This window comes from Aythya ferina, assembly GCF_964211825.1.
Source record: "Aythya ferina genome assembly, chromosome: 1".
NCBI classification, from domain to species: domain Eukaryota; kingdom Metazoa; phylum Chordata; class Aves; order Anseriformes; family Anatidae; genus Aythya; species Aythya ferina.
Window position 1 is genome coordinate 75,796,397 of NC_140296.1, and position 288,358 is coordinate 76,084,754.

Below are 288,358 nucleotides of genomic sequence, written 5' to 3' on the forward strand. Positions count from 1 at the left end.
GATCTGAAAAAAATATATTCAGGAATAATCATATGGTTCAATAGGAGCCTCTGCTCTTTTTAAAATTGTCCACTGTAACATACCTGCAGTGAGAAACAAACCAGAGCACCTGTTGGGTCTACTTCTACAGTGCCTGCATTTTCTACCATTTAAAAGGATAGACTGGTGAAAATACAAAACCTGGGAGAAGGCAAAGGAGTCCACAAAAGGGTTAACTGGTTATAGAAGAACAGTACTTCTAAAAGCTGTTTCTTAAAAGTTCCCTTGGTTCTCTTTTGAGTCTCTTTAATGAAATAATAAATGTATTTTAACAGATGTGCAACAGCACAAAATGTAGAAATATTGGCTAAAATGCCACATCTTATTCACAAGAAGTCCCTTGGTGAAGAAATCTGTGGATTATAGGAGGAGAAAGGTGAAGAGTCAACAGAGATTATAAATCCTTATGCTATAGGATGACCCGGCATGGGCAATGAGTGGAATCTCTATATCTTTAAGTCAAAAAGCTCCAATGTACATTTTCTACTAGTGGCTGAGGAAGGAAGAATTAGCCTTATTGGACATACATTTTATTTGCTCTTTTTATTTTTCTCTGAAGCTCATTTGGTGCTGTATTTCTAACTATAGATAATTGCTGTGAGGGTATTTCTAGCTGTTGACAAGGTCTACATAGCTAGTCAAATTCTTCCTTAGATACACTCAAATTTCTTACATTCAAGGACATATACTAGGAGATTAAGCACCTGTATCCTGGCTCAGGGTTACCAACAAATGGTGTGTTGAAAATCTGCTGGATAAAGTAATTCCAAAATAAGTCTTTATTTTCTTTAAGGGATGCAGAAGTAGGTTCTTCCACAGGGATGCAGGAAAGAAAGGTGTGCAATTCACTGCTGGGCTGAGAGCTGAGCTGAAAGAGATCTGATTTTGTGGATTGTGGAGCCTATTTTACACAGATGGGATCAACAATATCTGATGTGCTTGTTCAAAGGTGCAGATTAGGGGGTGAAGTGGGAGGGCATTAAAAAAGAATGTAACTTCCTATTAATACTTCCCAGCACTTTATAGGACTGATTTCAGATTCTGGAACTTGGGATTAGTAATATACCATACAACCTAAATGCTGCTAGGATGATCATTATTTCTGCATTTCTGCTTTCTGTGAAATCTAAACTAATTGCTTTCATCATGTCCCCTTATGACCTGTATATCACATCTAATGCATGTGTGATGTGGATTCCCACCTTATATTCCCACCTTATTAAAACCACAAATATTTGTGGTTTTAATTGTTCAATCACAAACAAGCAAACAAAAACATTGTGCAGTTCCTTTTCTGACTTTCTGTGGGCAGTTGCTATTCTACTCGTGTCAGACATGCAAATCAGATCCTACTGGCCTACGCTCCACAGGGCAACCACCTAAGTACAGTCAGGTAATGCACCTCCATATTCTTTCCAGAGTCTTTTATAGATGTTAATATAAAAGGATGTCAACTTCTGACTGCTGGGAGACATAGTATCTCAAATTTGCACGTGGATGAAAGTCCTATATACTTTTGACACTTTCCTTAGCTCTTTGCAAGCCCTTTATTTTTCCTGTATGCTTCCCCTTATGCTTCTGTTTGCAGAAAGAAACATACCAAAACTTAAACTGTTTACACCTGCACTGAATTTTCTGTCAGCTGCCAGTGTTGTCAGAGCTGTTTTGGAAACAATGCTGTATCTGAAATGCTTTACCAGCATAAGGCGTGGCGACAGCTGAGGGGAAAATGCCAGAGCTCACTGATACAGTGAACATTAGGAAGAAAGCAAGAAGTAAAACAATTCATTATTATTCCTCACAATATAAGAAAGTTAGTTCTACAAATTAAATGTCAGGTTTAGAACGGAATATAATTCAGTTACTAAATTCACTGTCACCGGATACTGTACAGCCTACATAGTAAATAGGTTCAAAAAGTAAAATCCAGAGAAAAGTTTCATCAGTGGCCATCAGTATAAAAAGTTTCATCAGTGGCCATCAGTATAGACCCAGCAGCATGTCACTGCTACTCCAGAACTTATTAAACTTCTGGTAGCCAGAAGCTGGGTTGTATGGTTCATTGAGCAGAATCAGCAGTTCAGGCTACTGAGCCAACGGAGCTTCAGTTTGAACCAGGCAGACACATTTCAACTTCTTACCTTTAATGCTGTAAGACAGACAAACAGAGCAATTTAATAGAGTCATTGGGCTTCGCACTGATCTCTGGTTAAACTAGCCCATTTTTGCCCTGAAAAATGCTTAATGCCTATAACAAATCAGGAATGTGCAGTACAGAAGTGTAGTTTGTGGATGGCGTTGATTATATCTGTGTAGTACTCTCAGGTGATTCACAGTTCTAGACTTCTGGATTTCTTGCTTACTGGCAAGCTGTGAACACATTGCACTTTTTGCTGCAATCAGAAGGCTACAAATTTGTCTGTAGGCATCTATATTTTTAGGGCAATTTAGATTTCCTTTGTTTTTTGAAAAAAAAAAAAACTCATCTTCCACATTTATTGTGGAAAATACTTCTTCTCCATCTGATTTAACATGATGAATCTTCTTTATCTGCCTGATTTCTTGCAATGTTTTATGCCAGGTTCTGTAACACATTTGTAAGGAAGCCTATGTTGTTCAGAGTAGGACATAAAAATTTTCTGTAGTGTGACTTCTGTTGTCAATCCACAGCTACAGTAAGAACAATTTAATATTTTCTAATCTTCTATATATCAAGGGTTCCTTTCTTTGTCCACAGTATAGCAACACACACATGCACACACACACAATGTATTTCAAGTACCTCACTGAATAAGCCATTACCCTGTATAAGAGTTTTGTAATGCCAATGCACTGTGACTCATGTAATTCAGATCTGAAGCTAATATGCTGTTTGAAATTGTACCCATTGCTGAGATGATTCCAAAACAGAGAGGCTGAGTAGTGATTATTAGATAGGACAAGACAAGAGCTGAATTACTGAAACGTGCAATAAAGAGATCTCAGCCTTTGCAATTTGCCTGTCAAAAATGAAGCTTTTAATCAATTTAATCAGTGTAACAATATATTAGCTCAGCAGCCTGCCATCTCAGCATGTAATTTTAACTATTGATAACATTCTACAAACACTATAAAGCCTCAAAGTGCTCTTTAAAAAAGTCTCTAAAACATAAACAAGGTTTTTAATAGCCTGTGTCAGCAGGACTAGAACAAATCACAGGAATGTAATGAATAAGATTATTTATTTATTTATTTTTTCCCCAAAAGGATTCTGCAGCACTTGCTAGATAATCTGACTGCATGCCTCATGCTTTTGTGAAAGCAAACTATAACCTTGATTTGTCTTTTTCTCCCCCAAATCTCTCTAGCTTTCATGCATTGTAGAACTACTTATACTAATCTTCATTAGTTCTCTCAGGGTGCTGAAATCATGCATTCCTAATTCCAACAAACACACTAAAACACAAAGGAATGTTACAAAACAGTATTAAGGGCAGTGAAGAATCTCAGTCTCAAACTGCAGTGTTAGAATAAATTTTCATAGGAAAATATTACTGTGTACTATCAATAAGTTTAAAGAAGGTGAAATCATCATTCCTATTATTTCATTGCTTTAATATTTCAGTGCAGGAATTGCTGCAATTAACTTTTCCTTATGTTTTCAGTTTTCCAGTGACTCATTGTGAAAATTACCTCCCAATGCACACAAGCTACCACATATTTGAAAGTGAAGAAAGCCAGAGCATCAGGCACATCTACAAGAGGGCTAGACATGAAAAATTGCATATATAAATGCATTTTCTGTGTGACAATGAACACTTGCAATAGCATTTTAATGCAGTATGGTCTGCAAAATGAATTTCACATCATAAATACAGTTTTCTATGTACAGGCATTATGCAAACTATTTTCTGAGCTTCCACCCTCCAATGCACCTGGCCTGCCCTACAATTATGGGAAAGGATGGATGTGGCTTTGACCTCCTCCGCTGCCTTCCCTTTTTCAAGAGTTAAGCTAGGGAGTGGTGACTGAATCTCACACAGGGATGGAAGAGTGTTTTGAGAATTGCCTTTCCACTGACCTGAAGACTCTGAAGAGCCTAATGCAAACTAGCCCCTGAAGAAAACTGTTTATAGCTTTTTTTTCTGTAGAAGAAAATGAATTCTTGGTTCTCAAAGGAGGAGACAACTTATGTAAAAGGCCAACAGCTGCACCATCACATTTGAGTCTTAAAAATCTATTCAACTGGAGAAACAGATGTGAATTTGGAATAAATTTCAGGACATGCCTCCCTCAGTGCACTGATAACAGGGGCACAGAACATTAAATCCCAGGGCTGTCATTTATGCCAAGGCAAAGCTTACATATAAACTACAAAATTAAAGAAGATAAACATTTCTGCTTTGTGAACCAGACTAACAAAGGCTTTCTCCCCAAATCAGTACTTTTCAACTTTAACAGAAATGCACTCAGAAGAAAAATAAGTTCTTAGAGGTAAAGAACATAGGATCAAATATCAAAATCAAGGAACAGTCCACTGTAGAATATTACACTGCATATGTATATGTAACAACTGCTTTATCTTTGAAGGTCGGTGGAGTCCTGGTATAGTCCTACTATAGTTTCATATTTGCTGCGCAAATCACTAAGATGCCCGGAGAATTCTCTGATCTCATGATCATTTTATAAAATAAGATTTTCTGGGGTCAGGGAATCCCATAGGTTGCTGCTCTTTTGCAAGCAACTATTAAACCATTGTTTGAATTTCATTTTGTTAGTTCTTTCTCATGTAGCTCTTATCATATGAGTATGTATAAGAACCTCTGTCAAAATTGGTGAAAGCAACTGCAGTGAATTCATTTTCATGGTATCTATGACCCTTTTTTATTTATATTTTTTAATTTACTGTGACTAGTGATGTGAATATAGGTATGTATATATGTGTATAAAATTGTGTGTGCACGCATGTGTGCATGTGCTTGTGTGTATTTGGCTGACATTATTTGTGAGAACTCAAATGGAATAATTGTATCAATAATGCAATACCTGCATCAAGTGTTGCAACTCCATTAGCATCAGGCATCTTGCTGTGTTTGATTTTTCTCTTCATTCTAAATGTTTTAGCTATCAGTGGAGGAGTAATAATTAACAGAGAGGAAATTTTTATTTTTTTCTTTTAAGAAAATTGTTCATTGTTTCTCTATACTCATGGTAAAAAGATTCAGTCTATCATGATCAAATTTATATATTTACATTTACTTCATAAATTTTAACAAGGTTAAATGCACTGAATTAATCATTCTTTTCCAGGAGTTTGCACAGTCTACTCCTGCCTTAGAGCTCTGCAGCAAATAGCCACTGTTACACTACTGAATTGACATAATCAAGCCCCACAAGATATTTCCTGTTTACATGTTGCATTAATTTGATTGACCATAAATGATATGTTAGTCCAGTCAAAATAAATCCCATAGCATCAAAAATACATATGGTAGGGAATTATAATGTTCTAGGCACTGTATCTTTTGTAAAATAATTCTTCTATATCTATCACCAGTTAATTATTTTAGACAGCTAATCAATTCAATTATTATCCAAATATTTCAAATCCTTGGCTTGGTAATCATCTACTGTAATGAAGCATGCAGTTACACAGCATATTCTCTCTGATAGAAATGTTAGCTAGGTCCTGTTCCTCCTCTCCCTATTCTAGTGTTCATTTTCAAGCTAATGTTTTATTTTTTGCCATCCTTGATACAATTACTTATGAGATCACATTGCAAACTAGGTCATTTAGATTATTTTGATTTCAAAAACAAACACCAAAAAAAACATTTCCGTACTCCAGTTTACAGTGCAGAACTTGTGAGAACACAAAAGATTGCAATGGAGGGCAAAAATCTGCATTTTGGAGTGGGAACTCCAAACTATCTTTGTCAGCAAAAAACAATAAACTATCTTTGTCAGCAAATAAATCTTGGTATATAGCTCTGCCTTACTATTTCAAAATACTCTGTTCACAAAATAAAAACTCATGAGGAAAGATTCAACCCAGAAACTATGTTTATATGCAAAATATACATATATATGAAGAAGTAATACTCATAAAAAATAAATTATTAAGCATTTAAATTAATAGGAATTCTGTGTTTATGGTGAATGATAAAACAAGTAAAAAAGAAGGAAGCAAGCATGGATAGTTACTGGCTCATAACTTTTTCCCCAGAGTTTACAATTTTAGTTTTTCAAGTCAAAACACCCATACAGTCACCTTTAAAGAAACCCAACCATTGAGAACATGAACAGTTAATAGAACAGGTCAGAATCACTGTTGCTTCTGCAATTCTAATTTGGTCTTCTTGGTATAAACTTTTACAGTTCCCCAACTCAGTTTACAGGATGGACCATATGCCACAGTAGTTCATTGAATCTTTCCTGGTATTATTGACTTGTTTGAGAAAACAAGCTGCTGAAAGGGTTTTGATTGTATGCTTTTCCATAATATCAGAGTTCTTGACAAACTTTACTGATTTTTTTTCATTTGAATCTGACTTTTGGAACACGATAATATCTGTAGTTCTTAAAAAGAAGAAGAAGAAGAACAACAACAACAATTAAAATCAGAAGCACTGCAACTTTGAGATACTTAGAATCTTTTATTTCGAAGTGATGCAGTATAAAACTTTATCACCATAGGATAGAGTTTTATTTCATCAACATATTTCATTAATATATATAGGGTGAAGTCAATCCAGCTGACCCTGCTCTGATCAGGAAGTTAGTTTAGATGCTCTCAAAAGGTGTCTTCCTGTGATCCAGTGATTTTGATAAGAAAACAACCTATTGACTTCAAGAGAAAACTAGTAGATATCTCAGAATAAGTAGATTTTGTCCAAATCTTTGGCAAGGAACACTGGGGTGTTTTTATGCCTCTGTGTTTCATTTTGAAAGCTGCTGCCATCTGATGCAGCCCTGGTGCAAAACTTTTGTTTTGTTTTGTTTTGTTTTGTTTTCAGCATCTCCTGTTGAAAAATTTCATCTCAATGTTGATCTGATCTGATTTTAAGCACATCAGAGATAGAAATTTATTTTTCAGTTATGATTCTAACTTCCTTTACATCTACTATATCTGGTAACTGGTAACGTTTAGTATCCTATACAGACAAAAAGGAAAAGGAAGAGCCCATATGGTTTGGTTCTTCTGATCTGTTTTAGACATCATTTTGTATACCTCTTTACTGGCTGTGTAGAGATTTCAAATACTCAAATGTAGTGCTATGACTATTAATCTTGTAAATTTGATTTGATATGAGCAAATAGAAGGAAGCCACCAAACCTATTTTCACCTTGCACTTCACTGAATTCTGCATTCTGGTCTCCTAAGTTAAAAATGCACCTTTTTCAACCAATTGTTAGATCATTAACATATAAATCTTTAAAGAATTATATGTCTTTATATAGAGAGAAGTTAGAAGATTTATGTATATATTATATATCCTTAAATCACAATGTTTTGAAATGCTTAGAAGTGCAAATACAGCAAATAATTCTAAAAGTAATGGAACTAATAAAGCTTAGTATCATATGTCGGAGGGTCTCCTCTTTCCACACCGCTTTACCCATTCTATAAAATGTGTAGGACTTTAACATCTCTGAGACTCATGTTTCTGTCTAATAAGTTGGTTACTGATGAGGAAGCTCAGGCACACAAATACAAGTGAGATAGACACATAGATATACCATGGGTAGTAGTAAGCATATGCAACCTAATTTACAAGATTTTTTAAACATTTTTGGTTAGTTGGTTGGTTGGTTTGTTCTGAATTTAACACATTAATTATCCTTGCAGTTAGCAGAGCTTGTAAAAGATATATACTAGAATCTAAACAAGTAATTGGTAGGTCAGGAGTTGCAGCAATCTGAGATATACAGCTTGTCCCAGCAATGCATTCAATATCAATGTATGGTATCACATCTGCTATGAATTCCAGTTAGAACATCAGCTCAAAACACTGTTTTGGCTTTGTAACTGTCAAATTACTTCAGAGTCAAGGTTCTGAGTTACTTTTTTTTCCACTCCACTGGTTTTGTGGGCTTTGAATCAGTCACCTCCACAACATCCACTGTGAAACCACTACACTGCGAATGATCTTTCCATGCTTACACTGTTGAAGGCTGTCTCTCTCTTATACAGTTTGTGAAACATCTTGGCTGAAGTAGTGTGAAATGATTCATTTTTTGGCCTTGCAAAGTCATGAATATTTGCAGATTTTTCTCAGTTCTGCTGAATAATTCAAATTAAGCAACTGACTACTAAATGTCAATGTCTGTGATTAAGAGATTCGGTAGGCATTAAGCTATGTTGATTGCCACCTTTTTAAAAAAAGTATTTTGCCACCTAAGACACTTTTTTTTTTTTTTATATACATTTCACCTGGTCTTTCTCCATAATAGAAAAAAAAAAAAAAAAATTACTCATAAGAAATTTAAGAAACTTCAAGTTACACCACACTGTAGCAAATAAATAAATAAATAAATAAATAAATAAATAAATAAATCTCTATTAGGCTCATTTGTTAGCTTGCTTTTAAAGAAAGGCCCAAGATCTAATAGAGTTGCAGAAATGATTATTAATCAAAATAATTCTTTAGTTGGTTAAGCATATCAACCTTTACATACTCTAAACATCTTCCTAGTTTTTTTCTTGAGGGTATTCATGGAGAAACTAGTAGAAAACATATTATAAACTAAATGGAAGTCTTGTAATGAATGTACAAATGCTAAAATTACTGTACGTTAATTCTCTAGAAATGACAGCTACAGACAAATATGATGTGACTTACATGTCAGGGACATCATCATATAGACAAAGACAAATCTTCAAATTAAGCCTCCCAACAGTAATATTTTAAAAGCCTGAGACCATCGTTTTTTCCTGGGTACTTATTAATCCCCTTAAAATGAGGTTGGTGGCTTTGGCTGCAAACACCCCTATGCACAACAAGAGATCAGATTTTTCGTGCTGTACATAACAAAGGAAAAAAAAATCAGAAGAAATAAATGTTCCTTTTGTATTAAAACCTGGTATTTAGCACATCTTCTTTAGCGCTGCTATTAAATGCTGTCTCTCTAGATTATTATTTATGACAAGATCCATTTATGCTACCCACCATTCTGTTGCAGTGTTTGAACAGAGGGATTTCTCCTTCTCACAGAAATGTTGAGACAAATGTTTTCTGAGACCCTGCAAAGTAGTATACCAGGCTTTATGTGTATCTCTGATTTAATCAGAATGGCCTCACATTCAGTCTCAGACTATAAGTCTTCAGTTCATTTAATTTATAGCTGTATTCTCAGCTCAAGACTGTTCTCATGTCAAATCTTTCCTTCGCATAATCTGTCAAAGCAGATTCTTGCTTAATAGCTTTGATGAACATGCCAACGTTTTAATGTAATAACAAAAATGGTTTTCCATTATGGGAAAAGAAAAACCTAAAAGAACAAAAATGACATGTCTAAACTTCACCATATATTTTTGCTGCCAAAGTTGAAAATAATGCAGACTAAGCAGCACCTCAGCTAGGATGCTGCTTCAAATTTAGCACCACAAAGAAAATGCCATTCCCTTTTAGGGACAGATACACTTAACTTTGTGTACATTCATAGTATATATGAAGCATGTGCATACTTTCTCTCATTTTTAATGAATTCCTGCTTCTACTGATCTAATCACTAACTTTTTCATTGACTGATTTAGGAAAAAGGGAAGCCAATTTTCGGCTGAAAAGTAGTAAAATGGTCCACAAATGTGGAATATTGGAAAAACAAACAAACAAACAAACAAACAAAAAAACTTAAAATACTGTATTGTTGCAACCTCATCTAAATCAATGACTGCAGTAAAAATCAAAGTGATTACAATATTCTAAATAATTAAACAGATAAGATTAAAAAACTGTTGAAAAACAATTAGAATTTATTATTATTTCTTAACATGTCAAGCCACTGGGCCTGGGCCATGAAGGCTCTCCTTGACCTGCCTGTCCCTGCCCTGCCCCCAGTGCTCCTGCACAGGCCCAGGCCCCCATATCTGCCCAGGAACTGCCAGCCCCTGCCCCAATGACCTGCAGCACGTTCTGTCTCCAGCTCCCCACAGCCCTGCCCTGCCCAGAAACGGCCCCTGCCCAGCTGGGCCCACCCACAGGCCTACAACATCCAGGCCTGGCTTTGCCTGTACCCAGAGAGGTGCCTGGTGCTGAGGCTGCCAAGGGGCCACTGGTTGCCTGCTCCTGGTAGGGTGCTGGGATGGCATGGGCTGCCAGGGCCATCTTTGAGCCCCCTTTGGTAGACTCCACAGCCATGAGAAATAGAATAAAGATGCAAAAAAAGCTTTGTCATACTTCATAATTTAGTTTTCTACTAAATCCCTTTACTGTAAATCATTATATCTCAGTGTCTTTTGTCTTTTTTTTTTTTTTTTTTTTTTTTTTTTTTTTTTTTCTCTTGCTTTTATGTGATTTAGCAACAAAATGTAGGAAGGTGGGGATTTTTTGCAATCAGTACTCCCAGAATGTTTTTTGTCTTTACCATCAATTGTGGTTTAACCTGACAGGAATCTAATACCGCATAGCCACTCTCTCACTGCTCCCCAGCAGGATGGGGGAGAGAATCAGAAAGGTAGAAGTGCAAGAACTTCTAGGTTGAGATAAAGACAGTTTATTAAGTAAAGCAAAAGCTGTGTGCACAAGGAAAACAAAACAAGGAATTTATTCACTACTTTCAAATAGCAGGCATATGTTCAGCTATTGCCAGAAAAGCAGGGCTTCATCGCACATAACAGGCACTTGAGGAAAAAGATAATATAACCACAAACACCCCCTCTTCCTCCTTCTTTGCCCCCTGCTTTCATTCCTGAGCATGATGCTATATGGTATGGGATATCCTTTGGTCCTCCCAGCCTCCTTACTTGTGGGACAGCATGAGAGGCAGAAAAGTCCTTGGCTCTGTGTAAGCACTGCTCCACAGCAACTAAAACACTAGTGTGTTATCACCATTATTTTCATCACAAATCAGCATTCAATGAGCTTCTATGAAGAAAATTAACTATCTCAGCCAAAACCAGGACAGACAAACACAATAAAAATGAATATGATGATGTGCGATGTGATGAGTGCAACCAAAATGATACATTAAATTGTGCTAATATGAATTTGTAGTAGACCAAGGGAAAGAGCATGGAGATATAGAATCCTGTGTGAAATTTGAAGTTTCAGTAGCGAGAAAAATGTCCTCTTCAAGTGGCTGATGCCCAGACTGCAACATAGCAAATGAAATTAGTTAGCTTAAATACAGATGTAAGTACATTCAAAGATCACAGAATCACAGAATCACAGAATTTCTAGGTTGGAAGAGACCTCAAGATCATTGAGTCCAACCTCTGACCTAACGCTAACAGTACCCACTAAACCATATCCCTAAGCTCAATAATAGTAGTCTTCATATAATGCATTATTTTAGACTTAATCTTAGTGTTTATTAAATGCTATATTTAAGAAATGATAAACCCATTCAAAAATATATAAACTCATTCAAAATCCTCACTACGCTTTCTCCTTTTGGATATTTATTTCCCTCCCAGCAGTACTGCAACCTAACCATGTACTATGTTAAGTCATATACAAATCTTGTCATATTCATCTCTAATCAATATTGAAAATTATTTCCACATAATCACTTATTGCTATCATAAAAAATAGCCATGTATGTTAACCTTATTTGTACAAGTACTCCAAAGTTTTTGAGAGAACTCTGAACAAGGTCTACTGTAGGTATAAGAGGAACTGACTTGACTGTCCACCTCTGAACTTCCTCTGAAACTTAAAATGGGCTCAGCTATTACCTGAGACATCTCTATGGGGAATTAACATGGGGAGAGCAAGAGAGAAAAAGAGAATAAAGAGCATAAAGAGCAAATAGGTAAGCTTTTTATTTATTTATTTATTTTTATTTTTAGCACACCAACAACTAAATAACTAGATAACAATAGACACAATCTTCGACTTCCACATTTTCTGTCATCTTTCCTTCTCTCTTTTCTGACTTTGGTCCTGCAACTATTTCCTCCTTTTACCTAGACAGGTCAACCTCTTCCTGAAGACAATCAACACAGTTATAGTGCAAAGCATAGGCACTATGATTTGTGTATTTGTAACTGGTGCAGATGGAAAAGAGCTAAATAGTTACACATGCTTTGTGAATTGGAGTAAGCTCTGCAATGAGTTATAAAATTGAAGGGGCAGACAGGCCCTTAAACATACCTGGCCAGAGTGTTTCAGCATAGTTTGCAGAACTTGCACACTAAAGGAAAATAGCAATTTTCTTTTCTTTTTTTTTTTTTTTTTTTCACCATGAAGAATACAAATTCATGTTTCTGATGGGAATATCCAGATAAATATAACATAGGAGTTAATCTGGCTCATAATATTCGAGACAAAGTGTAGTCAATACATCATTTATACCTCAATAACTGAGGTACACATTTGTTTTCTTTTCTCAATTAATGTAACCTTATTCAGCAAAGGAATATATTTAAGACGCTGCAATCCTCTTCTGTTTATTCTGTATGAATTAAAAGTAACTTGATGAAGCAGAATTAGTTATGCTGATGCAAAATAGGTGTGAGAATAATCAGAGAACTAGAAACATAAGAGGGACAATTTTAACTTCTGACCCTTTCTGTCTACTGAGTACTGAAGGCTTAACCTAGTTAACACAAGCTTTCTTAAATGTGTGCAGACAGGTATAGAGAAAAAGAAAACACAGTGACAGCACTGAGCAGGAACAGCTAGAATACTCAGGATAACATGTTAAGAGAAAACAGGATATTTTTAGTTTTCACTCTTCTTCACAACTCTTCAGCTACACAATGACATGTATCTCTAGTTGCAATGCACAGTCCTGATCATTGTCCTCCAGCTGATTCACAATATGTGGAAAGAAGTGTTATAGATACAAATATATATGGACAGCATGTGTATATAAACAGACATTGTTTGTGCATGTGTTTGCATGTGTCTACAACTGCATATATAGTGTACTGCATGTGTAGTGTATAGTATTGGAAGTAGATATAGCTATGTTATTAGATAATAGCTTTGGGAATTGCTAGTTGCTAAGCAAGCCAGTTCAATTTTCCCACTGTCTGTAGGTGTCTGAAATAGATGGGTTCACTAAATTATTCTTGTTGAAGTGTTCCATTTCAAAGGAAAAAATAAATAAATAAATAAATGTTGATTTGGCCAAAGAGACAAACGCATGTAAAAGAGTGAGCATTGCTTACTGGAAAGGACACACTAATGCAGGTTCAGATTTCCTTTGTCAGGTGCTGTGAGACATGATTTAACACCTCACACTTTTTGAGGTGTATATGAACACCTAAAACAACAAGGTTGCACAGCAGCTGATAATGGAATTTCAGGCTGTACACTAGGGATGCTAATATTCACAGTAAAAGTTTACCTCCCAACTCTTACTTTAAACTTTCTGTTAATCTTTCGAATTTATGGCAAAAGGTTAAGTGATTTGCCTGAAATTTCCAAAGTTTCCTACAGCTCAGTACTTTGAAAATAAGTTTAGTGGACAAATTAACATTCTTGACACAATAATTAAACAAGAAGGTTGGACAGAGAAAGTGGCAGGTGTTCAAGGGAATCTTTTAACCATAGTAAACATAAAATACAATGACTAAAGGACTCTAACAAATTCCTTTATGTATTTTTGTGGCATGTTGATTGCGGTTCAGTTTTATCTGTAATATTCTGAGATGATTCGATGAATAATTTAAATGAAGGGAATAAAATAGGGATTACTGAACTTTTGGACTCATACATGCTAAAGAAGTTTATTTGTTGCACTAATAATTAGTTTACACTAAAGCAAAGCATTAGTTTATACTAAAGCAAATTATGCATAATCCTTAGGTGACATTTTATATGAGAAAAACATCCATCTTTTCTCTAGTGTCTCTCTCTTTCAGATGTGACTAAAATTATTATTTAAAAAAAAAAAAAAAAAAAAATGAAGGGAATGATTAGGGATATAATTGGCTGTATGGTGGATTTTTTAAATTACTATCTCTAACAGCCCAATATTATGTTTTTGTGTGTGTAAGTTCTATTAGCTTGAGGCATAGGTTTTGCATGTTAACCCACTTTATATTTGTTAATATATATGTACACACCAATAGATGGATTTTTTTTCCCAGGTTCCTTGATGGCCACCTGTTTGGGATTCCACTTGAGGAAGCTAAACAGCTGAGGATCAAAGGTGCTTTTAAGAAAATAAAACATACAGGTCAAATGGGCACAAAGAATGTTAAAGACAAGAGCACAGGTGAAGAACTGCTTCTTTTCAGCCATATGCCTCGTATATATTTATACCCCAAAGCCTTCTAAACACTGCAGAGAGTGGATATTGCAAGTTATATTTATGTATGTGGATATAGCTTTATCTACCTATATATTATGTGCAATGTACACAGTTATTAAGTTTATTACAAGTTAAAGCCATTACTGATTGGCTATTACTGATTATGAGTTAAAAATATTACTGATTGGCACAATACATTTTCTAGACTTCAAAACAGCCATCAAATCTAGAAGCTGAACTAATTATTTAAGCTTACTCACTATAGTGCAGCAATTGGTATTGTTTATAAATTGATTACAAAATTAAAATGCACATTTCCATCATTCTGGAAGAAATCTCATTTCAACAAAATACAAGCCCTGAAGCCCTCAGACTTCACAGCTGTTAGACTAATTGTGGGGGAGAAAGGCAATGGAGAGTCTCTGAAACAGACAGATCTGAAATTTGCTGGATGATCAAACAGTACAGAGTCTTCCTTGGTGAGATGCAAAGACAAGATAGTACCTGCAACAATAACATCAGAAATTAAAAATTAATATTATGGATGACAAGATCACACAGAGAAAGACATACAAATGTGCATGCAGAAAATTGGATTAAACAGGGTCGAAATGGGGAAAAAAAAATGTATCAGGTTAGTTCAGCTATTTAGATCTTTTCATATAAGTTCCTGCTTATTCCCAGATCATTTCTAAAGTTGTCCATATGTTATTTACAAAACTAGAACATGGAACTGAATGTCATTCCATTGAAAAGTTCAAATAAACAGCCCTTGAGTTATACTCTTTGGAATGATTTTCACAAATATACAGTTTTTAAACTTTGAAAAGACAGTGTAACAGAATTAAACTTCTGCATAGAATAGACTACAGAACCATGCTGGTGGTTTCTTCATTACATCAACAGCTTCAAATTTAGCTATAATATTTTCACTAAAAAGTCAAAAATAGTCAAAACTTTTGGCAGCATCACTGCGGTAGTTGCTGAAAGTTTTCTGAACCATTATAAAATGCACAAGCTTATTATGAAAATGGAGGAGGCATGTGTTAAAATTCTGAAAAACTGAAAAAGTTGAAAATTACAACTGAACTGAAGACACATATTATTATAAAAAAAAAAAAGAGACAGAGAAAGAGAGTTTAAACATGGATTATTTCTGGACAGTTTGGGAGTTCAGGTGCCCTTCCAAACTAATGATATTACAAACTCTGCATGAAATTGACCTAAATTAAAAAAACAAATACATATATAAAAATATATAAATATATTTAAAAATAGATCTTGAATAATATGCATCTTGATTGCGTGCAATAGCAGAGTAATTTGGAGCATCTGTGCTTGAAAGCATACTGGACTGATGTTATATTTCAATAAATGGAAAGCGTCATGAAGTACAAAAGGCAGATGCTAGTATTGAAAAATAAATATTGAACTATTTATGACAATTCCTTTATCTCTATGCTGAGCTCTGACTTTCAGTCTCAAAGAATAAACTTCCTAGGTCCTGTGTGTATATTTTCACTTGAAAAAAAGAAAAAAGAAAAAAAGAAAAAAGAAAAAAAGAAGGAAAAAAGAAAAAGAAAAAGAAAGAGAAAAAAAAATGAAAAAAAAAAAGGAAAAGAAAAAAGGAAAAGAAAAAAAAAAAAATCAGTATAAAGAATGACAAGCTACAGTTACATCAATTCTGTTTTTCTGTTTTACCCAAGACGAAATTCAAGCCCCGATTAATTGCAGAGCTATGTTACAGGCAAATTTGCTGCCACTGTGTAAACAGTCTTGACATGTTGGGAAGCCAGGAAACATTCTCAGATCTTTTTCTCTACAAAATCTTGTTTGGGTGTCTTACATGCAAGAACTGAGCACAAAATTTCTTCTGCGTAACTTAAGCTGTTTAAGAGGTAATTCTGCAGCATAACCATTTTCAACTACTCAGATGGGTGTTTAATACTGGTCATTGGAATCATATACTAATTGGGCCTAAAAAGCAAAATATCAAAAGAAGAAACCTTAATATCCATCTCAAATAGACAGAACTGAGGTAAATTCTGTTCTGAGAGAACTCCACCTCAAGTCTGTCTTCCCATAAAACTGCTAATCAAAGCAGTAGGTGGTATTGGTCTCATGGCTATAAACATATTGCAAAACATAATTTCCGCCAGTTCATTTTAGTAAAAACAGCTGTTGAACAGCTACGGATTGTAATGATTTTAAACCACTTGTTAGTTTGGTTGAGATTTGAACTACTGACCAGTCCCCTAAGAAATGAAAGTCGCAATACGTCTTAAGCACTCATTTCTCATTATGCCTCTTCTGACTTTAAAACTTTAAAAAGTTGAAATTGGTATATCTCATACTAAACAAAAACATATTACATTTATTTGGCTGATTTTTGAAAAAGAACAGTTCATGTCTGATTGGTTGGCCACCTATCAGCTACTAATGTTTGGCAATGCTCAAAAAGCTACCATAAATGTTTTGATAAGTGCTAAGAAATTCTTCCAAGTTCCTTATCATCTCATCCATACATCTGGTTATGAATACATAATTATATGGGAAAAATTGTATATACTTTATACTTCTACATGGTAACAGGGTCTGGTAGGGCATACATGTAGAGCTGTACAAACACTAAAAGCACAGCCCAAATGTAGCAACTGTGTGAAACCTGGGAAAAATACACATCGAAATACAGGGGCACATCAGAAGCACTGAGAAGGGGACAGAGAGAGAGCAGTGGTGATGAAAGTGCACAATTTCATTCCACAGGTCTTGTGTTTGTTCTGTGAAGATCTAGCTTCCAAGTCACAGAAAATGAATGTGTTTTACCTAATGGTACTAGTGACACAGAAGCTGCATCATGTTCTGGATGTGTTTCACATACCCTCAGAAAGAAGAACGGTGTTTAACCATATCTGTTGACTATACTACTAGAAGACTGTTCTCTCAATATGAGGAGTGCCAATAGCCAGATCTGCACTATTACAGAAGAAAACAAATAGAATTATAGATCATTTAGGCTGGAAAAGACCTTAAAGATTATCAAGCCCAACCATCAACATGATTTAGTGAGTCTCATTACTAAACCAGGTCCCCTTAGTACCATGTCCACATGTCTCTTAAATACATCTTAAATACCAGGGCTGGGTACTCCACCACTTCCCTGGACAGCCCATTCCAATGCCTGACCACACTCTCCATGAAGAAATTAATGTCTGATATAAACATTTCCTGGCACATCTCAAGGCCATTTCCTCACATCCTATCACTTGTCACGTGAGGAAAGAGACTGACACCCTCCTCACTGCAACCTCCTTTCAGGTGGTTGAGAGCAATTAAGTGTCCCCTCACCCTCCTCTTCTCCAGACTAAACGACCTCAGTTCCCTCAGCCACTCCTCATAAGTCTTGTTTTCTAGTCTCTTCACCAGTTTTGTCACTATTCTCTACATCCACTCAAGCAACTCAGTATCCTTGTAGTGAGGAGCCTGAAACTGAACACAGTACTCAAAGTGTGGTCTCACCAGTGCTGGATACAAGGGGACAATCACTTCCTTAGTCTTGATGGCCACGCTACTTCTGATGCAGGCCAGGATGCCATTGGCCTTCTTGGACACCTGGGCATGCTGCTGACTCATGTTCACATGGCTGTTGACCTCCTAGGCTATTTTCTGCTCAGCAACTTTCTGACTACACTTCCCCAAGCCTGTTGGCATTGCATGGGGTTGCTATGACCCAAGTGCAGGACCCAACATTTAGCCTTGTTGGATATCATGTGATTGGACTCAGCCCATTGATCCAGCCTTTCCAGATCCCTCTGCAAAGCCTTCTTACCATCAAGAAGATTGACAGTACCACTGAACTTATTATTGTCTGCAAACTTACTGAGAGTACACTCAGATCACTGATAAAAATGTTAAACAAAATTGGCCCCAAGAGTAAGCCCTGGGGAATGCCACTGGTGACCTGCCACCAACTAGATTGAACTCCTTTCACTATGACTCTTTGAGCCTGGCCATCCAGTCAATTCTTTACCCATTGAACTGTATACCTGTCCAATCTATAAGCAGTTTCTCCATGAGAGTACTGTGGGAGAGAGTATCAGATGCTTTATTAAAATCCAGGTAAACATCACAATACACCTATCAGTAGATGTAACATATCATATTGGTTACACACTACAAACTTACCTTTCTTAAAGAATTATAGGCCATGTCTACATTATTCAATTAAATGGATACAAGGAGCAGCTAGTTAAATTAGGCTGTGCTAGTTCCAAGCGCTGGAACTTGATCTATACATTTAATCTGTTGGAATCTGTGGTATGTCCCTTGTATATATTTGGTTTTCATTCCCAAAACATTTCTGGGAAGACACAGTTGACAAGGACCATGAGCCATTCACAATAAAGTTTGTATGCAGCTACTTACTTCTGCAGGACAAGATTGTTTAATGTTATGAATGCAGTCTGTTCCACATATGCAGCCCTCAGTACCTGAGAACAGTTCTTGATACATTTAAAGTCCAAAACAGAAACAGTTTGCAATAGGCACATCTTGGAACAGAGAGAATCTTCTTAGAGAAAATGAAAACTTTATTCCAATAAAAATGGTTAAACATTGGCACGTTTAAATGTGTCACATGGTTAAACATTGGCACATGTTTAAATGTGTCACATGGTTAAACATTGGCACAGGTTGCTGAGAGAGGCTGTGGGGTCAGTTCCTTGGACATGTTCAAGATTGACACAACCTTGAGCAATCTGATCATCTTTGAGAGTGGAATAGGATTAAATGACCTCCACAGGTCCCTTCCAACATAAATTATTCAGAAATTTTGTGATTTATGTTCTGCTTCAAAATCCAAACCAGGCTGTGCACTCAGATAAAGATAATTTAATCCAACAGAAATTATAATTTCTTAAATTTGCACCACAGATCCACCCATGGATCCTTTATAAAGTGCATAAAAATTATTAATGATCATATCAATTCATGCTTAGGGAGACCTTATTCAAATGGATCACTGGCAAAATAAACTACAAGATGAAGTGTGTCAATGAATATATGAAGTTCTGAATACATAATTCTGCAAATGACTACATTTGCATGCTGATGGCAATAACATACTGGAACAAGTATAATACTACTGGAACTTCTGATGGCTAAATGCAAAAAAAAAAAAATAATAATAATAATATCAATAATAATTAACATTACAGAATATTGACCTCAGTGATTTCCTTTCTAATATGAAGACATTTGAAAACAGGAAGATTTCACATGTAGGAGATTCAAAAACTGAATAGTTAAACAAATATTTCCTTCTCAACTTGAGCTAATAGAAGGAGTACCAGATCAGCTAAAGCAGAGACTCGATCTGACTGCTCAGCTCTGTGCTCACTGGCTCTTTAATCCAGCTCCCTCTGACCTCTCTTCTCAGAATGCCTTTGGCCTGCTGCTTTCACTCCAGAATTGCCTTTCTGACACACCGTAGTGGTCACACCACTCCCTCTTTCCCCTCCTCAACAGAACATGGGGAGAAAATATGATGAAAAACTTGAATATAACAACATATATAAAACTTTAAGATAACAACAGGGACATCCCTCACCAATTACTGCCTTACTACTGGCAAAACAGACACAGCATAAGGGAGATTATTGTAATTTATTGCCTACTAGTAACATTCTAGAGCAATGGAGCAGTGAGAAACTAAAAGCAAACTAGAAACACCTTCCCCCCATCCACCCTGTTGTAGGTCCTCTCTCAGAGCAGTGCCGAGGAATGAGAAATGGGGATTGCAGTCAGTCCCTTTATCTCTGCTGTTCCTTCACAGTCACTCTCTGCCGCTGCTCCACGTGGGGTCCCTTCCAAGGGATGTCATCCTTCTTGAACTGAACTTGTATGGGCTTCCCACAAGCAGCAGCTCTTCAAGAACTGCTCCAACATGGGTCAATACAACAGGGTCCATCCGCCACTCTGGCAGGGGTCCCCCATGGGCGGCAGCTCCTCCCTGACCCTCTGCTCCTATGTGGGCTCCTCTCCACAGGCTGCGCCATAGGGATCTGCTCCGCCATGGGAGCCATGGGCTGCAGGGGGACAGCCTGCTCCACCAGGGGCCACTCCACAGGCCGCAGGAGAACTGCTACTACGTGCCTGGAACACCTCCTGCCCTCCTTCTGCAATGACATTGAGGGCTGCAGGGCTGTTTCACTGCTCTAACACAGCATGTTTTTTCCCTTCCTTAAATCTGGTCTCCCAGAGGCCCAACTAGTGTTGCTCCCTGGCTCTGGTCTGGCCAGCAGGGGTTCCCTTTTGGAGTCATGTCTGGTCTAACATGGGGCTGCAGTCACCCTTACAGCCTCCCCACTACCAAAACCTTGCCGCATAAGCCCGATACATATACTCTTTCTTTATTAATTTCCATACCCTTCTCCTCTAACCTTATTTAAACATTTAGCTAGTCACTTCCTACCTTTCCTACCTAAACATACTGAAATTACATCCCCAACACAGTGTCGTCTACCACAATACTAAACTTTCAGTGTGTTTCCCATTTTTTGTCGATGTTTGTTTGTTTGTTTTTATCATCCTTTTCTTGTTTCTTTGGACTGCAATATGGTTAGGAAAAACATTCTAACACCTAATGAAATGGGGGGTTGCCATTCCTGGCTAACCATGAGATTCCAGGAATTATTATTGATCCTTAATAAAAACTTAGCAAATGTATTATTTTCAAGATTGGGAAATAACATCTTCCTTTGGAAAGTTGTATATTTGCAATATATTCCTATAATTGGTTTGACAAGGGTAGTACAATAAAACTCAACCCTTTGGGAGATGTATTGAAAATGGTGTTTTGTCAGGAGGAAAGTACTAGTTAGAGAAGATGATTTGTGGACAAATGAAAAACCACAGCAGAAAGGAAAAAGACTGAACCACCAAAGGAAACTCTTAAACAAATATAGTATTTTCTTATATATAAGAATGTATGTAAGAAAGATTTATCTGCTAAATTATTTATGAAGTGGATTTCATATAGAGGTCCAAATTCTAGCCTGTATATTAAACCGGATCATTTTCTTCCCCACCCTTTGATTATATGGTTTTAGAAAAGTATTATGCTGCCAAAGAGGATTAAACTGGATTTGAGATCCATGACGGTTCTATCATATCAAGCATACAGGAACAGACTTCCATTTTTGTGCAGAACTAGGCAAATTGACAGCCTTCAAATTATCGTCCCTGTTGTGGTACCCTGGGTCTACTGCCTACAGTCTACTTAGCCAGGGCTGATTTTTATGTATCTGTCATTCTGTTTTTGTTTTTGTTTGTTTGTTTGTTTGTTTTTCTTAGTCTAATCCATTTTCAGCATTACACAGAAAGAGTATGAACATTTCCTCCCATGGAGGCTTGGAACTAGATGATCTTAAAGGTCCCTTCCAATCTGAGCCATTCTATGATTCTATGATTCTATGATTCTATGATTATAATAAATTGTATGTGAAATATAGCTTAGTCCATCTAGCAATGTTAATCTTGGCCCCAAACCAGCAAAGCTCTTATTATTTCTTAATATTATTATTACATTCAACAGAATAACTGAAAAGCAAACATATATCTAAGCTGGACTCAACTCAAGGCTTCCAAAATTATCTGTGCTATAACAATGAAAACAATAAGCAACACTAGAAATCAGGAAAGGCATAAGAAACATTTCTGGTTCAAAACAAAATAAAATATTCAGTTAAAAAAAAATGCTAATTAATCTACATTAATTAATCTACATCTTGGACACAGATTATTAAACTAGAGGTAGTTGCACACTGAGGATAGTGATCTTTGTTTGAAATGCTTCTCCATCTGGAGAGTCATCTGGCACACATTGGATCAGGGAAGGCTAAATATCTCTCTGGTTACCTCTGTACTGTATTTTAAAAGAGCCTGAGACTGATCCAGCACTGGACCATAGATAGCATCCTTACTGCCTAATTGTTAACAGCACTTCCTGACTCTCTCTTTTGGAATAGACCTGCTAGCTCTCTCCAAGACAAACTTCTTACACAGGCAGTTAGCCCTAAACACTGTGGACCAGGGCCAGTTGGAAGCACTCAGTCTTTCAGCAAAAAATCAATCCCTGGATTTATTTAGAAATACAAATGGAACTTCATATTCCATCTTTGGGAAATGGCTCAGAAAATTAAGCTCCCTTTGTGAGGTGCCTTGCTAAGGATCGTGTCTCTATCCTTCCCCTACTTTTTCTCCTTTTCTCCTCTTTTTTTCTGTTGCAGAGGTTTTGAAAACTTTTTAACTTTTTAACACATGGATTTCTCAACCTTGCTGTCTTTCTACAGCTACAAGAGGTTATTATTCCCCTGCCTCAGTTCGACAGAGCTCCTGAAAATCTTCCAAAGGACTTCAAAAAAAGAACCACTTTTTGGTTTTAAGTAGTCCTTTCTTTATTGCAGGGGATTACATAACTAAAACCTAAAATCAGAAGTCCTAATATCAGGACTTATTAGAAGTAATATCAGGTTCATAAGTGTGTTTTATTCTTTCTGTTTTATTCTTCACTGTCTCTTCAAAGGCCCAGACTGTATTATGAGAAAAGAAATATGTTTCACTTTGTTGAATGTTCTGTGTATTGTATTCTGTAGTTCCACATTAGTCTTATCAAATGGATAATGATAATGTTCATAGTCGTGTAGTGGTTTGAAGCATGTAAAACAGCTAAACAATGAGAAGAAACAATTTCAAAATGTGAAGATCATCTTCGTCTTAATGGCCTAATGAGAAACAATGTAATTTCCTTCAAGATGTTCCCAATAAGCATGTATAATCATATGACCTCTACCTGTTAACACTTCTCAGGCACCTTCAATTTTTTCTTGTACCTGAAACTTAAAGCTGCACTCTACATTCATTTGTACTGAAAACTGTCTTTTTCTGAAGTTTGTGACTAGATTCTGCTGTACAGTTTTGGGTGCAAATTATTTTTGCCTGTGTACAGATGGAAAGCTTCTTCTTGGTCTGATTATAATTGGAAATATATTTTGAAGAGCAGTGAATATACCAAGGAATAGCTGATTCAATTCTAAGAAAAAAACAAATTATTGTTTTGGAGAAAGAAGAAAAGAAAACAATTGGTTTTGTTGCATGTACTAAATATCACTTTGCTAAACAAGGACTTGAACACATGGTGTCTTAAATAAACTGGAAATATGTCAGTAAATGAAGAAGCCAGATATAACTTCATTTAACTGATTAGTTGTAGGCAGGATAACATGTTTATGATATTTCAGGGTAAAAGAAAGCTAAGATATTTATTTATTTATTTATTTATTTATTTATTTATTTACATTCAAAATGAGATAGTGATAAGAGTGGCTCTTAAAAGCCATGAGAAATCATTCTTGAGCAATTGCTGGAAAGTGATATGTGTTATTATGGTAGATTAAATAAAACAGATTTCTCTTGTACAAGGAGAGTGGTGGTTTTATGCCTACATAGATTCATAGAATCATAGAATCATTGAAACACAAATTTGGAAAGGGCCTACAAGATCATCTAGTCCTCCTATCATTGGTCCTCCTATCACCAATACTACCCACTAAGCTACTAAATCACATCTCATAGCACCTAGTACAGGAGCTTCTTGAACACCGCGAGGGATAGTGACTCCACCACCTCCTCAGCTAGGCCATTCCTGTGCCTGAACACTCTGAGATAAAAAGCTTTTGCTGACATCTAATCTAAATCTCCCTTGGTGCAACTTGTGGCCATTTCCTCTAGTGCTGTCATTAATTATATGAGAGAAAAGGCCAACCCCCTCCTCATCACAACCTCCCTTCAGGAAGTTGTAGAGTACAATGAGGTCTCCCCTGAGCCTTCTTTTCTCCAGACTGAACAATCCCAGCTCCCTCAGCCACTCCCCGTAAGACTTGTGCTCCAGACCCCTCACCAGTTTTGTTGCCCTTCTCTGGACATGCTCCAGGGTGTCTTGTAGTGAGGTGCCCAAAACTGAACACAGTACTCAAGGTGTGGCCTCACCAGAGTAGAGTACAGGGAGACGATCACCTCTCTGCTCCTGCTGCCTACACTATTTCTAATATAAGCCAGGATGCCATTGGCCTTCTTGGCCACCTGAGGACACTCTTTGCTCATGTTCAGCTGAGCATTGATCATCACTCCCAGGTCCCCTTCCTCTTCACAGTCTTCTAGCCACTCTACCCCAAACCTATAGCACTGCGTGGGGTTATTGTGGCCAAAGTGCAGGAACCGGCACTTGGCCTTGTTGAACCTCATCCCATTCACCTCATCCCAGCAGTCCAGCCTACCAGATCCCTCTGAAGAGCCACTCTACCCTCAGGCAGATCGGCACTCTCTCCCAACTTGGTGTCATCAGCAAACTTATTGGGGTACACTCAATCCCCTCACTGAGGTCATCAATAAAGATAGTAAACAAGATAGGCCCCAGTACTGACCCCTGAGGTACACCACTTGTAACGGCACGCAGGCCAGACTTAACTCCATTAACCACTTCCCAGTGGGCACGGCCCTCCAGACAGTTCTTTATGCAAAGAGTATACCAGTCCAGGCCACGGGCAGCTGGTTTCCTCAGGAGAATACTGTGGGAGACCATGTCAAAGGCTTTGCTGAAGTCTAAGTAGACTACATCAACAGCCCTTCCCTCATCTACCAGCCTGGTCACACGATCATAGGAGATGAGGTTGGACAAGCATGACCTGCCTTTCATGAACCTGTGCTGGCTGGGCCTGATCTCTTGGGTGCCACACATGAGCCATGTGATCTCACCCAAGATGACTTGCTCCATAATTTTCCCTGGAACCGAGGTCAGGTTGACAGGCCTGTAGTTCCCCTGGTCCTCGTTACGGCCCTTCCTGTAGATCAGAGTCACATCAGCAAGGCATGTGGGCAATGGCATGAATTTTCCATAATTTATCTATTTGTATAAGATAACTTATACATTGATAGAACTATGCCAGCAATTAAAGATATAATATTGCCTTTAAATACATGCATTAACAGTTGTCATAAACATCTTTATGTAATTCAACAAATAATAATGGTCTTGGTACCCAAAAATATGCAGTAAAGGAATTGGGAGACAAATATTCTCACTGCTGTGTATTTTACATGCTAGGAAAGTAGCAAAAATAGCATGGTGTATACAGGAACATCCTTGAGAAATTGTTCATAAAGTATCCAACTGTGAGTTAATATGCCAGAACATAAAATGTGAAGCATCAGTCATGTCACTGGATTAATATCTTTTTTGCCTAACTGGATTGACATGCAGGAGTACTGATTTTAGTTTCTGAAAACCATTTGGCATTAGATTAAACCTAGAAGGCTGCTAAGGATCCTAGAATATGATATCCAATGTAACAAACAGTAACCTTAACAAAAATATTTTATTTTTCCAAGTCAAAAAGACATAAACATGGTTTATCTACCCAAAGGTCTCAAACTGCAAAAGCAGGGCAATTTGCTTCAATCATACAGAAACTGCGATTCCTTCTGGGAAAAAAAAAAAAAAAAAAAAAAAAAAAAAAAAAAAAAAGATAATCAGATAAATTTAAGGTCAGAGAAAGCAAGAAAGCTGAACTTTCCAAAGAAAATAAGAGTTCCCAAGAAATGTAAAGAGATACTGCTGAATCAAGCTGCTTAAATAAAGTGCACAAGAAAATAATCAGATGCACTACCTCAAAGTAATAGATTTCAAGATGTCTAGTACTCAGTCAAGATCAAAAAAGAGAACATATACAAATATTAATAGCCTTGGAACTCTACCAAAACAGCAAATGTAAGAGATAAGCAAGTTCAAAATGTTTTTTAGGAGACTGTTTCTACTCTCTCTGTCAGTCAAGGCAGAATAATGATTCAGTTTCAGCTCTATAAGACAAATGTCCCTGTAGTGATACACAACAACCTTTATTAAAATAAGCTGAACAAGTTTCTCTATCTCCTTTACATATTAACATGATTCCTGATTGTGGGGAAAGATCAAGTTCCCTTACCCATCTCCCTGTAATTGTCTTTGTCATTGATGATCAAGTGGTCAGGCCACCACAAAATGAGAATAAACATAGTATGAGGACAGAACTGAAAACTAAGTGGAGGAAAAAAAAAAAAAAGTTTTGCCTTGTGAAGAAAAAGCTGATAACCCAAGAAAGCTGATAACCTAAGAAAACAAGTTATGATTTCCAAAGTTCATTTTAACTAAGTAGATATACAATTTAAGTACTTTTGGCAATGCATCTAAATATTAAAGCATTTTCTATTTATATGGATTTTCAGAGTTACTGAAAGAGTCATATTTTACTCACGTGAACAGGAACACCAAAATGGCTATACATCCCATGCAGACTTGAACTTCCTTTGGCCCTAAGCATGCAAGCAAAACATTTCCCCCATTTTTATAAATTTTTTATTTTTTTTTTTGCTTTTGTTAGTATTTTGCACATTTGCCCTATAACCTAAAACTTGCTAAAGACCCATCATACCTTTTTTGAGTTATGAAACAAACATGAGAAATATTTCCTTCTTAAGATTCTGTTATACCTCATTCATCTTATCATTGTTTTCACTCTGTAAAGATACGTTAAGCTTTTTCCAAGCCCCCAAGGCAGCGCAACAGTATTACAATAATATTTGCTGAAAGCTCTCTGAAAGACCTCCTACACTGCAATTCCTAGTTGCCTGGCACACCCATGTGTCAGTTCTTTTAAATCATGTCTCAGCAGGTTTTATACACATGCTCATTCATAATGTATGAGCTTGTTGGGTTTGGGGCCTCACTTTCTTTTATTACAGATTGTGGTATTGTTGAAATTAATCATAGGTTACTTTCCCTAATGGCTGCTGCTGGGAAGTTGAGTATGCTGGAAATCCTGTTGTGATTTGGGATAAAATATTCATGTCAATACCAGCTGCTTTATGTTATAATACTATATACAGTTTAGTAGTAAATCAGTTAGTTGATAATATTATAAGGTTATCCTGGAAAACTACCATATTATTTGTGTTGTTGTGATAGTTGATATGGATGATTTTATTTATCTTTCAAATTCAAACCTTATTTCAATATAACAACTACTTTTTTTTTTTTTTTTTTTTTTTTTTTTTTTTTTTTTCCCAACAAGGAACTCTATGGCTAACATGAAGTTATTCATTCATATTATTAATTTCTTGAAGTGCCAATACCCATCCTTATCACCATTATAAATCCCTATTCCAGTGAATTAAACACAGGCTGTTCTTTCCCACATTCAGATCAAGTACATTTACTTACACTTGATGATAGATTATTCAAGTATTGTGGGAACTCAAACGACAATTTCTATTGTACTGAACCTGAATTCTGTCCTTCAGATCCAGAATCCCAACAACTGAGAGGTTCAAGCAGAAGTTACTTGCTGCTATTTGTGTTCATTTATTTTTGTCCAGATGACTTCACAGAACCACAGAATAGTTGAGGTTGGAAGAGTGTTCTGGAACTCATCCTATTCAATTCCCTGTTCAAACAGGGCGACCTAGAGCAGGTTGCCCAAGACTATGCCTGAACAGCTTTTTAATATAGAATCATAGAGTCATTTAGATTGGAAAAGACAAGACCTCTAAGGTCATTAAATCCAAACATTAATCTAGCACTGCTAATTCTACCACTAGACCATATCCCTAAGCACACATCTACATGTCTTTTGAATATCTCCAGGGATGGTGACTCAACTATTTCCTTGGAAACCTGTTCCAAAGCCTCACAACAATTTCAGTGAATAAATTTTCTGAATCACAAAATCACAGAATGGCTGAGGTTGGAAGGTACCTCTGAACATTATCTAGTCCAACTCCCCCCTGTGAAGCACCTAGAGCACACTGTGCAGGATAGCATCCAGGTGGGTTTTGAGTATCTCCACAGTCTCTCTGGGCAACCTGTTCCAGTTCTCTGTCAGCCTCATAGTAAAGAAATGCCCTCTCATATTCATCCTGAACCTCTTGTACTTCAGTTTGTGCCTTTTGCCTCTTGTCCTGTCTCTAGGCACAACTGAAAAGAGACCAGATCCATCCTTTCAACACCATTTCCTCAGATATTTATATGCATTGGTGAGGTCTCACCTCAGTTTTCTCTTTCCCAGGCTAAACAAGGCCAGTTCTTTCAGCCTGTCCTCATACGACAGGTGCTCCAGTCCTCTAATCATCTTTGTAGCCCTCCTCTGAGCTCGCTCCAGTAGTTCTATGTCCCTCTTGTACTGGGGAGCCCAGAACTGGACACAATACTCCAGGTGTGGCCTTACCAGGGCTGAGCAGAAGGGGAGGATCCCTTGACCTGCTGGAAACACTCTTCCAAATGCAGCCCAGGATACTCTTGGCCTTCTTGGCCACAAGGGCACATTGCTGACTTGTGGTCAGCCTGCTGTTCAACAGGACTCAGAGGTCCCTCTCTGCAGAGTTGCACTCCAGCAGGTCACCCCTCTGCCTGTACTGGTGCTTGGGGTTATTCCTCCCTAGGTCCAGGACCCTGCACTTGTCTTAGCTGAACTTCATGAGGACCAACCCTCCAGCCTGTCGAGGTCTCTCCGAATGGCAGCACAGCCCTCTAGGAAATCCAGCTTTTTGTTGTCAGGAAACTTAATATCCAACCTAAACCTCTCCTATTTCAACTTAAGGCGATTTCCTCTTTTCCTGTCACTTGTTGCTTGGGAGAAGAGACTGCCCCCCACCCCAATCTAACCTCATTAGAAGGTAACTGTAAAGAGCATTAAGGTTTCTCCTGAGCCTCCTTTTCTCTAGGCTAAATAACCCAGGTCCCTCAGCCACTCTTCATAAGATTTGTTCTCTACACCTTTCAACAGCTTCATTGTCCTTCTTTGGATAAGCTCCAGCACCTTGATGTCTTTCCTGTAGCGAGGGGCCCAAAACTGAACACAGTTCTGCAGGTGCAGCCTCACTACAGCCAAGTACAAGGGGACAATAACTTCCCTAGTCCTGCTGGCCACACTATTTCTCATTCAAGCCAGGATTCTGTTGGCCTTCTTGGCCACCTGAGCACTCTGCTGGTTCATATTCAGACAGCTATCAGCCAAAACCTCCAGGTCCCTTTCTGACAGACAGCCTTCCAGCCACTCTTCCCCTAGCCTGTAGCATGGGGCTGATGTACCTCAAGTGCAGGACCCAGCAGTTAGCCTTGTTGAACTTCATACAGTTGCTCTCATCCCATCAGTCCAGCCTATCCAGATCCCTTTGCAGAGCCTTCCAACCTTCAAGGAGATCCACATTCCTGCCCAACTTGGTGTCATCTGCAAACTTACAAAGGATACACTTGATACCCTCATCAAGATCACTGATGAAGATATTAAAGAGAACTTGTCCCAGTATTGAGCCCTGGGGGGACACCACTTGTGACTGACCTCCAACTAGATTTAACTCCATTCACCACAACTCTTTAGGCTTGGCCACCCACCCAGTTTTTTACCCAGCAAAGCATATACCTGTCCAAGTCATGAGCAGCCATTTCTCCAGAATACTGTGAGAAATTATGTCAAAAGCTTTACTAAAAACAACATCCACAGCATTTTTTTCATCCACTAAGCATGTCAAATTGTCATTTGGCTGCTCTCTATGTGTTGCATGATGGTACTCAAGATCTGCTGCATAACCTTCCATGGCACCAAAGGCAGACAGACCTCTGGTTCTTTGTGTCCTCCTTCCAGCCTTTCTTGTACATTTGCTAGCCAACAGTCAACTGGAACCTCTTCTGATAGCCAGGACTGCTGATAAATGATGGAAAGTGACTTGGTGAGCACTACTGCCAGTTCCCTCAGTAACCCTGGATGGCCCCATAGACTAGTGTACATCTAAATCGTGTAACAGGTCCCTAATCATGGATTATGAGTATTCTGCTCCCCATCTCTATCTACCAGCTCAGGGAGCTGGGTACCCAGAGAAAAATGGTCTTACTACTAAAGTCTAGGGTATAGAAGACATTAAGACATTATGGACCAGACTTATCCTCATGTCTTGTCACTATGCTTCCTACCACACCCAATAAAGGATGGAGATTCTCCTTAGTCTACCTTTTCTTATTTATGTATAAAAACATTTTTGTTGTCTTTAACAGCAGTAGTCATATTGAGCTCAAGTTGGGCTTTTGGCCCTTCTAATTTTCTACCTTCACAGCCTCATATCTTTGTAGTCCTACTGAGTGGCTTGTTCTTTCTTCTAAGGTAATAAACTCTCTTATTCTTCCTAAGCTTGAAGCCAAGCTTCAGCCAGGACAGTCTTATTCACCATCAACTCATCTTTCAGCACATGGGGACAGTCTGCTTCTGTGCCTTCCCTGTCTGTCAGAAAGCTTTCTCCTTGTTTTTCTAACCTGGGCCCTAGGGAGGCAGCAGTCTTCTCTATAAAGTTGTTCCAGTCTGCATATCGAGCCTTCTGAAGGGAGTCTCCTATGACAATGACCCATCTGTTTTTCATGGTGGGAGCCGTTTTGATGCAGGATGTAGGCCAACTTAATCTTGGTGACACCTCCAAACCAGATAAACTATGCTCCTCAATATTGTTCAGTTCCACTTACAGAGCCTCAAACCTATTGCACAAGGACACCTGGGAAGTCACTGAGGAGACATGCCTGCCACAGTGGACAGGATGTTATCACCATTGCCTGTTATCCATTAGGCCACTGTGTGCAACTCGGCCTCTGTGAGAACAGATTTAAGAAAGGGAAAGTACTGCTGTACAACAGCAGCTGGGAAAAAAAAGAAGTGAGAAACAGCTGTGGGTTAGTGCAGAAGGAGGACAGGAGGTGCTCCAGGCACCAAAACAGAAGTTCCCCTGCAGCCCACTGAGAGGCCCCTGGTGAAGCAGGCTGTCCCCCTGCAGCCCATGGGTCCCACATGGAGCAGATGCTCCATGCTGCAACCCATGGAGGAGCCCCCGGTGGAGCAGCTGAATGTGGCCTGGAGGAGGCTGTGGCCCATGGAGAGCCCCACAGGAGCAGGTCCCGGCCTGGAACTGCAGCCCGTGAAGAGGAGCCCACAAAGAAGCAGGGGACCTGGGGGAACCTTCCACCTGTGTGGGACCATTGTTGGTGCTAGTTTGCTCTTGACAGATGGATCCCATGGTATGGATCCATGCTGGAGCAGTTCTTTAAGATCTGCTGCCTGTGGGCAGCCCCGCAGGATCAGTTTGGGAAGAACGGCATCCCATGGGAGGGACTCCACGTGGAGCAGGGGCAGAAGTGACTGTGAAGGAGCAGTGGAGATGAAGCTTTAGAGACTGACCACAGCCCCCACTCCCTATTTCCCTATGTTGCTTGAGGGGAGGAGGTAGAAGACTGTAGATACCTATGCACATCCAGTTCACTCAAGTACTCCCTGACTTGATCCTTTTCCACCAAGAGCACATCTTTGCTCCAGCCTTTCCTCTGGTGCCTCAGATATGGGATTTCTGAAGCCTGATCTTGCTAGTAAAGACTGAGGCAAAGAAGGCATTCAGTACCTCAGCTTCTTCCATGCCATTCCTTGGTTGGTGCTAAAAGTTATCCAATATTTAAAGAATTTTGAAAGAGGTGCCTGGAAAAATAAACTAAAATGGTGGCATCTTTAGGATACTGTTCTCACCAACAGCCTCTTCAAACTACCAGTGATTTTAATAGAAAAAAGAGCATGAACCAAGTGAATTAGGGAATGATTTGTTTCCTGGGAGACAGTATACTGAAGATGTTCAGCTGATGCATATAATAACTGATTAATATTCAAGAACTGGTCAGGGCCAAGCTAAGGAGAGGAGAGAAAGAGTTAGTATAGGCACAAAGAAATGCACAATGAGCATTTAAATGAGCAATGAGCAATAAAGCCAGGGATATGATTAATCGATCAGCCAGCACGTTTATCCTGAATAAGGCAATGGGATATCTCCAGTTAGATAAACTGGAGGAAGTCCAAAAAAGTCCCCTGGAAAACCTAATCTGCATTCATACTCATGATCACAGAATCACACAGAATCACAGAATTTTCTAGGTTGGAAGAGACCTCAAGATCATCGAGTCCAACCTCTGACCTAACGCTAACAGTCCCCACTAAACCATTTCCCTAAGCTCTACATCTAAACGTCTTTTGAAGACTTCCAGAGATGGTGACTCCACCACTTCCCTGGGCAGCCTGTTCCAGTGCCTCACAACCCTTTCAGTGAAGAAGTTCTTCCTAACATCTAACCTAAAACTCCCCTGGCTCAACTTAAGCCCATTCCCCCTCGTCCTGTCACCAGGCACGTGGGAGAACAGGCCAACCCCCACCTCACTACGGCCTCCCTTGAGGTACCTATAGAGAGCAATAAGGTCGCCCCTGAGCCTCCTCTTCTCCAGGCTGAACAAGCCCAGCTCCCTCAGCCGCTCCTCGTAGGACTTGTTCTCCAGGCCCCTCACCAGCTTCGTCGCCCTTCTCTGAACCCGCTCAAGCATCTCCATGTCCTTCTTGTAGCGAGGGGCCCAAAACTGAACACATATCCTTTGATTGAGGAAAGTGGAAGGGCTATTTTGGGAGAAGATATGTGTCAGACAAAAGAGAGAAGTGAGCAGCTGTCCATTATTTTTGTTTGTTTGTTTGTTTGTTTGTTTGTTTTTGTTTTTGTCATTGAAGTGTTACTTTCTGGATGAATGTTGCTTCCTCCTGAGGAGGATGACCTAGTGTGATCTTTCCTTTGAAGACTGACAGAAACCGTTTCTGCAAACATTTTTAAAGCCTGACTTCCAGAAGTTTCTTTGTTATGTATGTGACAACATGGAAGTGGTGGCAAAAAGATACCAGCCTTTTGGGACTAAATTGATTTTGACCCATTTTTCTTCCTTCTACTGCTATAGTACAAAAACCAGATATGATAAGACCCTAGGTCTGATGTCATTTCTGCATGTTTGCTTTGTTCATTTTTGTTTTGCCTTTAAGAATCAGATGATTGCCTATGGCAGCCTTCTGCTTGAGAAAGTGAGCAGCTGACTTCAGATATGGAAACAGCTCTTAATCAGGTTGTGCCACACAGTTGATAACTTATTCCCTCAGGTACCTGTGGCAATTTTTTTTCTAACATCTCTTCACAGTTTACTTCTGAACTACAACCTTTTTTTCCCAGCATATACCAACTCTGTCAGCTGCTATCAGATTTGATCTTATCGTGCAAAGGTATTTCCAGTCTTTCCTTAAAGCCAATCAGAAAGCAAATGTGTATTGTCATTATGCTGTCAGTGTGAACTGCTTCCCAGCTGTCTTCTGCTCATGATTCCTCCCACCCTTTGGTGTCTGAAAAGTACTTTCTGGGACTAGTTATAGAGGGAGATGTCTTCATCTAATATATTTGGTCTTTTGGTTCAGTGTGAATTTCTGCAACTCCGTGTAGGCTGGAAATCTGTTGTCTGTATTTGCATGATGGAGATAGCCAACTTACATTGTGCAGCTTTGTGAGAAGCAGCATGTCTAAGCATGACTTTGATTTGATAGACTTTGCATGTGCAGCTATCCAACTCAGAGATGACCCAGTAAACCAGACTTTCTTGTGAAATTTTTGAAAGAACAGGGGATACTACAGAATGAGACACCAGATGAGGGAAATTTTTTTTGATATTAACACAAGTTCAAAGGCTGCCCAGTTACCCAGAGAAACTTAAAAAGGAACTATTTATTGAACGGTACTGTCAGAATTAAACTGAAGCTTGCTGGCTGACTCTTCTGGGCATCTTTCATACGATTTTAAAAGGAGAACTTAATGAAAATGGGGCTCTGCACACATCAGTACTAATCCACAGGATGGGATACTATATACACCTTCCTGTTACAACATTGTGAAAGAAGACTTTTTATAGTTCATAAGGAACTTAGAAGCAGCTGTGCCCTGAGAAAGGAAAAAGAAACTGTAAAATACTAATCACACTCTCATTTTCAAAATAATACTGAAGGACCTGATTCACCATATCATGTGACAGAAGCCACCTGTGCTGTGTTTTCTAACAGAGGTTATAGCTCGAATTTATCTGCTCATTGAAGATAGAAGTTTTAGTTTAGTTTAGTTTGTTTTGTTTTTTAAATGCATATTCTTATTTCCTTTGCATTTATTTAGCAAGAAGAAAACAAACAAACAAACAAAAAACTTTAATCCTAAATTTTATCCAGAGATATCCAATTTTATCCAGAGACATCTCCCATCATGTTTAGAAGTACAGATTACTCAAAGACACTTGCAGATGGTGTTATTTAAACAATACATTAAAACATTAGGATTATTTTTCTTGCATTGTACAACTGTACTTTCTTTTAAAATAGGAAGAAACAACAAGGTATCAATATAATGTACTAAAAGCCCAAAATTATATCTCTATACATAAGGAAATTATAAAAGTAAATATTTTCTTGATTCTTGAAATGCTTTGTAGCTTGATTCAAATTAAAACAGATGAGACCAAAAAAAAAAAAAAAAAATCCTTAAAATGTTCAGATGCATTCTGCAAGTGGTGACAGATTTATACTGTGGCTTCTGAGCAAAACAGGCAACATGGGCCACATGAAAAGATGTTCCCTAAAACATACTGTATATGATCCACAGTAAGCCATAAAATAAATATATGCATAATAATAACAATATTAAGCAGAGCCTGGCAAACTAACTTAAGAATCTATGCTTGTAAATATGTCCCACATGTCTAATTTTGAAATTGAGAACTTATTTTTACTGCTTTACCTTTTAATGGAACAAGTTAATAACCCATTGTAAGCAAGACAAATGTGCTTTAAGTGTGCACTAGCTGTCTCAGTTTAGTGACAGCACATTAAGATTTGTCTCTGTCTTGTCCTGTTTGTCCATTCTTACTGTTCTCAGACTGTAGTGATTCTCCACTCCCTTCAGCTTCCATATGAGGTTTATATGTAACAGAGCATGTTCCCTTATGTGGGAACAGGTGGCTGTAACTGCTTTGATAAATCAGAACTTCAACAGAAAATAGTGGTTTGTTAAAAGTGAAAATTTGAATTAGATCTATAAGCCGTCATGTATTAAAACTTAACATGAATGAGAATGATGGTGCAAAGTGTGTGTTTGAATCTTTTCAGGTAGAAAAGATAATAGAAAGGTTTCTTTTTTGTTGTTTGTTTTGTTTTGTTTTTTCCTTGAAAACTGCTGTTTGTGAAAAACAACATTGGTCAGTTTTTAAAAGTAGTCTCAGTCTGGGGAAGGTTCATTGCTATAAATTCAGAGAAAAAGCTATGGAAATAGGGTTAAAAAACAACTGTTCTTAGGGTTTGATACCAGCTTAGTTCTGGTGTCACATCGCTCATTATGCTGTCAGTTCTGTAGTGGATCACCCTCATACTTTAATTGGAGAAAATATTTTTTCAGGATTTTATCCTCTTTCAGAGGTTTTGTAGGTAATACAGAGCAGTGTAGGGATCCCTGGTGCCTCTCCTGAATTTATGCTTCATAATTTAAAAAAAAAAAAAAGGTTATAATGTAAGATTTTTTGTTAGTAAAAATGACTATAAATCATTTATAGTACATATATATATATAAATGTATATATATAAATATATATAATATGTATATATAAATCATTTATAAATCAAATATAAATCATTTATAATCATGTAACATTTAACAGTACACTGTATGATACATGTAAAAAATATTTTTAGCAAAAACTGTATAAAACCATTCAGAGTTGTTTCTCCAACAGTACTTGGAGTTTGGCACAAAGTCATGGTTTATATGACCAGAGTGCACCTGAAGCAAATATTAGGTCTTCTGAAAAACACCACTCAAATGTTCTATAGTTTTTGTTGTTCTTGCAAAACATTCGAGGCTGCAACATTGGTCCTATAGATACCCAGTTGAAAATAATTATCACATCACTAGTACTATAGATAGATTTCTGGACATGACTGGTAGGTCTCCATTACTCAGGAGAAAAAGAAAGGAAAACAGAAAACAGATGAAAATGCGGTATCTGTGGAATAAACAGAACTGCTTCCGTTCTTAGGATTTGAAGTTCAGAAACATTTCAAAATATGAAATTGGATGTTTTATATTTCTTAAACTATGAAAACTATGGATGTCAGGGGAAAACATATAAATACTTGATATGTACAGATTTTTCAGAAATCAAAAAAATAGTTGGATTCCCCCTAGTTATATTTCTTACATTTTACTGTACATAGTTTATCCAACTGTGTTTAGTGTATAGGACATATGTAATGCAGTGGGCATAATAAACTTCTTGTCACATCCATAACTCATACTGTTATTTCACACAAAATTTTCATGAACACTCTGAACAACATATTAATACTAGATTGATTGTTCACAGTTTCTGCATTGTACTTGTGAGAAATTAACAGCTCTTTCTGATGAACAAGTGGTAATGAAAGTCTTGGTTCTGTTGTATCATTTATCTTCCTTTTTGATGAGCTTTCAGCAATTATTAGCGTTATAGTCTCAGCAGTGATTACTGAAAGTTAAAGGGCTCTTTCAGCAGTACCACAGCCACACGTCAATAGAAGTTGAGAAATGCAAAGCCAGTTCCATCCCTTTCGATATGTGTATGATTTTTATCTGAGTAATATAACATGGCCAAAAACTTGATGTTTACAGGGGGTTGTTTCTAGAAAAAAAAAAGAAAAAAAGGAAAAAAAAAAAAAAAAAAAAAGTAGTTTTATCCTGCAAGCCTACAGTAATCTTTTTAAAATAGAAGATTTTCTAATAAGGGTGGTCTATTTTACAGGGTTTTCTGCATGTGGAAAAAACTATCTTTGCTCTTTCCAATTGTGAAGTTAAAAAGCCAACACACAGGTGGCCAGGAAAGACTGGACTAACCTTTTGTAATTATGAACTAGCTGGGTCATTGGGAATGCCTGCTGGCGTACATTATATTATGCAGGGGAACTGTTTGATGGGGAATGCAGCACTGCCCAAAGTCAATTTTTAAATACATATGAATTTGCATTAATCCTTATTTGTATTACAAAACATACATTTTGTACCAGAAATGTGTACTATTGGATGATGAATGAATCATTAGAGAATCTCTGGTCTAACACTGATCATCTGGAGTCCCTGCAGACTCTCAACAGAAACTAAAGAGTAGCATTTTAGATTTCTTCCAACAGCTACCATGTGTTTTCAATGAGAGCAACAGTCTGCAGGTGCAGTTATCTTTTGCAGTACATAAATTTTAAGGAAACTGAATTCTTTTGCTCCCCTAACAAAGACCTCTGAGACTTGCCATGCAGTTTAGACCCTGCCATTGAGGTGTAACCTCTGACCTTCAATGCAACACACAGCAGAAGAAAGCAAACTCCTTAGTCTGTGCAGAACACCTGCTTCAAACATCTGCAAGCAGCAGAGCAGGAATTTAATGAACTGGCCTGCTCACAACCCTGTGATTACAATAGCTCTGCAAAGATTCGTAAGGAGGCCAGGGCTAAAAGTGTTCAGGATAAAATTTTGACCTTTTACAGACTTAGCATGATCAAACTTCATTGCTGATGTAGTTTGTTAAGAAAACCAGCCCATTTTCCTGTTATATGTTCATGCTTTATGTGCTGATTGGTTTTATTCTGGACTTGCACCCATTTGGAATGCCCAGTGGAAGAAAATCCCACTGTCAAAGCTTTGAGAGAAAACTGTTAATTTGGATGATTCAAGGAAGACTGACACATCATTGTTGAGGTTCTTCAATATGAATATAGGTGATTAAAATAAATAAAACTGGACACCATTGCACTAAGCTAGAAAAGATCATTGAGACATTAGCAGTACATAGCACCAGCCAGCAAGGAGTAGAGTTTAGACTCATCTCAGTTGCTGTTTTCATGTTACTTAGAATACCTCTGTTTTCCAATTTCTCCATTTGTAATGGTAATAACTGCTTATACAGTGCTTTGAAATCTGTGAAAAGACCATTTTTACTTTAGAGTTTGCACAATTCAGGCCTCTTACAGAGTGCAATACATAAGTCCCTGCAGAATCTAGACTAGAGTCCTACACAGCTGTCTTGTCTGTCAAGCTTGGATGGGACTCCACTGTGAGTAATGCAATGTTTCCACCATTGTACCTTTTTTTTTTTTTTTTTTTTCTTTCCCTACAGGGAAAACAAAAACAGTATGTAATTCAACCCATTTTGACAGTTTCCGAAGCAGACGCCATCGGGAAAGTGTTGAGCTGTGGAGCACACAGTGTACCTTTGACACCCTAGTGGGTCACTTCTTGCTACCCACCAGGGTCTATACATGTGCATACAATGAAACAAATGGAACTTTTAGTTCTACACCATTATCTGCTCAAAGAAGCTGACAATGGTCTGTAGCAATCTAGTTAGATATGAGCTCTTTTTACTAGTGTACTAAATAAGACTAATAAGTATAGCAATCATGCCCTGTTCTGAGCTGTACATCTCCTACTAAAGATGATATTTCTGACTTACTGAAGTTACACTGAAATCAAGGAAAAATACTGGTAACCATAAAAAGACTACCATAGGTAGGTAACCATAAAAGACTACCCTGGATCAGGTCAAACATGTCCTCGCTATAAACACAGTATAATTCTTCTTCCACTGCAAAACTTGTAAAACAATTTTCTGCTGTGCCTTTGCCAAACATAAATCTTGCTTAGTTATCTAGAGCCTCCTAATTGAGTCATTAGCTCTTCCCACTTATCTGATTATTGCTAAGCTTATCTTTCCTGTTTGGCCACAACTTTTCCTGTGCTCCTTTCTATTACAAAAAGTTCACAACATAGTCCCTGCCTTTCACTGTAGTAACTCTGATAATCCTCTAAGGTCCCTGGGATTTTAAATGAGGAGAGTGTGCCCTTTGTTAACTTGACTGTTGGGAAGTTGGGTTCCCAGCAGTATTTATGTACTGTAAATTGCAATGTTGCAGAACATAATTTCAGTGCCTGGCCTTATTTGCTCAGATAAGTTATTTTCCCAAATTTCTTGAAAATTGGGATTTATCCAATCATGCTCTATAGCATGATTGCTATAAACCTATAATTCTGGTCCCTTGACTATCTCTGACCAGGAGATATGCTAAGCACACTGAAAATCCTTGTCTGTTTAGCTCTTAGATCTCCATCTAATTAATCTAAGACACAGTAGGAGAACACAGGTAGGAGACTGAAGAGACAGGTACATCTTAACATGTTACACTGTCATGGTATGACAAGAGACCATCAGATCTGAGAAGTGTCTGCAGGTACTCAAGGTATCCCAATTCATTTAATTTGAAAATGGGATGCTTGTTTTGAGTATTGAAAAAAGCTTTAATGTCATGGAAGGAGGAAAATCTGTTAAAGAAAATTTTCTTTATTAATATATAACCACCTACAAAAGTTGCTTTCCAGCTAATATTTTAATGTACCAAACAGGCATGGTTTCTTTAAATGTCCCTGAAGTTTTCTTCCTATTGTTCCACTGCAATAATGATTCTAACCTAATTAGGATACTACTTTAGTCTGATGGAAAAGCTACGATCATTTAGGAACAGATATGTCTGAGAAAAGGCAGATTTAGAGGTTCCCAGCTAATTCCTTTCCAGGAAGGCTCTCTGCTAATGCCTCTTTTTCCCACCTCTCAGACAGATGCAATGTAAATTTTATATGATGAATATCCCTAGGGAAAAAAAAAAAAAAAAAAAAAAAAAAAAAAAAAAGAGAGAGAAAGACCATTCTTTCTCAAATAAAAGTCAAGCCTTAGATGTATCTAGGAGTCAATAATGAAGGCTGTCCACAGGAAGAGTTTTCACCACAAAATACATAACTAAACACCAGTATCTCAAAAGTGTACAACCAACTTTATCTATATCCATGTCTGACCTGTGTGTGTATACATGTATACATGTATATATATATACACATATATTAGTGAAAGAACCATCCATATTCTAGAATCAGAATTAGTGGTGTACCCAAGGAGTCACTACTGGCTCCTATGCTGTTCAACATACTCACTAATGAACTGGATGATGGGACAGAATGCACACTCAGCAAGTTTGCAGATAATACAGTGGCTATTGTCTTCCTGGACTTCAGTAATGCCTTTGACACCATCTCCCATAAGATCCTCATAGACAATCTGTTGAAATATGGGCTGAATGAGCAGACAGTGAGGTGAATAAAAATTAAAAAAAAAATGGCTAAACAAGCAGCCCCAGAAGGTAGTGAACAGTGGCACAAAATCTAACTGGAGGACATTAATGAGCAAAGTACTCTAGATGTCGGTACTGGGTCCAGTCCTATTTAACATCTTCATTAACAATCTGGATGATGGCGTAGACTGAAACCTCAGGAAATTTGCAGATCACATGAAACTTGGAGGAGCAGCTAACAGGCTGCAAAGCCATTCAAAGGGACCTCGACAGGCTGGAGATGGGCTGTCAATAATCTTATTAAGTTCAGCTAGAAGTGCAAAGTTGTTTACGTGGGGAGGAACAACCACAGTCACCAGTACATAGAAGAGGGCACCCAACTGGAAAGCAACTTTGCAGACAAGGACCTACAAGTTCTAGTAGATTAGTTCTAGTAGATACTAAATTGAACATGAGTCAGCAACACGTCACTAAGAAGGCAAAGAGTATTCTTGGCTGCAATAGGCAAAGTATCACCGCTGATACTTTCACAGATACTGGTGGAAGGGTGATCTTTCCCCTCAAGATGATCAAAGGACTGGAGCACCATTCCTACCTATGAGGAGTGGCTGAGGATGGTGGTACTGTTCAGCCTGGAGGAGTCTCAGGGTGGATCTTGTCAATGTCTATAAATATATATTTATAGACAAAGGAGGCTGCAAGGAAGATGGAGCCAGACTCTTTTCAGTGGTGCCCAGTGACAGGACAAGAGGCAATGGGCACAAGCTGGAACACAAGAGGTTCTGTCTAAGCATTAAGAAGCAATTGTTAATAGTGTGGTTGATGAAGATCTGGAATAGGTTGCCCAGAGAGGTTCCCTCAGGAACTTCAGAAGTTCCTGAGCAGCCTGCTCTAGGTGTCCCTGCTTGAGTATGGTTGGGCCAGATGAACTCCAGAGGTCCTTTCCAACGTCCATCATTCTGTGATGGCGAACTTTTATTTCATCTTTAGAAAATGTACAGGGAAAAAGAAGACATTTACTGATGATAAAGGCTGTTTTTCAGGATGATAAAGGCTGTTTTTCATGAATAATTACCAACATGACAAAAAAAAAAAAAAAATCCTTTCATAGGCTTTATTTCAACAATTTTACCTTTCTGATCTTGCAAGTTGTTCAGTTCTTTCCAAAGTATACCACATAAAGCAAATAGTCACTGCAGACTCCAATGAAAGCATTTTACTGTAAAAAACATTCAGAAATGAAGCACTATATTTCGAAAAGTGTATGAAGTAATTAGCACATTGAGCTGTTCTGAAAACTGCTGGTGCTCTTTGGAGATTAAGTCAGTCTTTGGCATTACTGATCATAATTATTTGAGTGTTGTATTCTTAAATTTTACTGAAAGGCTATTGGGTTAGTAGTTTGGGAAAAAGGTTTACTTTATGAAGCAAATTTATAATAACAGCCCAAGTCAGTGGCAAAGGCAACTAAAGGAATACACCTCTGGTAAAGCAAATTGCTAGATATGCTTTATGCTGAGTTTTTTACCTTAAAATATGCCTTTGAACAACACATAGTTCATTTGTGATCTTGGAGAACAGACTCTTTTCTTTTGCGGAAAAAAAAAAAAAAAAAAAAAAGCTCAAAACATGGCTCTGAGAAATTTGGCAATTTCCACTTGAAAGGGAATTTTTCAAAGGTTTCATTCTGGGAGATGTGCCTTAGTCCTTTTTCTGATTCTCTCATGCTTTGTTTTCTCTTTGGAGTTTGAATGCACTGTTAACTTTCTCCTATCCTCATACAAAATTTAATTTTGAATTTGGTCGCTTTTAAAATTAGATGTGTATGTAATATCTGGAAATCAGCATGCCTCTCAGAACACAAGGTGTATGTTCTCTTCACATTGGTTTTATCAGGTTAATAGCCATTAATATTTGTGAAGCAGTTTGTGAGGAAAATATAAGTGAATCAGCAACATTTTCTTCTGGTTTTTTTTTTGTTTGTTTGTTTCTTGTTGCTTTTTTTTCCTGCTGGCATGTCATGCAGATCTCTAAGCACAAATACATAGTGAAAAGAAAAATAGGTACTGAAATGAAATTAAACTTGCATAAAGTAATTTCTGAACTAATTCACAGGATTTACATTGCTGTTTATGCATTCCAGACCTAGGGAATAGTAGGAAATCCCCACCTTAGGGATAATAGGAAATATTGGTGTCATCAAAAACTAGGGAGAAAGCATTGCAAAAAGAATGTTTATTATTACCTCATTTGAGCTGAACATATGAAAGCAAAAATAGTTTTCAGAGTATCCATATTTTCTCCTATAAAAAAGCATACACACCTCCCTATAAGCACAGATGGTGACATGACTTAGATTTCCAAAAATCCATCTCTATTTGGACATAGTTAAAAGTTGCTCAACTTTTGCCATGAACTTCAGTTCTATTGACTCATATTGGATAGAACTTCAGCTAGCACAACATTATCAAATGAACTTCATGAGCCAAGACGCTTATAAACTCAATTTAAGACAAGGTGATTTACTTGTTGGAAAATCCACAAATGTAAGCCTTCAAAGGCTGAGGTCCATTCACTACATTTTTGCAATAAAACCTCTGCTTCTCTTTTCATGAAGTGTAGGATACTTTGGAAGGCACTTTTAGCAATAGTTTACTTTCAAAATATTTCCTGTTATTTAAATGTTATTTAAATGTTACTATCAGCTATATTACTGAGAAGAAATGGGATGGGAGGAAGATAGGGTAGTCTGAGAAGGCAGAAGTATATATCTTTTTTCTTTCAAGAGCATTTAGTGAGAAGTAAAAACATTAGGAATTATATTGTTTATGGCTTTAAAAAAAAAAAAAAAAAAAACTTGTCTGGTAAAACACAAAGTAATCCATGCTACTCAGAGAAATCCTTCTTCAGTTTACTCTTTGTATTCCAATAGAGACCACTATAATAATCAGAAGTAATGATAGATCTCAGTCTCATCTGTTCAGATATTGCAGCAAGTGCAATGAAAACCAGTTTCCTTTGGGACAAGAGGCATTTATCCTGAAGTTAACTTTAAAAGAAATCATTTTTCAGGATACACAATGAAAGATGAAAACAAGGGCTATGTTTTTTCTTTTATTTGATATGTTGTGCTAGGGCAACATGGGAACCTTGCTAATTTGGTAATATTTATAAACCACGTTATGAGTTCTTATTTCTTTTATTAGCTGGTAGAAATCAAAGTAATTTTTGAGTAATCAGATGTCTTCTGTGAACTACTTTATACCAGCAGCTTCTAATTATACCAAGAAAATTACATTCCTCTAAGAACTTTACCTTTTGCTAGGATGAAAGTGTCTGAGATTTGTCATTTTACCAAAAGAATGTTGTATACTCTGTAACAATAAAGCAGCAATTTTATGAGTGAACACTAGCTAACATCATATTTTAAAATGCAAATATAAGTCAAGCAGCACTCCAGACAGTGTTAAGATGCAAATAAAAATTATTCTATTCATGACTTTATATTAACTTTTCATTAATATGGTAATGTCCTATTAGGAATAAATATAGCACTAAGAATCAAAGTAAAGATTAAATAAAAGTAAACGACTCTGTCACAGTCTCAGTCTTTTACAGATACTTTCCAGGTGACTAGTATGCCTAACTATTAAACAAAGCAAATATGGACCATTTGGAACTACTTGGAAAGCCTTTCATCATTTGCTTAAAAGAAATGTGTCCTGAATAGTTTAACACATCATACTCTGGAAGCCATTTAACTAATTTATGAAAACAAGACCACTGTTGAAAGTGTGACCTGCATCTACCAGGCATATTGATGCTGCTTTATGTTTTGTTCATTCTGGAAACAATCAGCCACACACGTGCCAGGAATAATAGCTACTACATGTTCAGAAAGTACTCAAACACTGAGACATATGTATCTCGTTGACTAAGTAGGGAGTATAAATCTACCCAAAAAAAAAGCATCATATTTTGATATTCATAAGATATTACTTCCACCAGTGATAATTTCAGACCACTTTCATATCTAATGCATCATAGTTCAAAAATATTAAGGAGATAAAGCATATGAATGAGAAGAAGAGAGAGCTGTGGTGAAAAGAGAAGTGAAAGCTGCAGGGAAAAGATAAATGAAAGATAAATGAAGAGTTTTCTGTGACAAATTCTCAGCAGCTGGAGATATCAAGCAGGCTTTGCTAACAAAATATGATCTCATTTCTAAAAATTCAGTATAATATGAAGTTATTATACAATAAAATTCCCACAGGCCAATAATAACTCTTAGAAATGAAAATCAGGGTGTCTCAGAAGCACAGTCTACTTTCCTGGGACCACTCATGGGATTAAATGTTGTGTAATTTCACAAAACTTGACAGAAATATTTCCATAACAATTCTTTTAATAAACAAATATTACTAGCAGGAATGTGTTTCCCTAAAATTCTCTGGTAAGTCATTTTAGAAAACCGGCTACCCATTTTACCTTCTTCTAAAGCTTTTCTTCCCCAGTTAATAGAGTGAAGTGGTAGACATTGCTGTATAAACATTTAAAAGAATACTGAAGACTGTAACAGTTGTATATAACTTGAAAGAATTTGTTAATACCTTGTCAATGGTTCATACATATCTGTGGACTATCCAGTGTCCTTTGGTCTTGAATCTATTCAGCCTAACAAGACTTGGCTCTTGTTGGAACTGGAAGACATTTTGCCTTCACAAGTGATAGAAAGCCACAACATATTAACATTACCAACAACAGTCCGTTGTTCTTTTCTAGTTCACAAAGTATGTATGAGGATATATTCTCCAGTGACAGGATTAACAACAGAGTCTTCCTTTATGACTGGTGAGAGAAGGATGTTCTTTTAGTTCTTTAATTTAGTTTTATGTACATTCAGAATAACTACACAGAGGCTAATAGGTTGAAACAGATTATTAATCAGCATGTCTAAACCAGATTTAGTAGGTGAACTAACGAGTAGAATGTAGTTTTATAGTGAGCTTTATGCAATAGACAGAAAACACAATTGACCTACTATGGGCAGAGTACAGAAGTTATTGTCTAGGGACTCATGGGTTGCCTTAACATAAAATCAATGAAAGTTCAGATTTGATCTCACAGGATGAAAGGATTAGTGCATCTGAGAAATGTCAAAGAAAACAAGATTACAGTGCATGTGATGCATAAAGAACTGTGGGTTATGTATGAATGGGGTCTTTGCCAGGTCAATTTGCTGAATCTGTTCCTTTGCTTTAAAATCAGAGTAATGTACTCAAATTTATCTTCACTGCTGAAAATGTGTTATTAACTATGCTTGCATTATGGTTTACACATTTCATATTGAGAGCTGCACATTTAAATTGGAATTAATAAATAATTAGATATAGGTAAACTAATGAGAAGTCCCTTGTGGCTGTGATGAGACACACAGCCCCACATTGTTTGGGAATCCTAGTCAGCCCTGCCAGCTTTACTGGCTGTACACATCATTTTAGGACCCTGAGGGCACTGCTAATCCTCAGGGTTCCCCAAACCTGCCCAGGTCCAATGCACCACGTCAGGCCCAGGTCTTCCATCTCCTGCCCCAATGAGGACACAGCAGGGCCGGGCTCTAGTTCTCCACAGCCCTGCCCTGCCCAACCTTGCTTCGCTCCTAGCTGGGCCCACCAACAGGTCCATGGCCCAGCCTGGCTTCATCTGAGTGTTGTCCTCAGGAAAGTGTCTGGGTCTGCCCAGGTGCCCCTGGTTGCAAGTTCCTGGTTGAGGTGGTGGGACAGGATGCTCAGGGCATCTGAGCCCCCCATTGGAAGCCCCTGATACTACCATCCACAGGGAGTCACCAGCCCCCACAGATGATGTGCAGTGTTGGGTTTCAGAATTTGGGTTTCAGTGAAAGGGTAATTAGGGAAATGTCCACCTACAGCTGCCTGCCCCAAAATAATTGCCCTCTCTTTTTGGAAATGGATTTTGACAGCAGAAAAAACTGAACTGAGTTGAACTGCAGCTAATCGGAGGACCGTGAGATAAATTAAAACTGTTTAGAAACCTTATAACTATAAAACTAGACAATGTATGAAGGTGTCCCACCTTAGGAAAGTGGAGTTTGAGGACTGAGCCCCCCAAAAAGATATGGAAAGAGTTCCTAAAAGTTCTGAAACAGGATTCCTTTAATTACGGTTTGTATTTCCTGTGCGACTGCTCTGGCACCCTCTTGGAAGGACCATCATACATGGTGCTGTGACCCTTTGTGGCTCTAAGTCATGCTGCTGATGGACCAATATGGAATTTGTTCTGCCTGCTAGAACTACTACATCATCACTACCATGTGAAGTTTTTTGGTGGTGTTTTCTTTTTTTTTATATATATTTTTTTTCTTTTTGTTTTGTTTTTAATTAATCTCTCTACAATAATAAGAGGACTACACTGTTGCCCACTACAGTAGATTTACTATATAATGAAACTGTGGGATGTGACATTCCCTGAGATATCAGGTGAGGGGTACTAGGGAGATTAAGGATGCCTAAGACAATAGTGCTGGAGAGCTGTACAAGACAGGGGTCCTAAACAGTGCAGTTTAATAGAAAACTTGTTTGATCTTTTCCACACTGCCTTTGGAGAGTAGTGCCAAGAGGAAGTTTTCCAAACTTAGGTCTTTGTCCTGGGCCTAGGTAGTTGGAGCAGTCCTATATAGGGCAGCAGACAAACTAACAACGGAGCAAAGTGGCTGGTAAGGCATCCAGCACTTAACACTCACTGCCTGGACCTTGTTCACACAGCCACATGGAGGTGGCATACATGCTTTAATTGCACAAAGCAACTCTCCCGGGTGCGGGGTGACCATATCCTGTCTAAGAATTTATGAAGCTTTTCCCATGTATGCTTTACCTACCACAAAATCACTGAATGTACGAGGTTGTAAGAGACCTCTGGAGCTCATCTAGTCCAACTCCTCTGCCCAGGGAGGGTCACCTAGAGCAGGTTGCCCAAGACCATGTCCAGACATTTTTTGAATATCCTCTCCAAGAAGAGGTACTTCACAACCTCTCTGTGCAACTTTTGCCGGTGCTTCGTAACCTGCATAGTAAAGTGTTTCCAATGTTCAGAAGGAACCTCTTGTATTCCAGTTTGTGCCCATTGCCTCTTGTCTGGTCACTGGGCACCCCTGAAAAGAGCATGGTTCAGTCTTCTTTGCACCCTGCCTTTGGGTAGTTGGACACATTTGTGCCTACTGCAGCTTTGGGCTCTGGAAGTGACACGTAGAGGCAGTGATCTCTTCCGTGGTTATGAATTACGGGCACAGAATAAGGTTTATGCCAAAATGACTGAGTTCAGGCTCCAGAGGTAACTTTAACTCTGATATTTCCTAATTTTCAGGTATACAACTTCTCAACTCAAATTTTAATATGTTTTGGAGGTGTAACGGAATACTATTTCCCTCCAGTTATAACATAGCATAAGATTAAATCAGCTGTTGTGCTCTCCTGAGTTAGGAGTATCAGTCACTAAGAACTGTGTTTGACTGTTTACATCTTTACCTTAAAGAAGACTTATTTTAACATATATTACAATTTGAAAGCCTTATATGTCTGTCAAATTCTTTTCTCAAAATCATTTGTGATAAAATAAGCAACAATATTTTTTTCTAGTCTCACCTAGAAAATTAGATTTGGAATCGTGATTAGGATACAAACTGAAAAAAACTTCATTTTGCATCTTCATGTTGCAATTCATATAACACCTATTTTACTTGAGAAGAAAAATAAAAGAATATTTTTATTATTTAGCTCCTATTGTGCATAAATACACACATTCTTATGATGTACATATATACATATACACACACATATGTATAGGTGCATATACATATATATATATACACACACACTTTTTCTAGGTACAGAGAAGTTTTATCAGAAACAAAAGTTATCGGGGAGAATCTCTGACCGGGGTCAAGCTGTTAGGCAAAACTGACAGCTTGCTAAGGTCAAGACCTCTTTCAATTAACCCCCCACCACGTGAATGGCATTAGGTAATTACTGTTTTAGATGTGTCAGTGCAGATGAATTGTGTGTGTATTAGCATTTAGACATGAAAGAATTTATCAATGAAATTTCCACTATACTGCTACAGTCTATTACCTGTAAGATAGTAAATACTAATACTTAAACATACTTTTAACTACATAAATTTCAGGGTTTAAGGAATAAATTCCAACAATAGGCAGAATACTGTCATTAGTCAGATAAAATTCCCTTCAAGGCTTCAGAATGAAGGGTAAGCACCCCTATTTAATTAAATGAGTGGCTATCGGCCCTTATTCAAACAGTAACCAAGTCAATGAATGACAAAAATGCTAACCCATAAGAAAAATATGGATAGTCTTTGAAATCATTGACATCTAATAAACTTTAAAGAAATGCATATTACTGATGTATGAATTATAAATTTATCCAATCTGATACCATAACCATTTTTTATGGCTAGTCTGTTTATTCTTCCATTATTCATCAGAGAGTATACATATGTTCATAATTTCAACATTCATATATATTTCTGAGCACATAGGCATGAAGAGTTTTTCACTGAATTAGGGCTCAGAAGATCTGTTTTACACCTTTACTAGCACCTATTAGTTAAGAAAATTTAATTTCTCTCCTATGTAAAAAAAAATGAAAAAAAAAAAAAAAAAAAAGACTGCTTTATATTTATTGATTTATTTATTACTATTAATGAATTCTACTGGGAAGTTCAACATGAGAACTGTAAAAGTTGGACTGCTTTGAAAGATTTGCTTCTTCACAGTTATCGTGTTGCACTGGTGTTGGTGACAAATGGCTTTAGACTGTTAAAGTGGCTGATAATACTATAGACCACTTTTGGATTTTAAGCATTCTGTAGCTGGGTACACACAGAAGTGCATCTGCCATGCATTCAGGATATGACTTTTAATTCTGATGTAAATTGATCAGAAAGTTGCACCTCTGCCAGCAACTACAGGTTAGGCCACAAGAATATTTGTGTTATCCTGTCTTTAATATTGTTACAAAATTCATATAAACGTGTGCAGACCACTACAAGCCAATCACTTGTACAATGGCTTTCTCCCTCTGTCAAGATTTTATAGCCTTTGAAAAGTAGTCTCTAGTATCTAAAGCTGTCTCTGCCTCTGCTCAGGATGATCGAGGCAATCTGGAGATCATCTTTCCTAGTGAGTGTGTTCTTTTTTCAGGATCTGTCCATTGGAAGCAAGACCAGCTGTGGTGTGAGACACCCATTATGAATATACACCCTTCTTTCACAGGGGAAGATACTTGAAGAAGAGCCCTGGTTATAAGCAAACGTACTCTACTGATGTTTGTGTGCTTCAATAAGAGTTAAGGCCCAGAAAAAAAAATGAAGAGTAAGAAGAGAAAGTTCAGAGCAGGTGAGTACATGGCTCCTCTCGTGCAAGACAAAAGTACATGTAGATGTGTGTAAGTACCTGAAGGAAATCTGAAATCCAAAGCTCTGTAAATATCTGAAACAGGTGTGTCTTATGAACCTCTAAATAGTGTGGAGCACTGGACACAGTAGGTGTTAGGAAGATAAGTTACTGCTTCTTTTAAAAACAAAATATAATTTTTCTTTTGTTTAGTAAAGTAAATGATGTTTCATCTGTGACATCAGCATCCTTTAACAACTGTGTCCTCTGTAATGAGTACAGAGATATTTGTAAGACAGAGATTGTATTTTATCTAAAGAAGGCTTTAGATTTTGGATCTTTGTAATACAACAAATTATACAGAAAGCCTCACTATTTCAGAATGCAACAAAAACTTATACTTGGCTTATCTCTCATTCAGTTCTCCATCTGTATGCAAACATCTAGCTCACAAACAAATCTAAAGCAGAACCATGAAAAAGCCTCAGAAAACACTTCCATATCCAACCCATTCTGATTTTTCATTTTCTTTCTTCTGTACCTCAGCAAGCCACTGTCAAGTCATACTGTGCCTAAAAAGACACTTTTTCCAACATTTCTTCACCTGAAAATACCAATTAATGTAAGCTAAAAGCTTTATTTAAAAGCTTTGAATTTGTACATAGGATGAAAGTGTTTATCAGAACCACTACACAATTGCCAATAAGAGGAGGAGCAAAACAAAGGACTATCTCACAAAGCAGACTTGCAGCTGGATCTTTACCATTACAAGGAGATACTCAAAAATAAATTTTTACATTTTATGGGCTGGATGTCTGCTTTTCAAAGGCCAGGTTTATTCCTATGCAGACTGAAGTATGGAGGTTCTCTGAATGATGCTTATTTTATCATTTTTATGCAAAGGGTTCAATAAAGTAAACAGAGAAACAGAGAGGCATTGTGTTCCCCATGGGATCTTCAGTTTGGGCTTCACTTCACTAGCTAGACTGAAGTCAAAAGTTGTCTCCTTCCCAAAATATGGGGAGGAAGAGGAAGGGGCTTAGAACAGTCCTTGCTAGTGTTTTATTGAAAAGACTACTGCAGCAGGATTATTGGCTTATTTTGACCTTTTGACTTTGGTTAACTACATCTTTAATAAATAACATTTGTTCCATATACATTTCCCCATGTATGAGGGTCATTTTTTAACCTTTTGGTATTTGTTCAGCAAAGATCCATAGGGAGAAGAGTTCTAGAAAAGGCTGGTGGCATTACGAAGTCTGTATTTCTTTTTCTCTTTCTCTTTCTCTTTCTCTTTCTCTTTCTCTTTCTTTTTCTTTTTCTTTTTCTTTTTCTTTTTTTCTTTTTCTTTTTCTTTTTCTTTTTCTTTTTCTTTTTCTTTTTCTTTTTCTTTTTCTTTTTCTTTTTCTTTTTCTTTTTCTTTTTCTCTTTCTTTTTCTCTTTCTCTTTCTCTTTCTCTTTCTCTTTCTCTTTCTCTTTCTCTTTCTCTTTCTCTTTCTCTTTCTCTTTCTCTTTCTCTTTCTCTTTCTCTTTCTCTTCCTTTTCCTTTTCCTTTTCCTTTTCCTTTTCCTTTTCCTTTTCCTTTTCCTTTTCCTTTTCCTTTTCCTTTTCCTTTTCCTTTTCCTTTTCCTTTTCCTTTTCCTTTTCCTTTTTCTCTATTCTGGAATTGTGTCACAAAGAAATATTACTCCCTGTCCAGATCTGTACACAAATACCAAGTTTATCAACTTATTCAGTCACAATTATTTTTGGCCCTAGTTCAAAGACAGAGAATTATACTGTACTGTTTCAGTTGTGCATGTCCTCAATATATATATATATATATAATAATCCTCTTATAATATCACAATATAATATTCCATGCATCTTGATATAAATTTTAGCATTTATGTATGTAGCCTTTTTCAGTGTCAAAGCTATAATTTTACAAAACCCAGAATATGAGCTGTACTGGTCAAAACACCTCCATTTTAGTCCTATTGATTCACTGAGCCCTGACTTGGTGAATTATAAATGGCAATAAGTTTTCTAGATACTAAGTTAATTACAAAGAATATTCAGGACCTAGTCTTAATGATGCTTTGTTCTAAAAGTAGTACCAACACAAGTCTCAGTTGTACTTATGTATTTCAAAGATGTCAGAAACCACATATTTTCTAATTTCGTTTCAGTTTTGATAGCATAAGAGACACCAAGGTCTGCAAACAGTGACATAGTATTTAGAGCTTTCTCATCTCTAGCAAATGATATGCATGGCACAGATAACATTTACTGTTTTACCAATGTGCAGTAAAAATTCATCACATATTTTAGTGTGAAACACAGACATAGTCTCAGTTGGTCCTGAGATTTCATGTCAATTTATCTACTTCTGTATGAGAGGTTAGTTATTCCCAGATTGTACTTGTGAGATAAAGTGCTATTTAAAAGGAGGAAATAGGTGAAGTTTGCAAGTTTTCCATGACAAAAAGTATGTGTATGTGTGCGTGTGGAGGGGGGGTTTCAGATATAAAGCGAGATAAAAGATACTTTTAAAAGATACCATTTCACAGTAACTACTGATGGACCAGCATTCTTCAAATCAAAGATTTGTCTGCCTGGTTTGTAGGAGACATTATACAAAAGGTATAATACCTTTTCTCTATACAAAGCTGCTTGTAGTATCTTGAATTCATTAAACCACTTGTCATCTCCTTAATCTTGGTTACCTTTCCAAACAGAAAATAAATCACAGTTTTCCACTAATTAATTATAATGTAATGAGATTTAATAATGTTAATTAGTTGTTCAATATTGTGATCAATATGTTTCTTCCAGAAGTATTCCAAAGAACTGTATGTCCAGTCTTTAAAAAAGAAAAAAAAAAAAAAAGGGGGGGGAAATGTAGGCATTTGGGAAGCCATACTGATCAAAACGATTCTGATGATTCATTTAAAGTTAACTTTATTATTCTATGGTAGACTAAAAAACTTTAACACCTACCTTGCAGATTTAATGCTGTTTAGCTTTCATACCAAAACATCAGGAATCAAGGGTTGCAACCTCAGCAATTACAAAGAAGAGTGCAGCAATTTCTCTGTGATGATCAGTGCTAATATATTAGTACACTGCTGTCTGAATACAGAAATCATGACTCACAGTGAAGTTCTGCAGGATCTCTTTATTAGCAATGTTTCTCTTTGGTAGAATTATATAGAAATAGAAGTTTACAGGAAATTCTTTGAGGTTATATCCATATCACACATTCTGGTGCTAGGTATTTCATATAGATCACATAATTCTCTGTTCTTATTAACTGATCTGTTAATGTTTTGGTGCATATTCCCATAGCATTAGTTCATTACCTTAAAGTTGGATGCTTCCTTTTCCTAGCATAAAATACAACAGACACATTCCTCAGAAGAACATTGAAACATCAGAAAAATCCTTGTTTCTTTTGTTTACAGACTAAGAGAACCTGTAGTTATAAGATGCTTGGTGGCCTTTTCAAAAGCTTTCCTTAATATTTTATTTCTGAAATAACCATGTCTGGTAATGTGATTCATGTAGTGCAGGAAGTGCTTTGTGAACACCAAAAGCTTCCACTTCAAATACTTCAAATACTTCAAAACTTAAATCTCAATAAAAATGCCTTAAAAACCCCTCGTCTGTTAATTGAATCTTCAAGATCTTCAAAGTTGGCCAACCACCGTTAGTCTGGTAAAATTTTCATTAGTCTGGTAAAATTTTCATTGATATGTCAGAAACTTTTTTTCCCTACATATTTAAAATCTAAAATAATAAGGATAAGGCTTTATCTTTAGAATCAAATCTTTTTATCACTTTTCCTTTTTTCTATTTCTTTTTTTTCTTCTTTTTATTTCTTTTGTCTTTTTTTCTTCTTTTTCCTTTCTCCTGAGCATGCTTTCTCTTCTGCTCCTTCAGTGCCATTCACAGGGTTAAATTCTGAATGCTACCTGGTCCTATTTTACCAGGTTGTGCAGCAGAACTAGAAATCCACCTCTGGACTGAGTATATAAAACATGACAGTTAGCCAGTCCTACTAGTAGAGGACTCTTTATAAATTACTTGGGAAGTATTCAAGGAGAAAGTGTACCTCACTCAAAAGTATTCCAAAAATATTCCGTTGTATCATGAAAGCCCTGGATTACACCACAGGTTGATACAATTTAGAGGTTGCTTCAAGGTTTCAAGGTACAATGACTGATGAGTGCTTTCCTTTTTTGTTTTTGTTTTTCTTTTGTTCCTTTCTTGAGCTGTGTATATGTACATATAGCAACAAATCACTACAGAAACTGTGTATTTAACTGCTCTGGAAATTATCCAGATCACCAATCATTATGGCTCTGAAGTACTATCATATTTTTAACACCCAGAAATAGTTATTGCATATTTCTTCTGAAGCTATAGCAGCAACTTTCATAAATGTTTTATTATACAATTAATATATTAATCCATTATGGAATGAATGTCACTGCTCATCCTTAGGTAGTATCCTGTAGAAGAGGTTATAAAATACAAGAACATCTAGACATGCTTAACTAATTACAGTATAGGAACATACTGAAATATTACTACACTCAACTTAAAGTTTGTCATACTAGAACAATCTTTTACTATTAAAATACTATTTTGTGAGCAGTGGCTGTGATACTACTCAAAGATACTATGTGTATCATTTTTTACAACCATTTTAATATCAGTTAAATAACAGAAGGTTTGACTTCCAGTTTCATTGGTTTGACCTAATCAAGGAATATACACTTTTACCATTTGACACATATACCCTTAGCTTAGCTCTTGATGAATATACACTTAACAATACAATTTCAACTTGAAGGTGGCATTTCTCACTTCTACAGTTAATTTCACTACTGACAGAAAGCTTCCTACTAGCTGTGAGGAATGCAGCATTTATATGCATTTATTTTTTAGCAAATTCAGAAGACCATCTTTTGTCCACTAAAATCATGAAATATGCATGCTTAGAAAGTTTTTGGTGGGAGGGTGGCAGAGGGCAGTGGAGAGGAGGGTAGTCTCATGTTCCTGGAAGCTTACTTGAGATAGAAGTAGTTCAAAGCATTTACATCAAAGCCTGTGGAGGTTTTAAAGACTGTGGAGGTGAGCTTGGCAGACACAAAGTATTGCATTCAAAGCCGGAAGCAAATGTATATATCTCCAGGCTTGTTCTGTTCATGTTTTCATTAATTGCAAAGAATGTATTGCTTTAGGCCTTCTTCATACTACAGATAACAAAATCACCTCAACAGAAGTAAAAATCATTTAAATCACCCACAGAATTATCTTAGATACAGACAGTGAAGAATTTTGTGGTCCTATTTTGCTATGAAAAAACAAACAAACAAACAAACAAAAACCTTCAGATTTCTCTTTGCCTTTTACAAGAAGAACTATACCATCACCTACATATAACTCTCTTAGACATTCAGCAATACTAATGGTAGCAATTCTCCAAATTGTTCTGAAATGAATGAAAAAGTTGTGGGAAAAGGGAGAGAAAAAATGAGTGGGGGATCAAGTGATAAAATAAAATATATTTTATCAGTTCCATGCCTCAGGACTATGGTGAATTTGTGGATAACTATAAAACTTTTATTCTTGAACCTGACGTACTTGCAGTGACCCATGTTGCCCCCATTAACAGTAGCAGACTGTCAGTTTCTCTGTTGGCTCCTTGACTATGTGTGAGAAAGGACAACAGAAAGAAAGGCATTTTTGCTTATAGAGTTTGGAGGTAATTAAATAAGACAGAAAAACAGTGAAAAATAAAGTGTATGTAAGCAGTTAGTAGAACCTTCAGAATGAAAAATAGTCTTCATTCCTTTCAGGAGGAAAGGAACATCATGTTTTTAAGATAGCTTTATGCTACAAACATATGCTTCTTATTCAACATTCCCATTCTTATTCACCAGCTAGAAAATATCCTAACCATGCAAAACTGCTTTTCTCTTATGGAGGTGATAGTTGAAGACCCATAGCTAAGGAGAAAGGAAATACTTGCCAAGATCATCTTGAGCAGAACCACCTTTGTGTTTGGTGTCCCAGATGGTTTTGGTTTCAGGGCTGGGGAGTCATTCAGGCTAAAACTGATGTTTCAGAAGAAACTGTTAAAATACCCTAGCAGAGCTGGGGAAGCTCCTTATTCAACATGTCAATATAGTTGATGTGTAATACTTGTGCGGGTAGCAGGCACTCCAGCTGGTACGGAATCAGTATGCAGTCGCCCTGTAATGCCTGGAAAACTTACATGGCAATTAATACCAATGTTAATGCTGTAATTGGCAAGTGAAGTCTGAAGTATCTGTAGCACATTCATCGTTGCAGAAATTTTGCTCACTGGGTTTTCACAAAGATTGGTGTATGTGTGTAAAGTGGAACGAATTAATCAATTTAACCATCTAAATTAATTATACTCCTGCAAAGTGTAGACACTCAGCTAGATACTTTTACCTCAACTGGATTGGAAAGATCAGAGGGGAGCCAAATTCTTTGGTCTTTCCATAAGCATTACATTATCACTGGGGTTCCTCAAATTCCAAGGCCCTGTTTGACCATACTAAAGATTGCTCTGTTTCACACATACAAGTAAAGAAGTCTTGAAGGATGAAAGCTCTGCATGTGCCTGGGGCAGAAAGGAAAATTTTCTCTTTTGTGATGAGTAAAAACCCAGGCCACATAGCACCGAGGTCTCAGTATTACCATCTACCACAGAAAGTTACAACAGGATAGAAGCAAAAACTCAGCAGGATAATGTAAACACATGCTTGGGAATTGAGGGTTGCATTTAAGGAATGAAGTTAATGTTTTGAGTAAATTATTTCTTTTATTTTTTTTTATTTTTTTTTTTTTCTGGAAATTCTTGGGAGGTCTGACTGTAGTCTGGGAGACTTTTGGTTTCTCAGGATTGCGAAGGTTCTCAGTGTTCCCTCACAAACACAAAAGCCAGTGGTATGCACTATATGCTAAGAAGGGAAACTCTCTGTAGGAACTGCTCAATGTTTTCTCTACCTCCCAGTGAAGCCAGTGTTGAAATGACGTTGAGTTCCTGACACCTGCCTTATTAGTAGGTGACTGGATGGAAAAAATATAGATCCTGTCTGCCCCAAAGACTGCAGTAGCAACACAGGGATTGTGACTGTCCAAGTTGTGCATTTTCTTCATCCATGCATCTATGAATAGTAATGGAGTAATTTGATTACTTTTAAAAGGAGGGTTGGTTTTCTGTTCAGTAGGAGAGTTTTTCTACAGTAGAAATTCAATTACCTACCTTTCTGATTTGTGTTTCTGGTTCATGTTTCTTTTTTTTTTTTTTTTTCCCTTCTGCCTTTCTTACTACTACCTAGCTCTTTACTCCATTCTTTTTCCATATCCTATTTACCCATTGCTATTTGAATGCCCCACTTCAGTCCTGCTTTTAGTTCTGTTCTGCTCCCATCTTTCACCATCCTTTGTTTGATACAAATAAGATGTGATTGTAGTTACACACCTTCTGTTCTCATTTCATGATAGCATCAAAATACTACTTTCCCAGCAATGTGAGAATTGCAACAATAAGAGCTTTTTGTTGGACTTTTTTTTTTTTTTTACTTCACATCTTTTTGAATATTTGACATTGAGTGAAAAGCAGGCTTTTTCTTTCACATTACTGCTGTTTTGAAGAAGCAAGGTTTCAATTTCTTTGAAGATAGGAGACCAAAAAAAAAAATCTATTATTTGGACACATCTTTGTTATTTTGCTATAAAATAACACTATTGACTCATGTCTCCTGCCTCATCTACCTCTAGGCCAGGGCAATAAAGATGCTTAATTTGTCTATCACTGAACTTCGACATTTATTTTAAAATTGTATATAATATGCATTATGTGTGGGAGAAAACTTGAATAAAGAGTGTACATCATACCTATCTCCCTTCATTTCAGATAATCTAAAATGCCTATTCCCTCTCATTTTACCTTTACCTCTCTTTTCAGTAAGTTCTTTCAGTCACTGTCACTAGTTAATTCCTAACCATCAGAAGTTAATAGTTTTTTCCTTTTAATTTTTTCTTTTTTCTTAGCATTACCTTGACTTATACCTTGAACACACACCTTCACCATCCCCTTCAAAGTGTTTGCATAGTTAACAGTGCCACCCCTCTATTGCCTTTTTGCAGCCCCTTTTTGCAACTGTTATCATGTGTTTGTTGTTACCATCTGCTTGCTGCATACTGACATCTCTTAAAAATTTGTGTTCATGTGGCTTGTAGACAGAGAGAGTTTTTTGTTGGTTTGTTCATAAGTTAATTTGCTCTCAAAGAAAAATGAAAAAAATACCTGAAGTGATTGATTCCTCTCAGTCTCCATTTTGCGGGGTGAGAAATGTAAATTAGTCTTGTGTGTGTAGAAATGTAGAATCAAGTACTCTGTTGACGCTAAACAACTTTTTAGTGTATATTTATTAACTGACACAGAGACATATGCTTAGGAGAAACAGCCATAATAGGCTTTCACAGTTTCTTACTTTTCTTTGAATTAGGCTTTCATATTATCAGCTGCAGAAACTGGGTTGGAAGTTCATCTTTTGTAACTTTGTAATACATGTATAGTGCTAAGATTACACAGAATGATCTTTCTAGTTGAATATCCCCCCAAATCAATTAACTAAGTGAAGTAATAAATAAATAAGTAAATAAATAAATAAATAAATAAAGAGGCAAAATAAAGCATTATAATCACAGCAGATTTTAGTTGTGATTATGTACATAGAATTCTGAATTAACACTGCCTAGAATCTCAATCTGATTTCATACAATTGTCTTTGAATTTATGCCGGTAAAATCCAGGATAGAAATTCATTAATTCTCTTTGGAAGGAGACTATTATTATAATATCTAGGCAATAATTAATTTGTTACTAATTTCATAAATATAAATTAATTATACTATGTATTTGGTACAAGTATCCTTTGTCTTAGAATATTTTCAATATTGAGAGTATTTTCCCTGGTATTATTGGCATCCTGTAGTGGTAGATGTACACAACTGCTATACAAAAAATCTGAGCTTGATACCATACCTATTTCATAATATGTCTATTATAAATAAATTAAAATCTTCAAGTTCAATATTTTTGTTTGTTTTTGTCTTTTTTTTTTGTTTTTCCTCAAATTTTCCTCTAGTGGAAAGTTTAACTTATTCTTTTTTAAAAATGAAAATTCATATGTTATCTCTTTGGGTCTCACCCAGGGTACAGTCAGTTTATACCAAAAACTAACAATGTGGAAATAATCCAGACTTCTGTAAAAATATACATAAGAAAGTAATGCTTTTGCAGCATGTATATATTAACTATAAGGAAAAATGGGGAAATTCTGAGTTATTTTTTTCTAAGTGTCTGTCAGCAACTTTCACGCCTTTTTTTTTTTTTTTTTTTTTTTGGCCTAGTAAGTTGTCTGTATGCTCTAATGAAACCGAGCTACTCTGGGACACTGAAAGAAGTGAAATGAAAGAACATGAGGTAGACAAAGGTTCTTGTTTAATGAACCTTTATTAACCTCCTACATATTTATTCTCATTATGTTGATTTCAATCTTAGAAAGGACTTAAAAATATATTCAGAGAAACTGCCTGCTGTGGAAAAGTTTGGTTTGTGAAGAATGTAGTGGTATGCCAGTTCCTTCAGCATGGAAAGAGAAAAACATAAGAAAATTTAAGAATGCTTACCAATTAAGGCAAAGTAATTCAGCAAGCCAGAGCCATCTGTAGAATAACCCTGCTAAGACTACAATGGTATAATTGCTGAGTAACTGTGCAATCCTAGTAAAGATTTGTCAGTACCTACATGAAGACAACCTTACAATAAAATTAATTGGTATCTGAAGACCTTCAGCAAGGAGACTAACACCTGGGAGGGAAAGACAGGAAGACATCTTCAGCAAGACTAACACCTGGGAGAGAAAATCATAAATCTCCCTGTTTATGGTTTGATGAGATAATATAAAAAAAGTAGAGTCTAAATAAAACATTATATAGTCACTGTAGAGCAGGGAGATAAGTCTTGCAAAAATACAGGTTAATTGATAGCACCTTAAAGTCAAAATCTATCTATATACTAGCTGAGAACCTAGACTTTTATATTTGAAGTTGAAATCAAGGAGCCTTAAATCATAGCAGCACTGAATTACTTCCCTCAGGACAGTTTCTCAGAATAAGGACATAGCTAGATGGAGAGAATTTATTGATTGCATCTTTGATGCTACTGACCAAAGTGAGACTATACTGTGCTTTCTCAGGTTGCAAGCTCTACTGTAAGCATTTTTACTGTGGTGCTACTGCATAGTGGAATGAAAGAAGAACTTATTAAAATGCTCTTGACCTGGAGGGATAACTGTCATGAAAGACATTGTCCCCCTTAAATGTCATTATATTTCTCTTCCCTTTCTTATTTCTAACAGAGTACAAACTCTTTCCTGACCAGATATTGATGGGAGGATATGCCTTTTTCTACTTTTAGTAGTCAGTCTAGCTATACTTTTAGGTGTCCAGTCCAGGAGTATTGGCATTGCTCTTTGTTTGTACAGAAGCACCTCAGGTTGTGGAAATCTCTGAAATAAAATGCAGTGCTATATTAATAGCATTATTATAAGTGAAAATGAATATTGAGTGTCATTAAAAGAATGAGGTAATCTACACAGATTCTGAGGTGCTTTCCGTAGTAGCTGTGAGATTTCTTATTCTCTATCCCAAATGTTGGCCCTACAACAAAAAGGAGCAGCAAAAGTGACAAAGTTGAAAATATTTATGACATGATGTGAACATTAATTCATGATTCAGATCAAAATTTTATAGTGTAGCCTTGTCTATTAAAAATCTGAATAAGCAATGCCCCCACATTTTTACTTTCTTATGTCAAACACGATTATAACACCTAAAAGTCCAATATAATCAAATATGTCATGTTCTCTCTGCATTTATTTTCTAGATGTTGCCCGTTCAGAGGAAACAGGCTAGGATTGTATACTTATTGCATAGACTTGCAACTTTGTCAGCACTTCGTTCTTCTCCTCCTGAAGGCAAACACCTAGACAGTAGCATTTGTAGGAGGACACTAGTTGCACTGTATCCATAATAAAATAATGGTGATGGGAAATTGGAAGGGGATGCAGCAGGCAGTAGAAAAGATAAGAATTGAATAATTTACCTTGTATTATTATTAGCTTGTACCCTGTGGCACTTTTTTTTTTTTTTTTATGTTCAACAAATAAATTCTATAGTACTAACTGAGTGTTGTTTTTTTTTTGGGGGGGGGGAGGGAATTCTCTGCCTTTATTTTCTACCAGAGAAATACCTAGTATTTATCTATGCATTATAAGACGTTAATTATAGAAAAAGTTTCTATCCAGAAGAATCTATTACTTAATAATTAAAAAATTATAAAAAATTACTTAGATAACAAAGAAACTACTGTTATTGTAATGTTATTACTGTTACTTCACTGGTATAAAAATCAGGAAAGAACAGATTCCAGTGTTTTACCAAATGCTGTACAGCAAGCTGTTTCTCTTAGATTTCAGAACAGATTTTTCTGTCTCCTGGTCCTGAGAAGAGATTAGCATTCCCTTCTGACAGGGAATTTCTATTTCAATCTCTGCAATAAGAATGCACTGGACTATGTCTGTACTCAAGCTCCTTTGATTACATCCACTTATGTGTGTATACCCTAAAAGATAATGCAATGCACGCCACATCATTCCTTTCCACACACACTAAACAGCATTAAAGCAAATGTCATATGTAGAGCTGACAGAAATGGATTGTACAAAAGTGATGGAGCATGGAGAATTATTTAGTAATGGAAGAAATTTCAAATCAATACTGACCTTTTCCCAAGTGGTAATATTTTTAGATGATGAAATATTGCAGATATAGATAGTGCAATATACCTTTCAAAATCTTTGACTTTCTATGTGTTTTTTGTCTATTTAGCCAATATTTATTCTTCCCTACTGCATTTGTCTGTTTAAAGATATAAAAAGGAAAGCAGTCTAACCTTTTTTTTTTTTCAAAGCTTTGCTTAACTTTTTAGCAAATTCAAAACATTTTTAATCTTGCGCATTGAGTGGTGTCTACCCAGACATCAATAAGGCCTCTGATGCTGCCTCCCATAAGTTCTTCATAGATAAATTGTAGGTGCATGGATGAGTATAAAGTGAGGTGGACTGCAAAATGGCTGAATGGCTTGGATCAGAAAGCGGTAATTAATGGAACAAAATATGTTTGTAGGCCAGTAACTGGCGGTGTACCTCAGGGGTCAATACTGGATCTAACCCTGTTCAACATCTTTATTAATAATCTAAATGATGGGGTAGTTTCCTGATGACTTAAAACAAGGAGGCATGGCTGATAGGCAAGAGGGTTGTGCTGCCATCCAGGAGAATCTGGCTAGACTGGAAAGAAATGGGCTGGCAGGAACCTCATGAAGTTCAAGAAAGGGAAATATAAAGTAGTGGAGTAGTGGGTCCAGTTCTGCGCTTCCCAGTACAAGAGAGACATGGAGCTACTGGAGTGAGTCCAAGAAAGGTACACTAAGATGATGAAAGGATTGGAACACCTCTGCTATAAGGAAAGGCTAAGAGAGCTGGGGCTGTTCAGCCTGGAGAAGAGGAGGTTCAGGGGCTCATCAATGTCTATAAATACCAGAAGGGAAGGTGCAGACAGGACAGAGAAAAGGTCCTGGTCAGTTGGGCCTGTGACAGGTCAAGAGGCAATTGGTACTAACTGGAACATGAGATGTTCCTTCTGAACATCAGAAAACACTTTGGTGCTTTATAGGTAACCAAGTGCTGGCACAGAGAGGTTGCGAAGTCTCCCTCCTTGGAGGTATTCAGAAACTGGACATGATCTTGTGCAATGTGCTCTAGGTGACCTTGCCAGAGCAGAGGGATTGTACTAGATGAGCTCCAGAAGTCTCTTCCAACCTCAACTATTCTAATTGCCCTTGTCTTGTATCATATATACTGAACTTAGGCCTAGTAAGTTGAAATCAAATGATAACTTCACAGTAGTAGTTTCTTAAAGAAATTGCCTTATCTCACAAAGTACTGCATTAGATAAATAATTCTATGATTATTGCAGATGTCATGAAATATCTAAATCTGTACTGCAAATTACTTCTCTAAGAAGAATCCATTATTTTTAAGGCTATGAAAACATAGAAAGATGTGAAATTTGACTTTCCTTCTGCAGAAATTGTCGTAATGTGTTTTTTTTTGTTGTTGTTTGTTTGTTTGTTTGTTTTTACATAATTTTTTTTTTCCCTTTAATACTTTAAAGACATTTAACAAAACAGTTACTAGGACGTGTTTTTGTTGTTGTTGTTGTCCTTGTTGTTGTTTTCCAAATAAAAGTAAAATGAGATCACAGCTCTTTGTGAACTTTAAACAGTTAAAAGGAAAATTCAACAAAGTAACTTCTTAACTTTCAAAGGGTGTACCACATAAGCAAAAACCTCCAAATTTGATAAACCTCTGAAAAACTCAGTCTAGGAACAATTATTCTTTTCAGACATTATGCATGAAACTACTGGGTATTGTAGCTAAAAGCCACCTGCATCCCAGTTCCTTCACACTAATTCTCAATTACTTCTTCATCTGGAAGGACAGAAATATCTTTGGAGTCTCAGTCTGCTGACACTATAATCAGTAGCAATATGTACACTTTTGGCTCAGATTTTCTCACTGTTCACTTGGATTGTGCTGCACCTACCCAAATAGAACATGCTTTCATGAAGACAGGGCTTTCTCCATCAGGAATGAGTACAGACCTAGTCCTCACATATTCAAAGCAGACTGAGCCCTTTGCCTGAAGACAAAATGAATTGTTCTTAGGCCAGATGTGTATTTCAGTGGCTCTTAAGTGTTTGAAACCATATAAACTCTCTTCAGGCAAGGTTTTCTGTTACTTTATTTTCCTCACTATTACAGTACAGTTTCCAAATATTAAAATTTGAGTTCATTAGTTATTCATCATCCTGCTTCTCACTGCAAGCCATTTCTAAATAGCTGAAAGTAAATAACACTTATTTACTCTTTCTTTTCTGTAGAATACCATACTCCAGATGTGCATGTACTTCATTCATATCATTGATCAGAGTTTCTGAACTCTGATCACCCTCCTTGCTCTTTATTTTTTCCACAGCCTTTCTTAAAAAGTAAGGTTCATTCTCAGAATAGTACTCCCACAGAAACATTGCTAGTGCCAAGTAGAAAGAAAAATGATTTTAATGTTGCATGTATGCTGAATGTCACATTCTTGTCTAAATAATTTAGTATAGTTTGCCTTCTTTTCTTTTGCAGCAATACAGTATCATTGGTTCATGGACAACCCATGAATTCAATTCTATTAGATGACTGCTTAGCTAACTGTCCCCCAATCTGTACTGTCCAGCAGATTGTTCTTGCTCTAGCAACATACTTTTTATTTATTCTTATTATCGTTATCCTTTTATAGTAAACGATGCCATTAATTTGAGATTATTTCAAATTCTAATAATTAAAATTTATTTTCCCTATCAAATCTGCAAATTTGAGAAGAATACTAATTCTTACCAGATGTCTTTCATCATCCAAAATGTCAATGATAACAGTACATAATCCTGGTCAGAGCAAGGTGAAGTACATTAGTACATTCATTTTTCTATATAAACATGCACCATTAGTAATTACTCTTTAAATATGTTTGTTTTTTTTTTTTCAACAAATTCTGCATATTCTCTTTAATATTTTCATCCGAATAATATTTTTTTAAAATTTAATCCTAAGAGTAGGACTCAAAGGCAAAAGCCCTGCTAAATTCAAGATATGCAAAAATGTTCTTCCTTTCTATCTTAAAGGTTTATTAGTATGTTATATGAAAAAAATTACACTACTTTTACACAGTTTTGTCTTTGCTAATTTATGGTGGCCATTGCTTTGTTCTCTGTGTTATCTTCTAAGTTCTTACAGGTTGGACCTTGACTTTTTTTTCCATCCTTTGCTAGGTTTCCTTCCTTTATAATTTTGCTAAACTGATTTTGTTCCCACATCCATCGTTACTGACCTGCACACAGACACTATGCTTCCTGTTGTATATTAGCAATGAACATCTTTCAAGTTAGTCAAGTTGCAAGCACATTTGGTATTGTTTCTTCTGTATCTTCTTTGGTATTATATCTTCTGTATAGTCATGTAAGTCTGTGTTTATCAAAGTTCTCTTTATGGAGAAAAAAAAAAAAAAAAAAAGGACAGACCTTTTTAATACAGTTACCTGAGTTAACTGGACCTCAGCACCATGTAAGTGCTTCAGCTGACTAACAAGTAGCCAGCACAGATACAGATGCCCTCTCTGTAAAAGTCTATCCTTAGTCCCTTAGTCAGGTGAGTTCTTGCCTAATTATTCTGCATTCTTTCTTTGGACTGTGTTTGAGAAGCAACTAGTGACTACCACCAAGTAATAATTAATTAAATAAGTAATTATTTACCACCAAGTCCTGTGATTGGATTATTCTTATGTTCATCTCCATCCCCCTGACCATGATAGTGTTCATATTCATTTTCCTTTAATTCTGAGCAGTATGAAGAGGGATGTGAAAACTTACAGAAAATGTATGCTTTTTCATAATTTGGATCTCGAGTAGATACACTCTTCATATTTAATAATAATTTCTTTTTCATTACTCTCCAACTTGACTTCTCTGAGCAAGCTATGTTCTTCAATATTTATGTTGTGACATGCAAATCATCCAACAAGTTTTTAATTAAGCAAATGTCAGTTGAAGCAAAATGTTAGCCATGTAATATAACCTTCAGTTCCTCCTACTTACTTCCTACATAATACAAGATCTTTTGGTGAACCAACACACCATTCTCCTTTTTGTCCCTCCTCTGACCTTATGGTAAATACCTCTGTTCTTGCTAATATTTAGACTTATGTTAAGGCCAGAATAGTTCATACTGATCTAGTGTGTTATTGTGAAACTGTCTCAGTAAATCAGTAAATTGATGAGAAAGAGAAATGCAGTTACTCTCTGTGCCATGGGGTTTATAGAACATTATCCCATGGTCAAGGCAGCTGACTTTCTGCTGGCAGCACCATCTGCTCACTCACATATTTATCTCCATGTCACATCTGTCCCTGAGCCTTGACCTTTGATCAGCAGAACTGACAAAAAAAGCCACCTGATCTCCTGACCCCTTCACCCCCTGATCACAAAGCCTTACAGTAGCTTTTAATCTGTGTAAACTCATTCCCAGTAGTATTATTAACTCCCACATGGAACATGAGCAAGGAGTAGTATTCAGTGAAGAGCCTTGGCAACATTTCACTAACACCCAGCATTTGGGTTCTTTGGAGGCAGCATACCTCCCAGAATGTCAAAACTTGTCAGCAGATAGGTCTCACTGTCACTCTCATCACCACTGTCATTGAAAAATCATAATCTTCTCACAAAAGTGGTGTTACTTTTGTTTTTCATGCAACTCAGTCCTTTAAATTTTTAACTTCATGGAATTTGAAATTCCTCTTTTTCAACCCCTCTCTGCTACATTACTGTCACTGGTGTAAAATAATAATTTTTCTATTTACAGAGAAAAACTCAAAAGCATAAGTCCTAACTGACAAGAAACCAGAGTACAAATTAAAACAAAACAAAACAAACCCACATATTTCTTCTTTTTAGAGAGGCCTATGATTTTTAAAGTATGTACAAGTTTGGTAATTCAAGGGATCATTTTGCCAACCACAATTAAAAAAACAGTACAATAAAAGAATACAAACTTCCTTAGGGGTAATACACTCTTGTCTTAGCTAAACCTCTGACTGCATTCTTGCAATACTTCCTGAAATATATTTTCATAAACAGTGTATTTTTACAGTGTAAGGAATATGCACAAAGAGCAGCGAACTATCCCATAGACAAAGTCATACTTTTGAAACATTTTAAGGAACACCTAATCAAGGCACTCTTTTTGTGACAATGATTAGCTGCTGTGAGCTGCCTTTCCCTTTCTTTGTATTTATATCTAGAATGTTGGTAGAGGAGAATAAAATGTTAGGGAAAATGTCTAAAATGAAACCAAAACTATAAACATCTTATGTTGCCAATAGTGACCCATTCTGTAATAATAATAGTAATGATAATTATAATAATAATTGCTCATCTTAATAAAATTTTGTTATTGTTGCTGTTGTCAATTTTAGATCATTGGTGGGAAAAATAGCCTCATTTTGAAGAAGATTGACAATCAACCGTATCTTAGCTCTATGAAAGATTTCCCATAGATCACTTCTTGAATCATTTAGGAGACGAGAACAAGATACTAAATATTGGAAAAAGAAAAGCTGTGAAGGACAAAGTATCTCATAATATACACAATTATTGTGAAGATGATATTGTGAGATGATATTGTTAGATCATCTCTATAAAAAGTAATGGTGATGTTATTCTTTAAAGCAATCTAGCAAAAGAAAGTTTAAAACCTAAAATGCATATTATGCCCACACAGAAGTCTTTTGTGTAGTCAGTGATCATGAAAAGGTAAAAACATTATAAATTTTACAGAGAACAAGAAGTACAAATTTGAGACCAAATAATACACTGAAGAGTGTTTAGTAATTGGAATTTAAAAAAAAAAAAAATGTAGCTAGTAGTTGAATTTCCTGTTAAATGAGTGATGCAAAAGCATAACTGTCCAACTCAGGGAAAATTCAGGAATATTCAGGAATGCTGCAACTAATGGCAATGGCTTCCCAATATTGCACAGGCCTTTTTTTTTTTTTTTTTTTTTTTAATTCCCTTGACACGTTAGAAACATATTTTGTGAATTAATGCTCTAGGATTTACAGAAATATTATCTCCAGAAGTCTCTGACTGATTTAGTCGTTTCTTCATTGTTTCTATTTTTTTTTTAATTATTTCTAAGGATGGTTAAGTGATATGTGAGGGAGAAATAAGGACTTTTGTACCATATTCATTAATATTTTTACTCTTTACAGAATCGCAGAATCACAGAATTACCTCATTAAAATATTTCTTGTCTCCTTCTAGTTATTTTTGATGTTTTTCTTCCAACCGTGACCTTATTTTTTTATTTTTTTTTTTTCTCCAAGTTCATGGATCTGATTATTTAAGGGAAAGCTAAATATTATCTTACCATGGGAAATTTTACTAGGAGAATGATAGCAGCCTGCCAGAGGCCAGAAGATTTCTTTGTTGTCTTTATGTTGCACTGTCTCCAAGCCAATGGCATAGCTATTGAATTTACTGGCAGACCCAGTACCTGACTGTACCTGGACCCACAGTGCAGCCAAGATGCAGAGCACACAGATACGCAGGGAGACCAGTGTTCACATCTGGCCTCCTTTTATTTCTGGCACCAAACCTCTCGTGGTCTATACTTACCAATCTTCATTTTCTCCTGCCCAAGTCTTTAAGAAATTTTTATTTAAGAAAGTCTTTAAGAAAGTTTTTAAGAAAGTTTTTTTAAGAAGGTCTTTAAGAAAGTTTTATTTTCTTATCTGTTGCTGTGGGTTCATTTAAAGTGTGACCATTTTTCTTGGTTCTGAGTCATCATGAAGTAACCATTTAGGGAGGAAGAAACACATTTTAGTTAATCTATAAGTATTTCAATACTTCCACATTTAAGATGATAGTAACATATGCTTCACCATGTCTGGAAATGGCTTTTTTTCAGTTGAAGTGCAGCAAGTCATGTATTTAGGCTTGTCTTTAGAATACAAGGGCAACCTACTGATTTCAGAAATTTAAGCTTCAGAATATTTCAGTCACTGTTGCTAAAGCCTTAAAGCCTTATTATAAGGTTACTAAAAGACAGCGAACCACCTTTTTGTTATTATTATTTTATTATTATTATTAGTTTTGTCTGAAGCTAACTGGTTCAGCAGGCAAAACTGGAAAATGATGATTGTGCAGAAATATTTTGTCCACATCAGTTTCCATATAGTTATAACAGGAATTACCATAAAGTCTTCAGGTCTTGTCATTGCCTGTCTTCTTTTGTACAAAAATTGCCTCCTATTTTCAGTTTTTGACATCTACAGCAGGACTTTTAGTGAGATGACAAAGCTTTTGCTTAAAACTTTATGTCTTGCCAGAAGGAATGAGGATATAAGGCTCCAGATTTCCACTGTGATGTGCAATAAGCCTCCATGTGGGTTCAAGTCCTGCCTTTAGAAAGAATGCTCTCACCTTTTGACCAACATTCTGTGCAGCTCCTGTTTTTGGTAGCTCGGAACCTCATTACAGCAGATGCCCTCATAATGCATACCAAGTGTATCCCGCTTATTTGCAGTCACTGCTGAAAAATCACACAGTGAATACTGCTTGAGGTACTCACCTCTAGCCAGTTGAAAAGTTACAGCCTCTGCATGCAGTGACAGTATTTGCCCTTTCCAGCTTGTGGGGCCTTCATTTATTCAGTTCTTTTGATCTGACAGTCCCTCTCCTTTCAGCAACTGTACCTGACAGTGATGAAACTCACAGAACTATCCCTAGATGATATGTTGGTGACCATCAAAGATGAAGTAGACTACAAACCTGCAGGGAAAGGACCATGTAAGGACCACCTACAGGGGAAGACTTAATTACTTAATACACATGTCAGTGTGTATTTCCCCAAGTGTATGGTAACCCAATGGAAAAAAAAGAAGGAGAAGGGACAGTAGTGCATATGTTCACCATAGTGGTTAAAGAGTGAAGATTAGTGGAACACAGGGGTGTCCTCTCATCCAAGCCCAAACCGCATGTCTCAAAGCTTTGTTTAGACACTTCTTCACTGAGAGCAGCCCTGGTGAGAAGGACCTAGGGATGCTGGTTTATGAGAAACTCACCATGAGCTCGCAATGTGCACTTGCAACCCACAAAGCCAAGTGTATCCTAGGCTACATCAAAAGAAGCATGGCCAGCAGGTCAAGGGAGGTGATTCTCCCCCTTTGCTCTGCTCTTGTGAGACCCCAGAGGGAGTACCGCATTCAGCTCTGGGGCTCCCAGCAGTAGGAAGACATGGACCTGTTAGAGTGAGTCGAGGAGGGCCATGAGGATGATCAGAGGGCTGGAGCATCTCTCCTATGAAGACAGGCTGAGGGGGCTGGGGTTGTTCAGCCTGGAGAAGGCAGGGCTCCAAGGAAACATTATAGCAACCTTCCAATACCTAAAGGGGGCCTACAGGAAAGCTGGGGAGGGACTCTTTGTCAGGGAGCATAGCGATAAGACAAGGTGTAATGACTTTAAAGTAATAGAGGGGAGATTTAGATTAGATATAAAGAAGAAATTCTTTACTCTGAGGTGAGGCACTGGGACAGGTTTCCCAGAGAAGCTGTGAATGTCCCACCACTGGAAGTGTTCAAAGCCAGGTTGGATGGGGCTTTGAACAACCTGATTTAGTGGAAGGTGTCCCTGCCCACAGCAGGGGGGTTGGAACTGGATGGTTTTGGGGTCCCTTCCAACCCAATCCACTCCATGATTCTATGATTCCATGGATCCTCTTCATCTTGAAGGAGCTGAGCTCCCTCTGAAATAAGAACCAGAAGTAGACACTAAACCCTGTCAGAGCAGGCGGTGTTGGTCCCAGATAGTACCCCAGCTACAGTGATGCTTCTCATTGAGGTCCCAGTTTCTATTCTGCATCAGTAGATGTCTGGGCTAATAAAGCAAAGCAAAGTATTTCTACAAGTCTTCCACAAGCCAAAGTTCAATGGAAGTCTATGTGGATTGCAGCAGGAGGCCCTTTCAGCCAGATTTCTTTGCAGCTAGTCCACCCTCACCTGTTCCCATCAGAAAGGTAGAATACTGGAGGTGTGAGGTGTTCCTCTCTCACCTTGCTGTGGACATAGGAGCTCAGGACCTTTTGCTTCAACAGCAGGGGTATCATCCCCTGACTAGCATGGCTCACCCTGACTCATTTGTTCCTTATTTTGTCCAGGCTGCGCTTGTGAAGCCATTTACACACCCTCTCTTCCAGCTCAGGGACTCAAGGACCCCAGGTCCACCCAGATCAATGAGCACTTAAGTGCTGAATCCTTTCTTTCCTGCTCACCATACACTTATATGGTGGGATGAGAAGCCTTTTCCATTAGAAGCATTTCCATTGAAGGCACGTTTTTATTTTCTCCAGGCTGCTGTGCCCTCTATCTCTGCCAACCCCCAGCACAGGGGTTTGAGTATTTGCAGCACCAGCACAGCTGGTCAGGTAACAGCTATCCTTTGCCACAGCATCTGGCCTGTTCAGCTCAGCTCAGCTCAGCTCAGCTCTCCCAGAGCCCTTGGTGGTTTCCCCAAAAGCTCGTACCCTGCTCGGGGTGAAACATTATCTGACCAGGAAAGATTCAAGGCAACAACCCACAGCATTCAAAAGAATCAACACAAATGGGCCACAGCTATTGTCAATAACTATTTGTTTAATGTTAGCAAGGTAAATTACCACTCGAAATCCCAACTCATTCAATTTTACAAACTACACAACTTGTACAAAGTCTTGTGAGGTAAGTAATGTCTTACAACATAAAGATACATTGAGAAGCTGGTTTCATTTTCTGCAGTCTTTCAATTTCCTAGGGGCAGTGTAAGAAGAGTTTCCTCCCAAATCTACTGAGAATAAAAAAAACCTATATTCCCTCAAAGGAATATTTTGCAATTTTTTGGTAATTTGACGCATAATCAAAATTGTTTATGCCATGTGTTTTTCCACATGCAATTTCCTTGAAAGTTAAGATGTCACTATTTGCCTTATTGTTGTTTCAAAAGTAATTAGTAAGAGAGGATGTACAATCTCTATCTTTGATGATATATTATTCATGGTGTCCCAATAAATATACATATGTTTTTTTTAAAAATTAGGAAGACTTTTTCAGTCAAAGGTTGAATTTCAGGAAGTGAGAGAACCCCGAACTGAAGTGTTCACCCAATTGAATCATATTGTTCTATGCAAGTGTGTTGGTAAGTGATTCTGAGCATGATATTAGGTAAATAATACTTTTTCAATTACATTTACATAAATAAAATGATTTCTTTCTTGTTGTTAGTTCCACTTATGTTATGAAGCTACTTACAAAATTTACAAAATCACCTGAAAAGAACATGTGGGATCACCTTATGATTTTGTTAAGGTATCAAGTACCCTCTGTTAGTGACAGCAAAGAAAACATAATTTAAATTGTGTATAATTTTGATATTATCCAATTACAGAAGTTAATGCTGTTCCTTCTACATCTCTCTCCAAACCTCTGGTATTCATCCACATCTCCTATTCTGTCAGTGAATGGGAATCTGTTTGTGCTCAGAGTAAGTAATATATTTAGCTAACCTGAAAACAATTTATTGTCTTAGCAGCATTTATTAATCTACAAATATGAGTGATACCTATCAGTTTAATATACTCCTGTGTGCTTGCTACAATTTCCTGTAGTTAGCATGCCTGTTATTTAAATACACTAAGGTTTCCTGAAATACAGTTTGTCCAAAACTATACTATGTAGATAGTAATTTCAACAAGATACAACCACAGATAATTTACATATCTAAAAGTAATGTTATTTTGTTCACAAGGGACACTTTATTGAAATCAGCTCTAAATACATAAACACATTATTTCAGTGACTTTGTTTATTGTAAAGATACCACAAATCTCAATCTTCACAGCAATGACCGGTGACAAGAAATAAGCTATGAATACATCTTGTATGTCCATGATAAATAAATGAGGCAAGTTCTCAAACTGAACATACATATAAAAAAAAGCAATGAATAGTGATCCATTATAAAATAAAACAGAACAATATAGAAGATGTCGAGACAAAAATACGAATTTAATACAATCTTCAAATAAATGAGAAAAAAAAAAAAAAAAGCAGGAATCATTCACTGATGCATCATAATAGCTTTAAGTTACTGTATACGTCTGGTAACTCATCCACTAACGAAGCTATTTAATCAGATTCTTTGTGATAAGAGGTATTAGAAAAAATGTCTGCAATCCACTCAAAGCAAGAAGAATGTGTGACTCTTCATGGTCTTCATTATGATTCAATGAATATCACACAAAAGGCACAGCTGTCCCAAAGGGCTCTCTCAGAATCCAATAGCAAGTTTTGGCTTAGTTTTTTTTTTTGTTGTTTTGTTTTGTTTTTTGGTTATTTTTGTTTCAAATTTTGCTTTTTGTTTCTTGTACATAGTCTTATGAGACTAATTGATGTTGGCTTGAAGATATGTTTACCAAAAACCTGAAATATAAATAAACTTTACAGCACAGCTCAAAAAATAAATTTAAAAGGTTAATTTGTATGTTTGCAGACAACTACTAACACTGGAAATTGGATGAATACATAAGACGTGTGTGTGTCCTTCACTTTTTTGTGTGTGTTTGTGGTGGGGTGAAGTCTATTCATTCCCCTACCTTCCACTTAGAAATGGCAGGGTGGAAATTACAGCTTATCACTCTACAACTAATAACAACTACGCAGCCTGAACCACTTAAATCAGGTAACATTTTCTAAATAAAATTATAAAAGTATGAGTAATGTGCTGGCTAATCAGTTCTAACTACAAATAGAGAGTTAGCCATTTTTGAACCAATTACAAATATACTACTGGACAGCTTGTGAAAAAGACAAGCAAGAACTATTATTTGGTGTATAAATATATTTGCACACAAACATAAAGAGATTTGTGTTCAGCACATTTTCCTAACTCTCCTGAAAAATGGCAGTCCGATCATTCCAAAGTTTATATCCTTTTAAGAAGAGACCTCCTGAATGAAGCTTATTATTAAATAACATGAATAAATTACCATCAAAGGTGAGGAACTGGGTACAGCAAGCGTTCATTAATTCTTTGGTTTCTGACCCACAAAACAATCTCAGTAAATGCTTATAGTAAGGTGTATATTAAATATTAATCTATACTGCTACCAGCACTTTCAGTAGAAGCAGGAACGCTATTATGCACAATCTAAAGGGGGACATCACAGACATTTCTGTTGAACCACATCCCCTTCAGGCCTGCAGGAGTCTTTCGCATATATTTAAAAACCATGTGTTCGATGATCTCCCTTGTTTGCTTTTATCCTTACAGGTGCTGCATTGTCACTGGCAGGCTCAGCCAGAGTTTTGGCTCAAGGCCTTTCTCAAGGAGGCTGGCATACCAATAACAAGTGTTGTATTGACGACAATACAACACCTGTCAGAGGAAAACAGAAGTATGGAGGATTTTATTTTTATATATATATATATAAAATATATATTTTTTTCTTATATATATATATATATATTTATATATTTATATATATATTATATATATAAAAAAAAAAGAACCAAGTTGCACTGAAGCACAAAGTACAAAACCCAAAATCAAAATGATCAATACTGATCAATATATACCAAATATGCTTTATTTCATATGATTGACATAATCCAGTCATCATCTTTTCTAATTCAGTGTTGAATAGAACATTTATTTGAAGTTATGAAAGGGGAAAAAGAAAAAGAATGACAGTGCATAGAACACTTCATCTATTTATTATGACAACTTACCTACCCACAGTGATATATAAGTCCTATAAGGGTTTACCATACCACACTGGTGAAATACAACTTGGAGAGGAATTTAATTATAAGGGTTTATGCTAAACATTGTCCATTTATGTAAAATGAAAAACAAACAATAAAAATCCTAAACAATTATTCTACTGAGAAAGTAATTAGGAAAATTTGGAGTTTATGCTCAAGTTAACAAAAACTAAATGTTTATTAAGTAATTTGAGAGTACGTGAAAGGCACACCTGCTAAGAGATTTACCAAAAACATTGCATTTGAAAATGATAGCACATCTATGACAATTTGAAACAAATGTTGTTGTAAGACAGATATTTATATTTATTAAAAATATATCATTTAAATCATGGGATACTGCACTTTTAAATATAAAATATTCCAGATCTGGTGTACACAAAGATTTCACCATGATTTTCAATCACAAAAATCTTGACTTGCAGGATCAGGCTACTGACATAGATCTAGAAACATTTTAATTATTTGAAATTAGTATTACAAAGGGTTACTAAAACTCCATTGAGTACTATCTCATGGAAACAAGGGAAAAGAAGACAAAATCTTGAGTCTGATTTTTTACTTTAAGAGTTGCTTTTCAACATAAAATACTTAAATGACACCTAAATTTATCTTCAGATGATTTTGATCACTTTCTAAAGAAAATAAAATGCAGTAGCAAACAGCAAGGATAAAATGTTATGATTACATGTACAATGAAATGTAGAGTGCCAATGGTACTCTGATTTTTATTCAATAACACTATCTCCCACTTTAAAAAAAAAAAATAAAAAAAAAATGTTTAAATCCTGTATGGAGAAGATAATGTAGCAAGACTTCAGTGTAGGACAGTTTATTACCTAAACAGTATATACAAGTTCTAAACATGAAAATAATGAGTAAAAGAAATCAGGCTCTATTTATATTTACATTTTTTTTTTTACAAATTGTTTATACAAATTGTTTTCATTCTCTAAATAAATGGACAGACACATAAGACCAATTATTTTTTTTTTTTTTTTGTATTACATACATAAATAAATACTGACTTTAAATGACTGTTATATGAACATAATTTCTACAGCCAATTTGGGTAACAGATAAACAGTTCTGTTACAACTCTACTACAATATAATTAGGTAAAAAGAAAACATTTTACATAGAGAGCTCTGTTAATAACTTTGTAAATTGTACCTTACTAATATACTCAGTAGAGGTAATACAGTCGTTACATTTCATGCCCACAACTGAACAATGAGTTTTGGCATGCAAAAGTATATATAATCATCAACATCTGCAGGTATTCATTTACATTTTTTAAATAGAGGGTTTTCTTAATTATTTTAAACTACATGCAACAGCCTATTAGCATCATATTCCTGGTTACAATGCACAAGTTTGCATAATATTATTTTTAGTAATTGATGTTCACAGGTACTGATCAAAAGGGTAGGAATATACCTGGCACATAGTATAAGAAAATTAATTAATAAATAAGTCAATATCACAACTACATTTACATATACACAAGACAAAAATAAAAATTTTTATGGTGTTGTACATAGAATTTAGAACTGTCTGGGTCCAATACTTTGTTCCATAAGGCCCTAATTTAAGAGAGTATTCAATTCTGACATCCATAATTTATTTAAGATATCACTAAAGCTCACTCTCTACTGTACACTCAAAAGTATACATCCATCCAACTGACTTCTGTGCGAATAGACGTTCTCTTTTCTGCATACCCTCCTGAATAAGAGCCGGCTTATCTGAAACTCACCCTGACTCCAGTAGGGAGTATGGAGATGAAATTATTGTTGAATGAATTTACTTAATATTTAGGTTTCTATATGCTTCTGCTAATATTAATGGTAAATTTCCCACTCGTATTAACAATGAGTATTTCTTTGATTTTATGTGTGATCATGCCAAACATCAATATCATTATTAGTATTGCCATACCTCAATTCTTTCTGAAGCCACTAAGTTGAGGATGTGCAGCATTTCAGAAGTAAGACCTCTTATTTACTGTCCATGTGCTGTATTCTTAATGAATGTTCAAGATGTTACATACGGCACAATTTTTTTCTTATTTGAATTTCCCCTACTCTATACACTACTTAAAAACCATGTTACAACAAGAACACACCATTGTATGTGATTCCATGAAAAATCATTGGTGAACAAAAAAAAAATCAATTTCACAAAGCAGCTAGCAAAAATGGCATAGTCTCATAATTCTTTCAGAAATAAAGATAAACATAATGCATCCAGAAGTGAACTGACAAATCCATCAGAACCGTACACAGAAAATAATACATTAGTGTAAAGGTGCAGAGTATTTAAAAGCATCCCGATATCTATATTAATTCTGTATTATGCAACATCATTAGAGAAAATAAATCATTAAGTAGTGAATCACGCAGTGAATTACAAGTCTATTGATGAATTAAATGTATAATGTGATTTAGGCCCGTAAATTAGGACAACACCCTGTACAATTCAGTAAACAAGGCTTTATGAGTTAGGCACCAGAAACTGCAAATTGGTACTGCTAGATTCAAAGAATAATTGGGAAAGCATTTGTAGTTTCAAATTTAACATCCATGCATGATCTTGGTAGATTTATTATTTTTTATTTTTGATTTGGAGGATCACTTGAAAGGTGAGTTGATAAACTCATTTGTAGAAGGATAAAAATGACTTTACATCTTTGTAAAACAGACTCTGTATAATGCACTTGCTCAATACAATTCTACTTTATCAAATACATATTTATTTTTTTGGGATGGGCAAAATCTAATTTAGAAGGAAAGCATACTCCATGTTCTTTAACATTAACTGCTACTTTTAAAAATTGAATGTTTCAAATAAATTGACATAAGCAAGCAAAAGAACAAGGCTTCCACTCAACAATTAAGACTAAGGATATGGTCACTCAGGGCTGCTAACTTCCAGTTTGATCTCCAAACTAGGTCTGGCCTCATTGTAATAACGACTGACATCCATGTTCTATGCTTTACCAATGTCACTATGAATGCTACATAATTTCATTAACATTAATCAAGTCACTACAGAATTGCTCCAGCATAACTGGAATAGACTCTAACGTAAAGGTTTGAACAGAAGTTTTTAAGGCAGCCTGAGTACTTGCCCTGATCCCACAGAAAACTACTCTCAGAAAACAAGATACCTTCTATCCTTACTTTATATAGCCTAAACATCAAAGCAGTGCTGCACTGTGCTGCAGTTCAAACCATATTTTTTTTTTCTTTGTAAAGTCTTGTATGCATTACACATTCTTACAGATTCCCAAAATCTCTGAAACTCTGGCCATCTTCCAAAATTGAAATAAATATTATATTACAGATTTTATGAAGAAGAGTTTATCTGTTATTTGTTAATGTATTTTGGAAAAGATAAGGTGACAGACCAGCAGAAGAAGGAATTAAAATTACCATTGCTTTTAATATTTTTTAAACAACTGTTAAAGGCTCAAATCTCATGGCAATTGAAATTTTCTGTAAAAGTCCTTTGTCACTGAGTGCACATCAAAAAAGACAACAGGCAAAGTAGAAAGAGAATGGGGAAAAAAAAAAAAAAGTACTTTAATAGCAAAGGTAGAAATATAAGGTAGAAATATAAAAGGTAGATATATAGAAAAACTGGAATGACCAAGTGATCAGAAATTAATTCAGTTTCCTTCACCCTCAGTGTTGTCAACCCACATTCACCAAAACTATAAGCTTCAGTAGAGACAAATTATATGTGATTATTTTGTGAATGTCCTACAATGATAAATACAAATGTGATCCTCAGTTTCAGGCATGCAGTTCTTTTATCCATATTTTATCCAATTTGTAATCAAGAGAAGGAAAATACTAATGCCACTAATGTCTGAACATTAGATTTTGATTGTATTTGTATAGAAGATTGTTGGCAGATACTTTACTCCTTCTTGATAATAAATCCAAGTAGTTTCTGTTTACTATCAAGGATGTCTCTTTGTGTAGCGAATTACTCAGTTTATATTGTACAATAAAGGCAGCATGTATTCCCTTATGGTTAAAAAGGGCACCCTTCTGTCTGAATTTGAAAAATGCATTCAAATAAACTATAAGCCAATGCTTTCCAAATGCTTGAGTATTGTCATGCAACTCTTCTGTAAGCAGAATAGCATGGAGCTAACATACCCATCCCTCTGTTCAAAAGATCCATGGGGAAAAGAGACATACATCAAAAGAAAGAGAAGCCAAAAAAGTAGCTCTACAGCTACTTGAATAATAAATGTACCCCAGAATTTCCATTTTTAAGATGTGAATGTTAACTAATAAGACTTTTAGCTAGAAAATCAACATTTCTTCTTAAGATAATAACCCCTCCCCCCCCAAAAAAAAAGTGTGATAGTGGGATTTTAAAGGTCATTCTTATAAATTAATACAATTATCAATTAATTGTATTAATCACAATTAATTGTCAACAATTGTACTAACTGTCATCTGTTTCTTTATAATGAATAGTACATCTACCCTGTATATATCTTAACTATTACCTATAATAATAGAAGATCTCCATACTGAAACATTACTTTGGAAGAGGTGGCTGACTATGCAAATGTATCATATCTCTCCTCTGCAGTGATACTGCAGTTATTAAATATTGACTATTTAAAGGTTTCTGTTTCTGCTACTTGTTTTACTTATGTCCTTATTTCAGACAAGTGGAGACCTTTAACAGCAAAATACTCTAGGACTTGAACTGGTAAGAGGGCTTTAAGTAAAATAGATCAATTAAACATGTTAATGACAACATGGCCTCCAGTGTTCAAAGGTATGTATGTATCACAGGACAACCTTTTATATATTAACATTGAAGTCACTAAGAGAAAAAGCTGTATACACCACACTGTTTCAATCTAATTCAAACATAGAAATACAAAAACATTATAATAAACACACTTTGATTTTCTCTCAGGTGTTGAGTTCGATGCAATCTTCAATTTGTTGAATAGTAGTGGTACTGAAATTTTACTTGCTGTATGCTTCATCCTTGTCTTGGTGCAAATACAATTCTTGATTACTAAACTACATAGAGTTGATACAGATCGTACAGCATGGTAACTTCCACTGGAAAACTGTATTCATTGCTCCTACAGATGTGCCTTTTCCTAGCCTCCATTTGGGAGCTCAGTTTTTCCTCTCACTTATTTATATAATCATCTGAAACAGTTTAATATTTCTCTGGGGGTGGCTTATAGTGGTGTGGATGATGTTGCTTCAGATGAGGTCCTAAACAAAAGGATAAGAAAGTACGCACATATCAAACCCTAAATCATACAATCATTTACCAGATTCTCCTGTAAAGGCCTCTTGAGGCCTCCAGCTTGCAAGCCTTCAGCTTTTAAGTGAACTGCCTGTTCTGACAACTAGGTGCATATTCAGTCCAGACAACTTTAGTGGAATAATTCACTGTAATTTTCGCTGGGCTTCACAACACTGAGTTGTGTCTTTCCACAAGTTGTTGAATTTGAAAAGTTCAAGCATTTTCAAATGCTTGTAACGGCCATTAAGAGGTTTGCACAGCTTTAGAAATATGGTCATACTATAGCCATATTCAACTGAATGCATCTCAGAAAAGTCTAATCTTGAAAGCTAAGCAGTCCCAGTCCTAGATGGTACTTGGAGGAGAGACCACCCAAGGTGGCCTCTCTTACAGGTAAAAGCCTGTGGTAGAATGTGGTGGCAAATGTAAGACCACACAAAACTGAATGAGAGAAAGACTATATTTGATTCCACTACTGCTGATAAACACTCACAGAGAGACAGAGAGAGAGAGAAAAATAATAATAATACCATGCACATTATGTTTATGGAATTCTACCAGAGCCAATAAAGATTCTAAGGGTCAAGCAACCTGCTTGCATGTGTAAGACTGAAGTGTTGTGTTTGTGTTTTTTTTAACACATAACAACATGCCAAAATGAGGTACTACTTACTGTGGGGTGAAAATGGAGGAAGAGCGGGTGTTCGGAATGATTTTATTGTAGCTGGTCCCTCCCCACCAGTTGTCAGCACTTGAACTTCCAGTCGGTACAGCATTGATGGCCTCAGATTGGGCACAGTGAGTACATAATGATCCTAACAATAAATAAATTACATTAGTTCTCATGGCATCTAAAAATAAAACCTGGTTGCTCTACTCCCACAAATCAGTGGTTTAAACAGGTTCTGTCACTTTTAGCACCCACGAATTGCTTTCTTAGAAATCTGTAAGAAGTATTTAACATATGTAATTGGTTGAGGAGGTTTGTCTTGAACTTTTGCTTGCCATTGACTTTGAGCATACATTGTTCCCCTAATGTTACAGTTTCACGTGTAAGAGGTACAAGTTTTTCCTTAGCATTCTTGAAAGTTGATATGTTCATCACTGAAAAAAGTGTTTAGTTTCTTATTTTTTTATTTTATTTTTTTAAATAGTTTAATTAAATACACTTGTTTTTATTTTACATCTAGCTGTAAATTCTACTAATTGATAAATTAACTCATGGCAATTTTCAGGTCTGGAGTACATGCTGCAGATAGTGAAATCTGGGTGGCTACAGTGATTTCAGCAGGTTTTTCCAAAGTTACACCATGAAAATCATCCCTTCTGTTCTTAATCACATTTCTGGCAGGATGGATTGTGAAATATCAGTATTGTCCTCACTTTTTATTGTTCTGTACCTCGTGTGGTCACTTAAAACTGTGCAAAATAATTTCAAAGTTTATAAATGCTCCCAAATAGGAATACATCTGACTGAAGACTGAAGGGCATTCAGGAATTGGAAGTCACAATTCACCTTATTCCAAGCTAAAAAAGTACCTCAGAAACACACAGCATACCAGTCCCAGGGATAAGACTGTGGGGCAGAGACACTGGACAGCGCACACACAGCGTGGTCCTCTGATTAGCCAGAATTTTCATAGCAAACTCTTCTGGCAGGCACTGTCCCAAGCACACAGCAGGGAGCTGAAAGTGCCTGTGAGAATAACTGATAATTTACTGTTCTTGCCAGACCAGAAAGTAAAGGGGAAATGAGAGAGAGAGAAAAGGCAGGAGTAAAAGTGTAGCTTTACTGACAAATTATTGCATATACTGAGATGGGGCTGCTCTTAAAACATCTTACAAAAGCTGTTCCACCACATGTAACATACATAATGGGTTGGAAAGAGAGAGAAATGCATACATCACGCTTAGACATTCACTCTCTTTCATATGCTCCTGGGACATGTGCACTTCAGCCTAGTTGTGTAAATACTGAATTTTTAACAAGCAGAGATTACCAACAAAAATGAGTGAATGATCATCACCATGAAATACAATACATTATGGTGGTTTCAGAGTGCAGGTGATACTATTTCAACTCAAACCAGAGTTTTGTGCAAGTTAACCAGGTGCTATGAATAGATACATACATACGGTAATAGATAGTTAAAGAAATCTTCAGGTTTCACAGTAGTGAAACCATAGGAGGAAAAATAAAATAATAATAATAATAATAATAATAATAATAATAATAATAATAGTAATAGTAATAATAATAGTAATAATAATAAAAGCATAACACAATGACACAAGGTAAAGAAATATTTTTAATTAGACATAACTGAACTAGAAACTTAAAAAGTGAAATAGAAATTCTATATAAACCATACACCTGGTTCTAAAACAAAAGATGAAAACTGAAGTGAAAAGTAACATCTCATGGTCTATAACTGCTTATTGTGCTAAAGTGGCTGTTTGCATTCAAATGTCTGCGATTGAGTATCCACTTTGAAATAATCCTGCAACGTGGCTTACTGAAGAGACCAAGGCTCTATCTGCAATGTGCTTCCGCTTGGGACTGTAGATTGAGCTTTGAATGAACTAGTCTGGATCCCACTGAGTCTGTACTACTGTGGAACAAAACAGCTCTGCACACTGCACAGTAGCTTGCCTCATAGTTCTGGAGCATCCATGGTCAACTTTGTTGCTCTGTCTGAGAAAAACATGCTTTCAAACACAGGGGGCATAGCCTTAGGGCAGTCTGCTAGGAATTAAGAGAAAATTGTGGGAACCTTGTCTTGGACTTGTGGAAAATGCATTGAATGCAAGATGTGTCCAAGAAAACATTTTATGCATTCTTTTATGAAACAAATGTTGTGAAAAGATTTTCAGCCTGTTCTGCTTGAGACAGTTGCTTTGATCCATGTCCCTGAAGTGCATGGAAAGACTCCCAACATTGTTAGTAGACTTTGGATCAAGGCCAGCTACTTAAGTCCTTTTGTTGACTCTGGTGGATCTGGCAACTGAGTCTGAATGAACTCTGGTGAATCTGGCAACACAGTCTGAAAGAAATGCTCTTCACTTGCTTCTGCTAGAGGAACTGAAATAGCAAAGGCCATCTTAAAGCAAATAGGGGGAAGAATTCAAATTAACTGTTGTAATACTTTCAGTAAACAGTGAAATCCAGTATTCCTCAACTTACTTTTCTATTAGACAATAACGCGTATTCACAGAGGGGAAAGTGATTTTTACTTCTCTTAGAGCAAAGAGTGACTCAGAGGGAAAAAAAATCTGTTAAATCCATCAAATTTATGGACATGGACACCGAATAATTAGTAAAACTATAGTAACCACCAAGCTGAACAGCCTGATCATCAAAAGAAAATAAAAACCATCTATTGCCACACACAGATGATCTTTTCCTCCCTTTAGGCATTTCTCAGATAATGGCTGCTAATTTGACAATTGTGCACATTAAGATGTTAGATGTGCCATCGAGAAGAGTAGCTGTGCTTTGTATTTCCAACAAGGAGGAAAAATTAAAGCACCTCCTGCTCCAACTTGCCCACAGAGTGAGAGAATGCTATGTGTGACATATGCATTACCACTAAAAATTAAAAGTATGCCACGTATGCATGCAGTTATGAATGCAATAGAAAAGGAAATTAACAAACAACTTACTGCTGGCAGTATCTGTGACTGCGAAATGATGCTGTTGGGCAAGCTGTTCTGTCGACTTTCTGTGGTTACTTCTGCCCATGTGACTTGAAACCCTGTCATGGGCTGTTGAAGGACTGCCTTAGATATCTTCCAGGAAAAATGACCGGTGATGTTACCTTCCTGAACAATGAAAGACGCAGACAGATTCTCGGGTTTGGCCAACACTTTGGGTAGAACTGGCACTATAAATTTGGAAAGCAGAAAGATAAGCTAAACTTTGAAAGATAATATTCAATAATGTTAATTTAATTTTGCAACTCAAGGTCAGACAGAGCTCTCTTTCTAATGTTATCCAGTATCCTGCCAGCTTTCTGCCATTACATTTCAGTTCTAACCAAAGCCTTTAATTGATATATTCCATTGGTGTTTTGGGCCAAATTCAAACTTCAAATCAAGTTATGTCAGCTACAGATGACAGAAAGGAAAGCCAATGCCACACAAAATTATAAACGCCTCATTCATCATTCACCATCCTGTGGGTCCTTTGTATTTCAGAATATCTGAGCTGTTTTTCAGTTTTGGGACCACAAGAAAACCCTTAGATCTCCATGATGCAGGAAAAAAGTAAAATTTATGCTCTAAAACTGTAGTACAATTTAATAGGGGCACTCCTATTAGGAGGTGAAATGTATGCAGTTGCCCAGGAAGAAAACTGTAGTGCTGGAAACTTTGGCTTCACAAAGCTAAGGCTGACCTGACCTAGCGCTGGCTATAGACCCACTTGAAGTGCATGGCTGGATTATCTGAGATTAGAGATCTTTTTTAACATCTCCATGATTCTGTGATTTACCATGATCTCTTAGCTATACCTTGAATTGTAGCCACACTCTACCAGGTATGAGCACCTTTATTTGTTATTTAAGAAAAGCATTAACCCAAACTAAACCAAACTGAAAAAGCAGCTTGCATCAGTACTAAAACATTCAAAAGATGGATCATGCCATCATAATTATGTTTGCATCTGTCATTCATTGTTATAGTTAATGTAACTGAGAAACTTCCTCCTTGCACTAAAAACTATGTGATAACAAATGCCATCATGTGTTCGTAACCAGTTTGCTAAAATTCTTACCTAATTGACAAACAGGAATGTGGAAACTTAAATCTATACTGCTATTTAGTTGATTTTTCACATAAGCACTAATCTTTTTTTTTTTTTTTTTTTTTTTTTTTTTTTTTTTCTTCTGAATCTTTTATATACTATTTTAGAATTTCCTTTAAAGACTTTTCCTGGTGACTGTAAGTACATTTGAAACTATTTGGCAAGTTCTCCAAATCACATCTTACCTCCTTCAGCTGGACAATTAATGTGCTTGTGGTTTCTTTCTTTAAATGCAGAGCAAGGTGGGGTGACAAAGAAAATACTCTCAGCCTTAAAACGACCTTTAGATTTTGCAGGCAAAACAGTTACTTTATATTTGCATGCAAACGACAGGTCCTTCAGAATCATGTAGTTCTCCTGTAACAGGAAAACAGGAAAAACAAAAAGAGAGCATGATGCAAATAGATCCCTGGGGGGGGCGGGGGGGGAGGGATGGCAGAAGATGAAAAGCTTTCTCCAATAAAATATTTTCCTGATATGCTTAACACATGCCAACATAGTTTTTACTCAGTCAACAAAGCAAACATTGCATATGTTGCAAACATTGCATATGTTATGCTTATTTTAAGTAGTAAAATACATTAGCATGGCATTTCAACATGCCTTTCCTTTCTATGCAGTTCCTTCCCCATGCTCTATCAAAGCAACTAGCATCTAACATTAAGAACAGTCTCTGACATGATGGCAGTGAGGGTAGCAATGTGAGGATGTAAATACTAATTGAATTAAATAAATGTAAGAAAGATGAGTTAAGTTGCTGTAAATGACAGGCTTCATCTATATTTAACTTTTTAAAAGTGCATTCAAAGTCAGTGTGGCATTATAGATGCACTTTTTTTTTTCCCCTTTAGTACATTAACTACTTCTATCTTATTATCAAGAAGATAAACTCCACAGCTGTTTTAAAGACAGTGACTGAAAAAACTTTACAGAAAGTGTAAGTGTCCTTCTAACTTAAAATGTTGTCTAAAGTATATTTGAATATCACAGCCTGAAAGCTTTAGCACAAATCATATTATGAGGAAAAAAAAAAAAAAAGTGTTTTTTGTTTGTTCGCTTTATTTATATATATACATATTTTTTTTTTCTGGGAGAATGTCCAATAATACCTTTCTGGCTAAGGTCCCAAGTCTTTCACTGCCTTTTAGATCTTTCTTTCACTTCAGGATCACTAGTCTCCAAGTTTTTTCTACACAACTCCCTGTTTTTTTGGAAGTGAATCCCAAGCCAAGTTAGTCAAAACTTCTCTTTGAAGGTCATTTCCAATAGGATACAGAGATTGGGCTCAGAAAGGACTTGATTCTCCATCTTCCACCTGCTGTGAGAGTATTATAACAGGTTTGATTCCTACTTAAACTTTAACTGTATTGTTTTGTTTTGTTTTTTTTAAGAAAAACAAAACAGACAAACAAAACTGTTCCTTTATTTTACAAATGACTGTAAATTGACTTTTGTTTTAAGATGATAGTATATTTAGGCAAGATTTCAGGCTATTTCCTGTAGCCAATGTTTCCCATTCACTCATTAAAACAGATACCTGTTTGTAATGTGGAGTTTGGGCTGGATTTTAGGAGGCTTCATATGCATCTCAAAGTACACTCTGAGAATAGCAAATGGTCTAATTGCAATGTCCATAAAACCATGGACCAGAAACTAAATGCTCAACACTCAAAGCCTAAGGCCTTTATACATCTTGAACAATTAAATTGACTATCAAACCCTTTGTAGCATCAGTCTTCTTCTGAGAGTTTGTAATAAAAATGAGCCCTGAAAAGAAACATACAGTTTCACAAAGTAGATTGAACATACTGCTGTAAAATGACTGATATAAATAAATAAATGAACCAACCCCACAACGTGTTGGCCAGATGTACAATGAGTCTATCTTGACCTCAAGTGGAACTAAAATTATTAAATATAAACTTTCTCCTATCTTCATGGGCATACCTTGAAATATTGACACTGATTGATCGTAACATTATATTTTAATCATTTTTTAATTCACTGCTAATATTTGCTTTGCTAACCTCATGAAGTAATAAATCTTACAAGCTAACAGCTTTTTGTGTGAGAAATTATTTCTTATGATTTACTCTACTTTTACATGCCATTAACTCCATTGAATTGATCTGGTAGTACAGTTCATAGTAAGAAGTAAAGGTGAATTATGTTTTATTCCATTCAACACAACCCACTAAATCAATTGTGATGCACTCATCACAGTACTGTATTTTTCAAATAATGTCTTGCAGATACAGTATGATGTCTAGATGATACCAGATTACCAACAATATAAGTATGAAGAACTGAAACTGTAACATATATTTGATCTGACGTCCTTAGATGTATCTTTTCTCCTTATCTGATATCTGTGCAACTTTCAGATTTAATTTCTAGTATTTTTCAACTATTGTTCTGTTTTTCTAATTCTATTATTCTCCTCAGGGTTGTGAAACATACCCGCATGTCTAAAAGGAAACCTGTCTTATTAATTACTATTATTACTTGTCAGTATTTACACTTTGATAGAGTCTTACAGTTCTAATCATAAATCAAGCCCTGTGTTCTATATGCTGTAGAAATATATAGGTACTTAGCTATAAATTTGTCTGCTCTTGTTTTCCGAATAACACCAACAAAGTATTATGATTTTAGCTTAGCTTGGATTTAAGACAACAACAACAAAACAAACAAACAGACAGAAAACAATACTCCAGGTGCATCATTTCTATCTTTTGCATAAGAAGAAAGTAACAAAGAAGCATTCTTACTTATTCTTACTGATTCTTCACTCAGAGGGTGGTGAAGCACTGGAACAGCTTGCCCAGAGAAGACCAGTTTGGTCTTTCAAGATGAGGCCCTGTGCAACCTGATGTATTGGAAAGTATGCCCATGGTGGGGGGGTTAGAACTGGATGGTCTTTAAGGTCCCTTCCAACCCGAGCCATTCTATGATTACTTATATGTGAAATATAGTATGAAACATACTGTGTTATGTTACAGAACCATCCTTTCACTTGCTGTTTAGAAGCTATTCAGAGTCAAGCACAAGTCTTAATGGAGACTTACATAAGTCAGCTCAGTTACTTTCCCAAGTCCCTTGGTGTCATTGTGTGCACAGGACTCCAGTAACCAGTGGACTTGGAATTGATTCATGTTGATATCTAAATGGTTCAAAAAAAGAGGAGAAGACATAATTACACTTTCACCATTGAAAGTTCTCAATTTCATATATATATATATATATACACACACATATGTATATATATGAATATATATAGGAATTTTAAATATTCTAGAGTTGGTAATTCCTCACTTGTTCATAAGCACACATTAATAAAATGGAGAAAGTATTATACAGTTATGTAATTTAAGCCATATCAGCTAACATGTTGACTTTAAAATAGAGAATTAACATTTTCAGAAATGTAAGCATCTGTGTATGTGAGTATTAAAAATAATCTCAATGCTCCCCCTTCTGAATATCTTGTAAATGAACGGAATGACTTTGACTGTCATGACTGCCCATGACTGTTTATATTGTCAGAGCATTGCAACACTGCTGTCTGGCACTACTTGAGAAATCTGTGCCTGGAGGTATGTGGAAATACCTGCAAAATCCTGAGATTTGTCTTTTCAGAATGTATCACAAGACCTGTTTTGTATCTGCCGAAATAAAATTCTGTCTCTGACTCTTAGGAGTAATACCAAAGTCTTGAGTGACAAAACTTACAGCACTATGTTTTCAAACAGAAGCTTTCAAGCAACTTCCAGCTCTTCACTTTTTGAGAGCCCTACAAATAACTATAACCATAATAATTTATAGCTGTTTTTCTCAATACTGATTGCATAAGGAAGAAAACCAAAGAGCAATAAAGACTTAGACAAAAGAAGAAAAACTCAAAGTACAAATATATTCTTTTTTATTATTATTTTTTTTTTCTGGATTTAGTTCCCCTCTCAGTACAGAGGATGCAAAATTACGTGTCTGATATTATTAATTAACTTGGTTTGACATAGCCACTAATGCCAAGAGCCTGATTGTGGGTTCCAAGAGGGAAAACAAATATCTTTGCTGCCCTTAGGGCTGGTCTGGCATTAGACTGCTATGAGCAAGTTAGATGCAGAAGGGAAGGATTATAAATTAAAGAGAAAATAATTAGTGTCTGAAACTAGCTAAAATCGTATTCTAGTAAAAAAGACTGATGAGAAACCTCCTTGAAATAGATTTTTGTAGCACTTGTCTTCATAACATGTATGCTAATTTTTTGTATGTTTTCTTCAGAACTCCAAATGCTCTCAAAAAGAAGTGTATAAAGAAATAAATTGTTGCCTTGTGATTATTCCCTCTCACTTAGAAACAAATAAATACCTGGATGTGCTTTCACTTGCCTCTTGGTTGCTGGGCTTTTCCCATTTGATATGCCTCTTGGATGAAGACACAATCACAGTGCACTTGGAAGTAGGTTTCATCTGATTTTATCTGTTCCAGTTCACTCAATTATTGCCTATCACCTGCTTGTACCCCTCTCCTGGGATCTGAAAGTGTTGTGTGCTATATTAATCTGACTATATTAACACTGTGCAGCTTGTGCCAAATGACCATAGTGATTGCAATGATGAAATCTCTTATTGATTGCATATTATCTGATAATCAGAACTTATCATTTAAACTATCTGCATGTAAGGTAGACTGGTCTTTGTAAAGCTACAAAATACCAAGAATCAAGAGTTTACATCAACTCAGCACACAGATATATCAGTCCAGAGGTTCACTATGCCTTTTTCCAGAAACGTAATTAAATCAATTGTCATCCAAAATATTTGGTATTTTCAGCTTTTGGCACTGCAGAAAGCTTTTTGGTTCTATTGTAGCTCCACATCTATTTATTTTGTGAGCTTTTCAGCAGCTTCTTCTCTCTCACAGTTCTTGCCTTCCTTCCTAATTCACCTCTTGTGCATTAGCAAACCCTTAGTCACTCATTCATAAACAGCTGTGGTTCCAAATAACTTATCTGTTTGAGCTAGAAAACGAGGAAGAGGTTCAAAAAACTTTTTATGTCAATCTTGCTTCTCCTATTAACTTGATACTGTAAATATAGAATTAATGTTTTTAATAATGTTTTTAATAACCACAATTTCATATTTTTATATTTAAACAAAATGAACAAAGGAATCCTGGTATTCTCATAGCAACCTATATTGAAAAACAAACAAACAAACAAACAAACAAGATTTTCTTTATTTTGAGTCAATACATAACTCAAGTTATTTCAGGAAGGGTTTTGCATGCATATTCTTCATGAAGCTTGAGTAATATGGGTTGCAAAACTGAAACATAACAGAAAAATAGGTCCTATTTGGGACAGAAACTTTTCCAAAACTCAGGAAAAGTTGGACATTTTTTAATTAAATACAACTAGAGGCATGAAGAACTCAAAGTGTATATATATGAATGAAGTATGCACATTAAATGACGAGATTGCTTTAGAAATTTTTTTTCTTAAATTTTTTTTTTTATTAGAATGATGCAAGATGTATGGAATGATCTAAAAAGCCACCTAAGAGACTTCAATCAGAAAAAAAAAAATAAAAGAAAAAAAAAAGGAAAAAAAAAAAGAAAAAAAAAAAAAGAAAGATGAAAACACACATTTTTTTCCCGGAATTGCTTATAAAGTTTATGGCTCTCGAGTTTAGTATTTATGTAACTCATTCTCTGTTTACAGCACATGCAAAAGAAAAGCTTATCCTAGCCTTCTTTTCTCCTTCCATTGAGATCACCAATGTAACATTTTTAAGATTTTTCTTTTCAGCTGTCCATTAGAACTCAGCAACAGGTACGGGACAAACAGTTCAAGCTGCATCCTAGTTGAATGTCAGTCACTATCTCCAAAGCTAATGGTTGTGCATTAAGTCCAGATGAAGTCAATACACTGTAATTCACAGCTGTAACTTCTTCCAAAAAGTCATTTGAGTAGTTAATATTTACAGAATATCCAGTATCTACTGGGACTGATTTCTGGCAGTTTTATCACAAAGCTCTGCTAACCCTTCTAGAATGGGAACATATCACTGCAAAGAAATGGCAAAATCCTTCATTTCAGTTCTTAGATATTTCACATTTTTCTCTTATATATCACATTATAAAACCTTTTTTTTTTTTTTTTTTTTTTTTTTTTTTTTTTAATATAAAATCCATCTTCCTCTTAATAGTTAGGAGTTTTCTTGATTCTTCCAATTGGAAGTCTTTAGAAAGTTTGGTAACTCCCTTGTTCTTCTGATTAGAAAGCATGCCATTTAACACTAAAAAGACTCATCCACCAAGCACAAATTGCGAGCAATCATCTTTCCCAGAACTGAAAATATTTGCATAGAAACACGTGACTTGAAGGACTTTTAAGCATCTCTAAGCTTGCGAAGTTAGTCAATAGAATAGTCACTTAAGTAAGAACTCCTTAAAGAACTTTTTTACTGCAAGCAGATTACTCAAACAATTACTTCTGTTCTTTTGTTTGTACTTTTGTTCAATTATTTCTTTACAAAAAAAAAGAAAAAAAAGAAAAAAAAAAAAAAAAAGAAAGGCAAACCATAAAAATATTTTACATAAGTCACTTCAAGAAATCACCTAAAGTTACTGACATGGACATGATCTTTAGCTGCCCAAGCCAAAGAATTCTTGATGTTTCAGACAGCTGCACAGAACTAATCCTTTCAAAGAAATTAATAGCTAATGTTAATTATTTTTGCTATGATTTTTAAGGTGAATTTTCTGAAGTATAAAATGAGTTCCTAAACTAATAAAAACATTCCTATACGGGCATCACATGAGCATGTTCTTAAAATTCCACAAGTGCTTAGCTCTTTTCCTTCTAACTTTGTTGAACAGACATCTCATATCTCTAACTAGAAATGTAGTGATCTGGGCTTGCTTTAAAGCATGTTGAAAAGATGTCTGTTTTGATTCCCTCCCTCTTATGTTCCAACTAAAAATAGCCTTTATTTTCAAATGAATACACAAAGCTTTCACTATTTATGAAGATGTCCTTTGCCAAACTTACCTTCTTTCTCCCCCTCTGTAACCTAAACTCTTCTGTTCCATTCTAATAAAATAAATATATTTCAGATATATGTTTGAGGAAAGTGCACATTTATTATGTATCTTTTAAAAAAAAAATGTTAAAGCATCTCAAAATGTTATTAATGTCAATGAATTACAAGTCAATTAATAACAAGTACCTCAGTTTGACACTTTGAAAAGTTCTGGTTTCTATGCACAATTTAAACACTGTGTATCGAAAAGTTTGCTAAAAGTACTGCAACATATTCTGCATGACAGTTAATAGGAATGCCCTTGGCCTACATTTTACATCTGCTAGATCTCATAATCTCCAGACAGCACCTGAAGCTTTGAGATTCACTTAGAAAAATCACCCATCACAATGCCAGGTAATCCTGCAACTTTTCACAGCTGGATTTTCTGGTTTAAATGATTCTACATTTTCTGGAAAATACATTTCTGAAAAATAAACCAAATAAAATAAGTAATGTCTATTGCTCTTCTTTGCCAACACTTTCCACATATTTATCTTGCTATACATTTCCAGTAATGCCAGCGGTGTGAATAATTTCATCTAATGCGGTTTCTTTTTTCTGCCACGTTACTACAGACAGCTCCTTTCTTTGCCTCAAATACTTTTTTTCCACGTTGTATTTACTGCTCCTGAAGGGTGCCAACTTGACAGAAGGTTGCCAACTTGACAATCAAGAGGAGCTGAAGTCTGCTTTGTAGATAGAGAATCAGCATAAGCATGGGCAGAAGCAGCACTGAAGTTTGTTCATGCAGCCCAGCAACATCAATATCACAGCAACCTACTACCACTCTAGGAGACTAGGTACAAACATTTAAGAGGCATGTATTTCTTTGTATTCCTTTAATCTACAGCAAGTAAATTGCATCAGATTGTTTTGGGTACTGGGGTTAGCTGGGTCGCTGGTTGGCTGGAAGTCTTTAGGCAAAGCACTTCTTACCTCCCTACCTCTGCTCCATGCCTGTCAAGTGGTGATAATGGTAACAGTCTCTGCTGTAGAAGTGTTTCAGCCCTATAGTTCTATATTATTCTGTTTGATAGATGGCTGTTGAATGACGTGTGCCTGCAATTTGGTATAAAAATGCAAATTAATGCCAGCTGTGACAGTATTACTGTGTGGGCAACCAAATCACAGAAACTTACTAGAAAGAAAAATCAAATGGGAGTTGATGGAAAACAACATTTCAAAGCAGACTTGTTCAACAACAGCAGCTCAAATGAAGGCTTAATCGGAAGAAAAATGTTTGGCATTGGTAAACACACTAACATTGTCTTGGTTTCAGCTGGGATAATTCTATACCTCGTAAGTAGTATGGCACTGTGTTTTGGACTTGGGATGAGAACAATGCTGATAACACACCAATCTTTTAGATGTTGCAGAGCAGCATTTATACAGAGCCAAGGACTTTTCAGTTTCTTGTGCTGCCATGCCAGAAAGAAGGGTGTGGGTGCACAAGGAGCTAGGGGGACACAGCCAGGACAGCTGATCTAGGCTGGCCAAAGGGATGTCCCACACCAAATGACATCATGTAGAACAATAAAACTGGGGGGGTTGTCTGAGGTGGGTGCCACTGGTCAGGGACGAGCTGGGCTTTGGTCAGCGGATGATGATAAATTTCATTGTGCCTCACTTTGTATATTCTTTTATCATCATTATTATTATTATTTTCCCTTCTTTTTCTGCCTTATTAAACTGTCTTTATCTCAACCCGTGAGTTTTTTGCCCTTTTCTTCCAATTCTCTCCCTCATGCCACTGTGGCATGTAGTTAGTGAATGAATGGTTGTGAAATGCTTAGCTGCCTGTTGGGCCAAACCACAACATCTATTGCTGGAAAGCAACCGGATTTGAAATAATTATTAAGCAGTACCTGATAGGTTTCCCCATTAGAATTAAATATGGTGGAAGCAAGGAAGGAAGGAAGGAAGGAAGGAAAGAAGGGAGGGAGGGAGGGAGGATTTAAAGGTAGATTTAAAAGCTTTACCTGGCAGCACAAAAATATTAATTCAATAAAAATAGCATACATTCAAAAGTATTCCTGTAAATAAATGTTGTTTTGTTGTGTATTTCTTGTCATTACTTCAGGAAACTGACCCAATTCCCCACCCCCACCCCCAATTATAATTAACCTATTAACTGCATGTGCAAAATGGCTGTTATCAAAGTTTGGAAGATAATTTGCCATATGAAAACCTGCTACCTTCATTCCAACCTAACCTTCCTTCAAACAGAATGCCATAAATAGACTGTAGTTTCTGTGAAGCTATTCAGTAAGAAAATTACTGAAGGAATTGGTTTTGCATGTAGCTAAGCCCATGGATAAGCCCATCAGCTAAAGCTGATGCTTCATACACTACAACTGCAATGATTACTTGTGACTGGCCACATGTTTTTTGTTTCTTTTCTCTTACTGCGGGGTTGATCTTACCAGCTTCTGAGCACTCTGGCCCTGATTCAACAAAGCACTTAAGCATAGTAACAGTTGTGTTGACTTCAATAGTTAAGAGTAGCTAATGGATAAGGCCAGAAAGTTTAGTATCCAACAAGATCAAGACATTAATGACCATACAAACTATGGTCAAAATATGGTCTTGAACATGTCTTTAATTGTTTTAGATTAATAGCAAGTAGGATATATAGCAAGTAGTTTCCTTTCTGGATTGCATGCCTTGCAGCATTACTGCTCTAAAAATTGACTATAGCAAAGTTTAATCAGACTGGGTAAAGATTTTATATTTAATATTATAGCCCAGGGTAGAGTCAGCTCGGGGCACATGAAGCATGTCTCAATATTGACCAGCTTGATTGTTTCTAGGGCAAAGTTATAGCAGGAGCTTTGCATAAATACTTTGTCAAATAATATACCACCCAGGACAAAAATATTTATTTTGTATTAAATAGTGTAGCTCTGCTATGGTAAACAGCGAAATAGTGAAATTTATGTCTTACATAAAGAAAAATATTTTATCATCTCTGAAATGCCTGAAGCTGTGTACAGGTCAAAGACTTCTTGAAGAAATAGGAATAGGTTGTTCCTGCCCTATAGTTTCTCAGTATGCAACCCTTGATGCACCTTTGCAGGTGTGGATATAATACAGTACAACACTGCTTCTAAGCCACCATTCTCACACAAGCATGAATGGCAGCATAATTTTCCCATATTTCCACACCAAGAACTATTATGCCAATATTTGAGATAGAATATTATGAATTGTCTTCTGCTCTCTCAGCCCTTCATTCATCTGTTTATCAGGCCACCATTCTCCATGGAAACACAAAATTATAAAATTCACCAGCTTTCATAAACAGTTTTTCTGATAAAAACCAATTGGTGGAAAGGTCCTGAAAAAATATGTAGGAAAGGCATAAATTTGGAAAAAAAATCAACTGAATAAATGAAGCACTGTTATTTACTACTAGATGCTTCACTTTTGAAGACATGATTAGTATAAAGTGATCCACTTGGTAATTATTACTCTCGACAGTGTCATGCTGTAATAACAGTATGACTGAAAAATGGTTTGAGAGAGAGTACTTCAGTGTACGGCAGAGAAGCAAAATATGATCTCAGCAATATTTGATCATAACAGTTATTTCTTCAATATTGGTTTACAAGCTGTTCTATTCCTCTATGAGTCATGGAGTTTCTCATCAACATTTGAAATTTGAGGCTAATGACAGGACAAGAAATAATGATGGAATAGTAAGTTTATATTTTATATATTTTTTTTATATTTTATATTTTACCTATGCTACTTAAGTGAGCTGCCAGTCTTAGGATAGGTAGGTCAACACAATGTATCACAGAATCACAGAATCATCTAGGTTGGAAGAGACCAAGCTAATGTGTTTTCCCCTGTAAAAAGCTATGATGTTGATGTGCTCTGTCTCTGGAATTTTAGCCAAGTTTTCTTAGAAGACTGAAACGAAAACTACTCTGGCACTTTAGCTGCCTGTGTATTGATTCACCCAGTGGTAGAAAAAAAATCAAAAATGCCAAATGTTTGGTTATGAAATGCATGGTGTTCATGACACCTGAGAACAATAACTTTTTAATGATCACCTATTCAAGCAGTATGATTAAAATAAACACCAACCCCCTCAGCTGATATTTAAACTACATTCAATAAACAGTTCTTAACAAGGCAAATGATATTGTTTCCAACTTTTACATGGAACATGAGCAGCATTGTTTAAATTGCAAATATTCCGTTTCTCACATTATTCAATTTAAAACAAACATTCTTTCTACAGAATACACTCTTTGCATAACACAACAATAATCCTTTCCAAAAATTATATTAAAAATTACTATATAATTTAGGGGTGGGTCTGAGCCACAGTGTTTGTTTCCGTATCTAGGTTTACGATTTAAAGGTTCAAGGTTTAAGGATGTTTGTATTAAAGGATTTAAGTCTGGAATCACCTCTAAACCAGATTATCTCTACTGCCACTCCCTTTCCCACACACAACACCCTATATAAAGTTAGTTCAACAGTATTTTTTTCTGGTTTTCTATTACAGGGAAATTTGCCTTGTGTAAACTCCAAGTCTCGTAATAGCTGCTTGAATCCTGAATAGAAGCACCATACAAACCTTCACATATATTTAAGCATACAAAAATAGAATTTATTGAAAAAAAAATATAAATAAGTCCAAGGCTAATTATGAGCATTCTGTCACTAAGGTTAGCCTTCTGTGTAACATTGTCAAATCTTGACCTTAATGTAAGTGGGGAGGCTATAGTGAGGGTAGGGAATCTGGGAATTCTTCCCATTTCCAGAGTCCAGGTATACAGCCAGCTTAACTACTCAGTGGGAGAAGATGCAGAGATGCACCTGCTACTCCCTTCTCTCTCATACCTCATGGACGGAAAAAAATTGACAGTACATGTACATGTACAATGCATGCAAAATGCTCCAACAAGTTCTTAAACTGGCCATTCATGGTGTGCATCATGGCATGCCACACCAGGAACTCAGGTATGCTGAGAGCACTTACAGATGGTTATTACACCACAGTTGATGAAAGGTATCCTGATAACCTGCAGTACCTCAGGATCTTTTAATTCACAGTAGGAATGGTAGGATTGCTTCACGTATGATTGTGTAAGGATGTAAGTCAAAGCTTTAACTGGAAATGACTGTGTAAGGATGTAAGGCAAAGCTTTTACTGGAAATGACCTAGTAATACAGTTTGGGAATACTGCTTTTGAAAATATATTTTTCAGTTATTAAGGTTAAGAATAAAAACAGGACTTTCAACCTCCTAAATCAAAATGAATATATTTTCACAATTACTTATAAGCGTTCTGGAGTGAGGGCTTGTGAACAGCACACACTATGTACATTTTAAAATGACACAATGTGTGAATTAACCAGACAACGTGTTAGAACTAGTTTAGTGAATATTTTTGGTGTAAGTAGTCCAGTACAGCCATAGTCTGTCTTCAGCAGGTATCAGTGGCGATCTGCTAAGCAAAATAAGCCTTCTGTGCTGCTTTTGCTCTGGTACCACAGTAGGTAGTTCTGATTTGGCTTCTCTTATTTGATTTCCTGGCAGGCTTTGAAAAATTTCCAATTACATTCCTGTGACTAATCATTGGAGAAACTTGCCTCTAAATCTCTCATATCGAGACCTTTAACCACCTACCCTGAAAGGTATGGAGGTTTGGAAGCAAGTAAAAGGCAGTCATTTGAGGTTTCTGTTGTGTCTGTGGAAACATGAAGAAAGGCAGTAAACTGTGATATTAAAAAACCTCCCCAACATTGTCTCATTTCCAGTGGAGATGCCCCTGAGACTGCTGCTATTGTAAATGTGATCTTAAAGTTGCATACTATTTGAGAAGTTGCACATTTATCTGCTTCACTAATTGTATTATTTGTTGATTTTTTGTGACTCCTACCAGCAACATTTTAAGTACTGTTGGCTCTTCACATTTAGACATAAACCAAATGCAAACCATATAGTTTAAGCCCTGTAGTCAGTTCATAAAGTATAATGTAAATGTAAGTGGAGATGGTCAGATGCTCCTGCTTTCACTCTCTTCTAGGAGGCAAAAAGAAAGAGATTTTAAAAATCAGCAGTGAGATAACAAAAAGTTTATTCCTGGAATTAGATTAGGCCTATGTGAGGCAAAGTTAAGAAGGAGTACGAAACACAGAAGAATACTTCTGACAGGCTATTCTTTTAACTCTGGAACAACTTCCCACTACAGTTATAGCTGATAGCATTACAGAATCACAGAATCATCTAGGTTAGAAGAGACCTCCAAGATCGTAAATTCTGACCTAACACTAACAAGTCCTCCCCTAAACCATATCACTAAGCTCTAATCTAAACGTCTTTTAAAGACCTCCAGGGATGGTGACTCAACCACTTCCCTGGGTAGCCCATTCCAATGCCTAACAACCCTTTCATAAAGAAGTTCTTCCTAATACCCAATGTAAACCTCCCCTGGCACAACTTCAGCCCATTCCTCCTCGTCCTGTCACCAGGCACGTGGGAGAATAGACCAACCCCCACCTCACTACAGCCTCATTTAAGGTACCTGTAGAGTGCGATAAGGTCGCCCCTGAGCCTCCTCATCTCCAGGCAACAACCCCAGCTCCTTCAGCCACTCCTTGTAAGACTTGTTCTCCAGACCCCTCACCAGCTTTGTTGCCCTTCTCTGGGCTCACTCGAGCACCTCCATGTCCTTCTTGTAGTGAGGAGCCCAAAACTGAACACAGTACTCGAGGTGCGGCCTCACCAGAGCACAGGGGGACAATCACTTCCCTAGATCTGCTGGCCACACTGCCTCTTATGCAAGGATGCTGTTGGCCTTCTTGGCCACCTGAGCACACTGTTGGCTCATATTCAGTCGACTATCAACCAATACTCCTTTCTAACCACTCATCTCCCAGCCTGTAGTGTTGCTTGTTGTGCCCCAATTGCAGGATCTGGCACTTGGACTTGTTGAACCTCATATGGTCCAGCTTCACCAGAAGGAATGCTGGGGAAGCCCATAGGATACAGGTATCTGAATCAGCTTTAGCACATGTGGAAAAGTAAAATTATGCGATGTCTCCTGGTGAATTTCTGAAGTTGATCTAGTCAAAGATTGCTGTGCTTGGGGCCAACTTTACCAATTAAATCCCTAAATACCATTGAACATTATGTATACTCCCACAATCAACCTCTGCTGAGCCAATATATTTGCATGGAAACACAAGATAAATACATTGCTGTGTATGTCACTATAATTAACAGTAAGATCTTCTTTTTGAAAGAACCATCTGCACTACAGCGATACCTTCAAGTACAAATATTTTACTGCTTAAGTATCTATGATTAGGAGATGGCCAGCTGTTCAAACACTGATCTTGCAAAGCAACGGTTAGTACCAAACTAAGTAATTCCTTAGTGTCAAGAAACTACTATTGAATTATTTAAAATAACAACTAGAAACTCCAACTGTCATTGAAGGGTTTCATTAATTTCAATGGTATTAGTTGCGTGAGAAAGGACCACAGGATAATGTTGGGAAAGCTTTCAATTATTTTAAAACCTGCCATATGAAATACCTTATTGCAAGCAGAGAGCACATACAGTCACTTCATTTATCTCCCTGAACTAAGTGAAAGTTAATTTTGTTTTCCTAAGATCTGGTTTTAAAAGCATTTGTGGCAGCTTTCTATTTGCTTTGCCTTGCCTTGCATTTTATTCTTCTCTGTAATTTAATTCATTATTCTCGTTTGGTTGATTTATCAGACAATGGAGGATTCTTTGCCTCTCCCTGTTTTAAGTGTTCTTTTTTTTTTTTTTTCTGCTTTAGCATTTACCAGAACAAAGAAAGAAGCCTGAAGCCAAGTCTTAATGCATTTTAAATATTTGTCTTTTTAAGCAAAACAAGGGGCATATATATTGATTTTAAATATCTAGAAGTACTTTAAAAGTTTTATTTAAACAGGGGGACATAAATGCACATAGACTTCATTAAAAGACAAGTGAAGGGATCTAAAGCTTTACTTGAACAAAGACAGTTACCTTATACTCAAATAACAAACACTGATAAAATGGTAGGAAAGACAGTGTGCTGGGTTAGAAAATATTATTGTAATATGTTGAAAAGAATCATACTAAATTACATTCTAATATTTCCATGTATGGGAGTTACTGCAGCAAGTGATGAGAATTGCAGAAGTAACTTCATAAATCACACAGAATCACAGAATTTCTAGGTTGGAAGAGACCTCAAGACCATCGAGTCCAACCTCTGACCTAACGCTAGCAGTCCCCACTAAACCATATAAAGAACTGCTGTGGAACAAAGTAAATATAAAATTATCTTTATTTTTGCACTTTCAGCCTTGATTAATGCAGAAGATACTGAGGATCTTAATAATTAAGTAGCTAATTCTTTTAAGTAGGTGTTTCAGAGTGCATCGGTTCTTGGTAACAGATGGTACTTTGTGAATCCAGCACCAAGGAGTTAAACATGAGCTGTTTAAGTTGGTTCCACTACTTGACATAAATAGCACATAATTTCTAATTTCACACAGTCAAGATGGCCAAAAAATCTGGCCACAAGCAAGTTCCTCTTTTCATTTACAAAAGCAGAATTCATGCTGCTTAAGGAATGTACCGTGTTTCTCTAATCCCAGGCCTAAATCAGAGGCAACAAGTGAAAGACATTTTCTTCTTTCAGAAAGAAGCCATTGTATTAATTTAATTACAATACACTTTTGTGATGACTGTCTGGCAAAATTATGTGCATTTGCTAAGCACCTTGTACTGCTTGAAGTGTGCAGTTACTCTTACTAGCATACCTCCTGATGAAAAGATATTATTACTATCATACTGAAGCATTCAAGCTGATTATTTCCAAGTTGTGTTTTTTGTTTGTTTGTTTGCTTGCTTGCTTGTTTTTAATGTAAAGTATAGAACCTACATTCCATTCATGCCTCATGCTTACTGAAGCTAATGGGACTTAAGAAATGACACTTGAAGAACTGGCCTAGATAGGTCTTTCCAGCTACCAAACTGTGGCACATTATGATATATAAATATGGAAATAGGATCTTCCACTTAGACTTCAACTCAACCACTGTATTCAGTTCTGAGTACTGATAAGCAATCACTTTACTGCATAATAAAGCTACTTTGGTAATAGTTTGCAACATCCCCTCTATTTCATGATATCAGCCAGATTAATTCTATTCAGAGGGACATAAAAACAAGAGCCTTGATGTCATCATTGTGTTCTCTCACTGGCTTACTAGAGGCACATCTGCAAATGACACCAAGGAATACATCTTCTTTGTAGTAATGGCAGAACTACCTTTGAATGTCTAGAGACACCACCATGCCTTCTTGAGATCTGAAGTAGCACTGCAATAAACTGTTAGGTGGCTTCTGCAGCCTGGTATTCATAAAGGACAAATTCCCTGTCATTCAGAAAACCATAACAACATCTGTTATAGGGCCTCACAAATAGGGCTGAACAACTTGATTTAACTTCAAAGTTAGTTCTACTTTGAGCAGATGGTTGGACCAGATGACCTCCAGAGGTCCCTTCCAACCCAAATTATTCCATGATTATATTCTGTCCTTTTTTAGACAAAGCAAAATGCTTCAAATTCAAAACAATTTCAAAGCTAGCAAATGGAACAATGAAAATAAAGAAATAATACAAAACAACCTTAGTATTGTATTTTCTAAGTGGTATGAGACAGCAAGGTATGAGACAAATACCTTCTGATTTTTTTCTGTAATTTGTGATGCACTCTGATATTAACAAGCAGTACAAAACTCTTCTGTAGAGCCATCTTGGTTTTGGACAGAATTCCATAAAAATACATATTCTTAAGTCTAACAACAATAAGCAGTTATTACTATAGAAAATTAGTTGACATTGCTCTTACAAAGTGAAACCCTTCTGTTTTAGTAATCGTTAAGTTTTTGTTGCAGTTAAAAGACACTTTATATCAATCTATCAAACTGGTTTAAATATCTTCATCTTAAAGAACTCCAAAATCTAAACAACATATTTATAACTTCACCACTGCAACCATCTCTGGTTAGTACCACGAAGTCTATTGCATAAAGTACTAAAAACCTTGAAAAACAAATTAGACGAAGCAGGTGGCTATAAACAGTTGAAATCTTACTGAACTTACAAATGTCAAAAACATTCAAGCTTCAGTCTTGTATTTCTTGAATTATTTCTTATGAGAACTCAACATTATCAATCTACACATTTCACATGGTTTCATGATATTTTATTAATTGCTGTTTATTTAAAAGTCATACATCCTAATTCAGGACTACACAATGGCTGCATTTTTGGAAGAAAAAAAAAAAAAAGGGACACAAAACGATCATCAAGTCCAACTCCTCACTCCACACGGGAGCACCTAAAAATTAAAGCATGTTTCTAAGAGCATTGTCCAAATGCCTCTTGAACTCTGTCAGGCTTTGTGCCATGGCCACTATCCTGGGGATCCTGTTCTAGTGCCCAATCTCTTTTGTAGCAAACTACAAAATAATGAGAACAGTAAAGCAATCAGTAGGGACTCCTGCTTTCACCAGTCATGTAGAAGACAGAGGTCAGTTCCTTGTCAGGAAGGATTTGAACTTTTATTGCCTATCTGCAATGAAAATAACCTAGACATGAGGCTGTAGAGTAGGCTGAGGTAAATTATCTGTATTCCCTATTATAGTTGCTGCATTCTTATACCTCCTACAAATCCTTAAAGATGACTTGAAACAGTACAGTTCATAAAAGAGAAAAAAATGTGGTACAGTTCCAAACTCAGTTGGCTCCAGTAACTGCTGTCTTTCATAATGACAAGACACAGCTAATATGTTCCTCCTGCTGTGTTCGCAAGCACAGTGAAAAAAATCTTGCTCCTGCAGTACATTGTCATTAGTAAATTTGCAATAGGTACCTCATCCATGCACTACCTAATCTCCAAACTCCTATAAGAGCTCATAGAAGCTGCTAGTTTCTCAGGAGGAGGTAACTGGCTATATTTCAGTTCCACATGAGACAAAGGCTCCTGATGAGTTACTGCATATGCTGTCACTCAGAACAAATATATTTTTGTTAAAAAAAAAAAAAAAAGCAACAAACTTCCATATTCTGTCCCTCTTCCATACCTTTGCTATCACAGCTCATTACATAAGAAAAATGAAGATATCTTCTACTGTATGGCTGAGGCATAAACCTAAACACTCAAAACCACGTGACAGCTTACTTCCACCACATGACAAAAATGGATGTCTCGATGTCCCCCTGATATAATTGAAGGTACACAGATTCATACAAAAATCTATACAGTCAGCAGCTATGACTAGCCCATCTCTTGAATGCAAGTAAAAGTGACAGCAAGCAAATCCATGTCATTTCTAAAAGATGCGTGTTGTATCTGTCTTTGATGATCACCAGTAGTGGAGATTCTGCTGGTTTCAAAACCATTTATTTTAAAACAATAAAATATTTCTTAACTGGTCATGAAAACTACTATACATGTAAGGTGAGTTTCACTAGAGGTGGTGGCACTTTGGTCATATGATGTACCACCTTCCTTCTGGAAACAGGCTAGAGGGAGAAGAGCCACAAATGGATGAGTTACTTCACAAGGATGAATATCTTTCAACTGTGAGTTGACCCTCCCATCTGTGGGACTGTGGGAGACATAATATCCCCATCTTTGAATCTTGTCTTGTCTTTTTTTTTTTTTTAGTTCAAACGGCTCAGAATTGAACCTAAGTTCCCAGAGAGAAGTAGAGAAGTGAGGCATTTCCAGGCCTTCTACAAACAAGTTGTCTGGTCTGAACTGGTCATTTAAGGCACCCTCTGTACTGAGAAAGGAACACAGGCAATTCTAGAGCATGATTTAGCAGTTGTGTGGGATGAGTTACCTCAGAAGTCATGTTTTTCTGACTACAGAAGCAGCTCAACAACTAGTTGACAACTCACTTACAAAAGGTTAAATTTTAAGGTGACCAATCCAAAGCTCAAAATATATAAACTCACTTTTGATAACCAAAATAATATTATTATGTAAACTTACCATTAATTATTAAAAATGCCTCAATTTTTATTTAAGCTTAAAATTATCTTACCTTTCCATAAAGTTACACTAAAATAAAGTTTTAATGGGGAAAGCTAAACAAAACAAAACAAAACAAAACAAAACAAACAAAAAAACCTTAAAATGTGTATGTAGTTGGTCTGAGCCGAAGCTTGCAGATTTAATGGAGGAATAAATATATGATTTGCCAGAATGCGAGAGAAGTAGACATTTAAACAGGTAGGCAGTTTTTAAGAAGCAAATGATACCTCTCATAATCCACACCACCCAGTGTGACATACTCTTACTGTAATATGGAGTAACTGAATGGCCTTTCTCCAATCAGTGTGATGCTGCATAACCTATGGAGGATGGGTGTTGGATTTGACTTTGAATGACTGTATATTATACCAATGTTCTACAACTCTGAGACACTTTATGAGACTTCTTCCTTAGAAAAATAGTGAAACAAAAATTGGACAAACCTGTTCTCTTCCAATAAACTTTAACCTGAAGTTGATTGTCCTGATAGAAAGGAGCTCCAATTTTAAGAAAACGAGTTGTTTTCCTTCTTTGAAATGTTGGGTAAGGATCTACCAGTCCTTTCTGGGGTTTCCCAGCAGATGTCTGCTCATCTGCAGTACATAAAAAAATTAAGAAATTATTTATTTTAATACAGTGACATCTAATGACCATATTAACAACGTTCAAATTCAGAGAAAAAAAAATCTTATTTCAATATCTTACCTAAACAAAATTATTATAACTTTGAAGAGCAAAGTTCATAATGGTTGAAAAATATATAATTTGTTTGAAATTCTGTAAAGATATTTTAGAGAGAAAAAAAGGTAAAGATATTTTAATATGAAAATGCTCTCTAACTTTTTAAAGGAATCATAAGTAAAGGAAGCGAATTTATAGCCCCAGGAACAAAAAATGTTAACACTGTGACTTTTTAAACAAGCATGGTATCTAGCTGTACTTCTGTATAATCATTCATGGTCTTTATATTTGCACAGTATTTGAATATACACAAAACCTGAGGATGGGATTGAGTGTAACCCACAGAGGCTACATGTGGTTATTACATCAAAGTAAATACAGTCCTTTGGTATGCTATATGAGAACACTATGGTCAGATTAAAGATCTTTCTTGCCCACTTTCCTATCTCCAACAGTGAACAGTGAATGCTTAGGAAAACATTGTAAGAGCAGAATGAACTTTGAGCTATTCCCTCTGTGTATGTGCCTAGCTTCCAACAAGCAATGGTAACACGAAGTCCTTCATCAAGTATTTCATCTAGCAACAGTTTGTGAACATATAGCAGGATTGTCAGTATTTAGAATAATTGAGTATTCCTAGATATTTTCAATTTAAGAGTTGGTAGTGCTGATTCAAACTACATTTAATTATACACTTTCAGATGTATCAATTCTGACTGAGGACAGTATTTGCATCAGATTAACAAAAAACAAAACAAAACAAAAAACTGTATTTAATTCTATACTACAGTTCAATAAAAAGCAGAGATTCTGATGATTAGGAAGTTGTGAATTATTAACTACATACTTGAGAGAAAAAGGGAAAGACTCAAGTTTCAACAATAATTGTGAATAATATGTAAACTTGAATATTTTGCCCAATATATAGCTTCAGCTAAAACCCTAATTGTTTTCTGGAAAAAATACATTTTTTCAATCCTTTTTTTTGATCTGATATATTTTTACATTTTCTTTGCTTCTTTTAAATCAGTGCAAACCTACCAAATGTATGCAAGTTCTTTCTCAAGGTAACCATAGCGTTTATGTTATCTGAAAGAAAATCACAAAGTGATAGAGTAAAATACAAACTTGAATCTATTAGGTATATATCAATTTAAAGAATTTTAATTTTATTAAATTTATACTTTGCTGTTCTCTCTCTACTGCACTTCAATATATATGTGTGTGCATAAATATATATATATACACATGCACTGCATATACTGATCAAGAGAGAAAATTTTGCAGCATTTCCCAGAAGTGAAGCATATATGTGAGACAACATACATGTATATGTGTGGGGATAACACCAGAGGGCCAGGGGCAAAGCTCACAGAGGTCTGTAGGATTAAATTACTTCAGTGGGTTATGGACTGATTCTATTCTGATGACATGGACACCTAAAAAAAGACCTTAATTCCTCAGAGAGTTGAGTAACTGACAGTGGAACTTCAGCAAAATTGGAACGGTGCTTCTGGAGCTACTTCCCAAAAGCCACAGAAGTCCCCAAGTAATGAGGAAGTATGAATGTCCTGTCCTAGATAATATTTCAGGCAATTTATTTTACAGATTTCTCCATCTGTTTCTGAGTATTCTTGCAAATACCTCAAGCAGAAGTAGCTCTAATTAATTTTAGTGAGACTCAGAAGATGAATTCAGATATATTTGCATTACCTCTAGAGGTAGATTTTATTTGTTTTTAGATATAAACCGTAATGTAGCCATTCTTAGAAAAGGTCCAAAAAGGTCCACACACACTTCTCAGCAGAGTGCTCAATCACACTAAAAAGTGTGATATAACTGGTTTTGACCGAAAGAATGTTGAACTCAGCTTTAATAGGAAGGATGTTCAGATTTATCTATCAACTTATAGACATATATTTGTCTATAAACATATAAACTTTACACTTTAGCCTGCAGAAGCAAAGGCTCCAGGGAGATCTTATAGTAACTTTCCAATACCTAAAGGGGGCCTGCAAGAAAGCTGGAGAGGGACTTTTTATCAGGGAGGGTAGTGATAGGACAAGGTGTAATGGCTTTAAGGTAGAAGAGGGTAGATTTAGATTAGATATAAGGAAGAAATTCTTTACTCTGAGAGTGGTGAGACCCAGGTTGCCCAGAGAAGCTGTGGGTGTTCCTTTCCTGGAAGTGCTTAAAGCCAGGTTGGATGGGGCTTTGAGCAACCTAATTTAGTGGGAGATGTCCCTGCCCATGGCAGGATGGTTGGAAATACATGACCTTTAAGGTCTCTGCCAATCCAAGCCATCCTGTGATTCCATGATTTTATGATTGATTTTTGAAGTACCTTCCTGTAAAACAAATTTGGTTTGGTATAATTCTCACAGGCACTGATTTGGCCCAAATAGGTAGTGAAAATGAGCTTAGCAGGGGGGAAAAAGGAGATCTTTAGGTCTGTTTTATCTTCTTGGTACGTTAAAATGTGAAACTGCTGTAGTAGGAGGAGGTCTGTTATAGTTAAAAACTACTTTAAAATATTTCATACATATCCAAACAGAATATGTTTGCAGAAGGGTCCAGCAAAAATACAGATTGATTAGTTAGGGTGAGAGTACTTAGGGTAACAGCAACATTACGAAAATGGTGCCAAATAAAGTTTAAATTTTGATTGTACTTTAAAATAAAAATGTAAATGGATAGAAAATGAAACAATCAGGAAAGGATGTTTAAAATGATATCTCTAACACCTTTTAATCAGAATTTTGCTGCATTGTATATTGTATATACATTGGCAGTTGGGACTCAGTATTGTATTGCGATTATGAAAACATTTAACTAAGACTCAGTTTACTGTTAGATTCAGATATGATTTTAAATTATATTTTATAGTAAAATGAGAGAAAGAGTTTCAACAGCTTGCTCAATGTCTTTTTTGGCTATGTATGCATAATAATGGCACCCGGGATTCTTTCCCAGTTACTAGAACAAAGCCCAGCACAGCACAGCGCTGCCTCAGTGTGTGAGGTTTTAAAGAAGATCTTAAAAATAAATATCCTGTTGAAATTAAAAATAAAATATCCTGTTGAAATTAAAAATAAATATCCTGTTGAAATTAAAATCTCAAGATTTTAATTAAAAAAAAAATAATTTAATTAAAATTAAAATCTTGAGATTTTAATTTCAATTTTGGTCCTATGTGTTTAATAATTTCTTGAGAATTCATTTCTTATCAGGCATGAACAATTTAGATTCCCTAATAGAAGAGTCAGTGTTTTATATCAATTCATAGCAGATATGTATTGGAGTGGTCCAAGAATCTGATTTCATGGGCTAGTCAAAACAATCAGGATTTTGAAAAGGATTGCAAGCTACAACTGCCTAGTTAAGATAAAGACACAGAAATGGATTTATTCCAGCGACTAAGGAATATAGTTAGTATTTATAACTATAATGTATTTTAAAAATATTAACATCACAGTGATGCACATGCTTCCATTTTCATTGTAGTTGTTTACTTCAGGTGAGCAGGAGCTAAGACAAAGTATTAGGTGAAAACTATGATCAGTTTTTAGATAAGAAATTTAACATCAAAAGGTTACTCAACTTGATCAAGACAAGATCACTTTGCTATCAAACAGCCAGCTTTAAGAGAATTATTTCCTTTCACTTGAGAAACCATTACACAAATCATTCAAAATCCAAATAAAGAAGAGAGAAAGTACTCAGGTGTCTGAATACTCACTATTATTCCTGGTGTCCTGCGTTGTGCTAAAATGGAGAGAAACCTTAGCACTTTTAAGGCGTATCTGACCCCAGCGTGTTACTGCCTGTAGTTCTACATTGTAGTTGCTGTTGGGTTGGAGTCCCTCCAGGACCACATAATTCTGGGGCTATAACAGGGGAGAATAAATATACAGAGCAGTTATAGTATTACTGAAACACAAGCTCTTATTAAAAGCAGGCCTGTTATCTTGGGCTCGCTACTCTTTTGAAATTAGAAAAGAAAACTCATACATGTATATAAATTTCAGCAGAACAAAATTTTCTTTCTTTAAAATAACATTTTACTGAACTCTATTTTTGTGTGTCATTATAAAAGAACTAATAAAGGACTAACTTACTTTCCTGGTGTTTACAAAATTTTGTCAATTCCTTGGCAAATGCAGACACGTACTCTTTAAGTCAAAATTAAAGGTGTTTATACATATATGTAAGTATATATATGTATAACTTTTTTTTTCTTGTGTCTAAATTATTTTAGCCAAAGACATTTAAGCTCTTTTCTCCATGATTTCTACATTAGAAAATCATTGACAACTTGGTCTAGAGAGAGCTAGTCCGAAGACAGATAGAATGCAAGATTCAGTACATTTGTCAATATTTTCTATAAAACATTTTCTACAAAAATAAAAAGATAAAGAAACAGGCATCTAAAAAAACCTCCTTATTAACAAGGATTCTTTTCATCTACAGAGTGATAAATGGAAAAGAAAAAAATGAAGTTTCTATTGTCATGGAAGTGTACATGAGTAGGATTAATCAATCCTACATGAGCAGGTTTATCATTCTCTGGTTAATAACCTATAAATTAAGTCCCATAATATTGTAAAGAACTTCACAGTATTCACAAGGCTTCACAGTATTCTTGCATTCTTAAATACATTTTTAGTATTTATAAAAATCCTCTTCTAGCCCATGTCACAGACAGAATACATTACTCCATGTTTTCATTAGAATTCTTTGTGCCTCTAAAGTTTCACAGTCAATCCAGAGTGAAGAGGACAACTATGCACTGCCACAGTTCAGGAATTGTCAAAAGCATTTTGTTTCAATTATGTTTACTTGTTTTGTGTTATTTATTATTGACTACAACTCTTGATTAATGGCATTGATTTCTAAATACTGAAGCAAAAAATATTTGAATGTCTACCTAGAATCACCTAGAAATCTTTATAAAATGGTTTTGACTAGGCTACATTTGAACTAGACCATACCTGAATATAAAAATTGAGAAAAAAATCTTCAACGTTCTTCAAAAAAAGAGATTTTTCCACCGTGTTTCACATTATTTACAGTTTCAGTTTTTAGACTGAAGAGTTTCTGTAATGTTCAAAGGACCATTGGCCAGCAATAGCTTCAGAAGTATCCTGTGGGGGTAGTCTGAATCTCATTAGTGTACAGTTTCATGTGATGCTGCAGAAGAAGTACACTGGGCCAGGAGTAGTATGAAAGGTATTCTAAGAGCCTGTCTTTTCTCTTAGATATGTCTTAGATCTTCTGGATTTCCTTCTGTACAAGGCCAGAACTTTGTCATAATTACTTAATATTGTTTATTGGATGTTTTAACATTTTGAAGGTCTTATTTAACATTTTTTAACATTTAATAATATTTAATTATTAATTAACAAATTTAACAATTTGAAGGTCTCTAGCCAATGGCAGCTTTCCTGAGAAACACAAAATGTTCTACCTAGCAGAATCCAAATCTACTCCTTGCTAAAGTGATTTCTTAAAAGTACCACAGAGGTCTAAGAAAAATAAAAATAAAAATAAAAATATTAAAACTCCATATTATTTCCTATTATGGTTAAATTTCCTTTTCCCTCCTTCCCAATGTAAAGCTCGTGATGATGGCTACAGTCTCCAGACCCTGATCCCTGTCCATTCCCATGAAAAGAGGTGGGTTCACCATGCTCACGTCAGTGGATCTGGCTATATCCAGTCCGCTGTAAATGAACTCAGAATAATGTCTTAATTGCTCTCATTTTTCTCAGGATTTGGTGCCTGAGGGACAGAGAGGGAACTATAACCCTACAGCTGTCATTCATAACAGTGTAAACAGGCAACAATAGCCAAAACACAGGGTGAACACAGACATGGAAACAAATGCTCACAATGCATTAATAAAAGTTAGTTCAGATAATTAAGTCCAGTCTGTTATTTGTGATACATTTGTATTCCTATTACCTACTTTAAGATACTATACAACATGCTTAAGGATATGACAGAAGATAGTTTTCTAGTAAAGCAATATTTGATGTGCATCAAAAAAAATCACAGGAATTTACTGCTATGGAAATATGTCAGATCTCTGGTACAACAGAGTACTTAAACGTCATTTTGATTTGTTTTGTTTGGACCTATAATAATTATTTAATATTTACTCTATATGATAGTGTCCCAAGTTTTATTTGCATATTGAAATAATGCAACAGATGATGCTACACTTTTGAAATAAAACAACACTGTATCTTTCAGAAGAACAGTAAAATAAGCCTCACTATAGAGAACAAACAGCACTTTACTTTCTGTTTCTCTCTCCCACAAAATCTTGTAATACTTCGTCTGTATTTTAAGGTAGAAGTCTACTTCTCACCTTGAGTTCAGTGAAGCATAGAGACTGAGAAATCAAAATTGTCTATGGGATTGGTGATCTTAAAAATTAAGGCAATTTTCTCTTCTGTTGAAATCATTACAATTTATCATATTTTGATTCTTCTAATCTATTTATTTTATGCCAGAAATGTTTGAACATTCCAAAATTAACACACACCCATATTTCCGTCTCATTTGCTGTTTTCCTTCTTACCCCATCAGTAATCTTCCTTCTCTTTTTTTTAGCTGGGATCACATATTTGCTATACGTCCAGCTCCAGAAGACTTTGTAGTGGTGCACTGGGATATCGGGTTCTTCTGGAAGATCCCAAGTAATCATTACATTTATACTTCCATCATTGTTTGCACTGATATTGGCAATTCTGATATTAGATGGAGCTGGTGGAGCAGACGGATCTGCAATAAAAAAAAATAATCAAAAAATCATCTTCAGTAAGGTAAAGATCATATTCATCTTATGTATCTACTAGCTATACACAAGCTGTGTTAAACATTCTTGTTACACTTATGAAAATTCAGTCAAAAAATTCCCATAAGTGAGATGGCTTTTTGTAAGTTAAAGAAATCCAAACCTTACTAAAACTACAATTATGTGCTTGCTTACCAGCTTTGGGACTACACATCTAGGTTTGTTGTTATATTGTTGCTATGCTCACAAATATCACAAACCATAATGTTCTAAACTATAAGGTTTACTTCTGGTATTCACTACTTTAAACACAATGACTGTAAAAAGCTCCTAGTCTATGAGTAGCCTTGTGTAGTTATCCTGGAATCACATGGTGCAAATGCTGATTTTATTTTTATTTTTTTTGTGTGTGTGTTCTCAAAGAATTCTCAAATGAGAATATTTCTACAAGTTGAGTCTTTCTTAAAAGTTCTTGTACTGATATCCACTAGCATGGGACATAAATATGACTTTAAAATAAATGTAATTAAGATGTAATGAAATATTATGCTGACATAGAAGGCCATAGTTATATTTTTATAATGACAAAAAGCAATTAGCTATCCCTGTTATTTATTTCCCTATTCTGAACTAATTTCTGGTCAATATTACCTGAGATATTCCTTCAATTCTCTTTGTCAACCCTAGAGTCAAGAAGGATACCTGACAGTCAAAGGTTCCACGACTAAACCTCTTACAATACTGAACTTTAGATCCTCCTTAGGGTTCTAATATGTGATATTCTGTCTCTGAGTCAAGTGAATAAACAGAAACTTTGCAGATGAGCCTCTGAAAGTCAAACTTGCTTCTTGTCTCTTACTTTTTAATCATGATTCTCAATCTAAGTAATCTTAGAATCATTATAAGAGAACACTATTAAGAGTGAATATGGCAATATATTTATTTCACCAGCAATTTAGTGAAAAAATATAAGACTTTGAAAACTTTATTTTTCTCAATGCCTGTGGTAGACAAACATCAGTGGCAAAATATAATAAAAATGCAAAAATAAATAAAGAGATGGGTAAATAAATAAGTTAAAGTAAACACTGTGGCTCAAAAAAAAAAAAAAAAAAGGTATATCAGGCAGAAAAAAAAAAAAGGAAATTTGTAACAATTAAGGCATGAGATGAAGTTGAAGCCAAGAAAAAACAATGTGATTGAGAAAACCATTTTCACATAAATTTTCAGCCAAATAAGCCACCACTTACTGCCAGAAATAAAACTGAAGGTGTGCAGAGGAGACACCAGGCATTCATTTATGGCACAGTTCACCTGAATCTTTTTTATAATGGTTAATGATCTGTTAAATGAGCTTTCCAGACATACTAAATTCATCTGATAATCCCTACGATAAATGGTCTCATTGAAAAATTCCATCATTTAGGTCATACAAACTGACACATTTAGAATTAATAAAGACAGCATTTCCTTTTTAAAGATCAGCAGATGTGAAATAATGACTTATTCCTGTTATTTAACAGGAGTCTTGGTTAAACAACAATGGATGCTCCTGTTTCCTCATACATGCCATTTTAGTTAAAATAGTAATGGATGTCTGTGTTGCCTCACACGTGCAATTCAACCTGTCTTTTGGACATAAACATTACAAAGCATTGAGTTTAAACCTTCTGGAAATTCATCTTTATTTTCCTAATAATGAGAATTCCTTATTTCTTCTCTTTCTTTATTTTTTTAATGAAATTGCAAGCCAGATTCCTTCATTTTTTGTCTTTGCAGAAACACTTTTCATACATTTATTGCCTTACCTCTGAAGGCAATCTCTATCTTAAACATATACCATCTCTATCTTAAACATATACAAAGCTGAGTATTTTGGAGGGGATAAATGTAAGAGATTAACTTCTATAATTTGTTTTAGGTTTGTATTGTTGTCTAATATAATTCCTCATCTACTTCTATAGCTTACTAAAATAAGTAGATGCAAAATTAAATTTACATGCAATAAACAGAATCATTAATCAGAAAACCAAAATCAAAAATTAAGCATTCATCTTTGCTGAATTAAAATGTTAGGTGGTGTTTTTTTTTTTTTTATGTATTATGATAATGTATTATGAGAATAAAACATTTATAACCTGAAGTGCAACATTTATAACCTGAAGTGCAACATTTATAACCTGAAGTGCAGTAATATGATCATATTACTGCAGGTGAATTATTCAGGTTATCTCCCAGAAGTACTATGCATCATGTATTATGTATACATAACATATGGGATACAATTTAAGTGTTTCAGAGATTACATCTTCATGAATGGTCAGATATAAGCCTAAACAATTATAACTATACAACATCTTTGTCTTCATTTGCAACTGCAAAAGATTCTGAGAGCCCTAAAAATTCTAAAAGCTAAATGAAATAGCTCTTCTGGACAAAGTGTATTACACGATTCAGAATATTTTCAAGTTCTGTTCATCAGCTTTTCAGAGATCTAAAGAAAATGACTGATTTTTTTGTTTGTTTGTTTCCTTCCAAAATTCTTTGTCAAGTGTTTCTGTCCCCACAAGAATGCAAGATAATGTGCAATTATCCTTATATAAAGTAGGTGACTGATCAGAACTGAGCTTTTAAGTGTCTCAGCATCACAGGATTTTTCTTTTAAGTAACTTCAAACATCCCTGTTTTTCTCAGTAACATAAGCAGAAACAAAAATAGTAAGGAGAAGAACTGTGCACATATTGAAAGCAATAGACAGTTTCTTTTGAATTCTACAGTACCAGGATTTCACCCTGTACTTACTATAATTCCAGTTTATTGAAAACATCACATTATCAGTAGCATTTCTGCATGCTCTGTTCACTAGAAACAGTCTAGTCTGCAGACAAAATGCAGATTTGTATTAAAAACAAAAACAACAAAAAATATATGAGTACTGGTTTGCCTTTGCTGAGGGAGAGTTGTACTTTAATATGTTTAATATGTTGTATTAAAAATCATCAGGTAACTATTGGTTAAGTAAAGAAAAAACATCCTCCTCTTAAGTTGAATATACATGTGAAATAATATTAAAATAGTAGAAACAATTTCCTGAGTGCCCACTTTTTTCAAGATGTCTTTTGTGAGCCTAGCAAATGTCATTGAAAAGGGCCTTTGACGAGGAGGAAGAGATTGTAGGAAGGAAGAGGCTGTAGATGTGGAAGACAGAAAGGAAGGATTTCTGCAGCTGACAGACATGAAAAGGCGAGATATTACAAATTGTCACATTCCCAAGAAGGGCTTTTTTAAAACTCATAGACTAAGATGTAGAAAATAATAATCTAGAAGCAAGTAAATTGACCAAACGACAAAAACAACAACAAAACACTTTGTAATGGAATGGAATAATTCTGTTGGAAGGAACCTACAAAAGCACTTCAGCTCTAACCAAAAATTAAAGTATATTAACATTATTCAAATGCCTCTTGAACACTGGCAGTCATTATACTTGGCATTAAATCATCTGAAAGAAAGAAGGAAAAGAAAAACACAAAGAGTAACAAATAACTGTCTAATTGTGGGGACCCAACATTAAAATATTTCTTGGATTTTGAGTACCTGAAATATGAAGCCACTAAGTGAGTGGCTAAAGCCACTACCAGCTGAAGATCCTTTCCACATTAAGTATTTCCATACCACTATACAATTTATTCTTATATTTCTGTCTCTCTGAACCACTCATCACTATTATAACCGACGGAACTTTTTTTTTTTCTTTTAAGCCAAAAAAACAGGAATATTCATCTTTTCTTTCATTAGAAAGGACTGAGTTTCACCAGTGAGAAGGAATAGCAACTAGGCTAGATATTGTGATCTCTGTTATTAATGGAAGGAAAAAACAACAACAACAACAAACCCAAGCCCCAGACTCAAAAAGGAACAGATAAAAAATCAAAAACACCCCAAGCCTCCCCCAAAGTCCTCCCCCAAAAGAAAAAATAAATAAAATAAAATGTTAAGTAGCCTTAACAACATACTCCTTCATAATGCATGCCTACCAGTTACCAGATAATTGTATTTTTTTCTGTTTTTTTAAGCCTTCACAATTGTATTATTGAATGGAAAAGTCAAGCTTCTACAAGGTGTTTTGTTATGCTTCTGTATGTCTATGCAAACACTAAAAAGCCATACACAACTTGTGTGCTGAAATATTTTAAAGTCTAATAACTGAATATCTAATACTGAACTATAAAGCTTATATACATAAAATGTTTGTTAACCTGACTGTGAAGCTAAACTGGAATTCTTCTGACAATAAAGCTTAACAGCCACTCTGCTGTTAGTGTTCATATATCTGTGATCCCTTTGACTGACTGCCCAAATGTATAATTCAGATACATGAACATTAAACTACTGGAATGGAAACTACTGCCAGTTTTTCAAATTTAAAGTTCTGAAATTTTATATACATGAATTTATCTGAGTATTAAATCAAATTCTTTGGTTTGCAGAAAGAGTGATGATAGTTGCAGCTTTTCCTTTGTTGTTTATGCTACAGCTCAAATAAAAAAGAAAAGACATTATATATACTAGAATTTGGCACAGAGAGTTGTCCTCTAATCTGAAAAATTCTGGTCTCAGCAGCTTGAGAAGTAAATCACTTCTCACTGCTAGAAACGATAGCTTCATTAGGTCAAGGCTGAGACTGCTGTTCCAGCAAATGGAGTAAGTACTGAATTTGTCTGCATTGTGTCTGGCTTGAGTATACCCAAAGGACTTAAATTCTTGTCTTGCTGGCTACTCAGCCATCACAAGGAAAACTCTGTTTCAGGCCCCTGGAGGGAGGATTCCTCATGTATAATAATAATAATAATAATAATAATAATAATAATAATAATAATAATAATAATAATAATAATAATAATAAGCATCACATCATCACCATTTCAAAATGCACATCTTTCTCTATACATTTATTAAACTTAGTGATAGACAGTTTATCTCTTACAAAATTCTTTCGATCAATAGGATGTGGAAGTGCTTTGCAACCTTAAACACAACAGCATGGGTAAGCTATGCTTACAAGAATCACATCATTCGTTGCTGCAAATGCCTTCACTTTGACTTTAAATAGAGCAACTGTAATGAAAATAAATAAATAAATAAATGATTTGAAATATATGTTGGAGAGGAAATAACGACATTGGAACCTGGAATTCCCAATCTGAATTGTAAAAGTGACAGCAAGTTTGGCTCCATTTAAAATCCTTTCTTACATAGATTTGTCTTTTTTTCCTGACTTAAAATGGATCACACATTGCTAACTTTTAAACATTACGCCTACCAACTACAGAAATCTGCTGAAGCTGCTCTACAGACAAGTTTCCAACTTTTAAGCAGTTCCAAGGCATAAGCAGGAAGACTGGCTTTGCCCAATGGAAATGGCACACATAAAGCAGCTGTGCAACAGTATAAAAAAATCATTGGTCCCAAAGGAGCAACAGAAAGAATTTTATTGGCAGGAGTGGGTGTCTGTTCTGGTTTTACTAACACTCAGTAATGCATGCATGAAATCTCATCCAGCACAGTACTTATGTGCTGTGAAAACAATGTTGTCTACTTCCTTTTGCTAGACAATTTATCCTGTGCATGCTAGCAGCTGCCTTTATGTTGAAGATAACTTTAGTAGAGGTAGAAGGATCATATGGTTTGGGTTCATTGTGTTGATCATACAGTCCCTTTTTGCCTGTGAAAATGGCACAGTACCTAACTACAGCCCAGAAAGATAATAAATTATACAGAAATGTTTAATGCCGATCCCTCTAGTTAACTGCAGTCCCTGTTACTGAAAGTTCATTCTCACCATGAAATATAAAAAGCTAAAAAAAGTAGCCTAAAAATTGTAAGTTGTATTACTAGAGCCAAGTAACTTCTGGCAATTTGAGTTAGGCCATCCACTGCCCACTTAATGGAAGAAAAGCATAGACAGTTTTTGTTTGTTTGTTTGTTTTTCCAAAAAGACTTATTTAATGATTGTAGGATCAGTACTCTCCTCCCCCTATAGCAAATGAAACAGCTTGGAGAGGACCAGTCAAAGTATGAAAATAAGGATATTTGTACCTTTGGGAATCAAAATATTCTGCCCGTCATTCTGTTAGCTTTTTGCTGTTATTGCAAATTTTTGCCACTTAGTGGAAGATGAAAAGCAAACACGATTAAAAAAAAAAAAAAAAAAAGTGATGTAGAAGTCACAGTCAAAAAAGATCAGAAAGTTTAGATCAATTTTAGTTGACAGTATCAATCAGAAAATCCATGTACAGAGTTCTACTTTTAGGAAAGGACCCACTCTCCAAGGAGCAGTATTCACTCCACCTTCTAGTCACACTGCTCCAAAGAGATATGCATAATTTAATCTGTGTCTCTTGTAAATTTGGTATCAAATTTTAGAAAAATGAAGCATCACTTTGTTCCATGTGAGGGCCATGCCAGACAGGCATGTATAAATGCTTTATTTCCTTTAATAATAGGAAATAAATGGCATAAAAAATTCTCTCTGCTTATGCTCTGAACATTTTATAAATTATATATATCAGTGGTGTCACTTTGATTATTTATTATTTACATATTTATTATTTACATATTTACATTCAAGAAATGAACACATGACGCAGTGTAAAACAGCTAAAAACCTTCACCTCAACTATTTACTGTAGAAGAATATCTACAGCTACAGCAGTTAAAAGAAAAAAAAATCAAAACACAAGTAGATTAAGAATGGTGTAGAGCTGTTGTAGTTGAAATGCTTGATGAAATGCTCTTTTATCTTCCTGTTTTTGTCTTTTTCATGACTGGGAAATTAAAGTAATTTGGATAATAAGGATCTTTTTAGTGGTAGAAAAGTCAGTGGAAATTACATACTTCAGGAGATGTAAAGTTATTTTGAATAAAATAAAACTTTACTTTCCTGTATCTACTTAGAAACAATATTTTTGCACTTGCAAAAGACACAGAATAGCATAAACAGCATAGCAGTAACCAGACAAGAAGTCTCTCCAAGTAATTGCAGCATCAATGTTTTTGAACATTCTTTTTAACAGTTTAGTAACTACCTCTACTAAATATTTAGTAACAGAAATATTATATCACATTTGTCCTCCTTTAAAAAAGTACAATTTGCTATTCATTGTAACCTAGGAGCAACTGGTAAAAGTTCAGCATCTCATGTGAGAAAATGTCTTATGAATTGCTATCACATTTCCTCATCAAAGGATTTCTTTCTGAGGAAAACTTCTGGTAAGTCTGACAAAGATAATAATCTTCTCTTGCTCTTGGCACGACGTGATGAATTGAAACGGTACATGAACTGATGTGAGTTTCTGTCCACACTTTACACAAACGTACCACAGAGAGCCAGCAACCTTCCAAAGGTGATGTGCCAAAGTCCTCCTTCCTTTTTCCAATTTAGAGGTTAAATGTGCCTGTAGGAGCACAGCAGGAGACAGTAGATGCTGGCATGCAAAAAAACAGGCACATCTGATCAGCAGTTTCTTGCCTCTCTGCCAGGAAGGGGCTGCCACTTCCCACTGAGTTCCAAAGTAGTAATTAAAAGTCTATATGACACTATAACTTACTGCTAAGTGCCTGCTCAGGGACATCGATGCTAAGAGATACTGATTGAAGCAACCCAGTGTTATTCCTGACAGTCACCACCCAGCAGCATCTGCATTTGAGTCGCTTAATGCTTCCACATTTCATTTGGCGAATATGGTACCTTTGTAACAGCCACTGACAATATCAAAGCCCCTAAAATAGTCAAATTAACTGATGAAATAGGATGACTCTGGCTACCAAGCTGATAGTTAAATCAAATTCTTGCTGTTTGCTTGGCAATTCACAGTTCAGGGCTGGAGTTTAGATTTGAAAATTGTTATTGTGAGTTACAGTAGCTTTTTGAACAGTGCTGGTTACAATACTTTATGCCCTTATCAAGATCCCCTTTGCTTTGGTTTATTAGGTTAGAGCATGGAGAAATACTACAGTCTTCTGCTGTCCTTGTCACAAAGTCCTAAAAGTGCTTAGAGTGCTCTCTGCCCAGCAGACAGCCATAAACAGTACTACAGGTGAGCAAGTGCTTCAGGGGTAGCTGCAGAGACCACAGAAAAAAGAGGACTCTGGTATCTAACATGTAATCATTTTAAAACCACAAACTCCTGAAAAACAAATCACTGCCACTTGGGAGATTATTCTGAAGAAGTATCTTTGTGCTTATCATGCTCTCACACTTCTCCAGAAACCCACTTTTGCTAGAGTCTAGGCTAAAGAGACATTTAGTCTCTTTTTTTTTTTTTTTACTGGGCTAAAGAGACATTTAGTATGCCTTAGCATGGATGTTCTTATATTCTTTACTAATGTAGGTGTTTTGAACAACATGCTCCTGTGGTGAGCAAGTGCAGCAGGGGACAAATCTAGGGGGAAATTTAATACACATCCTGCTTCAAAATGTCACGCTCAAGCCAAAACCTCAGTATTATCATGATATGTAACTACAGGCACAGTGGTTCCAAGCAGAATAGTTAGAAAATCTTTAGAAACTCAGAAAAACAACTCTGGCAATGATCTGAGTTTAAAAGAAAATTGGTGCCAGATTCAGCAATGCAGGGCTGTATCTGCTGAACTGCAGCTCATGAAAAGAAAAAAAAAAAAAAGCAGAGAATGCCTCCGCTGCTGCTGAATCTTTGCAGTAAGCTCAACATAGCTTGAAGGAACTGTATTTTTGATGTCATTGAAATGGCATGCTACTTAAGTGTAACAAATTCTTTAAATAATACTTTTATATTCATAAAGGTTTGTGGTCACAAAAGTAATGGTATGACTATGCCAACCAATGTTCCTACCACAAATGGGGTTATAGTACCAAAATTATTTATCCTAATGTAGACTTATTCAAAAAATAAATAAACCATCCATATCACTGAAAGCACTTGCATGCCTATATAACTGTATCTACAATAATATTTTTTCTAGGATTGATTATGGCCAAACAACAAGCTAAAAGCTAACATGGAAACCCACAAATGGTGACTGCCTATATTGTAAGTTAATTTTATCTTCAGAAAGAGGAAATGCATTCCTCAAAGTATTTGTTATAAGAGTGTAAAGATTCTGTCACTACCAAAACAAAGACAAGTCTGTCTATTGGAAACTTTACTGCAATTAGTAATACAGTGAAGAGTGCTACATCTCATTGTTTAGCATCAGTAAACTAGTATGGTCTGGCTATTTCCACATTATTAACTGTCTTTAAGAGAGAGTAACCATATCCAGATTGTCTCCTGGGGATGGTTTCTGGCCTGTGCTACTGTGTCTGAAAGTCATCTGGGTAAACTCTTCCTTTGTGTCAGTGAAAAGTGCATCAGAAAAAAATTTATGGGACAGGAGATCTGTTTCCAGCTCCCATCCCCCCAGTGCCATTTACTGGTACATTTTCAAAATTATCCCACATCCCTTGCAGAACCAACAACAGTAACAAAAAATCCTACAACACTTAGTGGACTGTCTATTATGACTTCCTAATGAACAGATACACACTACTAAACACTATTATACTCTTTTTATCCCTAAGCCCTTATGATTAGTGCTAGCAAGGGGAAAGTTATACTAAAATAGCGTGTAGTTCCATTAAAACAATGATGCTGCAATTAAGATATAGGCAACAAACTATTCCTGTACGCTGCTAAGCATATGGCAGGAATGTACTTATAACTATAAATGAAATTAAGACAAACATCTTGGAATAACATGTTGAAACCCCATTTCCTTCATGTTTCAAGGTCAGAGTCACGTTGGCTGATACCAACAGTGTGTAAAATGTTTTAAAATGGATTTATTCATTGAGACTCCTTACTGATAAAACAATAATGATGTCTTTAACATTTAATTCCTGTGTTGACTTCAAACAAATCTCACACCATTTCTAAAGCTGATGGTTGGTAACATGGCCAAAAAACCCACCTGTTAAAAACCTTCTGCCACAAAAACAGGCAGATCAGGTTGCACTCCACATGTCAGCGAGTGGAAGGTGAGCACTAGTTCTAGGGAACCAAAACTCACCTTTTGAGGAGCGGAAGTGCTTGCTGGGTGCCGTGAAGCCCCTCGTCCCATGCACATTGACAGCCGCCACACGGAACTGGTACCACCTGCTCGCTCTGATGTCTGACAGCTGGACCCTCTCATCCGTAGTCTGGTGGGGAAAATGTCACAATTACACTTTCCGTTCAGATGTGGCTAGTTGCTCTCTGCCACGTGACACCCATTAGGCAGACTGGGAGGTAGGACCCACCTCTTTAATACATGGAAGTGTCAACAGTTGTGAACAAAATCACATAACCAGCACATTACAGTGAGTGCATTGCAGGTCTCTTCTAGAAAAGTGACCTTTAGAAAACTGGTCAAGTGTTAAATTCACAAAATTACTTTTCAGTTATCACAACTTTCACCATAATATATAGGGCTTAGCTGATCAGGTGTTGACATTTCAGGGAATTCATTAACCCAAATCAAAGGACTCATTTCTCCAGATCCTGAAACGGGAGAGTAAGTCCAAAATGGCTTCACAAAATCCAGAGCTGTGAGAAGCCACCTTTTCTGGTTCATAGGAGACACAAAACCCTCAGGTAATGAATGCAAGTCCTCTTGAGATCCTTGGCATTTATGTCAAAATGACACTCTAAGCCTTAACTCTTCTCTGCAGACTTTTCTCGGGTTATAGGAGATGACCTTTCCATCAACAACACCCACTGAGATTGCTGGTGTCATGAATTTAATTTCCAACTTCTGCAGGAAGTGCCTTAACCACTGAAATATGGAATAAACATAGATGCACTCTGAACCCTTTCAGTAGGAAGTCTGAGGCCTGCTTTTTCTATCCTGTTTTTTCCTTTAAGCTTTTAAAGATCTGCCTTCTGCGCTGTTTCTGATTTTTTTTTCCTAAGGTACTAACACCAGACCTGAACACAACCTTCTGGTAACAGCTGAATCACTCCCAAGTGCATAAGTACATAAGAAATATTGTGTTTTTAGAACTCATTAGAAACTCATCCATTTGTGGCTGATTTTACATTTGCAGTTACCTCTCAATTATCCAAACTTCAAGTTATTTCAGACTGTCATGTTTATTGTGTTTTAATCTAATTATTTAATCAAAATAACACATGAATTTGAAACAAATTACTTGCATAAGTCAAAATATACTACACAACCAATACTGAATATCTTTATTGACCAAGATGCAGACTCATTAAGAAATTTAGTGATTTCTATTTATTTTTACAAGATGTTTTCTGTAACTTAAAAAATCTACCATATGAGTTTCAATGTTACTTGCAGTGATGCCAAATACTTCCCAAAGAAGGCACAGTGTAATTTCTGCTTTTTGCTTTCTTTCCAATCTGTGAAAGAAAGCAGCAGCTGCCAACCCAATTCAGATAGCCAGAATGTTGGGAAGTTGTTTCAGCTCTCCAACAATGGCATTTTTAAAGTCCCAACCAACAAAATTTTTAAATATTATTCTGTGCTTAATCTTGACACTTGTTGACAAATAAAATTTAAGGAAAAGGTTATCTGGTTTGTGTGTGCATGTGAAGGAAAGAGAGCCTTTTTAAGCTGCATTATAGACTGCTCTCAGACTGATGTTTTGCTGCTTTGAGCCCCCACGTATTCCTGCTACTCAGAGTCCTTCTCCATTCAGAGTCCTACATTTGTCTATTTAACTTAAGCTGGGGTAACAGTCCCTGCACTTCATCATCTGCCTCATCTTTTTTTCCAATTTTTAGCTTTTACATTACCTATAGAATTTATTATCTAGTTGGATGAAGAGGTTCCTAGGGAAGAAAGAGCCTATCTGAACCAGTTTTATGATTATTTTCATTCTATAGAGCACTCAAATGTGCTAGTTTGTTTATTTTTGTTTTTCCCAGCATGAAGACCCACATACTCAACTATTTACAGACAAGACATGACAGTGAATTAGAGTGATATAAACTATAACTATATTAACAGAAAAATACATGTAAATACATATATTCAGGATACTGCTGCCGCTGAGATCCTGAGATTAGTCAGGACCTAACCGTAATTAATTAGTCACAACACTGTGGATTTTTAAAAACAGATTTACTGAATTTAGCTACAAGGTAGGCATAATGTGAATAGACTTGACCCCAAATTTCTCAGCTGAGGAATCTCAGTTGTCATTTGTATGAGCTCAGTTATTCTCTTAGGGCTTGTTTAAAACACAGTATTGCATTTGTGTCAGTCTTCTGTGGCAAATGTGAGATGTTGTGGGATCAAATAATGTGTCAACCCATATCACCAAAATTATTTTAATATATGAACAGGCCTTAGGCTTATTTCTTTCGTCACTGGTTTTGTTGGCAAAGCTTCTGTTAATCTCAGTGGCATGCAGGAGGCGTATCTGTAACTAAAGCTCCTGCATTACAAATTACTTTGGCACCTCTAAGCAAACCTTACATGGTTTTAGCATATTTCAAGAAAGAGCAAAATACTGTTGAGATATACTACTCTGTCAGTAAATTGAATATTTTGTTCAATTACTTCAGTTAGTTCTCCCTACTTAAGTATGTTTGGAGCTGAGATCATAACACTGAAAGTGCTTTTGATATCTCTCTTCTATTAACTTGATGGCATGCTGAATAGTATTAAGTAAGTAAGGTTTGAATTTCAACACACACCTGAAATTATTCCTGAATATTAGAGAAATTATTAAACAACAATTTTACTGGTCTTAGAATGCCAATATAATGTTTTAAAGAATTTCATTAATGAAAGATGAAACAAACAAACAAAAAAATCACCTCTTATATAAATCATTATAAGATAGACTTTATTTTTTTTTTTCTATTTATTTATCTATTTATCTATTGTTTAAAGGAGGAAAGTTTTAAAGCTAGGTTCCAATCTTAATACACTTGTCATTTGGAATAAAATAATATAAAAAAAGAGTCCTCAGGCAAAATTACTGACCAACATGTCCATCCTCAACATGATCCTAAATTCAATAAAGACAAAGGTAAGTCCCCACTAGTTTACTTTAGTATATAACTTGATATAAGAGCAGCACAGAATCACAATGACATAACCTGGAGAATACAGAAAGTAGCCTCTTCTCAATAGTGCATCTCAGGTCCAAGGAACAACAGGTCATATCCAGTGAATAAAGTGGTTGGGCTGTCAGCAGACAGGGAGAATTTGGCTGACATTAGCATAGTACTGACTCATGTAAGAAGCACTGATAATTCTACTCTTTTCCTAGCTGTTTAGGCCCTTTTCTGAAAGTAGTCCCCTCATACTGTCTTTCCAAAGGAGATTATTTGCTCTTCTCTTCAAGGTACCTTGAGAAATCTCCTTGCGGCTCATACAAATGACTGATGATTAAAGTACTTTCCCAGAGCATGGATGACCTACCTTCAATCCCATCCTCTGTCTGAAAGGTTGGGAGAAACTGTTCCTTAGTGTCTTTGATGTTGCCTGCTATATTGAATTATGACATTTTTTGCATTCATAGGCAAAACTTTTCCTCCGAGCAAAGCAGGCTGAAGGTCTCAACAACATCTTGTAAGGGAAGGGCAGAATTATTTAGGATAGGGAGGGAAAAAAATGAGAAAATACAACTGAGCCACATAGTAGTTAGGTGATTCAGATGGGATTTTTACGTTACCACTCCAAGGATTTTTTTTCTGTCTTTTATATATAGGTAAGAACTGGTGTAAGATGGTCTTTGTAGAAAAGTCTGGTACAGAAGACTCTCCCCTTTCCAAGGTTTAAAATAATCAAAGGAGTATTTCATTGTGTTCATTCCCATTCTCTCACAATATCAATCTTGGATTCCTTTCTTTAGTGCAGGGGTTTACTGGAAATAGTAGAGATCAGCCTTATCCTGATGAGTTCATAGCTCCACACCTATCTTCATAGAATCATATAATAGATTGGGTTGGAAGAGACCTGAAAGACCATCCAGTTCCAACTCCCTGCCATGGGCAGGTATGCCACCCACTAGATGAGAATGCCCAGGGTCTCATCCAAACTGGCCTTGAACACCTGTAGGGTGGGGCATCCAAAAATTTTCTGGGCAGAGAAGTTTATTTTGAAATCATGCACAGTGAGAAAGAATTTACGGTTCAAAGAGTGAAGGGATATCATCCAGGGTGTAAGAAGAACTAAGTTTACACTTCTGACCAAGAAGCAGCTTGACAGTACCACATCCACTACTCTGCCAAGGGCAGCAGACCTCCCCTCTTTTGTGTGAATGGAATCCTACTGGTGGGCACTCTTTAAGGATATTTATCAAAGCAAGCTTCTTCTGGATGATGGAGAGAGAAACCTTCCGTTTATGGGACTGGTGGTTAGCTTCAAGAGGGATTTCCTGCTGTCAAGAGCTGAGAAAATTTTGGACAACCTTAGAACCAGAAGTTTAGGTGTTTCAGAAGCTGAAAGATTTAAAAAGGATTAGCTGTCCACAGAGTTTAGACAATTCCAAGATGAAGCACTAAGGTTTGTCACAATCAAGCTAGCAGTAAATACTGTTCCTTTGTTTTAATAGAGGAATAAACTAGTAAGTAGAATTTATTAATCTCTGCCTTCATGCATGTACACATACTTGGCATCCACTCACACAATACAGAGATGTGCTCTCCCATCTGGAGATAGCAGGCACAGCATATTTGAATTAATTTAATTTGTTAAATTAATATGATTAAATATCTAAGTATAAAATATAAACAGCAATATGAGTATTTTTAGAAAGCATCGCAACAAGCAGAATAACAAGTTTGCTCATCAGATATATTGTATTCTCATGGGATAGTGCAGCTGGCCCTATGCAATTGGTTAAAGCATAAAAAGCAATAGTATAAGAAACTTGGCATAACCACTTTGAACACTGCACATTATAGTTAACTTACTTATAACAACTTATATCTTAGTTCCTGTAGTTTTTATACATGTATCAACTAATGCAAATTAGTCCATTTGTTAGTTACGTCAAGTTTTCTCAAAAATGCACAGCAAAAAAATAAAGTTAACAAAATTCCTGTTTCCTGAAGTGATAAAAAAATAAAATTATTTTCAATGTGTTTGTTTTCTTTATATTCTTTGAGAGTTAAATAATGTATTAGTAGATTGTTCCCCCTCTTAAAAAGCAAACATCAAAAACATTCTTATGACAATACAATGTGAAAGAAACAAACTTCTTCAAAACTATTTTTTCAATACCAAATAAAAATTCATAAGAGACATGTGAAAACACTTACATGTTAACCCACATTAATGCAATAGAAGAAAGCAAATAAAAAGTAAAATGTGAAAAGTAATTCCTTTAAAAATGTTGTTCAAAATTATAACCCCCTTTTTGATTTCCTCTGCTCTGTACATGCTCTCTAACTTAAGTTGCAGAGTAATGAAAGGGCATCATCTCCTCTAGACTGTCATGCCCAAGGAGTTTTCAGCTCTATGGCTGAGCTCTTCACAGCCTTTACCTATAATTAAAGTCTTAGACCGCAATGCTTTGGAGTCATACAAGAAAAATTTTCAGTTAAATGGACAAGAAAATACCCAGACGCGATGCACACGGTCACTTTAATCAAACTGTGTATCCAACCTTGATGATGACATAGTAAAATACATCCTAATGCATCTGATTACACTTAACATATTTGACTGCCCAGCAGGATGTCTAAAACTACAAACACCATTGAGTTGTATTTCTCTATGGAGACAGAAATTCTTATTACTAGCACCCCTTAAGGGTGTCCAGCCTGTAATGCCCCATAAGGTAAACACAGTTGGGAAAGCCAGGCAGGCATCCTGAAGCTTGTTCTCAACTGACATCCCCAGTGGGGTCTGTTTCACAATCCAATACACATCTCTCATGATGCAGTAGAGACATCAAAGTTCTCAGAAAGATGTCAGTTGGAGGAGGCTTCTCCTGCCATAGTGATTAACTCAGCGCTTCTGCCTGCATGTGACAGACCCTCAGGAAAGACAACTGACAGGATTCTTACCATTCTTGCACAGGAACACATTTCTAAAACCCTCTCTCCTGTACATCCCTGTGAGATGGAAGAGACTCATATATGCTCCACTACTGTACATATTGCTTGCTTCCAGAAACGGGCATGAGGTCTATTTCTGGGATGAGAAAAAGCACAGCAGTGTGCTGCTACCTTTGCAGTCTAGACCCACCAGCAAGAACTGTGTTTCTACAGCCTAGCACATATACATAGCATGATAACTGTGACGAGCAATTGACATCTGGCTTATGTTTTCTATTATTTTCCTAGTAGAAAAGGCACTTTTTAAATTTTTATTTATTTATATTTTTGCTGAATATGGAGAATGCAGACTGAAGACCTGCATATCAACTGAGACAATAAATACGTCGCTACAACTTTATCAGATGTGAGGGTGTGCATGTTCGTTTGGATGCAATTGCATAGGTTGGGTTTCATGCCAGGCTTAGTTGAAGGTCATTTTTCCTGAGCAAGACTCTAACATTGTGACTGTCCCCTGTAGTACTGCACTAAAGCTAACAACTTCACTTTTGAGTGTTCAGTTTCACAAGCTTCACATTATTTTAAGATACCTTTTTCCTACACAATCTGAATGTAGAATGGACACAGATTGCCACAGAACTTCAAACCTTTACTTTATTTTGTGGATGATTCTATTTATTCCCTCTTTCCCTTTTCCTAGCTATAATGACATTTTGCAGGTCTTTTGAAAATCAGCATTTTGCTTTTCTTGTCAGCAGGGATGAGGGTGAAGTATTGAAGATAAACGACTGGAACTCTGCCATACAGGTGAACTGTCAGCATGTTAAAAAACAGATTGAAACTGGGAAGGAACTAAGTGAAAATTTATGCTCTGTTGGCTGCTTCTCATTAAGAAACATTTGCTCATGAATCTTACATTTTCAGCCTGGACTGCACTGAGTGATAAGAGCATGACATCATGCGCTTTTCTGAACTGGGAGAGCAACATCTAAGAAAATGACTTTACAAAGAATAAAGGTTTTAGTCTTAACACTCTTGATTTTAAAAATTGAATGAAAATTTTTTATCAATTATATTTCTTAGCATTTTGCTAAGACCCAAGCCATGCCTTGGAGACCATGCACACTGACTTCAAAAGGACTATGTCTCTCATATGCTTCCTTCCTATTTTGCTATCTAACTCTACATTTTTCAAGAGATTCATGGCTTTTTGGAACTCGCATCTGAATAGATCACAAGTATGTACTTACAAGAAAGTACCACTCATTGTCTTGTGAAAATCAAGCCTCCAGCTCGATCTATAGATCTTTATCTGTGGAGGACAAACCTACAAAATAAACTCATTTTGAAAATATAGACCTCTGAGTATTATTTTTTGAGGGGACAAGGAAAGAAATATTTACTTCTTTACTAATATATTCACACATCTCTAATGATGTCATTTTCTATACATATCAAAAACATTTGATGTTTCTATAACAGAAAAACTGTAAGTCTAAATATTTGTTGAAATAAATAAATAAATAAATAAATAAATAAATAAAGTTGATTTTTGCCGAATAAGTCTGGAAAATAGCTCATTGAGCATTGGAGCAAGATCCCGCCTGTGGTTAGCTTGTGACTTAGAGAGAGAGCCTAGAAAGGGGTCACTCTGTATCAACCTCCTTACTTACAAAGTGACCTAACTCTTTGACCTTATGAGGAACTTCAGATCATTGTCTGTAATCTAGGGATTCTTAACATTTTACCAAGAACTGACCTGTGCCACTGTTTGCCAGTTAGTAGCGTCATCCTCACTAGGATGGATTCCTTGATTCCACCTCCTCTGAACAACATAGATCACAGGCTCAATGGAAATATTGAATTTTGAAGACCACTTCACCTCCAGGTCTCCAGATTGCAGTTCTATGAATTTTAACTCTTTCCGGGGTTTCAGTGGAACACCTGCAATAGGAACATACAAACAAAAGTATTTGAATAATTTACAAAACAAGATAAAACCATCTGTAGGTGAAGCTGTATTAAAAAATATATATACTAATAAAAAAGATGGTTTGTCAAATGGAAGAGTAAAAGTGGGGAAATAGGTAGGCTGATAAGTATGTGCATTCAGAAGTGTTCACAACAAGCCTACCTCTGCCAACACTAAAATTTGTTAAAAAAAAAATCCTTACAATTATTTATTTAATTTAAAAACTAAAGGTACTAAGAATCTGAAAGTTGTGAGCTAAAACTTATCTCAGAGTTTCCAGATATACTTTGATAAGATGGACAAAGACCCTTTGATCCCAAGCAGCTATCTATACCTGTCATTCAGATTTTCACCTAATTTTTCTTTAAACAAATCTAATGATAAAATATCCACAGTGTCATTCAGCAATTCTTGCAGTTCTCCTGTGGAGATTCTCCCATTGGACACAGCTCTTCTCCAAAGTCATGCCTAAAACTGGCCACAGACCTCAGCTAAGCCTTTACTGGTGTAGTCTAGAGTAACAGGATTATCTAATACATTTTACATTAGTCTGATGTATCCAAGTATGCTGCTTGCCTTCTCCTGAGCAGCTTGCAGCCATACTGTATGATATGTCACTCTCCACTCTTCCCTAAAGATCTAAGAAAGGTAATTCCAAGTGCTTCTACACTACAGGGAAAAATAAGTTCTTTATAAAATGTAATGGTAATTTCTCATTACGTGTCACTGAAGGACAGTTATTCCTGTTTTTCGTACTCCTGATAACACTGCCTTTTGGAAAATATTTGCAGTAGCTTGAAAGAAAAAACAACTCCTCCAATTTGGCATCTTTTGATTAAATCAACACATCAAGTGTTAGATATTTTTCCCTAGATAGTTATTAGGAGCTCATATAGTTGATTGTGCATCATTTTGTCACAGATAAGACTTTTATGCTGACATACAATCTTCTTACCAAGTTATTGTATGAATTTGTGTTATTTCACCATTTCAGTGGGGGCCAACAAGTCCATCTGTATGCACTGGTTCTATTAATTGTAATATAAATGTTTCTACTCAGTCTGTCATAGATGGCTGGAGTACCAAGCAGGTAAACAAACTGCTTTCATATTCTAAGATGTCTTCCAAATCTGATTAAGTGATTAGCTACAAGTCAATAAAAATCAATATTTTAACCATTGAAGAAACCTGAAATTAACCTGAGTAAAATCCACTCTGGTTAACACCACAGTTTAAACTCTGGATATCATTCCACAGCCAGATGCCTTAGCCTAGTGTAACAAACATCACAGATCATGTCAGTTCCAATTTCTATATTTGAAAATCCTTCTTTAATTATAATGTACAATAATTCTTCAATTTGCATGTTAAGAAAACTTCCATCTGCTCTGCATTAGGGGCAGTTGGATTCACTTGATTGCAAGTTACTCAGCCTCTCTGGTGTTATGTAATTGTGTGCAGATGGATTGCAGCAGCATAAATGACTAGAGCATCGCACAAGTGCATTTTGAAACACTTTTGTAGAACCAGCATCATCAATTTCATATCCAGATGTGTAGATCCAATCATTCTTCAATGTGCTTTTTATTACGTAAATTGTCAGTCCTTTCATCATGCTGGGACAAATTAGTTCTCTGAAGTCTGTAGTGTTTTAAGAATTCAAATCACTGACTCTCATATATGTGCAGTACCAGAGCTCAGGAAAAAAACATTTCTAAAGGTATCTTTCAAATCACACATGCTATGTGCTATGAAAAATAAATGCACGCTGTTCCATCATAAGAATCTGTATTTTAAATATAGGAAGCTTCCATAGGAAGCTTCTATGGAAGGGTTTCAGACAGTAAAGGTTACACCTACGTCACCAGTACAATTCTAAACGCAGTTGTTCGAAGACTCAGAAATGAACACCTCTAAAACTGTACACAATTGTTTTAATACAAAACTATTTTTCATGAAACATGAAAAAAGCCTTTAAATTTTGGTTGACTGTTCTGGCTCCAACTATCCAATTATGACACTGTCATACCATCATAGCCTTTACATGGCACAACATTCTCTTCACAATTCACTTTGCTCATATCTGCAGTTTGATCTGCTTTATTAATTGCTCCCTAACATGTTCCAGACAAAATTGGTTAGGCTGGTTTAGACAGCCTAACCCTGAAACTTTTTTTAAAAAGGGGGCCTGGAAAGTTCACAGAAGTTGGTGTTCTCTCACACTGGAGAGACCACTAACTGCTGAACAAGAAAAAGGTCATAGGTAATTTTTCAGCAGTATACAACAGAGTGTGGAAAAAAAGATACATGTCCACATCATTTCTTAGGGATGCATATGTGTATTTGGACAAAGTGAATGTGATCAAACGTTAGACATCAGTTTTTCTTCCTTTTTGTTCTGTGTTTTTAAGCTTATTTCTAAGCAGATATATTCCTCGCACTTACATCTTTCAAGTAGCAAATTTACTTTATATACTTGCTGTTAATTTATAACTTCATTATATGCACATAGGGAAAAAAAAAAAAGAAGAGGTAGGCCATAGAGAAAGGACAAACACTTTCTGAAGTCCTTTACTAATTCAGACAACGTAAAGGAAGTAGATGTGACAGATGAGTAGGACAGAAAATTTCATATCACCAGCAAAGGGAAACAAAAATTTGAAGACTACATAACTGAGTAGCAATACTCCTAACAGGGATGAAATAAATAAATAAATAGATAAATAGATAAATAAATAAATATATAATGATATGTCAATTTGAGCTCTATACTGAATGCAAGCCAATAAACAATTGGGAAAACAAGTACATTCAATCCAATGACATTTTCAATACGTGACTTCTGTGCAAGTGTATTTATATTAATATTATTTTAGAATTCAGCTTTAGTACTCAGTACTAGAGGGCAAATCCAGTTAAATCAGATGAGTATTTTATATCTGCTGTTGTAACTTTCATCTCTAGAGCTTGATCAACAGTGCAACTCTAGCAACTTATGTAGACTCTTTAGATTCAATCTGAGTTCATTTTCTAGCTGTGAGTGCTGTCAAAACGATAAGAATAAGTACTAAACTTATTCACTAGATCTTAGTCATGCTTGCAGAGTTTGCTCTTCCTTAGTGACAGGAAGGTCATTTACCCCTGGAGGAAATGAATAGCAAGCCTGCTCAGCTTCTATTTGTCCTTTGTTGCAGAAAGACAGGTTGAAGAGGCTAATTAGCTGAATTCATCAGCTGAGAAGTCAGTACTGCATTGGGTTGTCCTTCCTTTGCAAGACATATATGCTCTTACAAGCAAGCACCTCCTGCAGATAGGTGATAAGATCTTAGAGAAGATTAATTCTGTTTCTATATAATTAGGTTGAGCAATATTAGACTTTGCAGTATGCAGTTATACAGCATATCATATCCTGTCAGATCTTGTATCCTCTCCAAAAGCATGCCATCTGGTTTTGTTTGTTTGTTTGCTAGTTTTGTTTTTACCTTTTCCAGCTGTCACATTTACTGGAATGCCCTGCAGTATGCAATTTTGTAATTGTGGTATGGAGCCCGACCGTGTAAACCATTACACATGCAACACAAATGCTGAGTTTATCACTATTCAATTTTCTGAAGAAGATGAAAGAAAGAAGTAAATAATCCCTTTTTAATAATTTTTATTCTAAAAGGTGGCGTGGATGACAGTGTATTAATCCCTTACAATTTTACAAAGCTGCTCTGAAGTTTCTTGGAAGCAAGAGAATTTCCCTTCTATATTGGAAATCTGGATCACAGTGCCTGCTGTTCAAAGTATTTCAAGTAGCATCTTCATCAGTGTTATGCTTACTCAACCTCTATGACTTCTACATCAAATTTTCTTCGCTTTTTTAAGTAAATTAGACTGTTTCCTGATGGCCAACCCTGTATATTCAAACCCAGGTTTCAAAAGTCAAAGCGCATTACTTCTGACATACATTCTCATCACTAGGGACATTCAAAAACAAGGATCAACATTTCAGTTAATGGAATGAACTTAGAAACAAATCACCGTCTCTTTCACATATTTCACTTCCAACTTCAAAACAGACCTGATATTTATTGTTATCAAACATACATAAAATCACTATAGTCTGTTCTATTTCAAATGCTGTTAGCAGGTTTATACCCCAGGAAAGGGCAACAATTCTGACCTCACTCAAACATATTCATCCCCAGTGTTTTCAAGGTTGCAAACAAATGGGGCTCCGCAGATGGAAATAAAACTGGATTCAGATCTAAGCCTGGAGCTTAGCTCAGTCTTCTGCTGATTAGGATCTCCGTGGAGAGCCCAAGCTATCAGGAGCATAACTGATTAGTATTTATTTTTTATCACTAAAGTAGGAGAATGGATTTCTAACAAAATATTCAAATTCTGTGTAACAAGAATTTGTGTGGTTCACACATGGTCATTACTGTGTGATAGAAGCACATTTTAAAAGTATTTCCATATAAATACTTTTTATTATTATTATTATTATTATTTATTTTTAATTTAATCATAAGAAATTAGAATCTGGAATTTGTCTAAGCACAAATCATTCTTTAATCTATATGTTCTTGCTGATGGATAGAAAGGAAAACCTTTTTTCATAGAATCTCAGGACTCAAATCAAGGCAATTAAAAACTTCTGAATAATTCATGGTGCCCTAGATGTAAGTAATACAGTAATATATATGTGGACACTATCATTTGTCACTATTTTACTCTTAGGTCATTAAGAACACCAATATACTGCATTGATTTGTTCTTTACCTTATTATCTCACACTTCCTATTTGGTAGTCCTACCTACTTGGCTTATAATCATAAATGTCATTTGTGATTAATATGACTTGAACTATTTATCATTAAATATTTTCCTGCTGCATTCTTTCTCATCTGCATCAAATTAAGTGAGATTTCACCTAAACTGGCAAGTTCATTCTACTTAAGATGATTCATAATAGCCATGTTTACATTCCATAGATTTTCAGATATGACCTTCATAAGGAAAAAATAAAAATAAAAATCAGTAATTCAAGCAACATTTTTCTATCCATCCATCCTTTCTGTATCCAGTCACAGCTCCCTCAAGGTCTTCACCTCCATACAAACTCTCATGACGTAAAAGTCATGGTTTTCTAGGAGACTATGAAACTATGGCCTGAAGTTATTAGCCTAGTATGAGTATATATTAATAATAATCTCTACCTTTGTACAGATTTTTTGGAACTTGGCATGTGTGACCACATCCATTGGAACAGCATTTCTTCACGCCAGAACATTCACTATCTGCTTCACAGCTTTCAACACAGGCAGCTGCAAAACCACTGGCCTTCTCAGGTGCTGGGCAGTCCCCTTGCTTCACAGACAGGATGTACTTAAGGAATTCGCAGCTAGTTAGGCATTCATAATTCTTCTTGGGGAAAAGAGGCTAAAGTGAAAACAAAGGAATTGTATAAGGTTTTCAGCAGTGGAAAAATAATTAAAAAAAAAAAGGCGGGGGGGGGAAGAAAAAATGTTGTACATTTTCCAAGACCTCCTAAAGAAAAACACAGATTTTCAGCTTTTGCAAGACTATCCCTAAAGATTTATATATTCGTTGCTTCTAAAAAAGCATTCCAAACACAGAATTATGTATTCCCTCAAGTAAGACCACCATCTTTAATGGAATAAAGCTGTTTACATCTGCCAGCTTTCCCTTGTTTTCCTCACACTGCTTGGCAACAAAGTTGCTCAACAACAGATTTGGGAAAAAAAAATAATAATAATAAATCTCAGAACAAAGGAAAGTAATGGTCAAATGGTCTTTCATTTTTTTTCTTTTTCTTTTATTTTTTTTTCTGACTGTCCCACATTCCTCCCTTTGTACTTCACAAGACTTTACCCACAGCATCTCATGTAATGCCACTCTAGATAAGTAAGTAAAATCTTCCTAGATTATACTTATACTCAGTTTGAACTGAGTTGGCTAAGAGAAGAGCATCTTTATGTTCTTGCTAAAATGTTAATAACTGTATAACTCTTCATGGTACTGGAATAAAATTTCTTATACAATGATCAGCAGAAAATACAGATTAAAATAACTCTTAAATGTATTTCTGAAAAATGAAAACAAATGTTACCTTTGTGAAATCAGGCTCTAGCTATAGGAGACATTGTTTCAAAACATAGACATTTTATGTACTATATATGTACTATTCAGAGGTTTGCAACGTTCATTTCCAACATTATTAAAAACAGCTTCTAGTACCCCACGTCATTCTGTGTGACACAGGGATTTCATCTCCTCTTTTAGCTGGTGCTTTATTTAGTTTGGTGCAAAACCAGGTACGGTAAATCCCTCAAAATTATTGGTGGAACTGTAGGTAAGCAAACCATGTAACTGGAGTTATCTATATGCTTTCTTCCCATTTTAGAGGAACCAAAAGTCATCTACTCAGAAAGATCTGACGAACATATTCTTAAGCTTACACAAAAACTATAACCTACTCTCCATCCAATTATTCACGTGGCTTCAATGTTTTCTCCCATATTCAAATATTATACTTTCTAATTTATACCATTATCGTATTTCTGGCAAAATGAGAACGACGTTTCTCTATTAAGGAGGCCCAGGTGGTTCACTGAGTATGTGTCGGTTTATACTCCAAAGTCCAGGAACATACCACTAAGTTACCTCTCACACTTCATCCTATAGAGTCATCCAGATATTTTTTTTTTATCCAACTCTTAAGGATGCATTTGGTGATACAGCTTAACCAGTGTAAACTGCCAAAATGAGCGGTCCACTTTTCTCTCCTATTGACCCAAATGTTCCTCGGACATGCACTCCTACTTTTCTTCCTGTTGGGCTATACCTGATTCCACTTAGTCACCTAAGAAGCTAAACCAGCAAGCAGAAAATTATAATTATGAGAAGGAAAAAAAAAAAAAAAAAAAAAAAAAAAAGGAGACAGGTAAGCTGCAAGGTTCCTCCTCTAACACTAGTATACTTATTTGGTAGGTAAGAAATTGCATACAATGCAAGACCTTGGAAAATAAAAAGCTAAAATTTTGCTTCCAGATTTTATAAAGAATACAAAAAAGATTGCAACACTCTCAAGTGAAAACAGCCTGGTTCAGTTCAATCAAATAATGTCTGTGGAGCATACGTGAGTTTGGAGGAAAGGAAAATTATCCCTGTGTGTGTGTGTCTGTGTGTGTGAAGCAAATTTCAAATCCTAAAACATCACAAATTTGCAGCTACTTAATTAAAAACTTTATAGCTCCCTAAGGCATAATACATCCTCAAGGCTTCTCTTCCTCACCCTATTTCACAGCTCATTTTTCAGTTAGCTGCTAAATGTGCTGCTCTTCATTACTGGCTTTTGAAGTTCTAAATTTAGCTTCAACCACAAAACACTAATCAAAGAGGGATGCTCACTGTTTTCAACTACAATAGAACAGTGTTCTACAAATGTTTTTCTTTTAAACCAAATTTATACATATTTACACCCATATCTGGAAACATACAGCCTTAGTGAGAAGTGATATATGAGGATGACATAAATTAAATCCACTAAAACTGCCTTATTACACTACCCTAGAGTTTTGTTATATAAGGAAACAGCAACTGATTCTGGTTAAAGAACACATACAAGGATTGGTTTTCATGAGAAATTCTTGTTCTTCTAACATAGCTAAAGAGACTAGTAACCCCTTATTCCCTACTTACATGTAGTTATTTGGATCTAAAAATTAGTTTTGTTAGTGGAAATGACAGCTTTTCCTAATCATCTTCATGATATTTAATTTGTTTAAACATAACACATGCTCTTCTACCAGCAGAAGAGTGCTCACAATGATAAGGAATGAGTCAAATCAGTTCAGGGCACAATCAGTTAAGATCATTTTAATTTTTCGCAGGAAAGGCTGAAAATCTTCATAAACACACACGTTAAATAATTTGAATAAAGGTGTATCTTTATATTGATTTGGTTACAATAAATCAACTTTCTACTGGGATGATGTTTTCACTTTGTACTAAAAATCTGTTAAGGATTGTAACATGTGACTTCCACCAACTCAGCAGAAGCTATGTTTCAAATCCAATAAATTTTCTCTTGTGTGTGAGTTTAACTGATCTAAGCTTGTTTATTCACAAGGTTATTCTGAAACACTATGCATAAACAGTTTCCCAAAGACTTATTCCTGAAGAACTAAGCATTCTGATGCCTGCCCTCTGAATCCAGTTACTCCTGGGGATATATTCTTTGAAAAATCAGACTGACTTTCACATATAGAAAGGCCAACCTTTTCTAGTGACCCCGCACAAAGATTTCCACACTTGTGACATTTTGTCTTTTAAACAAAGATGCTCTTACTCTTTTTCCTCCACACGGCTGGAAAAGAAAGGAGGAATGTGGGAGAAGTAGCAGTTTATAGGAGGGTTTTAACAGCACTTTCTCAGAGAAATTACGTAAGCGTGACTGAATAACACTTCAAACTTCAAGTTGAGATCAGGAAAAAAAAAATATATAATTTTTTTACTCAAACATTATATGGCTAAATAGTTATATGTGTATCCATTCAAATGAAGCTGAATGCTATAAAAAATCCCATGTTTGTTAGCTGTCTCCTTAAAGCTAACACCTCTAATAATTTCAGTGAAAGAGACAGCTAGAACAAAGTGCGAAAGAGTGCCCTTGGGCTGACATACCTCACAGAAGCTTTGGCAATGGTTTTTCTTCAAATCCCAGGATTCTTTGCAGGGCTCCAGGCACTAGGAAGAGTCAGTGGGGGAAAGTGTCAGGAAGAGAAAGAAATAAACATCCACAAATGACCCTAGTTCTTCTCCAGTTGTTTGTTTGGCCCATAGGAAGTTAATAACAGGCTTTAAAAATCCACTTCTCCTGAGGATAAGATTGTGTCATTGAGCCTTGGTGTCAAAGCAAGGTCATGCCAAGCCATGGTTAGATTACAAGAAACATTTTCAGCATTTCTTACTGTACAAGCCAATTGCCTCACTTATATATATGCCATCCTATTTTCTGCCTTACTGAATCTAGGTTCCTAATAATATTTAACACCATGTCACTGGATCACAGACCAATGTCAAAAGTATTACTCTAAACTACAGAAAGTTAAATCTTCTCCTCACTGACTAGCCTCAAGATTAGATGGGCACATTGTCTTCCCAAGCAAGAAGCTATTTCATCAAGCTATGGAGTAAACTCAGCAGAGATTTAGCCACTATTCCCATATAAATAGACAATGTTCCCTGGTCTGTTAGCAAAACCACTTTATTTCAAGTATCATATTATCCTTTCTTCACCTTCAACCTCTAATATAATGGATATACAGTGAGTTTATATTCAAACTCTGCAAACAGGAGTCAAGCTTCACAGCATTAGCATCAAGAAAAATCTTTAAGAGTATTTACTGTGGCTGAAACATAAATTTAAACTCACATTCAGAAACCTTTTTTCTTCCTTTGTTAGACAGATGAACCTGGAAATTACCAGGGAGTCAATAACACCTAATCTTTCTGTTAACAGTAGAAAGATACTTACTGAACCAAAAAGAAAGGCCTTTGACATACAATTCATGTCATTTGACATGTGTTTGTATTATTTGTTTCTCTTACATATAGTATTAGTTTGGATGAGTCTACATTTATACTATTCAAAAACAAGCATGAACACATACAGGCTATATCTCAGAACAGCTGTCCACCTGTATCACTAATGTAAAAAAAAAAAAAAAAAAAAAAAGTGTTTTAAAAGTTAAACATTTTTCTTACTGGCAACAAAGCCTGAAAATGTAATAAAACCATTATTCACAGAGGTTACATACTTCAGGAATGCAAAACACCACTCAAACATTTGTTAAAAATACATATACTGGTATTTCAGATCCAACTTTTAGCCCTTCAAAATCCACAATGTGCTGTATACAGAGTAATTTGAAGGATACCTTATAAAATATCATTTAAGTCAGGAAGTTTAATAAAATCCAGAGTGTTGTTCATCTTGTGGTGAGTTAGTGTACATTGGAGCCCAATCCCATGATCATTCCTATTTTACAGCTCTCCTAACTATGTGATAGATTTAGCCATGACTTACAGAGGTATAAGTGGTGTAAAAACACAATGGGCAACCTTTTAATCTCACTGGGACTTTGTCAGTGATTCCCAGTGCTGACAGGATTTCCCTACCTTTGCCTTTTCCCAATTCTTCTTTCAATGTTGCACAGCCACAAAGACTATATCTAAACCAGCATATCCAGAATCTTGCCACAAGCTTGAGATGAGGACCAGGATCAAGTTCATGCTGACTGTATTGCTGGACCACCCTCCTTGCATGTTGTAAAGCAAAATATTTGATATGCATGGAAGGAATTACCAAGATGCTATATTTCAGAGAGGCTTGTTCAATGTTTCTACAGGGATGTCTTTACTCACACTGTAAGTAGGCTCCAGCATTTGATGTTTTGTCTGGCAGCTGTTCTGTTTCAATACTCATTCAGGACAGACCAGAATACTTTCACTTTGGACCCAGCATCTCCTGCCACCAGAAAAGGCATTATTGATGGGCATTTTAGCTCAGACACTTCAAAGGAAGGAACGACAAAATGAATGAGGTCAGAGCAGTATCCTGCCATCTGACTGCCCTCAGAATACTCCAATGAGAAAAAGATAATGTAGCTAGCCAAAAGTCTCCATCATAAGCTTCACAGGCACTGACTGGAGTATACACCCTCAACTACATGGACAAAAAGTCATGATGTTCTATATTCCTGTTGTAAGAGGACTTGACAGAGCACTGGACTTAGTCTAGCACATTGGGCTGGTGTATAAGCCAACTGTGCAGCTTCAGTGGAACTGTACTTTTTTGTAGGTTGGAGAAAAACTGGTAGCTGACAGCAATGTTACCAATAACCTTGCACTAGAATTGTTTGGGATTGTCCTTCTAAAAAGATAGAAATTAAGCTTGCAATAGCGTAGATGAGAGCACCTCATAAACACTGAGTTTTATGTTTATCCTGTTAGCTATTCTGTTGTGAGGTTCCCTTATGGTGGGGAAGCTGAGGAATGGAAAGGAAACTCATGGAAGAGCTGGAATCTTAATCTACATCTCTCGTCTTTGAGTCCTTGAATTAAACCATGAAACAGATGAGATATTGAGATAGTGAGTTTTGCCCTCTGAATGGCAATAATCTCAGGAAAAGAGATACCTTATTTTCTCCATGAATTCTCTTCTGATATTTTTATTTGGAGAGGGAAACGTGTGCCAGATCCAATGTACAACCTAGGTCTGAAGAAGGGCTGCTGTATACATAAATTACTTTCTTTTTCCAGACATCTTAAGTTTCACCTACAAAGGGTTTCTCATTTTTGACATGTTTTGTTATGAATGTGCATCAAGATGAATAAAATGGAGTAGAATAGAGTAGAATAGTTCAGCTGTAAGGTACCTTCACAGATCATCTAGTCCAACTGCCCAACCACTAGCCAAAAGCTAAAGCAACTAAACACGATCATTATCCAAGTGTATCTTGAACACTGACAGGCACAGGGCATCCAAACATCTGGCTAGGAAGCCTATTCCAGTGTGTGACCACCCATAAATTTCTCCAAATGTTCAGTCTGACCATCCCCGGGTGCAGATTTTTGCAGTTTCCTTGCATCCTGTCATTGGTTAACACGGTGAATAGTGCCTCTCTCTCCACTTCCCCTCCTCAGAAGGATGCAGAGACCACTGAGGTCACTGAGGCCTTCTCTCCCACAGACCGGGCAGTTCAAGTGTTCTCAGCCTCTCCTCACAGGACATGCCTTCCAGTCCTCTTACCAGTTTTACTGCCCTCCTCTGGACGTTTTCAAATACTGTAACACGGTTTTTGTATCATGGAGCCCAGAACTGCGCATAATATTTAAGGTAAGGCTTCATCAGTGCTAAATACGGTGGAAGAATCACCACTTTTAAGCTACCGAAGAAGATACTTGCAGTGCTCTGGATCATACTGAAGTAAAACATTTCTCCCTCCAACATAGCTCTTCATCACTTTTAGCCCACCTAGCTAGGGCAAACACAAAGTTGAAAATTCTCTCAAGAAAAAGCAGAATCAGGCCTTACACTGACAACTTAAGATTTTCTGACAGGTATCTGTCACTGCATAATAAAAATTAAAATCAAGAAAATGTGAGTCAGAACTAGTTGCAACAGCATCAGTTTTCTTAAATCTAAGTCTTCAGAGAATAGAGTAAAAAAGAAAAAAAAAATCTCAAAATATAAAATTTGGATATGACATTTCCAACAACTTGAATGCAATTCAGCAAAGACCTGACCCAAAGCTCCCCAGACTGATAGGAGTCATTTCATCATGCCTTGATGTCTGAAGGGAAAGCATACACCATTTCACACCAATACAAAGAATTTTGAGGAAATACCTAGAAAACCCCTGAGAAAACCATTCCCATCCAGCAGGCAAATGCATTCAGGTTTTCGAGACAAGTGTGAACATGTGTACTTGTTAAAAAGACACTGAAAAATAAGGAGGAATATAGACCCAGAAACAGCTGTCCTTGACCGTTTCATGTAATGAGAAATGCCTTGCAGGCAGTCATCGCCACCTGCCCTCAGGAGTTAAGCCATGCTGCCTAGATGGCTGATTGGCCAGACCAGAGGCAACGGGCAGGCAGGCAGGATGCACCATTGCTGGCCACTGGTTGCCCGGCCCTAGCCCCATGGTGAGGGTAACATGAGTGCCAGAGGGACATGGCTGCCTGTAGAGGGAGGGGAAACTCAGACTTTGTGGGCCATGGCACTCCTCAGAAGATGATGGGTGTCAATGACATGGCCTTGCTAAACTGAATTCTACTAAAGCACCTGTTTGGTCAGCTCCTGTGGTTAATCCTGGGAGTTGTAGGCTTGCTTTCTCCATCCAGGCCTTGGCAGTGTTGTTGATGACTGCTAAACTATGCAGCAAGGGCAGGGAGGAGAGCTAACAGAAAGTACTGGCCAACCTTCAAAATCCATTTGTGTATATGAGCACACACATAGGTGTAAACATTTGAGATATTACTATAGATCTATTAACAATGAGACAATCAAATTAGGAAAAAAATACTGTTCCATTCAAGGAAGAAATCTTAGTATTGATGTATTTTGAATTATACATACTTGGTTAGAGCAATCTAGGTCTTTAAAATCCCTTTAAAGAGCACTTCTTTGTCTTTTTTAAAACATTTTTTATAATTCTGTATTGATAACATCCTGATGTGTACTGTGATGGTCCAGCTGACAAGGAACAGGTTACTAATGTGGAATGTGTTACCTTCTGCGACCACTAATTTATTCTAAATTAGTACTGCAGTGCAAACCTCCCAGATATGACAGGAGCAAGTGAGGACAGATAGGGATAGTAAACATCAACTACACAGCCACCATTGCATTATATTATACCACATCATTAAAGGGTGTAACTTCAGTGGTTGGGATTCATGGGGCCTCTGAGACCAACACCCTAATACACTTCTCTAGTTTACTTACATGACCTCATCCAGAGCAATTTGACATTAAAGCTCTAAGGGTTATGTCATAAGAATAAAACATTTTATATTGAGCACTAATATCAGAAAGTAAAAGGCAATACAAGCCATCCGGCAGCAGTCTTAGTCAACAAGAAAGAGAGCTGCATTTCCTTGCAGTATTTGTTATATCCATTATGAAAACACTACCAAAAGCTGTGTAACAGAGTTTCGAAATATATCACTACATATACAATTAAGATTTATTTTTGATAATTGTTATGTAAGGAAGATGCATACAATCAGGAGAAATGGTGAACTTATAATACATCATTTGTTTTACTTAATTTTCAGGAATTAGTTTCTTTCTCTCTTTTTTTTTAAAAAAACAAACAAACAAACAAACAAAAAAATATGGTAAATGGCATATCTTCCTATTATATAATACTATTATATAAACCTCAAACTTATACTCTATCTGGCTTCTTGAAAGGTATGAACAACCTTTATTTATCTCAAAATTGTGTTAATACTGAAATATTTTTCTGAAATTACATTCAAAACAGCATTAAACAATTTTAATTCTGGTTTCACATCCAAAAATTGTGCTCATAATAAACGTAAATTATTTCTGCAGATGGGACTGCCAGGGTCACAGAACCACTAAAACCTCTGTTTCACCAAACTCTGTAGAACACAATTACAGATTTTCCAACTGCAAATTCTGAATGTAACAGAAAAAATATATTTATATATTATTCAAAATAATATCCAAATAAGCAGGAGAAGGAGAGCATGCTGACATGCTTCTTCAAAGCCGTACCTTGCTACTTGGGCAGAGAGGGGGACAAACCCTTAATTTTGTCTCTCTCTACTCAGCTTTTTACAAGGCTTAGGTATACAGTTTCTGAAGCAAACTATAACTGATTTAGGTGCAATCATCTGCTAACCAGCACTTTAGAGAGTGGAGCACTTATTTGAATGGTCATAATGGTCACAACATAATGGCCGTTTCACAGCAGAATGGAGTATTTCTGCGAACCTATACTGGCTGCAAAGTCAAGCAGAGCTGTTTAAATTGCTACAGCAAACAGTTGCATTTGATGTGCTGCATTTGATGTGTGTATTTTATTTAGACGTGGGGGCACTAAAAGCACACATGGGTATTAGTGCTCTCCTGTTATGCAAACTTGCAAATACCAGAGCAGTAGATATGGTACAGGCGATTTTCAGAACTGGAATTGCTAGATATCTAACAAACACCCGAGCCTGAAATAATCATTTCCTTTTTCTTAATTACCTATTTTTTTCAGTAGAAAGTATCAGGGGTAACAATACCACCATTTTAAGTGTTAGCAATTTGAACAAAAAAAAATTCCTATCAACACTCTAAGCAAATAAATGTAGCTTTATTACTTAGGATCAGAATTAATATTTCCTGGAACAGAGCTAGGGAAACGGATAGACATAGCATATCAGTTAAGTCTGTCTGGGCCTCTGCATATACCAAGTAGCATTACAGGCTTTGTTCCTAAAATGGACATTATGTTTCAAAAATTTGGGGGAAAATGTTGTTCTGCTTGCACTGATCTCTGAAAAGTCACCACTTCAAATATCCACAATATCCATATCCAGCATCAGAGCACCAAAAAGACTACGACCCATGCCGAGAACATCAGGTCAAATTTTCTGGAAGTCTGTGTAGCCTTTGCTGTGAGTTCCCAGAATTAAACAAAATGAAAACTAACTGATACATATACTGAAGGTGAGAATCACTGAATGTGTTGCAAATGAAAGAAATATTTTAACATAAAATATATGGAAAGTAAATTACTATTCAGAAAATAAATAAATAAATAAATAAATAAATAAATAAATAAGAGAAGTCATATCATCGCACTTTAGCTAAAATGTTGCAGTTTAAACTTTTAAATCTTTTTCAAATCTTTTAGAGTGAAAATAACTTTTAACACTGACAGCTTGATATTTATTTGCATAGTTTAGTTGCCTGGCATGTCAAACTTTACCAGAACTGTTTGTTTGAAAGGACAGAACAACAATCCTAGGATGCTTTTCATGTTTCTGTTCTTTGTTACCAAATCAAAATCATGGCTATCTATGTCAACAGAAAATTGGCTCCCAGACATTAGATCATTCCTGATCAATGGTTGTTAAAGTGTATTCATAGAGTTTTTATACCAGCAGAAGAAATCAAGAGACATACCTTCCTCCTTTTCCCCACCTCATAGCCAAGAGTCTAAGGTAGTCACCAAAAAACAACTTTGAGTTCTTATTTTGCCTGATTTTGAAACACTGAATTGAACCTAAACTACCTACATTTGAGATTAATCCACAAAATACGAAGTATTTGATGGAGCATCCTGTTTCAGCCTGCTGAAGCTGTTTTGTCTTGTATAAGCAATGAGCTCTTCTCTAAAGAAGGGCCCTAAATAAGGGACTTCTCTCCTTGAAGGGACATGCCCTAATGGCACTTTCTGATCACCTTGAAGTTCTTTTTCAATGTTTATAATGTGTGCAAATATTTTGGTTATGCTTATGCACTGTAGTTATTCCACCACAACTTCTTTCCTACACAGATAATATTATTTTTCATGGTCTCGTTCTTTCACACCTTTATTTCCTCTACCAATCTTCTCTGTCCTTAAAAGTGTTTGAATTAACCTTATTCAAACTATCCAAACTTCTGCCACAAAGACTCTTTTCCTATTCTCCTAGTGACCTGCTTTTATGTACTGTATCAAATGCCACTTACTTATCTTTTTCCAAAACTCCTCCTAGACCTTATTCTAAATCTATACATTCTAACCTTTCACCTGTCGAGATATAAGGCATTAGAATGGGCAAAATGCTATGAAGCAGCAAATCAAGCCTGGAGCACTCATGCACACAAGATATATATACTATGTCAGAGTGCATAAATTATATTATATGGAATGAAGAGAGATCATTTAAAAAGGTTAAGAAGGGCTTCAGTATTAGATTTCTTTCCAATAGTGATAATAGCCTGAATTGCTTAGTGCCTTCCACCTTCTGAGCTATTTCTTGTGTGTGGAAACCTGTAGTAGTGTTGCTACTATACTACCAGTAATCACAGAATCGCAGAATCGTCTAGGTTGGAAGAGACCTCCAAGACCTCCTCTAGTCTAACCTCTGACCTAACACTAACAAGTCCTCCACTAAACCATATCACTAAGCTCTACATCTAAACGTCTTTTAAAGACCTCCAGGGATGGTGACTCAACCACTTCCCTGAGCAGCCCATTCCAATGCCTAACAACCCTTTCAGTAAAGAAGTTCTTCCTAATATTCAACCTAAACCTCCCCTGGTGAAACTTTAGCCCATTCCCCCTCATACTGTTGCCAGGCACGTGGAAGAACAGACCAATCCCCACCTTGCTACAGCCTCCTTTAAGGTACCTATAAAGAGCAATAAGGTCCCCCCTGAGCCTCCTCTTCTCCAGGCCGAACAATCCCAGCTCCCTCAGCTGCTCCTCATAAGACTCTCCAGACCCCTCATCAGCTTCATTGCCCTTCTCTGGACTCTCTCGAGCACCTCAATGTCCTTCTTGTAGTGAGGGGCCCAAAACAGAACACAGTACTTGAGGTGCAGCCTCACCAGAGCTGAGTACAGGGGGACAATGAATTCCCTAGCCCTGCTAGCTACACTGCTTCTTATACAAGCCAGGATGCAAATAATGAAGTGAACTAAATGAATTAGAAAACAGTAGTAGTTCTAATTCTTGGCTGAACTTTCATGTTTCAGGCTGCAGTCCTGCATCGCAGTTTACCAATACAATGATCTATTATGTTTGTATCTGTTACATCAATGTATCATGGATCTGTGACAACAACTCTTTTCCTTTTAAAGCTTCTCCAAGATTTGCTCCTATAATTTAGAGAGCAAGCAACATGGCAGAAATTTTTGCGTTGTATGTTCTTAATTTCTAGATCACTGTTCCCTGTTGCATGTTGTATGTCCCATCCCCACTGGATAGGCTGTCACAATTTGTTTTCAGCAGTAGCTATAATGATTGGCTGATGGCGACTGTAAAAGAAGCCCATCTTGCATTCTAAATTGCATCTTTCTTATACTGTATTTCATTTCTTAATGCTTGTCTATTTGCTTTAGTGATTAGATTACATAATACTTTTAAATTAAAAGTGATCATAAATATTTTGACATTTTAGATATGCACAGAATTTTCATTGAGAAAACAAGATTCTTTTAGTCCCAAACAGAAAAAGGAAAACCTCTTCAGGCTGGCACTTTCCCCTTCCAATCTGTTAAAGGCAGCTTCAGATAACCACACACAGTCTTGCTATAAACACCATCTTGCCATGGAACTTGAGTGTCTATCAGAGCAGCACTGTTCTCTCCAAGCACAGTCAAGTTTTTTGTTGCTGTTTTATAAATGAGTTAAACTAGACAACTCCTCTGATAGCAGATGACTCTCCTTGTATATCATCCTGCAAATTCACACATACATTTCTGAATGAAAGAGCCGCAACTAAATGTTCTTTTTGCTTGTATCTACCGCAGTATGGTTTTATAGACCACCTAACAATCGGAGAGGAAGAAAGAAAAAAAAAAAAAGAGGGAAAGGGGGGGGTCTTTTTGTCTAAATTGTTACTTTGTTTCCCTTCTCTGGCTTTCTATTTCCCTCCCAGCACGACCATCACCATCAGAAACGACATATTCCGCATTACTAAATAGCAAGAGACATAGGGCTTTTCACTTCTAATTTCACGCCATAATAAAATGCAGTGGTTGTTTCACTGGGGGACCTGAAAAGCCTTCCTTTGTGAGGCTTGTTTGATGGTCAGGTTAAGTATCACATTCTGGCAGCAGGCATCTGTGCCTCCCTCTTCATGCAGTTGTAGCAAAGGGGGAGGAAAAAGAACAGAAAAATGAGAAGGAGATTGTCTTGAAAAAAAAAAAAAAAATTTCATCCCCTACTCTGAAGCAAGCAATTTACATTACATGTCTATTGCTTAGCCTAAATATTTTTAAATCTGTTGTCCACCACTTTGATGGGCAGATCAAGCTAGTAATAGTAAGTCTAGAACATTTTCAGTGTATTCAGAGTTACACTTGTTGCTTTAATGGAAAAAAACTAAAGACCGGAAATAAGTAGACTAATGATACATATTTGTGTGGGTGAGAAGAAGTAAAATAAATAAATAAATAAATGGATCTAAGGAAAATGAATTTGCATTTCTATTTGTTTTAAAATACATGCAAAGTTACAAAAAACAGCAAAGGTGGTCAGCAATAATAAGCAAACAATACGGTGTTTCTAAAAAGTATCAAGATTATATGTAATAGAAATATAACTTCATTCTATAGGAAATAGAAGTTAAAATTCAGTTAATTTCAAATATAAGAACAAAGGAAAAAAAAAAAAAAAAGATGTAAACGGAATCTCTGTTAAGTGCTCTACACTTATCTTGGCATTTTCTAAATATATTCCCACTACACAAAGAATGTTTTTCTGCCCCATGTTTAGAATTCCTATTGTATCCATTGAATCTATTGTAAAAGGAGATAATGTATTTCCTTTTCAATAATCTCTTCATGTATCTTAACACAATCTACTGAAGAAAAAAAAAAAAAAAGATTAAAATTCTATCAGTTTACATGACAATTCATGGAATAAACATTGCTGGATAATACTTTAAAAGCTGGAGAGTTTCATATATGATTAAAAAATTGATTTGTGATTTAAATAATTAAGTGCCCGAATACCTTAAAAATTTCAAACTAAGTGACCTGAAATAGCTATCTTGCTTCAAAGGAATTTCTTTCAAAGGTTATTAAATAAATTACTCTCAACTACTTTTTTTCAATGTATGCTACACATTAGCAAAAAAGACTACACTTTCATGCTAAATTTCTTGGTTAGTCTTCTAATTGCTAGGCTTTTGAGGTTATAGTTACATTGTAGGCATAAGCGAATCTAAATCCATGCCACCAGAAGACAGGCAGTCATGAACCATGACTAGCAATCCTTCAAATGGAAATGAGCTGAAGCAGAGACCCTAGATGAAAAAGTAATCAGTTCTTAGCCAAGTAAACTTCCCCATTCAGCTCACTCAGTAGCCTCATAAAAATAAGCTGTCTGGGGCAGGGATATGCGCAAAAGGGAAGGAGAGAGGAGTGTGTAAACACCTCTTTAATTGATAGCTTGCACTTACAACAGCTTAAATCAGTCATAAAACCATCGTCTAAAAAACAAATACTGATTCATTTTCACTACTAGGCTGAGTAATAAAGTTTGACATTATGGTGTTGAGAGGTAAGCAGGACAAACTGGCAGCTGAGTTAATAAATAAATAGTTTGGATCACACCATCGCAGAATGTAATAAACTGTCCTCAGCCTTGTGTTGGAAGTATTGAGATGGATATATTTTCCCTGGCAGCAGGTTTGGGCTAGACCAATGGCCATTTCCAGTCTCAGGACATAAAGGAATATGATTCTGCTGACCAGACTGTCGGGAACAGCTTCTGATTTCAGCATTCATCAATGCAGTAGTTCATCTCTGTGGCTCAAACAGGTATCACTGCATTACTTTACAGTATAAATTCAGAATGTTAATTGGGCAAGCACAATTCTTCTTAAATTTAGATGGCAGATATCGTTCCTAAAAGAATTTCAGGTGTGGCTGAATATATATCTTTTTTTTTGTTGTTGCTGTTGTTTTTTTTGTGTGTGTGTTGTGTTGTTTTTTTTACTTCATCTTGGAAGCTGAGTATTTTGATTCATTATCCACTGATTTCTAACATTACTAAAACATACTGATCCTTCCAATCACAGACTACAATACATAAAGAGAAAGACTGATAGTAATACACTCCTAGTCATCCTAAAGTGACCTATCATAGTGTGCAGATGCTGAGATAATGAGACAGAATATAATTGTCATAAATGTGATGCTGTAACACAGCAAAAAATGTGAAGTGGAAATCTGGGACATGTAATGCTTCATCTGCTTTTCTGCCATTCATCTTAATGGGACTCTTGAGCAAGCTCTCAGAGGAATCAAATACAGTAAGATTCTGGAAGCATGTTGGTATTAAGTCCCCAGAGAACAACTGTCTGATAAGCCATTCTTTGCATAGCATTTCCTATACTGACAGATGAAATGGATAGCTTCCCTTTTTATGTAAAGATATGCAAGGAAACTCATACTAGTTAATGAAGGATAGCCAAAGGGTCACAACCAGAAATTGTAATTCAAGATTAAATCAGCACAAATTGCAGGTGCCCTGAACATCTCAGGAACTGTCTACTCTGATTGCCCAGAGGCATCCTAAATGTCACAGCAATGCGTGTCTACATAGGACTACTAGAATGTTCAGGTGTAAAGAGAAAGCATGTACCTGTGAGCTGCTGTGTAATTCCTGTAACTGCAAAATTGCAAAACTTGACAATCCTGAAGAATCTTCACTGTGGACCGTGAAGTTGTGGCACCTCTAACTCTCTAACTGGATATCATTCTTTACCACTTATCTCAATACCAACAGAGTTAGGGTAGGCAGTAGTAGTAAGATTGCAGGCAAAAGGAAGGAAAAAAACAATGGTGCTGGATGAGAGAAATAGAAAATGGAAGGATAGATTAAATTAAAAAAAAAAAAAAAAAAAAAGTACTGCAAAGCTTTCCATGCAAAGTCACCTGTATGGACTGTATATCCCTGAAGGTATATTAATGTGTAATAAAATACTTCAGCTTTTTCTTCAGTTCAGGACACTTTCAGGTTTTCTGTTTTCTATTTAGCTACTTCTAATGAAACATTTTAGGGACATTCTTTTAAGAGTTAAACACCCCTTTTGAAACCAAACATCAGGGAAGAAAGACTTTGGAGCCAATACACAGAGATGCTAAAAACTGCTTTGGAGCCTTACAAAAGACAGCTCTAACTCTTGTCCCAGTAGCTGCTTTTCTCATGAATCATTCATGCTAGGCCATCCTCCTCGCTACCTTACAATTTACTATGAAAGCTGAAGCAGGTAGACAGCCAAAAATAGAAGGTTTTTGCTGGCCATGCAAATAGTGACCAAAGGCTAAAGACAGAAGTGAAGAATGATCTCTTACTATTTGTCAGAGCCAGGAAAGCTAGGTAGGAACTTGTGCCAACTTTATATGTAGAATCTCGTTGATCTTAAGATATGAAGGGCAGAGCTCTTATTCTCTGTGGACTATTTCTCTCCCATGTCCCAACCTTTCCCTCAGGGCCTATGTAGCACTGAAAATGTAGTACACTCTATGATTTTGCTACAGAAAAAGAGCAACCCTATATTTTAAAATTCACAAAAGAAGTCATTATTCTGTTAAGTAGGTGGTTTTCTCTCCTTCAGTAGGATCTAGGCCCAATCGTCCAAATCTTACCTCATGAAATAGCTGCAAATTTGAGATAAAACAGGTCTGTTTTCTGCTCTGGTCCCCTCACAATTTCCCGTTGCTATGAGAGGCTATCAATGAATAGTGGGGAACCAACCTGTTTTTCTTGAAAAATAAAGAAATTTCTTGAGGTCTAAATATCCCCCACAGTAATAATACCAGGTACCCTAGTCTTTGGAGATGGGAAACAGTTCATTATCGTCAAAGCTCAAAGGAACATGAAACACCAGGTTGAGGAGATATATAACTTTGTGGCCAGAAAACTCAGTAGGAGCTCTGCTTTAAATGTACCAGGGCAAAGTTAGTTATTTCCCCAGACAGAAAACTATCTGTGCCTTACTTCAGTTGCTCATTCACAGGTATCTATATCCAATAAAGTTCAAAGCATGACAACTGGCCTCCAACTGCCTCTCTTGAAAGGCAAATGCCTTTTTCTTAGGCATCTGTCACATTTGCCAGCCTTACATGAGTGACTCCAGGACTCTATGGAAGCTTAAATGCAACACGATGCTCATGTATAAACAAACAGTACAGACCTAGTCCAGGATTACGATTTAAAAGCCTAGCTGCACGTAAAACAGGGTCCCAGCTTCCCATTATCTGATGGAGATCTAGTCAATACAATCAGTGGAAGAACCTGTCAGTGGACCTTTGTCTCCTATAGGGTGAGATAAATAGCTCTCTGGACATTACTGATTGGATCCCTATTGCCAACAGTGGGAGCCTGATACCCAAACCACATACAAATTATATAGAATCCAAAGCTCAGGTGTTTGAATCTCCAATTGGATTCCACCACTGGTGAAGGTACTGTTAATTAAATTGGCATGCTTGGGTTATCATACTGATGAACCATTTTTTACCCAAGAACTAATATTCCACAATACCCCTGGAAACAGAATATTTCTGTAGCAAGCATTTCAGGCAGACATTTATGTTCTAATTCTGTGGCTGTGTTATATTTCTAACATATAAAAACACTCAGTCATAAAAGTAGATAAAAAAGTACTTATGAAGAGACTTCTAAACAAGATGTAAGATATAATCTGGTCTGTTTCACTGCCAGTCACATTCGTTACATGATTTTACTCATTTTTACTCTCTCAATCCAATTTGAACTTATATAATTTTTGAATGCTGTAACATTTCAAATATGTTTAGTTCTACGTATGAAACCACCAGGGCACTATTTCTGCTTATTCAAACAAACTGTCTTAGTCATTTCATATTTTCCACAGTATTTCTTTGGGCAAGAGATTAGAGAAGAATATGTAAGCACCTTGGGGTAACCATACTATATTTGTCCGAACAAATGCATCAATTGATGCTGTATAATAAAATTCTTTTCCTTTACCTCCACAAGACAGTTAGATAAAATATTTCTACCACCACATAAAACTTCTGTTGCCCAGTGGCATAACTACTAGTATACTGACACTGTTTACAGAATTACTTGTAGCATAAAAAATACCTGTAGTCTTTATTATAAATGCCAGTGGTTACAGATCAAACAATGAAAAATAGTATTTGGGGAACACTGCAAAATTTTTCAAGTACCATTGTTTTTTATACACAAGAGAATTAAGAATATTTCAGGATTTTGACTATTAAAAACATCTTAATAATGTCTGAGTGTAAAGAAATATAGTGCCTCTCTCCTTCTGTATTTTACAGGTTCCTAGTGGAATGGCTGCAAGTTTGGATCCATCTGACAGATGCATTCTTCAAGTATACTAAAATTTCCTTATGCGTTCATAGAAAAATGACCTATTTTGCAGTTTAACCTCAGTGACTCAGTATCATAGGGCCAATTTTGTGTGTAAGTTAACATATGCAACATTCATTAAAATTAATAGGAGCCACCCAGGCAACCAAGGAGATAGAGTTTGTCCCAAAATATTTCATATATTTGGCACAACTTCTAGAACAATATGCCAAGTCACTTGCATAAACAATCTTTCCACTCAGATTCTTAAAAAAAGCAACAGCAACAACAGCTGTTGCTTGTTGTCCAAACACATCTTTGTCTTTTTAATTTTAACCTCTTAGACTAAACTATACCTGCTTTTTAGAGACTAATTTCAAATGATGTCTTTTTCAGTTATTTTCTTCTATGAGTACAATTTTCCTCCAGACATTAAAAAAGTAGCTTGAAAATGATATTCTTCTAAATTGTAACCATTACTTACTTTTATTTACTTACTTCTTCATCAGTTCTTCTCTTGCTCAGTGTAACTATTGAAATCCTTTTCAGTCACTAAAATGACCAGCAGGGAAGGCTATATCAACAACATTTAGATATAAAAGACTTACCAGAAAAAGGACATCACTGTAGGCAAAGATGGATTGATTTCATCCACATTTAAATATATATATATATACTTCTTAAGTGTAGTTCAGGCTTTACTTTGGTTACAGAGACTCATGATACATACGAAATCATTATAATTTTAATGAAGCTTACAATATCATATAACATGCTCTTAAAGATATAACCTATGACAGTTAAGACAAGAAATTATCTTGTGCCTGTACAAGACCTTTTATGTTATTATAATTTCATCTCTATTAGTATTATGCTAGAGTATCAAAGTTCTACCACTCCAAACTACCTGCTGATATAATTTTATATTTTTCTCCCCTCCCTGACCTGACAATGGCACAATGAAGGTGCAGTGCTTTACCACATAAAGTATTTTTTGATATAGAGAAAGAATTTTAGCCATAGATCATTATAACTCATTTTTTGAAAAATGTCATCATATCTTTCCAGGCACAAATCCAAACCAAGAATTCAAAGATTGCTTCAAAATTCAAGATTGATTCAAAAACATGCTGGCCCTATCTGTAATATATTTTAAACTAAGTTATTGCCACTAACTGTTCTCAAGTAACTGACTTACCCTGCAAATACTATAAGCTAAAGCTTTCATTTAAGAGCTTTATTTTATTTGCTTCGTGGATTGTTTTGGCACATTTTCCTGTTTCACACTGAAAAAGTGGGAGTATGTTTCATGTACTCTGAAAACATTAATTTAATGTTTCAGAAGAAAAAGAAAATACTCTGAAGTTCATTATTTGTCACAACCCAAACTGCTCCAACTAACCCCATTTGCTACATGAGTCTCCAGAAGCTATTTCCTCCTTAGACCATTTTACTGATTTTTCTAAATGTCATGCTATCTTACAGTCAGATTCCCTTTTAAACAAAACATAGAAATGTATCTTTAAAAGGATCACTTTGTCTATGACAATACAATATACAGTCTAGAAAGACAGCATATTTGATGTTTGAAACAGCGACCTCAAAACATAAAGAAAACAGAAGCAGACTAAACAGTGACATCTACTTCCTAAATTTACACAAGGAACACTTCATCAGTCTATATATTCTAAAGCTTTTCAGGTTTTGTATGTGTGTGTGTTTTGTTGTTTTTGTCATTGTTTTGTGATGGTGGTGGGTTTGTTTGTTTGTTTGACTGTTTGTCTTTTGGGGGGGGGTATCCCTCAGTTATGCCAGTTCCTTATAAAAGCTTTATTCAATGGGATGAAGATTACACACAATATAAGACCTGTACTGGGCTTTATCTGACAATGCTTTGCTTCTTGTATAGCCATTAAAACCAAGCACAAAACAAATGATACCAAATTAGAACATCAGTGTTTTCCAACTCTATTGGATCCAGTCTGGAAATTAGAGATGATGTCTTTACAAAACAACCAGTGAATTGGTTGAGAGGCATAAAAAAGTATTACTCAAGATGTAGTTGATGAACGGCATCCTCCTCACTGGCTATTAAATTAAGTATTATTAGTGAGAGGAGATGCAATTCCTATTACCTTCTACAATGAGAGAGCACCTTGTGCAGAGACAAGCAGGTGAGGCTCCATGAACAGCATAAGCCAAATCAATGGTTCAGTCCTCCTGCTCTGCCTGGGATGCCCATTCTCTTTGCTCGTTTGCACTTCAACTGAAAAAGTGAACAGCTGGCTGCTAATACTGAAAAAACCCCTCTGCTCGTCTCTTCCATCCAGATGATGAGCTGACCATGCTCATTTCAAAGTTATGGTAGTGGGACAGAACAAGTAGCTGGAGGAAGGTAAGACTGACCCTTGCAATGTCATCCAATATACAAAACAGCTTCGTGGACAACCTACCCCAAAAACATTTTATATTGAAAATTTCCTTTTTCCTTATCCTCTTACTAAAGTGAATAAATAAATAAATAAATAAAAATTTTGGCATTTTAAAGTGACTATCAAATAAAAAAGATTAATGTTTTTCTCCTATTGCGTATTTAGAAGATGTGAGCTCTTCCAGTGATCCTCAAAAAAAGAAGCAATGTGTTCTAAACTAATAGAATCTTATTTGCCCTATTTCTACTCAAGGCTTCATATATTTGAATATATATTTCAGAGACATATATTTGAACAACCTGAGCATTAGAAAATATACCAAAAAAAAAAAAAAAGGTAAACATGTTGCTCTATGGCTGCTCCAGAGATCAAATTGTTACACAGAAATTAAAGTGCAGTCATTAAATCATCTTTGACAGAAGCTGACAAAGAGCTTATGTGTCAGGATTAAAGGGAGTAGAGGGATGGCTTACATTATAGCGGTGGTCTGCTACAGGCCACTTAATCAAGTAAAAACGTAGATGACGTCCTCTATAGACAGAAGCAGCCTCACATTTGCAAACCTTGGTGTTCATTGGGAACTTCAACCACCCCAATATCTGTTGTAGGGACAGCACGGTAGGGCATAGATAATTCAAGAGTTCCTGGAATGCATTGATGATAACTTCCTTAACCAACTGATAGATGAGCCAATGAGGAGAAGTGCTGTGCTGGACATCATTCTCACCAACAAGGAGGGGCCGGTGGGGAATGTGAAGCTCGAGGGCAGTTTTGGCTCCCGTGATCATGAAATTGTGCAGTTTAGGATCCTGAGGGCAGCGAGGAGAGAGCACAACAAGCTCACTACCCTGGACTCTAGGAGAGCAGACTTTGCCCTCTTTAGGGATCTGCTTGGTAGACTACAGGCTAGTCAGTCTCACCTCTGTGCCCAGCATGATCATGGAGCAGATCCTGCTGGAAACTGTGCTAAGGCACATGGAAAATACGGAGGTGTTTGTTAATAGCCAACATGGCTTCACTAAGGGCAGATCCAGACACCTTCTGTGACGGGGTTACAGCATTGGTGGTTAGGGGAAGAGCAACTAAAAATATCTGCCTGGACTTGTGCAAAGCATCGACACCATCCCCCTTGATATCCTTGTCTCTAAATTGAAGATGCATGGATTTGATGGATGGACTGCTTGGTGGGTAAGAAATTGGCTGAATGGTCACACTCAAAGAGTTGTGGTCAACAGATCAATGTCTGAGTGGAAATCAGTGATAAGTGGTGTTCCTTAGGGGTCAGTGTTGGTCCATATTAGGGCTGGCACTAACATCTTTGTCAGTGACACGAACAGTGGGACTGAATGCACCTTCAGCAAGTTCACTGATGACACCAAGCTGCATGATGCATTCAACATGCTGGAAGGATGGGATGCCATCCAGAGGGACCTTGACAGGCTTGAGTGGTGGGGCTGTGTGAACCTCTTGAAGTTCAACAAGGCCAAGTGCAAGGTTCTGCATCTAGGCCAGGGCAATCCCAAGCACAAATACTGGCTGTGTGGAGAATGGATTTATAGCAGCCCTGAAGAGAAGGACCTGGGGGGGTGGTTGATAAGAAGTTCAACGTGAGCTGGCAATGTCCACTTGCAGCCCACAAAGCCAACTGTATCAAAAGAAGCATGGCCAGCAAGTTGAGAGGGGTGATTTCCCCCTCTGCTCTGCTCTTGTGAGACCCTATCTGGAGTGCTGCGTTCAGCTCTGAAGCCCTCAACACAAGAACATGGACATATTAGAACGAGTCCAGAGAAGGACCAAAAATGTGATCAAAGGGCTGGAGCACCTCTCCTATAAAGACAGGTTGAGAGAGTTGGGGTCATCCAGCCTGGAGAAGAGAAGGCTCCAGGGAGACCTTATAGCAACTTTCCAATACCTAAAGGGGGCCTACAGGAAAGCTGAGGAGGGACTCTTTGTCAGGGAGTGTATTGATAGGACAAAGGTTAATGGCTTTAAACTAAAAGAGGGTAAGTTTAGATTAGATATAAGAAGGAAATTCTTTACTTTGAGGGTGGTGAGGCCATGGAACAAGTTGCCCAGAGAAACTGTGGATGCCCTACCCCTGGAAGTGCTTAAGGCCAGGTTGGACAGGGCATTGAGCAACCTGTTCTAGACGAAGGTATCCTTGCCCATGTCAGGGGGTTTGGAACTAGATGATCTTCAAGGTCTCTTCCAACCTGAACCATTTTATGATTCTATAATTCTATGATGATGGTGTTAATTTGCAACTAATTTAGGCAGAAAGCTTACGTACTTTTAGGCTGGACAATACTATATGCAGCCATGTATTTTTACTTTCTTACTTCACTGTCAAACTTACACACATGTTAAGAAGCATAATAAAACTTTTTTACCTAATCTCACATCCCCCTTCTCAAAGCAAGAGGTTATGGGAGTTAAAGAACTTACCAGGTTTAAATTCTGGTCTCCCAGCTTCCTGAAGCAAGTGCTCTCAGATCTCAGCAGTACTGCATACTGCCCTTACTATTTTCTGCTCTAGAATGTTCTCACCTTCTATTCCTACTACACATTCTTTACTCTGGGTGTCTACAAGAGTCTTGGGGGCATGCAAATTTTTGCAATGCCTATTCTAGAGATATTCTGCTTTAAAAACTCAAGGATTTCTCAAGTCCTCCTCAGCAACATGAAGAATTCAAGCTGGAGGAGACAGACAAATATTTCTTACCTCTCTTGAAACTGACAGTTTGATAGATACTAAAAATGTACATGAACAGATCTGTATCAATTCCCCAAAAGCTTAAAGTGGAAAAACTAAAGATATAATATTAGCCAAATTAGTAATAACAAAAACTAATCAGAGGAAGGGCAATGAACTGCATTCTGAAATTTCTATTATAAGAAATAAGATTTTTAAAACTGAAAATAATAATCAGACGTAGCCCATGAGGCTTCAAATCAAAGTCAACTGAAATCAATAATACCTTTGAATTTACTTCAGCAGATTTTCGGTTGGACTATAATTGTTTTAACTGACTCTTGAAAGATGGCTTGTGATCATATGATGTACATTTTAATAACAGATAGTTGAAAACTGAGAATGTTAATCATAAAAGGCCTTTTTTTCCACATTTTTTTTACTATCTGTGGTTTGAGTGAATACATTTTTTGTAAATATTTATTCAAGTTTGCATTTTTCACCAATATATTCTAATTTGTTTTAAGTTTTTCAAATATCTTTATGTTTCTGTTTGCTCAAGGTGTGACACAGCTTGCCTTTGGAAGAAAAGATGCAATTCTCTTTTACCATTTCCTTACCAAGTAACTCATTTTTCAAAAATTAGCAGATTGTTATTTCCAAAGTTGTTTTCAGTACAATGTCAAAGTATGAACCATTTAAAATTGTTTACTAAACTTCAGCAATGTTATAGAAATTAATTTAGCATGCAATTTTTTACATTTTATTGTAAAAAAAAAATGTCTATAAAGTGGTGATTTTATTAATTTGTAATAGTTCTGGTCTATTGCTTTGAAAGAGATGCCAAATTATTGTACAAGATTTTACAGCAATACTTGTTTCCTGAAGCTTTTCTACAAAACAGAAGACACAACCTTGCAACAGTACCACTATTCTAGAGCTTTCAATCAATTTCAAAAATATTGTGTCCAATTACTAACTTTGTCTGTTAAATGCGATAGTTACTTCATTAGTGTAGCTCATAGGTGTTGTATTAACACATGTATAAGAAAGTATTGTTCAAAGAAAATGTGTCCAGTTCAAACTGCACTTCTTAATTGCTTAAGCAGAACCAAATTAGCATTCTCAGCCTGCATTTCCCTAACAACAGGCTTTCAAGCTGAAAATAATTTGTAATTCAAAAAGGATTTTGGTCAATAGATTCTAAGAATACAAAATATGTTTGGCACTTAAAAATTCCAGGACCTGTTGAAAACTTAACTTATGAGTTTACATTTTCTTGTTTCCTGTTATTTTTCTGTGAAACATTATAAAATGGATGTATGATTTGATACAAATTGGAATTATTCCCAGACATTCAATTTAGACTAGGTCCATTGCTAATATCTGATGAAATCTTAATCTATATTTAGAACAGCTCTTTAATTTGACTCCAAATGATGTAATGTCCTTGTGGCTTAATAAACAGGAAAAGATGCCAAGAAAATTATCTCTTACATAAATTTGAAACATACCAGCCTTCTATTCAAAATGTTTTTCTGTACATATGGACAGACTGTAAGTATACCTGCTGCTATATGTTTACTCCAATAACAGATGCATAAAGATGAAATCAGGTTGATTTATTCATTAATTATAACATTGTGTGTTATATCTAGCACTGAATGTGCACAAATTACATGCAATTTTAATTTATGAAAATTCTACTGTAAATAACAAGTCACAACATTTAAAAAACAAACAAACAAACAAACAAACAAAAACAAACTACTTTTCTACTATAAAAATAGAAAAGCACAAGTACAACAGCTTATTTTTTTACTCTGTTTGCTTGTCATTGGAAGTGTGAAATATGTAGACATACATATATATGTAATATGAAGTAATATGTAATGTTCAGAATGCTGAAAAAATGACTGAAATAGTTCTCAAAGAATTTAAAACGTCATTTACCCTATCAGGTCTGTCCGTGATTTGGGCAATATAATGCCTTTATTGCATTTGCCTTGAAGCAGAGGAGCAGGAGAGAACAAAATAGTCCTGCCAAGTCTCCTATGACAGAAGAGACACTCACCAATTTAGACTTCACCTGAAGTCCACTCTCCCCTTTTTCCCTCCAGCTTAATGCCCTTGTCTGACACATCTGCAGTGCCATGCTGTTACCAACTTCTACAACTGTATCTGGCTAGTTGTAAGAGTTTACTAGTTCTTACATGTGTATGTGGTGCAGGAAATCTCACATTTTAAGGAAACAGAATCATGGTGCAACAAGGAAAATGTTTGTCTAGATATAGACATACTTATGTCTGTCTATAAATAGACTATACTCTTACAGAAGAGCAATGATTACACAAGGGGAACATGATTCTGAAGACTGGAGATTATCTTCTGCACATTTCCCAGAAAAAGTATTTCTTTCCTGAAGAGTGTAAGTGTTCTAAATAAACTCCAGATCACGTAGAAAGAGATTCAAGCATTATCTCAGACATGTGAACAAATTAATGTAACATCCTTGTCAACTGGGGATTTGGGATATGGCAAGAACTTCTCCCTGATATTCTTAACACTGTAGCTATATTTCATCACAGCTACACCTGTTTGATTTTTTTTTGTTTGCTTCTTTCTGTTTTTTGTTGTTGTTGTTGTTGTTGTTGTTGTTGTTTGTTTGTTTGTTTTGTTTTTTGTGCATCAATGTGCAAAGGTTTCGTCTGGATTTTTATTTCATGCTTCTCATCTTGCTTAGTTTTGTTAGGTAGGGCACTGGTGTTATGATAATTTGACCTGTTGTGTGAAAAACAATGGGAAATCACATAAAGGAATTTTGAAGTCATGTTTAGTAAAAATCAGATGTATTCTCTTGTGAGTGGAGACTGAAACAACAGTTTTTATACTTATTTCACTTCTTATTTTCTGAGCTATACAATATGTTTTGCATATTACCATGATTTTAGGAGAGATGTCATGTAGGAAAAAGCAAGATGCACAGATCAAAGAGTTGGCAGGCAACTTTGTAGATTATTTCATTATGTAACCACCCTTACATGTTAACCCCCAAAGCACAAGAGTTGCTACAGATGGCTTTTGATGGCAATTTTTCCTCATTGTAGTTGTAAGACACATTAGAATGATTCACAGATGAAAGAATGTCTAGCAACACCTGTACTTCTTTCAAATCAAGTCAGAAGTATGATCACGGTTTATCCAAATGCTTCCTCCATCCCTTTACCCCGCACATATAGAAATGTGAAGTGTGGTTGTTTCCCACACTCAGCTGGCATACATGCTTTGGTATAAAATTATTCAATCAGAACACAAAATTAAATTTGTCTCACCATGTTACTTTTTTTTTGTCTGTTACAGATGACTTCAGTAATAAAATGAGAGCCAGGTTGTTACTGAAACTGACAAAAAATGTTGAAGAGCATGATTCAGTATTAAAATTTTAGTTTCATAAAATAAAGAAAGGTAAAGCATTTGATTTCCTATGAACCAAATGATCTTTGATATTCTGGGTCACGATACAGGAATAAATAGTACACATTCCATTTCACATCACTTTCATCAAACTTGAGCCAACATCATTAGGATGATTGAGGTGACGTACAGCAGCATATGACTGTTTTAGCCAAAGAAATGGAGAGGATAAATGTCTTGAGCAGTGGATGAGACATGAGTTTTTATGTTCGATTCTGCAAATGAACATGAAAAAATACTTGTGTGACAGATAAATGCATTAGTTAGGTGTTTCTGAAGCTTTTTGAGAAGCTTTTTTGTGGCTATGTTGCTTTGAAGGTCATATAAGGAACAGTGTTGATTTTGCCATGTGCCAAACTGAGAGCTGTTGTGGGATTTGGTTGCTCTACCTCCCTTACACTGGCTATCTGCCCCTCACAAGAGACTCCAAAAAAGGACGCATGTTCAGAGTTTATCCTCCTTAGTTGATAAAACCTCATATTAAAATTTGACAGTATTAATTTATGTTATCATACAAAAGAAATGAAAAAGAACAGAATTAGTCCAAAATGTAAGCATAGCCATAGGGAACACATACATTATGAGACATTGATTATTCCAAAGATATTCCAATAAAGCTTTCAATTTGTCAAAGCCATCTGTACTACTACAGTATAATAATTTTCCTAGTTTAATAATTTTCCTGTTTAGCACAAATAAGTGCAGACAACACATAGTTATAAGTAGATCAACCTGTGAAAAGGGGTCATGATTTCTATGCTAGAGCATGAGTGTCTTTTCATTGATGTGTTATGTAGCACAACTCTTCCTTTGTTGCACTGAGATTAGATGGCATAAAAAAATGATTATTGAATTCAGTGGCATTATCCAAGCACCCTATTGACCAGGAACCCCACAGGATCCAGCAGTGTGCCCTGGTAGCCAAGAAGGACAATGGCATCCTGGCTTGCATCAGGAATAGTGTGGCCAGCAGGACTCGGGAAGTGATTGTCCCCCTGTACTCAGCACCAGCGAGAATGAACCTCAAGTACTGTGTTCAGTTTGGAGTCCCCACTACAAGAAGGATACTGAGTTCCCCAAGCAAGTGCAGAGAAGTGCAACAAAGCTGGTGAAAGGATTAGAAAAAAAGACAAATGAGGAGAGGCAGGGGGATCTGAGGTTGTTTCGTATGGAGCAAAGGACGCTGGTGGGAGACCTCATCACTCTCTAGAACTACCTGAAAGGAAGGTGCAGAGACAAGGGTTGGCCTCTTTTCTCAAGTGACAAGTGATAGGATGTGAAGAAACAGCCCTAAGTTGTGCCAGGGGAGGTCTATATTGGACATTAATTTCTTCTTGGAGAAGATGGTCAAGCATTTGAATGGGCTGTCCAGGGAAGTGGTGGAGTCCCCATGCCTGGAAGTATTTAAGAGACATGTGGATGTGGCACAGAGGGGACATGGTTTAATGATGGGATTCAGTAGGTCATGTTGATGGTTGGACTTGGTGATCTTGAAGGTCTTTTCCAACCTAGATGATTATCATTCTCTACAACTACCTCAAAGGAGGGTGTAGTGAGGTGGGGTTGGTCTCCCAAGCAACAAGCAATAGGACAAGAGGAAATGGCCTCAATTTGTGCCAATGAAGGTTTAGGTCAGATATTAGGAATAATTTATTCACTGAAAGGGTTGTGAAGCATAGGAACAGACAGCCCAGGGAAGTGGTTGAGCTGCCATTGCTGGAGGTATTTAAAAGACATGTAGATGTTACACTTAAGAACATGTTTAGTGGCAGACTTGGCAATACTACATTGATGGTTGGTCTTTATGATCTCAGAGGTCTTTTCCAACCTAAAAGAGTAGATAATTTTATGTCTGCATGTCTGTCTAATAAGTTATCCCAGTATCTCATTATACAAATTGAGAATCATATAGTTTTTTGAGCTGTGTTTTTAATTCTGTTCTTTTCATTTTTAAATATTGTATCCACAAAACATTAACTCTTATTCGTACTCCATGTCTATTATAAATTACTGACACTTGTTTTATGTAGTAGTCTGTACCTAAGGTTTTAGATTTTAAAAGGAATATCCTAAAATAAATAAATAAAATCCCTATCCTGTTCTTAGTTGAATAAAAAGCGATATCAAATTAGAACTAAAATTTCATAGGAAAGCAAGCCTTCCCTCTGCACAAGCTGCCTTGGTTGCTATTCTGCTAATATGTTATGTATTTGTATTTCGTATTTCTTTCTTCCCCATCCATCATTGCTGATTTACATAAAATAATCATACTTAGATTTAAATAGGTGCAGAAAACTCACAAAGACATTGGGCAGCAAATATTTCCTATATTCACTGAAATATTTAGTTCTACCAAGACAGCCATAGGAGATGAGTAGAATTTTCATTTCAAAAGTTATTATATCATTAAATTATTTATTAATTTTAATTATATATATATTATATATTATATATACAAATTTTAATTATATATAATTATCATTATATTTTTCATCCCAGTAAGCACGTCAATTCTTAGATAAATCCATATATGCAATGCCAAACTTATAGAATATTATTATTTTTAGTACAAGAATGACTCTAGTGATATCTATGCACTTTACTAATGCTGGAAAACTATTTCCAATAAACTCCATGAGAGGTAAATACAATTTTATTTTACAGATGGGGAAGTTAGAGGAGAGGACACAGAATTTGCTAAGACTCCTTAAAGTGTATCTACAATAAGGCCATGTGTTTCTCAAGTCCAGATAAATCAAAATAGTCTTATTTTTGCCTGAGTTACATTCATCCATAAACAATTAACCATTTAAAATCCCTTTCTATCCTTGGACAACAGTATGGGTTCCCCAAGCTTTAAGTACCTCGTTCATATTTTGTTGTGACAATCACCGTATCCCACCTCTGTCTTCTTTTGTACTCCTTTTATATACCTAAGAATATCAAACCCTAAGATTTCCTCACAAAGGCTAATCTGTGATTTCTTTCCTGTCAAAATGAGGCTGGCTAGCAAAATAAATATATAAATATAAAATATATAAACATATAAATATATATAAATCTGTCCAGCTTAACTTGTTTTGACTGAAGCAGGCTATCATGTGCTTGCTGGATTAGCAGACTGGGGAAGCAGTAATCACAGGGATACTGCTGAGAGAGAAAAAGTGATAAACAAGTGGGGACAATAATCTCTTCAGTGGTACTATAAGAACCAGAAAAAGCATAGTACACAAATCAGAATCTGTAGCTCAGCTTAAAGGAAACATATGTGTTGTGTCTTTAATTTGTAATTATTTATTAGAGTGACTTCAGCCACAGCTGAAATTTTTGTTGTTGTTGTTATTGTTTTTTTCTATTATGAAAGTCTACACTCATCAAAATGACAAAGGAAAAATACAGCTTCAAAAATGCAGCAGGTTATACTACAATTGCATTTTATTCTTTATTAATAAGATCAGGAAAGTTTCAGGTGTACTGGAAAATGGTAATCAGCATAAATGAGACAGTGACTCCCTGGACAGGATCCAGAGAGCCATTTCAACCTTCAAACCTGTCATCATCTAAGTGCTAGTTACAGTAGTGTACATACATACGCATACATATGTACACACACGTATGCTCAATGTAATTCACCAGAGTGATTCAGATCATTAGGTGTGCAGAGAACCCATGACACATCAAAAAACAAAAAAAATACTCTCGTGGAAGTGTTATCCACTTTTCAAATAGAAGCAAACAGAGAACTTAGCTAGTTAGCAACACACTGATATAAACTCTGAACTATGGATAAATGAATGCTTACAGTGAGAAACCCCAATCAAATAAACTTGAGAAAAAAAAATAAGAGCAGAAAGGATGAAGGTAAGTTACCAGCTCTAAAGGAGAGAAGAAAAGGGGCATTCATTTCTCATCCAATAACTCAGAGCAACATCACTTCCCACTCTGTCCATCAATAAGAGTGAATTTGTAAAACAAAAACAAACAAACAAACTATTAAACCCTCTTAACTAATGTCCCAAATTAAACACTGGTGTAATCTATTTGGTGTCAGTTGATGTCAATTATCACTATTCAGTTTGGCACAATTTATTATTTTTGTGGTACTCCTCACATAATTGTGCATAACATAAAAAGTACAAGCAGTATCCTCCTTTAGAATAAAGTCAGCTGCACCTGACCAAATAACTGTAAACTGACCATATAGATGCAAGTGACCAAATAACTGTGAGCACTCGCTCCAATACTCCTCAGCAATGAAGACTGCTAAAATTAAGCAATGATACTTGCTTGCAGCTCAAGAGGCAGCCTGAGCAAGCCTAAAATTAGCACACACTCCTCCTCCAAGACAATTTATCTGATCCATGAAAAAAAAAAAAAAAAAGAAAGAAAATCACGTCAACCTGAACGTGAATTGAATACTGCTGCTTTTCTCTTCCCTCTTTTAAACAAAATCTGCATTTCAAAGGAAATTGACAATTTTATGTTGGATAATGAAGACAGTATATGCTAACTCTTCCCTTTGTATTTCATGTTTCTTATCTCCCCTTTTCAATTTTACATCTTAAAACACCTGGTTTGGCTGGTAAGAAATCCATTGTCCCAAGAATGCACATATTACAAGCAAAGCAGTGGTCTTATTTTTTCTGGCTATATTACTTCATGATGATAACTTTATCAATATTACAGAATAACTGAAGTTGGAAATGAACTCTGGAGATCAGTTAGTCCAACCCACTCTGTTCAAAGCAGAGTCTGCTAAAGCAGGTTGCTCAGGATCTATACCTATTCATAGAGAGAAGGGTGCAGTTATATATTCATTCATAGTACCACAGGAGACTCATGTTCTGGTTACATCAGAATACAATATAGCTATACGCACAAAAGCTCTGTAAGAAAAGTCTGTGGCCTGACAACTTTCCCATGATGACTGCACCATAGTACTAAGGCAATTACCATTATGCTCAGCCTTCACAGAGTATTTATTTCACCATAGCCTTCTGAATAAAAAATCCACTAGAGACATATTAAATGATACTATCATAACAATCTATATGACTCTGCTGCATTTTAAGGGCTGGTCAAGTGCATGCTTTAGGTATGCTTCAGTGTGAGTACGCTTGAGCACTACTTGAGCATGAACTTTTGGATGTGAACTAGCTACTGAACAAAAAGACAAGAAAACATTGGGATTTGGTATTTTATTATTATTATTATTATTAGTGATTTCAGTCTAACTAGACATATCAGTCACTAATAGAAATTTAAACCATACTATAAATATTGGCATGAATTTTAGTATGGTCCCAGTATTTTGGGCAGACAAAATCCTTCAGTAAGACAGGGTTTACAGTAGAAGCAAATAGACATTTTATTTAGACATTCTTGTAGATAGCACTCTATAGGCTCTAGGAACTCAGGCTGTAATCATCTGTAAAGATTTCTGCATCAACAAGCAAAAGCAAATCCTGAAACTGCATAAACTGTCATTAAGTAAGGCACCACTGTTCAGCTTCAGAATTACACTCTCTTCCTTAACAGCACTCCCATTTCTAGTAATATCAGTGATGTTCTTAGCACACTGACACTTAAGAACAAAATTACACTGATTTCATTGGGAACTAGATTTTATCTGAAAAACATAATAAATAAAGCACGTACAAGTGTCTCTAAATTGGGGCCCAAGTGGAGATACTTATGATGGATGATTACCAGTGTCATTTAACAGCTTTCTAGTTTTCCATTAGAATTTCAGACTGAACAGTCTCTTTTTAAATGCCTAATAAGAAGTCTCTCAAAATATCCTGATGATCATTAATATTTTTGGAAGACTGATTATGTTCAAGAGCAACCCTTTCAAACCTAAGCTTGCCTAGCCATACTTTATAAAAACATGTACTGCAAACAAAAAAAAATGAAAATCAGGATAACTGTCTCTCAGTATAATTGGATGTCAAGCATAAAAAAGAAACACAGACAAAAAGGCCACAGGAACTAGAGTATTCACCAAAAACAGCTCATCTTCACCATTTCAGAACCTCATAGGCAGACTGCAGTCCCAAACACATTTCAGCATCCGTCTCAAGCCAAATTTTCTCAGGATGGCACAACCTATGTTTCTTGCATGTGTAAAAGTAAGTTTTTGTGAAGCAGCAAAACCAATAATAGATTCAGATGTAAAATGTTCAAACTGCATTTAGATCCATGTAAAACTCATCTTTCAAAGAAATTATTTCTTTATGAAGGATGTGAATGAACTTATATGAATGGACTACTGCATCCAAGGGAAGTCAGATAAGCTCTCCCAAGGAAATCATGTTTCAGGATAGAAGCTAAAAGCTGAGGTGAGAAGATGTGCAGGACATCTGGAAACAGAAGATGCCATATGTTTGTGCTTTTTTTCTGCCTTTTCATGCCAACTCCCTCTAACAAAGGCATAATCTTGTAAATGTTAGCAGAAGTCATTACAAAGGTTAAGCCTTATCCACATAATTGAATCAAAAGGCTTTTCAAGCACACAGACCTTTAAAAACAGAGTTTAAGCAAGTGGAATTTAAAAAGAAAGAGAAATGAGCATATTTGAGAATTATGCATTTCTATATAGGCAGATACTGTTTTACTTAGATAATGCAGCAGAAATAAAAATAAGTAAAAATGTTTTACCTTCCCCAGATAGAAGTTTCTTCGTGTTATTTTTTAAAATCCCAGATATGTGAAAACACAACTATGAAAATATGAGTTACGTATAAAAATTGACATTCTCTACCCACAGAATCACAGAATCACAGAATTTCTAGGTTGGAAGAGACCTCAAGATCATCGAGTTCAACCTCTGACCTAACGCTAGCAGTCCCCACTAAACCATATCCCTAAGCTCTACATCTAAACGTCTTTTGAAGACTTCCAGGGATAATACCCAATGTGGTTTATTGAAAACCTCCATCATTAGCCAGCTGAAAAGAATTAATGCTAATTTCTAAGCTACCTTCTGCAACTTCCAAACAGAAAATCACTGTAAGGCTGCAGCCCAATTGCAAATTCTTCCACTTGAAGGCAGTTATTGCTGGAAAAAGACCTTGTATCACTGCAGTGTCTTGATTTTCAATAAGGATTTGTCCCGGTACAAAGTAAGAAAAGCCCCTGGAAGTTCAATGCTGTATTTGTCTTGTGGGAGGAGTGACCAAGATCTCTGGATTCAGATCTCAAAAAAGCCTCCTGAGCCAGGTAATTGAATGTCATTGCCAACATCAATTCATCTGCTTCAGTGAGAATAAGAATTATTTTCAGATGTGTAGAGATATATAGGTACATACTGTATTTCTAATCAACAAGAATGATTTTCTCAGTTAATAAGAAAATTAAAAGGTTCACAGTGTAGGAACAGTTAAACAAGGAGCATGTTTAGTGCTTTCAGTAGAAGATGATGATATCCAAACAGCTTAAGATAATTAACATCTTGAAAATATATCACAGTATCTTACATTATAAGATCTAGTCATAAAGTCTTATATCACACATAGAATGAGGCTGCTATACGTGCACTGAAGCTCCCCATTTGTAATTTTGTGATTTTCTTTCACATAAATTTCCAACACATTTCTACTACTTTATTCTCTATAAATCAAATATTAGTGAGTTATTTGTCTGCTTTCTGCAGGTAGAACATAATTGGAACAATAATTTTAAAAAAAAACTTTTTGTTAGATCGGACCTGACATCATAGAATTCTGTATGAAGAGGTTGAGGAAAAAAAAAAAAAAAAAAAAAAAAAAAAATATCCTGTTAAGATTCTCATCCTTTAAAGGAAATTGAAAGAACAGCAAAAGAAGAAGAAAAAATGTCCTTCATGTGTTTTTCCTTAAATTAGTGTTAGAGAATGCAAGGGGGAAAGTTTCTCCCCCCTCTCCCTCCTCCCTGCTCTCTCTTGCTCTTTCTTTGTTTTTCTTTCCTCAGTGAGAGAATGCTATTCTACAATAAAAATGTCTTTTCAGTAATTTGTCATCTGCTCTGAAATGATTCTTCTCCATATAACCTTTTGTTAAAATAGGCAGAAGAACACATTTCTTTCTGCAAACAGGCACAAATAAAATTTCTTCCTACTATACACTGGGTAGACCAGATCAATTGACAAACTGTGTTACATGAACATTAATACTGGAAGATGAAATTACATGACACAATTCATACTTTGTCCAGTAAAAAATTGAATTAGTGTGTTTATCACTTCCATATTTTAAAGCTTAAATTTCATATATCAAGATCATCCAAAAATAGATAGTATTTGAAAAATGTTAAAATCTGTAATTTTACAAAATTATGTATTCTTGATTACTCATTTTGTGTGTACACATATATTAAAAGGGAGAAAACAAGCAATGCATATTTAAGCTTATGTTGACTTAGAACTCAAAGTTTTGTCTTCTTTCAGTTAGACCTAACATCAACTATGAGATATCAGTTCTATCATAAGCCTTATTTCTGAACATCTTCACATTACTGGGAGTCTTGCATAAACACACGCTTCAAGATTGAACCTTTATGTTTGCCCTACATATTTCAGGAAGTCCAAAGGAAGCTTACAAACCCACTTCTTTACAGAAAAATGTCCCATTGGTTTTAGTGGCCAGATCATTTAAACTATCTCTCATGTACTGAAGTGCAGAGACCAGGCTGCTAATGCCTATATTTGTGCATATAAATCTCTAATCTGTCAATCCATTTCCCTGTGAATAGGCTATTTTGGTTGGGTTTAAAGCAGTGGGAAGTCGACCTACACAAGAGAGTTCTCTTGTAAAATGACCGGAGGTCAGTGTTATTATCTCTGTAGGCTACCAATGGTGCATTTGTTCCACCCTATGTATGAGTCATTCATTTATAATAAGCTTCACTGTGCTTTGAAAGTGCTGGGAGGGATGGGTACAGAAGCTTATATTCTGTCAATTGGCTGAGGCACAAGACGACGCCAACGAGATGTCCTCAGTGTTTAACTGTTCAACTAGAAGATGATTAACTTTCTTATAAATAAATTATAGAGACCTTACACCCAAATCCCAGCAAAACTATGGTATAATCATACTTTTACTCTGGCAGCCACTTTGTTGTATACTTCCTTCACTTTTGAAGTTCTCATTGTTTATAAATATCGATTCATTATGCATACTGTCAACAACAGCTTACATTAAAAGCAAAAGTAGTTACAAAAGCTAGCTTAAGCAATTAAAGTACAGCCACATTATCAAGATGTGAATTCTATATCCTGTGCTTATCTTTCATACATAAAACTCTACAATGAGGCAAATTTAAATAATCCAATTTAAAAAGCTCAATATTCAATTTAAAGTAAATTATGCACAGATTTAGGTTCAGATTTTCCAGAGAGCCTAAGGAGTGAGACACAAAACCCTCCTACAGTTGGAACAGAGTGGAACATTTCTCTTTTATAGGTTTCTTAAGGGAGTGAAAGGCGGAGAAAGGAAAACACAATAAAACAAAACTGTTACAGGATTACTGCATTCACTAACATTTGTAAATGGCTGCTGGATCCATGCAAGAAAAAAGTATGCTCCTACTGAATGTATTTCTACAACATGTTTACGCAGTTTTATTCATAGTAGTTTATAAATTATAACACAGAAGTGTTTCTTAAATGTTTCATACACTCTTTTTAACAAGCAATCTCTTCAATTTCAGAATCCCTTATATATTTCAGTTACTGTTATTTTTTTCTTATTCCATCACCCTGAGGCTTTTTCTTAAAAGCCTTTCCACCTGTTCTCTTTATACGATGTGGCATTTTTAGTTGGTAGGCCACGAAACTAAAGAGAAGTTGGTTAAGGCTTTTTTAATACAAGAGACAAAGGTGTCAAGACAGATAAATTTTTGTGGCATTGTCTTGAAAAGATACAGAACAATACAACTTGGCAGCTTGACAACTCTTCCAGGCTTTGTTTACTGTTCTTGCAACATTCACAGTAAATGAGATCACCAATCAGACAAGGTCAGAATATCATGCTAGCAAAATGTTGATAAAATATAGCACAGAGCATGCAAACTGCATGTCATACATCATCATAGAGGAGCTTGGATTACTGTAGACACACTATGCATCAGTAGTACTCGGACATTAACCACTTTGACAGACCACCCCAAAATAACTACATATATGATTTATTTAAATAGGAAAAATATTTTGACTTTCTTTAATAATATTCTGGAGCCATAAACAGAAAGTGTAGTCAGTGTTTTGAAATGCAATTGCAGACATTACAGAAACCATTTTTTGCCTCCATTTTTCAAACATGTTCATATCGCTTCCAGGTTATATGATGTTTACTTTCAAGTCAAGTACCAAATGTGGAGTCATTTGCAAAGCTGAAACAGTAGAACACAAACAAGGGGCAGAAAGGTCAAAATAGGCCTGACATCTTTACAGGCCTGTCTTCTCAATGACAGATTTCCCAAAACACGTTGTGTTTCTTGTTAAGCAAGTGTCACTATTCTCTTTATTGTCTTCTTCAAAGGTGTTAAACAGCTCTGTACTGTTTGATAACCTGTCATCACCTAACAAATGTTAGTAATAAAGAAAAAATGCACTAGCTTTCTATGACAGCCCTATAAAACATATTCAAGAGCTTTCTCCTAAATTCACAATTTGATAAAACTACAATAAAAAGTACAACTGTATTGAGGTATCTCAACTTTTCCCCAGGAAAACAAACAAACAAACTGCAATGCAGTTAAAATGTCACTCTGAATCAAAAGATCAAGCAAGTAAGTTTCTGTGCAAACACAAAACACACTTGCCACACAAGCATCTGCTCGAATTGCACTGATCTACTCAGAAAACCATGACAACTCGGGAAGGAAAAAAAAAAAACCTTCCAATTATTGTGATATATTTTTTTTTTCCATGTTGAGCTTATTTTTTTGAATAAAAGGTAAATTTAGTCAAGAAAAACTGCAGCTCATTTTCTAACAAATGGAAGATTGTGTTTTCTGCATAGATGTGCATGTTGATCTGCCTACACTAAGATGCTGCCTGTTCACTGCCCCTTCACTGCCATGCTGTCCTCTCACCATTACTTTTATAGAATACCATAAATGTCTTAAATGTTTTGGTATAATCTGCCAAAAGTACAAGTTTAAGTAGCCAATAAGCATGTTATACGCTTTAATAATGCGAACTAAATCAGTATCACAGCTGACAATCTTCCTACCATTTGAATAGTAAAAAGAATAAGAAGAGCTGAATTTGTTTCATTCAGTCTTCATGTTTTAGTGATTAAAAACATTAATGAATATGAATTGTATTTGCAAATCTATTTTACTGTCAATGTCACCTGAATAACAATTAAAAGGACATCTTCAAAAAAAAAAAAAAAAAAAACAAACATATAGATATACCTACTTCCTTACCAGTAACTACTTTCAAGTATGTTATAAAATGAATTTGCAGAATGGTGAACCCAGAAATAACAAAGACAAATAAGCCTTTCCCTGAAGATGCTTATGACCTACTTACTTGCCATTTAAGGAATTAAATTATTCTTTCTGCAATACTTTAAAGCCCTTATTAAATCTAGGAAACATGAAAATCAGATGATTTCCCTTAAAGCCAGATATTACTCTGAATGAACACTGTGATTTTATACACCACTATTATCCTTTAACAACAACAACAACAACAATAATATTTCCACACAATAAAATTACATTTTAGTTCTCCTGGTTTCAGTTTATTTAATGTTAGGGCAAAAATTAAAAGCAGAAAACAAGACCAGAAGGAAACCAACCAGTTCTCTCTTCTTTTTTTAAATACCTGATTTGTTATTCAAATGTATTATATAACTATAGATTAATTTTAAAATATTCAGTTATGAAACTGAAAGATTTAATTCATCTGTTGAAGAAAATGAGCAATTAAAGGGTGATTATTTTCTGTATCATGACCCCACCAAAAAAGAAAGATCACAATTTTTGTAATAGTTATACATGATGATACTAAGTGAATGATGACTTTGGATGAGCAAATCACGTAGCAGAAACAGCTGGACTCTAAAGAAACACAATACTTCTGCCATGCAGATACCTTCAACGATAAACAATAGTAGGAAAGTAGAACCTTAAATAATATATGGGTAGAAGAGATCTCCAGTAGAAAGCTGTTGGAGGTTTTCTCTGAGACACCAGCAGCTCTTTAAAAAGTATTTGTTCAGCTGATGATCTTCCAAGACAGGTTTGGTAATGTTGTCATCGATTAAAATAGTTACTTTTCAGCTCTTACTGGCTCAGTGCTTCTTTATGGCAGCAACACCTAACCTTACAAAAATCTCACCCAGAAAACTCTGATTCCCTCCCATGCTCATACTCCATTATTCCTGCCACCCAGTGAGTGAATAATGAGACCCTCAGATATCACTCAGCAATATGGTCCAGATCCAAACAAAAATTAACAAGTGTAGCCAGACTGATCTCTGCCTGCTGGGTCTGACCATACCTCCCCTGAGCACTCATGCCACCCAGAAGTAAGCATGGTTAGTACTCCTCCTAACAAGGGCTGCACAAACCAGCCTTTCCGAATAGTATTCTCAGGCCAAACTGAAGGAATTACAAAGAGCAGCACATCAGAATCCACTTGATGATAAAGTCTGCTCCAAGCAGGCACAAGGTATAAGCAATGCTAAAGTAACAACTTTATACACCATCTTGGTTGTTAGCCATGTTTCCAAGGGCTAAAAGGATGTTCACATTTATGCAGAGCAAATAGATGTATTTCTATCCCAAATGAGTTAAAAATTCAGTTACAACTTAAATAAAGGTTTCACATAAATCATAATAGGAGATATTTCATTCCTAAGAAGAAATGTCTTTAAAAATTGATTCTGGATTCCCAACTCTGGAAAATCGCTAGTATCCTCAAAGTATCAGTTCAAATCCCAAGTGTTGTAACTTATTTTTATTTTTTCCTGCCCAAGCCTTAATTCATTGTGGGTACTTAACATATTTTGGATTTATTCATATATAGACATACAACAATAACATCACCTCTCTGCCAGAAAAACATAGATACCTGTTTTCCTTATCCAAAATCAGAGGCTGCAAACTCTAACATTTGGTGGAGTCCATGGGTTTTACATCTTAAAGCCAGAACATCAGTTATTCTAGAGTAAATACCTTTGTTCATAACTCCAAAATTACTGGTTTATACTCCAGAGCAAAAACACCTTTCCAGAATTCATTATGGAAATTTTTCATTCCTAAACACAAAAGCTGAAAACACCTTCCTGAAAAAGTAAATCCCTTTTATGCCTGTATGTACCAGTACCCAAAAGGCTTAACAGTTATCCTTTGTCTTCTTTCATTTCCATATAGCACATCCTGCTGCTAGTCCTGCCTGAGGAACTTATGCTGACAATGAGCTCGAAATACGTCTTCATATATGTAATATTCATTTAATATTCATATGTATCAATATGAAAAAAATATGGATATGATTTTCAGTTTTAGTTAATAGCTTGTGTATTCTTCACCTTGTGTAAAATGAGGATGCAAACCAATTTTAAATTAGACTGTGCATAGTAGCCTCTATACCTTATTCAAATACATATCTAACTTCAGAAATGTTACAGTATTGTAAAACAAGCCTAAGCATTCTCCTGCAGCTGCTTTCTGCCAGCATCTCACTTCTGGGGACTTCTGTCTGTATAGTTCTATGCTGCCTCTATGTGTTTAAATTCTTCAGGCTATTGAAATAGCTAAAAACATTTGGATCGACAAAAATCAAATTGCATATCTGTAATTCACAGAATAAGCAAGGTTACTACAGAAGAACTGACAAAAACAAACAAACAAACAAACAAAACACCTACCTTTCTGATCAATTAACCTGACACTATAACCTGAACAGATTTTAGGCAGAAATCTCCAATGAAAATCAGTGAGGATATCTGCTTAACATCTATGGCACAAGAACAGCTCTTTGACACCATATTCTCTCAGAAACATTTTTGTTTGCTGAGCATAGAAAGTTATTCTACTAGACACACAGTGTTAAAAGGCAATTAACTCTTTAATGCCTGATTAAATATCACACTGGGTGTACAAAATATAACCTGTAAGTTCTGTTTCAAGACAGACTATGCTTCTGTGTTCAGACAGTTTCCCAATTATATGCAGGAACTCAGAAGTGGAAAACAGCCATAGTTCCCACTTCTATTTCAATGCACTCCTTACAACTCAGTGCTTGAATTGTAAGGGCTTTTACCTCCTTGACTGTGTGCCTCAAAGACAGTTGGCTTCCTCTCAGCACAGTATCCTCAACCAGTTAAACACATTTTTATATCTCCTCCAATGTTATGGTAATGGAGGAACTCCAAGGTTAGTCACTTGAAAAAACACAATCTTGCCTTATTGATGGATATAAAGATTGTTTAAAGTCAGTATTCCTTACCCCAGTGGGTTTTGGATAAGGCCCTGTTCTAATCAAGCAAAACTGATATCAAAGTCAAGTTTAAGATGGAGACATGCATGGTTTTCAGGCTCTGTCCCTTTACAGTTGCTTGAATATATTTTATTACTACATTACAGGTCAATGCAAGTACATTTTGTCTTTGTCACTTAACTAGAGCTATATTTGATTTAACTCTGCAGTTGTCTCCCACAAGAAGAGAAAAGGAGCATACATTTAAACAGATTATTACAGCCAGTTTTGCATCAGGAATTAATTACGTTAATGAAATGTAATTTAATAAGACAAAATTAAGATTCTTATCTCAACTGCAAAGTTATAAATTTTGTACAGATTCTCTGACTTATGTGAGCTATTAAAATTCCAGAGTGGCATTCATGCAGCTGAGCTTAAGGAACTAAAATTGTATTTGGGAAATCAAAATCTCAAATACAGTTGTATGTTACATATTTCCCTTTGCATACCAACTGCAAAATTATTGAAAGATGAGGAAAAAATACATACAATGTTTGAGCAAACTGGGTGGTGAGAGACCTGAGAAAACTCTAAAGATATAAAAGGATATAACAAAAATCTGTTGCTTGCTCTAAAGCAGATTTACTGCTCATTTGTCTTAGTCTCAGTAGTACTGTCTGTCTTTAGTGTCTGACCAGTATTGCTCCAGTGATGATTGGCCTTCTGCTAGATGTTACTTAATCAACTGCTTGCTAGATGGCAAAGATTTACAGTTGATTAGGCTGCATAGCTCAGTTGCTATTTCAAAAGTTTCTAGGAAGGGATTATTTTTGTGCTCAAATACCTCAAAACAAAGGGTTCTGCAGTCTGAATATCCCTGGATTCTGAGCAGAGTTCACTGAAGCAGAAAAAGCTAAGTTAAAGAAGCATTTAGTGCTTCAGAATGCCAGACTCAATAAATATCTGTCGTGTGTGTGTGCGTGCGTGCCCAAGCACACATTTCTCTCCTTAGCTGAAGTGTATTTTTGTATTTAGTATAGAGTATGAAGACTAAGGTCTAAAGCCAACGTATGCATTTTTGAGATCAGAGTTGAGACTCCTATGCTATTACCCTCAAAGCCGCACAATTCAGCTGCTAATGACAATTTTGTATCCTTTCTCCCTGAAAGAGGGCCACTTATTCTTTGGCAGGTTATGCACAGCATTGACTCATCTTTCTCAGTATTCTTTAGTTCAAATTTCAAGCAACATAATAAACAGACTTGCTTACCTACATTAGCAAGTGGACCAGACACTACAACTAGCCAGAAAAGCAAGCTCCAAAACTGCCATCCTTTTCTGTGTAACCGTGATGAAGATCAATGAGAAACCCATTGAGAAACTCAATGAGAAACTCAGCAGAATTCGAAATCAATGAAAAACTGCTGTTCAGCAACAGACAACCAGCATGATCCTTTACAGTATAGGTAGGGACCTATCGTAAGGGTTCTAGTAGTGGTGATTAGCTTTTGCCAGAAGAAAAATGAAAAGAACTAAATTCTAACCATTTGTCATACCAACAGAAACTTATCGAAAGAACCATTCAGAGTGAAGGCCAACACAACACCTTCCATGAGTCCCAGAGATGTACTCTTCAAGACAAAAATAGTGTAAGTTGAACAGTGAACAGTAAAAGCTGAGAAACCAAAACTAGTGTCTAGGACATGTCCTTTATATTTCACAGTTCCACCCAACAATAAGTAGTAGGGATTAAGTAAGTTTTTCTAACAGCAAGTTATTCTACACCTGCAAGTTTACCTGTCTACTTGGTAACAGCATATGAGAATGGAAAGATGACCAACTTGACTCAACATGGCAATTGTGAAGAATATGAACTTTCTTCATTTCTCTTTGTTTTAACACCCCATGTTTTCCTGATACTTAAAAAAAAAAAAAAAACTGCTTTTTTGATACTTAAAAAAGAAAGCTTAATATTTACAAATATAGAGCAACAGATCTGAGGATTACAAAGCACTATAAGCATTCTTTGGATTTTAACTCTGTTCGTTTGTCAGTTTTCAAGACCCTTAATGAACAAAGGGATTCCTAGCATCACAGCACATTTATACACTAATGCGTTTGTATAAACACTGAACCACAAAGCTTTCTTCTATTTTCACTAACAAAAATGTCCAGAAACTTCAGTTGAACTATTTCTTAGCTATTTTAGCTTTAATCATCTAACAACTATTGTTGTCTACCTTTGTTGCCCCCTCTACCTTTCTATATATGAATATAATAAAAAAAAAAACCATCCACAGGAATGCAAGGAATAGGCAAAACAACTGCCTTTTAAATTCATATCTGCTCAGGTTTATTTTATCTATTCAGCACACCAATGATCTGATAAATTCCTCTGTTTCTATTAAATGGTTTAATCCTATCTTTTAGTAGATGAAAGAAAAATACTGTCTAACAGGTCAAGATGGAAATTTTCATTATTATTTTTTTCTTTTTCCAAAAATCAAAACAGCTATTATCTCACCTCTCATGGCTAGTACTTAAATCGTGATTGACCGACAATACTAAGAACCACTACTCTTAAATTTTACAGCTATCCCTATCTTTCTGTAGCTTTCTTGTGTAAATAAGAGTGGCTCAACATACTTTCCAGCAGAGATGTGAGTTTCCAGGCTCATAAACCTGGAATGTTCCAGCTACTTCAGGCTAATGATCTCTCAAATGCACACTAATATGTTTGATAAAAGTCTCCCAGCATGTGAGCACAGAGCGCTTACCATAAGAATGACAGTACTGTGGGCAGGGCAAATCACTGACACCATTTCAGACTGAGTTAGATGCTGGAGGCACAAATTAAAACTGCAAGCTTTCATTTCAGTGGGCTTTGACAGATGGAAGAGTGCATCAAATCTCTAATTGTTTAAACCATTAACTCATCTTTCCACCTGCATTATCTTTGGAAAGAGCTCAGTTGGAAGCCTGGAACAATTGCTCACAGACTGGATTCAGGAGTGTGCCTTATTCTAAAAAGAGATCAAGGTTATCTTTTTGAAAAAGTATATTTATTTGGCTGCAGCATTTGTAAACTTATTTATCTTTATTTTCACATTCTCCTCTCAGTCCTGAAAACTCAAAAATAGCCTTTCAGCCTTCCTGCAGAATCAATCAATCAGGGACCACTGCCTTGACTGCTGGGAACAAGAAAGCTGTATTGCAATTCACAGAGCATTATGATGATCCCCATTTATCTATAGTCCTTGTAAATGCCACTGCACATGCAGCTCTAAATTATGCCTGCTGGTTCAGTTGCTGAAAAAAAAAAAAAAAAATCTCTACTTCATGAAGTCTTTGAATATGCCTTTCCCGGTCACTCTGCCCCCACCCCACCCCGGGCCAAAATACATTTTTCACTAAACCAGCGTCAATGTAGAGCACTTTGTCATTTCATGTTATTCTCACCAGCATTTGACTCATTGCTGTTTTTATAGGGAAGCACCTGTTATGTGCTCAGCACTTCCAAGCACTTGAGAAGAATGGCCTCTGTGCTTATGGAGCTCACAATGTAAAAGCAGACTAGCAAGGACAGAACAGTAACAGTGATTGCATATAGTTTAGCAATACTCACTGTTAATAAAATGATAGAATATATTGGGATTTAAACACAGGAAGGGGTCTTGTGAATGACAGCAGACAGGAGTCATTTGGGGCTTAGAAAGCGGAAGTAAGAAAGAAGAAAACAGGGCCACGAATATGATTAAGGGACTGGAGTATCCACCATACGTAGAGAGGCTGAGAGAGCTGGGACAGTTCAGCCTGGAAAAAATGAAGGCCATTATCCATGGGTAAAAATTCTTAACAGGGTTGAATGAAGAAGACATAGCCACTTTTCTCAGTAGTGCCCACTGACCAGACAAGAGGCAATGGACACAAGTTATAAAATACAAAATATAATCTGAAGGTAAGAAAAAAATTGTTGTGAGAGTGGTCAAATACTGGAACAGACTGCCAAGAGGTTGTGGTCTGTCTGTGGAGATGCTCACAACCTGGCTGGACTGAACAACTGGCTCTAGCCGACACTTCTCGAGCACAGAGGTTGCACTAGAAAAACCTCAAGAGTCCATTCCAACCTAAACAGGTTGATTCTTTGATAGATCTGTAAGAAACGGGCAGATAGCCATACAAAATAGTGACACTAGTGGAGAGAAGGTGCAAAAGACCACAAAGATTTTCAGAAGAATGGTTAAGAAAAATTTTAAAACAAGAATTATGTAAAGATTTGAAGGTTAAATTCAATAGTAAATGTGAGTTTAGTGGGAGAACTCAAAACACAACATAAAAAAGTTTATGGATCTTGTACAAAAAGAGCAAGCCTCCAGTGCAAAAATGTTATCCTTGCAGTATCTGAATTGTCCTTGCAGACTGCTTTATTCTATTTCAGACACTGCATATTCAACCTACCTTTTTCTCTCCAGTGGCTGCCATTAAACCCAGGGAAAAAAAATAATTTAAAAAGTGTTTTTCCAAATGCTGTCAACTAGAAGAAACTTTTCCAGTACAACTGAGGGTTGCAAATTGTATCAAATTTAATTGAATAGCTGTGTTGGAAGCAAGTTTGAATTCTTTAAAATGAAATAACAGAATAGATTATCATGTTAATGAAATATCAGAGAAAATATGACTAACAGGAGGGAGAAAGGAGGAACAGAACGAGACCAAAGTAGGTTTTATTTCTATATGACAGGTAATCCATGTCAAAATATTATTTTACTTATTTTTGTTTTGTTGCCTTTTTTTTTTTTTGGTGGTAACAGCCAAGAAAATATTTTTAATTGCAATATGAAACTTATGCATTCTGCTACAATGCAACACTCAAGTTTAATTTGCATAGGTATATTAACCTACCAGATTCTTACTGGATTTTTACTGGTTTCCAACTCAGATTCCTACTGGGTTTTTATCTAGTTGTGCATGTGGAAGAAAAGAAAGGCGTGTCTACTTGTCTCGTTCTCTTCCTAAACAAGCTTTTTATCCATGTGGTGTCCCAAAATGAGTGGGAATGACTGAAATACAGATCCTGATCCAATGAATGTGTGCAAAGACCTATCGAGCCCAGCCCAGACCTTTTGCTTCATTTTGCTCTCCCTTTGTCTCTCACACTTTGCAGCTCCAGTTTCTAATGAGGTTGCTAATAAGCCCATCTTCACAATACTCAGCAAGTCTGACAGGCTGCCCGTAATCTACCAGTGAACAAAGTGAACTATAAAAAAAATTATAAATTTTAATATTCATTATAACATCTGAATAGAACCTCAGAACATAAAGCAAGTTATATACCAGGCAATAGCAATCCAAAAGCTCTCATATCCCCAGGAAAAAAAAAAAAAAAAAAAAAAAAAAAAGGCCCATTAAGTTTTCAAGACTGACCTTCATGCTTAAAATATTTGTTATTAAATTAGGTACTAAGAGATTAAAACAACAACAACAAAAGAGTTTCATGACCTGATGACCTGATAGTTACTAGATTAATATTCACTGATTTATCGATGTATAAACAGAACATGTGGATGTTTGTCATATACAATACATTAGCTTGTAATAATTCTCAAGCATTATTTTAATTCTATTTTAATTTTAACCAACCATACCAAATACTTTCCTTCCAGATAAAGCTGTAGAAAAACATGTAAACCTTAAAATAAACTTCAACTCCAAAGTGTATTTTTTGGTTTGTATATACCACCATAAAGTGGCAGTGAGATGAGCGAACAGAATAGAAAAGAGTTAAACATGAAAAAAGAGAAAGACAAACTATGCAATAATATGAAGACCATATTATCAAACAAAACAGTAGAATTGCAAACAAAGTTAGACAAAATAACTATGATTTCAAATTTATTTCCAAATGAGTTCATGACAAACTTCACTTACTACAGTGCAAAGGCCAAGTCTACAGTTGTCACGTTTAACTCAATACTCATATTGGCAGTAGAAGCCAACTGGGCAATTGGTAAGATTCCAAGGAAGCCCTCAGTCTTCCACTGAAGTCTGTACAAGGAAAGATGCAGGAGTGCATGATGACAGTGAATAAATCAACTACTGCAACCAAAAATGACAATTTATTTAATGAACATATAATAGTCCTAATTATAAAAGAATATATTTAGCATATTGAAATTACCCATCTAATGTCAAAACAGGGCATGCATCCAAAAGCTCTCTTGAGTTTTACCTTGTAAAATAGACCACTGGAGAGATCTTATTAAATTACATATAAAATCATTGGTGCATATTTTGGTGCTCAAAGTCACAGTTTTGTGACTTGCTCCATCAAAACAACAAAAATATCCTGTTGGGATGTAGGTAGCAATCTACAACTGTTCCTGTGAGAGTAACAACCATTTTAGTTCATTAGATTTGCATCTCTTTGAATTAGTAGTTCTCAAAGGTATTCGTCTTCATGGTTGTTGACTACACTTATATTAGAAGGCAATGATATAATTGTTTGAAATAACTTTAGAGGTACTTCACTGACAAAATGAACTTGAATAATACCTTATCAACAGCAATCTGCTACTCCAGAAATGTCCTTAAATATAAAGGCCACAGAATTCCATGACAAAAAAAAAAAATCATTTGCATAGTATGCGAGTATTGCAATATCTTTCCCAGTTGTTCTATGTACATAAGTGTGTTCACAACATTTCTAAAGAATTGTACGCCAGACTGGTCTTTCTCACAGACAATAATGGGAAAGATTTGGAACAGCTTTTTGCCAGTTCAGGCCTAGGCAAACTGAAGCCAAAACACATATCAAAGGTGACTGCAATGAAGAAAAATCACATGCAAAAGCCCTCTACTGGATGTTTTACAATGATAATTTTCTCCCAGGAATTCTACTTTTACAGGCTATATCATTTGTCCTTAGAATGAAAAAAAAAAAAAAAATCTAAAAAAAAATGTGGTTGGTTATGTAACAAGTAAAAAGATGAGCCTACTCTAAAAATTAGAGATATTTTCATGAAAGAGTAAAATCATTGAAAAGTTACTAAATTAACTACATCACCTTTTAGCGTTGTACCAGCTACATGCAAATACTTGTGCAAGCAAGCAGTGCTTCTATGTTTCAGACCCCCCTCTGATAACAAAATAACTGGATGTCTGCTGTCACCTGCACCTTACCACAAATCGTCTTAAAAAACTGTGTCACTGAACACCACCAGCACAAAATAAGGTTGGACACTGTGAGAATCCTTTAAAAAAACATCATCTGAGATATTTAGCAAAATCACAATCACATAAAATCTTTTCACTGAGGTGTTGAGAAGCAGTGAAAGGAATTTGCATTTTTAGAAGGTTAACTCCATCTTCTACATGTCTTTGAATGTTTCAGTTATGTAACACACTTGTTTTATTTTACATTGCAGAACACACAAGATCAAATCTTACCTTAAGCATATTTTCCCTAGTTCTGCTAATGTTCAGCTCTGCTAACATTTTGACTAAGTTTATATTTCTTTTTATCAAGAAGGCAAAGCTGCTTACTTAAGCAAAATGTATTATCTTTCTCAGAAAGAAAACATAATATATACTTCATAGTCATATTACCTTAAGTAATTTAAAACTTAAAGATTCATTACATTTTGTGTTATAAAATAATACTAATTTGTATCATTCACACACTGATTTTAAGAGACTAATATAATAAAGGTAACCCTTAAAATCATAATACCCTTTCATCCATTTTATGTGGATTCTACAAACTTGGGAGTGACTCAGAGAGGTGTTCATATAATTTCTGCCTTACTTTAAAAGCTGGACAACTTTTCTTGTATGACTTGTTCCTTGTTAGTCAGGCATAAACCATTGAAAAATCTTTCAGAATAAATATCATGGCAGCCTTGATAAGCAAATAGAAAAGAAAAAAAAAAGGAAAGAGAAAAAAGAAAAAGAAAAAGAAAATTACAACAGTACAGGTCAAGACATCTACATTTTCCTTAAAAGGCAATTCAGTTATGATTAAACAAATTTTCAGCACCCCTTCATCAAGAACAATATGATTTCATTGCAGAGGCACAATTCTTAGCAGTGCGGCAGAACTAATAGGAATCATTCCACTCTCTTCTTTTACCGATGCTGCTATACCCAGATTTTAATACTGACAAAACTGGTCAGCTCTGTTTTGTTTTCCTGCAATGGAACAGTCAATAATAAATTGGTCTTTTTCCAATCCCACTCACTGCAACGGAAGCTAGATTCACTTATCAGTGAACCAGTAATCTCACTTATTAAATATAAAGAAGAAATTGTCATGTTAAAAAATCAGGAGTTAGCATCAGTATTTACACAGATTACATTAAGAAAACAATACACTATAATGCTACTCAGTTTTAATCCCACTTGAAATACACCCTTCACAGAATAATTACTGGATAAAAAGCCTAAATTATTGTAGAAATACAGTTTCAGAAGGTAGGCAAAAATACTAGAGAAAACTTCACTATTTTCAGGTGAATTTCCAAGTCAGTGAATACATGCATCTCATCTTCCATTACATTTATGAACTGTCATTTCCTAGAACGTGTAATTCCACTCCAACACAGAAAAGCTCCCAAATCATTGCTGCATCTATGTAGACACCATAGAAAGATTCTTACACTATCAGTTGACTATTAGCTCACCTACCCTCTAAACTTTCCAGATTAAAGTGCCAGGATAGGTTAGAGCAACAGTGAACCCACTGCAATTTGTATCAAGAGTCACTTCAAAGAAATTCAGTGTCATGCTAAAAATTCAATACCCAAACTGAAAGAAACGTTGAATGCTGGCATACCCCAGTGCTATTGAGTATATATTTTGAAGTGATTGACAATTTTACTCTCATGTTCAAAAACACTGAAACAGAAATGATAAATCAGATTTTAGGTGGTTTAAATTTGCTGATAACCACAAAATTATATTGGTTTAAATACACGTTTATGCTTATCCTCAGACATGAATCCTTTGTCCTGAAAGAGTAAATCACCTGGTTCTAATTTTGGATATTTCATTACAGGTTGAGATTTGCAAATAAAATATAAATAGGTGATTCTGAAAACAGTTTAAGATGAAAAGTGTTTCATATACAGACAATATGAGAGCAACAAGATAACTTTATAAATGAGATAGGGGGGAGAAAAAAAAAAAAAAAAAGGAACATACCTTTGAACATTGTTTATGATTCTGGCACCAAGCAAGTGACCCATTATTCTGAAAAACAAATATAAAATACATGAATATTATTATTTTATTTATTTATTTTTTAAGAATAGATCTGATCATCCTAGTAGGTTCAAACAGAATTCACCCGACAGTTCTCTTAGAGAAGTATGTTGTGTCACAACATTAGTAACAATCCTGACTCCAATTCCCTTGTGTTAAGGCTCAGGCAAGTGTTAAGTGATCTAAGAGCTAGGAAAGCATTTCATCAAGTAAGACTGGTGGAGAACTGATTGAAGTCTCCTTTCAGTCTACCTTTCCTAACACTTCCTGTCTAGATTTACCAGGAAGAAAACAGAGGTAACCTCTGTATTTAAGAGATCAATATGCATGAGTTCATATTCATGAACTGAAAGCCTATTAATTACATTTAAATATTACACAATATTTAAAATAAATTAACAAGAAAAGATAATGAACAGCCTTGAAGTGAATAAACAAATGGATTACATGGGACATAAGTTTACCAAAAGTCAACCATGTCAGCTTTGGTTTAAATTTCTGATAACACATTTCCCAGATCAGGAAACACTGTAGCTCTCCTTTATCTTGACTGTAGCAAGACAACCAATATAGTACCACATGTTATTTATTTATTTATTAAGCTAAAGGACAATGAAAATAGACAAATATGAAACTATCATGAGTAACCTGCTGTTCCACTACAGCAGATTTTAAAGGGTCAAACATGGGAGAGAAAAAATTACAAAAGAGAAAATTACGGGAAACTATAGGTATATAACTTTTATCTGTGTGCTTCTAAACACAAGACAAAATTATTATCTGGATATTCAACAACCATAATCCAGAGGCAGAAACAGATGCATTAGCATGCACTGTACTCAAGCCAACTAGACCAGTCTCTGAGCACAGCAGTTCTGCTCTCATCAAGGCATATGAGCTTGAATTCACTGGCGTGCTGCCACAGTGATGAAGCTTATAGTTTGGAGGCAGTTTTGTCTTAGCTAATGTTTGAGGAGATAGTGTTTGTGCATGTCTTTATATATGTTTATAGCTATGCCTTCACACAAGCTCCCAGGATTGTTCAAGTCATTCCAAAAATCTTTCCAGCTGTTCCAGGAGCTTGACCCCAGCACAAAAAAAAAAAAAAAAAAAAAAAAAAAAAGGAACTAGTATCCCTTCTAATGCAAGACTCTCCAAAAGGACCAGAAAGTACATCAAGTAAAAACTGCATGAATTTTGATTTACATGGTCCTATCCATTAATTTGTGGAAAATAAAGCCCTCATACAGCAAGGAACAGAAACCTGCTTTTAACTAAGCACAAGTGATTCTAATGACATTAATAGGATACCATTGCTGCTTGGGCTTTAAGCTAAGCACACTCTTCTGTTAAATGCTGGACTAACTGAATTAAATCACACAGACACACACTCACACAAAAAAGAAGTCAGAGAGATCTCTTCTACCCTGAGACAGTGTCTGTCTCTACCTTGAGATCAGTGGAATAAACAAACTTGGTTAGATCAGTCATCTAACTGAGGACACCTTTCTTGTTCTTAAAGAAAGAAGCACCACCCAGTTAAGACAGTTCCCAAAAAGTACCAATGATTAATCATTTCCGAGGGCAATTCAGAATTACCTTCCAAATTTTTCTCTAAGCTTTGGTTAGCAGAAAAGAGAGAGAGAGAGAGAGAGACAGGGGAAAAGGTAACTAGGCTACAAACTTGGGTGTTTCAGCCATGCAAGATGAAGCAGTGTCTTCTGCATTTTGAACACTAAGCATATTCTGAATTTGGTGAGAAGTCAGTAACACAGATGTGGATCAAGCACATTGCGAAATTCAGGAACAAAACAAAATCGCATATTACTCTTGCATCTTAAGAACCAAACTGATGCAAATTATACTTCTGTTTTCACTTCTACTTTCAAACTGAATTTTAGAAAACTTCTATATATAACATGTTTTTTCATATGAGCTGTAATGCTAAAAATTTCCATTCCTCTATTAACTAAGCAGCTCTGGGGATAATATACATAAAGACATATCTACTCCTTTCCACTTCTAAACTCAGTTAGGAGCGATTTTAAAACGTTGGTTTATACAATTCAATGTCAGTGTTTTATGAACATTTGTTTTATCTTCCCAGCAGGTTACTATGCAATCATTACTTGATTTTATAATACCACTTTTCTCTGACATTACTGTAGAATTTAGCTAAAATTGAGATTTGTTAGCATAAGAATAGCTAGCTATGAGCAACGTGTCAGGTCCAACCCCTTCAAATAGAGAGACATAAATAGAAGAAATAAAACTTTAGAACAGCCATAAATAACATACGCTAGTGGGAATACTTTAGTATTATCCTCAATGCCATATGAGGATTTATTATCTCCATTTACAGATCTAGCCAACAGTAATGTTAAAACAATATTTTATGTGCTACTTCCAATTTATCCCCCCTTTCTTCTTCATATAAAACGTGACAGAGGTAGCTGATTGCAATAACAGATTAGTAGCAGCTTGACGCTTTATTTCAGTTATGCTGCTGCCTTCCACTGAACTAGAAAAAACACTCCTGCTTTTGAATTATATCTGTTACTTGAGACAATAATGCAGTAAATGTCCAGGTGTGTGGCTCTCCTTCATAATGTTTAATTTCTATGAATGTTTTTATTTTTCCACTGAAAACTATTGTAACTTTAATTTAAAAGTAAGTTTAGCAAAACATAAAAGTACTGTTTAGCAATTTCAATTTCATACAAACTAACATGATACGAATGATCTTTCACTGTACAAGGTGAAGACAAATTCTACAGGCTTCCTTTGAACAATGTGTTATCAGAGGAAGCTGGAATACTAAATGAACATTTTTCTATTCTCCATCTTAGCAAACGGTTAACCTAAGTTAAAAAAAAAAAAGTTAATGTGTGATTTTTTTTCTGTTTTTCATCCAAGCTACATGGCAGAAACTGTAATTTCAAAACATCAGAAATCCTGTTTTATCTGAAGCATCCTCCTACATTACATCCTCAGTTACCTCACATCTGTTTTTCTTCGACCCAGTCCTGACCTGACTTACGCAAATTAGAGTTTTGACTTTGACTTTAGTTGTGACTTAACACCACCATGCAGAAATGTCTTAGGGCAAGAGTTGAAAAGCACTTTTTTTGTCTATAAGCCTTCCACCAATGTACTCTCAGGACCACCTTTGTACGGTAAAGAGGAGAAGAAGCTGTGGTCAACTGGGCAAACTGGGCTTGGAGAAGAGTGGCAGGGAAGGTGCACAGCAGAAAAGGACCTTGGAGTGCTGGTTGACAGCCAGCAGTGTGCTCAGGTAGCCAAGAAGGCCAATGGCATCCTGATCTGTATCAGAAATAGCATGGCCAGCAGGACCAGGAAAGTGATTGTCCCTCCATACTCAACACTTGTGAAGCCACACCTAGAGTTCTACATTAAGTTTTGGGCCCCTCACTACAAGAAGGATACTGAGGTACTGGAACATGCTCAGAGAAGAGCAACAAAGCTGGTGAAGGGACTAGAAAAGAAGACATACAAGGAGCAGCTGGGAGAACTTAAGTTGTCTAGCCTGGAGAAGAGGCGTCTGGGGTGGGACCTCATAGCTCTCTACAGCTACCTGAAAGGAGGTTGTAGCAAGGTGTCAGTCTTTGTTCTCAGGTGAAAAGCTCTAGGATGCAAGGAAAGTTCTGCCAGGGAAGGTTTAAATTGGACATTAGTAAACATTTCTTCATGAAGAACATGATCAAGCTGCCTAAGGAAGTGAACAGAGACCTTTAGTTGCCATCCCTGAAAGCTTTTAAGAGATGTATGGACATGACGTTAAGGGACCTGGTTTAGTGATGGGAATCAGTAGGCCAGGTTGATGATTGGACTTGATGATCTTTAGGGTCTTTTCCTACCTAGTTGATTCCATGATTCTACTTGCAATGAAACTGATTAATTGGTATCTCTAATCAGCTTTATTAGTTTTATTTCAAGCAAGCATAGGTGCATGCTCGCTTTCCTCTGGTAAACAACAAATGTCCTTGGACCCAAATAGTTAAAATAGAAACCTCTGTATTCTGTGTCCTCTCATGCCTTGAAAAAAGTAAAGTTGTGCAGAGTCTTGAAGATAAAATTACACGTAAAGAGACAATGAAGAATCAATCTTCATCTATCTACAGTCTGCCCCGGGGAAGAAATTTAATAAGCTTCACAAGCAACTCAAAACTAGCCTTTCAAGGGAAAGAGATAGAGGGAGAGAGAGAGAGAGAGAGAATTTCCTTCATTTGCATCTTTGTCCACAATTATCTGTTAGGAGATATAACCTTTCTTTTGAAGTGCCAAAGATCAGTTGTGAAAAGTTAAGTAGCCATTTGATCTGCTATGACAATACCTGTATCCCTGCTACCAGTTAGTTCTCTTCAGTGCACTTTTGAGTGAAACTGCCATCACTCAGAAGTGACTTCTCATGGTGATGTTCCTATTTCTTTAAAAATGACAAAAAAAAAAGCAGAAGAATAAGCCCCTCAAACGACAGTTTTCCACTGATGTGAAACAGAGCACTTCAACAGAGAAATCAATAGCCGTTGCAGTGATGAATTTAAAGAGACAGGCTCCCAACATTTTCCTTAACCTTTCTAAAACTCAACAGCATGATGATACATGTTATGTTAAAACATCACTTATACTCTGCCTGACTTAAATTTCCTGCCTACATGCTCACTAAGACACAAATTAATATAGGGACTTATCTGTGGCAGTGCTGTGTGATCCTAGGTTCAACTCTAATGTGTGGAATGAGGGTGCAGAATGGAATTAACAAATTCAAATTAGGCTTTTCATTTTCCAAATGCCAAAGCATGCACCTACGAATGAAATTCAAAAAAGTCTGTACACTTAGCGGGGAGAGATACTAAACCCAGCAGATAGGAAATGCCAAAGAAAATGTTTCTCAAAGCCTTTCTTGTGAGTATAAACATGAACTCAAAGCAGATAAATGAAAAGGGGAACCACAGTCCCACACACCTCTCCTGGGCTCTGGTATTTGAGTTACCCTTTTGCATATAAATAACTGCCTCACATTTTTATTTGAAAACATAGATGAAAAATGAAAAAAAAAGATAATCTTTTATGTAACAGCTAGAACACTTGCCAAAGAAGTCACCAAGCAAGAGCAAATTTAAGCACTTATACCCTTTGAAATTACTTTTTAACAACATGTTAGAGGTGAGACTGAAACCTGGCCAGAGAAACCAAACCACTCTGTAGAAATAAGTGAATGAGAAAGGTCATACAGTCCAACAATGAGGTCTGCTTCTGGGAAGCAAGACTGCTGCTTAAAGAAAAATTTATGTAAATATATTTTTAGTGTCTTCACTTTGTGTCTTTGTCCACTGTAAGTCAAGCTTGAAGATCATCCACTGGAGAAGCCATGGAGAGAAAAGGATTAGTATTAGATGATATCATACATTAAAAAAAAAAAAAAAAAAAAAAAAAAAAAAAAAAAACATCCCAGAAATATTTTGGTTCCCTGGCTTCAATCTAGGGAATATAGGTTCTATGAGCCTATGACATATAAACAAATGCATAAATTTTGTTCCTTTATGAAGTTTCTTATTTCACTATAAACTATGTCTTAAGGAAAAATTAAATTATTTGTAAGGAATTTCTGTTGCTTTATAATAGCTCTAATAAGAAATGAAATTGTATAAAGCAAGAATCAAAAAAAGCATTATGTGAATGTTACTGAGCAGGATCATTTCTCTCACTTAGATAAACAGGCACGGTGTTTGCATGTACAGGAGCTGTTTCCATTAAAATCATTTAATTAAGATACTTCATTCCATCCAAATATAAAATGATCAGACTTTGGTTAATTAGGCTTTCACCTCTAAGCTATATTAAGCCACGTGACAACTCTACTACTATGAAGCTCCAGGTAATACATAATTCTGTCATATACTGCAGAAAAAGCAAGTACTTCCAAACCTGAGCAATATTCAGACAATTTATTTGAGGATCCTACAGCAAGCATTCACATTTTGATTGTAGGTTGGACAGAGCACTCACATGAACATGGACAGAACTAATGGACTCATCCTGTTCCCTCCTGTGGAGGAGTACAATGTGGGCCCATACGGACCTAATGAGGTTTAACAAGCTCAAGTGCAAGGTGCTGCACCTAGGTCAGGCCAATCCCAGACATGAGCACAGACTGGGAGAAGAACTCCTTGAAGAGAAGGACTTAGCGGTCCTGGTGGATGAAAAGCTTGACACGAGCCAGCAGCATGCACTTGCAGCCCAGAAGGCCAACTGCATCCTGGGCTACATGAAGAGAGGTGTGGCCAGAAGGTTGAAGGAGGTGATTGTCCCCCTCTTCTCTATCCTTGTGAGGCCACATTTGGAGTCCAGGTCTGGGGCCTCCAGCACAAGGAGGATGTTGATCTATTAAATGGGTCCAGAGGGCCACAAAGTTGATCAGAGCACTGCAGCACCTCTCCTATGAAGAATGGCTGAGAGAGCGGGGGATGTTCACCCTGAAGAAGAAAAGGCTCTGGGAAGACCTCATCACTGTTTTTCAATACTTAAAGGGGGCTTATAAAAAAAAGATAGAGAGCAATTTTTTGCTTGGGCAGATAACGATAGGGCAAGGGAGGATGGTTTTAAGCTAAAAGAGGGGAGATTTATATTGCAATGTTAGGAGGAAATTCTTCACTCAGAGGGTGGTGAGGCACTGAAACGGGTTGTCCAGAGAAATTGTGGATGCCCCATCCCTGTAAGCATTCAACACCAGGTTAGATGAGGCCCGGGGCAACCTGATCTAGTTGGAGGTAGGTGTTCCTGACCATGGCAGGGGAGTTGGAACTGAATGATCGTTAAAATCCCTTCTAACCCAAGCCATTCTATGATACTGAGATACACACACACCTGTCACATGGATCCCAACAGGTCCTAGGCCCAGACACTTGCCCTGCCCAGTAGCTACCCCTGGATACCAGTCTTCACAGTTTCTGGCACCTGGACAAACAAGACCCCAAGCTTCAGCCCCACTGCAGTTGCTGGCATGGCCCATCTCACATGCACAAAAGCAAATACACACAGAGCAGACTGTGACTCCCACTATGCCCAGCAGCCAAATCCTTTGGTCTTGCTCTTAGAGACTTGGTATGACCCACCCAGAGATGGCCAGGACTCTCCCAGTCCCCTTTGGTCAGCTCTCTTTTGCTCTCACCCCTAGAGAGGCACATTTATACCAGGCAACTTCACCTACCCACCAGCTTGTCCAGCTTGCTCTTCACAAGCACTCACACACCTGCACACCTGGGCTCTGTCCAGCCTCTGGCTCCACAGACAAACAGGCTCTTGTAAATCAAAGTCCCTCTCTGGGGCTGGCATGTGGTTTCATTCACTCAGTTCTCTCTACCTGCTGTCACTCAGCACACAGGCACTCCAGCTCACAGTCACAGACCAACTGCTGGCACCCAGACCTGCATTCATTCCAGTCAATGGCACCACAGACACATGGGACCTCAACCCCCTGTTATGACTTCAGTAGCTGGTACTTGGACCACCATATGCTCATGCGTGCACAGAACAGACTCCCTCACACAGAAAGAGTTAAGTAATTTAATGAGAAATTAGGAGAGCCTGTGCTGACCAGGTGCAGGGCATGAACAGACAAGCTTATCACCTATTTACACACATCCAGCCTCTTTTATCACCTTACCCCTCTGTTTCCTCACAGTAAGTCTTGTGCAATCCTGAAACACTTTTCCCCTGCATCCCATAATGTGTCCCATACCCCAGGCATCAGCCCCTCTCAGTCCAAAAGGTGCTCTGGCATTGATGAATCTTGATGGGTCTCATGCCTGGACATGAGGGCTGAGATTCTCCTGAGACAGCCCTTGGAGGCTCCAAAAAGGCCATCTCTCCCTTTGAGTCCTTAACCTGGGTTCCCATCTGCTTTTGGGACTCCCTCCTCCTCCCCTGACCTTGTGGGGATGGACATTTGATAGTCACAGAGAACCTAACCAATTTCCAGGTAGCACAATGTCTTATATTCAAGAGTGGGAAAAAAAAAAAAAAAAAAAAACAGTTACTGAAACAAAAGTGTAAGAAGTGCATGAGCAACTAGTGGCTCATTCCATATGTTTAGACTTTCTTGCTGATATTCTATGTATTTTTTCTACTTTCACTTACACCCTTTTGAGGTGTAAGGACACGAACACTGAACATTCAGAAGGAATCTTAGCCTAAATTATGCAGGATCTTCAATTTTATTTACTGTTGTTTTTTAAAAATCCTTAGGTGTCAGCTTAGTTTTTACTGCTTCAGAGAATTTATCTGGTATATTCCCCCTTGTTACATGTTAAGATGCTGTGTGCCAAGTGTCATGGCCCTGAGGATGTGAATAGGCCTTAACTGTCCTGCCCTGACCCACCACTCGGAAGCCCCAGTTCATCAGGGCTGGGGCCATAAGTCCTTGCCTGACCTAAGCTGTAGGTGTGCCTGTCTCTGGCCCTGCCTCACACCAGTGAGGTAGGTTCCACCTCCTGGATGTACACTGTAGCTTGCCTCTGGCTCTGTCTCCCAGCTAGGCTTTCTTCCCCATGCTGAAGCCTTGTGCCCAGCCACCCAGTCTCCTGCCCCTGTCTGAAGCCCCTGCCTGCCCCTGGCCTCAGCTCATCCCATGCCTGGGGCTGTCACCAGCACCCATCGCTGCCTGCCCTATGCAGGCCCTGGGGGGCTGTCCCTCAGAGAGGGCATGGCCTGTGGTGGGATCACCCTCAGGCCCGGGCTCCCTGGCCCCAAGGGGCAGCTGCTCCTTGCTGTGGCTGAAAGCATAAGACTGCATGTTGGGTTCTATAATGACCTTACGTTTTCCCTGATGCATAAAGAATGTTCCTTAGACTTTGATCTCATTAACAAAAATGAAAACCAAAATTTCAACAATAAAACCAAATAATGATCATCCAAACCTGGCAAAATAACAAAGCATAACACCTACCACCAGAACAACACCAAAAAAAAAAAAAAGCCACTTAATAGGACTCTAACATGAAAGAAGAGAACAAACACTATTTAGTAGACATTAGTCATCTTTTAATGTATTACCTACCCATCAGGCAGACACCTGGATGACTTTATGGTGCGTGCTTTATACAAAAACTTGTGTAGAAATAGAGAGTTAATCTTAACTATGTACATATATTTCCTCTGTGATCCAATGAGTAAATACAACAGATTTAACTCTTTTCTCTTTTTTTTTTTTTTTTTAAATAAACCAAGTGACAATATTCTGAAAATTAAAAACAGCAGAATGCACAAATATATGCAGACCTTCTGTTACTGTAACCAGTCACCATGGTCCCTCACAGATAAAAAAAATGTACATCCTCCTCATCAGAATCAATTTCTATACCACAAACTTATACTGTAGAAAAGTAAATGTTGGTTACTGGTTAACTCAAAGTGACTAAGTTAGAGGTGACTGAATATAAGGAACAGTTACAAAGCTGATCTGCTCTTAACAGTTGATTCTGGTGACATAACTGCAATTTGCAAATAGAAATTAAAATTAAATTATCATGGAAAACAGCTTGACTAACACTGCAGTCTAATTTTAAACATCTGGATTAACACCAGCAAATGCATATCGCAAATAATTTAATCAAAGTATCAGTAGCGCTATTATTTTTAGAAAGTCTCCAGTTTTCTTTTGGATTTACACTTATGCCGCCATCACCTGTAATGCACTAGCTCTGATCACAATGATACAGCAGGCTCCTGCTGTGGATGGGTGGGTATGAACAGAACTGTATTGACCTAAACCTTGCATTGATTGTTTCCCAAACAGTTCGTGCAAAGTCATCTTCAGCCTTCATTTCTATTACAGACTGTCCTCATTGAAGTTTACATTGAAATATGTAAAGCCACTACTTCACATGCACCAAAAGAAAAGCACAGAGAAAAAAAAAAAATCTGAGTAATTATGAAAAACAATCAAGTAAAATCATCAACCACCAACTAAATTGCGATATACACCAGCATTCCTTATAAAGCTGTCATCGTATGTTCCTAGAAAGACTGTGAGCAAAAATCCAAAGGTCATTACCAATGAAACAACAAGAGATCAGTAGTTTTGAAAATATAGACTATGCATAGCTTTGATTAACATTGCATCTCCAGTACGCAACACCTTTTCTCTTTTTACAGTAGTGCCTTCTCAAATGATGGAAAACCTACTAGATAAACACAAGCTGTAAAAACAAACGAGCCACAGGAATTCTGGTATCTCCATTGCACTTGTGAGTTATGACTGCCTTCTTGTGGTTTCACAGACTTCAGTGTTACCACTTCTAAGACTGATCTCAACTGAGTTTTATTCTATGTAGCAGAAGTTTCTATCAATCTATAAAAGAAACATGACCTAAATAAACTTCATTTCACTAAGCAACATGAGGAATTAAAGACAATGACACTAAGATACTAGAAGAATATTCAGCATCTCACAGTAATGAATATACTTGGGGCCAAACCCTGCACACATTTCTTGGGATTAAGTAACCCAGTTAAAGGGAACAAAATCTAATCTAATAGCATGAATATGAAAATTAAAAGATGTCTTGTTGACTATTTGTTTCTAGGCTCAATTTCAAAACCCTCACCATTTCAAAATGATGTTTCTTAATGTGCCTTTTCGCTCATGTCATAAAGTAGATTTAGCTATGCAAATTAAATAACAAGATGATAATAGTATATGCTGGCTCAAAAATAACGACACAAAGGTAGCCCACTGGGAAATTAGCAGCAAAAGGAACAAACGACATTCTAAAAATTAATATTTACTTTTACAAAACACAATATAAGTGTAGATGTGATTTTGTTTAAAGTGTATTTGAGAAAACACAGTTTACCAAAAAAGACAGTAATATTCCAGGTTTCAGAAATGCGTGCATGCTACTTTTGTGCTAACTTATCTGACTTTATAACTGAAAACAACAGTCCATGTGACGATTCTGTGTAATTATAATACTACTGGGTAGTTGGGTCCCAACAGTATGTGATGTGCTATGCTTACTACAGGCTGTGTTCACCTGCACTGCCTACCAGCCAATCATTCCAGAATCAGCTACAAATACTCCAGGGTATCTCCACACTAGGAAGTAGTGTGAAGCACAGGAGCACATCGGTTGAGCAAAACAACTGATGTTGACAGATCTAATACTTGCGCTATATGTATGCCAACTTCCGTTTCCTTCCAAACTAGTGCAGTCCCATGAACTCAATTTCCATAAACTGCTAACGTAAATTAGACCTAATTTAAGCCTGGAGCACCTCTTCCAGTTATGTTCATCCAGAAGGAATCTACTGCATGACCTCTCAGTTTGGTCTATGAAAAAGAGGATCATGTAGCTCTGGAGACTTACTCTAAATACACTCTGATTCACAGAAAACATTAACATGTAGATGCACTTCAGAAATTTCCAACACCTCCCACAAACATACAAGAGAGGTATTTCATTTCAGTCCTTCCTACTAGGATAGATTTTCCTCCTAAGCCATCTTTTTTTCACGACCATTCAGGGCACCATTCCTTTCTGGACCTGCAACAAGCTTACGGTTCTGGTATCTCATGTACCTAAGAAACTAAGAATAAATGATAGGGTAGCAACCCCATGTTTTTATATGATCATTTTTATTATAAATTAACTATAAACTATATGAACATGGGATACTCCATGAAGCTTGCATTGTGGTGGAGTCATTTCTGATTATAAAACTGCTAAATGCATTATACTACACACTGGTCATGAAATATTTTCCTGTATTTTCTCTTATTCTGTCCTGGTATCTATGGGAGGGACATCATTAAATAGCACACTTGTATCTTTGGCAAAAATACATGAACACAGCTGCCCTTATCAAAATTAACAGCTCTCTGCTACCTTTTTTTTTTTTTTTTTTGCTTTTTCTATAGAATTCTAGGCTCAGTGAGTGAAGTACACTTCATCAGACCTGTAATTTCCTAGAAACATTTACAAAAGGTTTCTGTGGTCATTCAAGAATTAAATAACTGTCCAGATCAAAATGACCTTTTGACTCAAAAGCAGCACAGTCTATCTTGAACCTGAATAAAAACCAAGACAATATTGTTAACATACGCTCAAAAAGGACTAACTCAAACATATGTCAGCCACACAGAAAAAAACAGCTTTTCCACAACAGTAAAAGCAGCATTTCAGGAAGAAGGCTGATTTCCCAGACATATTTTAATTGCTACAGTCTTTCCATGCATCTGCCTTGACTGTAGACATTAAAGGAAGACAGGCAAAATGTAATGGGTACAATTTAATTAGCCTATAACTTTATTATCTCAACTATAAAGCACAACCCAACAACTAATCACACTGTGTGAGATAACACTGTTCCCTCCACTGCTCCTATTGGTTTGGCCCTCAGCCTGTTCCTCCCCAGTCCAGCTCTCAGTTCTGTGGAAAGCCAACCCCCAGTACCACCACATTAAGCCAATAACAAAGACTAGTGGATGCCTGTCACATTCTGGTCAGATACCACATATAACATCAGATGATAGATGTCCTTATTTTATCATGTAACAAAAAGGGAAGCCATGACCCCTTTCCCTGACTTTAGTTCAGTGCTGCTGTCTCTCCCTAGCTCCCAGACCTGTAAACCCTGTTCATATTTGTCTGCAGACTGCATTTTTACCCCCATCCTATTTTAAGGAACTGCAGCAGCTCCCAGAACAGCAAAGGTTGCAAGGGCATTGTGTTGACAATGGATGAAAAACAGGCATCATGTGAAGGAGCATACAGTAGGGTGGGAAGTTTGAGTCTTTCCCTTTCCACTTGATCCTAGCCGGGGCCCTTCTATCCTGCAACGCTGACAATATATTCCTGCGAAAAGAGCCAGACTTTTAATGCATGTTAAAATAGATACAAGACACTTCTTCAGTTTCCTTATAAGCTTTTTCCAGCTTGTTAAGAACTGTATGCCATATGAAACGTATACAACTGCTACAGTCCTGTCTTCTAGACCACCCTGCAATCAACCTTAGATTGTGGGAGGAAGAACAGATGAGAGGGAGAGGAAAACAACATGAAGTGTTATTATTTGAAAAAGATACAAGACACTAGAATTATTCATACAGTCTGAGCTACAAGGATATAAACTGGATCTTTCTACAGAGATCTTCCACTGAACATTGTGAAAGTTGCCTCACCATATGATAAACCTTTCCACAAACAAAAAGACTTTCCTGTGCCAGTTTTCTAGTATACAGTCTGATAACTAGCTAATGAAGACATACCATTTAAAAAAAAAAAAATCTCTTTTCAAGGCAGGACTGCAGCATTTGTCATTGACACATGTCTGGTTACCAGAGATATAGCTGCTATGCAGAGCAATCATTTCCAGACAGGTATATCGTGTTTCAGTCATTTCTAGCATCAGGTGAAAGAGTTTAAAATTAAGACAGCTTAATTTGTGTTGTAGATATTGAAAGACTTGTAATATGAGAGGTGTCAAAGCTTGGCCTAAGTTCCTATCCAAGCTACAGTATTTTAAAGCCCCAGTGATGTGAACTTTTTCACAGAATTCCACTGGAAAGATATCAGAAGCTCTGAAGCCTAGGATTTTCTATCTTCAATCCACACTAACAGACACAAAAAATAATAATGCCCATATTTTATGAGTTTAAGCATCTACAAGTGTGTTTGTATTTTAAACATCTACAACTGAGGTTAATACCAGTTATCAACATCTTGAATCATCAGCAGGTTTTGTATAAGAAAAAGAAACAAAAATTTGTTATATCATTTATTCTTGCAAAACTGTCAAATATTTCAGTTGTTTCATCTTTGGAAAGTCCCACATATTTCTGGCATGCTCCAGGAATTCTATCCCTATTACACTGTCTCATTCCATCTTACCAGTCTTCTCACCTGTGCAAAGCAATTAAGAAAGACAGTGAAGTGAAGTGGGTTGTGGTACTACAAATATGTTGATAATACTCAGGTTTGTTTTTCATTGGACTGAGGAGCTCTGCTTGATTTGCTTTCTCAGTGGGAAGGTCATGGATGAGAACAACTTGACTGAGGCTTGATCTATAACAGATGGATCTACTAGGTATGAGTAAGCATCTTACGGGCATGAAAATTTGACATCTGCTGCTATTATTAAGAGGATAAGCCATGCCTGTTGATGAAGCTTACAGGGATGCCACAGAATCCCTGAGGGCACCCGAATATATACAGTATATAGGACAATATCTCATTTTGTAATAAATAAATAAATATTTACTGTCTTTAGTGGTACTCAGCTCTGGTTACATCACAAAAAAATATGTTTCTACCTTTGTTTATGATTTGAAGGAATTGCTTCTAAAAATTTTATCTTAATTTGAAGTCAAGGTATTTTACACCTGGCAAATAACTGGCAATTTGGTTTTACTTTATCCTGATGGCATAGTAACATTTACTACCACCCTGAATTGTAAAGGATGATGTCAAGATGTATTAAGATGGTATCTAACAAATCTAAGTTAATTGTCTTTAAACAGTACAATGGGAATTTTATTGTTTTTATCTACAAATTTTGATCAGATATTTCTAGTATATTTGGCACTGGTCTAAGATTATTTCAGTTGCAATCACTAGAGACATTACTGTCATCTGTAGGGATATCAAACTCAGGCCAACAATGAGAACTCCAGAAAAAAAAAATATAAATAAATAAATCTGTATTAAACTGATAATTATATAAATGGAAGAGGTGATAAGTTTCATTCAGAAATGTGAAAGATCTCCAGCTAAAGAAAAAACAGGAACTTACACTACATCCATGTGTAAAGCTCTTTAGTCTTTAAAACTGAGTCATGCTTTCTATCCCAAAACAACAGCAGACAGTATATCCTTCAGAAAACTCATTTCTTCATTTGTTCACTTCTTTCTACAATCTGTAGACTGGCTTAGGTTTTGTTTTAATTAAAGTCTAGTCCACATTGCTCTTCTTTTTTCTATTTAAGACAAATAAAGTTTTGAACACTGGGAGGAGGCTTGAAATAACTATTAGTTGCTGCTAAACATTTAATCGCCACTTACATGACAACTTCAGTGCTGTACAGTGCACAAATGTATCTGTGTTGTTCTATAGTTAAAATTTTTCACAAAATGAGCTAATATGCTGCATGTGCTACATCAAATGCATTTATACTCTGGATCCCCTAGATAGAAAAATCATAATATTTAACAAAAGTCTATTGTCTTTCACACTGCTTATTCAATTCTTTTACTCCAACAATAATTCTTTTAAGTCCAACAATAAGCTTCTAGTTCCAGAAATCCATGTCCTCTTTCCTTATTTGTTCTGACAAGTGTGTCCCATAGCTGATAGCAAGTACTATATGAGGCGAGTCACACACCTCATTAACTGGATGATTTTTACCTCTTTCTGTCAGTTTGTCTAACCCTAAATGTTCTTTCCACCTACTGCAGATCCAGACTGACCAAAGTTTGGCTAATTCATGATCTTTCCATTAAAAGTTACATAGAAAGACATCTCAAAATGGGGAAAAAAGCCTCAAGCTCTCCTACATCCAGTTACTTTCCCAAAATTGCTATGCTCAAATGTCAACATATTACAAACTCTCTATGACTAAGAAAAATGGGGGCAGATAATGATGTGGGTTATTATTGTCTAGCTGTAGTTTACACAGTAATGTGATTTTGTTGTTTCCAAAGGAATTATAATCATCTAATTAAATAAAAACACACAGACCTTGTTGAATTGTCTTCCAAAAAAGAACATAAATTATTAAAAAAAAAAAATCACTGAGTCACTGTATTAGAACACATTATTATTATTGTTCTTTCTCTTTCCTCAGCTTTCAACTATTTGCTGCCTTACGTATTTGTCCATCCATGTACAAAATCCCAAGAAATTCAAAGCCTTACAGCACATGGGTTTAAGAAATTAATTTACAGTGTGTAGGACCAAAGAAAGCCCAGAGGCATGACTGGAATGTTTCTGTGGTACAAAGATATCATCAACAATTAAAAAACGTTATCAATTGACTGCAAATGACGTATAGACCTATATCTATTATTTAAAGCATGAGATGTTCATATGCGTAAAGAGCACATTGTTTTATTTAATATAAATCAATGTGAAAATAACCCCCCAAAATAATAATCCATAAAAAGGAAAAACACCTATTCTTATAAATTCCAGGAATAGGAATGAAGGTTGAGCTACGTTTACACTGGAGTAAATAAGCACATTATTCTCATCCAGTCTTTATCATCAACCTCAATTTCCAAGGAAGACACCTTCTCCAAAGCAATTATTTCCCTCACATTATCTTATTATAAGATCTATGGCAGCTGCAACCTCACAAGAAGCAAAAGCACTACCTTGGCTAGGTTTGTGGTTTGAGTTGTGACAACGAGGGAAACTACAGTGGCAGTAGTTTGTCAGACTAGAAAGATAACCTTGCAGTAGACAGTGACCAACATTAAGACTAGGGAGGCAACTAGGCTTTGTCTAGCGTATGAGAACACACCACGTGTGCAGCTCTTCTCTCATCAGATGACCAAACTTACAGTATATGTGCAACACACTAAATCCAGCACTTCTGAAAACGTACACAGGACATGCACCAAAAGATCCAAAGCTTCTCCCAAAGAATTGGGATCACTAATTAATGCAGAATACATGCAAGTAAATCACAGTATTGACTCAAGAGAGCAGGCTGCCATCATCAGAACTTATTTCCAGTTGAAAATTCTCCAGAGTAACTTTTACAAGTTTAACAGAGTGATGTTCAGAGAGCATGAAGTGTTCGGAAAGCCAAAGCAGCCTGTTCCTTTGACACACTTTTCTCACAGTCCATCAGTGTGATAGGGCATGGTCTATAGGGAAGATAAAAATGAGAAGCACGCTACCAACACCTGGACACAGGTGAACTGCCTTTACCCTCCCAAGGTACTTTTATTAAAGAATTGAATGAAAACCAGGTGAAAAGAAGCCAGCCAAAGGTCATCACAATTACCTGGACAAGCTGTACACTTGAGCATCCCTGATCATTGAATAAACAATGTTTATTTGCCTGCATTGGATATGCATATGACATGAGCACGAATCACCTAGACCTCTGCAGTGAATTTTCTTTGAGGTTTTGAAACTGGATTTCCCAATGAAGACAGAAGGATATTCAAACCACGTTTTAATTAAATTACAAACAAGAATTTTTTTTTTTTTAAACCAGGTATAACTCAAAGCAGCTCAGGAGAAGAAAAACAAAACAAAACAAAAAAACTCTTCCTTTGTGTTTGTGTGGGGCAGTTCCCTATTTCTAGCCCTAATTTGAATTAATTGTATCCTGTCCCAGTAAAATCTACGGTCCCCTATACTCCTGGACAAATTCTCCGTCCAGCATTGTCTTCTCTTGTGTGTGTCTACTGGAGGTCACCCTTCTCCATCTTTCTCCCTTCTGAGACTCTCTCTTCTTTTTCTCCATGCAAGTTTTGTGACCATATCTTCCTCTAGTAATCTCAGCTCCTGCCAGGGGATTCACTCCCTTTGCAGAGGGAGTCAAGTAACTTCTGTTTTAAAAGATGACGATGAAAGATACAAACCAAGGTAGGGGGAATTAAAACATGCAGTGTCCATGTCAAAATAAATACTTTTTTTGTGTGTCTGCGTGTGAAAGATGTATTTTCCTGTATTACGTTTTCAATTCATAAATATGTTTACATAATTTGGAGGACATACTTCTTTGACAAGCTAGAGACACATTGGTAAAAACGCACTTCACAGAAGTCAATGGAAAATTTTGATATAAACTTTGGGCTGGGATTTTTCCCCAAATCTGGAAATATCTGATATTCTTTTTGATGAATGAAGGTGAACGTATGATTCTTTTAAATCAGAGATGAAAGGAACAGAACTCTATTTTCAAGTTTAAAGGGTCCACTTACCTTTCAACACCCCCAGTTCTCCACCTTCATATCCTGTGATCTTGTGGACATTAAAAGATTTAAAAAAAAAAAAAAAAAAAAAAAGGGAGGGGGAAGTGGGGGATAAAACTAGAACTGGGATGCCAAGTTCACATCACTCTTCTTCTTTGTTGACAAAGGCTGCATGGCCCCAATGTACATATGTGGACCTGATCCAGCTGAAATCAACAGAAGGTTTTTCATGGACTTCAAAGGTTTTTGAGATATAAGACCTTAATGCTTAGCTATGACAAAGGTCAAAAAATGAAAATTCTTGGTGTAAACTCCTAGTCAATACGTTTTTTGGTGCAAGCTTTACATTTGCTAGGCACCAACTACTTAATGTAATGTAACGTAATTGTGAACGTGTCTACTTTCTGTTGTAACATACTGCTGATACTTGCTTGTTAATCATGTTTTTTATCTTTAAAAATATAGATATGAAATAACAGTACTTTTTCTGTTTACAGAAGGTGGAGATGCACTCAACTCCAGATTATCACAGAAAGCAGAAAATCACATAGAATAGCCGACAGAGATGCAGATCAGCTTGTGAATAATAATCTCCCTTTGTAGACACATAAATTCAATACTCACTCTTAAGAAATTTGCCCTTCGCAAAATGACAAATGCTCAGCATCTGGGAAATGAATCTGTTTTTCAAGCTGTCTCAGAAATGCATTGTGTTTTTTTTTTTTTCCTTACAGGATACTTACTAAATAAAACTTATTAACTATCGCTCTCAACTGTATTAAAATGACAGAGACAACCCATATGTAGACAACAAACAGTTTTAAAAATATTCTTAATATGAACACTACCTAGCTTATAAACTATCTTTTTCCTCGCTAGTGAGTGAACATATATGCAAATGGAAAAAGGATTTACATTTGAAAAATACCAATAATTCTCTATCAGAAGTTTTCTAATGCTTTTCAAAAGCAACATCCCCTTTCCCTATACACTCCCATGACATTAAAAGTATGCCTTGCCAGTATTATCTATACAAAGAATGTATGCTTCAAAATACATTAGCAACAATATTAGTTTTATTGCATTTGGTATCATACATACTTATCGCATTAACAGCATTTTTAATTTTATGTAGTATAAAGATTTTTCTTCTAGTATACAGTCAGCCACAAGCAAAAAGCAAGAATACTATCTTGCAACGCTTACTGTTCAATAAAATTGTTCACTAATTTCTTCTGTTTCCATGCAGTTTATTTGATTTGCATTTAAACCTTACACATGAGACACAAAAACATTCTAATTTGGAATGACAACATTCAAAGTTACGATCCCAAATCAGAGAAATTTAAACTGCTAGCCAGCAAAGACCAGGCTCTATAACCCTTGCGCTCACGTTAACTGCACACTTTCACTGATGCCAAAGAGCTTTGAGTTTGGTCATGACAAAGTTCATAGATTTAGATACAACCACAAAGACTAACTGTGGGTCAATTCCACAATGTGGATTTTCCACCAAGAGAATAATGAGGATATTTTCACTAGTTGTGACAGTTATTATTCAAAGTGAACTTTTTGCCTTCAAAGATTTTACTTAAGATCATGATAAGATCTATGCATTTCTTGTTCATTATGGCAGATCTCAATAATATGAGCACACCAAATGTCAGAATAATTATCCAGATCGTATGCCATCTGAACAACAAAAACAGACGGACAATTTGGATTTTTAATTTTTTTGAGAAAATCATAAAGCAATGACAAATGTTCAGATTTGTCTGTGGAAATAAATTAACAGCTGTGTGCTTGTAAGGAGACATATGAAAGTCAGAATTATTTAACACAAGGCCTATTTTTGGAAAGGAGATGAGTACTGAAATGGCAATACAAGCAGATGGCACACATTTCTTAAGTAGTAACATGTAGAAAAGATTATGAACATGTCCCCAAAGATCTAAGCCTAGGTGCCTGGACAGCCTGTCAATTGAAACTGAAGCATTCCAGGAATAACACACAACATATCTACTATGGATTGCTACAAAAGTAGTACATATCTTTTCAAAAGGTTCCATTAAAACTAATTTAAGATTTGGAGATTATTCAAGACAGTTACAACAAAATGTTTCTTCATGATCTCTGACTTCTCTACAGCAGAGCACATAGAGACACATGCACCCTAGACTTTCAGCCTGGCCTACAGCTTTCCCATCTGGAACTGATTGCAGATTTTTGCAGGTGCAGTCACTTTGGAGTTTCAAGCAATTTGAAGGCAGATGTGCTGGCACTTAGACAACTGGCTGCTTGACTTGTAGGTAAAATCAGGCATTGGCTATCTAGAGGTAATCGCACACTATTTGCTGAAGGTATAAAATCTAAGAAATTTTATTATATCTTTAAAAGGATTGCCTCTTTTCCCTCAAAAACTTTAGTTGTTCTGACAGACCACATTCCATTTAAAACAGTGAAGACAGTCTCCTACCACAGTTATCAGTCAATCAAAATAAATTTTGAAAGCCTTATTTTTCCCTCCTACAGCTATTAAGCATTATACAATGTATTGAACTATTAACTTAAACGATTTTTTTTCCATTCTTTCAAAAACAATTTTGAGTTAGCATTACCCAACCTAGCTTAATACTTTAAGTTCTAATTCTTACCACATTACTACAAGATTTATGCTAAGAAAGGATATCTCTCAGTAATTTCCCTTCATCTATCACGAACCTGGCTTACCATGTGAGGGATGTCTACACCGCATCAAAAGTTTGGACTGGAACTCATCCAGTACTCAAATTGGCTTAGGCATGAATACAGAACCTATATGTGAACAAGCTCATCCATAGTGTTACTGGTACATTTTATTCAGTATCCACCTTAACAAGTTTAAAGCAACACCTCGTAGGCCTATTCAATCAGTAATGACAATTCTGGGTCATACCCAGAATATGTACACCTGGATTTCCCTAAGACTAAGGGAATGGATTTGCTAAGATTCAGTTTACAATTGAAGACTACCCAAACAAACAAAAAGAAGAAAACTACAGACATGTGTAGGTATCTAAAAATTAAGGGGGGGGGGGACATGACACATGATATCTGATCAGATTTAGCATTAGCATTTTGGTTTTAGTGGATTGGTAACCATAAATAGTCAAATAGTCATATATAAACTCATGTAAGAAACTTGTAACAGTGAGAGTGGTTTTGAAAGTGAGTACCAGTATTTAGTTTGCATTGTAGCTTTAAAGTATAATTATTCCTATTGTCTGTTCCAGTCATTCCTCCACATCTGTAGTCCTGGGTCCAGTGCTAGGCTCCCCAGTACACAAGAGACATGGGTTTAGTGAAGCATATCCAGCAAAGGGCCGTTAAGAGTAAAGGACTGTAGCATATTTCATATGAGTAGAGGCTGAGAGAGCTCTGTTTGTTGTGCCTGGAATAGAGAAGTCTTGGGGTGGTTTGATCAATGTTTATAATATCTGATGGGAGGGAGTAAAGAGGACAGAGCCAAACTCTTCTCAGCAGCAGCACAACCTGAAACACGGGAGGTTCTATTTGAACATCAGGAAACACTTTTTAAATTTTATTTTACTGTGAAGGTAACTGATCACAAGAAGCAACTGCCCAGAGAGGTTGTGGAGTCTCTATTCTTTTAGGTACTCAAAATCTGACTGGAGACAGTCCTGACCAACCTGTTCTAGCTGACCCTGCTCAGGGGGATTGAGCAAACCATCCCAGAGGTGCCGTGGGATCACCACTCTCCAATTCAGCAAGCATGTGGTTGTTGGCCACTCTCTGATTCCTCACAGCAAACAGGGCCAGTCTGACAGGTACCCACAACCTCTTCCTGCTGCCATTCTTCCCTTTTCTGGTATGTTCTCCTACCCTCTCAACTTCTGACCCAGCACATGAGATGTACACCTCCTCTACCTGAGCCAACATTTTGAGTTTCATGTGTTAAGATTGAGAGGTCTGTAACACGTGGCAACTAAGACCAAAAATCCATGAGTTCTCAGGTCCAAGTAAACAATGTTTGTTCTCCATATTTTTTTTAATGCTGTACTTCTGGCTTATGAACTTACTCTGACGTTTGCCCCAAGCTCTTATTCACAAACAAAACTTTCAATCATGCTGTTTTCTGAACCTGGCTCAGACAGCTGGCAGTAGAGGTTAAAATCCAAACCATGCTTTCACTCAACTTGAAAACAGAATGCTAAAGGCCACTGCCATGCCCGCTCCCCCAAAATGAGATGAGTTCATCTACAATTAATATCACAGATGGGAAAGGCTATACCTGTAGACAGCAGTGCAAGGAGTCTTTAGTCTTACACTACTAAAACAGACAAGTTACACAGAAAACCTCTAACTAAACTAATCTGAGTACTCAAGCCTCTTTCCCAGATAGCCATACAGGGTCCTTTATTTATACCCACATACCTTTTGAGAAATAAATAAATAAATAAATAAATAAACAAGCAATACTGTGACCTGGTCTTCATGAGGCTTTTACCTAGTCTGAGTCACTATAAAGCTGGGTTCACAAAGAAACTTTGGATACCTGAAATTAGAATCCCAGACATTTCTGGTCCATCAGCTGAAACATGGGGAAAGGAACTGTCTTCTTAACTGCTAGTCTGAAACTGCTGAGGGAAACAATGTTCTTTACAACCTCAGTCCCCAAAAAAGCATGCCTTCTACAGAGGATTCATAGTCTTGATGCTTCTCATGGAGCCAGGCACCTTAGCCCTTCCTTTCTTTCCAAAGCAGAGGAGGAATTGCCCTTCCTTTCTTGTAAGGGCAACTTTTGGGTTCCTCGCTAAGATACAGATGTGCTCTTTTAGACAATAGCCTCACAGGTATAGAGTAGAACTATCAAGGTCGAACTTCAAGGTAGAACTATCCATGTTTTCTCTGCTGTAGGCAGGCCACTTGACTGTCATGCTTTTAGTTGCTGGAAGAACACTAGCCACCCTCTCCTGATCAGGTGATTTGCAGAGAATAACAAAACACAAATGTTGCCAGAAGCAAAGAACAGAGGTAGGAACTCTACTGTTCAATGCAGTCACCCAAGAGCATGGATGGGTGCCAGTGACCCCTCCAGACACTGTCTCATGCAAGTCATTATTCATTATATTACAGATTAAAACCCCAGTCTCACTATCCAAAAAGCTATGAGTGCCCTAAACATTAGGCTAGAGAGACATGTTCTCTTTTCCCTATTTTTTTCTGGTCACAAGTAAATCACTGTCTCATTCTGTGCTGTCCAGTGGCCTAATGGCCACAGTTGGGATACAAAATGCTTTCTCACCTGTAACAGCCCAAAACAAGCTGAAGCACATGTTCCAAGAAGCCAGAAGATATGTCAGAGCCCCTTCATTCAGAGACTGAGCATCATTCTCCACTGCTGATAAGTGCTGTAATTTATATGCTGCTATGTAAAAGAAGAAAGCACTATGAGCCATCTTGCCTGATTTTTTTTTTGTTTGCTTTTTTAAGAAAGGACTTTGTGCCTGCATACCTTGTATGAAACTTCTGCAGAGAGATGTACCTACATATAAAACGTATGTATTTTATCGAGCTATAAGACCCACATGGTGGGATATCTCCCATATCAACCACAAATGTTCTTTGGTGTGATCTACCTAGAATTCCCCAAACTTCCAAAAAAAAATTGGAAAACTCCTGGAAATTTTACAACAAAATGCAGGCATCTGAGTATGCTCATCAGGCATTCTGGAAATGAGAGACTTTAATTCTTCTTCTACCCTTCATCAATAGCCTTCATGAAAGGGGAAAAAAAAAAAAGTAAATTATCTGAAATGTGGAAACGTGCCTTGGTTGAAATAATATGCTACTGGGAATGCAACTTTAACACAAGCTAAGAACTATTTATTTTATATCTGGGAATTAGATAAATAAACCTCTCTTGACCCTTTCAGAAACAGGGATGGTAAAGAAAAATGGGTGAAAATTTCCAGAGTTTCCAGGGGGTAGGACAGAGGTGGTGGGAAATGAAGGAAAATCTCTTGTGAACATTTTGAAAATTTGGAAAAATATCAATTGCCATTCAAACAAGATAGCCAGAAGTTATAGAAACAATCATTATCATTTTTGTTATATTTGACCTGCATTCCGTGAAAGAAAAAAAAAAAAAAAAAAGTTAGTGCTGTGGTTTTGGTACCCTGAACTGTGTGAAATGAACTCTACAATGTGGTGGAGTCCACCTGCCACCATGCACCCAGCTGCTATCTCCTGACTCCCACACTTAGGTGGTACCTAAAGCAGGGCTGGGAAATGAGTGGGTCACACTTCTTTCCAATCTTGTTCTACCTGGGAGACACTATGGTTCCCTCCTGCTCCTGCTGGGTGTTTGGTTCACTTCAAAGGCTGAATCAGATTACAAGATAAGTGGGCATCTCTGCAATGAAAAGAACTCCAGAAACTGCTCCCAGACAAGATGAAAATGGAGGGCTGGGAGGGAGACTGTGTTAAAAGGAGGAAGAGAGGGGATGAAGGGAACATGAAATCCTTTCACAGTGGTGGAACCATATGGTCCACTGTGCATTATCTGTGAGAACATGAAATCCTCCCTATACTCCAAAACTCTCCTCCTTTCCTTCATTAAGAGACAATGGAAAGCTTAACTTCCATAAGCGACAGTACTTTATCTCCCAACATTACAGTCGTTTCATATCCAGCAGGAGTTTAATCCCTGGAAATTTAGATAAATTGCCGCGTGCTTCAGCAGGTTGGGGTTAAAAACTAAGATTTTCAACTGATTACAAAAATAAACAGCCAGTTATTAAGTCCTAACTGAGTAATTTGCAGCTTATTTCACCCTAGCTAATTAAAATGTAATCACTATTGTTTGGCAATGTGCATTCTGTCAGCAGTTTTACGTCGGAAAAGAAATCATGCCAAGAAAACACAAAAAAAGCCTTTCACTCGGAATTGGCTTGATCTAAACTGCCTCTTTAGCCACCGAAACTGTAAAACAAATAAGTTACAACCGCCTGACAACGCCAGAATAAATAAATAAATAAAAATCCCAAGCCCTCCCCAAGACAATGAACTATTTTAACGAGTACCATCCTTTCCAGACGCGCCGGGCAGCGGCGGCCTCGTTGCCAGCAAGCGCCTCGCCGCCCCCAGACCCGGCGAAGCCTCGCCCGGGGCAGCGCCCACCCCACCCAGCCCCGGTCTTAGCCCGGGTCTCATCGGCCCACCCAAACCCTGCTACAGCCAGCGAGCGACTCCCGCGGCCGGCGGGACGAGCGCGTCAGGCTTTCCTTTGGCTGTGACTTTTGTTTTTAAGCGGGTTATCCTTACACCTCTCCCCAGCCAGGGTTTAGTGCCAACACCGTAGCCCTCGGAGCTACTTTCCCCAAGCCGTCGGTGCGATCGGTCCCAGCTCGCAGCGCACGGGGAAGCTGGAGGGAAGCGGGAGGCGCTCCCCAAGCGTTGCGGGGCCGTGCTGTCCCGAGAGGTGGAGGTGGCCGCGCTCCCCACCGGGCTTGTTCTCAAAGGGACTTGGGGGCTACAGAGGGAGACGTGCTCCGGGGGAGATGTGCTCCGGGGGATCCCTCATTTATTAGGCTCAGCGTGTGCACAATCGAGAGCAGGTGGAGAAGGGAAAACCTCTGCCCAGGGAGGTTACGGATGCCCCATCCCTGGAGGTGTTCATGAGCAGGTTAGGTGAAAGGAGTGCGCGTAGCCGGAAGGTGGGGACGGGCGGGCAGACGCCCGCTGCCCTTACACCGCCTCCCGCATCGCTTCCAGGGCAGCCGCTTTAGGAGCTTTGGGGGCTCACCCTCCCTCCGCACAGCTCACTGCATTTACACCACGCAGCTCTCCCCACACCCCGTCCCCATTTCATCCCCGTTTCGCCACCACCGTTATCCCGAAGGAGACGCAAGAAGAAGAGAAGCCCTACCCGCACCCTCCCCGGGCCGGCACCCAGCGTCCCCCCTCACCCCTCGTTAAAAGCAAAGCCCGAAGCGCACCCCTCGGGGCCGCCCCGTCCCGGCCACCACCTGTGAGGAGCCCTCGCCCCCTGCCCGCCGCCTCCAGGTGCCTGCGGGGCTGAAGCCGCCGCGAAGTTTGCCGGGGGGGCGCCCGGGCACCCGGCCACCCGCCGAGAGGGCAGCGGGACCACCCCGCCCGGCGCCGTGCCCCTACCTGGAAGTGCTTGAAGAAGGCGGAGATGCGGGTGATCTGGAGGCTCAGGCACCTGGAGGTGCATCTGGCCGTGGAGAAAGCCTCGTCCTCCTTGCGGGCGGCGGCGCCGGCCCCCGGCCCGGCGGGGCTGCCGCAGGCGGCCGCTGCCCAGAGGAGCAGGGCGAGGGACGCGCCGGGCACCATGGCTGGGCGGGCGGGCGGGCAGGAGGAGGAGGAGGAGGAGGAGGAGGAGGAGGAAGGCAGGGGGCTGCGGGGGGCGGCAGGCGCCGGGGTGCGCTCCCGCTCGCCGGGCGGGTGCCGGGCTGCAGTGGGGGCAGAAGGCTCCGCGGCGCAGAAACTAAACAAGAAAGTTCAATCATCCAACTCCCCTCGCCCCTTCCCTCTCCCCTCCCTCCCTCCCCGCGGCCCTCAGCCCTCCCCCGCGCCGGCAGCGGGCGGGCCGAGCCTGACAGAGGCGGCGCCATTGGCTGCGGAGAGCGCCAGTGCCGGGGCGGGCGGTGCGGCCGCGGGCAGGTCGGAGCGGCACGGCACGGATCGGCTCGGCTCGGCACGGCCGGCTTCGTGCCGCCACCTGTGTGGCGCCCAGCCCGTAGCGGTGGGGCTGGCACCACCCGGCCGGCCCGCGGTGGGGTCCAGCCTGTGAAGGGCCGGTCACCGCTGCGGTGCCTCCGAGGGAGAGCTGCGAGAGCGGAGCTTTAAAATGGCTCCCGGGCGGTGCGCAGCAAGTTAGGAGGTCGTTTCCCTGCTCCTGCAGCTGCTGCGGTGCGGCGTGTAGCACGGATGCGTGCCGCATCCCCCCGCGCTCCTCCCGCTGCGGGATGGGGCGAGAGAGGCTCCTCACGGGGGTCTGAGGGACGGGCCTCCCGAGCTGGAAAATCCCGAGGCTGTGCGAGCTGAAATAAGTTGTCTTCTGGCCGTTTCAGGAGATGATAGCGTGAGACGCTTGCTAGTAGCAGTACCTGTTAATAGTACTGGTTACTTAACACTTAAACAGCAGGAGTCTTCTTTACCAAAACAAGTTTTAGGGTAAACTAAGTACATTTTAGGAAACTCACCTGAAATCTAATCAAAATACAGCAAGGTCTTTGACGAGTCTTGCTTGTACTAATTTTACATGGTTATAATTATTTTCCTAATGGATACTCCATTGTGCACAAATGTGAAATAAAGCATATACCTCAATGCAGTTTTTCTTACCAGAATCCATATATACATTTTCCACAAACCTATACATCTATATCTATAAAATGGAAAATCAAAATATAAAAAGGTTTGTTAAATCCAAACCAAATCCATAGTTAAACTGTATGAGTAACATACAGATTGTATTTGTAAGACACCACCATAACAGGAAGCAAAACAAATTCTAGTTTAGATGTTACTTTGCAGCTCACAGTGCCTGAGCTAAACCCTCCTGTCAGTTGACTGGAAATCTTCACTCAAGAGAAGCCAGTAGGCCACGTTCACTCCTGCAAGTGTTAACAAACTGAAATGACAGTCCATGTCTTCAATGCTTGAGGGAGCACAGTAACCAGAAGAGGTCACCTGCCACTTCCTGGCATAGAAGTTGCCCCGCTGCTTGCACTGTGTAAACGTTCTGAGCAGGCTATTCCGGAAATGTACCAAGGGAGACCATCTCTGCTCCAGCTCCAGAACTATTCCTCATCTTTGGAAATGGACTGATCACCCATGGCTTTCAATGAACAGGAGTAGTAGGTGGCCTGGAAATACTGATCCCAATCCAGACAGATTTCTTGCTGCTAGAAAACGGCTTAGGGTTCTGCTGACAGCAGTTGATGATCTTAACCTACTTTGGCATCTCTGTGTTGAAAAACAATAAGGAACCACATATAGAACAGCACAGAAGTAAAAGCACAATCACAGCAATACTGTGACAAACAGTTATGGGACCATTCAGGCCTCAATATTAAGTTCAGAAAATCAGTTTCTAACTGACTAATTTTCGAATAGGTTTTATTAAGCCTTAGCTGAATCTTTTGCAACCTTTTGCATGGAGTCAGGAAAAGAAAATTGCTTCACTGATTCATAGTGTTTACAGGTACACCAAATGCTTTCAAGTTTTGCCATATTTTAGCAGATAATAAGAACTGCCTTAAAAAAAAAAAATAAAAAAGTTACCATCTATAAATCAGACTACAAATCTAGAGAGGGCAGATGGTTGTATAGATATAACCCCAGTGTTAGTGCTAATGCAATTTATGTTGTATATTATAATCCCCAGCTCTGAGTAAAAGGGTATGAATCCTGTTTCCTTTGTTTTATAAAGTCTGGTAGCAAAGGGCACAGAGCCCTTAAAAATTAAAAAGTTCATGAATACACAGTTTACTCAGTTGCTTGTGTTTGAAAGGTCACGGTTACAGAGATCATCAGTGTAGTCTGTGAATTCCTTTTAAGCAAGGGCCAACTCAGTTAGCACACAAAAGACCGGCTGTTCAGTTCCAGTAAAACAGAATTCACACAGGTCCTGTTCCCTTACATGGAGATTAAGAAACAGGCTCCCCAGCTCAAGAATTTTGTGGGTAATCAAAACCCACTACAGGCTAAATATCCAACAGATTGAAAGGTAAGACACATACCTTTGTAAATAGAGTCATATTTGAGAGCTTAGTAATTTGGTTCTAAAATACATTCATTTGGAAATAAATGAGATGCACAAATCTTTAAGCATAATGGAATCATCTAATTGGTCAAATGTCTTTGGATCTTTCAGAAGTCCCAGATAATACAGTGGCAATCTTTCAAAACAGACAAGATTATTTTTAGTGAACTTTTCAGAACACACTTCTTGCAGCTATTATTGGATTTATTTTTGTTTTCTGAATCACAAGTTATTTTTCAGATGTCAATTGTTATTTACTTATATATAAACATACCTACCTTTTTTCCTTATTAAAATAGTAGCCAAAACCACAGAAATAGATGTAGTATATACATTCTTACAATTTGTCTGTTTGTTGTTGTTGTTGTTGCTTGCTTGCTTGCTTGCTCATTTTTTTGTTTGTTTGTTTGTTGATAAATGAAAATAAATAATCTTTTAGTATGAGAATCTTTTAGTATTTCGAATCATTGCAAATATATAGCATTGATCTTATTTAAAAAATTTCAGGTTTTATTATCCTATCTGTTCTTCAAACCAGTGTGACATACCTGACAATGTACACACAAGCGGTTTTGGAAACCAGCTTTCCCGAAACTCGGGGCTGTTTTTTTCACAGGAGACAGCGCCACATACTGGTTTTGCGAAGTGAGAGCTACTGGGCGTTGTACTGATTTATTTCTGTTTAATGAGTTGGTTTTAATCGATTTTAAATTAAACTTAAGTAATCTTAAGTAATTATTTCTTACCATAAAGTAATTAACAACACTATTATATAATTGCAAATAAAAAAAGAAATGAGATAACGTTAATGTTAAATATATATATATATATTTAATAAACTATTTTAACACAAGGATTTAATTTATTCTACTAAATGGCCTTAAAGTGTCATTCTTACTCAATTATCTTTGGCTTTAATTATGTTATGTAAAAAGTGATTATAAGTTCAGGTACAACATTTGAACAATAATTTAAACAAATACATTTATTTCCAAGATCATTTCCCAAATTAAAAATAAATAAATAAATAAATAAAAATAAAAAAAGGAAAATCATTACCTTAAATGTTTACCTTGAAAACAAATTGCTTGCCATAATCTCCACTGAATTCCACAGGGACTTTCTCTGAAACACTTCTTTAATTCAGCAGTATGACTTATATTTGAACTATATTGGCTTTTTAAAGAGCAGTAGTCTTTGTTTTTTTTTAGTGAATTCGTGGGCAGAGATTAAAGAGACTATCACATGTCTGCTGCATATTCAGTTCACCAGTATTCAGGACATACATAAAGAAGGTAATATATGTGAGATATACAGTAATTGAGATGTAATATTAGATATAGTTTTTAATCTATATTAACATTACTTATAGATTTGTAAAGCTGTGGGAGATGGCTGACCCACTTGTGATTTCTTGTTCATAATTTCCTGCTAGCAGCAGCTCACCAAAGAAATTGCAGTAGCGAGAGCTGTGCTAGGTAGTGGTCTTTAATTTGCTGTCTGAGGTTTGAATACAGACTGTGTCTGCTGCAGTTTACTGATGCTCATGGGAAGCTGAAAGCATTTACGATGGACAATGAAGTCATTTTGAAAGATGCTTCCACAAAATTGTTTCTTTCTGCAAGTGAAACGATGGAAGCCAGAAGTGATATTAAAAGCAGAATGAATTTGTGCCAGAAGTTGTGTCTTCTGTGAAATCTTGATGCCTGTGACTGAGAGGATGAAAAAGACTTTCATATGAATTTGCACATTCCTTCGGGGACCAAATACATCTTGGTTCCTGTGCTAAGGGCAACATAGTAACTCTTGAGAGTTACTGTGCCCAACTCTGGGTTCTCAAAGGCTCATTTCTTGCCTGTGGAAGTCACACATGGGATCCCTGAAGTTAAGACTTTCTGAAACATCTTTTGAGGAATGTGATTTTGTATAGTCCTAACTCAGGCCCTGAAAGCAAATTCCAGAAATCTCTATAGCTGATACTCTTCATTCATAGGTGAAGAACTGTAGTCCTTATAATAATACTTTCTGACAGGAACAAATCAATTTTATTTGTCACTGTTTTATCTTGTATGAGGAAAATCAATGGTAGGTAGTTGGAATATTAGCAGTGGAGTTAGCAGTCATAGTGGAAGGCAGGACAAAGTAATGTTTCACTGTTCAAAAATTTCACCATCTGTGTCTAAAGCACTGTCAACAGATGCTTGTCCAAAGATTGCTGTTAAAATGCAGGAAAACAGGTGATTTTGAATGATGTGGTAGGCCTCATCACATGGACGCAGGAAACACAGGCACAATGAGTTCTGAGGAAGCATCTGGAGGAAAGTGGTGAGATAGCTTGAGAGATATTCACTGGGCACTCTTCTCAAACACAGGAAGAAAAGTAACAGAAAACATGAAAGTCCTTATTTAAAAATGTAGGAATGGGATGAAAAATAAATGCTGACATCAACTATAAAGAAAAGAAAAGAAGTCACAGTATTTAGAATGGAAAATGGTGGTAGATAAGAGTTTAGCTGTATGAACAAATAAGAAGGACTGAGCAGGAGAGACATTGTACCAAAGAATGCAGATTTAAACAAGCTTTGATTTTCAAGATATGGAGATAAAGGCCTCAGAATCAAAGATGATATGATACTCCTGAATGATAATCCTGAATGAGATTTGGTCCACAATGCTAAAGAAAGGAGACAAAACAAGAGACAAATTGTGAATATATTGAACTTGAGACCCCCAGAAAGAAAGGTCGGAGTCAAACAATGCTATTAGCTCAATGAACATACTTATTTCCTCCCAGGGACTCTCATCTTTTTCAGGGTCATATAGAATAGAGCAAAGCCAAGGCCTCACTCCAAATCTGTGTCTTCAACTAGTTTGCAAAAATAAGTTCTCCAATGAAAGTATATCTTACTGACACGTTCCCTGCTACCTCTTTCACTCAGGTCATTTGGTCTGAGTTCTTATTACAAACAGACCATAAGTCTTTGTCTTGTGTTTTGTATATCCTGTACTTATCTACTGTTTGAAATAGAGTATGTTTATAAAAAGGTATCCAGTCTTTATATCAGGACAGAAAATAGTGTAGAACTCAAAATATCTTTGGTGAAAGCTTTTTTGTTCATTTGTTTTAGTTTTGATTTTTTCTTTTTTTGTGTGTGTGTGTGTGTCCTACTTTTAAAAAGTACACCTTATTTCTAGCCTGACTGCAATTTTTATTAATGTTTAGACATTGAACTTTTTACCACCTTTTGGATAAATGAAGACTGCTTTTCATGTTGAAATCCATCTGAAGATAGACTGAGATCCATCTGAAGATATATCTGGGATACAAGGGGAGGTTACTTTGCAGACCACAATTAACTTTTATAAATTAACCAGACTGAGCTTTCTTTGTCATGTTTTGCCGTATTGCAGGTTTTGCAAATCCGAGGCAATTTCTGCAGTTGTTTCTTTTTTTTTATTATTTTTTTAATTTTTTATGTATTTGTTTGTTTTTCAAAAACCTTTCTAACCTTGAGGTGTGGACATGATATTATAGTAAAGATGTCAATAATAACATACAGATATAATATATATCTATAGTCTGTTTTATTAGTTTTCACCTTACATTGTTAAGAGCTACATCAGTCTCAGTCACTGTATTACAATGTGAGCTCATGTTCAGTTGGTTACTCACCAAACCCCAAAGGCTTTTATAGAGACAAGCTTTCCAAGAAACATTTTTTGTGTCTTGTGTGACCTACTTTCTATGTTTCTGGATATACAACCTTGCATATGGCAGCATTAAAATGTATGATGTTTAAAAATGAATCCAGATTACTGAGCGACTAGGAATTTTCTATGTATTATTTACCACTTGAGTCAATAATCATGTCATATGCATACTTCCTCAGAAACAATTTTATTTTTCATTTCTAGGTTACCAATTAAAATGAACAATACAGAGTCAAGGACAGCACCAATCCCATGAATTTCTGTGACGTTTTCCCATTTACAATTAATGTTGGAGATTTGTTATCAAAATCTTTTTTTTTTTCTTTTTCCAGTCTGATTAATACAAATATGTTTTACATTGATTATTGCTAAATGTCAAATTTTAGTTAGAAAGTCACATAAAAATAAGCCAAATGCTTGTTTTTCAACATGGTCTTTGCCAATCAGATTTGTAATCTTCTCAAAAGACAATGTCAGATTTCTTTGTATATGTGTATGAAAAGTATTTTCATGCTTTAATTCATTAACTTAATCTGCTGCCATACTTGCCTTTGTTGCTTTTGCCAAGGAGAGACAGACTAATCAAGGTGAAGGTCCTGTTGAACTAGGCTGTACAAGGAGCCAACAAATGTGCAGAGTCTGAAAGCAATGTGTGACACAATTGTCATTTTCTTTGATTAGCCTCAATCTTAAACAACTGTCCAGCCTGTTACATAGCACACATAATTTCTTCTCAATTCACAACTGCATATTTTCAATAGTATATGTCATTTAAGATTAATTTGCAACATATTTCAGAAAACAGGATATTCAGGATGACAGAACTACAACATAGTAAAATGATACTTTATAAATATGTCCAGCCAACAACCATGTAGTCTTAATATTCCTATCCAATGTCTACAGATAATTTTATTTATTATTATTTTTTTTTAATAAAAAATAGTTAAAGGTAAGGCATGGTGTATTCTGTTTCAAACATTCTGTTGTTCCTTGAATTGATCTGAAACCTTTTGATATACTCAAGTGTTTGTTGTTTGTGCATTGTGTCCTTCAACCTAAAATAACACCAAAAGTGATAGAATGAAAAATGACAACAATTAAGAAGAAGCTGAAACTGCAAATTTGTTTTTATGGATTTTCCTGCTCTGTGTTGCAAATGTTGGGATCTAAAATACAAAATAATTCAGTTTTGTTCACAGTTCTCTTTTCAAGGTTAATTAATTTTGAAATGAACAGAAAGAAAATCCATAGCAGTATGTTTGCTTTTATCCCATATCTTTCATTAAGCCTACTAAAAATGGGTATGTACATACCTATGTGCAGACAGGTACATGTGGAAACTCATAAGAGTAATGAATGACCCCAGGTAAGTGGCTCTGTTTGCCTCTGTTTACTTGGCAACATATTTCAGAATGGGGCTGATCCTTGTACCACTCTGAAGAGCAGAGGCTGGTGGCAGTTACATCACTCCCTCCAATATTAAAGCTTAAGAGGATATGAGTAACCTGTAAAGACAGCTTTGGATGTCAGTACTGCCTTCCCATATCTGCAAATAAAAATAAATAAATAAATAACGAGGTGAGCTGTGGCAGTCCATCAGTCTTCCACATTTATTGGTGCCTGAGGTTCCTCCTTTTCAGGTGCAGGATTTGGCATTTGTTCTTGTAGTTCATGAGGCTCCTGTTGGTCCATTCCTCCTGCCTCCCTTGGCTGGCAGCCCTGCCCTCCACCATATTAACTGTTCTCTCCAGTTTAGTGTCATTACCAAACACCTCAACAGTACACTCGATTATGTCCTTCAGGTCACTGTTGAAGATGTCAACCTTGGAATCCCATTGAAGGCCCCTGAACGATCCACTTCTCACTGGCATCCAGGTAGAGTGCTACCCACTAGCCACCACTCTTTGACCCTGTCCATCCAGCTAGCTTTTTGCCATTAAATTGTCCAGCCAACCCAACCATAATGGCCTTACATGGGTAAAAGATTAATTAATCATGAATTATCTAGGCAAGAGAGATGAGACTTTGGAAATGTGGACTTATTCATAACCAGCATTAGTAAGCAGAATTCATTCTCTTTACCTCCAATGCTAATGATGAACTATGTGTGTTAAGCAACGCAGTTATTTGATTTGTCTTCACAAATGTCACTGTGCAGATGAAGTTGGACAACTTGCCCAATATGAGGTCATGCAGTTATGATATTGGTTTTCCCACGTAAGAGAAAAAATGTGGGTTTAGTTGTTTTTGTTTGTTTGTTTGCTTGTTTTCACAAAAACTGACATTATTTTGGAGCTTGAAGAAGCCAGAGTTTAGCAACTGAGTGAAACAGTGGTACAGTGTAGTGGCTTTCCCATAATATGCTTAACTTTTTTGTGCACAGTTGATATCATTCCATATACAGATAGGAGACCCAAATAATTATTTATAGTCAACAATAGAAGAAACTAATCTGATCAGAATTCTTTCATCTAAATGTTGATCATTGCAAAACATATTTTTAATGTAGAATGGAAATGTTTTTAAAATATTTTAATTAAAATTATCTCAGGTAAAGAATGCTTTGGAAAAAAAAAGTGACAAATGTTTTATACTTATGTCAAAGCATCTCCTGTTTTTGTTTCTAAGGAAGCCTTTCAATACAGGAGAATAGCAATGTTCCAAATGTGCCAAAGTCAGCTCTTGGTATTGATTTTAAGAATATTGAAATATTTCAGTATTTTTTCATGCTGTCACATGCCAGTAGTAGTGCGATATATGAATATGTTGCTGCTGATATGCCATGAACTAGTTAATAATTATAAGAATAAAACATACAATAAATTCCACCAGATTAGGGGCAAAAAACAATAAAAAAATTACAGTTCATGTTTATTTTAGCTAAGTAGAAATCACCTCAACATTATATATTTTCAATATTTTGCAGGAGGCTGTTTAAAAGTGTAGTTTAGTTTCCAAAGCAGAATGAAATCTTTTTTTGAAATGTTGCATTTTCAATGTTAATTAGAGTGCCAAGAATTTAAAAATTATGTCCTCAGTCTTATTAAAAGTCTCTTAATAGCTTATATAATTAGAAAAAGAAAAGAAAAAAAAAAAAAAAAAGGTGCATGTCTCTGATATCTTGGTGATCTAAGACAAGATGCAGATCCTCAGAGAATGCTTGCTTTTTGTACTACTCCTTAAAATTCTCTAATTTAGTTGAGAGTCTAAATTGATATTAAGCTGATCTTAATGTTGAGCTGTTGTTTGTTCACTTTTTCTCATTTGTATCAAATCTGTTCAATCTGTCCCAAAATACTTCTCCCCACTCCCTTCTGCTCTCTGCCCTAAAACTCTCCCTAATCTCCCACCTTCCAAAATAATCAGAGTTTTAATGTTTTTTATTGCCATGGCAAATTCCCACTTTGTCATGCTCTTGACCAGAGGTACAATTTTTCTTGACCTTACGTCATTTTTATAGCTTTCATGATTGTATAATGATTAGGTATGTTTAATAATACTTGTCTGGTATTGCTGTGATGACTTTAAAAAATATATATATGTACTTGTAAAATCTTTTAACCCTATAAAAATTCTGTGGCTGTCATGGCAACTATGAAAAAAATGAAGATTGTGGCTTTCTTAGAGGACAGTATTTTATGATCATTGCAAATAAAATAATGAGAAAATACTGCAAAATACTCTGTTGTTCTGCAAAGCAGGATAAAAAAACAGCAGCAACAACAACAACAAAAAAGTACATAATTCTTACAGCTAGAGGAAGTTAACATTTTCTATTTATTAGAAATGACACTGAGTCTTCTTTTTCACTTCAGTACTCCTAGCCTGGGGCATTCCTGACAAAATAACAAAACTGAATTCAATCTATGTGTTTTAACAGCAGCAAACTCCTTGAACTCCATGAACATTATATTTTTTGAGATCTCTTTAATTCATTGCTAAATTATGGATTTTGTCTTCTTTCCTTATCTTCTTGTCACCACCAGGGTGAGATTGTTCACCCTCTTAAAATAAAATTTCATGACTTTGAAGACACAAGGTCATTTCCTAGTTCCAAATGACATTGTGATAAAGTGCCATATAACAGTTTAGAAGACTTCACCTCTCTGTTTCCTTTGAAAAGGAAGAAAAGATTCTTTTTGCAGAATTGAGCAAATTATGAAAACCTTATTCACCTAGTTATTTCAAAATAAACCTACTAAATATGAAACTGAATGGTAGTATCAGACTACAAAAGAAAGGGAGTGCTTTTCGTCTTCATTCTGAGGAAAGAATTTTGTTTTAAAGAAATTAAATTAGAGTGTTGTAATCATTACATGTATACCCATAACATGTTATTCTATATTGTCTATGTCTTTCCATCTCCAAAATCTTCTTGGAAATGAACAGATAAAAAAGCTATGCAATTGCTGAAAGATCTTGCTGTTTTGTGAATAAGTCCTCAAGAGTCACATTCAGAGTGCTTGGAATATACTTTCATTTTGAGATAAAAGAAACTGTATGGATAATGTCCTAAATACAACCTGAGTTGTATGATATCCCAAGACTGTCTGTCAAGTTTGAGTTTTCACTGAGACATTTGCAGGTCTTCTTTGTCAAATATTGGAATGATGTTTTCATGCTAATTTGCTTCATCAAACTGGAGGTATTTAACTAGTCGTAGTTTGCGTGTTGCTTGCTGCTGAAACCATGATGATTCAATCCTGATGTGACAAAGATATACATGTATACTGCTATGACTGAATCTGGGAAGTAAAAGCCAAATGTCTTGGAATACAGTGTTTCTGACACTTTTGTGTAAAGATTCAGGAGGAGGATTCAGCTCTTTCAAAAGTGGGGTAAATATGTTTCCAAAAAAAGACAGCTTCATCTTCATGGTTTTTGTGCACTGCCTGGGGGAGGAGTACAATTGAAAAATTAAGCAAAATTTGATCACATAAATAAGGTATTAAGGTATTTACCTTAACATGATTCACATGTAAAATAGGCATAATTTATTTCCAGGGTGTTAATTTAGGTGTTGCATTATAATTTTAGCCTTCTTCAGAAAACAACCTTGAATCTAATGATCCCTAGCTGATCCTGTTTAAATGAAAAAGCAGGATAAATAAAAGAATGTCTGTAAGAAAAGATTTGGATTTTGAAAGGAAAAACTTTCACAAATTATGAGAACCAATCAGAGACAATGACTAGATTGAGAGTTTAAGGTCTTTAATATACAAAAGCCATGAACATTAATCCAAAAGAGAAAACTGTATCTGGAATTTGCAGACAAAGCTAGGAAAAAGTTGAAAGTAACATGCCAGGACTTTCAGAGTAAAACCACCTTGAAAATTGTGGTGGCTATAAAAAGGGAAAATAGTAATAAAAAAAAATAGAGGTTTAAATTTACTTGGTGATGGAAGAGAATAATAATGTAAAGCCTTGCAAAAAGTATTTAAATACATAAACAAATAGCATCTTTAACCAAAACTACATAAAAAAATAAAAAATAAATCAAAAAAGAATGACTAGGTGATGACTAATCTCATAACGGAAAGGTTGAGGTGATGATGAAATGCATTGTCACTGTAGCTCTAAAAACCATGCCTCAATTTTCAAAACAGCTGATGATGCAGAACACCAACTACTGGGTCTCTGTCTTCCTGTGGACCGGACATGTGGCCTGTGTTACATGCTACAGGGCCTCCACTTGCCACCTAATCTGACATCTATGAAGTATCATAGAGCTAAGAATCCCTGTGCAGAAAATTTACACTTAAAATGAAATAATGTTGCTATCTGCAAATCTGTTTAAAAGTCTCTATTATAGGAAGACTGCAGAAAAATAAAAATAAAAATCATCTGTCTTGTTTGTTGCATTCCTCATATTTACTGGTAAATTTTTCTGAAACAATATTGATTCTGCTGTTTTACACTTAACATAGTATTTATCAACAAGAAGTAGATATTAAGCATAGTACAGACATTTTGAAGTTCCGTTTTATCTTCAGAAAAAAAAAAAAAAAAAAGAAAAAAAGAAAAAAAAGAAAGAAAAAAGAACTTACAAATTTAATTATTTGGATTTTGGCCCAGATAAGAAGGTCTGTTCAAGGAAAGACTATATATTTAGTCTTAAATAATTACTTTTATGGAGAACAATATTCTTCTGTAAGCTTCTTATTTCCATAAAGAAAAGAACAAGTTTCTTCCTCTGTGAATCCTTCTTCACAAATTTTATCTGGAGAATATGGTTTTCCTCAGACAGCCCACTGAGAATGTATAAAATGTTTGTATATACATTATTTATATTTTTTTATATATGCACATATATAATATATATTATATAATTATATATTTTTCATTTTATATAATATATCATATCATATTAATTATATAATTATATAATATAATATCTATGTATTATATTATATATATAATTATATATGTATTATATATATATGTAATATATATAATTATATATTATATATTATAATATATAATATAATATATTATATTATAATGATATAATTCAATATGTATTAATATATATTATATATTATATATTAATATAATGTATAATATATTAATATATTAATAATATTATATATTATATATTATATATTATATAATAATATATAATAATATATAATAATATGTAGAAATATGTTAATATATATATTATATAATGATATAATATAGTATATATAATATATATTATATTATAATACATATATTATATATAATATAATGATCTAATTATATATAATATATATTTTTATATATATTTATGTATATATATAAATATATACATAGGTATGTATTATATCCATATCTATTATATTATAGATATATATAGATATATAGATATAATCATATAATTAATATATGTGTTATATATAATTGTATATATATATTATAAAATTCTATAAAATGCATATATGCATTATTATATCCAAAGAAAAATTTGGGGCTGTAATGCATTTAAGTACCACATCAAAGAAACACCATCTGCCCCTTGCTAATTACCTGTTCCAGCCTGTGCTGGAGCCTAGATTTGTCTCCAGCACTACCACCATGAGGAAGCTAAATTCAGTTTTCCTTGGTGCTCTGTCTTTAGTTTTGTTGGAAAGATGAATTAGTATTTGCATAAAGTCACTTTTCCCACTGTAATTACCGAGTAAGGTTTTATAGTGTGAACCAAATATTACTGCTAATGGATGTATTGTTTCACACATATCATTATGAAAAGCTGTGCATTGTAGCCACTTCATGTCATTACCATTGTCTGCCCTCAGGGATGCTGACACATCATCCCTGATCTGCTTGTTCCTCTGCTGTGTAGTTTAAAACCAGCTTTGTCCAGTGTAAGTAGAATTTCTGAGAACCTTCTTAGAGTCATAGAATCACAGACCAGTTTGTGTTGGAAGGGACCTTAAAGACCATCCAGTTCCACGTCCCCTGCCCTAGACAGGGACACCTCTCACTACATCAGGCTGCTCAAAGTTCCATCCAGCCTGGCCTTGAACACCTCCAGGGATGTGGCATCCATCACTTCTCTGGGCAACCTGTTCCAGTGCCTCACTACCCTGTGACTGAAGAATTTCCTCCTAATATATAATCTAAATCTCCCTTCTTTTAGTTTAAAACCCCCTTGTCCTATCATTATCTGCTCAAGTAACAAGTTGCTCTCCAAAGCCTACCAGCAACATTTTCTAGATTATTCAAAACATTCAAGAGTATTTCTGATTTGTACTTCTTCACATCTTGAAAGACATTTTCACCTTGCTCAGAGTACATAATAAACATTAGACAATCAGAATTCCCAAGATAATGTTACCTGATGTTTGAACATTTTGTGTATAGAGAAGCGGGATATATTAATCTATGTGAGATTTATTCCCAATATAAGGATAATGAATTTAATATAATAGCTGGCAGTACATATATGCACACACATTTTTGGAGATGATATTATGGAAGCTGGAAAAAAAGCTAGGGCTTTACTATATTTCATAAGGCACTCCTAGTCTATTAGAGATTCTTCATTGCATGTTTTTTGTACACTGTGGAAAAGTTATTTTATTTATTTGTATTTATTACCACTTTTCACCCATCCCTCCATTTCAAGGACTTAATACACATTTGAGGCATTAGTTTCTACAACTTCAATCCAGACTAGTTATGTACATCATGTAAGTATGAATACACATATATAAGTGTATATGTATTTTAGTCTTGGAAGATAATTTATTCCTTTCCAAATCAGAAACAATTATTTTACCATATGGATACTTGCAAGCTTGTGCTCATTCTGAAGATCTGTATTATTGCAGATTTGCCATCCGTGTTTCACCAGACCATTTATGTAATTCTTGAATGCTTAACACCATCATAATTAGAAGTACTGCTCTTCCTATTCCAACTACTTTTCCTATTCCACAGAAGCTGTGTGACGCAAAAGACTATGAAGTGGTTAGATACAATGTGAAAATCTGTTTTAGAACAAAGGACATTCATTTACTTAACTGTTTAATATAAATGTCCACTTTTCAGTCTTCATTTTTTGTTCTGTTCATAGACACTGGAAATAAATAAGTACTTTCAGAGCACAAAGCACCTCATGCTGAAGGAGATGATCAGAAATCAGTCACCTGAATGACATTCTGACTGGTTGTTTCTCTCCACTGACTCCAAAGGAAATCACAGGTGTGGATATGCAAATGTATGTAACAGCAGATATTTGTGCAGATTATTCACACTTAATTCCTCATTGTAACTGTATAGATGAAGTGTGGGGTAGATAAATAGTTAGGCAAAGATATGCCATCTCTGGAATGTCAATCAAGTGCCCAGCACTAAAGCAATCAGTTTTGTAAAAATCTCCTGAGTTCTGGAGAAGAGACACAGGAAAATGCCAAATTGAAGAGTAAGTTTCTTAAATGGGTTAGATTTACAGTGTTTTATTTGTTTGTTATTTTAAAATGATAATTAAAACCTGGTAGTAAAATCTTTCAATAACAATTTTGCATGGTAAATGCTCTAGATGCCACTCCCTGACAAATGAGCTCAGGGTATCTCTTTTACACCTAATAACTTTTTGAGGTATCTCCAGTCAACACTGGTGATGGAATTCCATTTCTTTTATATATTTTGAGACTGTATGCAGCCCCAAATATAATGGGGCCTATATTTTATTGCCTGATGTTTGAGATGATCCAAGAATTATTTTATTCTTACAGGTCCAGCAATTGCATATATTACAGAAATATCCTTTAAGAGTATTTGGAAGGTAGACATTTAAATATGTTTCAGTATTTTACTTAAAATGCTGAGGAAGGCAATGTGGCCTCCCATGGAAATCTTAAAAGTTCAAGTCCAACTGCTACCCACAGTCTTGACAAAATCGATTTACTATGTAGTTATTTTGATCAGGAAAAAAAAAAAAAAAAAAAAAAAAAAAAAAAAAAAAAAAAAAGCAGGTGCAATTTTCAGCCAGGAGCTCTACTCCTTTTATGTATTTACTTGCAGAAAAATGACATGCTTGCAAATGTATTTTTGAAGAGTACTTTATTCTATAAATACCCCTATTGAAGTCATGAGTGTACCTGTAGACTAAACTGCTACCTATCACAGAATCAGAGACAAATAAGGCTGGAAAAGACCTCAGAAGGTCATCTACTTTATTCTTCCCCTGCAGGCAGAATCAACTGTACCTGTCAACTTTGATAGATGTTTACCTAACCTGTCCTTAGAGATTTCCAATGACCTAAACTCCAAAAGCTCTTCAGGCAATCTATTCCAGTGTGTCATGATCCATGTCATTAGAAAATTTTACTTAATATCTATCTTAAATCTTCCTGGCTGTAACTCAAGCCTATTAATTCTTTTTCTGTCCTCTCTAGGCACAGAAAACTTATTATTTCTTTCTTCATCATAGAAGCATTTTATGTGCTTGCAGTTCATAACAATGCCATAGTCTTCTTTTCTCTTGAAACATTCTGACTAGTACTCTTTTTCAGTTCTTCTTCCTGTTATTTTCACTGTTCTTTTAAGTTAGTCTACATGATAATTGTATGTGGAAATATAGAAATTTTTGAATTTCTTTAAGCTTAAGAGATGACCTTCTCTTAAATAAACCTGATTTATACAAGGCATACAAGAGAAAACTTTTTTGTTTGTTTGTTTGTTTATTTTTAACAAGTATTAAACACTGTTTAATAGCAAGGAGTGTGTGATCACAACATTGGAAGTGATGTCCATTACCTGGTATGGAAACTAGATGACAAACATAGAAAAGTCCAATAACTTTATTTTTTCCTGGAATCTGAATGATACAAGTATTCATGAAGGGAGTAGATAGGCAGAGTGTAGAGGAAAAAGTTTTGATGTAGACATTTATTTAGAAAGTTCTAAAATGCCCAAAAAATACTGTGGTAGCAGTAGATATATGTTACAAACTTTAGGGAAGCTTTGTACCAGTCTGCATATGCTTTAACAAAGACTAGTTACAAAAGGTCATAGTTACTCAGCTTCCAACTTTGACAACTAGATCATTTTGATATCTTGAGGCACATTAATTATTATTTGATATCAACAATTCTATATAGATCTACCTTCCTGACAACAGGATTGTACAAAATTTCCTTTCTAATGCTTCCAAAGTTTGGGTATTCTAGGAATTCTATTTGGGTAAATTCTAGGAAGTTTCTAAAAGTAGTAATTCATTAACTTATCCTGTCTGAGAGCTGCTTAGAATAGCACATTGGTATCATAAATGTCTGTTGGATATTCAAGACTCCCTTAATATCTTCTGTTGAATTTTCTCTACAAAATAGTTAAGTTTTCCTGTGGCCAGAGAAGAAATTGCAAGTTTTAAGTACAATGATGAGGACATTAAGTTCAATGATGAGGACATTTCTTTAGGCCTAGGAGAGAGATGGAAATTTCTGCTACAGTTAACACACAATTAATAGTTTATACAGTATCCAGAAAAACAGAAACAAAGAGAACATCCAGTAGATTATTAACTGAAGTAGTATTTGAGGATATAAACAGTTTTTGAGGATATAAACAGTTTGGATTCAAGTCCTTGCTTCAAATGTGACAGAAGAGTAAGTTTTAAAATAGGTTTATTAACTCCAAGCACTACTGTGAGGTTGTGTTGCAACAACTGAATTTTAGGCAGCTCATACACAAGCTCCAGGCAGAGTTAGTAACCACAGTAGGAAATTCAGAGCTGCCAGCATACTGCAGGTGGACACCCAAGCCCACCAGTAAGCAACACTGAACAGAGTTTTATGCTTCTGTCAGGGATTTCAACATCTATCAAAACCCACCTTCTTCCTTCCCCCTCAAAAATCTAGTGTCACATAGTTTAGGATGGCCCCAAAACAACTCTACTGTTGAAAACAGGTTCTGCACAAAAGAAGCACTTATTTTGAGGCTGAACAAATAACAGCATCACCAAGTCTCTGAGTTGGGCAATCAAGAGGAAAGAAACTCAGATTCAAGAAGAGCAAGTAAGAATGCAAGACTGCAGTTGTCCATGAGGAATGCCCTAATCCCAGGCTAAGTGGAAAACTTAAGTCTTCTTTGAGAGGTGGTGCATATGATTGCATAGGAGACAACAGGAGACACACAGGGTCCCTATCCCAGAACAGTTCAGATCAGTTTATGCCGCATGTCTGCCTCCCCACCAAGAGGGGTGGAAACATGTTTCAAAGTTCTTCATCTGAGCTGATGCCTGTACTGGAATTGATGCTGTACTGGAACAAAAAATGCACTACTTGTTCCTCTACAGAAACATAAATTCCACCTGCTCCCACAGTAGTATAACAAATATTTTTCTGACAGCACTTTGTTCTCAGAAATCTGTCATATCATAGAAGACACTAGGAATTTCACTTTTGTACATGTTTCAAACAAGAAATGTAAGGGTATCCTTTCAATTTTAGTGTGTTTTGGGTGTCGGTGGCAAGGTTTGGTAGTGGGGTGTGGCCTGTGTGAAAAGAGACCAGCAGCTTTCTGACTTTCTTGTTCAGAACACAAAAAAGTGAAACAACTACCTAAAACTCAAAAACTGATCTTCACTGATTTCACCTGCAAGAAGCTAAACAATAACACTAGAGAGTTTTACTGGAGAAAAATCAATAGTGACTAAAAACTATATTAAAAATCCAGCCCACCCTCCTTATGGTTCAGTTTCTGATGAATTATGTTAATTCAAAAATGTCAATTAACCAAGATGTCATTCCATCCTAGTAAGAAGCTGAAACTGTTCAAACAGCAGGAGTTTTTTATTTTTAGTTTATTGCTTTAATTATTTTAGCAGGAACTTACACAATTTTAAAGCCAGAAAGAAATTTACTTATAATGATACATAATTTCAACAAAAGCAGTGAGCCTTCAATGTGACTTCAGAGTCTAAAATGATGCTTAAAGTATGAAGTTCATTTGAAGTATTTTATCTTAGAGGTATACTGAGTTGCATATAACAAACAGCGAATCAGGTCACACCAGTTGCCAAATAATTCATACTTCATAATTAGTGTGGTTGGGTTTTATGAATTAATATGTTCATTCAAGCATTCATGGCTCTGATTATTTCAATGTGATACTATTCAGAAAGTCTTTACAGTCAAAAATAACAAAAATAAATAAATAAAAGATTTTTTTCTTGTAAACTACTTCTGGTGAATCAATTAATATGGAGAGTTAGGAAATGAAGTTTAGAAATGGTACTGATTAAAATACAATATATATATATATATATAGCAGAAGGGGCAATAGAATAAGCCATTTTCTTGAGCAACAGGTGATGAACAAGATCAGTAACATAATTTTTGTCTAAATCACATCATTCTACCAAAATAATGTGTTCCAAAAACTCAGCAAAGGCCTTGTTGTCCTATCAACTTCCTGGTGGTGTTACAGTCACCACTTAATGAAACCTGACTGAAGCTGGTATATCCTGCTTCTCGCCAATAGACTGAAGGTACAATTTGGGAGGTTCTGGATACTGAGATGGAAGTTTATGCAATAAATGAGTGCATGAAGATTCGGTGTTTGTTCAGGGGCCTTTTCTGATTTGCTGCAATACTATGTAACTTTTGCTTGATTATCACTGGAGAAGAGCATCAGAGAACATTATTAAAGTGCACCAAAGATTAAAATATATAATAAGCAATAACAAAATTCTTAATAAAAATTTATGGCTGTATATATATGTATATATATTTTATCAGAGAAGAAAAAACTTTTCTTTTTTGGAATCATTCCAAGCAATCAAAATGTTCTCTCTGAGTACTCATTCTGCAACAAATTATTCCTTCATCCTACACTACTTCAGAAAGCTGTGTTTTACCTCAAATGTGTCATTATTCCATTATTCTATGCTATGTCCTGATCTAACAGCACTTTCACAGGCTCCACTGAGACATTGCTAACTTTACTCTATTGCAAGTCCATAAAGAAGATTTACACCAGACCCTGTAAAATCAAGTTATGTACAAATATAATGGTTGTCTGATGGCTACTATTCTGATTCTCTCAGTGCAGGGTAACATAGGAATGTGATTTCATGTAGTGGTTATATTTTTATGCAGTTAGTGCAGGGTAACATAGGAATGTGATTTCATGTAGTGGTTATATTTTTATGCAGTTAGAGTCCCAAGCTGGGAGTCAGTAACCCTATGTTTTGTTCCCAGCTTTGCTGCAGATTTGCTATCCAACCATCATCAGATCTGATGTTTTCTTCATGCTTCAGATTGTTGATTGCAAAAGGGCAATCATGTTTCTTGATCCTGTTTTTCCTTTTGAAAAATATATGTAAAAAAATCTTAATTTGTTTATCTTACTTGTGTCAAGGATAACATCACTAATATAGTCATTGCCTCCATTAATGCTTCATGAATTTGAAACATTATCAGGTTACATTATTTAGTATTTAGGAATGCCCACAGATTTTTTGCTGTCAAAAGGACCTGGTATCTTCTACCAGAAACAATATTATATATTATGGCTATTATAACCACATCATGAGATTTAAAGCACTGCAAAGTATTGTTTAAGGTTTTGCTTTTTGTACTCCACACACATTTCCTGGTCTAATTATTTGTATCCATCAGAACTTTCTTACATTTCAAGTAAACTTTACTGTCAAATGCAAAATAAGTTTTTTGATGTGGTGTGGACCTTTATTCTTTTTTTTATAGCCACCATCTAACTTTCTGATATATACTTCAGCATAAAATGATGTGAGAATCACCTAATATAGTTATGCTCTTGTTCTGTAAAGCTTGTCTCACATACAGTGATAATTGATCTCTTCATGTTTCTTTCAGAGCACTCCATCACTTGCTATTTCCAGCTTTTATACATCATATTTTATATTCCTTTCAAGACAGGTTAATAGATCTACTTAAAACAGTCTTTTAAACCAATCTGCAGTACCTATATTCTGAACATACATTTTTCTTTTTGTCAGTCTTTCCTCTAACACAAATTGTGAAGAAAAAAAAAAAACAAAAAAAAAAACCTGCACATCACAATTAAATACTCAGGGAATCTTTCCAATCTAACTTTTGCATAACTTCATAATGTTTTTCATTTCCTTCCTCTAGCATTAGAATCCTTTCTGTTTTTCTCATTGTACACATAATTGTCTGTTCTGTTATTGAAATAACAACTGAAAGTCAGCATTTATAATGGCATTTAAGATTCTGCAAAGTTTCCCACTACAGAATAGCAATAAAACTTCAGCCATCATACTTTGGAGTAAAGCCAGACTTTTGAGTGGTGACCACTGGCATTTTATATTACAGTTCAGATAAATGCATTTCACAGAATCACAGAATCACAGAATTTCTAGGTTGGAAGAGACCTCAAGGTCATCGAGTCCAACCTCTGACCTAACGCTAACAGTCCCCACTAAACCATTTCCCTAAGCTCTACATCTAAATGTCTTTTAAAGACCTCCAGGGATGGTGACTCCACCACTTCCCTGGGCAGCCTGTTCCAGTGCCTCACAACCCTTTCAGTGAAGAAGTTCTTCCTAACATCTAACCTAAAACTCCCCTGGCTCAACTTAAGCCCATAAGTTTCCTACAGTACCACACTGGAACCCAAAATTAACCTGAGAAAATGCATCAATCCTACTTAGTATGTTTTCTTCTTCATTAATGTTGATATTTAAGAGCTATGATGTGCACCCAACTGTTTCATTAAATGAGATTGTTTGCATTGTTGGGTGTCTTTTGTTCTAATAAAAGTATATACAAATACTCTGAGGAGTTATTAAATGGAGTCCATCTTGCACGTACAGACAAGTTCTACTGCATACGTTATGCAACAAATCCTTCTACTCATGTAGTTAGAGAGCTCTGGGAAGATGCCAGAACTGTGAACTGAAGTGCCCAGAGGCACTTTGTATTTATAATACGTGTGACAACAACCCTTCTTCTCTCCATTGAGGCTGTGAGTGCAGCTAGCCTTAGAGGCTCCTGGAGACTGCAGGAAAGTCTGCAAAATGTCTGATGTGGTGATTCTGCCTGGACAGTTTGGGCTGTTATGGTTGTATAATGTTCCCTGGTAAGGCAGAAAAGACGTGGGAAATCAGGTAACGTCCCCGAAAAAAGTTTGTTTTCTCTTGGATAGTCTCACAGTTAAATTTTTCCATCTATGATATTTTGGCTTGAACTCATAATTCAGTTAGACTCAGAAACCAAGAACAACAAAGGAAAAGGGACAGCTTTTTTAAAGGACATCAAGCACAGCATCACTAGTAGGTCGAGGGAAGTGATTGTCCTGATCTACTCTGCACTGGTCCGGCCTTGCCTCGATTACTGTGTGCAGTTCTGGGCACCACAGTACAAAAAGGACATTAAACTGTTGGAGAGTGTTCAGAGGAGGGTGACGAAGATGGTGAAGGGCCTAGAGGGAAAGACGTATGAGGAGTGGCTGAGGGCACTGGGCCTGTTCAGCCTGGAGAAGAGGAGGCTCAGGGGAGACCTCATCACGATCTACAACTTCCTCGCGAGGGGGAGTGGAGAGGCAGGTGACCTATTCTCTGTAAACACCAGTGATAGAACCCGCAGGATTGGTGTTAAGCTGAGGCAGGGAAAGTTTAGGCTGGACATCAGGAAGAGGTTCTTCACCGAGAGGGTGGTTACACACTGGAACAGGCTCCCCAGGAGCATAGTCACTGCACCAAGCCTGTCTGAATTTAAAAAGTGATTGGACTGTGCACTTAGTCACATGGTCTAAACTTTTGGGCAGACCTATGCAGTGCCAGGAGTTGTACTTGATGATCCTTATGGGTCCCTTCTAACTTGGGATTTTCTATGAAACTATGATTCTATGATTTGTAATGGATAAAAAGTTAGGTAACACGATTGTCACTCCCTTTGTAGGATAATTGGGGTAAATTCTACAATGGCACAGGCAAAGCAGGCTTTCAGAAATGGAATGTGGTTCCTACATCACGGTACACAATTCTTTATGGTTCAAGTGAAGGCAGGAAGGAATGTGTGGAGTTCCAAGTTTTACATTGAACAGATCAGAAATGTTTTGGACAAGGAAATTAGATTACTAATAATGGAGCAAACCCATGGTATTTAAGTAAAAGTTTTGTCACCCAACTCCAGTTATTTGTTTTGAATGATGAAAATATATCGTACTCCTAAGTACTGAATGAGTTCTATTAAAGGCCATTCTGAATTATTAGAACTAATGCTGAATCTATTTGGTATCAAATCATCTATACAAAGGACCTATGACTGTATCTCATTCACATACTGTTAAAGTCTGGCCTCAAAACTAAATGAAGTCATGTTCAAAATTATCTGCAACTGCTGAAAAAGAAAAGATACTGCAGTAAAGGAGAGGAAAAATAATCCATCATATGTTCTTCAATATGAAGGTGATGTATTTTTCTTTGCTGTAAAATGTCCATATGGGTTACTATATTGTCTTCTGCAATTCATTAAGGTACTTTTACAGCAGTCTCTAAAATTCATCTAGGACTGGTAGTGACAGGAGTTTCTGACCTTTTGGTGGATATTGTTTCACCTGTAAAGCAAGCTGATGATTAACCCTGTCCCCAGTGGACAATAGCCTGTAGTACAATGCCTGGCAATGCTTAGCCAGTCTGGGCCAAATCCTCAGCTGGTGCAAATCAGCATAACTTCAATAAGTCACAATACACAACAGCTGGAATCTGGCCTCAATAAAGTCAACAATGACAGTCATATTGCTGCTAGTGGAACTGGGATTTTATCTTGCAGCTTCAACTGCTAGAAATTCAAGCTTATAGTATTTTTAAAGAAATTTTGTATTGCCCTTTAATATGCCACATTGAGAATATTATGTGCTTTGTTTTGGCACCCTAGGTCCACCATATTGTACCATGGCTTCTGTGCAGAGGACTTTGTATTCTCCTCTGCAGTGTATGCTGTAAGCTCTTCACACAGAAGAACATTTCTCTCTGTTTCCTTGAATGCCATATGTAGCATTAAGGAAACAGTAAAAACAAACAAACAAACACCCAACAACAACAAAACAACCTTGGTGCTGTACTTCCTGCTATATTACAGGAAGCGGTGTAAACCTTTTTTTCTTGTGACCTTCCACCATGTCACAAATCTATGAGCCCTATGTTTTAGGTCTGTCTTCTCATGTAGTGGAAGTAAATGTAGGTCCTTCTCCAGTGGGTATTTGTAAATTACACCTTATCTGTTCTTCTACTGTTGAGCCTCTTATCTGAGCAATATTGTGAATTTGTATATAAATACTTCCACATAAAGGACATGAAGAGTGTCAGAGCACTACAAGTCAAGCATTTAACACCATCCTCTATATTTTCTGTTTATCTGGTTTTGCTTTTCATAACAAATACTTTTTTCTCCAAATGTACTCTTCTAAACGTATTGAGTCATGACCTTTATGACTCAGACAAGCTAAGGAACCAGAAATACATTTTGATTAGAGTAACTTTTAAATGTATGTACATACAAATCTTGATACAGCTGCGGGCCACTTAGGATGAAAGTGTTTTATGACTTCTTTCATAGCATATACATAGATCATATCAGATCATACTTTGTCTGTATTAATATAGCAATTTTCACTGCTATGATGTGCATTATTTAGATGAACTACATGCTTTGAATATGTAATTGCCAAAGACATTTATTTTCAGATTTTTTTCAGGAAGTTGTCTTTCACAAATTCACCTCATATTCAAGGTATTGGCCTTATTTTTATGTAACAAAGAAGCAGACATTTTGGAGACTACTGTTACAATAGCCAACAAAACTGCACCTAAGTGGGTGTGAATACTAAGTATCTCATAGGTTTCAAAACTGATTTATAGGTTCTTCAATAATATCTCAAATGAAGAAAGAATTTTCCTTCGTGCAGTTCTACTCTTTAAAATAGCAAAGGCTAACCAAAATTATACTATTTGCAGATCACATACTTGCAGCTGATGCACTAGTCTGCAAGTTTACTTGTAACTACAGATGTATTTGTTCAGTGGAAGACCATCATCAGTATAGTTCCACTAAAACTAAATTTAGCTTAAAGCATATTTCTTCTCTGACTACAATAGTTTCACAAACCCAAGCTGTTTCATGGATAATTGTGATGAGAGTTTATTAATTAAATGCAAAACCTAGAAACTTTTATATAGAGCTCTTGTGGTAAAACGAACCAAACAAACAGAAAAATTAACATCATAAAAGCATTTGAATTCCTCAGTACACTTTCTCTCAAAGATTTTAAAATAGAACAGTTTCTAGATTACTATTATTTTTTTTAATCACTATAGAATATTTTCAGTCTGTATTCATTTTCCTTTTTTTTTTTTTTTTCTTTTTTTTTTCTTTTTTTTTTGCCACTAAATTCAATTTTTTAAAAATCTGTACGGTAAGACTTATCTCATGTTGGAACATGGATGGTGTAAGTTTTACTCTCCAAAAGTTTTAGTATTCATGATATTTTGGAATATTACAGAGAAGGAAAAAAAAAAAATAGAAAAGTGTTGATTAAAATAACATAGATGTTAATCAGTTTATGCCAATAAAAAGAAAGAATGATAGAAACACTGAAAGTTTAGGGGTTTTTGTTGCTGTTCTTTTCATTAAGAAAAACAAACAAACAAACAAACAAACATACATTTTAGCTAGGATTTATGGAAAAAAAAAAGATTTGTTTAAAAATTTGAAATTAAAAATAATAATGAATCAAAATTTTACAAATTGAATAAAATTGCATTAATAATAGCTTTTTTAAAAAGCTATATCATGGTTTAAAAACAGCTATATCATGGAAATAAAACTCCTAAATAGTTACAATTTTTTTTAATATTTTTGAAATAATTTTTCTACCATGGCAAACCTATTATATGTGAATACCTGATATCCATGGAACTGCCTATGTCTGAAGTTCATGCGATTTATGAGGCCCATTCTTAGGCGCCACTTTGTCAGATTTTCTTTTAAGATACTGCCTTTGGAAAGTAAGTATTACACTTTCATAGTAACTTCTGGTCATCAACAGCTTCAACTTTCATCTTCTTGAACATTGCTAGGAATATATCAGAACTTTAACACTATCCTAAATAGGATTTTTATGGCTTAATATATACTTCAGACCTTTGTGCTTGAGAAGGGTAAAAAACATCTGATAATCGTCACATCACAGTTGAGATCTGACCAGTGTCCCAATAGGTAATTTAATACATATGTGTAGAGTAGCTGGGCCTGAAGTATGTAACCAATAGATAAGATTTAGAAAGCTAGGATCACATATGCTTATAACTGTCAGAAAAGAGAAAAAGCACAAATTTATATTTTAATGGTAGCAAATGAAACATAGGTGCACTAGGTTCATTTAGCAGCCTACCACTAATTCATCCAAACCACAATATTTGGTTAATCTAAAAGGTCATGAACATGCTCTGACACCAGCTCACTTATTCATACAAATGTGCCATTCCCACCTGATGTCTCAGCAAAACGTGCTGTTTTTATCATTATTGGCCATTTAAAGCCAATAGTAGGTTTTACACATATACATGTAAACTATTGTCTGCTTTCTATTAGATTGTCTCTTTTCCTGAAGAGGCATGCAACTCTGCAGGAATTTATAGAGAAATAAATATATATATATGGGCTCTGCAATATATATGACATATCTATATACTAGCCTCATCCTAGTCTTCACCTGTACTGTTCAAATTTGGATACCCTCAACATCTTCATGTACATGATGTTAGAGTGATGATTGAGTCCAAAATTTCAACTGCTGGAGCTTTTTTTTTTTTTTTTTATTTTTTTGCTGGGTTTGGTGGAGCATAAATAAAAAACTTTTCTTCCTTTAACATATCTGAGGTCCTACAAGACATTGTCTAGCTTGGGAAAATAATACCAACTACATTGTGAATAAACAATACTGAGAACTAAAAAAATAAAAAATATATTAAAAGAGAGAGAGAGAGAGAGAGAGAGAGATTAGATAATAACTAAAACTTCAAAGTAAACTGACCTATAGGAGTCTCAGGTTAGATTCAGCAATGAAGCAGCCAGTAATCTCTTCAAACCACAGCTCCTAAAGATTTTCTGTCAGTTAAACTGGAAAAAAATTCTGAAGCCATATTAACTTTTGAGAAGATTCTGCCTTCTGTAAAAGCTAGATTAGGAACACTTAAGAATAAAATACACATGTAAACACAAAATTGTAAGACACAGAAAGTACTTGAATCAAAAATAGAGAATATTGATGAATATAGTGAAGGAAAAGATAGCAAAGATAACCAAGCTATCTGATTCTGAAAAGAAAAAAAAAAAAAAAAAAAGCCTTTCAAGATAATTACAGAAAGAGGTAATCCACACCCCTTATTTATGTAAGTGTATGTGGAAAAATTTACTTTGAGGTGAATTTCTTGAAATCACACATAAATTATATACATTGAATGGATCCTGCCAGATGGACTTCAAGACTGAGGAAATCACCTGGTATCAGAGGGTTTAGAATTACTTATTTAGAAAAATGAATGCCGTCAACTTGTCAATAAATATAGATCTTCCAAGGGTTCTGGTATGGGAAGAAGTTGAATAAAACCTCTCGCTGATATTAGTGGAATGCATTGGGCCTGTGCGTGTTGTGTTGTTTTTTTTTTCAGACGATTTCAGTCTTTCCTAAACTCCAAGGAGTTAAGAAACCTTCAGTGGAATCCAAAGGCTATGGAAACTAAACCAAGAAATGTCCCTATACTCTTATACAATGCCTTTCAAGCCCAGTCATAGGCTTGAAAGTTGGCAATAGTTATTGCCAAGAATAATAGAGAGGCTTGAACTGAATGTTGAAATATCTTCATATCTATTCTTTCCCTACTTGATTTAACAGATCATCAATGCCTTCCCTTCAGACAGAGGAAAAATGAAAAATACTGATATATAAAATGCGGTGACATTTTCAGCACCCTTTCTTCTCCCAGATGAGAAAAAAAAAATATATATGGTATTAATTACCCATGCATTCCAGGTTCATTTTTTAATTTATTTTGTCTTTCAATTATTTATACATTCCCCAAATGCCTAACGCTGTTAAATTAGTTTTCCCCTTGAACTGCATTAATATTCTGTAGTGGAAATGAGGAAGAACTAACGTTAACAGTTACATTAGCAGTACATAAATAGCTCTTCAAAGGTAATGGGAATTAAAGCAGCAGTTACAAGTGAAATGGTTGCAATGGATGAAATAACCTGTTGGAGCCAAATCTTTGGCAGCAGAAGAATAATGTGCAAAAGAATTTGAACCTAGCTTAGTAATAGGAAGGGAAAAGAGAATGTTGAGTTGGAAGGGACTCACCATGATCACTAAGTACAATTCCTGTCTCCATACAGGACCACCCAAAAATCAAACCATATGTCTGAGACCATTGTCCAAATGTTTCTTGATTTGATCAAAATTTAATCCAGGTAAATTTAGATTTTTGTTACTATTATTATTATTTTTATTATTTATTATTTACTATTATTATTATTTTTATTATGTTACTATTATTATTATTATCACATGCCAGTAATTCAACCACAGCTTCTAGTCTGATATGTAGATGCTTTGCACCATAACCCAGACAAGCTCCAGAATGGGAACAATTACTTCAGTATACCTCCTACTATCACACCAGAATTTCTCAACTTAACCTTTTTAGGAAACAACATGTAGTTCCCACTATCTGTTCCATCCTATGTTTCTTAGAGAAATTGCCTACAAGAAGACCAAGTCACCGTGACCCTTAGAGTTAATAAAAGGTTGCACAGTTTTCCACTAATAAAAGGCAGGTTGCACAGTTTTTCACTAATTTGAATCTGCCAAGACATCAAGAATAGGGGAAGGCAGCTGCTGTGTTTCTTTTTTCCTACGAAATTCAAATGAGATGGGAGAGGGTTGGTAGTAGAAGAAAATACTGAAAATGAATTGCATCATACAGTGTTATTTTCCTTCTGTTTTTCTATCACAGGACAGATTAAGAACGGGCACATTCATATTATGCCTCAGAAATAGCTCATTATGGCATAATGAATGAATGAAAGAGTGAAGAGGAAACAGAAACCTTAATGGAAGCATAATCCCAAAGGTTAAATAGAGTTTCATGAAGTTTTATGTTATGAAGTTTTATACTTATGAAGTATTTTTCTGACTGAAAAAATAAACTCCAAGACATCTTGTCTTTAACCCCCTCAAGTGTCAATTCACATAAACTTTGTTGGAGAGTATATAGAGACTTCATGTGTGAAACATCTTTAAATGAGAACTTCTCCCTATTTTGTTAAGACCAGAAGCTGTGGAGTCCTATGAAAACACTCAGAGATAGCTTCTGCAGCAAGTTCAAAAGTGGTGTCAAGTATAGTTTAATATTTTCTATATAGAGAGAGAGAGAAAAAGAAAAAAAAAGAAAAAAGAAAAAAAAAAGAAAAAGAAAGAAAAAAAAGTGCCAGAAAAATTCTCTTTAGGCTGAAATTCCTCTTTTGTTTCTGTAACTGATTATTTTTAACCTCACTCTTTTCCTCCTCTTTCCATCCTAAATAGAAAAAAACTTACATATTTCTTAACTGTTTTTCCCTAGTGAATCCTTTTCCCCCTTTGTACTAATTCCAATTATATAAGTCACACTGATAACAAAAACAAAATCATGTTTAAAAAGAATTTTAATGACTTTATATTACATACTTTATATTTTCAAGTATTCTACATATTTAAAATGTAAGAAAAGTTTATTCAAAGAGTTTAGAAATTCAGCACAAATATCAATTTCATGATCTCTATGTACTTTATCTATAACAGATTTCTGATGATAAGATATGCATTATTTTCTCTATCATCTCAATGTATGTCTATTGACATCCAAACAAAACAAAGCAAATACCATGTAGCCAAATCAAATTTAGGGTTAGCCCTGTATATACAAATATACAAGATTCAGCAGGGCCAAGTCTCAGCCACAAGTAACAAATAAAATTCAGGCAGCCATTTGCTTGTTTTAACTATTCAGTAAAGTACACTGAGAGAAAATATCATTCTTCACTATCTTCAGTAAGTCTTTTTATCTTAATGTAACACTGTTAAATCACAGCTAGTGCTGCAAAGACATACTTCAAGGCAAACGAAGAGAAATGTCAAAAATTCTGCCCTGAGAGAAATGAAATTGTTTCCAATTGATGATCTAGTATATATTTGAAGCTTAGGAATCCAGAGAAAACATGGGTGTGTGAGAAAAATTATAAGTCTGCAAGGGAAATGTTTTGAATTTTCTTATTCAAAGCAAATCTCCCTTATAAATTGTTTTAGGTGTGTCTCAGAACCATTTTTTAAAACCTGAGGAACAAAAACACCGACTTTGATATAAAATGATGTCAGCCTTCCATTTTGGCACTGTTGTATGGTTTGTATGGGTGATTGCCAGAAAATCTAGGGAACAGACATTAAAAGATCACCTTTTTTTCATTTCCTTTTCACTCCTTTCTTGCTTCTCAAAACTGCACCATGAGGAAAAAAATGTAACTTGCAGCTCCCCAGTAGAAAAAAAAATGGTAGTGTAGCTACATAAATAAAAAATAAAATAATTGATAAATAATAATAATAATAAAGTACTGATAATGAGGTACAAGAATTGTTTTTCTGCCTTCAGTTCATACACCTTCTCTACTATCTGCATGAGTACATGAAGATTAATAGATGACACTATTACTATCTCAAATGTGGTAAGTAAAAGAAGCACACTGTGTAATAGAAATTACCCCTTCATGCCCTTACTTCTAACTTCTAAAGTCTAACATATTTAATGTTTGAAGTGTCACATATCACACATAGTAAAAGATGAAAAATGGGAAGTAGACCAATGAGGTGTGTATTCTGCATAGAAATTCAATTAGATCACCACAGAAATGTCAAAAGGGAAGTTAACCACTTACGGGAGTTCACCTGTGACTTGTTAGTCATCTCTCCAGGTGTGGGACTGTGCTCCAGAAGATCAGAAGCTGTATTTTACCTGAGAAAAGATGTTAGTATCAATGAATAAGCAACCATGAAAGCTGCTTTCTGCTTGATTTAAGTGGAAGGGGAAGCATTGCTTTGAGCAGAACTTGGTGTTGCAAACTGCTGTGAGATATGGTACCACAAGACAAGAGAGTTGTTTAAGTGTGAAGAAAACTGGAAAGAATTATCCTGATGATCTAAAAGTAGACTGTGTTGGAGTTGATTTGAGGATAACTCAAGGGAGTATAACAAAGAGTCTTAGGGAGTTATCCTTCCTACTTACTAAGGTTCTGTGGATAAAAACGTTGAATGATGGGAGAGGTACATTTTTATATGGTATCCCCTGCTCAAGAAGCTTTGAAATCTCTTAAATGATTATCATTGTGGCTCAGATGGAGCTGATGGACTGTATGTTCAGTATGATGTTATAACTACACTCCTTCAGGATTTAAAGCAAAACTGCTTTAACTCTACTTTATAGCACAGTTATGTTGTATTATATATAAACTGATGAAGCAAAGAGCACTTCCGTATTTTGGTTTTTACAGTAAAAAAAAAAAAAAAAAAAGTAACTATGTGTATGTTCTGATCATTTTCCTGATTTGGATAACTGGAGACAAGGATCATAGCACATGCCAAAGCAAAAACCTTCTATGGCATAGACTGGTATCACTACTAATAAAGTATTAGGCATTCAAAAGCATGGAGAAGTGAAGGACCACCTAGAAAACATGGGCAGCTGATCAGAATGAAAATAGTTAAAGCAAGGGTTTGAAGATTATAATTTTTCTTCTGTGTGGAAGTTAGGGAGTTGATGTTCTGAGAAGATAAAATGCAGGTTAAAAACAACAACAACAACAAAAAACAACAACAAAAAAAAACTATATCCATGCCCATCAGGGATTTTGGCAGATGCAAATCTATCTTTTTATTTTGGGTAGGGTTTTGGGGGGTTTTTAGTGGAAGGAAACAGATTGTAAATAAGATTGTGGGAGAGAACAGAGCAGTATTTCATGTGGTTTTGCACTAGGAAACAGCAATACACAAGTGAAATAGATCAGGAGGAACTGGGAGCTGCAAGTGTGGATCACATGCAAGTCAAGACTTCTTATAGCATAAATGACTCCATGACTACCTTACATAAAATGTTACCATGTTATGGTGCCAGGTAAATTATAACATACATTTGCAAAGCATAAATCAAGGTAATTGTAAGAAAGAAAGAAAGTTGGAATTATTGTTGTACAAAGATTTTTTATACTTTTATTGTTGTTTGTTTGTTTGTTTTAGTTCAATCTTAAGTCAGAAGAAGGAGAAAGAGAAGGAGAAGGGGAAGGGAAGGGAAGCAAAGCAAAGTGAAGCGAAGTGAAGCGAAGCAAAGAGAAGAGGGAGGTGTTTCCAATGACATAAATCCAACTGAAAGAAGCAAAAGAACAAAATGTCTTCTGTTATTTTACATTAAGGTGTATCAAATCTGAACTGTTACAGACTGAAACTAGCTAGGGGAAATTTTCAAATCCTGTATATGGCTACTAAGTAAAGAGGAATTGGGTTGTCATACTACAAAAATAAATGCCAGAGAAAATATTCTGCCTAAAGTTACCAGCCAAACTATAGTACAGCTACATCAGAACTTCGTATAGTCCCTTGTGGGTAATGAACTGTAGATTCTTAAAATAGGGAAAATGTCTTCCTTTTGTAGGCACAGAACACTGTTCTCTATCAGCATACACTTGATCACTGTCACTACTGCTGACTTGATTGTGACCTTGGGCAAGTCCCTTCGCTCATGTATGTTTTGTTTTGTTTTTCATTCTTTTCAATGCTAACTCAGTCCTTTGAGCAGTCTATGCTTACTAAAAGCACAGAAGTGTATTATCATTCTTATTTAACAAACTTCAACGTTTTGAATCCCTGGATAAACGTGAAGTGTTATTAAACCTCATCTTCTCTTTGCTTTCTCAGGTGTTTGGTTTTTTGATTGTTTGTTTGTTTTTATATTTCTGAAATAATTTGCAAGCAATTGGATCCTGTAGTCATTTGCCCTTTTGGGAACCGGTTTTGTTAAGCAGAAAACTTGGCATTTCTGTAATTCTTAGCCTGTGGAGAAAGATGACCTTATATAGACCTATAAATGTAAAATTCTGGCAGGAACAAAGGCAGCCCAGTAAGATAGTTTAAGTCATCAATATATTTTATTTTAGAGGTTCATACTAAACATGCCATCCAAAAAAAAAAAAAAAAAAAAAAAAAAAGTACAGTCTAAAAGAAGGATTTTTCTTACTCATCATATTACTGTGTAAAGCTAATGTGGTGCTGTGTTTCAATGTTAGTTTGACATACTAGATTCAAGCTTGGACTTACTGGAAAGAGTAAAGTCTATCTAACTTCCTGGCTTCAAACACCAGACCTGTGGAGAAGTTGTAGATCTGTACTTAATAAAGATGCAAGGTAAGAAATTGATATTGTAGTGTAACAAGAGTAGGTTATCTTCATTTATTTCTCCTGTTTTCTTTTGATGTTCAGCTTTTGCCTTTATTGTGATGACATTTTCATACGTGTTGCAGGAGAGGAGAAGAGAACTTTAGTGAAAATGTATATGAAAAATAAGCGTATTTCTTGAGAAGTTCTTAAGGTAGATTATTTTACTATTTTCTGTCAGTTCCTGAGATACTTCTCCTTGTAAGAAAAGTTATACTTCATGTATTTTATGTGATCAACCTCATCTCTGATTCATTTTAACTCATGTTAATCAGACCAAGCTACCATAATTGCTGATTTAGAATGTATTTAATTCGAATGAATTTTCACACTGAAAGACATATAATGTTAACTTGACATCTTATTGCAATATGACTGCAAAGAATCTCCAAATATACTACAGCTTTGAAACCCAATTTTTTTATAATTGTTATGGTGATATTTTAAATTTAATTATAGAATTTCTGAGAATACAACTTATCACTGTAGATCTGGATTAATAAAAATTACTTCAACACATTTTGTTTCTTAAGTATCCAAATGCTCTTAATGCTTTTATTTACAGGGTATATCCTGTAACACTTGCTCTGGGAATTACAAATGACTTCAAGAGAGACATAAAATAATCAATTTTTTTCTTATCTCTGTTACTAATTGACTAAAGTTAATATTCATTTGAAAGGTTTTATGTATTTACTGATGACTTTAAAAGACTGTTTGAAATTACTGTTCACTGAAATGAGGATGCCATATATAGTACCAGCAGGTTTTCCCACACTGTTTCGTGACCTGCAGAATCCCTGCTGCTCTAGTGTTTTACTTTTCTTAAGCACAGACCACCAATTGTGTTAAATTATTCTGCAGTACCCACCTGAGGAATTATGTTGATTTCAGTGGCTGAAATACATCCCTTTCAGTTGACATAATATCATTACTTACACCTTCCATTTATTTTTTTATATGAAAGCTATATTTGGAAAATAAAAACTTCTGAAATCAAACTTCCAAGCAACTTGCTTAATAGTGTGCTGCACTGTAGCTTGGTTATACAATGTTTGATACATGCCTTCCATTGTGTTTGCATAAGACAACCAGTCACACAATCTAGAAAATTTTAGAATATTGATTAATATTTTTTCACTCACAGAAGATTTTACTCAAACTTGTTCTTAAGGTATTCATTTTGACACAGCCAAACATGAAAAATATGTTACAACTTGCATGCTGCATACAAGCGTACTTTAAATGTTTCAGAATAACATGATCTCACATTTGGACTTGTGACAGTGTGAGATAATAGCATGTATTACCACTGATTGTCTTTTCTCTATATTGAATAAATAAAAAGATGTTTGTAGCTTGAATTTTGAAGACACCAGTAAAAAACAAACAAACAAAAACAACAAAAAACAACACCATATTCCTCATATTAGAGAAACGTAATTAGTATAAGGAACCTTATTTTTTTTCTATGAGGTTATTTAGAGCTTTGAGATTTAATTTCCAAAATAACTGCTTTTTATTTTCTAGCTCAGCCTATTCTTGCTTATAATAAGTTGTCTAGGTTTTCACAGCTGTTCTGTATTTGTAGTCTAATGGGAAATTTCACTTGTCAGGGATGATTTGACAAATAAATGTCCCATATGTGCATTTTATTCTTAGGTGTATCTTCTTATCAGCCAACAAAATATCAATAAATAAAGTCTGAAGCCATTTAACTACACACACAGAAGCTGGTTTTTGTTTTGTTTTGTTTTGTTTTGTTTTCCTTGTTATATGCCAGCCAATTGAGAAATGAGTTTCAGTTCTCTTAAAGTGGAAAATCTTACTGCCCTTTCAGACCTCTGGGGAACTCTTTACGACAGCCATTCCCATTTCAGGAACTCTTGGAGTGGCCAGATGGAAATTGTCCACTTCAGTATGGCAAGGGAGATCTATAATAAATCTCCTTGCTATCAATATTTTCTGTGCAACATCTTCAAGTCAATGTGAACTTGTCTGTTTTCTCCCTGTTATTTTGCAGGATAAAATGTACACCACATCAAAGACCTTGTGAAAAACTCATACAGAAAAATTCCACAATTTCTGAAACACTGGGGCTCTCCAACCCTATTTTCAGAAGGGAACTTACACAACACCTCTGGAAAACTCATGGCCTGTCCTACAGGGTACAGGTATTGAGAGTAATCTTAATAGCCAAAGAAACAAGTCAAGTGTCATTCTTGCTATTGTTTGACATTGCAGATGAGACAGCACATTATAGCAGATATATGCTATTTACAAAGATTTCTACAGTAAGTGGGAATGAATTATTAATGATCTTTCATATTTTTCATGGGCATCCTGGTCTATCGTGTTCATAATAAATAGTTCCTATTGCATTGTCTAAAGGAAGTCATAATGAAAATGGAACCCTCACTTTAACTTACCTTACGCTGTTAGCCAAGTACTAATTACTGAGACATATATTACTTTTCTTTTTTTTACAAAAGAGTAATATAAGAGCTACGTGAATTAGACATGATTTGTGTAAGTCATAGTAGAACTGGCTCTGAATTGGCATTTTTCATGCCAGTATGAAAGATAAAAAGCCTGAAGAAGTATCAAACTTTATTTCCTAACATATATGGGGTAGATGAGCTTTGATCAACAGGGAAAAAAAAAAAAAAGTACAATGCATAGAAAAGCTGAGATGGTACTTAATTATCAAAAATGTCAAGGAAAACAAGGTCCCAAATAGAAGACTTAAGTCTTAGGTAAAACTCCTCTATTGCCAAACATCTAGTATTTAATTGATTTTTCTGCCTTGTTTCTCTCTGCTGACTTGCCGTCTGGAGATATGCATCTTCTTTTATAATCAACAATAAAAAATAAATAAAACTACAAAACAAACAAACATAACAAAAAATAGGTAAGCAGAAGAAAAACAAAACAAAACAAAAATAAGTGAGACGTATCTCACTTTATTATACAAGAATATGAAATACTCTCTACCAGGGTTTCTCTTGTGACTGGCAGTGGATTATGACATCCAAACATTTTCCTACAACTACGATGTAATTCAAATACATTTCATTTCTATATAGTGGAGAATAAGTATCTCTATTTACAGTAGTGGGTATATTTCAGCTACCTGTTAATTCAGTAGATGGAATATTATGCTATTCAAGTAGATACTATACAGCTAAACAAATGTTACTGTTTAGTACTGAGAAAAGCACTTGCACATGTTTCTTGATTCCTTTAAGATATATTTTACCATTCCCTGCCATGTGATATGAATAAATGATGTCAAATGGCAATACATTTTTCAAACAGTATTGTCAGAATAATCTCTACCTGTTTGAATGCTGTAAAGAACTTCAGTTCTCTTGAGCTGATTCTTTATAATTATTATTTCAGTGAAATAAATAGGTTAATTCTTTTAAACTTTTGCAGTTTAACTGCAACCTTATCTGTACTGTTAATGGAATCCCCCACGCAAGATTTACCAGTTGCTGGCACAGTTCAGGATTTCCCATTAAAATGTATTTTTGCTAAAGGCAGTAATATGTAATGCTAGTGACAGAATTTCACAGAGCAGTGACTTTGCAAAGCATTTAATTTGTCAACTGAAATCACTAAAACTGGTCAACTTAAATATTTAAGTTTCAGCTTACTTAAGTAAGTGGCTAAATGTTTTATTGGAGTGCAGCTACTATGATTTAAAAAACAAAACAAAACAACAACAACAACAACAAAAAAAAAAACAACTCCCTGTTCCCTAAAGAATTACTCCATAATCTCATTATATGAACAATTTCTGACCAGAAACAATCTCCTCTGAGCTGTCAAGACTTCTGGCTTTTCGATGGTATGCCACTTCCACCATACTGTAGCAGAATGTCATGCCTCTGAATCTGCCTACACAGACTCAGAAGTTATACCAAAACCCAGTCTCACCTCCATCCCATTGATGTTTGAACATCTGCTGCTAACCCCTAAATTTGCCTTCAATGCAAGACAGCCAGAATCTTTCTGAATATCAGTGCTCAAGGCCCTAACTATACTCGTTCCTAAAGTGGGTTCAGGACTTCAGACAAAATCCTCAGTAGCCCAAAGACTTACGGTCATTAATCCCCATTGCTGCTCTCTTTCATAGGTTCAGTCATTCAATTTTTGCCAGCTTGCCTTGAAAACAAAGAATTTCAAATTGCAAAGGAGTGGGTTTCTTGAAGGGCTTGCTTATGGAACAAGCTTCACCGTAGAGTCAAGCTTTGACAGAGACTCAGGAAGGGTGATGGTCAGGGTTGACCTTGAGTGTGACTATGGTGGTGATGTATCCTTGTATACTTTTATAATGTTTTCATACTGTAAGTCAACAGCAAATATTCCATCTCCCATAGCAATGTAATTATGCTATTGCAAAAGTGGTGCATTTATATGCATTTCTCTTTCCTTATCCACTTACCTGACTTGCTAAAGGTTTTTAATAATACCCAAAGTAATGGGAGCTGAATAATTCATGTCTAAATTAGATATGCATTAATGGTCCCAGTGCAGTTAACTGGAAAACTAGGATCTGGCTTAGTGTTTGCTTGTAGCAATAAAACACTTTGAAGGCTACTGTGACTGTAACCGTTAGTTTGAATAAAGCTGAGTCACTGAAAAGAGCTGATTTAAATTTTCCTGTTTACCTTCTCTGAAGTACTTTGTCAAACCATTGCCATAAAACAATACCTTACATGGCAAAATAAACAGATTTCACTATCTTTGTTTGAAAAATACAATCATTTAATTATACTTTTGTTTGTGTGTGTGTGTGTGTGTGAAACTATTTTTTTACATCCTCTACAGTAGGTTACTTTACATTTTAAATTTTTGCTAAATCAGGAATATTTAAAAATTGATAGAACTGTCTTTACAGCTCAAATAATTTTTAAACATTATCTCAAACTATTAACACTGACATTTCTGTTGGAATGAGTTAACCACACTTAATAATTAAAAAAGCTCCCTTTGGAATAAAAAATATTAAAACATGTCTTAAAAGACAAGTTCATGGCTACAATTGCTGCAGCTAACTTCTCTGGGGCTAGTAGTCCAATATGCGTGTATAAAATTGAGTTTCCTGAGCATCCTGTGTGGTAAATGATTAGACTAAATTTTCATGTTCTTATATACAATACTATGATTACTCTATGTACAATATTTCCTGTATATGTTTATTCTAAACCCGTGCATGAAACCGTTCAGGTTTAGGGTCTCAAGAGCTGTTCACACGTATAGATAACGTAATTGGAGATTTTCACCTATAGAGTAACGTTTCATGTCAGCTCAGACACAAGGTGGCAGTATTTGCATTTTGCTTGTTGCTGTACTACCCCGGAGCAGGGATAGCTGTCATGACACACAATAGCAAGTCTATCTTTGCAAATTAAAGAAATGAGTATTTCGATTTCTTTGCTAGATTCTATCAATATATTTACAAGACATAGAGTTGTAAAATAATTATGCAGTTAATTTTAAAATGTTGTTTAATCTAGTAATCTGTGATTATTCTTTTTAATCACAAAACCCTCTTTTTTTTTCTTTACTGTCACCCATTTGAATTTGATTTCATATTATGCATTAGATTATGACTATAAACTCTTGTATAACAACAAACATCTCTCTCTGACTTGTGTTCTGTGGCTTTACTGTTGCTGTAGTGAACCTCTTGCCATATTGCTCTGTAATGATTCTGTGTTCTCCAAGTAGATTAATTTATCCCTTCTTCACCACCTAAGTTTTTGGGTAGTCGAAAGACTATAAACAGTGGAGGATGAAACATAGACAACATAGCAGTGTGTTCCATTTTCCTTGTATACAACCGTTTTCATCTTAAAGGAGTTCCAGAGTTCAAAGAACAGTTTCTGAGTGAAAGAACAGATAGCTTGTGTAAGCAGTGCATGATCTAAGCAGTGACACTAAGTAATCATAATTGTCCCTGTCTTCTCTCTCTTCAGTTTGCTCATTGCTCAACAAATTTCAAGATCCTAGGATAGGGATTTTAAAACTTCCACAAGCAACTTACTCCAAAATTTGACCTTATGAATGCATGACTTTATGGCTTTCCTCTTTGCATGAGCATAGGGCTGATTCATGTTCAGTTTGCTGTGCACAAGCTCTTCTTTGACAAAGCTGCTTTCCTGATAGTCTTGGGCTGTTTTGGTGTAGGGGCTTGCTTAGTGCCAGCCAGGGGACATGCATTTTCCTGTGTAGAATTTGAGGTGGATCCTCTCAGACCATTCCTTCAGCCTGCAGAAGTGTCAGCCCTGCCTGCTGGTGCATCAGTTTATTTTGGGGAATCCAAAAATAAATAAGTAAATAAATAAAATAAAATAAAAAAAAAGACACGAAACATATGTGAAGCAATATTCTGTTTAATCATTCTAGAATGAATATTATTGGTGAATTTTCTTACATTGCACAATGCTTAAATCTCCCTTTACTCCATTGGTCAAAATTCCCACTGTACTTATAGGTATCATGATTTTTTTAAATTGAAATGATTTCTAATTTTTAGTTTTCCTTCAAAGAGACGTGAAGGTAGAAATGTAGAAAAGCACTTCCTATTCCCCCAACCTTAGATCTCTGGTAGGAAAATGCTGGACAAGAAAATGAAAGCAATGGTTTTAGCCAATGAGAAAAATAAATAAATAAATAAAGGAGTATAATGAAGCTGTATCAGGGGAGGATAAGCTGGGTGCTGGATGTTAGGAAAAGGTTCTTCACTGAAACAGAGGGTGGTCAGTCACTGGAACAGGCTCCTCAGTCACAGCAGTGAGCCTGCCAGAGTTCAAGAAGTGTCTGGACAACACCCTCAGACATATTGTGTGATTTTCAGGTGGTACTGTGTAGACCCAATGTTCGACTCATTGATCATTGGACTTGTGGGTCCCTTCCAACTCAGGCTATTTTATGATTCTGAGAAAAAAAAAATATATATATATATATACACGTATATATATATATATATATATATATATACACACAAAGAGTTCTCCCAAAATAGAGTAAAATAATTCTAATAAGCTTCTGGTTATATATGGATGTACACAAAGAGTAACAAGTAGAAAGACCTTGAGAACATCCTTTTGGCTCTGAACTCTTTTTTTTTTTTTTTTCAGTACTTGAGTTTGATTCTTAACCAATTCTTTAAATCAGAGATTCTGTGTAGCAAAATGTGAGTGCATAAAGGGATGTACAAACACTGGTGAAAGAATAGTTGTCTAAAATACTAACAAACTATTTTAGATCTTGATGTTCATTCTCAATACATGTGAACACAATTCACTCCACATGATATGTGGGAATTTAAACTCTTAAAAATATTCTTTTAGGTCCCATTCAATTTCTCCATTGCAACTGTTAGGGATCAACTGTTTGGGATCAATTATGACTACATTTTAATTCACCTTACGTTTATATATATATATATATTATACTGATAAATCTGTTGTGCTTCACCTGTATGAGGACTAGATTTGACCACCTTACTGTAAAATGGACAAGTCTGTTGCACTAGTCATTCCTGTAAGTAAAACAATAACCATTCTGTCTTATGTATGATCTTACCCCATATCACTTCTCCCAGTACTTAAATAGAACAAAATTGCTCTATTTTTTTTTTAAACAGTAAGTGAATATTTATACCATTAAATAGAAAATATAATAGTAGCAGACAAACAGAATTTATCTCCAAACCTTAGTGACTCTTCAGTTAGAATGTCTTCAATCAATATAATATAGCCATTTCTGAAACAGTCACAAAACCCAGACTTCATGACTGAATCTCTGCAAATGTGATCTCAACAATGAAGCCAATTGTTCTGTTGAGCTAAATCAAGCTGCTTCTCCACTGACAAAAGATTAAATTTGTGAGTTACAAAATGTTGCTTAGATTACTAGGCTACTCATAGTGGGTGAGATCTTGATCCCTTATCTTGAGGAAATTGAATCTTCTAACAAAAATAAAATAAAATAAAATGTTTGTGGTATTCATCATGGTTCATGTTTGCAAACAACCACCTCTTAGTCTGTAGTCAGGCTAGGTACATTTAAACTTGATGAGGTTTTCCTTATGTTTAGCATATTTTTGTTCTCCTCTTGTTAGTATATAACGTTACATCCATTTGCGATCTTAATATATTGCTTTCCTTCAGACAAATTTGATTATTCATTTATGCTCTGCAGAGCCAGAGTAATTCTGAAAGTTATTATAATTATGTAGCTTAGTAGTGCCCAATGAATTTTATTTTTTTTTTTCCTGGTGGTTATGTTCTCCAGATATTTGCAAAGATGCGTTTCTAGTTTTTTCTTTCTCTTAGTCATTACTTACATTTCATACTCATCAGTTTATCCATGCTTTACTTATTTTTATTGTTGAATTCAGAATTCTTTCCAGACTTTACACTACATTTCTGATAATGAGAGACTCAAAATTAATTGTAATATTTAATATTACATCTCAGAGATAAGATTTGGTTGAGGTCTTCAGATTTACCCATAGGGACTTCAAAAAATTTTTAGAAAATTTCAATTTCTAGAACTCAAATATTTTAATGAAATATACACTATGAAGTGCTTGGGTATGACAGATCATGGGCTTAGAGCGACCGTAATCAGATATCAATGAAAAATTGTTTGCTCTGCCAAAACTTAGAGGTCAAAAATGTTTTTGTTCCCTACTAGAATGTCCCTCTGATGTTGAAAATAACAGGGTGGAATTTATAATACCCCAACTGAATGCCTCAATGTTGATAATACTCACTTGTCATCTGTCATGAAGAATCTTCAAGGTATTTGCTTAATTGAAAAGATGATTTTGAAATTTCACACTAATTTTATCTGTTTTATATGCCTCTTGCAAAGGAAGGATAAACAGGCTTCCTTTTGTCGTAAATAAGCCTCCTAATACAACAGGGTGGACCATAACCACTAATGAAACTGGACTAAGAGAATTGCCTTGTTTATTGTAAATTCAGCAAAGATATTCTGTAGTCTGGATCCAACCTAACTCAACAGAACTAGAAAGACAGCTGTTTTACTTGGATGTGCACAGGAATATAATGAAAGGCAACAGACAAAAGTTGGACAACAAAAAGTTTTGATTAGATAATGGAAGAAAGTAAGTTGATCACGAGGATGGTGAGAGACAGGAACCAGATTAGCCAGAGAGGCTGTAAAATCTCCATCCCTGGAGATACTCACAAGCTGCCCAGACATGGTACAGAGCATCCTGCTCTAGCTGACCCTTCTTGGGCAGAGGTGGGACTAGAGGTCACTTCCAAATTCAGTTACTTTTGTGGTTCATTAATGTCAGCTGATTCATTAATGTCAGCTTCTTGAGTTTATAGCTTCACATACTAATGTAAACTACTGTGATACATCCTGTAGCTGCTACAGCTGTCTTCCAGCAATGGTCAGGGCTTTTTCATTCACCTGAATAAAAGTTCATGAGAGTACTGCTGGCCAAGCATAAAACAGATAAATACTTTTCAAGTTCACCTTACCAATCTCATCTCTTTCCTTCACATGTTCTTTATGTGTCCCATAAGAGTTCCTGAGCAACCTGTGGCATACTTCAATGCCATCATTTATTTTGGATGGCACTTTCTTTAATTTGGCACCGTTTAGAAATCTGAATCAATTTTCTGCAAGAGTCATGAAGAATCATATTGTTTTATAGCACAACAGTTACTCCTTTTAAACAGCTCTATCTTGAGACAAATTACATCATAATGTATTTGCATGGTCTATGGTCCTTTCTATATACTATGCACTGTGTAAAATATATGTACTAATTGATACACTCAGCTAAATTCACTTTGAGTAAACCAAAGATGTCTCAGCAACACCAGAAAACTGATTAATAAAAAGTATCAGGTGCAAAATATTGAAGACTGTTGTGTGTTTATTGCTCATGAATCAAATTTGTTAAAGGATATTCTCAAATTGCTATAGCTACTCAAAGCTACTCAAAGCTACATTAGAGTATAGCTACTCTAATTTAAGAGCAAGGACTCACTTTCTTCACTTTGTATTTATTATATTTTCATCTTGTTCTTTCTATATTTTCAAATGTTATCTTGCAGTGTTGTGGTTTAATCCAGACGGCAGCTAAGCACCACACTACTCTTTGCTTCCCCTCCCCCTCCCTCTCTGGGATGGGGAAGAGAATAAGGAAAAAAATGAAAGCCTGTGGATTGAGATAAAGACAGTTTATTAAGTCAGGAAAATAATAATAATAATAATAATAATAATAATAATAATAATAATAATAATAATAATAGTAACTAATAATAAAAATGTGATGCACAATACAACTGCTTACCACCCACTGATTAATGCCCAGCCTATCCCCGAGCAGCCGGTCCCCCCACCCCGGCTAGCCACCCCTATCTATTATTTATGATGATAGCATGACGTCAGAGGGTAGGGCTTTTGGCCACTTTGGGTCAGCTGTCCTGGGTCTGTCCCCTCCCAGCTCCTGCTGCACCCCCAGCCTGCTCACTGGCAGGACAGAGCAAGAAGCTGGAAACTCCTTGGCTTAGTGTAAGCGCTGCTCTGCAACAATTAAAACATCAGTGTGGTATCAACACTCTTTTCATCCTAATCCAAAATAGCACCCTAACAGCTCCTAGGAGGAAAATTAACTCTATCTTAGCCAAAACTATGGCAAGCGTGAAATAAATGAAGCACTTTACTGCACAAGACCTGCATGTTAATGAATGCAGGTCAAAAAAAAAAAAAAAAAGACTTAGTTATTAACAGCTGAAACAATGTAAAGCATCTGAGTATGACTTTCCTCTGGTTGCTTTGTATTTGCAATAGCCCTTACTTATTTTCTCTATTTTTTGTGACTGCACATTCATTTTTGGACATAATCTTCCCTTGAAAAAGAAATTAAGTCTGGAAAATGTAATATGACATGGAGAAAATACTTATTTTTAATTATTTTTAATCCAAAACTCATTCTTTTAGCTTTGCATTTCAGAATACTCACTTATGAAGCTGTATATCTAGAAATGATGGATAAATATCACAAATGAATGGAGAGAATTATTACTGAATGTCATAGAATCATAGAATCATGATTTATTTTTTTTTCCTCAACAAAGTCTGTTGAGATCTCAGATTACCTTCTCCTACTATCCAGGATAAGTGTGCAGTTTAAAATGATTGTTTCATGCCAGCAGTAATTACATAATAGGTTATTATTCCTTAAATGCATTCATATCATGCAGCCATTTGTATCAGTAACAAAATGAGTTGCAACTGTTATAACTGAGTAAGACAAAACCTGTTAATGTATAAAGCCAAAGTGTTCATGAAGTTGAATTACCCAGAAGGAGTGAGGCCTGCATATTACCTTGTTTAGAATCAATCAAAACCAGTGGTCCAGACAATTCTGACACACAAGCCTGACATGAATGATGGGCCTTTATTGTCCCAGAAGGGCAAAATTATATATGTGCAGACCAACAACAAAACTCATGGATAGTTCTGCACATGAGTTTGTCTTTCTGTCAGATCAGGTGTTCAAGTACCTTTGGAAAAGCAACTGTTGCTGTGAAACTGTGTCAAGTACGTATGGCAAAGTTTATTACATAATAGAAGATTTATTACAAAACAGAATAGAGTTTGTATTATGTGGGGCAATTATCAAACCTAGTATTTGCTGTCTCTCCTGAGTAGGGACTTGAAACCCCAGCCCAGTGGACTTCACCGTAGAACTGTGTTAAAGAAGACAGCTTAAGCCTCGACAATACTTATTAAGAGAGTAATTAAGACAGCCATCAAATGACTGGTGATGTGGTAGGCTGTTGCCCAGCGACTGGTAGAGATAACTTTTACAAATTAATTCTTTTTTCAGACTGATGTTAGTTGCCTCATTTTATCAACACACACACACACAAAATAAAAATAAAAAAAGCAAAACCAAACCAAACCCTATTATCATTAATCTAAAAGGAAAAGAAAGATAAGATAACCTGAGGAAGGAAGAGAATGAGCAGTAAGAATTAATCATGGAAAAGGAAAATTGAGTTAGAGCAAACAGTAATTCGTGGAGAAAAAAAGAAAACACTTGGAGTAGAGAGCACATGGAAGAGAGAGAAGCAACTGGCTGCTCTTGGCTTGGACTGGCGCATGCTTCATTGGGTTAGAAACTGGCTGGATAGCCAGGCCCAAAGAGTCGTGGTGAATGGAGTCAAGTCCAGTTGGAGGCCAGTCACTAGTGGCGTCCCCCAGGGCTCGGTGCTGGGGCCGGTCCTCTTTAATATCTTCATCGATGATCTGGATGAGGGCATCGAGTGCACCCTCAGTAAGTTCGCAGATGACACCAAGTTAGGTGCGTGTGTCGATCTGCTTGAGGGTAGGAAAGCTCTGCAAGAGGATCTGGATAGGCTGCACCGATGGGCTGAGGTCAACTGCATGAAGTTCAACAAGGCCAAGTGCCGGGTCCTGCACCTGGGGCGCAATAACCCCAAGCAGAGCTACAGGCTGGGAGAGGAATGGTTGGAGAGCTGCCAGGCAGAGAAGGACCTGGGAGTGATGGTGGATAGTCGGCTGAATATGAGCCAGCAGTGCGTTCAGGTGGCCAAGAAGGCCAACGGCATCCTGGCTTGTATCAGGAACAGTGTGACCAGCAGGGCTAGGGAGGTGATCATCCCCCTGTACTCGTCTCTGGTGAGGCCACACCTCGAGTACTGTGTTCAGTTTTGGGCCCCTCGCTACAAGAAGGACATCAAGTTTCTTGAGCGGGTGCAGAGAAGGGCGATGAAGCTGGTGAGGGGCCTGGAGAACAAGTCCTACGAGGAGCGGCTGAGGGAGCTGGGCTTGTTCAGCCTGGAGAAAAGGAGGCTCAGGGGCGACCTCATCGCTCTCTATAGGTACCTCAAGGGAGGCTGTAGCGAGGTGGGGGTTGGTCTGTTCTCCCACGTGCCTGGTGACAGGACGAGGGGGAATGGGCTTAAGTTGCGCCAGAGGAGTTTTAGGTTAGATGTTAGGAAGAACTTCTTTACTGAAAGGGTTGTGAGGCATTGGAACAGGCTGCCCAGGGAAGTGGTGGAGTCACCATCCCTGGAAGTCTTTTGAAGACGTTTAGATGTAGAGCTTAGGGATATGGTTTAGTGGGGACTGCTAGCGTTAGGTCAGAGGTTGGACTCGATGATCTTGAGGTCTCTTCCAACCTAGAAATTCGGTGATTCTGTGATTCTGTGAACTGTCACAGAAGAACACCCACAGAGACCTGAACAGGACACAAAACAACTTGAAGAACCAAAAGTTCTTTTGGGTTAAAAGAACTACTTCAAATTTCTTCTTTTTCACAAAGGCCTATGAAAAAGCAAGGAACAGTCAGAATGTTGTGGTGACCTAGGAGCAAAACACTCTGTAGGAAAATGAACACCCTTAAAGTATATTTTACGTAGAATGCATTCATTTTTACCTGTTTACCTAAAGAGGACTTTTTTGGAAAAACATTCAGATACTTACGTTTTACCTGTACAGGTAATCTGAGAGCAACTGCACCAGTAGTCAAGAAGAGACAATCGGTAAAACACTTTTTGCTAGTTTTTATGACCAATGACAGAGTTCCACAACTCATGGTCTCAGAAGGGACCAAGGGCTCCTGTCTCAACTCAGTTTTGCCTAGCTATTTCACACCACTGATTTAAAATAAGTCCAGCAAAAATAATCTTTTTTTTTTTTTTAATGTTTGAGTAACTCTGTAGTAATGAGATTTTACCTCCAGATCTCAGGGTTAAAATTTTCTGAGATGGCTAGATTTAGGTATTCAGCAGAACCAGCAGAACTCCATTCATGTATGGATTAGGTATCCAAGTGCTTTCAAAAACTGAGGAACTGTTAGTCTTCAGTGTGGGAACATTGTTTCACCAGTAGTATTGATTAATTCATTTTTTTTATTATTATTATTTTTTTTAGTAAAAACTACTTTTTTTATAAAACCAAAACATTTTGATTCACTTAAAGTTTTTTTAAAGAATTGTCTCAATTTGCACAATAATTTCTGAGGTCATATAATCTCAAATGATCCCATTAATAACAACAAGTAACACAGCTAACTTCGAATGAATAAGGAGTTATAAGCTCAGATCCTTACTGTATCTTGAGCAGCAGAAACCCTTGAAACTGGATCGTCAATAATATCCCGCATTGGGATAACATCATCTCCCTCAAGGGGAACTGCAATGTTTTAAAATGTTGCCCCTCTGTAAAATCAGAAAATGATTTTCCTTCCACCTGTATTTCCCTAATGACAGTCTGCAACATTTTTCTTGCTGCATATTGGAGAAGGCCAAAGACCTTCTACAGTGAAGAGGTTAAGTTATAATTAACTGTATGATGAACATGGCTAGACTTGTACCAGCAAAGAGTGGTTATCTTGGTGTTCAAACACTTCTTTGTAATTACTTCACCTGATTACTTGGGTTTAACAAAAGAAAACAAATGCACATTATGGTACAGGCACATTAAATTCAATACAATTAGTATAATTGCAGTGTAGTTATAACGCAGTTATGATTTGTTAAAAATAATTATTGCTAATGTATCTGCATTATAAAGTGCATTTAGAAGTTTGACTCTAGTTTCATTTTCAGTATAACACAAGAGTTATGTTCATTGCTTCATCTGTCACAACTTTTTTGTGTTGTTGTTTCTCTGAAGCTTTATAAAGAGCTAGTGGGCAAAAAGCCCTGATATTCCAGCCACAATAAGGATGTCGAGTAAATTTCATGATGAAGATGTCTATCCATATGAAACTGATGTTCTTGTTACAAGAAATGGATTTGGATTGACTTTCCCTTCTTCCACATTCAATGTCTTCAGATGTACTGAGTATAGATTATGTGGGCTTTTTAACACAACCTTAGCTGATTCTTGACATGATCACTAAAGGGGCAAGGATGTGTCAGTGCTGAACATCTCAGAAGATTTCTCTTAGGTGCTCAGGTGGAAGGGCTGAAATTGCAGCTGGAGACAACAGTCATCCTGCTTGGCAGGGCAGGGTTGGGGGGGGGGCGGGGAGGGAGAGAAAAAGGAGTCTCTGCTGGTTATGAAGAAATGCTAGCATGCTGTCTCAACCCTAGAGCTAAGCCAGGGATACAAGACAGCACTTACATAAAATTAGATTTCATGCTTGAAATGATCTCTGGGATTTAGATGCTGAAAATATCCATTTCAGTGCAGGCACAATTGTCTTACTCTTCTCCCCTCCTCCGCAGTCTGCCACTCACCTTTAAACATACTGTCTAATCTTGACTTGGGCTGAGCCAGAACGAGCTCAAATAACCAATACATTTGTCCCAGTTGAGCATCCTCAGCGCAGCTAAGATGGGAGGAATTCCCCTCCTCTCTCCATTGCCCCCACTGCACAGGGCAAGAGAGCACAAAAGGCGTCTGATCCAAGTACTTGTTGGCATAGGTACTCCACTGGGAAGAGAAAACAGTGATGTCCTCTGAGAGGCTTCCGTTGATTGCTTTCTATGATACTTTAATGCAAAATGACTAAGCAGCCATGGGAGCAGTGGTCTGAACTGTTTGAATCGCATACGCCTGCAGTGCAGCTTGATAGTGATTTGCCTTTTCTTAGGGACAGCAAGTATTGGAGCACTCTACTGAGAGTTTAAATACTAAAAGAATACCATGGAATAACCCACATAAATGAATAATCTTCCTAAATTTCTGTGAGAACAGTGCTGGAATGCATCCTGAAGGAAACAGGTTTCTATCCTTCTCTAAAGACCATGATGTCAATGGTACCTTGTGAAAACGAGAATTGCATGAATGCAGGAAAAGCTGTAGTCTGTCACATATACTTAGTTCTATACATGGAATTAAGACACTAACTGGGGTGGGGAGCAATAAGAGAAGTCACATGCTCTTTTGCCCTAAAGATCTTGAAATTAAAAACCTTTGGAAACTATTCTTAAAATAAAACTGAGAACTAATTAGCATAAAAGGAAGTGTTTATAATTTTCATCTTATAAAATATCCTTATTCTTAGCATTTCAATATTCTTGTTAGTACTTAGATGGAAAAAAAAATCATTAAAATTAAATAGATTATACCAAGGTGAGTTTTTAACATGAGGTACTTCATCTCTTGCTAGAACGTAATGACTTTTATGACAGAAGAACATCTGAAAAAGCTGAAAAATAATTAAATTATTATTTTTTATAAAAATTATTATAAATTATTAAATTATTATTTTTTTAAAATATTTAAATTATTATTTTTCAGCTTTTTCAGATGTTCTTCTGTCATAAATGTCATTACGTAACAATTCAATACTGAAATAGGCCTTGGAGTAGCTATATAGGCAGTATACACACAGTCTAAGTGACTACACATAGTCAAATAGTCAGTTATTTGTGGGAAACCTGAATTCAGCTTGCTGTGGAAAATAAAATAGTTTCATAACAGCCTTTCTCTGACATTTATTCCCAGCTGTGTACTTGAAAGCGATCTCTTGTCCTACACAGCTGTTCTTTCACTAGGAAAAGTGAATGAACAGAAGACCATGGGTCTTTAATGAGACTCTTCCAGTCCACTCCATGGGACAACAGCTGCCAGCGATTAAGAATGTTTTTTGTGCAGCCATGTTGACTGATGTGGTCCTCCTAGAAGATCCCAGATCTTCCTGAGAACATGGATGGATTCAGCCCTGGAGCAAGGTACTTTCAGCATTCTGAGCTGAGCTGGACACCATCTACTTTACTAATTTCAGATCTTGCTGATCAAACAAGAAATACCCTAAGAAAAGGGCATTATCTAACTGATCAGCTAGGAAGCATGAACCAGAAATGCGGACTTTGTCAGACTAGATATAAAGCATACTCTTCTGCATGGTGAAGGAAATGCAGTATATAGAAAATTATTATTATTTAATGAACTCCCATTGTCATTCTCATTTGAAGTTGCTAATGAGGCTGAAGTCAATATCCTTCCTCTGTTCAGTACAGTGAATTCTTCTTCTTGACAGGCTAAGATTGCCAGTGGGTAGACACAGATTTGTGAGAAGAACTAAATTGTGTTTACTGTGGTGACTGATTATCTCCCAAAGAATCATGTGTTTTTCTCCAACAGTAGAGGATATAATTTAATTAGACTGTTATTTTAAATGTTCTGATTTTTTTTTAATGCATTAACTTATGGCCTGTGGCTGATAGAAAAGAAATTAATGCTGACTCCTTTGAGTGTGGAATGAATTGCAGTTTGCAAGGGGAGAAAATTAATTATAAATGCCTGCTATTTAAGTTTTCCAGATTCAGATGATAAATTAAGCAATTATTACATGTCAAGTATATAAACAGTAATTCGTCAACATATCAGCTTATTAATTCTAACATTTGCCATTCCATGTAACATATTTATCACATTTTATTGCTTGTTGATGAAAAATCTAGCATAGTTCTCTCAATTATCTTTACACAGCTGCATAATGAAGCAACAAAATAGAGATGTATATCACAATTCTGAACGCCGCAGAAAGGTTCTTGTTTGTCTTGATTTCAGTTCAGAATAAAGCACTGAGACCTCAGTCTGGCCCAGTTTCAGGTGTTCATCATCGTTTCAACCGCCCAAACTTGCTTTCAAGGTGTCGTGCCTCTGTGCTCCTGATTACATTTCAAATCCCATTTCTGCCTACTACTTTGTGCTCAAGCTCTGCTGACTTGTCTTGCCTGGATGCTCCTTCCTCCTCTTTCTAACCACATCTCCATGGCTTTTCCCATGCTTTCTCTGTACCTGGAATGACCTAAGAGCTGAGCACTGAGAACTTTCCATTATTTTCACATTTTTTTCTGAAATCCTTGTATCCTGGTGTCCCACTGTGATCCTCACAAACTCCTCATTAGTGTGAGTGATTTATTTTATTTCACCCTCTGAATTCTTGGCCATAGGTGTCTAATCCAGGACATTCCACTCCAAACTTTATGGACTAGGCTCAAGACCTGGCATTACTAAGACATACAGCTATGTCTTCCAATACAGGGTGTCAAAACATGGGAACAGAGCCATGTGGTTGGACAGATCAAGACTGGACAATCTGAGTTGCACAATGTCTTTGTGCTGCTGTGTAACATGATTAATCATTTTATATCCCTTGGTGAAATTCTGGACCAAATTACATCAATGGAAAAGGCCCATGACTTTAACCCCTGACTTTTTTTTTTTTTTATTCCTTAACAAGGTTAGCCAAACCATGCTGTTGATAAATCAAGTGTGAGAAAAAGCAAAGTCATGAATCTTTCAAGGTCTTCATCACATTTAGGGTAAAGGGAGAGCTGTAACTGAAGGTTAAAAGGCTGCAGGTTCCATGGTCATTTAGGGATTAGAGTGCATCACTTACTGAAGTGCATGCTAGCTTTCTGGCAGTTCTTAAGGGAAGAAGAATTTGGATTAAGTTACTTAAAGCTAAAAATCAAGCAAAGAATCAACAGCAACAACAAAAAAAATCTAGTTTTCTGTGCTCAAAAGAATTAAAATCTTTTACAATCTACATGTTTCTTTATACATCATACATGTTGCAAAAGAAATCTGATTTGTTTTCTTATCCTCTTGTGATCCACTATGATACCTAGAGCCTTCTGCACACACCTCTTCCTTAGTGAGTTATTTCATAGTCTTGCAGTGCAGACGGTTACTGCTGCCTAATTGTGTAATTTTATACTTATTAAATAGTGACTTTTTCATTTTTCCATTTGTCAAGGTTACTCTGAATATTACATCTTTCTCTTGAGCTGCCGATAGCTCCTTCCATTTTGATGCTGTCTGTGAATTTAAAGTGTACACTGTCATCATCTAGTTAACTGATAAAAATTTTCAGCTGTTCCAAGATAATATGGTTTAATTCAGCTGCTAGTGTGAAGTAAAAAAAAAAAAAAAAAAGATAAAAAAAATAGGGAAAACACATGATTAAAGATTAGGTATGACTTTCTAAATTCACAGTGATAGGGTTTTTAGGAAGCTGACAATAACAGGAGAAAAACACTCTCAGAAGAGAGAAAATAGCTAGAAAATTTATATTTATTTTCCAGAAGACAAAGCCGGAATAATTTGCATGATGGAAACTTTACATTTCCTTCATAATAGTTACCATGGAATTAAAAATAATAATAATAAAAAATGATTTGATTTCATTCTTTAGAATTATGCAGAGTCTGTAGGAAAAAAATAAATAAACAAAAACCAAAAACAAACAATAAACACATGCCACTTCTAGAATTTAAAGACTTAGGGAGAAGAAGGTTAAAAATACAATTTATGAACAAGTTATTTCAGAAAAGACATATGGGACATATGTTAGCAGTCTCTCAAATGAAGGAACTAGTTAAGATATATCAATTTCAAAGCTTACCTGGAAATATATGTCTTTGTTAATAAACTCTATTTCTTCTAGTCCTAAGGCTGTATTAGCCCTAAAACCACTTAGCCACAAACACATGGTACATGCATTATGTAAAATAAAAAACTTCATAGAAACATACTTTTCTGATGAGTGTGTATGCACCCAAAAATCTAGATCTTAACCTCCTTTCACATAACTGAGAATGAAGCAGATTTTGGATAGTCAGGATGCAGCCAGCTTGCACTCTGTAGTGCCCTAGAATTCTTCTGGGCCATCCGCTCCCGCAGCCACATGCATAACATCTACCCCTGTGCTTATGAATCTCTGTCTTAAGATCAGCTGAAATTTTGACTTACCTTGAAGTTTCTCCTTAATACCTTTTTTTTGGTTAAAAATCTTTTTTTGGATCTTCCAGAATATAACACATAATAAGCTATGGCCCATCAAGTAACAGATACTGCTCTGATGAATCCTGATCCACTTAAGATATTCTTACTTGATATCTTTATTATGAAACAGTTTCTTTAGTGAAGCTGTCACAATGCGGTCAGCATAGGAAAAGTTGCCACTAGCTTCTAATTATGTCATGTAAATACAATGTTTGCATTAATTATCACAAACATCAGTCTCTGTTGCCCTAGTAGGTTAAGCAGGTATATAAAGAAATAGTTTTTAAGATAACCTTAAAGAGAAACATCCAACTTTATAAGATTAGCATTTAATTTTAATTCTCAGTATTTTTGTAGTTTTAAATATATATATAAACAAAAACAAACAAACAAACAAACAAACCCCTCTGACTTCCTAGATACAAGACCTTAGGACATTAGCAGCATTATATATAAACACAGATGGAACAAATGACAGGTTGATAGTGTTTGTTGAGAAAGCTGCCCAGGACTGTAATAAAGCCATAGTGCAGCATGTTATAACATTTGACAGCACTCATCCCAACATAACTTATGAGATCATGAATCCGAATTATTAGCTGACAATCTCAAGTTTGCTGTGTACTTCCACCCATGTCTCAGGGTCAAAACGTTACCTCTCTTTCCTTTTCTTGCTGCAGTTCAAAGAACATTTTGCAGATATTCAAGTTGCTTTCCTGTGAGAGAGAGGCAAGTGGTTATACTTCTAAGAGAATGGACTTTACGTTTGCTTAATATACATATGAGGCTGTGCTGCCTGTATGCTGTCACAGTGTAAAAAAAAAAAAAAAAAAAAAAAAAAAAAAAAAAAAAACAAGAAATAGAAGAATGTTTGTATATGAATTGTCATCATGATATTTGCCAAGACCTAACTGTATACCATTTCTCTCTTACACACTTCTACACTTTTACAAACATTGCACAGGTATTTTTGAGATGATCAACTTGTTCTGAAAAATCTGATTTTGTTTAAATTTCTTCTTCTCTATAATAGTACTTACTTTCACTTTCTAAAATTTTAATGAGAATCAAGACCGATGCTTACTTTCACTGAAGAAAATCTGAAGCAAAGTTGCAGAGATGTATATGTCCCTACTTAATTTAACTTGCTATAAAAGGAGAGGATCATACATGTACTCTAGCCACACTGCCCAAGCTGCAGAAGGCAAAGGCAAGGACTGGTGATATAAGAACTGCCCACTATAGGAGAAGATCAAGTTCAGGACCATCTAAGGAACCTGAAAGTGCACGTGTCCATGGGACCTGATGAGAGGCATCTGCAAGTCCTGAGGAAACTGGTGGATGAAGTTGCTAAGCCTCTATCCAGTATATTTGATAAATCCAGTTTGCAGCGACTAGAAGAGGGGAAAGATAAAATCCATTTTTAAAAAGGAATTAAAGGAAGATCCAAGAAACTACAGGCCAGTCTGTCTCACCTCTGTGCCCAACAAGATCATCAAGATCATGGAACAGATCCTCCCAGAAACTGTTAAGGCATATGGGAAAAAAATAAATAAAAAAAAAAGTGATTGGTGACAGCCGATTGGCTTCACTAAGTGTAAACCATGTCTGGCAAATCTGCTGGCCTCTTACAATGGGACTACAGCATTGGTGGATAAGGGAAGAGCAATTGATGTCATCAACCTGGACTTATGCAAAGCATTTGGCACTGTCCCACAGGACAGAGCTGTCTCTAAATTGGAGAGGTGTGGATTTGACAGATGGGACATAATAAGGAATTGGCTGGATAGTCACACTAAAAGAGTAGAGGTCAACTGCTCAATGTCCAAGAGGAGACCAGTAAAGAGTGGTGTTACCCAGAGGTCAGTATTGGGACTGGCACTAATTAACACCTTTGTCAGCAATAAGAACAATGGGATTGAGTGCGTGCTTAGCAACTTTGCCAGAGACCAAGCAGTGTGATGCCATTGATGCTCTGGGGGGAAAGGATGACATTCAGAGGGACCTGGACAGCCTAGAGAGGTCAGCCTGTGTAAGCCTCATGAAGTTCAATGAGGCCAAGGTCCTGTGTCTTGGTCAGGGCAATGCACAAATATAGGCTGGGCACAGAACAGCAGCCACCCAGAGAAAGACTTGGGGTTTTGGTGGATAAGAAACTCAACATGAGCTGGCAATGTGTGCTTGCAGCTCACAAAGCCAACCATATCCTGAGCTTTATCAAAAGAAGAATGGGCAGCGGGGTGAGGGAGGTGATTCTCCCCCTCTGCTCTGCTCTCGTGAGACCCCACCAGGAGCACTGCATTCAGCTCTGGGGCCCCCAGTATAAGAAGAAAATGGACCTATTAGAATGAGTAAACAGGAGGGCCATTAGAATGATCAAAGGGCTGGAGCACCTCTCCTATAAAAACAGGTTGAGGGAGTTGGGGTTATTCAGTCAAGGGAAGAGAAGACTCTGGGGGAGATATTACAGTGGCCTTCCAGTACCTAAAGGGAGTCTACAGGAAAGTGGGGGAGGGACTCTTTGTCAGGGAGTGGACAAGGGAGATTGCTTTAAACTAATAGAGGGTAGATTTTAGGCAGAAATTCTTTACTCAGAGGGTGGTGAGGCCCTGGCACAGCTTGCCCAGAGAAGCTGTGGATGCCCCATCCCTGGAAGTGTTCAAGGTCAGACTGGATGGGACTTTGGGCAGCCTGGTCTGGTGGGAGGTGTCTCTGCTCATGGCAGGGGGGCTGGAATTAGATGATCTTTAAGATCCCTTCCAAGCCAAACCGTTCTGTGATACTATGTACTAAGGCAGTACTTTCCTTTGGTACCATCAATGGGTACCACAGGATAAAATAATAATCTTGGACATTTCTTTATAAGAAAAGAGAAAATAATTTCAATGTAAAATATAAACTGAGAGCTCTCAGCTTGCAGATGATTTTGACATCTGAAGCTGAAAATGTTGCATTAATAAAGCTGTCCTCAGGTGTAGCCACTCCCTGATTTCCTCCCTTTTCAGTGCAGCACATTGGAGTTGGCTTATACTGCTGAATGTGCCAGCAGATCAAAGCTGATATACGGCAGAGCACGTATCTCTGCCCCACCCATCCAAGTGGAAAAATGAGCAGCAGAGTCCTAGAGCAGGGTTAGCCCCTGACTTTTGCACCTGCTTTTATGAGCCACCAAGCATCCAGAGCAAGCCTGTGCTGCCAGGGCAGGTTCCTCCAACACAAAGGAGCAAAACAAGGATATTGCCAAAACAACAGCAGTGCATAGCTAACACCAGCACATACAGCAGCCCCAGCCCTCCTACAGCACTAAGCAAAGGTCTGTTAACCCTGTTCTATGCTGTGACTAATTACAGTAGAAACAGCACTATAGTTATGCAACCTTATTGCTTTCTGAAGCCCAGCAAGGACTCTACATGATGCTGCTTTGTTTGATTGGTCTATCTGAGTATGTCAGTTTCAAAAGAGATCTTTTCACACTGTACTCAGCTGGAGGCTACAGACACCTCCCAGGAGATGTGATGGAAATATTTTAATGATGACTGTATTCTATTAAAAGAATCCTTGCAGTAAGTAAAACAGAACTGTTTTTGCAAATAATATGCAGACATTTACAGAGATAATTGTATTATACAGAATCAATACCTTTAGCTACAGTAAAGGATCTCAGAATAGTCTCCAAGCAGCCTTGGTAGAACAGTTCATACAAAAAGACAATCAAAATTTAATAACAAAATCTACAGCTGATACTGAGCCAAACTGCTCTCATCTGGAGCTGGACAAGAAAAAGAAAGAAAATATCTCAGAATGTGAAGGGTACTGAGGGGAGACTACTTTAGATATTCTAAGCATAAATCAACTCAATAACTAAATTAAGATGTACATGGTGTGCAATTTCAGCTAGCTCAAAATGCAAGGCCTGCTTTTTTTTTTTTTTTTAATGGCCTTCCAGCAAAAACAATCCCAAAATAAAAATACATAAATCCACTCCAGTCTGGACTGCCTGCAGGGAAGTGAGAGAGTGAGAGAAATAAAACATCCCAACAAGATGTATTTATGACATCTGGAGCAGGCTCAGTACAATGAGCTTCAGACTGAAGGCTGAATCACCATTTGCTCAGCTACCCCCAGCTAGCAGAGATGGAAGATGGAACATAGCAAACCGTTCACCTAATATTTACACATCAAAATGGTCTAAATCTTTAAACAACTTATGTTTTAGTATAGTGTTGTATAGTGAGCTAAAAAATTGAATAAAAAACTTTGATAGATCCTTAATTTTGGCCAAGAGCTCTTGTTTTAAGTAACAAAGTCTTTTGTATCCCCTTTACTTACCATTATTACCATTGAAATAAATCAGGTACTGCTGCAGTTTCAAAAGTTACTAACTGCCAGGAATTTGGCTGCCAGGACAGAATAACATTTATTGATGTGTTTGGTTGTAGGTTTTTATCCTGGGGGAACAGGACAAAGATAGCACCCTGCTGCACTTCAGAACAGTCTGAATATTTTTTACTAGCCTTAAAAATAAAATCATGGCCTGCTTTCAGTGTTGACAAAATTAAAGATGTTACAGAAAGGGTAAACATTCCATGCAAATATAGATTGAGTCATTTTGACTTACGGAATTGCTTGTACATAAACGAAAATAATCTCATGAATCTTAACACTGTCTCTAGGTTAAAAAGCAGCAGAAATCCTATAAATTAGATTTCTCAATATTAAATATAGAATTAATCTTAAATTCTAAACATGATTAAATTTTGGCCACCCCTGGTATAGAAGTTTGATCTCTTTCTCTTTAAACAAAGAGAAAAATTGTGCTCTTTTTTGATATGGTTCCTCTACAATCCTTTATAGCATCTGGATTGAAAAAAAAAAAAAAAAATCACCAAATGATTTTGCTGTTGCAATTAAGCTGACAGTGGAAAGCAAAAAGCGTAAGAATACCTGGCTTTCCATTGAGCCGTTACATAAGTGAACAATTTGATATAAATCTTTTCCTTAAATTTGCAAATGCTTGCCTAGCATTTAGATTTACTAATACCTTGTCCCTTCAATGCATATCTCTGTTTTTTTTTATGCCTAGTTTTTAAAGTTCTTATTCTGCCATAAGCATTGCAATCAAAACATTTAGAGTAATAATGCTGTTTAAGCACAGGAGCTGATTTTGTATAGTCTGTATAGTCTGTTAACCTCTCATGTAGAGAGAATATCTGTAGAGAGGAGGGGACAGTCAAAAAAAAAAAAAAAAAAGGCTGCTTTCTTTAAGAAAATACTAGAGATAAAGAAGTGTAAAATTGTTATCACACTTTCATGTTAGTGCATTTATACTCATTCATTGTTCTTGGAAATGTAAATGTCTGAGTGCAATGCCATCTCCACTGAAGTCAGTAGAGCAGGAATTTGTTTGTTTTCTGACATGAATCCAGATATACATACAGGATTACATCATACCTCTATGAAATGTTTTTTCTGCAAGATAGAAAGAATGTTCTAAAGGTACCTGGGTTTGCAATAGGTTCAGGGAAAGCACTGTGCCTCCTCTTACAGCCTAGTCCCATGAAAACAGAGAAAGAGGAATTACATTTATAATTAACATGCAGTATCCTCATTAATGTTTAATTAACCAACACTTTGGGAAAGAAAATTAAAAAAAAAAAAAAAAAAAGAAAAAAAGAAAAACAAGCAAGACCTTCTTATTTCTATATATTTCACTCTCTTTTTTGAAAAGTTGTTTTCACAGAAGCCAACATCAGCATGCTTGCAGCCATAGCTAGCAACCCATGGAGCATACATTTTCCTTAATTGTCTTGTTCAGCCCAGTTTTAAATCTATGCAGCACATATTTTTTTTGTGGCAACCTAAAGCCTAAGAGGTCCTCTGAAATTCCTTCTCCCTGAAAGTTGAAGTGATGAGTGGGAATGTACAGGACATACCGCCACACTAATTGTGGGCCAGAGGACAATGGGCCACTGCAAGGGCTTCCTGAAGGTCAGGAGCCCAACCTGACTGGCCTGAGCCTTCCAGGCAAAACCCTCCTGTGTTAGCCAGCAGACTGTGCCAGTGGTAGCAGGAGCTCTGGTGAAAGGATTCCAGGAAAATGCTAATCCATGCAAGAGGAAATCTTTTCAGGGGTATATATCTCAGGCATGAAGCAGATCTCAAACATTACAATGTCAAGTCAAGGAGAACTTTAACGGCCATTCTAGCTCTCATGTAGGACATTGTTCACAGTAGCTGCAGATGAAGAGAGGCCTTTGTACTTGTGGTGTCCGATCTCTGTTGCCATGATGAGATTTGATGAAAAACTCCTTTTAAGAATATTTAAATTAACTCTTCAAGTTTCTTCTGATCATCGTGTTGCAATGTATTTTCTCATCTAGGCAGTAGTAGTTCAGCTGCCTCACAGAAAGAACTATGGATACACACAGTCTTTTTTTATGCAAAATTTTTACTGAAAAATAATCAATTATTAAAGCAGTGTCTCTCTCACAATTCTCTTTGTTTTTTTTCATCCCATTTTATGCAGCCAGAGTTCAGGGTGGGCAACTTCAGATAATCAAACACTAGATAAAGAATTCTGTTTCATATAGTAAAATGTCACAACTAAGACAGTCCTAAGTCTGTGCATGGAGAAGTCTAGTCTTTAGTGCTAGCATATGTTCTAGTTGTGAGGTACTGAAATCAGAGACATAGTTGTTAAAAGAAGGCATACTCCTGTTCAGCTAGGGCTGTGTATGGCGTTGATTTTGCTTTCACACAAACTAAAGCTCACACCATCCATTTTCTTCTTGTTCTTATCTTCCTGCGCTAGATGGCACTGTGATGTATATTATCAGAGATGAACAGCTTTTGATGTAATGTAAAAATAACACAGATTTCTGAAGAAAACCTAAAATGACAGTGGCAAAAAAATGCTTGCAAATGTTCTGGAGTTCTCAGTGATGCACTGTAAAAAGCATGTCTCATTTCCCGTCCATGAATTTTGTGTCCTCTCTACCTCATTGTTGTTTTGAGATGACTGTGTTAGGGAGGAGGGCTGCTTTCTGAAAACAATGCAAATTTTTTTTTTTCCATAGCTGTCAGTTTGCTAAACGTTGAGAATGTGAACATACTTACAGGTATTCTGCAGAAAACATTAATTACTCTGCTTCAACTTCTGGTAATTTTATAGCTTCTAGGAAGAAGTAATGATTGTATCTAAAATTTCACTCCCTCTTCCCTTCCTACTCCAGCTCTGGCACTGCAATATTCAGGTCAGGAAGATGAGCTTTGAAACACTTGCATATATCAAAAATACTGCTTGAGTTTCAGTTCTTATGAAACCAGATAATCTTGAACTACTTAAGAGATGTATTTTGAAATAACTGTTCTCCCCACCACCCCTAAAAAGAAAATATTAAAAAAAAATAAATAAATCAAACAGCAGGGGATGTTAGTTGGTACACAGCTTTTTCAATGTTATTGCAATGACAGCTTTGGGTTGGTGGCTGACATTAAAATGAAAGAAAAATGTTTTCCAGCACAACCCGTTCAAGAGCCAAGGCTGTGACAAAGTTTTTTAACAGTACAGTGATTACAAATGAGAATTGACTTTTAGAGACTTTTTTAAAGAAGCCTGAAGCAATATAGATGCACAATGTCATATCAGATAGTAGCATCGCTTTTTTAACTGGAAAATAAACTTATTTGAAGATGTCAGCTCAATAATTGTTTTACATTAACTAAATGCAATGATATCAGCATCTCCAGAATCTGTAAGACTGATTTCCTTTATGTTGCTATGATACCATATTATTATTTTATATGATATGATTTATAATCAACTAACATAAGAATAATGGTCAAGAGTAAAAATGAATAATTCAAATCAAGAAAAAGCTCTCATTCTAAACACTGTTTATCACACAGTTCCCTCTGACAAGTGACCCTGTGAAACTGATATCTGTAGGTTTCATGTTTACTGTCTTTCAATTGCTCCAGTATCAAATATGGTTACTTTCCAAGCTGTTTGCTCATTCTAACTGCTATTTTTGCAAACTCATCTTTGATCCAAACTGATTTCCTGTCTCTCTTAAATTAGGGAACATAAGATATAAAAGATCATTGTCACAATGGGACCAGTATAGCCCATTGTCATGCTGGTGAGGTTAAATAGGTTCACGGGAAGCAAAGAGCTAAATTATTCTCCTAGGAATGGGGAAAACACAATAAGCTCTACTTGTCCATCAAAAGTAAAAATAGAGACAGCTGACATTTTTTCACTAACATTTGCAGAACTCAGCTCAGCATTATTTGTTCATTGGGTGATCTTCCATCACTGGAGCTTAGGGATCCTACAAAAATCAGCAAAATAACCAAGGGACCCTGAGCAGACCCGGCTCTGAGGGGAAGCAGGATAGGGTGCTGAGCACAACGAGTTAACCTCTTCCACGGAGACATGGCCAAAGCAGCTACAGATCCTTGGGATACATACAGCTGTTTGATGAAGTTTATCTACATTTAAAGAAAATCAGTGGTCTTGGGACATGTGTCAGCAACATAACATTTGCTGCTGATAAAAAATGAAGCTGCCAACAAATTTGCAGTTCACAGGAAATTTTAAACAGTTTAATTCTATCAGATGATTTAGAATTAAATCAAATTTTGAAAAGTAATTTGTTATAAATTAGAAATCCTGTTTCTCTGCAGTGAAGACACCTTTTGCCATTACCACAAGACAGCATGAATTATTATGCCAGCAAATCGTCAGGGTTAGAAAGAGTCACCTTTAAAATTACTTGACCCAGTACAAGCAGCCTCAAGTTCATGATGCGTAAGATAAAAGCACAGAAATATCTGAAGGGTAGATGGAATAAAAGTTATAACTCTCTGTTCTCCATTTGAATAGTCTTTCTTATTCCATGCTTCATAGCCTAATTTGTCTGACTCTGGTAATTACCTCTTTATCCATTTCACAGAATCACAGAATCACAGAATTTCTAGGTTGGAAGAGACCTCAAGATCATCGAGTCCAACCTCTGACCTAATGCTAGCAGTCCCCACTAAACCATATCCCTAAGCTCTACATCTAAACGTCTTCAAAAGACTTCCAGGGATGGTGACTCCACCACTTCCCTGGGCAGCCTGTTCCAATGCCTCACAACCCTTTCAGTAAAGAAGTTCTTCCTAACATCTAACCTAAAACTCCCCTGGCGCAACTTAAGCCCATTCCCCCTCGTCCTGTCACCAGGCACGTGGGAGAACAGACCAACCCCCACCTCGCTACAGCCTCCCTTGAGGTACCTATAGAGAGCGATGAGGTCGCCCCTGAGCCTCCTCTTCTCCAGGCTGAACAAGCCCAGCTCCTTCAGCCGCTCCTCATAGGACTTGTTCTCCAGGCCCCTCACCAGCTTCGTCGCCCTTCTCTGCACCCGCTCAAGCACCTCGATGTCCTTCTTGTAGCGAGGGGCCCAAAACTGAACACAGTACTCGAGGTGCGGCCTCACCAGAGCTGAGTACAGGGGGACGATCACCTCCCTAGCCCTGCTGGCCACACTGTTCCTGATACAAGCCAGGATGCCGTTGGCCTTCTTGGCCACCTGAGCACACTGCTGGCTCATATTCAGCCGACTATCCACCATCACTCCCAGGTCCTTCTCTGCCTGGCAGCTCTCCAACCATTCCTCTCCCAGCCTGTAGCTCTGCTTGGGGTTATTGCGCCCCAGGTGCAGGACCCGGCACTTGGCCTTGTTGAACTTCATGCAGTTGACCTCAGCCCATCGGTGCAGCCTATCCAGATCCTCCTGCAGAGCTTTCCTACCCTCAAGCAGATCGACACACGCACCTAACTTGGTGTCATCTGCGAACTTACTGAGGGTGCACTCGATGCCCTCGTCCAGATCATTGATGAAGATATTAAAGAGGACCGGCCCCAGCACCGAGCCCTGGGGGACGCCACTAGTGACTGGCCTCCAACTGGACTTGACTCCATTCACCATGACTCTTTGGGCCTGGCTATCCAGCTAGTTTCTAACCCAATGAAGCGTGCGCCAGTCCAAGCCAAGAGCAGCCAGTTTCTTGGGGAGAATTTACCACCTCAAGAATAGGCATCATTTGATAGGCACGTGAGATACTCTTAAGAGGTGTGCCGTTGTACACTACACTGTTTGTGATGGCACATCACAACAATACTGAGTTTTAGCAAAGTAAAGCAACAATTGATATTCCACTATATTCTGCACGTATATATTCCCCATAGCAAATATGCATGTGAATGCTTATTTTGTTAACCAACCTGTGCATACCATATTCTTTGTTAGTTTAAAAGTGTCCTATATAAAAACTTAGGTGTATATATACCCTAATATTTATGTATTAATATCTTCTAGATTATGCATTTTTATGCAGTGAGTTCATCTCTGGGCATGCTTTGCATGCTAACACAAATTAAAGATGACTGATGTTGTTTTATGATATGCAAACTGATGTCTCACCTGACTCGTCAGAGCCTTATCATTTCTTAGAAACAGTGGGACCCAAAGACAACAAACAACCATTTGTTTGACTTTTCCTGTGAAGAAACAGTCTTTTTTTTTTTTTTTTTTTTTTGTGGCACCGTGCAATATCATGAAGGGATAAAATAATTTGCTATAAATAACTTTTGGCTACCAAAATCAGTGCTGTCTCTAATGAAAACATCAGCCCAGGCTGATCAGCTGTATCTGATTTTTACTAGCATACAAAGTATGCACATAGGTGAATTTAAAAGAAAGAAGAAAAAAAAAAGTCTTGCAGTGTAAGCTATCTTCATTCAGAGCATAGCACAAATTGCTTACTTCAATGTCTAAGTAAAATTTCCACTACTGTGTGGCAGGATAATAAGGACTGATGCAGCAAGTTTGAAACCTGTTATATGGAAAACAAGAGGAGCTCTATCAATGTAAACTGTCATTCACAAACAGCACAGGTATTTCTTCCCTTGAGAAAAAGGGATTTAATATTGCCTCTGCCAAACTCATATATTTATTAAAAATCTTAAGGAAGACAAAATGCCCTGGATCCACAGTATTGAAGGCATATAGCTAAGAGGTTCCTGAAACTGTTGTATGGATTTGCTGCCATGGGATGGCTGCTGGCCATTTCCAAGAGTTCAAGGAACTTGTTTAGGTGTATAACTCCCTTGTTGAGAATCTTGACATTACTCTGTGTTTCCTTCACATATGTGTAAAACCCAGCCACCACATCCAGGATGCATTTCTACAGGTTCAAGCAGATTTCACATAATTGTTAGTCTACTGTAGACCTCAGTTTAGCAGGGCTTCACCTGAAGTATGTTTGGTGTGATTTACTTTATGAGAAAATGAAGCTGGGGACAACTACTTGATCCTGAAGAGTCACACACCATAGTAACACATGATTTAACTAGTGCATGAACTTGTTCTAGTTTCAAAGCCATAGGTTGCACTAACGAATTTTGAATTCTTGGCTTTCAAAATATGTTCATACACATTGTGTAAACATTAGCTGCCATTCCCAATGACAATTATGACAAGCAACCAAATTCTCTTGGTGGATAAATTTGAACTTAACATTTTAACATCAAAGGCCCAAGAACAGAGTTCATATGAGTAGCCATGTCATGTGTTTTGCTAGTACTCTGTTCCTTGGATTGAAAAGAAATAAAAAACAATTAGTAAATTCTAATCTAATTTGCTCCACTAATCTCTCTGTCTGTTTGGAATTTATGGGGGAGCAGTCAGGTTTTAATGGCCAGACAGCATGTCCTGTTAGGTAGAGCAGAGCAACACTTGCAATATTTTTAACTTTGTTTTGTATGAAAATATGACCTTAAGAATTACTTAATAAAAATCTCAACTTTTTCAAAAGCAGTGTGGAGATAGCTACAGCCATATTAGAGATGAATACAGACTTTAGCTGCAGCTACATATGGGGAGAGTGCTAGTGCTGTACTAATACTGAGCTCAGAATGACAACCAGGAAGAAAACATACTTGAACACCTACAGCCCATAAAGTGTGAGTGTTGTGTGCATACAAGCATAAATTATGTTCACAAACCATTTGCAGTTCTGTGAGAGTAATGCAAGCCTTAGCTAGCATAACAAATAAGCTGAATGGTACTTTCAGCATCCTGATCTACTCTCTCATGGATGAGTCCCAGATAGTGAGTTTGACTGCAGCCTAGCCATCAGCTGAGTCAACAAGAAGTTTGGGCAGAACACCTCTCTGTTCATTAACCTCTTAATTAAATTATTCAGTGCAACTCCAAATTATGTTTGCTGTCTTGATTGATACTGAAACTTCTTCATGCACACTGAGAAGGACAAATGCAGACAAGGTTCATAAACAGTTCCTCAGAAGAATTTGAGATTCATTCAGTTTGGTTTACTAATATTTATTTATTATCAGAATAGCTTGTGGCCAAGCAGTATTGGGTCCTCTTTGTACTGCACACTGTGCACAAACTCAAAGAGTGTCCTGCCCCGAACTGTAGCCAACTGTTAAGACAAGCTACGGATGTACAGAACACAAGAAGAAAGATCATTGTAAGATCATTGTAACGCCAAGTTCATTCTACAGCAAGACTTTCATAGGCATTTAACTAAAGGGACAAGGAAGTTAAAAAGCCTGAAGAGAGATCATAAAGCAAAGAATGGGGCACAAAAAGAATTTAGGGCAGCCAATTGTCAATTACTTTTAAAAAAATCAAGGAAACTTGGAATGATCAAGGAAACTTGGAGTGAAGGGCATAGACACTATCTTTTCTCTGGCTTAAAATACTTCTGTAGGTACTGTGACTGGTACTTCAGCTCGTGTAGTTTCCCTACCACCACCAGCACTGTAAGATATAAGTGACTGACTTGAGGTCAAGCACCATTTGTTCTCTGCCTCCCAGCTCTGAACCAGCAGCTTGAAAGGAAGTGCAATGGAAGACTGCAATGGATGGACCCCATTTTAACCCAATTTTCCCTCCTTTCCCTGAGACCAATATTATTTCCTCTGCAGCTGCTTTATTCTCTTTCTTATCCATTTAACTCTCTCCTTTAAGTATTCATTTTCCAAGGCTCTTCCAGTTTAGTACTGACATACCTTGGAGCCCAGATTTACTTCCAGAACCTTCCAGATCCATTTCTCCATTTCTTTATCTTATGACCTGAATAAGAAAAAAAAAAAAAAAAAGGCCTTTCAGCCAGAGGAAGCTTGTCAGCTTCTCTTCTATGTACAAATGGTATTGCTCATTCTCCTGGACAAGGTTAACCTTGCTTTAAAGGTTAGTCTATGGACACAGCTCAGCTGCAGCAGTATTTTCAGTCCATAAGCATAGGAGATTGGTATATCTGTTTTGTTATTCACATGATGTTCCACTCTTTTGGGGGTCTTCTAGAAGTATCAGGTACCTGGTCTTGCTGGACTCAGACTCCCATTTAGGCTAGGTCACTAGCTTTTAATAGCTCAGAATAATTTTGGATCATTAACTCCTCCACTTGTTTCAGAAGTGCCAGAGCGTTCTGGCAGCAGCAGAGTTTCTCCTGGCTGCATGAAATCTCCCTAGTGAGTGCAAGTGCAGAAAAAAAGAAGGTAATGCTTCTACAGGATAAAACTTTTCTATTTGAGGAGCCTAACCATATGAGCAAGGGTCAGAATGGGGATGTCACAAGCCAGATTATTAGTATAAAACAGTATTACTAGACTGTCGAAGTATGATCTTAAGTTAAACCTTACCCTGACCTTGTCAAGGTCCCAGACATGGGATGTTATCCTTGTCCCCATACAAGATCCCATATTTCTAATGGTTTTCACTGTCATTTTATGTTTGTTTGTTTTGGAGAGCAACTGCATCATTTTCAGGCCTGAAAGTAATGCACAGCATCTAAACTGCAGAGATGAAGCTGTTCCTTGTGTCTTGCTAAATGTATACTGGTAAAAATTAGCAGAGTTTCTCAGGAATAATCTTGCAGAAAAATTCAGCTCTGATATTGCTGTGTTGTTAGTGAAGGGAGCACATACCAGAGAATTCATTGCTTTATCTACACTGTTAAACATTCACAGTTGAAAAGAGACATAAATAATGTAAAAATTGACTCTCCTGTGGGAACATTTCTTGTCTCATTGAAGTATCTATCACACCTGCCTTCCTTTCCTTCCTTTTCCTGCAAGAGTTTTAAATTAGAGTCCACTGTTGAAAATATTTCTGCAAGTTCTTTGTGAAATAAATTGCTGTTTCTGGAGGATATTTTAAAAGTCTCAAACACAAAATATAGCCAGGAACCTTATGCAGTACCACACTCAATAACCACTCAGAAATGATAGTAAATCAGTGATTTTTTAAAATTAATCCCACCAATACCTAAAATGTAAATACACCAACTGGACTAGGAAGCTTGTATTACTTGTGCTCACCACACACAGAATCTTTTAAACTAGAAAAGAACTACAAACAAACCTAAAGAAGTATTCAATAATGGAAAATAATGTTAGCATTTAAGTAAAATTTAAGTAAAGGTACCATATAAGTTCTTTTGCTGAAACAAAGGGTTTCCTCAAAAAACAACAAAATGGCACAGGCAAAAAAAAAAAAAAAAAAAAAAAAAAAAAAAAGACAGCTAAATAAGAAAATGGCGGTTTGTATGTGGAAGGTGTCAATATGAAGGAATGGCTATATGAAGGCAGGTAAGAAAGTAGGTGAAAGCATCACAACACTTAAAAGGTTGCCTCTGTTACTACTGCAAAGCCAAGATTACAAAGGAACAAGCATTTGTTTCTATCCTGTCAGTAATTGCAAGAGTTAAAAAGAATAATACATCATATCTGGCTATGGTGAGAACCCTCCAGCTCAGAAAGACTCCCTCTCCAGATACACTGGTTTGTCTCTCTCAGCTGGTGACACAGGCAGTCACCATTCACTCAATGCAGTTTTGTATTTGAGAAGATGCAGCCCTGTTCACTCCTTGCAACAAGAAAGTTACAGCACACAAAGAAACTCTCCTATTGGAGTATTTTGATTTTTTTCTCTTTTTAACATTTCTCACATTCTGCAAAAATAACAAGTGATGTGGAAAATGAAAGAGTGGGAGGTCACAGATTAATCAGTACTGCAATGTTTGATGTGTATACGGACCAAATTGTGTTAGACATAATTTATTTGTGCTTTTAAACTATTTTTTTTTATAAAATGGAGCGGCACCAAGATGAGAGAGAAAGCACATCTCAGAATGCCAATTTAGTACCCTGACACAGAATCTGAAGCAGGAAGACTACAGGTTTAAGTCACGTTTTCCCACGATCATTGTGAATGTCCTTTCTAATAAAGGACTTATAATAATTCTGAAGTTAAATGTTATTCATGTTTTTATTTGCTGTGTTTTCAGAGAAATGTTCTGATGTTCTGTCCATGTTGAAACTGATATATATATGTGTCCTCTAAATAAGGACTGTAATAGAGATAATGTGTTCTGAAATTAATTTTAGTTGTATCTGAGCTCACTATATCTGTCTCACTATCAGCTACAGATAATACACAGAAATGGGCACCACTAGGTATTTGTCATTAGACACTTAGACTGCAACAATGATCTAAAATAGATAATCTGCACCTTTCTCTCCACCACCTACAAAGAGAGATTAGGCATTTAAAACATGCCTGTAAATAGAAAGAGATGCCTACTACCCCTGATTCTCTATTGACTGTCTTTCCTAAGTAAAACACTGTTATTTCCTCTGTCCTACAATTTCTCTCTGTTGTCCAGATAAATAATATGCAGTTTTGGACCAGAGTTATGCTTATGCTTGCCACCTAACAAAATGGGATACAGTTTTCCAGGCAGTACTGTAATTAAATTGTACATGTGCTATGAAAAAAAAAATAAAAATAAATTAAATGTGAAGCATCAACTGCAGCATGCAACACAGTTGTTTCATTAGGCAATAGGCAGTTCCACAGGAAATCTTCCTTACAAAAATCAAGAATGTAAATGCAGGGGAACAGCAGCTGTCTCATTAAAACTTTTTGTATCTTTAATGCAGTGTTTTCAAACTTTTGCTTAGAGCACTGTTGGAGAGATGATTAGAAAATATGTATTTGAATAGATTCAACTGATATATATATATATATATATATATATATACACACACACGTATATGTATAAAATTCTCCAAGAATATTCTTACTTGTATCACTAGGCTAACAACCTGAAAATCTTTTTTAATTTCTCCTGTTTCTTTTTTTCTTTCTTCTGGCACTTCTCTCTCTTATGTAGGACCTTTATATTTCTTGTCAATAACTCTTCTTTGTCCTTTTTCTTGAGCCTTTCCTTCCCAAATTGTCCCTGAAAACTTAGACTAACACCTTCCTGTCATGAAGTCACCAGTAAAGCTTGTGTGGTGACTTCAGTGGACATAACTTTTCTCACTGATTTCTATATCTGCTTCCTCCTCACAACAGCAAAAGAGGAAGGTGATAGCTATAATAAAATGAGCTTTTATAATGCAGTTGATGTCAGGTAAGTTCTCCAGACAAGAAAGCTCAGTCTTGCAGCAGCTTTTCTCTGGCAGCTGTGTGACATAAGCTTTCTAAACTTCCACTATAAGGAAACATAAAGGAAAATTAAAAAAATATATATATATATATTGGAATTCAAATTAGCAGGTACAGATACACTGGAAAATTTCACATTTTTAACATGACGTAAAACAGATCCTTATTCCATATATAGAGAAGTGTTAAGGCATGTATTATGCCCATAGGGTAAACTCAAAACTCTGATTAGATAAAACACCTCTCACTAAGCCAGCCAACCACTGCCTTGCTTCTGGCAAAATCTTTGTTTTGGAAAAAAAAAAATCATATAAGATATTCTCATATGCAGTGAATTTGTGTGGATTCAGTAAGGCTAGCACCTGAACTGCAGAATTCCATGTGGAATAAGGAAACTGTGTCAGCCCTGTCTGCCTGTAGGCCATGGAAAGGAATCTGTCCATGGAAATAAGATAATTTCTTAGCAATGTGGTTTAAACATTCTTCTGTTCTCCCTGTATTATAAAAGATATTGTAAGCACTACAAGATGAAAATCAGAAACAGTTCAGACTTTGCTTTTGGCTTTTCTGACTTGCTGTTATCTTCCAAATCCATACAAATTACTTAAACAATAAACAGTATTCAAGATGCTATTGACTTATTCATAAGAGATAAGAGATAACAGATATACATAAGCTCTCTTAGTTTCTGTAGGAACTGGAGAACCTGAGGAAGGAATTTTACCCAAATGTATTGAGTCTTTGTCATTTTTTGTTGAACTTCTAGTGAAGGTCATATTTGAAAGTAACTACTAATTTATCTGAGATCATAAAGTGAACTGTACTCTACGTTTTTCTATTACAGTGCCCCTGATAAAACATTCTGAACATGGTATCTTCCACCAGAATGTGAATGACTGTGAAATGACCTGGCTCTTCTAGAATTTGTGGAGCTTTGCCTTAGCAAAGCAAGTCTTACACAGTTATAGAACAGAAAAAAAATAATTAGTAGAATAAAAAGTTCTGTGTCCTTTTTTGAGGTGATCGTCAGAATCAACTTGGAATTGAACTTGAGGATGTTCATCTCCAAGGATTTTTCCAGATGTAGGTCATGACCATTTGGAGAAGGGTAAATATTAGCAATCATCAGCCAGGCTAAAGTTCTCCCAAAGATAGAGTGTTATTTACTATATAAGTAAACTTTTCCAGTAAGTTTGAGACTGGTAGCTCAAACTCTGATTTAGGATACATAGGTTTTTATATTTAGGTATTTAGGTTTTCTTACAACAGCAGCAAATCAAAATGGTAGAGGTAAAGTTTAACAGCATACCTTTGGAAGTCCTCACAACTCAGCAACATTTATTCCACAAAAGACCATTCTTTCCAGTATTTCCTGTACAGTCGATAATTCCCCACATCCTTTCTCCAACCCTCCCCCAGTCCAGGAAAAGCTCCTAGCTGGTTTCTTACATCATAAAAGAGCCCAAAAAAGAGCTGTCTTCAATAAAAATACATATCATAATTCTTCAAACAATAACTTATATTACCTATATAAACAATGTATGTCTTGTAAAATAATTTAATAATGGCACTTTTTAAACCCTAGATTTTTCTCACCTAGAATATGCATGGAGAGAGATACACATAAGTGTGCATATATTTGTGTATTGAAAATGGGCCCAAGGAAAATAATGTTAAAAACTATTAGATTGAGAGTACAGCACTACAGCGCTAATATCTATGCTTTTTTTTTCCCTGTTTACTTCAAAATTTTACCATCTTACAGAGCAGAAGTCAAAAAGAGAATCTACAGGGTTCCTACTGTAATGTACTAGTTTTCTAAGCCTCAGATAAGGGAAATGCATAATTGAACTTAATGGAAACCTTTCAGTTGGTTAGTGCTGGGGGCAGTTCTGCATGTTCACTGTAACTTCATGGAGAATTCTATTTTTGTTAAATAATTTTATAAATTTACTTAATCACTTTCTAGTCAATTAAGTCTCTGATATAGAATTTTGTTGATTGTACCACTTACGTTCCAGAGGATCATGGGATAATTCAGGCAGGAAGGGACCTACTGAGGGCATGGTTCAACCCATGCCCAAAACAGTGCCAATTCTTGGGTCAGAACAGGTTGCTAAGGGCCTGATCTGGCTGGGGCTTAAAACCCTCCAAGGATGTAGACAGCACAGCCTCTAGGGAACACCTGGCTCTACTACCTCACTGTCCTCATGGGGAAACAGTCTCTTACTGTAGTAAGAGAGTCAGTCTCTTCAGCCTCTACTTAGACTGAACCTCTCTTTTACATATATATATATAAGAAATGGACTAAGGCATCTGTGCATACAGGATGGTCAACCTGGTAAGGAGAGCTTCAAGCAAGACCTAAATCAAAATATTCTAAATAATTAATCTGAGGTGGCATGAACATATCCCCTAATTTTCTTAGCTTTTGGGGCTCATTTTACCTATGTACACCATTCCAAAGTTCAGACTCAGCCAATCTATATTACATATAAAGCCCATAGTGATGGGCTTTAATGATTTAAAGGCAAAAATGGCTCAGGAAAGAACTCTTGGACAATTGTTATATGAGATCCACTACATGATAGTGACAGTGAGAGAGAAAATATTAGAAAATACTAGAAAAGAACTTGAGAATTAAACAGATGTCATTCTGCTGCTGCCTGTATAACTTAAGCACCTTCATTGGCATTCATGGACTTAATAAATGCAGTTCCGGTCATTTAATCTGAAAACCTTCCAACAGGGAGAAAAGCAACAAAGGAATGAAACATCTTCAGTAAAAGGAAAGGATTACTTGGAAAACAGATATAAGGCAACACATAATTAAACTATAAAATCAGGATGACATCGAGAAAATTAATGTAATTTTGATTGTTTTGTTTTGTTTTTCATCCAGTGCATGTAAGTAGTAGAACTCATCAGTACAACAGAGGACAAAAATATAAGTTACTTGCAAAAATATCAAAGAAAAAATTACAGAGGAGACATTTAACAGGAATATGAAATACTTCACTGAAATATTAAATGCTGACTTAGGAGACAATTAAACTACCAATTATTGGAATATGGTAAATTATGCTACTGAAAGGATCACTCTGTACTTGTCATCTTTCCCTTAAGAATCTCTTTTAACAATTACTAGAGCCAAAATGAGCTACATAAACTGATCTGAGCATGTTCTTACATTCTTTCTGCATATTATTCCAGCATATCTATTTATTGATAAAACTGCAGTTCCAAATATATTTAAATAGAAAAATGTCAGACTTCTTTCACCTTTGCCTTCCCCTAAACTCCTCTTACAGTTTTTCTCCATTTTTCCTTCAAAATCTACAATGGTGTCAACAAAACTGAAGAAACCCATAACCAGAAAGTAGGGAACGACACTTTGTGGTGGTTTTACTCAGGTGGGCATCTGAGCTCCACCACAACCTCTGCCTCACTCCCCCTCCTCAAAGGGAAAGGGGAGAAAAGACAGCGCAAAGGGCTCAAGGGTTGAGATAAGGGCAGGGAGATTGCTCAACAATTATCATGGTAAAACAGGTACAGAGAAGGGAGATTAGTAAAGTTTGTTGCCTATTGCTAGCAAGCTACAGAAGTGAGAAACAAAGAAAAGAAACTAAGAACACCTTCCCCCCATCCACACTCTTCTACATCCTCCCCCCAAGTGGTGCAGGGGAATGGGGGCTGCAGTCAGTCCCTAACACTTTGTCTCTGCCACTCCTTCATGGTCACTCTGTGCCCCTGCTCCATGTGGGATCCTTCCTACGGGATGCTGTCCTTCTGGAACTGAGCCTGCGGGGGCTGCCCACAGGTAGCACTGCTCCCACACAGCTCTGTACCACGGGGTCCATCCCCCAGGAGCAAAATGCTCCAGCACAGGTCCCCTATGGGTGGCAGCTCCCCCCAGACCCCTTGCGTGGGCTCTTCTCCACGGGCTGCAGCTCCAGCTTGGGGCCTGCTCCTGTGGGGGCTCCACCATGGGCTGCAGCATGGAGATCTGCTCCATGTGGGACCAAAGGGCAGCAGGGGGACAGCCTACTCCACCAAGGGCCTCTCCACAGGCTGCAGGGGAACTGCTGCTGAATGCCTGGAGCACCTCCTGCCCTCCTGCTGCACTGACCTTGGGATCTGCAGTGCTGCTTCTCACTCACTCTACCAGCTGCTGTGGTGTAGCAGTGCTCTTTCCTTTCTTGAATATGCTCTCAGAGAGGTGCAAACAACATCACATATTGTCTCGGCTCAAAGCAGCGGCAGGTCCCTTTGGAGCTGGCTGAAACTGGCCCTTATCTAACATGGGGCAGCTGCTGGGCTCTGCCCATCAAGGCCATTCCTGGAGCCCCCCACTGCCAAAGCCTTGGCATGTAAAACCACAACACACATGCCAGAATAATAGCTGAAATCTGCTTTTGACATTGTTCAATAATGCTGAAAACTGTAAAAATGCCAGTTTATAAAATTTCTTTTGGTCTTCTTTATAATGAATTATTTTTTTTCCTATATGCTATCTACCACAGAAGTCACAAGTTTGTTCTGTGTGCTCAACTTGTGCATGACCAGGACCTATCTAGTGCCTTTTACACAAAATTTGTCCTCTCAGATTTACTGATAAACTTCGTTCATACTACTCTACAAAGAGGCATTTTGCAAAAGTAGTATTGCTCAGCATTTTTCCACAACATCATTTTTAAACACCATGTGTTTGGGGATGCTACTGCCATTTTCAAGGACTTGTCTTAACTACCACCATCTCTTACCTACAAGGAATAAAATACTAACACAAACTGTTAAGTCCACCCTACAGATAACACCATTTTCTAATTGCTCAGAAAGTAGTATTTCATAATGAATCTATTACCTGTGTTGAAATAATCTTTGAATAAGATATTCTTGTGGTTTAACCTGGCCAACAGCTAAGCACCACACAGCCATTTGCTCACCCTCTCCCCCTTCAGTGGGATGGGGGAGATAACTGGGAAAAAAAATGAAAGTTTGTGCATTGAGATAAAGACAGTTTATTAGGACAAGAAAGAAAGGAAAATCATAATGATATTAATACTATTAATAATAATGTGTACAAAACAAATGTTGCACAATGCAATTGCTTTAAACCCGCTGACTGATGCCCATCCCATCCCTGAGCAGCACCCCACTCCAACCCCATCCAGCCACCCCATATGAATTGTTCAGTATGATACCATATGGTATGGGATATCCCTTCGGACATTTCAGGTCAGCTGTCCTGGGCCTGTCCTCTCCCAGCTCCTTGTACACCCCCAGCTTCCTCACTGGCAGGACAGAGCGAGAAGCTGAAAAGACCTTGGCTTAGTGTAAGCACTGCTCTGCAACAATTAAAACATCAACATTATTCTCATCCTAAATCCAAAACACAGCACCATACCACCTACTAGGAGGAAAACTATCCTCGCCAAAACCAGGACAGATGTGGGAACTAGGACTAGGACTAGGGGAAAATTCATAATTTCCCTTCTGTTGAACGTCCTTTGTGACAGATATTCATATTTGATACTATCTACCTAAAAGGTTTTGTACATCCTGTTTCTTCATGCATGCCCTAACTATTTTAATGTTAAACTCCTGGTTACCCAAAGCACAGAACTGTAATTCTACATTGTGCTATTCATTTCATATACAAAGTATTCCTTAACTCTCCTGGGAGCAATTGAGCAGCATATATGGCTGCCTGATCACAAAGTTTCTTTACATTTTTAATCCTTTGGCTGTAAAACATTGTTCTTCTGTACATCATGAATGGAATTGCATAAATCTGCAGTCAAGACCTCATCATCCCTAACATTCTTTTGGGATTGCTATAATGAATTTTGGTGTAATGACATGAGGAATAGTGCCATGTGGAAAAATCAACGAATGTAGAGAAAACACCTAAGGAGACCTAAGGTCTACAGCTATGAGTTTAAAATCTGTGTGAATTAAATTTGAGGTCTATTTTCTATTTTAACTGTCTTCTAATTCTTGCAGCTGACCTAAAGGAAATTGTAATACACTGGGGTTTCTAATTGTGCCAGATTGCTGAGTTTCAATGGGTGTAGGTGCTTTTTAGGTCTTTTTTGATCTGAACTTTGAGTATATGTGAGTTTAAAATTTCAAGTCCTACAAGAAGCAGGTTTTCTTGGTTTTGTTTACTGTAGTGATGTAGTCAGAAATAACCTTACTACAGACTACTGAAGTACAAGTAAAGATATGAACTGAGTAATACGGAAAAACACAGTGTAAAGACTATAAGAGAGGAACATTACTAATTTCTTGGCCTCAATTTCTTATGTGAATAGTGATGTTGGTATGTTCAATGTGGACATATTTGTCCAAACTGATAAATCTTGGAGAAGCTTAGCAGGCTAGGTCAAAACTACAATTTTGTTCATGTATGTTGTGGCTTAACCCAGCAGGTAGCTAAACACCAAACAGCTGCTTGTTCACTCCCTTCTCAGTGGTATGTGGAAGAGAATTGAAAAGAAAATAAAAGTTCAAGAACTCATGAGTTGAGATAAGGACAGTTAAATACAAAAGAAAAATAGAAAGGGAAAGAAAAGAGAAAAATAGAACAAGAAAAGGATTGAAAAGCAAGTGATACACAACACAACTGCTCACCACTAGCCAACTGATTCCCAGCCAGACCCTGGCCCCTGCAGCAGCACCCCCTGGCCAACACTCCCAGTTTTATTGTTCAGCATGACAGCATGTGGTATGGGATATCCCTTTGGCCGGGTCAGCTGTCCTGGCTGTGTTCCCCCCCTCCTAGCTCCTTGTGTACCCCCAGCCTCCTTGCTGGCAGGGCAGCATGAGAAGATGAAAAGTCCTTGGCTCTGTGTAAGTACTGCTCTGCAACAACTGAAACATTGCTGCATTATAAGCTTTATTCTCATCCTAAATCCGAAACACAGCATCATACCAGCTACTAGGAAGAAAATTAACTCTATCCCAGTTGAAACCAGGACTATGTATCGCAGCACAAAGTGTTAAAATGGCTTGGTATTATTAGTGCTTGTAATTTTAAGAGCATATTATTCAAGGAATTTGGTAAACACGTTAATGTTTCTTTCTTTTGACTTAGGAATTAAAAGACCTCTTTTTCCTTTCTCATATTTTCCATTAAAAGTATTGACTGTTCCAAAGGATTTCTGTTTTCCAGTTGGAACTGATGTTGTACAGTTTTTGTTTGGGTTCATGTCTAAATATTCAGAGTCTGGCAGTCTTA

General features: G+C 36.5%; 1 protein-coding gene across 2 annotated transcripts; it reads right to left on the bottom strand.

The window, feature by feature from the left end:
• Positions 1 to 74,790: 74,790 nt before the first annotated feature.
• ANOS1 (anosmin 1) lies at positions 74,791 to 211,782 on the bottom strand. 2 transcript variants are annotated; one of them, XM_084519074.1, is made up of 15 exons: positions 211,459 to 211,782; positions 185,273 to 185,320; positions 138,122 to 138,184; positions 134,632 to 134,854; positions 129,212 to 129,396; positions 121,496 to 121,625; positions 111,191 to 111,393; positions 108,344 to 108,491; positions 105,646 to 105,693; positions 104,367 to 104,516; positions 87,805 to 87,899; positions 84,922 to 85,093; positions 83,596 to 83,816; positions 80,606 to 80,747; positions 74,791 to 79,898 (listed from the first exon to the last, which is right to left on the bottom strand). In XM_084519074.1, exons 1-15 carry the CDS (start codon positions 211,639 to 211,641, stop codon positions 79,840 to 79,842), a joined length of 2,070 nt encoding a protein of 689 aa, XP_084375200.1. In that variant the 5' UTR covers positions 211,642 to 211,782; the 3' UTR covers positions 74,791 to 79,839. The 2 variants fall into 2 exon arrangements, with proteins under 2 accessions (XP_084375200.1, XP_084375201.1); XM_084519075.1 differs by lacking the exon at positions 105,646 to 105,693.
• Between the last annotated feature and the right edge of the window lie 76,576 nt (positions 211,783 to 288,358).

Coding starts and splice junctions, on each gene's coding strand:
- ANOS1 (XM_084519074.1), bottom strand. CDS start 211,641: ATGGTGCCCGGCGCGTCCCTCGCCCTGCTCCTCTGGGCAGCGGCCGCC. Junction 138,185..185,272: donor ATCATAAACAATGTTCAAAG/GTATGTTCCTTT, acceptor GACTCTTCCTAG/TGCCTGGAGCCCTGCAAAGA. Junction 83,817..84,921: donor TAATTGTCCAGCTGAAGGAG/GTAAGATGTGAT, acceptor CCAAATTTATAG/TGCCAGTTCTACCCAAAGTG.